General features: G+C 49.5%; 9 protein-coding genes and 1 long non-coding RNA gene across 21 annotated transcripts; 6 read left to right on the top strand and 4 right to left on the bottom strand.

Moving 5' to 3' along the window:
* Positions 1-4,968: 4,968 nt before the first annotated feature.
* NPTXR (neuronal pentraxin receptor) lies at positions 4,969-29,394 on the top strand. The gene is made up of 6 exons (XM_030322316.1): positions 4,969-5,020; positions 6,110-6,915; positions 19,332-19,557; positions 21,813-22,060; positions 24,610-24,789; positions 25,130-29,394. Exons 1-6 carry the CDS (start codon positions 4,969-4,971, stop codon positions 25,352-25,354), a joined length of 1,737 nt encoding a protein of 578 aa, XP_030178176.1. The 3' UTR covers positions 25,355-29,394.
* Positions 29,395-41,435: 12,041 nt separating this feature from the next.
* Positions 41,436-53,187, top strand: DNAL4 (dynein axonemal light chain 4). Its single transcript, XM_030320653.1, has 4 exons — positions 41,436-41,526; positions 48,896-49,106; positions 50,767-50,850; positions 52,071-53,187. Exons 2-4 carry the CDS (start codon positions 49,038-49,040, stop codon positions 52,233-52,235), a joined length of 318 nt encoding a protein of 105 aa, XP_030176513.1. The 5' UTR covers positions 41,436-41,526; positions 48,896-49,037; the 3' UTR covers positions 52,236-53,187.
* Positions 53,188-74,455: 21,268 nt separating this feature from the next.
* Positions 74,456-94,101, top strand: SUN2 (Sad1 and UNC84 domain containing 2). Of its 3 annotated transcripts, XM_030320649.1 has the most exons (18): positions 74,456-74,650; positions 77,582-77,737; positions 78,599-78,789; positions 79,138-79,275; positions 79,857-79,952; positions 80,333-80,426; positions 81,633-81,703; positions 83,936-84,051; positions 86,672-86,929; positions 87,342-87,419; positions 87,883-87,926; positions 88,491-88,656; positions 88,996-89,217; positions 89,546-89,630; positions 90,012-90,127; positions 90,284-90,451; positions 90,772-90,864; positions 92,361-94,101. In XM_030320649.1, the coding sequence occupies exons 2-18, from the start codon at positions 77,619-77,621 to the stop codon at positions 92,472-92,474; spliced, it is 2,169 nt and encodes a 722-aa protein (XP_030176509.1). In that variant the 5' UTR covers positions 74,456-74,650; positions 77,582-77,618; the 3' UTR covers positions 92,475-94,101. The 3 variants fall into 3 exon arrangements, with proteins under 3 accessions (XP_030176509.1, XP_030176506.1, XP_030176508.1); XM_030320646.1 differs by lacking the exon at positions 74,456-74,650 and having other exon boundaries at positions 86,675-86,929; XM_030320648.1 differs by lacking the exon at positions 74,456-74,650 and having other exon boundaries at positions 89,549-89,630.
* A 3,473-nt stretch (positions 94,102-97,574) lies between these two features.
* On the bottom strand, positions 97,575-120,366 carry GTPBP1 (GTP binding protein 1). Its single transcript, XM_030320650.1, has 12 exons — positions 119,129-120,366; positions 115,968-116,079; positions 109,898-110,078; positions 108,914-109,262; positions 105,504-105,627; positions 104,557-104,671; positions 102,429-102,573; positions 102,115-102,297; positions 101,155-101,290; positions 100,397-100,575; positions 98,848-99,048; positions 97,575-97,944 (listed from the first exon to the last, which is right to left on the bottom strand). The coding sequence occupies exons 1-12, from the start codon at positions 119,318-119,320 to the stop codon at positions 97,852-97,854; spliced, it is 2,010 nt and encodes a 669-aa protein (XP_030176510.1). The 5' UTR covers positions 119,321-120,366; the 3' UTR covers positions 97,575-97,851.
* Positions 120,367-122,715: 2,349 nt separating this feature from the next.
* On the top strand, positions 122,716-134,246 carry JOSD1 (Josephin domain containing 1). Of its 2 annotated transcripts, XR_003970049.1 has the most exons (6): positions 122,716-122,792; positions 123,053-123,885; positions 130,841-130,969; positions 131,090-131,284; positions 132,136-132,430; positions 132,534-134,246. XR_003970049.1 is itself a non-coding variant. In XM_030320651.1 (5 exons), the coding sequence occupies exons 2-5, from the start codon at positions 123,701-123,703 to the stop codon at positions 132,233-132,235; spliced, it is 609 nt and encodes a 202-aa protein (XP_030176511.1). In that variant the 5' UTR covers positions 122,716-122,792; positions 123,053-123,700; the 3' UTR covers positions 132,236-134,246. The 2 variants fall into 2 exon arrangements, 1 of the variants encoding a protein (XP_030176511.1); XM_030320651.1 differs by having other exon boundaries at positions 132,136-134,246.
* A 1,110-nt stretch (positions 134,247-135,356) lies between these two features.
* Positions 135,357-137,361, bottom strand: TOMM22 (translocase of outer mitochondrial membrane 22). Its single transcript, XM_030320652.1, has 4 exons — positions 137,223-137,361; positions 136,858-136,976; positions 136,262-136,379; positions 135,357-136,051 (listed from the first exon to the last, which is right to left on the bottom strand). The coding sequence occupies exons 1-4, from the start codon at positions 137,337-137,339 to the stop codon at positions 135,977-135,979; spliced, it is 429 nt and encodes a 142-aa protein (XP_030176512.1). The 5' UTR covers positions 137,340-137,361; the 3' UTR covers positions 135,357-135,976.
* Positions 137,362-142,838: 5,477 nt separating this feature from the next.
* On the bottom strand, positions 142,839-151,905 carry CBY1 (chibby family member 1, beta catenin antagonist). Of its 4 annotated transcripts, none has more exons than XM_030320643.3 (5): positions 151,829-151,905; positions 147,972-148,087; positions 145,241-145,346; positions 145,036-145,154; positions 142,839-143,558 (listed from the first exon to the last, which is right to left on the bottom strand). In XM_030320643.3, the coding sequence occupies exons 2-5, from the start codon at positions 148,047-148,049 to the stop codon at positions 143,478-143,480; spliced, it is 384 nt and encodes a 127-aa protein (XP_030176503.1). In that variant the 5' UTR covers positions 148,050-148,087; positions 151,829-151,905; the 3' UTR covers positions 142,839-143,477. The 4 variants fall into 4 exon arrangements, with proteins under 4 accessions (XP_030176503.1, XP_030176505.1, XP_030176502.1 ...); XM_030320645.1 differs by lacking the exon at positions 151,829-151,905 and adding an exon at positions 151,307-151,363; XM_030320642.1 differs by lacking the exon at positions 151,829-151,905 and adding an exon at positions 151,096-151,236.
* Positions 151,851-230,145, top strand: FAM227A (family with sequence similarity 227 member A). Of its 4 annotated transcripts, XM_032594038.1 has the most exons (17): positions 151,851-151,935; positions 154,925-155,158; positions 157,365-157,447; positions 165,404-165,473; positions 165,957-166,033; positions 166,854-167,003; positions 174,526-174,627; positions 175,100-175,204; positions 177,089-177,212; positions 182,871-182,978; positions 184,865-184,944; positions 192,941-193,028; positions 199,521-199,615; positions 207,234-207,391; positions 209,551-209,703; positions 217,154-217,294; positions 229,902-230,145. In XM_032594038.1, exons 2-17 carry the CDS (start codon positions 155,017-155,019, stop codon positions 229,981-229,983), a joined length of 1,758 nt encoding a protein of 585 aa, XP_032449929.1. In that variant the 5' UTR covers positions 151,851-151,935; positions 154,925-155,016; the 3' UTR covers positions 229,984-230,145. The 4 variants fall into 4 exon arrangements, 1 of the variants encoding a protein (XP_032449929.1); XR_004343912.1 differs by lacking the exons at positions 151,851-151,935; positions 154,925-155,158; positions 165,404-165,473 and adding an exon at positions 223,804-223,935 and having other exon boundaries at positions 157,181-157,447; XR_004343913.1 differs by lacking the exons at positions 151,851-151,935; positions 154,925-155,158; positions 165,404-165,473 and adding an exon at positions 223,804-223,935 and having other exon boundaries at positions 157,368-157,447; positions 165,860-166,033.
* Positions 230,146-236,355: 6,210 nt separating this feature from the next.
* On the bottom strand, positions 236,356-238,946 carry LOC115517726. Of its 3 annotated transcripts, none has more exons than XR_003970046.1 (3): positions 238,854-238,946; positions 237,901-238,142; positions 236,356-236,765 (listed from the first exon to the last, which is right to left on the bottom strand). It is a non-coding gene; the product is annotated as an uncharacterized LOC115517726 (long non-coding RNA). The 3 variants fall into 3 exon arrangements; XR_003970047.1 differs by having other exon boundaries at positions 237,999-238,142; XR_003970048.1 differs by having other exon boundaries at positions 236,356-236,755; positions 237,999-238,142.
* On the top strand, positions 237,408-279,066 carry DMC1 (DNA meiotic recombinase 1). Its single transcript, XM_030320631.1, has 14 exons — positions 237,408-237,530; positions 238,827-238,912; positions 239,520-239,564; positions 240,478-240,624; positions 243,127-243,209; positions 248,732-248,784; positions 250,957-250,998; positions 252,109-252,181; positions 256,925-257,016; positions 258,084-258,157; positions 258,287-258,401; positions 258,753-258,813; positions 271,584-271,700; positions 278,472-279,066. The coding sequence occupies exons 2-14, from the start codon at positions 238,862-238,864 to the stop codon at positions 278,539-278,541; spliced, it is 1,023 nt and encodes a 340-aa protein (XP_030176491.1). The 5' UTR covers positions 237,408-237,530; positions 238,827-238,861; the 3' UTR covers positions 278,542-279,066.
* Positions 279,067-280,383: the final 1,317 nt, after the last annotated feature.

The following is a 280,383-nucleotide window of genomic DNA, read 5'->3' as shown; positions in this document are numbered from 1 at the left end:
TCACAGGCCTTCCATCATATACATAGACAGCAAGGTCTGCCCTCCTGGAGCCCTAAAACTCAGTTTCCCTGCCTTCAAGTGCCATGTCTACAGAATCCTGGGGGGGGGGGGGTTGGTCATCAGAAATCTGCCTTTCCTTAGAGGCGCTGGAGAAATGGCCATCAGCCCTTAGGTTCCGCTGTGCACGAAGTAAATACACCCTGAGCGCACATTAGGTGCCAGTGACCCAGATAGGAAACAGACACGGTGCCAGACCTCAAGAAGTTCTCAGGCTTGTGAGGGAAACACAAGTCACAGACCCGTGCAACAGAAACCGGTGCAGGGACTACCGGGGGAGGGCAGGGGCGGGCCACCTTGGCTAATGGGGTCCGGGAAGGGCCTGGAGGAGGGGGTCGACTGAGCCCAGGGCGGAGTGAGGCTCCCGGGATGTCCTTGGCTGCTTCCTCATTGGTCGGGGTCCGATGGATGCTGAGAGACAGCAAGAACGAGGGATGTGGAGTCTGAAAACTTCCGGGTTCAAATCCCAGGTGCACATCCGGTGACCATGGGACCCCGGGCAAATTACAGAACCTCTCTGAGTTTCAAGTGTTACCTGTGAAATAAGGAAGATTATAATGTGGAGCTCCAGGGTGGCCAGGGCAAGTAACAGAGTACGAAGTGTGGGGAGGAGGGACGGACTGAACCCCGGGGACTGTCAGGATGACGGGGTAAGATGGTGAGAGCCCTGACCGCTATGGAAAGAGGCCGCAGCCTTATTGGCTGGCCACTCCTTCTGGTCTCTCTTGGCTGGGCCTGGATGCAGGCACACACCTTCCAGCCAACTGCCGGGCCCCCCCGCAAGGAGGACACCCGTTTCCTCCTTGGTCCTCGGCCCCTCCTGAGCTGGGAACAGATGTCCTCGCTTCCTGCCCAAGCCTGAAAGGTGGTTTGGCTTCCAGGGAAGCAGCAACCCTGGATGGAAATCTCTGGGCTTCCCCAGAGAGGAAAGCTCTCTCTTCCCTGGCTTCTGCCCCTCCTCTCTGGTTGGGCTCGAGTCCTGGAATCTACTGTTGCTACGCAAACATTTCTGGGCCCTACCTGAGCCTGCTTCCCCTCGGAAGGTCCCAGGCTGGGGTACTTTGGTTGAACACATATATGAGCCTTAGGCTGAATGATTCCCCACCCTGTTCAGAAAGGGGGTGGGAGCAGAAAGAAGAAAGAACAGAACACCTATGAAGGAAGGCACTATAGGCACCTGGGGAATAAAGGTAAGGAAATAAAAAAAGGAAATTAACATTTACTGGGCACCTAATATGTGCTAGGAATAAATAAGGAAGGGACAGCCTGCATTGGGCATTTTCTAAGTGCCAGGCACTTAGTGCTGTGCCGTGGGCATACCAAAAAAAAATCATGCTGAGGAATGGTCCTTACCCCCGAGTCCCCAGGAGATTTTACACCAGTCTCCTGCCAGTCCCGGAGACACAGAGATGAGGGTGATGCAGCTGGTCCCCGCCCTGGAGGGGCTGGCAGTCTTGCGGGAGACAGGGGAAGTGGGAGATGCGGCACCTTCAGGAGCCATCCCAGCTCTTGTTTGTTAGAGCCATTTTAGCAATATCGAGCAAAAGGTACAAACATTTCCCACACATCCCCCGCCCTACACATGCGTGGCCTCCCCCACTGCCAATGTCCCCGCCTTAGTGGTACATTTGTTGCAATGAGCGAATCTACACTGACATGGCATTGTCACCCCGAGTCCGTAATTCACATGGGGTTGGCTCTTGGCGGTGTACCTTCTCTGGGTTTGGATAAATCTAGAATGATGCCTCTCCACCATTATGGTATCCTAGAGAGTCGTCTCCCTGCCCTAAAAATCCTGTGTTCTGCCTATTCATTCCTCCCTCCCCCATAAGCCCCGGCGACCACAGATCTTTTTACAGTCCTCACTGATTTTGCTTCTCCAGAATGTCACATAGGTGCTCATACAGCATGTAGCCGCCTCAGACCGGCTTCTTTCACTTTAGTAATATGCATTTAAGTTTCCTCCGTGTCTTTGCATGACTTGGTAGCTCATTTCTTTTTATTGCCAAATAATATTCCATCGTCTGGATGTACTGGTTTATTTACCCGATCACTTACCAAAGGACACCCTGGTTGCTTCCAAGTTTGGGCAATTATGAGTAAAGTTCCTATAAACATCCGTGCGTAGGTTTTTGGGTGGACATGACCCCGGCTTCTGAGCTGAAGCCACCTTCTTGTGGGGCAACTCCCAACTAATGGCTGGGCATGAAAAGAGTGTTAGGGCCTGGGAATTTCTGCATGATGCAAAACCTCCCAAATGGGGCAGTCTTGACCCTGGAGCTCCCTGGTGGGTTGACCAAGACTTTGGCAGATCTGCACTGGGGTCTGAGGCTCTCCCAGCCCTTAGCCCCCCGATCAACCACTTGCACCTCCCAGCCCATCTCAGTGTCTGCTTCCTGGAGGACCCAAGTGGCAAACTTCACCTCCAAAACCAAACCACAATCCATCCAATTCTCTTGGCCACCATGACCCCCAAGTTTCCATTCCTCTCACCTGGATGGTTGCATGGCCCCCACGCGGTCTCTCTGCTTCCTCTCCTACCCCGCTATGACCCAGTCTCCATACAACCATCAGAATGATCTTTTACAAACACAAACCACGCGATGTCGCTTCCCTGCTTCAAGTCTTCCAATTGGGCTTAGAACCAAACCCATTCCCTTCCCCTAGCCTGTAAAGTCCTACATGACTTCACCCTGCCTTTCTCTCCAGATCTTTCTCCACTGAAGTTCACTCTGCTCCAGCCCCAGTGGCCTTCCTTCTGTTCCTGGAACATACCAAGCTCATTTCTGCCCCAGGGCCTTTGCGCTTGCTGTTGCCTCTGCCTAGAGCACTCGGTCTTTCCCCCAGACTTCTGCATGGCTGGTCTCTCAGGTCATTCAAATCTCATATGCAGGACCTTTCTGACAATTTTATAAATAATGCCCATCTCCCAACTCCTCCCCCCCACCGTACACACACACACACACACACACACACACACACACACCCCACCTACAACTTTCTATAATATTTACTTTAAAATTTTTTTGGTAGTCCTCATTACTATTATAAATTAACTTGTTTATTTAACTATTCTTTTGTTTACTGTTTGCCTCCCCGACTAGATTATGAACTGTGAGCCTGTCTTATTTCCAGCTCTCCCCTGGGCCTGGTATTATGCCTGGCACAAAGTCGGTCTCAAAACATGTATTTTGAATAAATAATTATACTTGTTTATTTAGGGCAGAATTCCCCTTAGCCTAAGAATGGAATATAAGTGAAGAAAGAAAAAGCCTCAGAGACGTGAGACTTTAGAGAGGAAATGTGGGGACAATTGAATTCTGAGGGAAGTTCCCCCTTGAGACTCTGTCTCTGACCATCTCTGGAGAAATTCTGTGTTAGGACTGGAGGGAGGTGTCTCTCCCACAGCCCCGGAGAAACGGGTCTCGGGACCTCCCTGTCCTGGCCTCCCCTCCCCTCTGCCTCCAGCAGCAGCCAGTGCTGCCCATGGGGGAACTAGTTTTGCAAATATTTACCAAGAAGCCACCCTGGGAAGGGGCCCCGTGCTGAATGTTGAGGACAGAGACGAGCCAAGGAAGGGGAGCTGTTCCAGGCAGGAAGCAGAGAGAGGAGACACTCTGGTGAGTTTGGGGCATTATGCCTCGTTGGATACTGTTCCAAACAGGGTGGGGAATAGAAGGTGAGGCCGGAGGGGTGAGCAGTGTCCAGATTGACAACAGTCTCACAAACCAAAACAAGCTAGCTAGCATAAGGCCCGGCATTTATTGAGGCTTTCCGTGTATTACTGCTATTCCGTTTTATAGATTGGAAAACTGAGGCACAGAGAGAGGGTGTCAAGAATTGGGAAAGGCCTGAGACTTTACCCTCCTTGCAAACTATGTCACACAGCTGGTAATGGGGGCAGTCAGGGCCAGAATTAGGCCTTCTGGCTCCAGAACCCATGCCTTTGACCGCTAGGCAGTCCTGCCCCTCCCTAAGGGGTTTGGAATTTATTCCATAAGGGACGGGGAGCCACCTATGGATTTATAAGCAGGAGAGTGGCCTGTTCCTATCAAGAGGCTTAAAAAGCCAGCCTAGGGGATAAACAGACCAATCTTCAACAAGATGAGACTCCAGCCTCTGGGCCCATTTATCCAACAGTCCTCAAATCTCATGGGGCGACTCATATAAAAGCAGCACCATTTGGCACCCAAGCCACAGTGGCTCTGCTGCCCTTGGTGGCAGCCCCCTCTCCCAGCCTTCCCTGGATTTTCTACGACGGTTTCTCCTCGGATGTTTTGTGCATGTTTCTGTCTTCACAGAACACGTGTAGAGGTAGCCAGGACTCCCGTGCCTCATGCACCTTCAGGACCTCATGGGTCTCCTCCTGCCTGCCTTTGCCTTCAGAGAGCCTGGCTCACCTCTTCATCAGGGAGATGATGCTTCCTCGAAGCTGTGACGCCGGGCGGGGTTTCCAGGTCACGGCTCCAATGAGTACGAACTCACATCCACGCACATAAGGCTCTGGGGGGTTCATGTACAGGGCTTGCGTTTTGCTCTGCTCCCACTTTACAGCTCGTGATCCTTGACTCCCAGAGATCCGGGGAGCAGAGCAGGCATCATCCTGGGGCTGGGGGCGGGGCGGGGTGTGTGGAGCATGTGATCTCAGGATCCCAGTGGTCAAAGATGGTCCCCGGGCTGTGGCCTTCTGAGAAATGTTCCGGTCTCTCCCCACCACCAGCACGACGCAGAGACCACACGGTCCCGTGGTGGTTCAGAGCCCCAGTTTGTGCCTTCCCCCTGAAGTCAAGAACGCATGCTAGAAAGGGAGACAGGCCTGGGCGTGGCTTAGGTTCAGGATTGACCTGGGTGTGGCTTTGGCCCATGACTCCCAGGTGCCACAGCCCCTCTCCTCCAGCCTAGGCTGCAGCCATGAACATCCACAGCCTTCTGAATGCCCTTCCAGCCCTGGGAAGCCACGCTGGTCAGAAAACGCCTTGTGGAAAATTGGAGGGGACCTGAACTGTGAAGAATGGTATGATTTTCTTTGAAGTTTTTAATTGCAAAAGTTCATTTGCAACACAATATATATCTATAGACATTTTTGATAGGAGAAAGTAAAAGTCTCCTCAACCACCCCCACACCACAGCTCACTCCCATTCCTTCTGGTTCCTTCTAGCGCCTGGTCCACCTGCTCACCGGGGTTTTGCCTTCCTAATATAGACTGCAGTGGGAAGAGGGGGTCTTCTCTGGCACCCCTCAGGATTCAGAAGAGGAAACTTCTACTACCCTCTGAGATCACAGGAAGTTTTTGTTTCTTTGTTTTTCCACTGTGTGTGTGTGTGTGTGTGTGTGTGTGTGTGTTGTGTCCTGTCGTGTTTTGTTTGTTTGTTTTGTGGGAGTGGAGGGGAGTGAACTCTACTCCTTCTTTAGCTTGGGGGTGGCAAGTGACAGGCAGGTGGCCACCGTATAGGAAGAAGGTGGCTCAAAATCTCCAGCCCCCTGTCCCCAACACTGACCTCTTTTCTTCTTCTTCTTCTCCCCACGCCCACCCCACCTCCGTCGCCCAGCCTGAGTCCGGTCAGAAGCGCCTGAACTCAAACGCTGTTCCAGCGCATCCTAGCTGTGTGACCTTGGACGGCGACCTGACCCCAGTGGGCCTCGGTCCCCTCATTTCCACGGGGAGCACGTCCACCGTGAGGCTTAATTGTGCCCGAGCTTGTAGCTCGCTCGGCACTGGGCCCGGCACGAAGAAAAGCTCCCCGCGAGGTAGCTGTCGGCATCACGGGTTCGGGGAGGGGGCCGGAGCACCGGAGCGGGGCGGGGGGGTGGGAGTGGGGGTGGGGTCCCCAGGGCGTCCCGCCGCGCGGCCATCGCGTCGCCGCCCCCGGCGCCGGGCGGCCGGGCGGCCGGGCTAAAGCTCTCGCCGGCGCCCCGGCCTCGGCGCCCGGCACGGAACGGGTGCGGGGCTGGGCCACGGCCGGGCCCCGGGGGAGCCGGCGGGGCGGGGCCGCCGCGCCCGCTCCCCCTCCCCGCCGCCCGCCGCCTTCTCCTCGCGCCGCCCGGGCTCAGAGCGGCGGCAGCAGCGGCCGCGGCAACAGCTCCGGCTCCGGCTCCGGCTCCGGCTCCGGCTCCCGCTCCGGCTCCCGCTCGGCCCCGCGCGCCCGGGCCCCGCGCCCCGACCCCGCCGCCGCGCCTGCCGGGGGGCCTCGGGCGCCCCCGCCGCCCGCCTCACGCTGAAGTTCCTGGCCGTGCTGCTGGCCGCGGGCATGCTGGCGTTCCTCGGTGCCGTCATCTGCATCATCGCCAGCGTGCCCCTGGCGGCCAGCCCGGCGCGGGCGCTGCCCGGCGGCGCCGACAACGCCTCGGCCGCCTCGGCCAGCGCCGCCGCCGCCGCCGCCGCCGCCGCCGCAGCGTCCCCGGGCCCGCAGCGCGGCCTGAGCGCGCTGCACGGCGCGGGCGGCTCGGCCGGGCCCCCCGCGCTGCCCGGGGCGCCGGCGGCCAGCGCGCACCCGCTGCCGCCCGCGCCCCTCTTCAGCCGCTTCCTGTGCACGCCGCTGGCGGCCGCCTGCCCGTCGGGGACCGAGCAGGGCGACGCGGCGGCCGGCGAGCGCGAGGAGCTGCTGCTGCTGCAGAGCACCGCCGAGCAGCTGCGCCAGACGGCGCTGCAGCAGGAGGCGCGCATCCGCGCCGACCAGGACACCATCCGCGAGCTCACCGGCAAGCTGGGCCGCTGCGAGAGCGGCCTGCCGCGCGGCCTCCAGGACGCCGGGCCCCGCCGCGACGCCATGGCCGACGGGCCCTGGGACTCGCCGGCCCTCATCCTCGAGCTGGAGGACGCCGTGCGAGCCCTCCGGGACCGCCTGGACCGCATCGAGGTGAGCGCCGCGCGCGCCGTCGGGGGCGGGCGGGCGGGGGTGGGAGGGGCCGCTCGCGGGCACCCCGGGGAGGCCGGCCGTGGCCGACGCCGTGACTGAGGCTCAGGGGCCGCGCGGGAAAGGCTCGTTCCGCTCCCCTTTTCCTCCAGGCACCCTCCGCCGTAAGCCTCGGTTTGGGCTTCTGCGAAATGGGCGTGAGTGCCCGCTTGTACTGAGGATTTAGTAAAATGTAGGTGTATGAAATGCTTGGCCCGTCCTAGGGCCTCCTTAAATGCCCGTTTCATTTCTTTCTTCCAGACCCCCCCCCCCCCCCCCCCAACGCAGGACCAGTCCCACTCACTTCCTGTGGTCAGGAGATAGGAAGCGCTGTCCAGGGGACTGGGGAACCTGCTGTCCTGCCGAAGAGCAGGGAAGGGAGTGTCCCATAAGCCAAATCCGGCTGCCCCTCAGTGCTTCCCATCCCCGTACCCCGCCCCCCGCCCCCGCCCCGGGCCCAGACCGCGGGGCCCAACCGCAGGAACTTAGGTAGCGCTGGCCTAGCCTCTACTGCCGGGCACCCAGCAGCTCTGGGGTGGGGACTGACCAGAGAACAGGCTCTCCCGCGGGCTCCTTCTCCACACACCCCTTTCAGCGGTCCCTGGCTCAGGTCAGACACAAGGGATGTAACAAAGGGAGTAGGCTCTGGGCTGTGGTGTGATTCCGCCACCAGTGGTTTCTCATTTGAAGTCTCCAGACCCTCTACCTCCCTGTGAAAACCCATTTGGGCCCCCCCGGAGCGGGAGCTGGGCAGACTAGGAAGGACAGACAGCTGCAAGACACTGACCACCCCCCAGCCATCCGTGATTTCCAGATGGCAGGGAAGGGGGTTAGCAACAAAACGGAGTCTGTGGAAAGAGACGGGGAGAAAGAGGCCAAAGGCTCCTTTAGCATTTTCCCCCAACCGGGTGCACCTGGCGAAGGCAGAGGGAGGAGAGGCTGGAAGGAAGGGAAGGCAGAGGGAGGAGAGGCTGGAAGGAAGGGAAGGTAGGGACTCCCCCCTCCTCATGGCTCTCGCAGATCAACCTCCGGCCCAGCAGCACCAAATGATGCCTGTGTGGAAGGTGGGCCATTGCCGTGGCCCAGTGGCCCTCCAGGGAGTCTGTGCAGGTGTCAGCACCCGCCTCTGGGGGGGGGTCGGCGGGGGGGGGGTTGTCACATGGCAGCCAGGCCATCACAGCCAGCCCTGTCATCTTACTGGTGAGACACTTGGGGCTCAGGGCCCTCCTAAGGTGAGTGACAGAGGAAGGAGGAGAGCCCAGGAGGCTTGTGTGCCAGGCCAACACCCCCTGTTCCTACTTCACCTCTGGGGCATTTCTAGGATGCGAGAGCCAAGAGCAGGGAGATAATCAGAGAAACACTGAAGCGCAACTGTGAAGGGGAGCCTCAGTTTCCCCACCCGTGCAATGGGGACAGTAATGTCACCTGCCTCGTCGGGGCGTTAGGAAGATGAAGTGAGTTCATCTTTGTGAACGGCCCAGAACGGCGTCGGGCAGAGATGTGCTCCATGAATTTGAGCGATGGCTATTTTTATCATTAAGCAATCATATTGCTAATTTTTCAAGTAGCCAAAGATCAAAATGGGAACAACCCCCCCCCCTTTTAGGAAAGAAGAGTTTATTAATGTCAAAAAAAGAAAAAAAAAGATTCGGTTTTCAATAAACTTCCTCTTGCCTGCCCCAGCCCCTGCCTCCACACCCAGATGGCACCGTGGTCCCTCCCACGTCTGGGGCTGGCAGGGCTGGGCTTGCCCTGGACCTGTTCCCCCAGCACCTGTGCATTTGGCAGGGTGGGCTCCCCTCCAGTTAGCCTGCTGAGGTTGGGGGGGTGGGGATCCTGGCGCCTGGGATTTGTCACCAGACCAGCCTCCCGGGTTGGGAGAGCCCTGGCTTCCCTACACACGCCCCTCCTGCTTTCTGAGCGCAGTAGACTTGGAGGCAGGAAGGCGGGGGTCTGCTTGCCCACCAGATCTGCCTTCTGGGCCTGGCAGCCCCAGAGCCAACCTCCCTGGGGTCTTCGGGAGGGACTGGGGTCTGGACCCTGACAGTTGTGGGGTCAGACTCCTGAGCTCAGCGGAACCGCGTGCTCTCTTTAGCTACTGTCTTCTTCCTCCCCTCTCTTCATCCGATATCCTCAAAAGCTTGCCCCCGGATTCTCAGGGTCTGTTTTCTCGCCACTCACCTCTCTCCCCTTACAGCTCGCTGAACGTGCTCTGGGGCCGTCACCCAAGACGATCAATTGAATGGGAACGATTCTGTCCTTACCTTGATGAACGCCTCTCCAACATCTGACCCCAGTGATCATTCCCTCCTAAAGATCTCCGGGCCCTTGGCTTCTAGACACCTCTTAGCTGCTCTTCCTCCCTCTCTGCTTCTGTGTCCCATTTCGGGGTCCTCCTCCTTTATCGGTCGCACCCCTCCTGGCTCTCTTCTCACTTTCCCTGGGTGAACTCAGCCACACCCGGAGGCTCCCAACGCCCAGTCCGCTGTGGTGCCCCAGCCAGCTTTGTCCAGCCCAGGTTTCTTTCCGGAGCTCCAGACCGGTAGATCCAACCGCTTCTTGAGCACCTCCTTCTGGACGTCACACTGGCCCCCTGCCCTCATGGTGCCCCAACCTGGACTCCGGTCCTCCGCCGACCCGCTTTTCCGGTGTGCTCTGATAAGCCATGGTTAGTTCCTGCCCTGCCCTCCTTCCAGTCGACCTCACCTCTCTCTCGCAGCAGCCTCCTCAGTTGTCTCCCACTCCAGGCACACCCCTCCATCCATCTTCCTTAAGCCCCAAGGATCTTCCTTAAGCCCATCATGGGGCTTCCTCATGGTGCAAACCCCTCAGCCTGCTCCCAGGCCCTCATTACAGAGCTGGCCCGTCTCCCATTTCCTTCTTGCCTCTGCCCAGATTACCCCCAGAGTAGCCATACTCATCAGCCAAGAGTCTGCTCTGAGGACACCTCCTCCCAGAGGCCCTCCCTGATCGCACACTGACCTTTTCCTACCCCCATTCCTGCTCCCACAGCCCTCTGCGCATCCCTGCCCGTCCCCACCTGGCACGTCTCTGTATCACCCTCTCCCTCACCCCACCAGCCCTCTACCAAAGGGGAGGGAAGGTCACACTGGCCCAGCCTCTCCTCGAGGCCTCAAGTGAGAACCCTGTTTGTGAGCCTAGGAGAAATTATTTATCTTCTTGCCTGTGTTTTTGTTTTTGTTGTTATGGTCGTGGCTGTTAATGAAAAAAAAAGTCAAAATGTGTTCTGGGGGGAAAAAATCGCATTTAATTCCACCATTTCATCCATTTTTTCAGCCCCTTCTGGTCCTTTATCCAGATGTAGACATTGTTCCAGAATTACCGGTTGCTGGTAATTACCATTTTAATGATGGCCATGATATGCTGGAATCTATCTCTGGCTCCACCATCCATCACTGCTCTGACCGTCTCTTCTCTTTTGCTGGAGATGTAGGTTGTTCCTAATTATTTTTCTTCTAGATGCTCATTGCAGGATCAATTTCATGCAGATAGTTGTTTTTTTTTTTTTTTTTCTTTTGAAGTCTGTTGAATTATTTCTTTAGGCTGAATTCCCAGGAGAGGTATTACTGGGTCAGGGGATATTGATTTTTTATGGCTGTGGCCAAGAACCACTTTCCAAAAGGGTTGAACCATTTACATGGCAACCAGCCACGCATACATGTTCCAGGGTTCCTTTTTTTTTTTTTTTGCATTAATTTAATGTATGTGGAAAATGAAGCTTTCAGATTGATTCCATCAGCAGTTCTTTGTTTGACTAAACCACATCCTTAACCCGGCCTAGCAAGCTAGTCGCCTGCCTCCATGTTGGGGTGGAAAGATGGGGGTAAGGAACACCCTGACAATGGTCACAGGGGACCCTGGCCTTGATAACAATTATAGCTCATGCTTGCTGAGCACTTACTGTGTGTCAGGCACTGGGCATTATCTCATTTAATCCTCATCAAATCTCCATAGGGGAGGTAACCATTTCATCCCCCTTGTACAGATGAGGAAACCAACGTTCAGAGTGGTTAAGCAATTGGCCCAAGGTCGCACAGCAGGGGAGCCTGTCAGTGTCTGGTTCCAGAGCCCTTAGTGGGCATCATTTTCTCTAGATCCATCTGGAGAGGTCAGACCTCACCTACCTTCAGGAAGAGTGGGAAAGGCCGGTGGGGGGCAGGGCCTCTTGCTAGACGGTGCCCCGGACCGTTTCTGTGTCAGAGCCCCCAGAGCCAGAGTGATGAGGGCCAGTCCCCAAAGGCTTGTCCTGCCGGCGGCAGGACCGGCAGAAGGCTCACGTGGCGGTTTTGCTAATAATAAATAACAGTATTAAGTAACACTGATTAGCTCATTCAGTCTTGGGCCCTGTGAAATGGGCTGTACACGCTCCCCTCTTACAGATAAAGGCGTGGAAGAACCAGAACCCGACAACCCGCCCCACCCCCGCCCCACCCCTCCCCCACCCCCACCTCACCCCACCCCCACGCGCCAGCTTCGGCTTCCGCTCCGTGAAATGATACAGCGGGCCAGATGTTCGCGAAACACCTTTCAGCTCGAAGTGTTCTCCGAGGTAGTGCGGCTGGTGGCATAAAGTGGAGTTCTTTTTGCTTGTGACTCTAAGCTCTTTACTTCCCTCTCTGTTTTTTTTTCAGTTTTCTAATCTGTAAAGTGGGTGGAAGGGGGGGAGGCTGGATCTGGGCCCGGCCCTTTGGGCTCTACGTTGGGAGTTCTTGGGCGGATGCCTCCTGCTTAGGGATTGGCGGTGGCGGGGAGGGGGGGTAGAGTTGAGGGCGGTTACAAGTGTGTGCGCGGCCCTCACCGAGCCCCCACCCACCCACTCCCAGGCCTCCAGTTTCTGAGGGAAATCTGCAGAGAAACACAGCGCCTTAGAGAATCTATCGGTGCCTTTTCTAAAGTCACTGCTCTGTGAGGGCTGCTTCCCTGACCCTACCTCTTTTGGCCGTGAAGGGGGCTGGCGCGCTACAGCGAGAGGGGTTCTGCCCGTCGGCCTTCTGTTTGAGGATATGGATCCTCGGTGCCCACCAGCCACCTGCAGCCCCAGATGGCGCCTCTCCCTGTGGCTGGCCTCCCCCATCTCTAGGTGATACAGTCCCACTGCACAGCCCTTAACCCCTACTCCTGCCTGTGCCACGCCTTTGTCTAGCAAGACACCGGGTGTTAAAAACCCCGGTTCTGCCACCTGTTTGCTGTGGCCTTAGAAAATTCCTTCTTCTCTCTGATCCTCAGATTCTCCATCTGTCAGATGTAAGGGGTGCGCACGGCGCTCCGAGGAGCCAGCTTGCCCCGTCGTACGGTGCCCTGGTGGCCTCCCGTCCCTGGCAAGCCTTGCCCCAGGGGAGGAGGCCCTTCCTGCTGTTGCAAGCTCGGCAGGCGCTACGTGAACAGAAGGCAGCACCTAACCTGGGATTTTTTTTTTCTTTTGAAGTATATCTTCTGTTTGACGTACGTAAGAGCTCACGTCTCTCACTTACAAAACACACAGATCTTAAATGTGCAGCTCAGTGCACACTTACGTGTGGACGAGAGCACCGCTCAGATCGAGAGCGGGACATTTCCAGTGTCCCTGAAGGCTCCTCTGGGACCCCTGGAGTCCCTACTTCCCCAGACTGCCGCATCCCTTTATGTCTGGTGTTTCTGTTGTACGTGATGGCTGACATTTGATCGTGGGGCAGGTGACAGTGGCTTGTGATTTTTTTCATGTCGTGTAGTGTTTTGGTGCATAGACACGCCTACATTTACTCACCCCTTCCCCTGTGGATGGACATCCGGGTGTTACAAATAAGGCTGCCACGAACATTCTTGTGACATCTTTTGGTGGTGATAAGCCCTCATTTCTCCTGGATACATCCCCAGGAGTGGGTGTCTGGGTCCCGGGAGAGACATTTACGTAGCGTTTAGGAGGTGATGCCAAACACTTTGCCGAAGTGGCAGTAAGCGTTTACATGCCCACCTGTGTGTGAAGCTTGCCAGCCTTGGTGTGGTTATTTTTAAAACCCTCCCCGTTCTGGTGGGCGTGCAGTGAACTTACTGTGGTTTTAATTTGTGTATCTCTGATGACTCACGACGTTGAGCACCTTTTCTTCTGTTTATTGGCCATTTGGTGGAGTCCTTGCCTATGGGAGGCGGAAAAAGGTCAGGCAGGGGCTGGCGCTCCTCACCAGGTGACAGTGTGGTGGGGTTCCCCGAGGACAATCTCGGGCGCACGGTCCCCCCCATAGAACTCTAGCGGCAGGGGCTGAGACAGCCAGCCCGGGGTGGAGACACTTATGTGCCCCCACATGCCCCTCATTTGACTCCAGGGGAAGCTGAGGCCCAGAGAGCCCGAGTGACTGAAGGCCACACAGCACGGCAGAAGCTGAGATGAGCTCACAGCCAGGATTTTCTATTAAAATGGGCTGGGAGGGGGGAAGGGGAATCCCCAGTCTTTGCTGTAGATGTTTGGCCCCGGGCCCAGAAGTATGTGGACAAGCAGGGCCCGAGAGGGGATTCTGTGGCAGTGCAGCCCTGGACAGGGAGCACTTGAAGGGAGAGGCAAGGGAGCCTGGGGTTGGGGGTGACCTATCACTTAACTCTGAGGCCTCAGAGCCCAGGACCGAAGACCAGTCTGGCCTCTATGGCCTGCTTTCCTGCCCCTTCGCCGCTGGGTACGTTGGAGACTCAGGGCCTGCTGGGAGAGGCCTGCCCTGACTCACCTTGACCCCTGCCGCCCCGCAGAGCCCGTGCCTCCATGAGGGCTCTCGTGCTGTCACACCCCCCCCAGTCTGCCTCCCCCCCACACCCCCGCCCCAGCTGGGAGCACGGCCCATGCCCGGTGCAGGCCTCGTCCACCTCTGGAGCCATTGCACCTGTCACTCAGGAAGAGGCAGCAGGGCATAGGGCACCCTCTGTGCCAGCCTTTTCTAGGGGCCTTCCAACTGAGTCCCCATAAGCACCATGGGACTTTTAACTGCTCCCATTTCACAGGTGAGGACACGGAGGCTCAGAGGGGTTGACCTTGCCCAGGTCACGCGGTGGGGATTTCCCTCTTGACAGCCGGCTCCAGGCCCCCACCCCCCGCCCCGCACAGTCACTACTCACTGTGCTCTCCTGCCCCTCAGTAGCCGCAAATAATAATAATGGTTATAACCATTTATCAGTCACTCATCGTGTGCCAGTCTTCACGTACGTTCTTTCGTTTTGTCGTTACTTATATTCCAGAAGGTAGAGACTATTATTATCCCGTTTTATTTTTTTTTTTTCATTTTTTTTAAAGTTTATTTTTGAGAGAGAAAGACAGAACGTGAGCGGGGGAGGGGCAGAGAGAGGGGGAGACACAGAATCCGAAGCGGGCTCCAGGCTCCAAGCTGTCAGCACAGAGCCCGGTGCGGGGGTTGAACTCACGAACCGCGAGATCATGACCTGAGCCGAAGCTGGACGCTTAACCCACGGAGCCACCCAGGCGCCCCATTATCTCCATTTTAGAGTTGAGGAAAGGAGTTGAGCAGCTTGTCCAGGGCCACAGATCTAGTAAGCGGGGAGCCTGGGAATGACGCTGGCCCGTCTGATGTGAGTCGTGCCTGTGCTCGTGACATCGAGTCGCCACAGCGTATGTGGATGGGTGGACGAATGAGTGAGGGAGGGACTGAGTGAATCGAGACCCTCAGTCTCTCCACAGAAGCCCTCTTTCTTCTCCCTTTGGAGCATCTTAGATCAGGTGTGGGGAAAGCTGCCATCTGGAGGGTGAGCAGGCTTTGGCGGGGGGAGGTGGGGTGGGAACAGGAAGTGTGTTCTTAGCAGAAGGAACAGAATGTACGGAGGCCCTGGGGTGAGAAAGGAGCTGGGGGCCGTTGGTGACTTTAGGTGGGAATGAAGTGTAGCCTGCAGGGGTGGGGAGTGAGGGCTGAGCGTAGAGGGGCTGGGACTTTATCAGTGGGGGAAGGGAGCTGTTGAAGGATTTTCGGCAACATGGTTGGATTTGCAGTTAGGCGGCTGCCCCCGGCTGCAGTGTGGAGAAGGGCCGGTGTAGGAGCCGAGGTGACGGTGGCCCGGACTAGAGAGGGACAGAGGAGCCAAGTAAGGCTACCATTAAGATTCAGGGTTAGATTCTACGCTCAAAGACTGCTTTTGGACTTTTGCCTGTTTTGTTTTTTTTTTATCTTGAGAGAGAGAGAGCCAGCGAGCAGGGGAGGTGCAGAGAGAGAGAGGGAGAGAGAGAATCCCAAGTAGGCCCCACACCATCAGCGTGGAGCCCGACGTGGGGCTCAAACCCACGAACTGTGAGATCATGACCTGAACTGAAACCAAGAGTTGGGCATTTAACCGACCGAGCCACCCAGGCGCCCCTTTCCGGCTTTTGTTTTTGTTTTTGTTTGAAAGAAAATCAATGCAGAGTATCTGAGACCTACACGCAGGTATGAAGAACACCGTCCAGGTAGGGATCCAGGCTCAAGAAGAACCAAAACATTTACAGCCAGCTCACGCCCCGGAGAGCCTCCCAACTCCCAGCCCCAGACCGCCCACCCCCGAGAGAGGGTCACCTCTGTCCCGAACTTGTATCCTTCTCCCCCCTGTGTTTCTTCCTGCTTTTACAAATCCATGATCCGGTTTGGAGTCTTTGCAACTTTGTATAAACGGTATGTAGCTGTTTTCTGAGACTTGCTTCTTCTCTCACTGTAATGGTTAAACAGACAGATTTATGGTCGGCGTTGGAGCAGGGTGGGTCCCTTCAAGAGATAATCAAGTAGTAATAATAATAATATCATCCACACTTGCAGAGCCCTTCGTAGGCCAGCTCTACCCTAAGGGCATTATGTAACTCAATTATCACTAATATGCTAGGAGGTATTATTGCTGTCCCCTTTCGGCTGGGAAAACTGAGGCACAGCAGCTGTACATAAGGTCACCGGGCTGGTGGAACCGAGCTGAGCCCAGCAGAGTCACACGAGACTCGGGGGTGGTCAGGTGGGGAGGTGAGTGAAGCTGGTTCTTTTCCACCCGCCCGGGCTGCCCCTGGAGCCGGGCCCTGCGTGGTCCGGGGGGCGGGGGGGCTGGGGGTGAGCTGTGCACTGAGGTCCAGCACCCTCCCTCTGCTCCCCACAGGAAAGGAACAGACCCCACGTGGGGACAAGGCGGCTGGGGTCTTCTCTGCATCCTCCCAGCCTCAGAGCCACCCGGCCTGGGCAGGTCCCTCCCATCCGGGCCCCCTCTGTGAGGCTGCCGCCCCCCCTCCCCCCCCCCCCGCCACGGTCTCACATAGCCTGCCAGACCCTCCCAGCCTTTTCGTGGCCACTAGAACCACTTCCGCTGGCCCCCCTGGCAGGCAGGGCGGCCGGCATCGTGCCCACTTGGCAGCCCGAGACCCACACTGCGAGCGAAGAATGGGAACAGCTTCTGGAATCAGAAGGGCCTGGGCTGGGGCTCTTGCACCTCACTGTCTCAGTTCCTCCATCTGTAGAGTGGGCCTCCTCACCTCCCCAGATCGCCGAGAGGGCTGTGAAGTGTTCGCGTGGTGCTTCCCTGGTGCGGGACCTGGCACGCAGTAGTGACAGCAGTGACGGCGGCGAGGACAACTCCTCTGCCCGCCTCCTCCCTGCCGAGCGCTAATGAGCCCAGCCCGTTAGCGCTGAGCTGGACCGGGACCCCGGCGCTGGCTCAGGGCCTGTGCGCTTACACCGAACCCCACGCAGACTCCCAGCGCAATAGCCTGTGGGCTCGGAGCCCCCCTTTTCCTGCCTCTTCGGGACCTGAGTGGGGGGTGATGGCATCATCATCCCTCCCCCCCACCCTGGGCCAGGGGCCCGATTGGCATCAGCCGGGAGCCCACGCGGCAGAGCCTAAGCCCGCAGCAGATGGGGAAAGTGGGGGGGAGTCGTGTTCTTCTGATTCAGACACTGGGGTGGGGAGGGGGCCGCACACGATCTGGAGAGCCCACCTCCTCCCTGGCCTTCCTGCCGGTGGCAGAGCTGGTGGCTCCGACAAAAGAACAGCTTGCACGCCCGCTCACCGCAGCGTCTGTGTAAATAGCACTAGACGTCCTGTTCCTTCCTGCCAGGCCCCTTCTCCCTCCGCGGGAGGAGGACGCTTTGCTAGAGAGCGCCAGAGGTATCGGCTTTGCCCGGCCCCGCTGCTGTAGAAAATTCAGAAGGACCTCTGCCTCAGTTCCCCCATCGGTGAAATGGGGGCAGTAAGAGTACCAACCAAAAAGGGCGGCTGTGAGGACTGAGGAGTAAATACGCGTGCAGTGCCAAGGATGGGCCTGGCACGCGGTCTCACTCAGATGTGTGCCCTTCGTGCCAAGCTTGGCACTGTCAAAAGAGGGAAACTGAGGATAGAGGGTGCCGGAGCCCAGAACACCCAGCCAGAGCCCCGCCCCCCCCCGGCATTGGTCCAGGGAAGCTTCTGGAGGTAGTGAGCTCTTCGTTGGCCGATATATCCAAGGCTCACAGTTTGCGTTCTGCTCTCATAGTCCACGAGGGCCTGTTACTGCTCTCTGCCATCGTTACATCTGTCCTGGGGCTGGTTGTCCCCATTTTACAGAAGGGGAAACTGAGGCTTTGTTTTCAGTCACCCAGAGTCAGGATTCGTAGGCACCCAGGGAGTCAGCAGGAGCCCTCCAAATAGGACATGGGAGGTTCGTGTAACGGGTGGGGTCAGGTGCGCTCGAGCTGCTCATCCCTCGCCCGCCCACCTCCCTCGGCCTGCAGCCCAGCCCAGCCCGGCCGGCCAAGCAAGCGACTACACAGAGGACGGACGGATGGATGGCTGTGCCCCCTTATGTGGGACGTGGTGGGGGATAAAGGTGGCTTGGTCTGGGTCCTTCTCCTGCCCACCGTCATTTAATCCTGACCACAGCTCGGCAAGCTGGGCATTCCAAGTCCTTATTTTATAAATGAGGGAAAATGACCCCAGAGAAGTTAGCCCACCTGCTCCCATTCTCAAGGTGGAGTGACAGAACCACGCGTCAGTCCCCCTCCCCCAGCTCCTCAGCGTAAGGTCCTGGTAGCTTCTCTCAGGCACCGCCCTCCCCCACCCCCAGCGCTTTGAGGCGGGGGACACGTTTACCCCCTCATCACATGGCCAGGAAACAAGGCTCAGAGAGGCGAAGGGATCCACCCAGTCTCACCCAGCAAGTGGGCTGGGCCAGTGGGGGCCAGGGAGGGGTGCTTGCCCCAAGCCGAGGGGCCGTCCCTGCGAGGCACAGGGCACCTTGGTTGTCCATTTGACCCTCAGCTGTCTCTCCAGCACCCTGTGCCCTGCCCGCGGTAGGCGCTCACCATTTACTCGCTCACTTACAGATTCGTGAGAACTCAGTGAGCTCGGGTCTGGGGCTAAGCCTGCGGACAAGGCCCGGGGCTGACTGAGCGGGAACTGCCTGGGCCTCTGGGGATGTGGAGGAAGCCATGGGGACAGAGAAGGTCTAATTTGGCTCCTAGAAGCTCGCTGAATTATTAATTTTCTACTGATGCTCCCGGTGCCTGCCAGAGACTACGCCCTCCCAGAGTCTGGACGTGTGGCCTTGCCTGCCTTCTTCCACCCCAGAAGGGGCTTCCTCCAGCAGGAGAGGGGGAGGAGAGCCACCCCCCCCCCGCTGGCTCCTGTCTCAATTCTCCTGCCCCCTGGGGTCTTAAGACAGGAAAAGGGGGACTCTAAACACTTCGTCCTCACCCCAGGCAGGATGAGGGTGTCAGAGACCAGCTTAGAACACTCTGCCCTAGACAGTAATTGCAATAACCAGGCTCTGTTCATTGGCGTTAACTGCCCAATCGTCCCCCAACCCTTCTAAATAGATACGCTTGTCCCCTGTTGCTTGTGAGGAAACAGGGGTTCAGAGAGGTGGAGGCATTTGCCTAGGGTCACACAGCAGATTGGTTCTTGAGCTGGATTTGGGCCCCGGGTTGTCCGACTCCAGAGCCTGTGACTTGAACCACATGCTACTCTGGAATGGGCGCGCCATTGCAGCTCTATTCCAGAAGCCCCTGGTTTGTGCCCCTGCATCTATCTGCCCAGTGCCCACGCAGAGCCTCTCACCGTCTTAGAGAAGCTGGCCAAGTGAATGAGTGAAGACTATCCATTCCTTTAAAGACCCATCAGTGTCCAGTCTTTCAGTTAAGAAGGACTCAGCAGTGGCTCTCAGCCCCGATGGCAACATCAGACCCACCCAGGGGAGCTTTCAGAGCTCTCCACTGCCGGCCCCCCGACCCCACCATAGGCCGACATGTTCTTGAGGTCAGCTCACCATCACTTTGCATATGGAGACGCTGAGGCTCACCTGGGGTCAATCACCAGGGGTGGGTGGTAGGCATCTCTGAGCCCCGTGTCTCTTTCCTTCCTCCCTGCAAGTGACCTCACATGCCCCCCTTTTTTTCCTGCCCCGTAAGCAGCAGGAGCTCCCGGCCCGTGTGAACTTCTCAGCCGCGCCAGCCCCTGCGCCCGCGGTGCCCACCGCCCTGCACTCCAAGATGGATGAACTGGAGGGCCAGCTGCTGGCCAAGGTGCTGACCCTGGAGAAGGAGCGCATGGCTTTGAGTCACAGCAGCCACCGGCAGCGGCAGGAAGTGGAGAAGGAGCTGGACGCGCTACAGGACCGCGTAGCCGAACTGGAGCACGGTGGGTCCTGGGCCCCGCAGAGGGCATAGCAGGCGAGGCCTTGGTTCTCAGATGGGTCCTCAAAGTGGCAGATTCACTCGAAAACGTTTTTATGCTCTCCAGAGGCTAAAGCTAGGTGGGATGGCGGGGGAGGAGGCTGCAGAACCCAAGAGGGTGAGAATAATTGGGGAGTATCATCAGGATTATTATTTTTAACGGTTAACGTTTTCTGGCACTTACGTTCTGGGAGTGGGCTAAGTACGTGACACGTCAGCTGGGTTAACCTTCACAAACCACACAGGGATGGTGTGTTATTATCCCCATTTCACAGAAAAGGAAACCGAGGCTCAGAGAGGTCAAGTGACTTGTCCAACGTCACACAGCCAGTGAATGGTGGATCTGAACCTCAAAGTGGGTCTCCTGCCAAAGTCCGTGCATTTAGCCACCCCACAAAATGGCACCTTCAGTGAATCCGGATTTTGTCACTTGTTAAACACCTGGGCCTGGCGCTTCCAGGGGTCAGGGTAATGGGTAGTCCACGGGTATGAGCATCAAGGGGACCTGGCTCCGGGCTCCACAGCTGTCACTGGCTTGCGCTGAGACTTTTGAATTTTGCTTCCTTTCCGCAGGCCTCGTTTTTCTCATCTGAAATACGGGGATTTAGGACTCAGGAGGTCTCAGGGAACTTTCATCTTTGAAACCTTGGGAGGAACATCGTGTAAGAGGCTTACAGACAAGTTAGGGGGGGATCCTGAGTAATTATCCGGGACTGGCTTAGATGGGGACAGAAGTTTCAGAGAAGGAAATCCAAGAGGCTGAAGGAGGTGAGCCTCAAGCTAGTCCTTGCAGGGAGAGGTAGAGTCAGTTGTGGAGTGGAGGGGCCATAGCAGGGGCACAGCTGAAGGCAAGGCTTGGCCTGGTGGGTTTCCGGCTGGAGCACAGAGACAAGAAAGGCAAACTCATCCCTCCCCAGTCCTGCCACTGGCCCCCCTATACTGCATCTTCTAAGGGATTGGGGGAAATGCCCCCTCCAGCGGCTGTCGGGCAGAGAAGAGGGAGGCAGCTAGGCTAGATGTCTGTATGCCTGTGGACTTCCTCATCTATGAAACAGGCTTCAGGGGACCGTCACCGAGCCCCTTCCTCTCTTACCATGATGCATCATCACATCAGCCTTCACCCCAAGCCCCAGCCGAACCTGGGAACCTGGGCCCACCATTCCCAGCCCTAACCCCCTAACCCCAGCCCTCAACAACCAGCTGGAAGAGGGGAACTCCTATCCCAGAGGTGGGTGTGGTGGGTGTCACCCCCCTGCCCATGGAGATGGTGACTCCCCAGTCTGCCCCCGCAGAAAGCCCTCTAATACTTAAGGCATAGAATCCCTGAAACTCTGTGCTGCCCTGGATATCAAGGAATGCCAGGATGATCCTGTTAAGATCCCAGCTTTGCCACTTGCTAGCTGTGTGGCCTTGAGAAGATTACCCAATCCCTCCGTGCCAAGGTTGCCTCATCTGTAAACTGAGGATTACAACAGTGTCCACCTCATAGGGCTGTCATAAGAATGAAGGAGGTCATGTATGTAAAGGCTCTTAGGACAGTGCCTGCCATGCAGAAGGCACTGTAGAGCGCTTGTCAAATAAACAGGCAAAGGGGGGCACCCGTGTGGCTCAGTTGGTTAAGCGTCCCACTTCGGCTCAAGTCCCGATCTCACAGTCTGTGAGTTCAAGCCTCGCATTGGGCTCTGTGCTGACGGCACAGAGCCTGCTTTGGATTCTCCGTCTCCCTCTCTCTCTCTCTGCTCCTCCCCTGCTCATGCTCACTCCCTCTCTCTCTAAAATAAATATTTAAAAAAGTAAACAATAGGCAAAGAACCCCAAACAATGATCATTGGAATAGTTAACATTTGTCGAGCATTTACTCTGGGCCAGGCCCTTTACATAGTTTGTCCCACTCAACCCTCACACAAGCCTGAGAGGGAGGAAATCTTATTTATGCCATTTTACTGAGCAAACTAGGGCCGAGAGAGGTGAGGTTGAACTGTGGAAGGTCATGTGGCTGGGAAGTGTGGAGCCAGGATTTGAACTCAGGACGTCTCAGGTCCAGAGCCCTTGGACCTTAACCACACCCGTCAACACAATGGCAGGGTAGAAAAGGCTGCAAATGCATCTGGTACATGGCAGATGTCCAGGGACTCGTAGCCCTCATTCTACAGTCCGCGCTGCCCATCCCCATCAGTGGCCACTGATTCCCACCATGACCACCTTGCCCACCCCCCTCAGGGTCCTCAGCCTACAGCCCCCCAGATGCCTTCAAGATCAACATCCCCATCCGCAACAACTACATGTACGCCCGCGTGCGGAAGGCGCTGCCTGAGCTCTACGCCTTCACCGTCTGCGTGTGGCTGCGGTCCAGGTCGGGTGGCAATGGCCAGGGCACACCCTTCTCCTACTCCGTGCCCGGGCAGGCCAATGAGATTGTGCTGCTGGAGGCGGGCCACGAGCCCATGGAACTGCTGATCAACGACAAGGTGAGTGGAGGCTGGGCAGAATGGGAGGAAAGTGGGGGGCCGGGTGACCCTTCCAGGAGCACCTGCACTGTGCTGGGTCCCAAGCCTGCGGGCCCTTTGAGTTCTCCTGCTCAGCAGCTTCAGCACATGTGAAATGCCTACTGTGTGCCAGGCTGGGTTCTAGGAGTACAAAGACAAGCCAGACCTGGGGCTGGCTGCAGAGGGGCCTGGATCCGAGAACTGTAAGTGATGGCATGTCCATTTACAGAGGAGACCTGTGGGGCTTCCCCAGTGACCCAGCTGTGGGAACATGGCTACAGATGTCTGCCCCAGGGCGCTGTCTCTCTCACGGGCAAAGAGAGAAGCCAATGAGGCCCAAGGACCTACTTGGGGAGGGAGCGCTGGTGGACTCCTTGCCCCCGTCCTCCTCTGCAGCTCCCCCTCTGCCGCCCTCCTCATAGGGAGAGTAGAATGGGCCATGGTCAGGCCTGAACGCTGGATTTGAATTCTGGTTCTGCTGCTTACCCTCTGTGTGACATTAGACTGGTCACTTACACGCCCCGTGCCTCAGTTTCCTCATCCGCCAAGGAGGACTGGCAGTAGTCTCTACCGTGGGGTTGTGGTGAGAAATGAGTGGCTTACATACAGGTAAAGGGGCGTGAGCAAGCCTAACATTTAACAAGCTTTGAGCCACGTGAGCTGTTGTTATTATTCCAGGCCCAGTGCTCATAAGCACTTTACTCACATTATCACCCTTGACCCTCCCAACAGCACTGGGAGGTAGGCACCCTTATCATTACCATTTTGCACATGGAGAAGCTGAGGCTCAGAGAGGGCAAAGAATGCACACAGGCCCACACAGCTGGTGAAGGGGTGCTGATATGATTCACGGTTTGGGGCTGCAGAAACCCCCCGTGAACCCCTCCACCGTTCTGTCCTTGGGCCACCCATCTTCCCCATGCCTGGACCCCCAGCCCCACAGCCCTCCCTGCGCCTATCTGCAGGGCAGGACAAGGACATGGGGGAGTGGTGTGGCAGGGGCACGGTGATTGAGCAGAAGAGGGAGTGTCTTATCCCCCTCATTCCCCTCAAATATCCTCCTTCGCCTGCCATATTGCTTTGGGATTTGCAGCCATGGTGGTCTTTTAAGACCCCCCCTGGAAATGTAGGCACCACCTACCACACCCACTCGTGACCAGCCCACAGCCACATAGATCTGCTAGGAGTGGTTGTCACCCATCAGAACCCAGCTCGCAGGAGGTGTCTTTCATGGGTGTCCTGGAGGAGGATGAAGGAGGAGGAGATGGGCCCAGGGGACAGGAGTTTCTCTTGTAGCCCAGTAGGTCTTAAGAAGCCTAGGGTAGCTGGACAACATCTAGATCCTGCTGCCATGTCCCCTTCATACACCCCCTGGCTGCCATCCTTGGCCCTGCGCAAACTCAGCACTCAGGTCTCTGTGGAAAGGATTCAGCACCCTGGACAGGGCAGTGAACAGCGCTGTTCCAGGAAGTTCAAGAGTCCTTTTGAGGGTCAACTTCAGGGATTACTCACTTCTCCTTTGATTCCAGCCTCTTAGCCTTTGATGCTACTGTGCCCCCAACTTGCTGGGATGGTCAGATGCATTGTCCTTCCAGATGTGTTCGAATACCGTATCTGCTGTTCCCACACCTGCCTCTTCCTATGGGCCTTCACAGCCTCTGTACCTCCCAAATGGCCCCTGGTCTTTTGTCTTGTAATGTTGCCCTGAAGCTCTTCCCTCCCGTGCAGACTCAGACTCATTTATAGCTGAGACCGGATCCATATCCCCAGTGTCCAGAACAAGGCCTGGCCCCAAGCAGGCCTCAGATAGTGTTGTATTCAAGTGTGATCTCAGAACTAGGTGATGAAAGAGCCCCTCGGGAGTCCCAAATCCATAGGCAGCAAGTACCTTTCATCTCACGGGCCAATTTGAATCAATCACCAGCGGCTTTCCCAGAGCCCCGTGGTAGGAAAGATCCCGAGGCTGAGCCTAGGTTAGTAATTGATTAGCCATGTCTGCCTTGGGTGGAGGAGCCAGAGGTGGCCACACATTTGCCACCCTTTGCCTGACCTCCTTACTTCACAGATGAAGACCTGAGGCCCAGGGAGGAAAGAGCAGCCTCCCCAAGGTCCCACGGGAGGTTGGTTGGGAGAGCCAGGGCTGGGTGCCAGTGCCCAGCCTCAGAGTCCAAGGCTCATTCCGCCACTGCCAGTGTGAGCCCAGCTGCGTGCCAGGCACTGTGTGAGGTGTTCAGAGATGGTGAGATGTGGCTCCTGCCCCGCACCCTGTAAGAGGGTGAATAAACTAGCTGGAAACACCTGAAAACCAGTACCAAAGAGTCCCTTGTGATCTGAGAGAAGCTGCCTGGTTAAGTTGTGGGGAAAGAAGAAACAGGGGTCCGAAAGATGCTGGGCTGGGAGGAACGGGAGGGTCAAGCCTTGGGCCAGTCCCTGGAGAGAAGAACACGGGTCTCCTGGTCCCCCCGCCTCCTCACTGGTCCAGCCTTGGGACTGTGGCACCTCTGACCCGGGGTCACGGGACCTATGTCCAGGTGGCCCAGCTGCCTCTGAGCCTGAAGGACAATGGCTGGCACCACATCTGCATCTCCTGGACGACGAGGGACGGCCTGTGGTCTGCCTACCAGGATGGGGAGCTGCAGGGCTCCGGTGAGAACCTGGCTGCCTGGCACCCCATCAAGCCACATGGAATCCTTATCCTGGGCCAGGAGCAGGTAAGGCTCAGGGTGGTATGGGGGCATGAGGCCTAAGTGGATATCTCACTCACCCAGGGCCCCTGAGAAGGAGGGGTTAGGTAGAGGGACCCTAAGAGCACAGCAGTGATCACTCAGTCTGACCCAGCCATTCTGCAGGTGGGCAAACTGAGACCCAGAGAGACTAGAGACCTTCCCAAGGGGCTGGAACCTTGGGGACAGGGCTGGAACTTGGGGACGGGGCTAGAACTCTGGGGACGGGGCTTCAGCAGGACCTGGGCCCTGATTGAGTCAGCCTGCCTGTCTTTCCCCCTGCCTCACTCCATGTCTCTCTCCTTTCTCTGCTCCTCTCTTGGCCCAGGATGCCCTGGGTGGCCGGTTTGACGCCACTCAGGCCTTCGTGGGTGACATCGCCCAGTTTAACCTGTGGGACCACGCCCTGACACCTGCCCAGGTCCTGGGCATTGCCAACTGTACCGGGCCACTGCTGGGCAACGTCCTTCCCTGGGAAGACAAGCTGGTGGAGGCCTTCGGGGGTGCAAAAAAGGCTACCTTTGATGTCTGCAAGGGGAGGGCCAAGGCATGAGGGGCCACCTCATCCAGGGTCCCTCCCTTGCCTGCCATTTTGGGGACCTTATTTGGGGGGCACACATTCCCTCCTCAGCCTACCCACACACTGCCCCCCCCTCCTGCCCTGCTCCTGGCCGTGCCTCCTGTTTCCCCCACCTATACCTACACCTCCAGAATGCCCTGCCCTGCTATGGCTGTCCCCTACCCCCACTTGGACGGGGACAAGCAGCTCAAGCCAACAGGTCAAGCCTGGGGTGAGTCCAGGACCTGGTGGAGGGTGGTAACAGTGCCCACAGCTCTGTCCGCTCTCTTGGCATTAGACTAGAGCTGTCTCTTACCCCCACCCACCCTGGCCCATCAGCCATGTCTGATTCCGCTGATCTCAACAGCACATCCCACCGGGTTGGGGGGGGGGCGGCGGGAAGGGCCTGTATCTCAGTGCTCCTGTCCCCCATGCAACAGGCCCGGCCCCATCCCCTTCAGGGCCACAACAAGCTCTAGAGCTGTCCCCTCAGCCTAGAAGGGCATGACAGAGACATAGGAGACTCAGACTCACCCCTCCTCCATCTTCCCACCAGTTGCCCCTGAAGGGGCAATGGGATCTTGATGGAGCCTCCCGCACCCTCTCTTCTTACTCTTTCCTTGTTTCTTTGTGTGCAGTGGTTTGAATGTTGGTTCCACGCCTGGCCCACCCCCACCTCAATTTCCAGGACATTCCCTTCCCAGCTCCAGCCTGAGGGATCAAGACCCTAGGAGGCCAAAAGGCCATAGTCACCCCTTGTGCTCGCCCACATGTGTGCTAAGTGGCAGGTCCCCTCTCCTCCTCCGTGCCCAGGACAGGACCTGGGCCACTTCAGCCTGGCCTAGGAGCAGCTTGAGGCAGAGGCACTGCGCCCTGGGACCCAGGCTATGGCAGAGTCGCATTACCTAGCCCTTCTGCATGGCCCTGCAGCCTCTGGGGGAAGGAAGGCAGGAAGGAACTGAGCAGGCAAAGAGGGGAGAAGGGTGGAGTGGTGTGCAGAGCGCTGGATGAGAAGGAGGAACCCATGGTTCCTAGCCAGCCCTGCTGCTAACCTGCCGTGTGGCCTTCTGTAAGTCCCTGCTCTCTCTGGGCTCGTCTTCCTCATTTGTGAGCTGAGGCCCTTGCTGTGGTCATTGCTGAGAGCTCTCCAGATCAAACGTGAGATTGTCTGTGATTCCACGTGGACAGGGTGGGGCCAGCCTGAAGCTGCCTAGCAACCAGGGGACGTAGCAGGGGTAGATTCTGAGAGTTGGCAGCAGATGGGATCTGGCTGGGCATGGGTCAGGGTCAGCAGCTGGCTCCAGAGAGTCAGGGGCCAAGGCAAGGGACTAGCTAGGCAGGCCAACTTCATGCACAGATTGTAAAAACCAGCTTTTCTGGATTCCAACACCCACCCCCCCCACCCCCCGCCCCGCCAGCCTGGCACCCTTGCCTGTTTGAGAGTGTCTCACCCTGAGTCCTCACCGATTCCCCCAAGAGAGTAGAAGGATGTAAAAGCTGAGTTAAAGCCACCCAGTCTGACCTCTTGCTTGTATAGCTGGGGAAGAGCTCAGAGAGGTCAAATGACTTGCACAGGATCACAGAGCCCAATGGGGCAGAGCCAGGACTAGAACCCAGGGCTTCTGAATCCCTCTTCAGGGCTCTTCCCCTCCTATGCCATTCTGCCTGTCCACGAGTGTCTTCGAGTCCAGCCTTCGCCTGAGAGGATGGACGTTTGGGAGGTCAGAATGCTTTCCAACACGAACATCTTCCCTGATGACGCACAGAAACATCTTGGCGTCTGGCCCCGCCAGGAAGTAGGGGGGAGGACAGGTGTGATCTCCAGGCACCCTGGCAGGAGTGGAAAGCTGAAAAGGCAGGTGTCCCTTCTGCCAGTCACCTACCAGGTGTCTGGGCAGCTGCAGGCTACCGGGCTCAAGCAGGTACAGGTGCCTTTTGTCCCGCTTTCTGTTCCCCGTCTCTGCTCCCCGCCAGCACGTAACCTGAGGCATGAGCTGTAGGCTGTGGGGCCGTTGCTGTGGAGGCTTCTCCAAAACTTGTTGCCGCCACCTCCCAGATCCTTGTTTCCATTTCAAGAGCACAGATAGACCGTTGGGCACCTCCAGCCCAGCTCCCCCTAGAAGAAGCAGCGATGGCGCGCTTCTGCCAGACTGCTGAGACCTAGGTTGCCCCGGTAACAGCCAATGACATCAGCCCAAGTGCTGGGTCAAGCGTCTCTTAATGACATATGCTGTTGCTGGGGTGACAGCGGAATTCAGAACTCCGATTTAGGGGACACTGGGCCTTATTGGGCTTCTGTTATTGTTTTTAAGGAAGCAGCTTTTGTGGAGGCCTGGGGGGAAAGAAAGGGTCTTAGGAGGAAAGTGACAGAACTTGTTTGATGGCCGAGCCCACCCAGAGGCGTCCTCCCAAGTCCTTTATGCTTTGTCATGGTCATAATGAGACATCTGACCTCGGTCCTGTGCTGAGTCACCCTGGTCAGCCCTCCAGAGGGAACAGGAGCAAACCCGAGGCGTCAAGGTGCAGACCGTGAGTCCGGGCCATCGGCGAGTGGCCTGGGTGACCATTCCCATTCCAGGAAGATGCAAGCCTGGTGTCCCCACCCCTCCTTCATCCAGGGACCGCTCTTCACCTCTGCCCAACGCCTGCCGTTTGGACTCCAGTTTTGGTCTTGTTCAGCTGCTCCTGGGCACAGCCGAGAAGACGGGGAAGGAGGAGCTAGAAATGTCGCTCGGTTGCGTCCCTGAGCTGCTGTGGCTAACGACGGTGCCAGGGCCCGTGTTCCTTACAACCTTGTCAGGCGCTGCGCTGAGCACCTCGCATCATCTCATTTATCCTCCCAACACAGTTATGAGGTTGGAACGGTTTGGGGCCCCGTTATACAAGGGAGGGAACTGGGGCACAGAGAGGTTAAGTAACTTGCCCAGTGTCAATCAGCTGGCAGAAGATGGAGTCCAGCGTTCAAACCAAACAGGTTGCAAAGGCACGGGCGCCCCTGCTCTCTGTAGGGAGTGACACTTAGCATCGTTGCTCCGGGTGGATTTTGGCCTGAAGAGATGCTTGACCCCATTCACTACCCTCACAGGGTTTGTGATGGAGGCAGAGGCCCGGGATGGGCTGGCCCCAGGGCCAGGGTCCCCTTGGGTGAAGCCATGGGAGGGGTCTCAGCCCCTTCAGGGAACATGTACCTCTGAAGTGTGCCCACCACCTCAGCCCTCCTGGCTAGAGTTTCCAGGAGAAATGAAAGGGAAGAGGAAGCTGGATAGTCTCCCAAGTGTCCCAGGCAGGGAAGGGGGAAAATGATGTTTCTCAAACTCCTGCTTTGGGCCAAGCCCTGCGCCAGGTGCTTCACAGCTCTTATCTGCCAGATCTCCCCACCTTTGTGGCACGTTGTACCCCCAGTCAACATCCCAAGGGGGCTGATCACCTTGCCATAATTGTGCGTGACCTTGGACCACAGCTTTGGGCAGGAAGGATTCTTCAAGAGGCCCACGCCTCGTTTTACAGATGAGGGAAGGTGAGCGCCCCTCAGGGCCACCTGGCCAGGACCCTTGGAGACCTGATCTCAGCTTTCTGACTCCCCACAACGCAGTGGCCCCTACCCCCGCCCCCCCCCCAAAATTGGGTCCCTGCTCCTCTACATTTCCCAGCACCTTGCCCTGAGCATACTGGAGAAGGGGTCCCCTCCCAGAGATGGGATCATTCTCTTCCCCTCTGTCACAGCTGCCTGCCACCCCAAATCCCACCTCACCCCTGCTGGGTGGGGAAGGGGCTCGTGTGGGCCCAGGCTGAGCAGTGAGTGAGCGCGTCCAGCTGTCCGACACTGTGAAACTATTGTACCCTCCTGGTGACCCACCGCCCCCTTCTCCTTGCCCAATTTTGTACATAAAGTGACATGAGATGCAACGTGTGTGTGTGTGTGTGTGTGTGTGTGTGTGTGTGTATGTGTATGTGTGTGAACTATGTCATGGGTTTTTGTTACTTTTTTGTTTTTGTAAATTTGAATGTTCAAAATAAACAATGTTTACTCTGAGGCTCTTCTTCCAACGGTGAGCTAGCCTGGGGTGCCGGGCGGGACAGAGCAGGTGGTACGTTGATGTCCCACAGCCGCACCCAACCCCACTTTTGCCTCTCAAACGAAGAGTCCTGCCAGCTCCCAGGTGCAGACACACCCCGTTTCCCAGGATTTATGCAGGAAGGATGTAAGTCCCACATGGAAAGTGTCCCAGTTCTGATAACTGGGCTTTGGCCTCATTCCCGACATCCCATCCCCACCTCGTGCCCCAGTTTTGGGAACCAGGTCCCTGACTTGTTCCCTGAGACCCAGTCTGCCTGAATCACTTGCCTGGACCCCCAGAGCCTTGCTTCCCTTGGGTCCTAGAGAGATGGGGTAGGAGAGAGGGAGGGACTCGGTTGTATTTCAGCCTGCCCCTGCTCCACAGTCTACCTGGATCTCTGTGACTCGTTCGGCCTCTAGGCTGGACTCTTAGTGTCAGGGTCTGCTGCCCCCACGCCCCCTTCCAGCACCCACGCTACCCCCAGGAGGCCTTGATCTGGTCCCCAGCCCTCCCTGTCCACCCCATCTTAGGGGCGCGGCCTCCATTCTCCTGCTCCATCAATGTTGTCACTGCTCGTAGCTGGGCCACGTCCTCAGACAGCCCCTGTGAAACGCCAAGGGCCCAATCGGGTCGGGGTGGGGGGGTCGCTCCAGTAGGACATGCCTTCCCAGACTTTTCCAAAGTTTCCCAGATTTCCCACCTAAGTGACCTCACCCCGTGAGGACCGGAGGGTATATAGCCGGAAGCGGCACTTGAAACAGGAACAACGTATCTGAGGCTTGTCTGCAGAACTCATGTGCTTCATTCTCCAAAATGGATCCAGGTTTGTTTGAAAATATTGCTTTTAATTACTTTCCACTGAACAGAACGAAGCTGCCGGCAGATACTTTGTTTATCCTCTCTTGTCCTGATTTACTTACAAGCACCCTCTCTCCCTCTGTCCCACTCAGCAGGCCGTGCCCAACCCCGGTGTCATCCCTCTGCCCACCTGCTTCGTGCCAGCACCTGCCCAGCTGAACCCCGAGGCAGAAAAGCACGGGGCTCTCTGACCCGCGCTGACGCTCATTTTAAACCCATGGCCGGAGATCTCCAAGAGGCGTGTCTGCCCGCCCCGCGATCTTAGCACCGGCCTTGTGTGAGGGGCTTGCTCGCCAAAATGGCTAAAAAATCATGCCCTCCCTCTCTCCTCGGACCGCCTGGAGCCCTGCCCCCTCAAGGGTGGCCTTACCCCATAGCCCACTGACGAAACCAAGCGATCGTCACCTCCCCAAGGGTGTCCACAAAGCTGCACATTCTCTGACTGCCCTCCTGCCACTCAGAGGGATCTGTCCCTGCCCTTATTAGGGGTCCTTGTGTACCCCTTCGCCCTCTCAAGAACGTCTCTCCTGAATCACCGACTTCGCCTTGTCTGTTTCATCGTTCCACCAGGCTTGTGAATACGCCCTTGTATCTCAAACAAAATTCCCCCACCCCAAGCCAACACCCTCCTTCAGCTCTTGGTCTCTCTTTGCTGCTTTCACTGCAAGCCTTCTTGAAAAAGCCGGTGTGTCAGGGTCCCCCAGACCACCCACCCTCAGGTTGGATGATTCCCTGGAAGGACTCGCGGGACTCAGAAAGGCTGTCCTCATGGTTATGGTTTGTTACGGCGAACAGAGACAGAGGAAAAAGGCACATGGGGCAGAGTCCGGGAGGGACCAGGAGCAAGCCTCCAGGTGTTCCCTTCTGGTGTGTGTGTGTGTGGGGGGGGTGTCACGGACGATGCTTCATTCCCCCACCCCCAGCAACGATGTGTGACACCTGTACAGAAAATCGTCATTCAGGGAAACTCACCTGAGCCTTGGTGTCCAGGGCTTGTACTCGGGGTCAGTCACGGAGGCACGAGGACCTGTGTGAGCCTCAACTACTCAGTCTCCACCCCACCCCACCGCCCGCCACCGGGGGGGTTAAAACCGATACAGGGCCCCAGGCAAAGAAAAACAGGTGCTTCCCATAAATCAGTTGGGTATCCTACATTCTCTGATAGGACCCTTATCGGGCAAGATATTCCAAGGGCTCACTAGTCAAGGCGCAGGCCTTTGGGGGGTGGGGGGGATGTGCAGGGTTTGAGCACCCTAAGGTGGCCGGGGTAACCCTTTATTGCACACGGGGTCCACAGTCTTTCTGCCACTCACTCCTCGCGTTCACTCCTTCGCCGGTTCCCACTCCGCCATCGCCCCCACAGCTCACCGAGATCACTGCTGTCAAGGCCAACGGTGACCTCCACGTTATGAAACGTCATGGCCAGGCCTCTGTATTCATCTGCGTTGAGCTCCCAGCTGCACGGACACATAGTTAACCCTTCCTTCCTGCTCCAAAGATTTTCTTCTCTTGCCTCTCAAACCACACCTTTCTGGGCCACCCGGCTGGGCTCAGTCAGTGAAGCGGCCACCTCTTGATTCCGGCCCAGGTCAAGCCCTCACTGTTAGTGGGTTTGAGCCCCGCGTCAGGCTCTTCGCTGACGGTGCATAGCCTGCTTGGGATTCTCTCTCTCCCCCCCCCCCCCCCCCCCGCCTCTCTCTGCCCCTCTCCCCAGCTTGTGCTCTGTCTCTCTTACAATAAACAAAACAAAACACACCCTTCCTTGGTTTGCCTCCCAGCTCACTGGTTTAGCCTGCAGTGCAGTGAAAGCATTGATGGTGTCTGGGCCTCCCCCCTGGTTGGGCCTGAGGCAGCAGGGCTGGGGTGCGGCCTGATCCTCAGCATTTCTAACAAGTGTAGGGGATGCTGTTGCTGCTGGTCCCTGGCCCGTGTTTTCCTTCACTGCCTCTTCCTTCTCAGGCTCCTTCTGATTCTTTATCTCCCCATCCTCTAAATCGGCAGTACCCCAGGGCACAGCCCTGCCTCTCTTTATTCTTTCTATTTAGATTGTTTCTAATGTTTATTTATTTTTGAGAGAGAGAGAGAATGAGTGGGAGAGGGGCAGAGAGAGGGAGACACAGAATCCGAAGCAGGCTCCAGGCTCTGAGCTGTCAGCACAGAGCCGGACGCGGGGCTTGAACTCACCGACCGCGGGATCGTGACCTGAGCCAAAGTCAGACGCTTAACCGACTGAGCCCCCCAGGCACCCCTATTCTTTCTATTCAGACACTCTGCCTAGGCAATCTCATCCAGGCTCATGGCTCTGGCTGTCATCTGATGACTTTCAGACCACAATGACTCCTTTCGAGACCTTTCCCTCGACTCCTCGTGTATATATTCAGGTTGCCTAATAGGAGTCTCGGAATGAATATGTCCCACGCTCCTGATCCCCCTCGACTTCTGTCCCAAGCCTTCCCCTTACCGAATAGGCTCACCATCTGCCAGTTGTTCAAATCAGAAATGCAAGTGTTATCACTGATTTCCCTCTTTCTCTTGGACGTCCATCTTCTGACTCTACCATTAACATGCATCTCCAGCCTGCCCACTCCTCTCCACTTCCGGTACCAGCCTGTCCAAACCGGTTGCCCAAGCCATCGCCTCTTGATTGTACAACGGCAACAGCCCCTCTTAAAATCCATTCTCGGGGCGCCTGGGGGGCCCAGTCGGTTAAGTGTCCAACTTCGGCTCAGGTCACGATCTCACAGTTCGTGAGTTCGAGCCCCGCGTCGGGCTCTGTGCTGACGGCTCAGAGCCTGGAGCCTGCTTCGGATTCTGTGTCTCCCTCTCTCTCTCTGCCCCTCCCCACTCATGCTCTGTCTCTCTGTCTTAAAAATAAATGAAACATTAAAAAAATTTAAAAAATCCATTCTCTATACAATGCCCAGAATGAACACGTTGCAATCAAAATACTATCATTCTGCTTCATAAAACTCTCCGAAGCTTGTTGATACACTTAGAATGAGATACACACCCTCACCCTGACTTACAAAGCCCTGCGTGATCTGACCCCTGCCCACCTCTCAGGTCTTGTGCAGTAACTCTCCTTCTTCCTCCCACCACGCTGCGGGACATGCAGGCCTCCGTCTGTCCCCCAAGCATGCCAGAACCAGGGATCTTGCACAGGTTCCCTCCGCCTGGAAGGCACCTTCCCCTATTCTCAGAGGACTTGCTCCCCCTTGTCATTTAGGTCTCAGTTTGTCAAGCAACAATCGCAGATGTTTCGCCGACCCCTCAGCCTTCGGTCGCTGCCTGGTCACCCTCTGTGACTCACTCGGTCTTGTCTGTGACCCCAGAATTGGGAACGGAGCCTTACCTACTCATCCTGGACACAAACCTCTATCATCGGGGTGATGTGCTCTATCATCCTCTTTCTTTCCATAGCACGAACCTCTCTTTGACAATGACCTTGTTTATTTACTTTTAAATGTAGGTCACCCAGAGGGGCTCCTGGGTGGCTCGGTTGGTTAAGTGACTTCAGCTCAGGTCATGATCTCACGGGTCCATGGGTTCGAGCCCCGCTTCGGGCTCTGTGCTAACAGCTCGGAGCCTGGAGCCTGCTTCGGATTCTGCGTCTCCCTCTTTCTCTGCCCCTTCCTGATTGCGCTCTTTCTCCCTCTCTCAAAAATAAACAGACATTAGAAAAAAAAAAATTGTAGGTCGCCCAGAGTGTCGGCCCCACCAGAGAAAGGACTGTATTTGTCTTTTCCACCACAGTGTGCATCCAGCATCTGGCAGAGTAGGGCTTACTATGTATTCGCTGAATACTAATAACTGATCTATATTAAGTGGTTACTGTATGCCAGGCATTCACTGCTCTGAGCACTCGACACATATTTGTTTGTTCAACCCTGGGAGGGAAGGGCTGCTAGCAAACAGGCCCGGAAAGGTGAAGGCACTTGTCCAAGGTCATCCAGTTGGGAAGTGGCAACACTGGGATTTTAATCCTTCCTGACTCCAGAGCAAGCCCTCAAATGTTGCACTGTATGCTCTGTGACTTTGGCTCCCCCTTAGCCCCTCCGGGTTGTCAAATACTGGTTTGAGAAACAAAGGCTGATGTAGATTTCTGATGCAGATTACTTCTCCCACTGAGAAAAGCTAGAAACACCAAACACCCCACCTGAAACCTCCAAGAAGAGGCATCAGAGAGGCATCAAGAGAGGTGAGAGTTCAGTGCCAAAGATCCCATAGAGCACAGAAGCTCAGAGAGGGGAGCCTGATTTGGGGGCTCCAATGCTCCTCTTGAGGCACCTGTCCACTTACACCAAGTGCCTAAGTTGAGCAGAGGGCAGTAGCTGAGCAGCTGGTTAATGGATCCAAGAAACTGTATGACAAACAGAAGCAGAGATTCCAGCCAAAAACTGGGGTTCAGGATAAGGGGCTCTAGGTAAGTGACGCAGGCTTTCAGCGAGACCCCAAAAGGTTACACTCTGAGAGTAGGGTAAATTGGAAATATTCCAGCCCTCCAAAGACGGAATCTTGGCTTCCGATCCTCTCAGTCACTGATTGAATTAAGGTGTCTGCTCTTTCACCAACATCTTGCCAAAAGCAAAAGTAAATTCTCTCGGGAGGAAGGATGACAATATCATCCAAACTCACATTACATTTTTGTTACACAAGGTTTGGCATCACCAGACGTATCTGGAAACAAAACTGAATGACTAAAAATCAAGAGGCAAAAAAAAAATTTTTTTTAAAGGCCAACAAACCTACGCGTATGATAAAATTGCATGGGACAAAACAAACACTCACACACGCACTTGAGTACAAATGGGAAATCTGAATAATAGCGTATCAATGTCAGTGTCCTGGCTGTGATACTCTCCTATCGTTTTGCAGGATGCTACCATTGGTGGTAACTGCATAAAGACACGTGAGATCTCTCTGTATGACTCCTTACACCTGAATGTGCATCTATAATGATCTCAAAATTAAAAGTCTCATTTTAAACAGACCTCTTTAGGGGCACCTGGGTGGCACAGGAGGGTGGGTGTCCAACTTCGGATCAGGTCATGATCTCATGGTTTGTGTGTTCGAGCCCCACCTTGGGCTCTGTGCTGACAGCTCAGAACCTGGAGCCTGCTTCAGATTCTGTGTCTCCCTCTCTCTCTGCCCCTTGCCTACTCACGCTCTCTCTCTCTCAAAAATAAATATTTAAAAAAAAATTTTAAGACCTCTTTAAGAGATCCATATGGTGGAGTTATGAGATACAGACTTGAAAATAATTATGGTTAATATATTTAAGAATTTAGATGACAGGGATGGCTGGCTGGCTCAGTCAGTAGAGCATCTGGCTCTTGATCCCAGGGTTGTGAGTTCAAGCTCCACATGGAGCGTGGAGCCTACTTAAAAAGAAAAATGTAGATACATAGAATTTCAACAGAGAACTGTAAACTATGAAGAATAATGAAATGAACATTCCAGAGCTGAAAAACACATTACCTGAACTTGAGAACTCAATAAATAAGTCTAACAGCAGGTCAGACACACCTGAAGAAGGAATTGTGTACTCTATTCACAGAGATCTCAAAAGAAATGAGCCAGAGTAAAAACTGAGGGAAAATAGAAAGTAAATGGGGGGGGAGGGAAGGGAGGCATAAGATTAATATGGGACATTGTGAAAAGGTCACACAAGAAGAAGCCCCAGAAGTAGAGGCAGCAGGTAGGGCAGAAAAAGTATTTGAACAGACAACACCTGAGAATTTTCCAAAAACTGTTGAAAGACATTAAGCCACAGATTTAAGAATCTCAGGGAACACCAAGCGTGAAAAATGCAAATAAAACCACAACTAGGACTTTGATAGTGAAATAGGTTTAAAATCAATGACAAAAAAGAAAAATCTTAGAAGTTCCCACAGAGAAAAAGACGCGTTTCCTTCCAAGGGGCTATGGCCAGAACAACTAACTTCTCCATAGAAGGAACGGGAAAAGGAAGACGAGGAAGTGATACTTTCAAAGTATTGACATAACCACCATTCTAGAATTCTATATTCAATGAAAACTCTTCAAAAATAAAAATGACCTAACGACGTTTTCAGACAAGGAACAATGAGAATATCACCGATGGGTTTTGTGACCAACAAAGCTTCTCTAAAGGACTAAAGAAAATTCTTTAAGGAGAGGGAAAATGGTCCTGAAAGAAAAGATGGAAATTCTAATGAAGAACAACAGAAAGCATAAGCATGTGGATAAATCTAAGTTAATTCCGATTGAAAAAAATAATAACAGCTATATCCTGTGAGGTTTTAAATTCGTAACAGAATAAAAGGTGGGAAGAGATAAATGCAGTTAGAATATTCTAATTCCTTTGCATTGTCCTGAATGTAGTGAGAGTATTGATCTTATATTAGAGTTTGATACATCTAGGATCAATATTTTATTTTCCTACGGTAATCACTAAAAGGATTGTAAAAGAATATGGAACCAACATGTTACAACAAGAGAAAAAAGAATAATAAAACTAATTCAAAAGAAGGCTTAAAAAGGGAAGAAAAGAGAATACGCAAAGAGTGAAATAAATAGGAAATGAATAGTAAGTTGACGGATTTAACCATGAAGGTATTGTAAGTGGGTAATTACATTAAATAGTAAAAGAGAAATATTCCGGGGGTGCCTGGGTGGCTCAGTCTGTTGAGCATCTGACTTCAGCTCAGGTCATAATCTCGCAGTGTATGAGTTCAAGCCCCACATCAGGCTCGCTGCTGTCAGCCTCAGCAAAGAGCCCACTTCAGATCCTCTGTCCCCTTCTGCCTGCTCCTCCCCCGCTTGTGCTCTCCCCAAAATAATATTTTTTTAAAGAAGAGAAGTATTCCAACAAAAATTTTAATCTTGCAAAACTGGTTATATGACAGGTTGAAATTTAAAAGACAGAAAAATATGTACCACGCAAACACCAATTCAAAGCAAGCTGGTGTTAGTTCAAACTAGACTCTAAGACAAGAAGCACAGCTAGAGATAAAAGGGACATTTCATGGTGATAAAGAGTCAGTCTTTTAGAATGATATAACAATTCTACATCTGGAGGCATGTATTAACACACCTTCCTACTATAGAAAGTAAAAATGGACAGAACCAAAGGGAAAATTTGACAAATCCACAACTGTAGTGGGATATGTTAACACACCTCCCTCAAAAAGTTATAAAGCTAGCAAACAAAATCCAGTACGAGTATACAAAATTTGAACAAAACAATTAACAAACTTGACCTAACGGAGCAACTGCAGAGTATATAATCTTTTCAGTTACATGTGGAAGATTTACCCAAACTGACAAGAGTAGGTAGAAGAATGGTCCCCCGAAGATGTCTATCTCCTGATCCCTAAAACCTGTGACTATGTTAAGTCACGTGACAAGGGGAAACGAGACTGCAGATGGAATTACGGTTGCTAATCAGATGACCGGGAGATAAGATTAACTTGGATTATCTGGATAGACCCGATGTGATGACAAGAGTCCTCAGATATGAAAGGGAGGCTGAAGAGGCAGGGTCAGAGGGATGTGGAAAGTCTCTAGACACTGGAAAAGGGAAAAGAAACAGTCTCACCTATAGCCTATAGCCTCAGGAAGAACACAGCCCTGGGGATGCTTTGCGTGTAGCCCAGTGAAACCCATGTCAGTCATCTGACTGACTATAAGAACTATAAGATAATAAATTTATGTTGTTTTAAGTCACTCTGTTACTTGCAGCCGATCCAGTTGCTAACTGATTCCAGGGTGTCCCCCCAACAGCCAGGTTAAACATCGGGAACAGTACATGAAAGGGTGTAGCTGGAATGTGGGCTGAATCTTGAGCATTGACACGAGCTGAGTCTGAAGAAGTAGGGTAAGACCCTATCCACTTCATTCACTCACTCAGACATCCATTCATGAAACATTGACTAAGCACCTACTCTCTGCTAGATCCTGTGTGTAGCACAGGGTTATACGGATGTGTAGGACAAGGTTCCTGCTCTCCAGGAGCTCACAGGGGAAGACAGAGAATTAAACTGTGGAGAAGAGCAAAGACAGGAACAGGCACCAGAGGAGATGGGAGCACAGAGGTCTCTTCTGATTGCAAGTGGTGGAATCCCAGTGTATACAACCTAGACTAAAAGTGTATGGGCCCTTTGGAAGGCTAGAGGGAGAATGTGGCCAAGAGGATGTGTGAGCAAAGACAAAGTGAGAAACAGTGTGGACGGTGTGGAGAGCCGTAAGAATTGGTGTAGCTGGGGTGCAGAGCCCAGGAGAAGGAGCAGGAAGAAAAGATGGCGGCACCCATGGGCCATGCCATGGGAGGGCCTCAAATGCCAGGCTGGGGCATCTAGATGTCACCTGGAAGGCGATGGGGAATTGTGGACAAAGGGGAGGAGTTGTTAGAGGAACGCAGTGGTGAAACTGGGTTTTGAAGCACCGCGTTGACAGTGGTGTGGAGGACGGATTGGAGAAGGGTAAGACTGCAGTCGGGGAGTCCCTTTAGGAAGATGTTGCAATAATACAGATGGGATCATAGTGCTGTGCACATGGGGAGTGCCATGAAGACAGCCAGAAGGGGCTGTAATCAGAACATAGTTAGGAGTCAGAATCAAGAAGCTTGCGATTGACTTCAGGTGGGGGATGGCAGGGGGTGGTAAGTACGAAGGGCACGATTCTCTGGTTTCTGATGCAGGCAACCTGGTGGTGCCATTTATTGAGATACTGGATACACAGAGAGCAAATCAGAGGGAGATGATCAATTCAATTTGGGACATATTGACTTTGAAGGGTTTGTGGGACATTCTGGTGGTGGAGATGGCCAGGAGCATTTGGATATTTAGGTCTGGAGCTCCAGTGAGAAGCCTACTCTGGAGAGAGAAACACAAGAACCATCAGAATCTAGGACACTGACAATGGAACCATGGGAGTAGATGAAATCCCCAAAGGACAAGTCTTAAGGCAGCAATTCTAAACAAGGTACGCATGGGGTCGCATAACTCCCTGGGAGGGTCTGGAATCACCAGAGGGGCTTTTCCAGAGTATCAAGCCTAGGAAGTGTGACCAAGGGTAACTCTTGCTGCTGAGGATGTGACCTTGGGTAGGAAGAAATTTGAGAACACCGGTAAGAAGAAAATAGAGTCAAGGTGGGCACAGAGAGCCAAGGAAAAAGGAGCCAGAAAGGAAGAGAGGTTTAAGGAGATCCAGGAGAATGAAGTGCCCAGATGTTAAGATAGAGCAGTGATTCTCAACTGTGAATGTGTACCGGGGGTACTTGTGAAAAATACAGATTCCTGCCCATCACTATTCTGATGCCATGGGGCCCTAGAATCTGCACTGAAAATTGAGTTCTGCAGGCACTACTTCTGGAGTAGAGAATTTCACAAAGACGGATGTGGTCGACAAGTTTACACTAGCAGAGGGGATGGGTCCAGAAAGATAAAGACTAAAAGGGTCTGTTGGATTCCACTCTCCAGGAGGTCACCGGTAACCATGGAAGAGGTAATTTCGGTGGTGGCAGCGTGGGAGTGGAAGCCAGATTGTAGTGGGCTGAAGACTGAATAGGAGGTGAGAAAGAGAACACAGCAAACGTGGACCCCTTTTAGAAGTTTGGATGAGAGGCGGAGGCGAGAGCTTCATCCCCCTCAAAGGCCAACTTCCATCTCCTGGAGAAACTTGGCAAAGCGGATTGGGGAAATCTGGAGGCTGAGTCAGACATTCCACGGACCCTCAGAACGCACCAGGAAGGCGATTTGGGAATCGGCAAGGGCCAAGCACACCTCAAGCTGCCAAGTCTTAAAACCAAACCCACTGTGCCCGTATTCTGTCTACCCACTCCAAGTCTGATCCACCATATTCATCACCCAAGTGATCTTTCAGTGGTCAAAAAAGATCTGACCATATTTCTGCCCTACTTGGAACTGTCCAACAGCTAGTTTCTCCACTCTCACCTAAAAGACCCCAGAGGACACTCCCAGGAATACCCAAGTCCCTGAACTTGGCATTCAAAATCCTTCTGACTCTTGTGGTCCCTACTTCCCTCTACATTTTCACCCCCACCCTTTTCACTGCCACCTCCCACTGTACCACATTCATCCCGAACCCAGGTTTCATGGAGTCGCTGGCAGTTCCCCAGTAAACTGTGCTCTCCCACCCTCATTAGCCTACTAGTCGCCTTAGATGCAGCAAACTCAATACCACCTCCTCTGAGAGTTAGTTACTCCCTCCTTGGAGAGAACCAGCACCCCACACCTATACCAGAGTACAGGTAGAATAAAGTCTTCTATATCTATTTGTTGACACAGCTCTCCCCTCACTGGACTGTGTCTTCTCTGGGGCCAAGGTCTTCCTCTTCCTCTTCTCTGAATAACCAGCACCTGGCCAGGGGCTGAGTTCCCAGCAGGTGCCAGTGAATGTGAAGTGGGGTTTCGCCTGAAGTACCATCATGAAAAAGTAAATGTTTAAATTATGGAGTCACCCCGCCCACTCTTTGGCCCACCAATCAAATAATTGAATCTGCGGGGTCTTCTCTCCTCCTCGCTTTCCTTTCTCCCTAGTTACACTAAGACTTTCAGATCAATTTTCCCTCCTAAAAGGAAGAAAAGGCACGCTCTGGACAACTGTGTCTTTAGATGGTACAACATCTCCTACGGAATTAGGAAACAGTATGTGGGTGTGCTACGGTGGAAAGAGGGCTTGGTTCAACGTCAGGGAGTTTTACTTTGATTCATTCCTTTAACAAGTTACTTAACCCCTCCGAGATGGGGTTACGAATATGATTACCTAAAAAAAGATGTGAAGAATCACGTGAAATACTCGTTGCGAAGCCTACATAACTGCTAGTTATTATTAGGCCTTTGAGATTCTAATAAAGCAGTATCTTAGGGTCAGGACACCAACAAATTGCATTTGTAAATTTCAAATGGCTCAAAGAAGCGCCCAAAGTAACACCACTCTTCCCAGTTTGCTTCTCTCAAACGGGAACTTCCGCACCTCCCCGGCTCCTCAGGCCCACTTAAGACGACTATAACCGCAGCTCCGCCTCCCCAGCCCCTAGCCACGCCCCTTTCCGTACCAGCCTGACGTTGTAGGGGCCTTTAACATTGATTGACACTTTTATTCACCAATAAAAAGTGAAATCCCTGTCAACGTCCGGCGAGGGGGCAGGACTTCCTTGTTGTTGCTAAGACACTCTTGTTTCGCTCCTTGACAACCCTGGCGGGGGTGCGCTAGCTGTGGCCCCGGCTCCGGCCCCCGCGGGAGCAGGTGAGGCCCTGGGGCGCGGCGGGCAGCCGGGCGGGGAGGGCCGGCCCGAAGCGGGGCCGCGAGGCGTCGCGGGGCGGGTGGGGCCTCGCCCACCGCGGAGGCCCCACCTCGAGTCTCCTGCCTGCTGGTCCCCAGCCCCCGGTCCTCCCAACCCCCACCCCCTCACTTCGGGGACCTGGGAAATGGGCCGTGACCGATTAGCTGTGGCGACTCTACGGGGCGCTCCTTCCCCCACACACCCGAAGCCCCGTCACGCTGCGCGGTCCCCCATCCTCCCTGACCCGACTCCCCCCAGGACCTTAATCTCCCCCCACGTTTCGCGGAGCAGTTCCCCGCTCCCGCGGCTGGACCGGTGGTCGCCATCGCCCTGGCCCAGGACGCTTGATTTGGACCGTTGGTGACGTGCTGGGACCCCAAGCTGGTCATTTCCTTCTCTGGGCCTCAGTTTCCCCGTCTGTAAATAGAAGTTGGTTTGAATAATCTCTAAGGCCTCTTCGACCCTGACGTTCTAGGATGTGCTTTTTGATCCAACCATGGGCTTCCCTGAGGATGTGCTACCCATGGGTGTAGTGAGCAGAACTTGACAAACCTAATTTGAATTCCCAATCACAGGACCTTAGCAAGTTATCTAACCTCCTTGGACTCCAGTCTGAGTATATATAAAATCAGGATACGTCGCCTTGGGGGGAATTCTGAGGATAAGGAATTGAAGTATGAAGGGTCTGGTCCAGGGCGCCTGGGTGGCTCAGTCGGTTAAGCGTAGGACTCTTGATTCCAGCTCAGGTCATGATCTCACCGTTGGTGAGTTCGAGCCCCTCCTAGGGCTGGGCGCTGGATACCCCCAACCTGCTTGGGATTCTCTTTCTCTCTGCCCCTCGCCCCTCCTCTCAAAATAAATAAACTGAATTGTTTGTTTGTTTGTTTCTTAAAGAGTCTGGTCCAATGTAGATTCAGCATTTGTGACTTCACTTCCTTTGTCTCTTCCCCACATTTCCCCCCTCTGAGAAGTGTCATCAGTTCCCTTGTTATCAGCCGTCATTCCTTCATGAAATCCAGATCCCGTGCTCCGAACTTTTTCCTGGGCTTTCATGGTTCGGGATGCTTTGGAGTGGGGGTGAGGGTAGTGCGTGATATATTGCTGTGGTGGTTGGACTCAATAGCTTCCCTTCTGTGCCTGATGACGTGCGATTCGGTGATTACCTACTCCTGACGAGACACTTTTCTTCGCCGTGTCTTACGAGCAACTTACACTCCGTAGTTCTAAAATCAGACCGGCCCACTTCTTCACCATCCGTCTGTCCTACCCGACATGCCGTCTTTCTCAGTGGCATGGCCATCCTTCCTCACTCTGCCGTCCCATCCCACTCAGGCAGTTGTCAAGTTGCTTTGATTCTGCCTCCTTGAGGATCTCACATCTCCATTCCAGAAGCGGCCAGTTTGGTTCAGATCACCTGAGCCAGTGTCGTAACTTCCTAACTGGTGTCCCTACCTCCAGTCTCTTCTGTTTACCCAGCCCACCAGAATAATTGCCTGAAAACACTGCAATGTCACCAACCCCTGAGAGACTTCCAAAGCGTTTCTCTTTCCCCACTAAAAATGTCCACGCTTCTCAGGCCTAGGTTATAGGGCCTTTCTATGATTCCACAAACCCACCCCCAGCATTGTTTCCCAGCCTTTTTTCTCCCTTCTCCTGTGCCAGGTTCTGTCCCCAGCCAGATTGAACCATTGGACTTTCCCAGAAAATGCTTTGAGCTTTCTGCTTTGAAGTCACTGTGTTTGTTCATCTCTCTGCCCAGAACGGCTTCCTCACCTTGTCCGCTTGCCAGGATTCCCACTCTGAGACTGCCCCTGCCACCAAGCGTTTCTTGCCATCCTCTCCCCTGCCCCTTCTAGAATTCTCCTCCTGCCTCTATCTCTGCATCTGCCTTGTGGCATGTTCTGCTTTCTGTCGTGAACCATAGTCAGTTCCTTGTGTATGTGGTGGTCTCTCAGATCATAAGCCCCCTTGAAAGCAGAGACTGTCTCCTGCTTAAAGTGGAGTCATCGAAAAAGCCTAATCTTGAAGTCCTATATACTGAGGGAGTCCTAGCTCCTCCATTTACTAGCTGGGTAGAAAGTCACTTTCCTTTTCTCGGCCGTCGTGGCCATGAGAATAGTAGGGATAATAGCACCTGTGTAGCAGAGTTATTGGGGACGGGGCAGTAAGTGAGATCCTGGATGTAGAACACCCGTCCTGTTGCCTTGCTTATGGTCAGTGCTCAATATATCCGATCGAATGAATTTGATACTCAAATGGATTGATGCTTCTCAGGGAGCAAATGAAATCTAATTTAACGACAATAGAGATATCTGTTGGGCTTCTGCCATGTGGCAGACACTGGACTAGTGCCCTGGGGCATCTACAGGGGAAGAGAGAAGACCCTTCAGCCTCAGGTGACTGTCTGGACTCGCGACACAACTGCTCAGTCGTGGCTGGTTGTGACATGCCACCAGTGATTCGCAGTTGCGAATGGTTAAAAGAAAATAATAATAACCAATCAGCGCCAACTCCAATTTATTTCTGGAATAATGTCCTTCTTCGTCCCTCACATTCAAATCTGTTCTCTTGAGCGGGAAGGAGAGGGGCGGCAAACTGCGTAGTCGGCTGTGTGTGGTGAGCATCTGTGCTCGCTTGGAGCTAATAGCTGTGACGGCCGTGACTTTTTGTTGTACTTTGTATCTTGAACAAAAGGTTTGGGATTTCATCCAAATTCGGGTATGTTGGTGGTGGTGCGGGGGTGGGGGGGGACCACGTGAGTCAATATTGTTTAGTATGTCGTGTTACACATAAAGAAAATGTCTTTACCTCCCCCACCTCTTCCTCCCTCCCTCCCTCCCCATGGTCTAAGGCACATCAGAAGTCTTCACTAGACCTCAGTAAAACGAGAAAAAACGAGGACAATGTTAAAAACAACACTAACAGCAGCAACTTCCTGTGTGTGTGTGTGTGTGTGTGAGAGAGAGAGAGAGAGAGAGAGAGAGAGAGAGGGAGGAAAGTAACTGTCTTTTCTGAGGACTGTCCTTTATTCTGCAACCATCTCCTTCTAACTATTAAAACCTTCATTTATAGTAGATGATGTGTTTAATGTTCTCAGCGTAACTTGAAAACGCAATCCTGTGTTTGCTTCCCCCCTTTGAAACTGATCTGTGAAATCCGGGTCTCCCGTGTTGTCTCCTGACCTCACCCGCAGCATCTTGGATGAATGCCCTCACTCCCTTAGCCTCCTTGCTCCTCACCTTGCCAGCTTTGCTCTGTGTTTGCCAGAAGGCAGAGGGTCGACGTGGCAGGGAAGGGCGGGGGGTATGACCAGGGCACCCAGTGTGTCCCCCCGACGTGTCTGGAAGTAGGAGACGTGCCCGGGCAGGTGGCAGATGCCGAGAATTGAAGCTACTTGTGTTTCTGTCTTTCTCCTACCTGCTTGTGACCGGGGAAGAGGCATAGAAGGTAGAATTAGAAAGGCAGATATGGGTTTGGATCCTGGCTCTGTCCCTGCTGGCTCAGTACCCTTGGGCCAGCCCCCAAACCTCTCTGAGCCCCGGGTGCCTTATCTGAGGACTGGGAGTGGATGCTGCCCTCACAGGTTGTTACTGGATGAAAGGAGACAATGAATGAAAACCCGGTGTACCCCCCCCCCCAACTACCACTGGCCCCAGCTGTGTTCCACAGACTTTCCTTGTGACTTTTGTCCATCAGTGCTTACAGCGTGGCTTGCGGAGTGGGGACTCAGTAACTATTGGTTTGTCTGGCTGAACGTTTAGGTGTTTAGTGGGCTGGTATATGAAGAAGGACATCGCAGGTCCCCCTCTCACTGCACCGGTAACAAGAGCTGACACTTGTTGTGAGGCAGTCTGTTCTTCGTCCCAATTTCCAGACGAGATAAACGAAGGCTCCGAGAGAGAAACACTTGTCTGAGGCACGAGATGTGAATTCAGACCTGCCCGCGGAGCCTGCACCCACCAACCCCCATGCCCTGCTCTGAGCGTGCCCTCCCACCTCTCGGATCCTGGTGGTGGTGACCGGGGGTGCTCCGAGATGCACAAGCCAGGAGTGTTCCAGGCATTGAGTGGCTGCCCCCACCCCCACTCCGGGGCACTGGCAGACACTTTCGGCCTTAATTCCCAGAGTCCTTCATTTTCCCCCCACCCCTCTCACATCCGCTTAACCCTCCTAAGGATTCTTCCCAAGTGCTTCAGGAGCAAAACAATACACGGTGACTGAGGTCAGTGTCCGAAAGAATGAGGCACAGACAGCAGGACAAGGGGCGCTGGGTCTTTCAAGGTGATGACAGAAAGAGCCCTGTCTTTTCCTCCCATTCCCCGGGCGTAGCCTCGCAGTAGACAGGGGCGAGGCTGTGCCAAGCATTCGGAGGCGTCCTTGGGCGAGGAGAACAAAGGACGGGAGACAGGGCGAGGCCGCCACTGGCTTTGTGCCCCAGGACGTCCCTAGGACAGGTTGAGCTTTGGTGCCCAGCAGATTCAAGTACCCTGGCCGTGGTCACACTTACATTATTAAAGGGCCCTCTTTTAGGCCTGATGGGACTTCTTTCTGGCCTGGAGCTGTCAGACACACACTCATCCGCACGGGAGATTGATAAGGTTATTAAAACCTCTGGGTCTGCTATTTTTGGCAGCATTCTTCCAGGCGGGCTTTAAATCGTGGCCAAATGACTGTAGCTGTACTATAATGATACAGCATCATAAAAGATTCTCCTACCTTTCTGTATTTGGAAGCACGTCATCTATAACTGTTCCTTTTTATCCTGCAAGTCTCATCCCTTTTGGATCCCCAGAAGTACTGGCAGTGGTTAGGAAAAGGCATTCGCAACCGTGGTCCTTAATAAGCGCGGTTGAATAATGTTGGAGACGTGCTGGCCGACGGCAGGGTGGCAGCGCGAGCAGCGCGATGAGAATAGTGCTTTGCGGTTTCCACACCCTCACATACATACCGTTGGTGCTTGCAGTGGCTTTCTGAGAATAAGAAGACGGGTTCATCCCATTGCACAGAGGCGGAAACCAAGGCTCGGGTTAAATTACTTGCCCAGGGCTGCAAAGCACGGAGGGAACAAAATTCATTTTGGTTATAGAACTGGCCTTCAAGCCTAAATACCCCACCTCTCGGTTCCCCATGCCCTTCCCCGTCCAAAAACATAAAAATAAAAAAAAAAAAACAACCTGTCCCGGTGGCTTTTTCCCCTTTGTTCCTGAAGAATGGACTTCGGTAATATCTCTGACCTCTGAGTCTGGTTCATCAGGGTTCCATATGCTGAAACAGAATCCCAGCAGCCCCAGCCCCCGCCCTCCCCAAGGGCAGGCAGGCACACCCTTGACTGAATTCCCTTCCAGGCCACGCCAGGCCAGCACTCTTGAGCCCCGAGGATGCACTGGATCGGATTGAAAATATTTAATTCGGTATTTAGGTGGGAAATGCCTCAGCGACTGCTTCAGCATTTTAAGCTGAGAATCTTGGGAGGTAAACACACCTTAAAGCCCCCATCCTTTGATCGTCACCTCTGTTGCACCTTGATAACGGGGAGGAGGCAGCAAGCAAGTGGCCTTTATGAAAGCCAGGACAGGATGGGATTGGAGATGGGCCTTAACATTAACGAGCAGAGACAAGACGATTCCCTGGATTCTGTGAAATAAGAAACATTAGCAGAAAGTCCAGTGAGATCGTGCCTGGTCATTCGCCAACTTCTGTGTAGAGACAAACCAGAACTGCTAATATCTGAGTGGTACAGTTGCCCAGAATTGACGAGCTCAGAGGAACCGTCTGTCCACCGGGAAACCAGAAAATACCAGTGTCGCGGGATGGTGGAGTCGGCGGCAGGCTTCCAGCCTCGTTCGAGGGAGCCCACCAAATGGGGTGGCGCCGAGGGCTTCCGAAGCACCAGAGAGACGGAGACGGTTGAGAGCACAGCCCGGAAGAAGCACGCGGAAGGCTCGGTGCTCGGCCACACGCGGTCGAGTCCACATGAGAACGGTTGTCACCGACCGGTCAGACGTCAAACGTGCATTTCGCAGCTGGGATCACACGGCCCGCGCTGGGGGTGGCACACTGGGCGCCTACCTTGTGTCGGTGCCACGAGAAGGAGAGAGAGGGGCCCACGCCGGAGACCGCGCCCAGAGTCAAACCCCAGGTCTGCCGCTTTACGCCTCCTTTGGTGCAGGCCCTAACTCGCAGGGGCGTTGTAGCAGTGGGGCACTAGGGACAGGAAACCTGACAAACGTCACCTGTCACGACTGCCCGTTAGTTGCTACGCTAGGCGTTTTCGGGCTTTGGTGGCCGTGCCATGAAAACAAACCAGTTTGGAAACGTCAGAAACGCTGGCGTAACATTATTTGCTTGGAGGTGTCCAATGTGGATGGTTAAGCAGGGTTCGCAGCACGGTGGGTTGTAGGCACTTGTGTTAGTCCTTCTTCCGAGAGAAAAAGTCCCTTGAATTACAGGCTAGATTGAATTGGAGAATAAGGAGAAACAACCAGGATTTCCAGCAGTGCTCACAGACATTAGGACCCAGCTCCTCTCTTTAGGAAAAGTCCCATCTGTTTTTACAGAGCTAGATTTGGAAAGAAAAAAAATCCAAACATATGTATTAGGCTTTATAACTTTCCATTCATATCCACACACAGTCTCTCGTGTATGTGGCCATGTGCTGGGCCCTGGGTTAGCTTCCCGTACCTTCTCATCTGAGTCTCGTAACAGCCCCACGAGATAGATGTGGCTGCCCCCAGGTTCCTGGTGAGGACCCTGAGGCCCAGGGCCACACTGCTGGGGAACAGTAGAACCAGGAGGCCCAGGCCTTACAGCTTCTGGACCAGACAGGCCTGAGGGGGAGGGGGCAGGAAGTGCTGGGAGCCGGGCAAGCCGAGGAGGACACGGACCATCACTGTTCCCATTCCTTCCGCAGATCAGGGACCCGTGGAAGAGGCTTCGGCTTGCACATAAGCCCGGGATTGTTGACCCTGACCCGACATTTCCCTTTCCAGCTACGTGTGCTGGGGAGTAAGGACCGTGTACATACGTGTGCATGCAGAGAAGCTGCGCGTGTTAATTGCAAGCTCCAGGCTCCACCCTCGGCCTGGCCCGCACTCAGTATTTGTCTTGATAATGACAGTGTGGGCTTGTAGCCGCATACCAGTGTGTTCTTAACCGCCGGGTCCCAGCATCTCGCGTTGACTCATCCTCCCGTCTGCAGACTTGCTGGCCATTTGGAAAAGGATGCGGAGGAGTTAAGACGGGGAGGTGTCAAATTGTCAGTGAGACATTTCTAATTTGTGATGTATGGTTTGAAAGCCAACTCTTTCTCCTGGTTTTTCCTGTTTTCCACAGCACCCCTTGAGGAAAGACATTTTCTGCTCCCACCCGGTTGGCAGGGCCTGCTTCCTGAATCCCCGGGGTGTGGTCTTCACTGCCAGCGCCAGCACCTCCCGAGAGCCCACTCTCTCCCTCCGGGGGTCACGGTGGAAGGATCATGGGAGAAACAGAAGGGAAGAAAGATGAGGCTGATTATAAGCGACTGCAGACCTTCCCTCTGGTCAGGGTAAGCCCCGGGGCAGGGAGGCAGGGCGGCCAGCAGGGCCCACACCGCCTCGAAGCGAGGCAGAGAGCTCGTTCCCTGCAGGACAGCAGGAGGAGGAAGTTAAGGGCTCCCCTGGCTCAGCTCTGGAGGTCTGAGAGTTGACAGTGCTCCATTCCTTCGTTCCTTCATTCACTCGACAAGTACTTAGGTCACCTACTGTACGTTGGGCTCTCTTCTAGGCACTGTGGGTACAGTAGCGAGCAAGACAGGCAAAGGCCTGGGCCACAGGAAGAAAAGTTTCAAGGAGCGTAATTCCGGTAAATAGTGCTATCAAGAGAGAGAAAGTAGGTGTCAGGGGCTAGAGAGTAGGGGTTAGTCTCTGGACAGAGTTCTCCGGTCAGAGACTTGAATGAAGTTAGGGAGACAGCCTTGCCAAGGTCTGGGAAGCACGTGCCAAGCAGGGGAAATGGTGAGCCCCGAACGCCCGCGGTGGGAGTGAGCTCGGCATTTTGGAGGAACGGAAGGAAGGCCGACGAGTGCCGAGGCAGGTGGGGGGACGTGAGGGCCAGAGTGACAGCAGGCCAGACCTCACAGGTGGACCAGGCGCTGTGACAGTCATGGTGAAGAGTGTGGACGCTCTCCCGGGCCCGAAGGGAGCAGCGGATGTTTTAAGCCGAGGAGTGATGGGACGCGTTTGATGTTTTCGAAGGATCGCTCCAGCTGTTGTAAGGAGAATGGATTTTCAGGGGACCGGAGTGGAAGTGGGGAGACCCGTGAGGACACTACTGCAGAGGCCCAGGGAGACGAGGGGGCGGCTAGGCCCAGGTCACGGAGTGGAAGTGGACACGTTCCGACTCAGGGCGCATCTTGGAGGTTGAGGCCGTAGAACTCACTGGCGCATTGGGTGCCAGGTGTGAGGACAGGAAAGTCAAGGATAACTCCCAGGACTTTTTTTTTTTTTTCCCTGAACTCAGGAGAGAAAATGGTGTCAGTTACCAAGAAAAGGAAGGAGGAGGAAGCGTAGGTTTGTGGGGAAAGTCGAGTTATCCTTTAGACGTCTAAGTCAGCTTGTCAAGTAGAGAGTTGGCCATAGGAGTCCGGAGCCTCCCACAAAAAAAGGTTAGAGCTGGGAGCAAAAATGTAAGAACCCTCACGTAGAAGATACATGACGCCACGGAACAGGGTGGGACCTCCTAGAGAGGAGCTTGCTGGCGAAGAGACAGGGTAGGGACGAAGCCCAGGGCCCTCCCGCAATCAGGACGAGGGGGATCCGGCCAAGTGGATGAGAGAGAGCGGTCAGAGTTAGGAAGAACCCGGAGCTGTCTCTCCAGGCCCTTCCGGCTGAGATCCAGCTGTGCTCTGGGGCCGATGTAAACTGTTTCCGCAACCGGCATCCTCTCCTGCCCGGGCCAGCCTTCTCCCCGTGTCTGTTGGCTGGAACGTGATGCCGGAAGCTTCGTGCCCTTGCAGAGGGGCCCGGGCGTTAAAGCCCACTCGGCTTCGCCAGATCCCATGCCCTCTGTCCCAGCCGCACGCCCCGAGTCAGGAGATGGGCTTGCCCAGGGCCGTGCCAGGGCAGCTACCCAATGTCCATGCCTTAAGCTTGGGACGGCGAAGCCAGCCCAGAAGGCCAGCTCGTGGGCTAAGCCTCTCTCTGTTTGTCTCCCTGCCCTGTCTCTAGCATTCGGACATGCCAGAGGAGATGCGAGTAGAGACCATGGAGCTATGTGTCACGGCCTGTGAGAAATTCTCCAACAACAATGAGGTACAGGCGGCCCCTTGTGCCTTCGGTGACCCCCGTGGGTGAATCAAGTGGCCCCGGTCCCCACAGCCAGCTCCAGAGAGTCCTACTGGGGCCTGGCTGGCGCCTTCCTTGGAAGCATTCGAAGCCCGAGGAAAGCCAGCGAGGGAAGAGGCTGGTGCTGTCTCTGGGGCACTGATCTGATGGTGGTCATGCCCAGCCCTAGAGGGCTCTTCGGGTGCCCCTGCCTGTGTTCCCTGTCTCCGGGGTCTGCTGGGTAGGGCACCTCTCCCCCTTGGCTCCGTCCCAGGGGAGAACAGAGGCCCAGGCATTCATTCACGTACCCATCCATCCATCCATCCAAAAAAGATGTTAAACGCCATCCCTGGTGCCAGTCACTGTTCTGGGTGCTGGGCCAACAGGCAGTGACGCAGGAATGTCATTCATCAGCCCGGGGATGAGTGAGAAAGAAGTCGGCATCACGACAGCCCAGCCAGTGGGGAGGCAGACCCAGGCCCGAGTTCAAATGCTGTCTCCAGCCCTTCCGAGCTCTTTAACCCCGGATAAGCCATTTCTCGTCTCTGAGCCCCAGTCTCCTAGTCTGTAACGGGGAGTCAGATGCCGCCTCCCCACCGGGTGGCCGCGAGAACGTGTGTGCTGAGATGACGCGGGCCAAGCGCCTGGCACGGACTCCCCCTCAGAGGCTGGGTCCTCTGCCCCTCCCTAGGCCTCTTCTCAGAAGAAGCTTCTTGAAAGAGCCAGCACAGGAAGGAGTGGGGGCTGTTGCCGTAACTGAGGGAAGCAGTCCAACTCCCCTTCCAGAAGTTCCCCGGACCCATTAGGGAAAAGCCTTTCTGTTCCCTGGAGACAAACTTGACACCTCCTCGCAGTGACGAGGACCGCACGCGGCGTGCGGAGTGCTGTCACACGTTACCGCGCTTGGTCCCCACCGCAGCCTCGCGGTGCCGACCCCAGACACGGGCACTGAACGGCGGAGCCCGGACGCCGACCCGGGGCTCCCTCTTCAGACCAGGGCCTGCTCGACCAGCCTCGCCAGTGTCTTCTTGACTGGTGGGGTAGGGTCTGCTCTTCCGTCCCTGTGTCCCAGCCCCTGGCAGGAGGCAGAAGAGTGGGGCGTGGGCTCTTCTCCCGCCAAGACTTCGGCTTCCCAGGGGGAGGCGGGGGTTGGCTCGTGCCCCCCCCCCCCAGGCTTTCCCATCTGATGAGCGTCCCCTTTGTTCCAGAGCGCTGCCAAGATGATCAAAGAGACGATGGACAAGAAGTTCGGCTCCTCCTGGCACGTGGTCATCGGCGAGGGCTTTGGGTTTGAGATCACACACGAGGTGAAGAACCTCCTGTACCTGTACTTCGGGGGGACCCTGGCTGTGTGTGTCTGGAAGTGCTCCTGACACCGTCCCCCCCACCCCTGCCCCCATCCCCTGCAGGGATGGGGAGCGGCCCCAGGCAGGCCCTCGCTTTGCAAAGGAGAGCCTGGGGTCTTTCCTTTTGCCCTTTGATGACAGTTTCCCGAGCCGCGCCCAGCGGGTGAACGCGTGGACACCTTTCCCCAGGCCCCCAGCGCGCGAAGGGGAGAGCAGGCCGCGTTCTGGACGCAGGGGAGGGGTGGGAGGTGTGACAGGGTAGGAGGGTGGGGAGGTGGGATTTTTCGCACAAGGACACGCCAGCCCCACCTCTCTTGGGGGCCGCTCTCCCCTCGCCTCCCGGGAGCCCCCGCTGCCCCCCCCCCCCCCCCCCCCCCCCCCCCCGCTGCGCTGCGGCCGGCCTGCACTGTCCTTGTCCTCACCGGCCATATGCACTTGGCCCCAGGAGGAGCCTGTCCTCTCAAGGGACACTGGCAGCTTTCTCCCCTCGTCCTCTGGAGAAGAGGTGACCCTCCAGACGCCCCTTCCCCAGCCCGACCCCAGGCTGAACAAACCGCTGCCTCTCATTGGACCGCTAGCTCCGTCGTCCCCGGCTTTGGCGCGAGGACCGACAGCCTTTCCCCACGTGCTGTCCTCCCTCCCCAGCCGCCAGGCCGCGAACCTTTTGTACCGCCTCCACCTGTGCACTTGGGCTCCCGTGGCAGAGGGCGTGGGTGTCACTGAGCCTCCGGCGAGGCTCCTGGGCCAGGAGTGCGCTCACCACGAGGCCTGTTTCGGCAGGGAAACCTGGCCTGCCAGTTACTTCTCATCAGGGACCGCATGCTGATTTGTACTTCTGATCTCTGCTGGCTTTTCTATATTCTTTTTTGAGCGTGGGGAGAAGGGTTTTAGTAGAAGGGTGAATCCTATTTTACACAGCGGTCTTATTTATATAAATGTCTTCGTTTTTACAATTAAAGTGACCAAAAATGGACCTTGAGCTACAGTCTCTTGAGGTTAGGGGAAGATGGGCTGGGTATCCTCGGGCTGTGGTGGGTCCCGGGAGCCCAGAGAGACTTCTGGCTGAATAGCGAGGCTCCTGGGAACCTGGGCCCAGACACAGCCCCGCTCGCCCAGGCCCCGCCGTTCGCCGTTCCGTCCCGGGTGGGGGCTGAGTGCGGTCGCTGGGGCCACACGGACGCTGACTGAGACGCCCTCGATCGCCAGACCGAGCTGCCGTAAAGCCGTCGGTCTCGCATAACGTGGTTTCAGTTCAAAGGTGTTGATTCAACAGCTGGTGGATGCCAGGGCCCAGGGGCAGGGTCCCGGAGACGGAAAAGCCACAGACCCTGCCCTCAGTGAGCCCACAGTCTCCTGTGGAGGAACACTTGAACCCAGTCGTTACAAGCAGATGTGAAAGATAGGACAGGGCACCCCAGGAGGAGAAGGGGCGCTTCCGGTCCCAGCCCAGGGAGTGAGGTGGGCCTCTGGCCGACGAGGCCCGAAAGCTGACTCTTGAGGGAGAGGGGGCTTTACTGGGGGAGGGGCTGCTCCAGACCGAGGGGCGATGGGAGTAGAGACACGGAGGCAAAAGTGATTTGAGGATGGGGGGGCACATTGTGGGACCACGAAGCCCCTTCGGCTCAGGGGCTGGCCCCTCAATTCCAGTCTCAGACCCTAAAACACTGGCCCCGGGGAGAGCAGGCCCCTCTTCCCTGCAGCCTCTGTTCCCCACCCTGCGGGGCCTCCTGGGCTGGCCCACGCGGGACACTGGGGTCCCGGGAGTCTCGGCTCCTGGCCCAGCCATGCCCTTCCGAGGCTGAGTCCAGTCGGGAGTAGATCTGTCAACAGACATGCGGGACATCGTGGCTTCAGGCAGCCAAGGTTTGCTCACACAGACCAGGGCGGCTGGGCAGAGACTAGTGGTCGCTCGTGGACCTAAGTTCTGGCTGAGTTGGTGCCTCGCAGGGTCCCGGGCTGACGACAGGCAGACCTGAACTAGAAGCTGAGGTCCCCCCTCTGAGGCTGGGGAGATTGGGGGCACACAGGGAGGAGTGACGGGAGAGGGGGCGCCGAGGCCTGGAATAGCCGTGGTTTGCTAACCGCCCGCTTTGCGTCTGTTCTCTCCGTGAATCCACACCCGCGGGTGCCAGCAAGTGAGGCTTGGCACAGCCTGCGGCCGAGGTGGTGGGGGTGGCACTTGGGCGTGTGGGCTCCGAGGCCCACAGATCCGGCTCGGGCCCAGCCCTGCTCTTCCTAAGCTCTCTGTGCCTCAGTGGCTTTGTCTGCAGAATGGGGATAAAAAGCACCAGCCTCCTGAGGGGGTCGGGAGTCTCAGGCCCGCATCCGGGGCAGGTGACACCCCGGTGCTGTGCACTCTTGCTGTCTGGATGTGCACCCTTGCGTGTGCTGCTGCTCCCACCTGGCCCCCAGCCCCTCAGGACGGGGTAGAAATTCAGCAAGATCCGGCTGGTAGGGCCCCCTCGCCCGCCCTCCCTGCCCTGCTGCCACAGAGGGTGTGGTCACTGTTGGGCCGGGTCAGTGACCGCGCACCGTGGCAGCTGTTTCCCAGGGATTTCTTCCTTCTGCTCCCCGAGGTCGGGGCCAGCCACGGTCACCCCAACCTTCCTCACAGGGGCCTCCCTGCTCGGGGCCAGGGGTTCGACAAGCCTTCGCTGACAGGTGCCGAAAAGGAGAGGGACACAATGAAGAAGGTGCCGTCTCGGCAGTGAATGGCTACAGGTCTGTCGAGGGAGACAGAACCCAGGAACAGAAAAGCAGGATGCGTTTAAGTCATCTGCTACGAGGAGACGGGCGGGGTTCGGGGAAATGCGGGGTTCGGGAAAGGGAGCAACTCACTGCCCAGGGAGGGCACTGGGGGAAAGCTTCACAGAGGAGGTGGCATTGAGCTAGGCCTCGGCTTTTTCCAGGGGCGGAGGCAGGGGGAAGGGGCCGTCAATTGTGGGAGCAGCACGTGCAGATCCTCGGTGGCCCGAGAACGCTGCCGAGATGCTCAGGGAAGTGGAGGCCTTGGCCTGGAGTTGGACCAAAGGGCAAGATAGGGGCACGGGGGAAGGGAGCGAGCTGAAGGCGAGGGCTTTGCGGGGGCCACGGAGGAAGAGAACGCTGTCGGTTGAGCGTGTCCCACTTGGCAAGCGTTGGGCTCCCTCCCTTATGACCACGATGTCCTGTATCCTGAGCAGACCTCCCAGGCGGTAAGTCACTGTCCCCATTTACAAATCAGGAATCTGAGGTTGGGAGGATGAGGGCCCTTGCCCAGTGCAGCTGGGAAGGGACTGGCCAGAACCTGAGCCCCGGCCTCGGGCCTCTGCTCTCCGCGCACATCTCTGCACAAGCTCCGTTCATGGGGCCTTCTGGTTGCCTCCCACCGGCCTCGGGTCTCCACCTTGCCCTCTGCTCGGACCACAGCAGCCCCGGGCATTTCCTTAGAGGCAGGACCCGCAGCCCCTGCGGGCCGTCTCTCCACTGCCCTCCGTGTTCGGTGGCTCACCACCACCTCGGTCCCTTCTGCCTGGCTGGCCATAGTCAGGGTGGGGGCAGTTGGCAGCCTTGTCTAGCGGCCGAGTCATAGGCCCCAACCCCCAGGGCTCCGTCCCTCTGCCTAGGAGAGCAGTGAGTGGCCAGCGGATCAGACGGAATGAAACATTTCCCCCTTGCCCCAACACGGCCCGCGCAGACGCGAGGGGAGGTCGGGGGCGGGTGGGCATGGGGCACTGGGGCAGTCAGTGTGAGAACTTGGTAATGGGGCTCATGTGACGGAGGCAGTGGGCGAGCTGCCCGGGGGCAGGCTGTGTGACCTGTGGAGAAATCTGGTGGATACTTAATGTCATCTTAGACCTGATGCAGAGAAGCTCCAGGATCCCGCTTAACCTACTTCCTGCCTCTCTGGAGAACAGGCAAGCAGGAGGGTGTCCCCTTAGGCTGTGGGGTCCCAGCCCACACCAGCGACTGAGCTGTGGAGCAGGGCCTTTAGCTCCTTAAAGACAAAAGCGGGCAGCATCTGATTCTGTCCTTTAGACCCTCCCCCAGTTCGGGGAGGAGAATTGTTAAAGTTTAGCCACGAGCCACCACCCTGTTCTATTTTCCTTTTGTTCTTCTCATCTCATATTTAAAGCAACCACCTCCCACTGCCAGCTGCTGTCTTCGATCCTTAGAAAGGCCCGGCAGGGGGGTGGGGAGTGGAAAGAGAGCGCGCCCAGGAGGCAAAAGTTCTGAATTAGTATTAATAATATTCCCGCACCACCAAGTGTTCTGGCACTCCAATGAGCATTTTCCAAACTCTGGCTCACGTAATTCTCACATCCACCCTGTGAGGAGATACTGTCCAATATCCCTCTCTCTTCAGATGGGGCATCGAGGCACAGAGAGCTGAAGCCCCAGGTCACAGAGGGATTGAGAGGCACCACCGTAGGCCGGTGATGTGAGAGCCCCAGCGCTTAAACCTCTCCAGTGGTCTGCCCGCCAGCTGGGACGAGCCTCTTGCTCCTCAGATCTCCTGTTTTCTCACCTGCAAAAGAGGGTCCCTGGCCCCGGCCCGGTCTCCCTCCCAAGGTCACTGTAGGGCACTAGGGCCACGGTGGCCACGGACATGGAAGTGGCTTAAGGTTGGAAGGGCCGATCCAGGATTTGGGTCAGGGTCAGTCTGGGGTGCCATCCCGCACGCTTGGGCCTCTTGGCCCCTATAGACGTCGGCCATGCCAGGCTAGAGCGTGAACGACAGGGTGACCACACACACAGGTGTGCATATACACACACACTTCCGGTGACCAAGGACCCCAAACAGCTGGACTAGACCCACCCTTCCATCCTGAGCCAGGGAAGACAATCTCAGTAACAAGTGCTTGTGAGGACTTTGCTGTTACCCAAGTCTCCTCCAAGCTCTGTCTGTACCTCCAGCCTTAAAATGGCCCAGTGAGGTGAGCCAGGTAGGTTCCATGAGGATACCCACTACCAGCAGCAGTGGGGAAATGGCTTCATAGAGAACTTGTGACAGGCCAGCAGCGGGGGCTGGCCTTGGGTTAAGGGTTCTCTCCTGCACACCAACAGCCTCAGAGATGTGGTGAGAGTGACTAGCTCCCCCAGGACGCCTTCCCCACTGCACCCTCTGGCCACCCCTTCTAGACTTTTGCTTTGTGTCCCCAGCGTGCCACATCTTCTGTCATGGTATCTACACCTGCTACATTTTATTGACTTGATGGCAGGGACTATGTCTTATCTCTCTAGCACAAGGCCTGATATGTATTGAAGATGCATCGTAGTGAGTGAGGAAAGAAAAGATGGATGAATGGATGGATGATGGAGGATGGATGGATGGATGAATGGGTGGTGGATGGATGGGTGATGGATAGATAGATGGATGAGTGATAGATGGGTGGTGGATGATGGATGGATGGATGGATGGGTGGGTGGATGTATGGATGGATGGGTGATAGATGGGGGATGGATGGATGGGTGGATGGATGGATGGATGGATGAGTGATGGGTGGTGGATGATGGATGGATGGATGAGTGGATGGATGGATGGATGGATGGGAGGATAGATGGGTGATGGATGGATGGGTGGATGGATGGATGGATGGATGAGTGATGGGTGGTGGATGATGGATGGATGGATGGATGGGTGGATGGATGGATGGGTGGGTGGATGGATGGATGGGTGATAGATAGGTGACAGATGGATGGGTGGATGGATGGTGGATGTATGGATGGATGGGTGATAGATGGGTGATGGATGGATGGGTGGATGGATGGATGGATGAGTGATGGGTGGTGGATGATGGATGGATGGATGGATGGATGGATGGGAGGATAGATGGGTGATGGATGGATGGGTGGATGGATGGATGGATGATGGATAGATGGGTGATGGATGGATGGATGATGAATACCTGGATGATGGATGGATGGGTGATGGATGGATGGATGGATGGATGGATGGGAGGATAGATGGGTGATGGATGGATGGGTGGATGGATGGGTGGGTGGGTGGATGGATGGGTGATAGATGGGTGACGGATGGATGGGTGATGGATGGATGGGTGGATGGATGGATGGATGGGTGATAGATGGGTGATGGATGGATGGGTGGATGGATGGATGGATGGATGGATGGGTGATGGGTGGTGGATGATGGATGGATGGATTGATGGATGGATGGATGGGAGGATAGATGGGTAATGGATGGATGGGTGGATGTATGGATGGATGGGTGATAGATGGGTGATGGATAGATGGGTGATGGATGGATGGGTGGATGGGTGGGTGGATGGATGGGTAGATGTATGGATGGATGGGTAATAGATGGGTGATGGATGGATGGATGGATGAGTGATGGGTTGTGGATGATGGATGGATGGATGGATGGATGGATGGGAGGATAGATGGGTGATGGATGGATGGATGGGTGGGTGGATGGATGGATGGATGGGTGACAGATGGGTGATGGATGGATGGGTGGATGGATGGATGGATGGGTGGGTGGATGGATGGATGGATGGGTGATGGATGATGGATGGATGGATGGATGGATGGGAGGATAGATGGGTGATGGATGGATGGGTGGATGGGTAGGTGGATGGATGGATGGATGGATGGAGGATGGAGGATGGATGGATGGATGGATGGATGATGGATAGATGGGTGATGGATGGATGGATGATGAATACCTGGATGATGGATGGATGGGTGATGGATGGATGGATGAATGGATGGATGGGAGGATAGATGGGTGATGGATGGATGGGTGGATGGATGGGTGGGTGGGTGGATGGATGGGTGATATATGGGTGACGGATGGATGGGTGGATGGATGGATGGGTGGATGGATGGATGGATGGGTGACAGATGGGTGATGGATGGATGGGTGGATGGATGGATGGTTGAGTGATGGGTTGTGGATGATGGATGGATGGATGGATGGATGGATGGATGGGAGGATAGATGGGTGATGGATGGATGGGTGGATGGGTGGATGGGTGGGTGGATGTATGGATGGATGGGTGATATGGGTGATGGATGGATGGATGGGAGGATAGATGGGTGATGGATGGATGGATGGATGGATGGATGGGTGGGTGGATAGATGGATGGATGGGTGACAGATGGGTGATGGATGGATGGGTGGATGGATGGATGGATGGGTGGGTGGATGGATGGATGGATGGGTGATGGATGATGGATGGATGGATGGATGGATGGGAGGATAGATGGGTGATGGATGGATGGGTGGATGGGTAGGTGGATGGATGGATGGATGGATGGAGAATGGAGGATGGATGGATGGATGGATGGATGAATGGGTGGTGGATGGATGGGTGATGGAGAGATAGATGGATGAGTGATGGGTGATGGATGATAGATGGATGGATGGATGAGTGGATGGGAGGATAGATGGGTGATGGATGGGTGGATGGGTGGGTGGATGGATGGATGGATGGAGAATGGAGGATGGATGGATGGATGAATGGGTGGTGGATGGATGGGTGATGGATAGATAGATGGATGAGTGATGGGTGATGGATGATGGATGGATGGATGGATGAGTGGATGGGAGGATAGATGAGTGATGGATGGATGGGTGGATGGATGGATGGATGATGGATAGATGGGTGATGGATGGATGATGAATACCTGGATGATGGATGGATGGTTGATGGATGGATGGATGGATGGCTGATGAATACCTGGGTGATGCATAGAATGGGAATGGATGGATGGATGGTGGATAGACAGTTGATGGATGAGTGAAAAAGTCCGAGGAAACTTAGAGCAACAGGCACACAAGGCAGGTTATCAGCCATGACTGAGTCAGGGGCTGAACCTAGTCCCTTGAGTGCTGATGCCAAATTTCCAGGCTCCTCACAGAAGGCCTCAGGTATGCTTGGGATTCACACAGTCACTCACCTTGGGCCTGGTTCCTAAGAACCATTTCAAATCCAGAAGCAGCGTAAGTGGGTTCCCGCGGGTGGAAGAGCATTGCAAAGCAGGAAGAGGGTGTTGGGTTTTCAGTTAGACCCGAATTCCAGTGCCAGCTCCACCACTTGCCAGTTGTGTGGCCTTGAGTGAGTCCCTTCAGCTCCTGAGCCCCCACTCTCCTCATGTGTAAAGTGGGGAGAAGTCCTTGCCCTCCTACCCCAGAGGTCATTGCGAGGGCTAAGGGTACGGAGTAGCAATTGAAAGGGGTCACGAATTAGCTACTATTGTTAAAGCCTCTGCCAGAGGCGACTGTCAGCTGGGCTCCTACCCCTGGGTTGGCCTTTGACAACCACTTTCAGCTTCGCCTGCTGTCACGGTGGTCTTAGCAAATATCTGACAAACTCTGAGGAAGTGCTGGGCCCCGTGCAGAGGAAATGGGCACCCACTGCGGCCCCTGCCCTCAGTGAGGACACAGACTCTGACGGAGCTTCCTGGAGAACCCTGTGCGGGCAGAGCCACAGGTAAGCCGGTGGATGTTCAGGACACGTGTATTCCAAGCCCCCCCGGAAAGCTTCCCCCAAGCCTTCTCGATCGCCCCGGTGCGGGCAGAGTCTCCCCCTTGAACATGCATAGTCTGGAGCACTTGTGGGAGCTGAGGGGCTTCGCACGGGGTTGTGTACACAGATGGTGCTCAATAAATGCTTATTACGTGAATGTCCTTGTCCGTGTATTCATCTGTCAAATCTTTGAGCGCATTCTTTGTGCCGGCTTCTGCGGGGGCGGGGCCGGGGGGACACAGGTCAGTGTGATATGCTCGCCACCCCCTCGGGAGCTTGCAGTTGGGCAGACCTGGGAGCCAGCGGGGACAGCTCTGGGGACAAAGTGCCATCCTGGGGGGTGGGAGTGCCCAGGAGGGGCGCAGAGACCAGAGGAGGGACGTTTGAGCTGGACCTTGAACTGAACTGGACGTGGGGTCCCACGCAAGGGGAAGGGACTGAGGCAGTGATGACAGGGGGCTCTGGAGAGGCGGGCAGGGGCCAGGCCTTTGTGGGCCTCGCTCACCGAGACGAGTGGAAGCAGGTGGCCACGGAGGCGGTGACAGGACCCACGTGGCAGAGTCCAGCTGCCACAGAGAGGTCAGGCCGGGGGTAGGGGGAAGGCCTACACCAGGATGGCGCGAGGGTGCCGAGCTGGGGGGGAGGCGACAGTGTGTGGTGCTGGGGATGGCGGTGTCTTGGAGGGGTGACCTCCTGCGAGGTCGTCGGCCCCACCCAGCTCCATGGCCCGCCTCCCCCCCACTGTTTCCATAGTGACAAGGATACCACCCTCCAGCTCCTGGGACTCATCCCCGTGGCCCTCGCTCCCTTCCTCTTGGGCCCCTTCAGGCGACCTTGTCACAGCCAGGGCAGCCCCCACTTCCTCCCCCACCTCAGCTCAGGAGCCCCTGGAGGCCCTCGGCCAGAAGCCATGGGACTTCAACAGGACGCTGGAGAGGCCCAGCAGAAACCGGGGAGGGGACACAGCATTCCAGGCGACCACGGGCACACTGGCCGAACTGTGTGCCCACCCCTGCAAAACTCCCGTGCCCGTGCTGGGAGGAGAAGGACACGGGCCTCCAGTTCCTCCCCGAAAGAACTCGATGACAAACAGCAAGAGTTTTGGATGGAGAAGGTGCGGCTCCTGGGTGACACCGTTGCCCCAGAGAGAGACCAAGCCTCTCCACGTCTCCAGCTGGGCCTCTGTGAGGCCGCCCGGCTCACACAAGCTCCAAAATGGGGGCTGGTTTCTCTGTCTCAGGTTGCCTTTCCTCTCTTCCTCATCCCTCCTGCTGAATGTTCCGTCTGCTGCCGGGCCCCGGGGACTCGAAATGGCCAGTCTCTGCTACTAAGTGCGTTCCCTACCCCCCCGGGACCTTGGCCACAACCCCGGCTAATTGGTGAGTGCTGAGATCCCACAGGCTGGGGGTGCCGGGGAGAAGCCTCAATACCCAGACCGGCCCAGAGGGCTTCTCAGAGGAAGTGACATTTGAGCTGGACCTGGAAGGGATTTCCATAGGGCCCAGGGTCTGGCGTTGTAGCCAAGGAAGCTGGGGGTGGGGAGGGGCAGGGCTGGGGCTAGGGCTGGGTGAGGCACACCCGTGTCAGCAGGGAGGGAGCCACGGAAGCTTCCTGCGGGATCGTGATGCCGTAGAGCCAGGAACAAAGGCCTCTTCTTCCAGCTCCGAGGATGAGGACTCCGGAGAGGCAGCCGGAAGCCAGTAAGTAACCTGCTTTGCCAGTCAAGGGTGGAGCTGGGCCGTGGCTATGCCGCAGGTGCACGGGAGAGCAGGGCCCCCTAACCCAGCTCGTCACCCCCATGTCGCTCCCCCAACGGCAGCCAGAATGACTATGCTGTGCCCCAGCTTAATGCCCGCCTGACAGCCCCCGCTGCCCCAGGGTAAAGCCCAACTCCTCACCCTGGCCTGCAAGGTCCAGCTGCCTCGACACCCGGGGCCAGCCTTGACCCTCAGGTGGGCAGAGCTGCTAAGCCAGACCCCCGAGGGCACTTCCTACCCCCGTGGCGACGCTTCCACGGCCACCGGGCTGAGAGCTGTACCCCCAGCGTGACCTGCTGGGCCCGCCCTGTTGGAGGAGGTCTGGGTGCATGTCTGTGACTCTTGGAGGAGTCCGAGAGGACTGTGGCCTTGGGTGCGGTCAAGTCCCACCTGCGTGCCCCCACCCCACATTCCCCATCTCCCAGCCCTGCCCTCCCCAATGCTATCTCCTCCTTACAGCCCGGAAGTCTGGGGGAACCCGGCGCAAGCTGTCATGTGCGCCCAATGGTAAACGTCCCGGAGCCCATGAGGAGAGAGACCAGGGAGGGGGCCTCTTGGCTCTGCCATGAGCTGGCTGGGTGTCCCAGGGGCCAGCCACTCCCTCTCTGGGCCCATTTCCTCTTTGTGCCCAAGGGCTGACCTTCCAGATGGCACAGTTCAGCCCCCGTCCTGTCCACCCCGCACGCAACGCCGTGCGGTCCTTTTTCTCCAAGCTGAGTTGCTTCCACTACCGCTAGGAGCCCTCTGGGAGGCTGTTCTCGCTGCAGCTGGCGGTGCGGGGCGACCTCTTGTGGCCACACGTGGGCATAACAAGGCTCAGCCGCGACCGTCCCCGCCGGGGCCCACATGAGGGCGCTGGGAGGGCCGGCGGGGCTCTGCCTACACCCTGCTCTTGTCCAAGGCCCGGCCAGGCCCCCTCTTCAGGTTCATCAGGCCCAAGTGGGAAGAGGTGTGGTGGCTTTGAGTTAGCTCTGCCTTCCGATCGTGACTCACAAACGTTTATTGAGCGTCTACTGTGTGCCCTGCATGCGGGGGCAGCAAGCTATGACCCAGCCGGGCCTCGGCACGCCCACTTCAATCCCTGAGCCCCCTCCTGTCACCCCGCCTGCTCAACAGTCCCCACCTGGCAGGGCCGCGGGAGCATGGAGGGGCAGGTGCTTAGGACCCGGCCCAGGGCAGACGCCAGAGATGCGGCAGGTCTCTGCCCACCTCATCCTCCACCCGTTCCCACCTCCGCACTCCATCGCCCCTTTGTCCAGAGGGTTATTCCGAGGGTTTCCCCCTCGACCCCCAAGCCCCAATACCTTAGCACCTCCCTCTGTGCTGGAGTGCCGCCTCTGGGGGGCCACTTCGGCTCTGACTCTCACTTTAGCCTCCGGGGGAAGAGGCCAAATTAATACAATTTGATTGGGAAGCTTTCGTAGAGCGAGGGAGCACTCTAGAAGCTGCCTTTCAGGCCCCTTTGGATTTTCCGCTTAGAGGGTTTACTCCAAGCAGGGCAGGGCGGAGCCCCTACCCCGCCTCCATGGCCAACACAGGCCACAGGACTTGGGTGCAGAGGAAAATGCAGGCAGGGCCCGTCCCTCTCAGCGACACCCCACCCCCCCGCCCCAGAAGCCATCCTAGAAAGCAAGAAGGGACACCCTGGCACGTCTCCATCCTGTGGCTGGGAGCGTCACCTCCAGAGGAGAGACACCCCCACCCCCACCCCGAGCCGACAGTCACCCTGGGAAGGGACATTGGCCACACTCCACATTCCCAAAGGAAAAAAAAAACAAAAAAACCCAGGAATGTTCCTCCACAGCCACTCACACATCTGTGATCGCACCTGGTGAGGCAGGGTGAAGAGGCTGAAGCACAGAGAGGTCAACTACCCTGCCCGGGGCCACACAGCCACTAAGAGCTGGGCAGAGAGGTGAGTCCAGAGCAGACTGTAAGTGCAGTGTTCTTCAGAGACAAACCACCCCCCTCCCTCCGCCCAGGCCCCTTCTGCTGGACCGTCTCTCTTGACTTTAATTTTCTTAATGTTTATTTATTTTTGAGAGACACAACATGAGTGGGAGAGGGGCAGAGAGAGAGAGAGAGAGAGGGAGACACAGAATCCAAAGTAGCTTCCAGGCTCCGAGCTGTCAGCACAGAGGCCGGCATGGGGCTCGAACCCATGAACGGCGAGATCACGACCCGGACCGAAGCCGGACACTTAACTGACTGAGCCACCCAGGCGCCCCTTGTCTCTTGACTTTAGAAAGGCCTTCCTGCGGACCATTTTTGGAAGGAAGCCAGAGAAGAGGGAAGGGAGCTAGCGTGTAAGGGCAAGACTGTGCCACGACATTGTTCTAGCCGCACCGTGGTCCCTCAAAGTGGGCGTCTTTATTCCACTTTGGCAGATGAGGAAACTGAGGACCAGGGAGGCAAAGCTACCCCCACAGCCATGCAGCTCCCTCACAGGTGCAGGATTCTGTCCCTGGTGCTGTGGGCAAGGTGCCGAGACACCCCCTCCCCCAGGACCAGCCGGTCTCGGGCCCGGCATGAGGCTTCCAGTGCTGGGCTCTGGGGCCGAGGGCCGGGTGGGAAGTGGGGGGGGGGGGGGCGGGGCCTTCTGTCGAATATCAGGCTGACCCAGGATCGGGAGACCCCTGCCCACCTCTGCTGCTTCTCTGCCTTTGAACAACACGGTTAGAACGGGTGGCTTTTCTCCTGTCTCGGTGAGCCTCTGAGGCCAGGTTTCTGGAAGCCCGGGGCCCCCGGAGCACAGCCAGGGCCGCGGGTCTCCATCTTGCCCCTGGGTTTCCCTGCCCCCCAGAGGGAGCACCTAGAGGGTAGAAAGGGCATCTGCTTTGAATCAGACCCTCTGGCCTCACCAGTCACCAGATGCTTGCCTCAGACAAGCCACTTAATTTCCCCGAGCTCAGCTTCCTGTAAAGGTGGTGGTCAGCCTATATCTCACATTTTATTTTTTTTATTTTTTTTTTTTAATTTTTTTTTTCAACGTTTATTTATTTTTGGGACAGAGAGAGACAGAGCATGAACGGGGGAGGGGCAGAGAGAGAGGGAGACACAGAATTGGAAACAGGCTCCAGGCTCTGAGCCATCAGCCCAGAGCCCGACGCGGGGCTCGAACTCCCGGACCGCGAGATCGTGACCTGGCTGAAGTCGGACGCTTAACCGACTGCGCCACCCAGGCGCCCCTATATCTCACATTTTAGATATTTAACTGAGCTGATAGGTGTTAGGAGGGTGCCCAGGGCCTGAAGGGTGCGTGTCCTTCTTTCCCTCTTTTCTGGGACAGAATCCTGGAATTCTGGAGGGTTCCCCCAGCTGGGGGCGGAAGGGTGAACATTGTCAAGGTGATCTGAGACGGCACACTACTGACAGAAGGCTCTGCAAAATCTTCTTCACACGCCCAGGTGAGCGGGCCCGGCTTTGGGACACAGCGCGCTGAGAGTCCCCCCCACCCATCCTGAGCCACGCCCCGAGCCTTCCCCTCCCCGTCCTGTCCCCCATGTGGGCTGCATCCCCCTCCTCCTCCCGGGGACCCCATCTCCATAGTGGACGCAGACCGTGCCCCTCTGGACTCCACCCACTGTGCCTGTGAGCCTTCTCCCTGCCAGCCCAAGACGGAGCCTCGGACACTGGCCCATCTGGCGGAGGACAGGGGACAGTGCTAATGAGGAAGGCAGCAGAGGGCACAGAGTCCCGTGAAGGGACTCACAGCCCACCCTGGAGTCCAGGGGGACTTCCTGGAGGAGATGCCATTGTCAGTAGGATTTGAAAGATTTAAGTGTGTGTGTGTGTGTGTGTGTGTGTGTGTGTGTGTTAGGGGAGTGTTAGCCAAGACAGGAAAAGTGACATGGGCTGCCAGGTAGAGGTCACAAGCAGAGGCGTGGAGGCTAGAAGCAGCCTGACGGTGTGAAAACGGTAGGCAAGTCCCTGTGGCTGTCACTGGAGTTTGAGAAAGGAAAGGAACAGACTGGGGGCGGGGGCACAGGGAGGAGGCTCTGGGGCAGGGCTTGCTGGGCTGAGTCGTTCCAAGGTGCTGGTACCATGACCTTTGCTGGCACCGCAGCTAAATGTTGAGGGGACCCTTTTGTGTTTACTGCGCTGTCTTTGCTTGTGCTCTGAACAGTAAGCCTGGGGGCTGTGGGAGCAGGCTGGGAAGCGATGCTTCTGTGACCGAAAGGGATCACGTGCGCTGCGTGCTGCTGTCCCCCAACCTCTTCCTGGGTACACGGGAGGCCTGAGCCAACTCGAGCCCTCTGATGCCCGTGCTCTGGTCGCTGCAGCACGAGAGGGCTTACGCCCTGCAGCTAGCCGACCGGGGCCAAATCCTGTGCCCCCTCTACTACTCCGCCGCGCCCCGGCAGCTACAGAGAGGGGACACATCGTCAGAATCCGGGCACAGGTGTAGCTGGGATCTGGGGAAAGTGGCAGAAGTCAAATTAATCCGAGGTGGTGTAGGGCCAGAGCCCAAGGGAGTCACCGCTGTGTGGCAGAATGGGGGGCGGAGGCCCTCCCGCCCCCACGCCATCCCCAGCACTTGGGCGGGCTGAGCCCGGAGGGACAGGAGCCAGGCAGGTCCCTCCGAGGCCTGGCACCGCCTTCGGCTCTGCTCCCCGGGCAGCCAGCAACCGCGCACGCCCCTCCGGCCGCAGTACTGAGCCCGGGCTGTGCGGCGGGCCTGGCGCAGCCCCTGGAGATGCTCCTCCGGCAAGAGCAAAAGGCCAAGTGAGTGGGCACAGACCTGTCCTCTAGAATCGCTCTGGTCGAGGCTGTGGACAGAGGGTGCCCACTGGGCCCCTCTCTCATTGCTCGTGTGGTTCCTGCACCTCCCTCTGAGCTTTCAGGCAGCCCCTGGCCAAAGGAAATGAGACCCGTGCCCTGGATTCAGAAGGCTCTGGTTTTGTCAGTAACTGGCTACGTGACCTTGGACGAATCACGCATCACATCCCTTTTTCTCATCGGGAGACAACAATGCGCACCAGGGATGGCTGTTATTTATTCGCCCAACCGGTATTTATTGAGCACCTGCTATGCTAGGCACTGGGGGAATAGCACAGTGAGCCACTCTTATTAGGCAATGGGGGGCACCATGCAGAAATCCAGGCTCCCAGATGCCAGCCAAGGGCCAGCTTGGAAAGCAGGTCTCTGTCTCAAGCCTGGTGTACTAATTCTTTTCTGTGTAAGGTGGGGAGGGAAGGCCACAGGGCCGGGGGGTGGGGGGAGGTGCAGACAGAGGCCATGCCATGGGGGCCCTCGAGGCCAGGCTGGACCTGACCTTGGGCTTGATGGAGCCAAGGACAGGTGGTAAGCCAGAGGCAGGGGACAAAGTCCAGCCTGTGCTCAAGGAAGATTGTTCTAGAAGCTTTGTGGAGGCTGAAGAGAAAGTGTGGAGTGGGCACAGAACCAGGTTGCTGCAGAGATCATTCAGAATGCAGTTCTGGGGCTGGAGTTCTTAGGGGAGGGCGACAGCATGAGGGGCCCCAAGGAGCAGAGGGACTGTTGGGCAGGGAGGAGGAGGTCACACTGCGCTGAGGGGTTCCCAGGGGAAGGATTGGAGCCTAGGAGGGAAGAAGAAGGGGGACAGGATTCAAGGAGCTGGTCTCGGGAGGGAGGCTGGCAGTTAGGGGTGAGGCGTGGAGTGGAGCAGGGACCCAGCTCTGAAGGATCTGGGGTGGGGGGCTGACGGCTGAGGAGGGGCCGGAGAGGGAAGACCGAGAAGCTGCCTGAATTTCAAATAACCGCAACCACCCTGGTCCCAAGAGGAAAGCTGTCAAGAGCGTGACAAGAAGGCTGGGTCACGGGAAGGGAAACTTCTTGAGCCCGCAGCCCCTGACCACCAGGAAGCCGTGGCATGCGGGAGTCTGAGCACAGGGAGGCCCTGGGCTTGTGGCTGCCGACCGGGCTGGACACGGTGCCCTTGGAGGTGCTGGCCGAGAAGTTCACGGGCTGATAGGGCTGAGCCAAGCAGGTGACCACAGGTGGCCTCTGCTGTCCTGCCCCGCCCCACTTATGGGCCACCAGAACCAGTCAGCCAGATTGGCCCACGCCCACGGAGGTACATGCCCCCAGGAAACAGGGGCGGGGCACAGGAGAACTGAATGATCTGGGGTCCCCAGATTGAAACGCCCCCAGCCATGCCCAAGGGCTCACAAGTCCTACGCCCTCTCTGGGAACTGCACCGAGTGACTCATGGTGGGACCTTCCTCCCCGTACCAGCTGCTGTGCTGACAGCTGGGTGCTGAGGGCCGAGGGCCCCTCGGAGGTCTGTCCCTGCGTGGGAGAGGCCTGTTGGCCACACCAACAATAGCAGTGCTGTGAGGACCGCTGCCCCTGTCGTCCGGTGCAGCTCACATCCTCACCACAGGCCCCTGGAGCGCAGGGCAGAATGGCAGCTTCTCTGACTCCCCAGATCTGGGTGAGGACAGTCGCAGCCAGACCCTTACGCACAGCAGGCACAGTACCAGGGCCCACAGCACTTTTAAGGCCCGAGGACATGTTTTCCATCAGAAGGGGGGGAAATGGATACAGCGTAGCCTGCATTATGTTGCCCTTTATACCAACACAGCTGCAGAGGAGAATTTTTAATATTTTTACGGAGGAAGGGCCCATGGAAGTGATACCGAGGCCCTGGTCAGAGGGGCCCTTAGAGGCCTGTGTCCCTCCCGGGGCCTCACTGTGTGGTGATGATCTGCTTACTCACCTCCCTCTCCAGCGGGACCGGCTCTGGGTCACTGGCAAAGCAGGCACGCAGTAGGCATCGGCTGAATAAATGCTTCGTAAATTAGAAAGCAGTCGACATTGATCGAGCACTTCACTCTGTGCCAAGCACTGGGCTAAGCTTGTATGAAGTAGACACGTCAACACCATCCCCACTGTACGGATGAGGACACTGAGGCTGAGAAGGGCTGATTGATTAATGGGCCCAGCAATGTCCCCACAGGAGGGGGAGCAGGTGGTGGGGATGCCAAGGGGCTGGGAGTCATTTGCAGGAGAGACAACCTACGGGGGATATCAGGCAAGTTCTTCTACATGAGTCCATGAGCAGTGGCCCAGGGGCCAGTGCCCTCAGAGGCCCCAGTGCTGCCTCTGACTGGCCTCCTGACCGCACAGGCCGGGCAAGCCATTCGGCCAGACGCCTTGCAGGGGGCAAGGAGTGATCGTCAAAGCTTCCACCGAGCGTCAGGCACTGGCCTGTCTAGAGCTCATGCTATCCCTGGGCGCTGTGGGTGACTGGTGTTCCCATTCCAGAACACAGTGTGAGAAGCGCCTGGACAAGGGGATGAGGGATGCCGGAACATGGTACGGGAGACTTTCCTCCCGCCTGGGGAGTTTGGAGGCGAGGAAGCAAGCCTCCATGGGACAAGTGACGTTTGAGCCCATCCTTGAAAGCTTCGTAGAGATTCATGAGGCCGAGAAATGGGGAAAGGGCATTCTAGGCCAGTGCGCGGCCTGGGCAAAGGTGTGCGAGCGGGAGGGGCCCTGGGTGAGGCCGAGGAGGGCTCAGCTCTGGGGAGTGCAAGCGGGGCACTCAGGGGTCTGCGGCTGCCACACTGGGATGTGGGGTGTCTGAAGGCTGGGGAGTCAGGCAGTTAGCGGAAGCAGGTTTACTCAGCGGTTATTAGGAGGCTGGCCCTGTAACAGGCGTCGGGGGACAGAGACGACTAAGGCACAGTCACCCATAAGAGCTGGCTGGGATTGTCCTTCTGTTCCAGGTCCCTGGCGCCCGGCTGGCCCACTTAGTAACCTGGCCCCAGTACCTTTCCTTCCTCGGACTGGCCTTTCCCGTCCATAAAACAGGCTTCACTGTGCTTGCCACCCAGTGACAGAGCTCTTTGAGTTCTCGGGATGAAAGATCCCATAAATGTGGAGTCCTGTCGCCAGCTGGGGCAGGGTGGAACGGGGAGCCCACATCAGATCCCAAGGAGATAGAGAAACAGCCCTGGGGGGTGGGAGGGCCCCAAGATCCTCTGAGGCCACCCCCTCCTCCCCCATAGCTGCCAAACGTGTTCCTGCTGCCAGGAAGCCTGACATTAAAGTCAAGTCCTCCCCCACCGCACCCCCAACAAGGATGCTCTGCTCGTGACGATTAAGGGACAGACGCAGACACCCTTGGCTGCTGACCTGTGCTGACAGCAGAGAGGAAGAGGTAGAGGTGGCCTGGGCAGCAGTGAGGTGGCTGGAGGCTTTACTGTCACTTGTGTGTCACTTGTGCGCACGACTGAGCGCTATGGACCCGTCCCTGGCATGTGGGGCAGGCAGAGGGGTACACAGGTCATTCCACCTCCATGTGGGCGCCCGGGTTTCTGGAAGCACAGAGAAGCTCCCTGACTTGACTACGAGCCCACAACAGACCAGGAGGCTGACCTCCTCCCTCGTCTTCCCAAAGATCTCCATTGGCAAAAGCCCTCTCCTCACTCGACCTCACACACGAGGAAACAGAGGCCAGGGGGCCTTGCTGACTCGTCCAAGGTCACACACAGGATGGTCGCTACTATTCACATTTTATGAGTGAGGCAAATGGCTCCGAGAGGCCAAGTGGCTGCCCCCGGATCACAGAGCAAGCAAGTGGGGCACCTGGCCTGGAGCCAGGGCTGCGGCTCCTGTATCCTCCTCACTTTTTATCACTCCTATCCTGACGCCTCACTTCCTCTGGCTGGTCTGGGTGAGAGCCGGAGTGTTCTGTGGCCCAGGAGCGCCCCGGTGGGCCCGTTCGGGCTCCCCCCGGCTGAGCTGTTCCTCGAACATCCCCAGCGCACGGCGAACTTTCCCATCAGGCAGAACAGGCGTGGCGCCCAGGGCCCACGGAAATGTTTTCGTTTTCATCCTTTTAACGCCAGAAGGAAAATTACATATAATAGTAATAAATATTTACTTATGAATCAAGCCTACATTGCAGTACTCTTTCGGCCAATGTGATCATAATATAGAACTTTAAATATATATATATATATATATATATATCTTTTTTTTTTTTTTTTTTTTTTTTTTTTTTTTTATTGGGACACCCAGGGGGCTCAGGCGTCTGACTCTTGGTTTCGGCTCAGGTCATGATCTCATGGTTTTGTGAGTTTGAGCCCTGCATCGGGCTCTGTGCTGACAGCATGGAGCCTACTTGGGATTCTCTCTCTCTCTCTCTCTCTCTCTCTCTCTCCCTCTCTCTGCCCCTCCCCTACTCACACTGTCTCTGTCTCTCTCAAAATAAAGAAATAAACTTTATATATATGTACACATATACATATATAATATATATGTATACGTATAACTATATATATGTGTGTGTGTGTATACACATACATATAAAATGAAGGAAGGAGCCACCAAGGCAAAAGTGTCTAGCGATAAGGAAAGCCATCGTGTGGCCCCACTGCAGCGTCTACACTGTCAGCCCCCTTGTTCCAGTGGGCAAAGCTGTCCACCACCCGCCCTGCCACTGTGTCTGAGATGATGAGGAGAGAGGGGAGGAGCAAGAATGGGGCCGAGAACGAGGGCAGAAGCGAGCTGGGGGAAGACTGGCCAACTGAATGGCGGCCGCACAGGGAAGAGCCCAGAAGGGCAGAGGGTTGCTGAATGAGTGGACGGCAGACAGGCGAGGCAGACAGGCGAGGCACAGAGAGATGGGGAGACGGGTCTGCGTGTGATCTCACAAGTCCGATGGGTGGCATCAGTGACGACAGTCAGGACGGCCGGAGGGGCACGGCACAAACACGGGAGACCTCGACAGCAAAGGCGAGAATTTCTCCGGGGCCCTTGTTACTTTTCTGTGGCTGCTGTAACAAGTCAGCCCAAATTCAGTGACTTACCAGCAACAGAAGACCTCCCAGTTCAGAAGACCAGGAATCCAAAATCAAAATCAATGGACCGAAATCAAAGTGTCAGCAGGGCCATGCTCCCTTTGGGGGCTTTAGGGGAGAGTCCGTTCCTTGCCTCTTCCGGCTTCTGGCTGCCTCCAGTAGTCCTTGTCTTATAGCCACACCACTCCAACCTCTGCCCTCTCCTCTTCTCTGCCTCCCTCTTTTTTTTTTAATTATTTTTTTAACGTTTATTTATTTTTGGGACAGAGAGAGACAGAGCATGAATGGGGGAGGGGCAGAGAGAGAGGGAGACACAGAATCGGAAGCAGGCTCCAGGCTCTGAGCTGTCAACACCGAGCCTGACACAGGGCTCGAACCCACGGAGCGTGAGATCATGACCTGGGCTGAAGTTGGACGCTTAACCAACTGAGCCACCGAGGCGCCCCTCTGCCTCCCTCTTAAAGAACACTTGGGATTCCATTTAGGGCCACCTTAATAATGCAAGATAATCTCCCTATCTCAAAACCCTTCATTTAATGTTGTCTTCAGTCACCTTCACAGTTTCCAGGGATTAGGACCTAATATCCTTGGGGCCATTATTCGCCATCCAGCAGGCCCACAGAGGCAACGCAGCCTGTGGGCGTGGCCCCTGCCTGAGACCAGCAGAAGGCACATTCCGGAAAAGGGTCCTTCTGCCAGGATCCTGGGAGAGCGAAACAGGTTCTGCAATGGTGGTGGCGAGGTACAGGCCCTCCATTGGAATTGACCAGCACGGGATTGGGGAGTTAAGTGCCCTGGTGAGAAGGTGTCAAGGGAGGCCCCTGCATGCTGGCCCTACATCTGATTTGCATTCTCATTTTATTCCTTCCACCGTCAGCAGATACTCAGGCCCCATGTGAGGTCCTGGAGAGCCAGGCAGTTTGTCATCTAACCCTTGTCTTCAAGATGCTATAAGTGCAGGTGAGGCCCCTTTTTTTCCCAGGTGGGCCTGTAGAGGCCCAGGAAGAGGGGTCGTTTTTTTTTTTTTTTTTTTTTTTTTTGGAGTCAACTTAGCACAAGGGTTTCACTCTTCCTCACGCCTCTACCCCCAGTGCCTTCCTGTCCTGTCTCAGTGATTTTGTAATTTCTTGTCTCTTCCTCTTGGTGCTTTAAGCGTGAAATAAGGACACTGTTACCCTTAGAAGCATTTGCACAGGAAATGACTCCTCCCAAGCTGTGCACTTGCTACTTGGGTAAAGTTGGCCGGTGGCAGGCGTCAGGTGACATTTGTACTCATTCATTATCTATCAGTCACATAAATTTGAGCGAGGCAGAGGAAGACGTAACCAGCCCTGCTTTCTCAGTACCAAATGTAGCAAACTCCCCCCTTTCTGCAGTGAAACTTGGGGGCCCTGGGGCAGACGGGGAAATGCCAGAGCCTCCTTGCTCTGTCTGGAATCCCAAAATCAACTCTTAAGCAGACAAAGCCGACTTGGATGTGAGGAGAATCTCCTAATCTCACTTTTGCCTCCTTCTGGCTGTGACTTGAAGCAAATCACTTAAAACCTCTATGAACCTGTTTCCTTACCTCTAAAATGGGTGTGGAAATGCCTGGCTAAAAGGACAATTACACATGCGCCAGGCGTTTAGCATCCCTTCAACAATCGTTGGCTAGTCCGCTGAGGACTAACTACTAGCTACCCTTCCAGGTGGGCCTTAGGCCAAGGGTCTTCTACTTTTCCTGCTCCCCACTCGGTGGGGGGTTGGTGGGGAGCCGTCCTCAGAGAGGCTGTGTCTCCCCCAATCACCCGATGCCTTTAAAGCCCTGGCATCCCGCGTGTGGAGTCCGTTTGCGGAGCGCGGGGACGCCACGGCCGGAAGGCCACGGGTGGGGTGAGGCGCACGAGGCGGTGCTCGGAGCGGGATCAGGTGTTTTGAGCCACCAGACCTGGAGTCAAGTGCGCAGTCAGTCCCGGCCGAGCCCCAACTTGCGGGCTCCAGCTGCGTGCTCCCGGGGCTCGGCACCGCCCCCCGCGCCTCCCACGCGCGGACTCCAGGCAAGGCTCGCCGGGCCCCCGGGGCCCACGCGGCGGGCGGAGCGAACTGGGGCCTTTGTGTTCAAACAGCCCAATGGGCGGTGGCAGTGGGCGGTGACGCGGGCGGGGCCCGGCCAATGGGCGGCGGCCTGTCAGCGTTGATTGGCAGACGCACACATACACACTCGGCCACGCGCGCGCCGGCCGGCCCCACTCGCGCAGCGCGGTTCTGCGCGGGTCTCATTGTCTGCCGCGCCCTCCGGCCCGCTGGCCTCGTCCCGCGCCGCGCGCCCCGGGTCCGCGCGCCTAGCGCCACTCGCAGGATTCGGACGCGGGAAGGGGGCGCGCCCAGGCGGCGCAGCGGGCCTCGGACGCCCCCGGCCCCGCACGGAGCAGCCGCGGCAGCAGGTAACAGCCGGCGGTAGGCCTCTGGCGGGCGGACGTGCGGGGCAAGGGTGGTAGGCGGGGTAGGCCGGCCTTTCCCGCCTCCCCGCGGGCCCCGGCCGGACTCCGGGGTCACCGTCGGGCCGCCCCAGCCAGGGCCGAGCTGCCCAGGCCTGGTTCTTCCTCTCCCGGCCAAGCCGGGCCGGGCTCCAGCCCCGCCTGGCGCACGCCCCTGGGCCGGTCGGGAAGGGCCAGCGCCGTGCCGGGGCCAGCCGCCCTGACTCATCGCCGCAGCCCGCCCCCCGTCCCCGGGGCCGGCCGCCCACTGGTCAGCCCGGAGGGCGGATGTCTCCAGGCGGGACTTCCCCGGGGCAGAACCTCCCCGAGAGGAGGGGAGCGAGAACCGGGCTACCTCAAACCGGCCCAGGGCAGTGCCTGTGTTTTCGTGCCAGGCAGGCAGTTTCCAGGGACAGGCAGTTCTCTGCCCTCTGCCTGTCAGACTCCGGGAATAGGAGGGAGGCCCATTTTGTTCAGTTCTTAAAAAAAGAAACCAAACAAATAGGAGGCGGGAGTGTGACTTAGTGCAGAACCGCAGGGAAGGCGCGTGGTTAGTTTAAAAAAAAAAAAAAAATTCTCTGCAGGTTCAGCCCGTGGGGAAAATGAAGGGAGAAGGGAGTTAGCCCCTGGAGCGTTTTACAGGTCCCACGAAGGAAAGTAGTGTGAAAACGTCCCGTGGAAGTCGCCGGCGATCTGAGTTTGCAGATTGGGTGGACACTGCCATATAAGTTTGCCGAGGGGGGTGTGGGGAAAGGTGGAGTTGAGAAAAGGGATGTGGTTCAGCACAGAAGTGGGGAGGGATGTTTTGTTTGAGGGTTTCTTAACTCTGTGTGTGTGTGTGTGTGTGTGTTTGTGAGTTGGTGAGGGTGGGGTCTATTCAGATACGCAAAAGATTCGAGCTCCTAGAGATTCATTTCTTGTTTTGTTTTGGAAGATTCAAGCCCTGACCTTTCTCATTTTCTGAAACCGGACTCAGTTGCAAACTATTTTTTTTTTGATACTAGGACTACAGGAAAGACTAAGAAGCCTCTTGGTGGGGGGGGGGGTGGAGGAGGGTGCTGACTTCTGATGCTTTCAGCCCCCCCACCTCCCCACACCTCCCCTCCCCACCCCTTCATCTGAATATTTATATTCTTGCCAACAGCAGCTTGAGTTGGCAGAAACGTTGCTTTGTTTCTGCCCCCCCCCCCACCGCCCCGGGTGAAGGCTTCGTCCACTTCAGCAGGTGGGGGTTGAGGAAGAGGAGTCTATATGGGCATCTGGAGCTTTTAGGTGGGGAGGGCAGTAGTGGGGGTGGCATTACCTTATAAGGAGAGGAATACAGAAAAGGAGCCAGGCCAGCTTCCTGCTTTGGCTACTACCGATTGGTCCCTTTACTAACACTGTCTAAAAACCAGGGGGGGGGGGGGGAATGCCAGGTGGGCATCGTACCTGGGCAGACGCCAGTCAGACCGAGACATGAGGCTGCTTGTTTTTCAGAAGAGGACTTCTGAATTCTCCGGCCGGACTAACCAGACCTTCTGGTTTCCATAGGCTGGAGTTGGGAAACACTAGAGCCTATACCCACTGCACAACCTAGGGAACTAATAGTATAAGGAATATGAGAAGTGATAATAAGTCACAAGTACCGGGGACTCTCGTGGGGGCCTAAGTGTAACAAAGACTTTGTAGCATGGGCAGGCAAAGGCACCACATTGAGACTCCTCACGCGGGAAATCTGAGATTTTGAATTTGGGTTTCTACATCTGAAAGGCTGATTAATCCCCCCCCCCCCCCGGTCGTCAAACACCGCCTTTTGCCATGACTCTTCACCTTGGCTTCGAGTCCTCGGTATCCGTTCCAGAGCCTTGATTTCCCACGGCACGTGGTGATTTCTTCCCTCCAGCAGGGATTGACTGTGATCCCACACGGCCGCTCCACCTCCCTGTTTTGTTAGTTTGTTGACAAATATTTGTCGTGTGACAACCCGTTCTGTGCATATTCAGGGCCGTCAAAGACTCTGGTTGGGGACACACGTTTCCTAAAGCAACTTGCAAACGTTATGGTAGAGGGGGAAAGAGCCAGGCCGTGCCACCTGTCCGATCTGAGCTCAAACCCTGCCTTTGTCATGTACAGGCTAGGGGACTGTGGGCAAGGTCACCGGTCGTCTCAGGGCCCCAGGTGCCTCCCTTGCACAGTGGCGGTAATGGTACCTCCCGTGTTCATAAGGATCAGAAATGAGTGCGAAAGAAGCCGGGCACCCAGGAGGCATTAACAAAGTATTCCGTCATCACAATTATCATCATACAGGATGCCCTGATGTTGCACTACAATGATCACTGAGGGGCTACAGCATGCGGACACCTTCAGCATGTAGGTGGGGCTCACCCCAGAAAGGTCTTCTCCGGTCAGCGTTGGATTGGGACCCTGAGTCAACGAGTCTAGCCACAAGGAAAAGAAAGTGTGTCCCCTCTAAGAGAAACAGCTGGAAGGCGCGCGCACCCAGCTCCAGGGGGAGGGCAGCGTAGTGGGATGGCCCGACTAGAGACTCTGTGTGGGCAGTAATGATCAAAGGCATTCAGTTAGCGTCTGTTGCGTGCCTCTCACGTTCCACCTGCTCTGCTACTTGCTAAAGGCTGCAGAAGGTCCGGTTCTGCCTCTCAGGCAGCTCCGTGTCAAACCGAAAGCCAGAAGAGCGTGTGGAAAGCACCGTGAGAGAGGCCACCTGGGCACTAAGTGAGCCCGAGGCAGGGCCGCCTGGCGGCAGGGTGGGTGGTGCCGGGAGATGCTCCGTACACGCCCCCTTGTCCCCACCTCTGGGGCTGTCTGTGTTGAATGCGCAGGGGGTAGGCTGTTCGCCGGGAGGAGCTGAAACACCTGCCCCCGCCAGGCCTCACTGGTCTTCCTTTCTCTCCCAAGACTCTCTTCAGGGGGAGAGTCCCCATCCTACCTCGTCATGTCTCGCCGAAGCCAGCGCCTCACGCGCTACTCCCAGGGCGATGATGACGGCGGCAGCAGCAGTGGAGGGAGTTCGGTGATGGGGAGCCAGAGCCTGTTTAAAGACAGCCCTCTCAGGTAGGGGACTGCCGTCTCACCCCCGCCTCCCGCTCCGCCCCGGCCACCCACGGATAGCGCTGACCTGCTGAGCACAGCCTTGTCCTGTCGCCACCTGACTGGGCAGAGATCAGGTGCCCGTATCCAGCCGAGGGGGAGCATTCGTACCTTTGAGGATGCGAGGCCCCAGCCCTGCTGTCTCTTCTCCCCCTATTGTAAGCCAGGCTGCTGCCCTCTCGGTCAGAGAACAGGAAGTGGGGAGAGGCAGCTTCGAGAATAAGCCAGGCCAGAAACCCCGCCAGTGCGGGCTGGGTTCACAGGAGCCCTCTCTGCTCTGGACGGATGTGCCCGTCTGACCATCCTCCCCAGACCCAGGAGTACCTTCTGCAGGGCTTCAGCGGGGCCCGCAGAGGCAGCCCAGGAGAGGTCCCGGTCCGAGGAGCATGGCAAATGAGCTACAGCAGGCGCCAGCCTCATCCTGCCCCGCTTGCAGATATGAGGCCCAGATAACCGCTCACGAGGCTTTGGCTAGCCCTGGGAGGCCAGGTCGAGTTGGTCTGGGATTTCAGTGGGTGGTTGAAATTGCTACTCCCTTAGAAGCATGGCGGCGGGGTGGGTGGGGGGGGGACAAAAAACTTTGGCTTTGAAGTTAGAGACCTGGATTTGAATCCTGCCTTCATCACTCACTGCTGGTGGGATCTGGAGATAACCGGGGCAGCGACTGCACCTGTGGTTAGCGCAGTCAGCAGCTGGGAGCTGTCCGTTGCCTGGCAACAAGGCTGCCCCACTCACCAGAGGCGGGCAGAGCGGCTCCCTTTCCTGTTCCCGGCTGGGCTCACCTGCCTGCTCCCCTCCTCTCCCCTGCCGGCTCCCCTCCCACAGGACCTTGAAGAGGAAGTCCGGCAACATGAAGCGCCTCTCCCCAGCGCCGCAGCTGGGCCCCTCCTCCGACACGCACACGTCCTACTACAGCGAGTCGGTGGTCAGGGAGTCCTACTTTGGCAGCCCCCGGGCCGCCTCCCTTGCCAGGAGCTCCATCCTCGACGACCAGCTGCATAGCGACCCCTACTGGGGTGAGTGTCTGAAACCTGCCTCCCGAGGCTTTGCTTCCTCTGGAAATTTAAGGTCCAAACTCTCCCCTCTCCTGAGTGGTTTCCTAATCCCCGCCGGGCCAGAGGAAGGGCTCCCCGTCCTCAGAAGCCCTCGGAAGAGGAGCCACAGGCCACTTCAGACAACGAGGTGGCCACGATGCTGCTCCAGGCCCGGAGACCCCTCCCCCCCCCCCCCCTGGCCCCGGGGAGCTCAGGAGGAAGCTCAGGGCAGCTCCATCTGTCCGTCAGAAACGCTCCTCAAGGTGTCCCCGTGAGGCCCTCCGGGATAGCCTCCTGCCCCAGGAGAACCCCGAGTTCTTCCCTCCTCAGGTGAGGATCTGCGGGTGAGGAGGAGGAGAGGCACGGGCGGCACCGAAAGCAGCAAACTCAACGGGCTCTCTGAGAACAAGGGCTCCGAGGACTTCCTGGGGTCCTCCTCAGGTTACTCTTCAGAGGATGACTATGCAGGTGGGTGACGCCTCAGGGATACGCTCCAGCGGGTTCTGGGGCTGCTGGGGGAGGTGACGGGAAGCCCGGGGAAGGTGCCCCCCTGCCAGCCTGAGAGAGCGTGGTGTCTGGCAGGCCCCTGCGCAGACCAGCTGGGCACCCCCTGGTCATGCCACCGTGGCACCCCGAACCCAGGCCTGGGGCGGCCCCTGACATACTGTGACTGCCCTGTCCCCGTCAGTCGGAGCAGCCTATGGTCGACTCCGTTGTGTCTGCCTTAACGGGGCGCTTCACACGTAGGAGCTGCTTGACCCCTTTGGTCTAGCTCGGAACGATGGATCGAAGGATTGCTGGTGAGGAGAGGGGTGCAGACAGTAAGCTCAAGGGAAATAAAATGTCAGAAACCTCCCGTCGCGTTCCTTTGACAGACCTTTACTGACCCGCTAGGTGCCAGGCCTGGGTGACGCTCTGGGGATGCGAAGGAGAATGATACGTGGTCTCAGCTCACAGTCTAAAGGAGAAGATAAATAATAGGCAGTCTCCCTGTCTCTGGGCTCTTAAAAGGGAGGACAGACTGAGCCGTGGCCTCTCTGTCCCTGCAGGATACTCGGAGACTGACCACCGTGGTTCGGGTTCACGGTTAAGGAACGCAGCCTCTTGGGCAGCCTCTTTTTTCTGGATGGTGGTCACTTCTCCAGGTGGGTGCTGGCTACTCTGTGCACGGCTATTTCCATTCTCTACAGCAGTCCCTTCTTCCCCTTCTTCCCCTTCTCCCTGTGGTTGGGCATCCCACCGAGAGACCATAGGACGAGCAGGGAGAGCTCGTCCTAGAATAAGCCCCTGGAAACCAGGAGCCAGCACTCTAACACTCCCACTCGGAAGGGCAGGAGCAGCTGTGGAGCAGGATGGAGAATGTTGGCAGAGTAGGCAGGTGGGATTCGAGGACAGGTGCACCGGCAGGTCAGCATTGGGGGTAGCGGCAGGGAGGGCTGCAGGTGGAGACAGTAATGCTCTGAAACCACAAGCTGCAGGCCGCTGGCTGAGGGTGACACTCAGGCCTTGACCGTCCCTCTTCCAGGCCGGCTGTTTGGACTCCTCTACTGGTGGGTTGGCACCACCTGGTATCGCCTGACAACAGCTGCCTCCCTCCTCGATGTCTTCGTTTTAACCAGGTGAGCGAGACTCCCACCTTGACAATGACTCAGAAAGCCCTGGGACAGAAGGGACCAATAAGCTTCTACACCTGTATATGTCCTTTCTGTGAAGGTTTCTTTTTCTCGACTTTACATGTAGTTTTAATCAGTGAGCATGGAGTGGACTGTCCAGAGCCCCTCTCTGCCTGACAGATAATGGGATCGAGTCAGGTGTTGCCTTCCAAACCGGTAGCCCTTCAGGGACAATTCTGAAATTACGGGTTCCTGTTACTTGGCTACTTCCTGCGAGATGCCAGCCCCCATCCAGCCACGTCTGAGTCTGACAGCCTGGTCCTACTCTGGCTGGCCACGTTTCAGGCTCTGGCCCAAAAAGTGGTGTTTCCGAGGAAAGTTCAGCTTTCCCCCTGGCCCTGGGGCAGTCTAGAACCCGGTGTTCTCTGCTGGGTGTTCAGAAGCCAGGGATAGGCGCTGCGTGATGCTGTGGGTTGATTTTCTAAGTCCCTGACCCAGCAGAGCCGGGAAAGAAGACTGAGCCAAGAGGTCAAGGTCCTCTGGGCGTAATCCTGGCTGGACGATTGGCTGAGGATTACGCTGAGAAGAGGGCCAAGGGTGGATCCGTGTCACCAAAAGAAGGTTCCATATTTTTCTACAAGGAAATATTGTTGGGGCACCTGGGTGGCTCAGTCGGTTAAGCGTCCAACTTCGGCTCAGGTCATGATCTCACAGTCCATGAGTTCGAGCCCCGCGTCGGGCTCTGTGCTGACAGCTCGGAGCTTGGAGCCTGCTTCGGATCCTGTGTCTCCCTCTCTCTCTGCCCCTACCCAGCTCATACTCTGTCTCTCAAAAAAAATGAATAAATGTTAAAAAAAAATTTTTTTTTTAAGGAAAATATTGTTTAAGGAGTTCTGTATTTTTTTCTAGAATTGCTTGCTTAGAGGACTTGTTCGTATGAAAATTTCAGGTTTTACAAAGACCCCGTGGTTTTTTTTTTTAATCACATCAATAAAATTCAGAGTCAGCATTGTCCCCATTATTCCAAGACTTGCAGGCAAAGCTCTAAAAGTCTCCAGTCCAGCCCTGGCAAGATGAGATGCTCCAGGGCATCCCCCTCCCAACTCTAGTTTGGCACTCAGGGAAAGCCTCTGCAGACTCCCAGCGGGGATATAGAGCCCTGGATGCTCTGTGACACCTCTTCCTCCCCTGCTGTCCCCTCCTGTGGCCCAGGCGCTTCTCATCCGTGAAGACATTCCTGTGGTTCCTCTTGCTGCTGCTGCTTCTGACCGGCCTGACCTATGGTAAGCTTGCCCGGTGTTGCAGGGCAGGGGTAGGGCGAGCATGCCAGGCCGAAATGGAGCTGGTGAGCCAGAGGGGCAGGGCAGTGTGGGTGGGGGGCTGGCGCTGAGCGGACACGCAAAAACCAGAGGGATGGTGATTGCCTACAGGCAACGGAAGGAGGCAGGATGAGTGGAGTCAGACTGAGCCTGGGCAGCTCAGTCCCAAGCTCTCGGCCACTCCTGTCTGGCCCTCCCGGCTCCTCGTGGACCTGTGTGGCATTTGCAGGGTGTCCAGTGGGTGAGAAGGGATATGCCCCAATCCGCTGATCTTGTGTTCTGTTTGGGTGGCCGCACTTGACTGCCTGGCATGTCAATAGAGCATCCTTGGGGCCATCTGAGTCAGAACATGCCCTAGTACAGGAGTATTGGGGTAAAAAGCAGGGATCTTGACAGGGATCTTGTTGTTAGTAGTCATTTTCCCTGCATTCCAAATCAGGGTGTAGTCTGAGTGAGTGAATTCTTGTTACAACATCAAGTTCAATCTTTAAGATCGAAACAATAAAGTTGTAAAGAGAAGTCTGCCTTTTTGTGCTAAGATATTTCATTTAAAATTTTTTTTTGTTTATTTATTTGAGATAGAAAGCATGAGTTGGGGAGGGGCAGAGAGGAGGGGGTGGGGGAAGAGAATCCCAAGTAGTCTCTGCACTGTCAGCACAGAGCCTTACAAGATGCTTGGTGGTGTTCCATTCTCTATCTTAGGACTTTCACGTGTTCTGCATAGTTGTAATCATTATTTATATATATCGTGTTCAGCTTCTAATCTGACAGTGTTGCAGTCTCACGATTCCACGTGAGTTGCCTTCATGGCCCCCAGGCTCCGTTTTAATTATTGTACCAATTTATAATTAACTTATAAAGACCACGCTTTACCTTTTTTTAGAGCTGGTTTTATAGGTTTAGCATCTACTCAGCTAGTATTTATTTTATTTAACAGCCAGGTAGAAAATTTTTCCAAGTGTGGACTTCCTTTTTGTTTGCTGTTACAAGAAGAGCTTGTTCACGTCCAGTGGAAACTGGGCATCGCCCTTGAAGTAATAATGACCCTTTACGATCATATAGTGCTTTGTTCAGGAGTTACTCTGTTAACTTGAGCTTCACCGTGGCCTCATAGGGTTGATGGGGCCGATGTGTGCGGAGGGCCTGAAAGGCCGGTGGAGTGGGCTGCTCAGGGAGTGCATTAAGTGAGGTGTGTCCAGAGGGTCTGATGGAAAGCCTGGTGGGCGTGTGCTTCCGGTTGTACCTGCTCACGGCCAATGATTGAGTGGCAAGTGTGGTCTCCCTGGGATGGAGACCCACTGGCTGATACGGCTCTCTCGGTGCCCTCATCCCCCACCCCACACGCGTAAGCTCAGGAGTAAACACATCACAAGCAGATGGCCCCTGAAGCAAGATGCAGGCGTCTTTGTGGCTGCAGCCTTGTGTTGTCTTGGGTCAAAAGCACCTTCTCTTAGCAGGTGTCTCCTGTTTCAGGGATTCTCAACCATGGCAGCTCATTAGAGTTATCTGGGGAGCTTTTAAGACTCACCTATAGAGGGATACTCCAGACCCGTGAATTCATTTTCTAGAGAGTGGGGCCAGATATTGGGTATTTTTAAGCTTCCTGGTGATCTTTTTTTTTTTTTTTTATGTTTATTTTTGAGAGAGAGTGAGACCCTAGACAGAACACGAGAGGGGGAGGGTAGAGAGCGAGGGAGACACAGAATCTGAAGCAGGCTCCGGGCTCTGAGCTGTCAGCACAGAGCCTGATGCGGGGCTCAAACCTATGAACCACGAGATCATGACCTGAGCCGAAGTCAGACGCTTAAGTGACTGAGCCACTCAGGCGCCCAAAGAGCTTCCTGGGTGATCTTGCCGGACAGTCTTGGCTGAGAGCCACCATCAGGTCCTCTGGTTGTACCTCTGGATCATCCCTAGCTTTATTAGAGCTATGTTCTCTGAGTTTTGCCATTTACAGAAAGATGGGGATTCCTGAGGAGTGTGAGAAAGCATATACTCTGGGACCGTCAGGTGGAAGTTGCTGCCTCAGAGAATGATGGGAACCTCCATCCTTCGTACTGCCTTCCAGAAGCAGCCCAGCTCGCAGAATGGGACAGGCTGCTAACAACCCATGTTGATTAGGCCACCGTCTTCAGCAGCGTGTGCCTTCTGGCTTATGGCCACGGGCCTGGATAAGCCCCTCTCTTCTGTGTACAGGTGCCTGGTATTTCTACCCCTATGGGCTGCAGACCTTCCACCCTGCGATGGTTTCCTGGTGGGCAGCGAAGGGCGGCAGCAGGCAGCATGACGTGTGGGAGTCCAGAGACTTCCAGGTGAGTAGCTTAGGGTCACGGGTCCTCACCTTGCCTCTATTTGCAGTTGATTTCACTGCCCTTATAGCTTCCGTAGGCGGTGTCCTAGCTGGTAGACTGCCTTGTCCCCTGTCTCTGCTGTTTGGGGTACAGGCACTGGGAGAGCAGTTTGGGCTTAAATAGGACTCCAAATTGTCCCAAATCAGTTGCCATCTTAAGCACACACAAAAACAAAACAAAACAAAAAAACAGAAGGAAAAGGAATCAGACAAATCGTTTCAGCTACTTTGTTCCTTCTCTATAGTTTCGTAAATGTTTCCTCAGCATCTTCTAAGAGTAAGGCGATGGGCTGGTCAGTTACCGATTACCACAAACAGATCACCCCTAAAATCAGTGCCTTAAAGCTGCAAGCATTCGACTGGCTCACGAGCCCGTGGGTGCCCTGGGTGGCTCTTCTGGTCTAAGCAGGGACGGGCTGCTGGGTCAGCAGGGGCAGGCTGGGTGCCACACGTGCTTTTCTCGTCCAGCAGGCAAGCCCCGCCTCGTTCTCTTAGCAGACGACCATGGTGCCACAAGAGCAAAATCAGGCCTCAATTCAAAACTAGCACACTGTCCCTTCCTCCACGTTCCAGGCCGAAGTAAATCTCAAAGCCAGTCTAGACTCAAAGAGGGGGGGAATAGGGGCGCCTGGGTGGCTCAGTCGGTTGAGCATCTGACTTCGGCTCAGGTCACGATCTCACGGTTCTTGAGTTTGAGCCCCGCGTCGGGCTCTGTGCTGACAGCTCGGATCCTGGAGCCTGCTTTGGATTCTGTGTCTCCTTCTCTCTCTGCCCCTCCCTCACTCATGCTGTGTCTCTCAAAAATAAATAAAAACATTAAAAAAGGGGGCGGGGTAGACACCACCTCTTGATATAGCACATGTGAGGCCACACTGCAGAGGGTACAAATACAGGGAGGACGGGAGGACAAGAGCCTTGTCTGCACTCTGCCCGAGGCTGCCCAGGCTGTGTCCTCAAGGAGCCTGCAGTGTGATGCGGGAGGTGACAGGGCACACATAACCAGAATGTGTGCGTACATGTCATGAAGACACCAGTGAAAAGTTTTTCATTCTTTTTCCCCTAATGACATCTGAATTTTGCTTGTATCTTGCTGAATTTAACTGGGGAACACATTTTTAACCATTTATTTTGGCGAATATTACCTTCCCGACTGCCATGTTGTCACATAATGACCTATTCTGGCATTATAACTTTCCCTTTTGGAATCGTTAGTAAGGATGTTAAGTGCAGTTCAATTTCAGGACTACCTTTTCTGTGAGAAGGAGGAGGTAAAGAACGAACACACCTTTGTTGTACTTGCTTACGTTTGCATAAAGACACTAATAAAAATAGTTGCCTGGTGTGGGAGCCGGTGGTGGCTGAGGGCCCAGGTGGATGGGACACAGGTTAGGAGAGGACTTGTCACTCTTTGCTCTTCCTGTCTTGCAGATGTACTGCCTATGTTAAAACATTTAAAAATCAGAAGCAACGTCTGCCCTCAGGAGGCGGCCCCGGTCTTTAATTGACAGTTGAGAGACTATAATTTCTCTTGGCAAAGATTTTTGTTTTTAAGCCAACAAGGTTTTCAAAATCCATGGCATGCTATCAGGTGCCACCGTCAACTCCAAAGGACTTATTCTACCTACTCTGTGGGCCATCCAGTTAGAAGAAAGAGAGCCTCTTCAAATTGTTTCGTCTTTTAGCCATAGCTCTTTTTTTTTTTTTTAATTTAATGTTTGTTTTTTTATTTAAATTTTTTTTTTCAACGTTTATTTATTTTTGGGACAGAGAGAGAGACAGAGCATGAACGGGGGAGGGCCAGAGAGAGAGGGAGACACAGAATGGGAAACAGGCTCCAGGCTCTGAGCCATCAGCCCAGAGCCTGACGCGGGGCTCGAACTCACGGACCGCGAGATCGTGACCTGGCTGAAGTCGGACGCTTAACCGACTGCGCCACCCAGGCGCCCCTTTAATGTTTGTTTTGAGAGAGAGAGAGAGAGAGACAGTGTGAAAAGGGGAGGGGCCGAGAGAGGGAGACACAGAATCCGAAGCAGGCTCCAGGCTCCGAGCTGTCAGCACAGAGCCCCACGTGGGGCTCGAACTCACAGCTGCGAGATCATGACCTGAGCCGAAGTCAGACGTTCAACTGACTGAGCCACCCAGGCGCCCCTAGCCATAGTTCTCTTGAACGAAGTGGGCGGCTGAACCTGTTGGCCGCTCGCTTTCCTGCATATGCACACATGTAGGAGAGGGAAGGGGGCTGGCTCCAGCCCGGGAGGCCACCCTGCCCCCTGCCGCTCCTCTGGTCCTCTTCTTGGACCTGTTCCTCCATTTGGGCCCTCTTTGGAGAGGGCACTGTGTCCCCTCCCACCTGGCCTGCGCACCCGTCCTTGGCACCTTGTGCTGCACTCTGTCACCACGTGTCCGCATACTCGCGGTACCCCTTTGCCCTGCTGGGGTACTCACCTCGCTGAGCACGGATGGTCCTCGGGACCAGCGTGAGTTCACATTTGGGTGTTCCTGGGATTCCCTTCCCTTTCTCTTCAGGAAGCACTGTTGTCCTAGGCCCCTCACCTCTATGGCTTTTCCCTCTCACCCCCTAGCAGGCTGAGCAGCGCATCTTGTCCCGGGTACACTCTCTGGAGCGGCGCCTAGAAGCTCTCGCTGCCGAATTTTCCTCCAACTGGCAGAAGGAGGCTGTGCGGCTGGAACGTCTGGAGCTGCGGCAAGGGGCCGCTGGTGGGGGAGGCCACGTAGGCCTGAGCCACGAGGACACCCTGGCACTTCTAGAAGGGCTGGTGAGCCGCCGCGAGGCTGCCCTGAAGGAGGACTTCCGTAGGGACACCGCCGCTCGGATCCAGGTCTCTGAGCGTGAGCAGAGTGGCGTGTGGGTGACACCGTGGGTGTGTGGGGTGGAGGGGTGAGGCCCTGCACACCCTGACATGAGAGGGACAGCCGTGTCACTTGGCAGTCACTCACCTTCTCTAAGCCTTCGTTCCTTCCTCTAAAACGGAGACCCTCAGGTTTCCCCGTGCACTCCCAACCCCGACTGTGGAAACAGGAGACCACAGAGTGCCTGGCACAGTAGGGGTGCAGCAGAGATCAAGGGGGTCTTGCGTGTTTGAGAAGCACTTGTGGCACAAAGGCCAGGAGCCGAAGTTTGCAGGCAGACCGGCCTGGTTCAGTCTCCAGTTCTGCCACTTACTGGTGGTTGTAAGTTCCCTCTGCACGTAACTCAGTAAAATCCTCAGGACGGTCCCCTGTGTCTGACAGGAAGAGCTGGTCACCCTGAGAGCGGAACATCAACAAGACTCAGAAGACCTCTTCAAGAAAATCGTCCAGGCCTCCCAGGTTGGTGGACTCAGGGGCACCTGGGGCCTCCCCAGTGGGGCCCTGATCTATAGTTCAACATCTGCTCTTGGGCTGAGGCAGCTTGGTTCTCCCAAAGGGTGCCTAGACACTAGATGGGGTCGGGGTGTCATCTCCTGACTTCCGCTGGAGCTGAACCCACGTGCACAGGAATGCTTTGCAGGGATGCCCGGGGGTGTGTTTGAGGAAGGGTCGCTTTCAAGAGGCCTGTTGTGCTGGGTATAAGATGCTGAATGAATGAGGGAATGTATGCATGCGTAAGCATGCGGATGGGGCAAGCCTCTCATGAGGACCTAGGCCAGGAGGTGGTTAATGTTTGCTGGAGGAGTCAGGAGAGCCTGGGGCAGGGCTCTGCTGGAACAGAGACTCCAATAGATCCTGCTCTGGGAGACTGACTGCTCTGAGCCTGGCATATGTTGTATTTCTGCCTTCTTCCTGCTTACAGGAGTCTGAGGCTCGACTCCAGGAGCTGAAGTCCGAGTGGCAAAGGTAATGGGCACTGCCATCCGGCCTAGGCCTGCTCTACCCCCGACCTCTCCGCCCCACACCCTGGCGGGCCTGGGGCGCAGAGCCCCGGAGCAGAGTTCTGATTGTGTTCTGAACAGAGAGGGGATGGCTGAAAACTAGCTCAGGAACATCTGAAGGGCAAGAGCGGTTGAGTGGGGGAGGGGGCACCGCAAGAGAACTGGGATTTGTGGGTTCACTCGTAGGCCCGCTCCCTTTTCTGTACACACTCATGCAGGCTGCCTTCCGTGCCCCAGACATCCACCCGTGTGGGGGATGGAGAGGCCGAGGCAGAGTGAATTATGGCTCTGGTCTTAGGAAGGAAACAGGATTAAGAATTCGCTCGTTGGGATCGGCAAGCCAATTCGAAGGCACTGGGGCTGTGTTCTACAGCCAGGGTCCCTAGGTGGAGGCCTTGCATTCGTGTGCAGGTGCTGGGCACTCACTTCTGTCGGGAGCCAACTAGGGGATCCCCTTGTGTTCCTCGGCGTGGCCTCACACCTCACCAGAGATCCAAGGCTTACTCTTTTCTCCTCTCCTTGGGAGTAGGATGACCCAAGAGTCCTTCCGAGAGAACTCCATGAAGGAGCTGGGGCGACTGGAGGGCCAGCTGGCAGGCTTGCGGCAGGAGCTGGCGGCCCTGAGCCTGAAGCAGAGCTCGGTGGCAGACCAAGTGGGCCTCTTGCCCCAGCAGCTGCAGGCGGTGAGGGATGACGTAAGTTGGAACCATCCAAGTCCCCTGCCGAGCACCGTGTCCTCTGAGAGTGTCTGTCCTACGAGTCTGTACGGCAAAGAGCCTTTTGCCCTGGTGGCCTGCTAGTCCCCTGAGTCTGGACTTGGCCCAGACGTTGCCTTTCGTAGACAGTTCTTCCTGTTTTGTTATCAGTAACACGGAGAGTTGGTCGTAACGCTTTCCTTCAGGTGGACTAGCGGGGTGTGCTCGGCCCTTCCCGTCCCGGCTTGTGTTCTCTTCCCGCCCCCTCCACTCCAGCCAGGAGCCGCCACAGCAGCACTGTCCCTGTGAGCCTCCCAGAGACCTCCCTTCTGTCGCCAGGTGGAGTCCCGGTTCCCTGCCTGGATCAGTCAGTTCCTTCTGCGCGGCGGGGGGGCCCGCAACGGGCTCCTTCAGCAGGAAGACATGCAAGTTCAGCTGCGGGAGCTGGAGGGCAGGATCCTCGCCCACGTGGCCGAGATGCGGGGCGAGTCGGCGAGGGAGGCCGCCGCCAGCCTGGGGCTGACGCTGCAGAGGGAAGGCGTGATCGGGGTGACAGAGGAGGTGAGGACCGTGGGGCCCCGGGAGCAACCCCCACCCTCACCCCCTCGTCCAGCGCCCCCCTCCCTGGGAGTCCTAGACCCGCGCAGTCGCACACTGCCAGCTTCCCGGTACGTCCCAAGACCACGTGCGGGAGGCTCCGGTGCTTGCTTTGGGGCTGTGGGGGCGGGGGGGGGGGGTGCATCCAGGTTAAGTGGCACGTGTGGCTGGACACCAGTGTGTGGTGCAGGATAGGAGGGGGCCAGTCCGGGGGTCCCTCGCCCCCAGTAGTGGGGGCTCAAGGGTGGACGAGTCTGCTGCTCGTGGCAGCTGCCTCGGATGCCTGTTTTAGCAGGTGCAGCGCATCGTAAACCAGGCCCTGAAGCGCTACAGTGAGGACCGCATCGGGATGGTGGACTACGCTCTGGAATCAGGAGGTCTGTGGGTGCGCTCTCCCCACTTTGCAGAGCCTGGTCCCGTGCTGGCCGCCCCCCTGGCATCTGCCGGGCAGCCGTGGTGCTAGGCGGGCAGGGCTCGAGATGGGCAGAAATCACAACAAAGGCAAGCGAAGAAACTTGGAGAAGCCCGGATGAACTGAATACCATCCTTGGCCAGGGAAAGTGATGCTCACAGCTGTAGTTGGGGTGAGGTTGAAGACGGCCTGGGGCATCTGCCCTCCCACCTTGAGAGAGGACATGGCCGTAGGGCTCCCTCTCGAGTTCCCTGGGCTGGTGAGCAGCACAGGTGTCAGCGTCTCCCTCCCTCCCCTGCTGGGGTCCAGCTTTAGGTGCCCACACTGCCTGTCTTTCCTGTCTCAGGGGCTAGTGTTATCAGCACCCGATGTTCTGAGACCTATGAGACCAAGACGGCCCTCCTCAGTCTCTTCGGCATCCCCCTGTGGTACCATTCCCAGTCGCCCCGAGTCATTCTCCAGGTAGGTACCCGTGAGGGCAGCAGCAGGGGCCCCGAGCAGGTCGCCTACGTAGCTGGGTGACTCCCGTCCTGAGCCAGCAAAAGCCGTGCTCAGGGTGGGCCGTCTTTGTCACCCGCCCCGTGCTGATGTGACTTCCTTTCCTCCTCGTCCCCCCAGCCAGATGTGCACCCAGGCAACTGCTGGGCCTTCCAGGGGCCCCAGGGCTTTGCTGTGGTTCGCCTTTCTGCCCGCATCCGCCCCACTGCTGTCACCTTAGAGCATGTCCCCAAGTCCTTGTCCCCCAACAGCACCATCTCCAGTGCCCCCAAGGACTTTGCCATCTTTGTGAGTATTCTACCTTTGGGGGGTCAGAGGGGCTACGGGACCCTGTGAGTCTTTACTAAGGATAGAGCCAGGACCGTTATTTGGGAGGAAGGGGGCAGATCTGGAAGGGATAGCCCCAGCCTGGGAAATGGTAGCTTAGGCTGTGCTGGAAGAACCCACGTCCAGTGCTCAGGCCCCTGTAGTCCTACCAAGGCTGGCGCTGATCTGCTCGGGGGCGGGGGACCCAGTGTGGGAACAGGAAGGGAGAGCATTCTTCCCCGGGTGACTGGGGCACTTGTCTAAGAGCAAGATCTTCCCTCCATCCTTTGTTCTCTTTTCAGGGATTTGATGAAGATGCGCAGCAAGAGGGGACACTTCTTGGCCAGTTCACCTACGACCAGGATGGGGAGCCCATTCAGACCTTTTATTTTCAGGTATGGGACTCCGCTGTGCCAGCGGAATGGTATATTCAGCTTCCTGTCCGTTCGGCAGATGGTTTCCAAGCACTTACTCCGTGTCAGGCACCGCGGGCTCAGGTCAAGAATAGGCACAGCCCCTGCCTCCCCACAGTTCGAGGCAGGGAACAGGGACAGCTGTCCAAGTGGCACAGGAGAGGCACCACATAGACATCCACACAGAGGGGCCCATCCCGGACGGGGAGCCGGGGGCAGTTGTCAGAGGGTGCTCCTCCTAGGCCTCAGGCAGTGCCGCACGGCTAGGGCTCTGAGGGAGACTTCTGGCCTCAATTTGAATGGGCATCAGTCTCCCAGGGCCTTGTTAGAAATGCAGATTGCCAGTCTCCACCCCAGGAGATAGGCTCCCAGATCCCGGCAGCCCCAAGAAATCAATGTTCTGACAGCCCAGTTGAAAGCTGTGCCGGGGGCTTGAGAGCTACACTAGGGGTGAAGAATTGGGTGAGGTGGCAAAGGGACAGTGGTGGGAAGGGAGGCCGGAGAGGGGCAGGCCTGGCTACCAGGCCAAAGAGTTCTGGCCCTCGGGGCTGGGGTGGGCACTGCCACGTTTTAGGCAGAGAAGTGACAAGACTGTGCGCTGTAGTCAGATCATGTGACCGTGTGAACGGTGCACCCAGGGGACAAGACCGGTCAGGAAGTGGCTGCGGAGAGTGTCGGGAGTGAGGATGGAGAGGAGGTAGATACACAGTTGCAAGTGTCAGACTGGACAGAAGTGGAGAAGGTGGAGGGGAGGACTGTCCCAGGTGCCAAGAGGCAGGCTAATGCAGGAGTGGGTTTGGCCACCAAGTCTGAGGCACCTGTGGGCCAGTCCCATGCAGCCACCAGGGGACCAAAGACTGAGCCATGGGAGTGCCTAGGACGTCCGGGGCATGTGTGCTGACCGAGCCTTTAGGAGACAGTAGAGGAAAAGCGGCTGTGCGGAAGGCCAGAGGACGGGAAGGGAACGGGAAAGCGCTGTGTCTGTTGGCGTCGAACTGGGGGCCATTTGCTCCGAAAGCTCAAAAATCGTGGCTTTTGGAGCAAAGAGGACAGAGGCCTGCTAAGAACTTGAGGAAGAAAACTCTGCCTAATTCAGAGTAAAAGGATTCTTTTCCACCGTCAACATGTACCAGATCCTCTGTGACAGTGATTGTGTCCCTTGACCATGATAAAGAGCTCCTGTGAATCTGTCTGGAATGAATCTGGCTGGTCCTCAGCTACAAGGCCATTTTTATGTGGCTGTGGGTCATGGCCCCTAGAGGACCTCTGAAGCCCCTGGGACTCCTTGGCCCACAAGCTGGAAACTCTGCTCCACGATCTGAAGACAGGAGCTTTGCAGTCCAGTTCGCTGTGGAGGCCTATGGGAGGGGTGGGGGAGGGGGGCATCGGACCCTGGGGGTGGCTGTCCCCCTCTCTGCCCTCCTGTCAGCGAGGTCTGAGGGCTCGGGACACTCTTAACACCTTCTTTCTCTACCCAGGACACTAAAATGGCCACATACCAGGTGGTGGAGCTTCGGATCTTGACTAACTGGGGCCACCCCGAGTACACCTGCATCTACCGCTTCCGGGTGCATGGGGAACCCACCCACTAGGCCTTCTCTGTGCTGCTGCCAGCCAGCTGGGAGGCCAGCCCCTCCCAGCACGTGCCCCCTTCTCTGGGAGTGGGAGAGCAGCACCCCTGCCCCTTCCCCACATGCTTGACCAGCGCACTGACTTCCAGGAGCAAGAACCTCTGGCCCGATGGAGACAAGAAAGAATATGCAGGGCTTTCCTAGCGCGGGGCAGCTCGAGGTAGACAGCAAGTTCCAGCGTCCCTTTTTGTGACCTCCTTGTGCCAGGCACTGGGTGTCTACTTCCCCCTCTTGGGAGGGTGTATATATGTAGCATATCATGGGGGATCGTGAGGCAGGGGGAGAGGCAGTGAGTGGACATATGTCGTCCCAGCAGAGGTGGGTGAAACCTGTCTGCCCCTGACCCAGGATGGGGGGCTGGCACCCAAGGAGCTGCGGTTGGTAGGCGTGTGAATGAAGCAGGTGCCAAAGCCATGGGTGGGACAAGCAAGGGCCTGGGGCAGGTGAGCTGCCCCTATCACCTGGCAGGGAAGTGACGTCCTCTAGGAGGAAGGTGCTCACAGTGCAGGCTGGGGCTGAGCCCCAGGCAGGAAGCTGCTTGTGCAGGGCAGCCGGGCTCTTCCAGAAATCTAGTGCCATCAACCTATGGAGCTTGACCCCCTAACGTCCCCCAAAGGCCTCTCTCTACACTGTATGTGTTCTGGGTCAGAGTGGGCCACGGGGCTTCTCATACCCTTGAGGGTCGGGCTCCTAGGAGCCTCTAAGGGAGGCTGCCTCTCTGGCTCTGAGGGGTCACGGGGGCAGCCAGTAGGATTCCCCCTCTGCTGGGGTTAGTGCTTTCTCTCTCCCCTGATGTTGGGACCGAGGCCCACTCTGCTCCCCATTCCTGCTAGGGCATGCCTGTGCCCCAGAGCAAGCTTGCCACATTCCCCCAAGGTGCAGGGAGCCCAGACCTGCCCTTTGAGGCCATAAGCAGCTGGGGTAAGCTTAAAAGGGTGGGGAGCAGCATACTCCCCAGACTCTCGGGATGGTCCAATGAGAATGATGGTGACATTCAGGATGTCGTGGTGGGAAGAGGCCTGTCCGCACTGTGGGCCTTGTCCCACCACCACCTGACTGTAAGGGGCTCAGCTACTCCCTTGAGACTCTCAGCTCTTGCTCAGATTGTTTCCTTTCTGGCTCGTTTTCTAGGGGGGGTGGGGTGCTGTCAGGGGTGTGGGCTGGGGGAAGAGAGGGCTTTGAGACCCAGCAGACTCTGCTGTATTATGTATATATTTTTCAAGGTCTGTTTTTTAACTGAAAAGCTTTGGGCTTGATTCCTAGCCCCGTTCTGTGGGGCACCGGGTGATTTCAGTTCCTTGTAACCTGGCTGCCAGGGGGGGCTGCGGTGCGGGCAGGTGCCGTAAGAACAGGGCTGAGCCCCAAATGGGCTCCAAGGGGATGGAGCTAGAAGGAAGGTGAGGCCTAAGGCCACCTGTGGGCCTTTGGCACTGGCCCCAGCTCAGCCCCCGCCCCCCCCCCCCCCCAGACAACCAGGTTTCATTTTGCGCTCTCCTGTCACAAATGCTGCACTATTGGTTCTGAATTTTTTATCTCCAGATTCTAATTTATGCCTATGCAAAAAAAAATAAATTATGCCCAGGATTAATAGAGTGTGTAGTTTTTTTTTTTTTAAATCTGAAGTCTGAGCCTAAACAATGCCCCAAAGACTCATTCCTGAACTTTAGAAACCAGACTTCTCCACTAAAACCTAGCTGGAACGGGGCCTGAGGCAGGCCCTGCTCTGCGATTCTGGGCTCAGGGGCTGGCAGGAGAAAGGAGGGAGGTGGCTTTACTAGGCCTCACAGACACCCCAGTGTGAAGGGGCAGCTTTCCCTGCATCTCTCAGTGCCATCTGAGCAGCAGGCAGAAGAACTTACCTGCTTCACAACCGACCACGCCTGCCTTCAGTGCGGATCCTCCCCACGGGAACTAGGCATCTGCCCCTCGTACCTGTGCTGGGATGGAGCCCCTGCAGAGCCGCACCTACCAGCTCAGGGGGACGGGTCCTGGCCCTTCCCTGTAACTCTGTCCCCAGATCCAGTGCCTCCCGAGAAGCCGCTTGAAGGGACTGGGGTGGGTCCCCAACCACGCTTTCCAGTGTACCCGGTACCTGACCCAGGGCTGGTCCCCACTGCAGCTGAGAAAATAAAGGCAGGGACAAGTCAGTAGGGAGGGGCTGGGGATAAACCACAGGAGACAGTAGCAGGTGCAACGTAAATCCAGCCCTGAGGCTTCGGGCCAGTTAACCGCTCAGTCCTGTGCGCCAGGAAAGGCCGGTCCCGGGGCTCACCCCCAGTGACCACGCGCTCCATTCCCCTTACTTCACTCAACACCTGCTCTGCATCTGGCGCCACTGCTCAACAACGGGGATGTCCCCAAGCTGCACCAGTAAACGAGTGCCTGGGACTTGCCACGCACAGTCAGGGCTCCGTGCCTCTGCTTGTGTGCTTCCGGGCTGGGCGTGTGCCCTCTGCCCTCTGCCCACCTGCCCGCGTCCAAGTCCTACTGTCTCCTCAGGGGCGCAGCTCTCACCCCGTTTTCCCCAAGGCACGCCCCGTGATCCCCAAGCTTGCATTTCCCTCTGCGCCGTGGCATATTCTGTTACCTTATTCTGTCCAGTAAGCCAGAACAGGGGTCCCAACTGAACTAAAGACACCACAAATGTTAGCTGCACGTACAGAAAGGGCAGGATTGGCCATTCGAGAGGATCAGTTAACAACTTTATTCTTTATCATCTACAAAAGGGCTGGTGTTTTGTTCCAAAGTGAGAGTTGGTAGGGCTGAGACCCGTAGGGGACCTTTGGAGTCCCTGTTAATGACAGTAAAACATTGTATTCAGTCAGCCCCTGCCAGCAGGTGTGGGCCTGGCAACCACAGATCCAGACCAACCTCCTGAGTGAGGACAGAGGCCAGGGTGGAGGCCACAGCTTCCAAAAGTAAAGCGGTGATGCTCTTAGGGGCAAAAGAGTTCAGGCAAAACAAGGTCCCACCCTGGAGAAACCCTGTGGAAACACAGACGCCACAGCACCTCCCACGGGGACAGCGAGCAGGGGGCGCTGCCCAATGCTAGAGTCCTCCACTTCCGAAGGCACCAGCGGGCAGAGGCCCCTGTAAGCAGAACCAGGTCAAAAAGCAAGAAGGACACAGCACACCGAGGAACAGGCAGGGGCCAAAGGGCAAGGAGCAGAGCAGCTGCCTACGGATGGCCGCGGCGTGGGCCGGTGCAGGAATGAACGTGCCCACTGGAGGCACTGCTCTCTGAGCTTGTTTCCTAACCGGAAAAATGGAACACCACCTCTTTCCTATCTAGTAGCTTCAAAATCAAACAAGTGAGGGAGACACCCAACAGCACAGCCACATCACAGAGACTTGTCAACACCACGTTTCTCCTTCCGAGCCTGCCTATCGCCACATGGACTTGGCAGCTGGTGCAGTGGTAAGCAGCACGGGGACCGTTCACTGGGCACCTCCCATGTGCTGGGCACATCACAGCTTCACCGTACGTTCTCTCACCGAATCCTCACAACCCCCGTGACAGAGGCGCTTACCTCTTGCTCTAGACGAGGAAACTGAGGGTCAGAGAAGATTGGCAGCTTGGCCCCTGTCACCGCTGGCAGAGGAGCCTGGGTTTTGAAGCCACACATGCCCGAGAGGAGAAGCTGGGCTCCTCCTGACCCCGCCCTGCTCCACAGCTGGGGGCTCCAGAGAGGCACAGCCAGCATTCCCCATGGCAGCACCTCCACCTGGAGGGCCTGGGCCGGGAACATGACACCATCAACTTGAAACAAACTTTTATTTTCTGTGCCGGTCCGGTCAGTCCATGGCCATGGGTCAGTGGTAACTAGAAATAGTTGGAAGGAGGGGAGGGGGAGGGACCAGCAGTTCAGAAGCAAGAAGAATGGAGAGGGCTGGGATGGGAAGAAGGCAAGGCTGAGGAAGGACCCAGCCAGCTGGGTGTCTGCCCTGGTTAGAAGAACATATCCCTACCCACCAGTCCACCCTAAACCAAGGGCTTCTGTCCGCAGCTCAGGCCAGGCTCGTTTGGGCCCCACAGGGCCATCTCTGGCCTGGAGGACCCTAGGCGGTGAATCTTCCAGAGGGCTTAATGCTCTGTGCCGGGCCTGGAAGAATCTTTTTCACAACCCCCTACCTAACCTCCCCACACCCCCACAGGGGCCTCCAAAACTGGGGCTCAGACCTCTCCCTGTTGTGCTCCTGTAGCAGCCAGCTAGGGCAACACGGCGGGGCTGTGGTAGGGAAGAGGAGTTGTAGCCCAGGCCTGGCTCAGAGGAACACATCCCCACCAATAGGAGGTGCTGGTGAGCAGGACCCAGAGCGAGTTGATGCGAGTCCAGGTCAGCCATCAGTGCCCCCAGGCCCAACAAGATGCAGAGTTAAAGTTCAAGGGCCAAAGCCTCAGCTCAGCAGAATCAGCAGAGCAGGAGTTGCCCTGGCCTGGCCAGGCAAACAGGATTGTCTCCAAGGAGAAAAAAAAAAACCACCTGCCGTCTTTGGGTCAGTGGCAAGGGTCAGAGTTAGGGGCAGGAAGGGTCCTACAATCCAAGTGCCACTCCCCTCCACACATCTACAGGCTACAACTTAAGAGCTTTTGGCATAACATGGTTTTGGGTTTAAGGGGGTAAAAAAGGAGAGAGAAAAAAGGAGGCCACCACGCTCCATTCTGCTAAAATCCCCCTAGTCCCAGAAGGAAGGCTCCCTGCTCGGGCAGCAGCAGACACTGATGAATCCCCTAAGCCCTGAGTCCGGCTCTGTAGAGGGCTCTGGGCACAGACGAATGAGCACAGGGGAGGAGGGTGAGCACAGGGGAGGAGGGTGAGCACAGAGGAGTGATGTGCTCCTCAGCTTCTGAAAGCCCCTAAAGTTTGTCACAGAAACACACAGACGGATGGACAGATGGGCAGGCAGCCAGCTCCTGGAGGCTGGTGGCCACAGAGGATAAAAGGAGAAAGACTGCCAGGGCCCTGACTGGCTACACTTCTTCACCACACACCCACCCACCCACCCACCCACACACCCACACCCACACCCACACACACACTAGAGAGAGAGAGATAATAAAAAGAATAAAAACTAAGGGCCCAGATATACAAAAAATGTGAGTAAGGAAGAAGGCAGGGAAGAAGGTAGATGATGGTCAGTCCTCCGGAAGTCTGGCCACCTTCCTCAGCTTATAAATTACAACCCCCCTGGAAAATGGGGGTGGGGGGAGCATGGTGAGGCTCCAGCTGTGGCCTGGGGGAGGACGGGTGGTGGTCAGAGCTGCTCTGGCCCATCTGGTGGCACAGTGGCCAGAGTACAAGGATCCCTTGGGTGGTGGGGGTGGGCCAGGGGAGATTCAGCAGCCGCTGGCAGGAGTCACGCAGGCCCCCTGGGACTTCACTTTGTGACGCTGGCCCCCCCGTCGCCGGCCCCCGCTGCTGGGCTTGGGCTGAAAGGGAGAAAGAAGGAGCTTGAAAAGTAGTGGCCCACTGGGAGCAGGGCAGGGCGGCACAGGGGCAAGGCAGCGGGAAGAGGGGTGGGAGGAAAGCCAGCAGGCGGTATGGTCCCAGCCTAGCCCGAGCCGTCAGCTACTGCGTGACTTAGAGCACAGCACTTCTCTGTCAGATGGAGCCGGCATCCACCCTGCCTCCCCAGCGGGCAGGTCACACTTGACGACAGTGAGCCGTTCTGAGAAGCACAAAGAGAGCAGGAACCAACACCTGCCCCCACTGATACGGAGAGAAAGGCTCAATGTGGGACAGAAAACAGAAAGGACAGGTCCAAGCAGAAGCTTCCTTCTCCAAAGCGGGGTCAGATGGAGAAGACACCGGAAGGAGCAATATGAGGGGGCGAACGGGACAGAACTGGGGGACAAACCTAACAGGAGATGCCGAGCGACAACCACACTGACACGGGGCCCAAGGCCACCTACTCCACCCCTGCCACGCAGGACGACCCTCTAAGGCAGGGCCTTTCCAACCTTCTGGACCACCACAGACATACCCCACTCCCCCCCCACACACACAGACCGCAAGCACTCTTACTCAGAGAGGGAACCCCTGACAATTTTCTATTCTGATTATTGACACCAAATGCTAAGCAGGACCGACTAAACTGGGCTTTCTACAGGGCTTTCTACAGTGTTCGAAGAACGCTCTGCCTCAAGAGACACACTTAGCACTCACGTGCCAAGAGCTGGAGGGGAGGCACCTTCTATGAACTGCAGACACGGCAGCTGAGCACAGGCTGCCCGAAGCTCTCCTGTCACCCCCACCGGCTAGAGGAACAGCCACCCTCCCACTGCCACCCTGAGGTGGTCAGGGGACCAGACTGGCCCGAGAAGTCCACTCACCTGTGCCTGGAGACCGCTGGACAAAGCCGGCTGCACCGTCCCTAGAGAGCAAGCTTCATCTCCAGGCGGGGGTGCCCCTACTGCTGGCCCTCCAGACGGGCCTCCCTCTTCTCGCTTGGCCAGGGGGCCCTTTTTTGTTGACTGCATTTTAATCTGCTGGGGCTTCGAATTCATCGGGGAGTTGTTGGTGGTCTGGAGGAGCTGCAGGAGTCAAGGAGTTGAGGATGGGGCCGGAGCTGCAGGCAGTGACGTCAGCTCCGCTGCCCAGGCCCTGTGCCTCCGCCCCCAGGGACCTCCCCCTCCCTGGCCTGGCTAGCCCTGGGCGAGGTGGGCGGTAGGGAGGCCGTGACAGCGGCAGCCGGATGAAGGGAGGTCTTCATTCCCACTCAGTGTCTCGGGGCTGCTCCAACCCAGGCTGACGTCTTGCCTGCCTCAGCCCAGCCCAGAGTGGCTCTATCCTAGCCCCTGCCCCAGCTGCTCTTCCCGCAGACCACTGTGAATCTTGTCAACCTCCCACCTAGCCTCGCTCCTAGCTGGGGTCCAGCCTGCCCAGAACCTTGTGAACCCAACCTGAGGCTCTCTTCCTTGCTAAGCTGGCTGAACTCCTCAGGGAATCAACTGAATCTCCTGCTGCCCCTGTGACAAGAGCCTGGGGCAGGCTTTAACTTCAGGCCTCCCAAAGAAACCACCTGAATGCCTCAGCACCTGGAAACATCTGGAGTGTGGCTTTCATGAATCTTAAGAGCTCCCACCCAGGAGAGACTGATTTAAAGCCTTCCCTTGTGGTCTAAGTTCAATCTCAAAGCAGGGAGGAGGCCTGGCTACACCCCCAAGGGCACTATGGCACGTGCTGGCAGCTTCTGCCACTCTCAGCCAGCCCCAGAGGCAAGCAGCCTTCAAAGAGACGATCTGCCACCCACAGTACAGCCCTTGGAATTGCCTGGATGAGCCTGAGAAAGGCCGTTCTGGAGGCAAGGCCAGCCTGAGGTGGATCCCAAGATCTCACACAGGCTGTTTAGAGCAAGAATCAAACCACTCTATCAACTGCCCCTACCCAAGAACACGGGTGAAGCCTGCAGAGGGCATGAAGTGGGCTCCACGACACAGAAACAGCTCAAGCCCAGGCACCCTAGCTGTCCAACAGTCACTATATCCTGACCCACTGCCGTCAGGGTGCCCCCCCCCCACCCCCGCCAGGCCACTGGAGCCTATGCCTGGCACCTCGGAGGCCGACCGTAGCTAGGACCAGACACTTTCCTACCTCTGTTTCCTAGGTAGGACAGCCAGGCATCAACCCCACCTCCTCTCCTCCACAGTCACCACCAAAGCCCAGGGAGGCAGAAGGCCCAGAGACACCTCTCGGGAAAGAGAGAACATGGCACCGAGGCCACACCTGAGCACTGTTTCACCTCTCCCAAGGCAGGAACTAGTGTCTCTGTCCCTGGCAGTTAGCAGGATTCTGCAGGGCTTCTCCTGTTGTGCTCAGTCTGAGAATGGGATGGTCCCCAGGACTCCCTGGGACTGGGCAAAGAGGTCCTCCCGGCCATACCTTGGTGATGGTGCCCACGGCCTTGGTGCGGCCTTCCCGAAACACCAGCCGCTGGTCTATGTGCAGGTACTCAGGGGTCTTGATGAAGCGGAAGTGCACGGTGGCCTTGTCCCCGGTGCGCAGACAGTCCTTGTCCATGCTCAGAATGGTGGCCGTCTGCCGGATGCTCCCGCAGTGAACTGTCAAAAGAGCCAGGAGGTCAGGATAGGACTCAGCTGCTCAGTGGCCCCCAGGCAGGAGAAAGAGCACGGCACACGCTTGAGCTGTGGCTAGCTACAGGCCTCAGGGGACCGCGTGTGGCCAAGTGAGCTGGAGGTCCGCTCTTTGGTCTGCTCCTGCTGCACACTGTCAGACCCCACCTGTCCCCGGACCCACAGTCTTGGTCCCCAAATACAGGGCACTCTGTTTGCGTGTGTACCTTCTCTAGACTGTTGGCCTCTTGACAGCAGAGTTTGCCCATCTCTTTGTTCCTGGCACCTTGGCAACACTGCCTGGCACATAACAGGCCGACGTTTGCTAAAGGAGTGAGTGTGAGGCTCTTGAGGGCAAGTCCGGGTCTCCAGAGCCCGACAGAGAATCGGCACTCAGCTAATGTATGCAGGAACTGATTAAACCCTGCGGCTTGTGGGCAGAACAGAGGGGAAGGCATCACTAAACAGGATGGAGACCTGACTCTGGGGTTTGGGGAGTTGTTAACACTTTGTTGAGGGAGTTAGAGCAGAGGGCCTCCTGGGCTGGCAGTGCCCTTAGACACCTACCCATGGCCTGGTAGCGTGGACTGATCGTGGTGGGGTGGTGGAGGACAAGGATCTCGGCCTCAAACTCCCAGGATGCTTGGGGATTCAAGCGTGGGGAAACCATCACCATGCCCTTGCGGATGGACGAGCGCTTGATCTGAAAGAAAGAGGGAATCCCAGACCTCAGGGATAATGATGCCCAGGATTCTATCCCCTGGTCCCAGAGGACCAGGCGTCCCCTCTGGGAACGAAGACCACCCCAGCTCAGCCTTGCCTTCTTACTGCACTGGACCACAGGCCTTCCAGGTGGACAATACAAGGCCGGCTTAAGTGCTATATGGGAAGCTTAAACACTGCTCTGCGGGGCAGCGGGGGCGGGGAGGAGTGCTTGTGTCAGGAAAGGCTTCACACAGGAAGTGGCATTTCAGCTGGGCCTTGATGGATGAATAAGAATTAAGTGGAGGTGAGAGGGCACAGGCAGGCGAGTGTGCAGATGTCAGAGACAGGGTGAGCATGATGACGGCTGGAGGGAGTAAGGAAATCCCATTCCATTGGTTAATTTGGTTGGCAGGGAAGGCAGGTGACCCTATAGCTAGCATTCATCCCAAGTCCTGAGGGATGGAAGGTTGAATGGGAGGAGGATCTGGCATGGATCCCAATGGCCCTTTGCAGTGGGACCACCTGCATAGGAGGGAAGTGTCTTTCTGACCTCACCACTGAGTTTGGGGGACCCTCCTCAGGCACTAGAAGGGGGAACAGAGCTTAGGAGGCAGGTAGGCCTGGGTTCAAGTCCTGGCTATAGCACTTACTAGTTGTGTGATCCTAGGTAAGTCACTTGGGCTCCCTGAGCCCCCGTTTTCTCACCTGTAAAAGTGAGGTCAGTAATCCCTGCCTTACTGAGCAGCCAGGACAACTGCAGATGGCCTTGAGCCTAGCGTAACGGAACCCGAGGGGGCTGTTCTTCACATTCTAGACACTCACCTTCTTCAGCGCAAAGGAGGCCGTCTGGCCCCCCCGCACCTCCTTGACAGGCATGCGCTTGCGGTGGATTGATTTGACAGCAATGGACAGGAAGTTACCCAGGGGATCTGGGCCCAGCAGCAGTGTGTCATTCAGCTTGATCAGGCCTCTCAGTGTTGTCCCCGACACGACTGTCCCCACACCCTGCAGAGAAGGCCAAGGCCCAGTAAGTCTATGCCCACTCAGACCCTCCCCAGCGTATACCTGTCCTGATGCCCCTGTAGGAAGTGCCCACCCAGTCTCCCGCGCCGCTCGGTCCACCAGAAGCCACTCACTGGGACAGAGTAAGTGTCGTCAATCTGAAACTCAGCGGGCTCTTCCTCTCGGTAGCTGGTGCGGGGGGAGAGGAGGTTGAGGAACATCTTCAGCAGATCTAGGTTCTCACCTGTGACGTTGGAGATCTGGAATATCGGGCACATCCTAAGTGGAGGGTGGAGAAAGACAAAGGAGCTCAGATGGCCAGCTCCTGGGTGATAGGGTGGGAAAGGTAAGCACGTGCTGCTTGCTAAGGGCCCCCGGCCTCCTAGGGCTCTGCGCCTCTGCCCTGGCCTTCCAAGGGCTGGCCAGACCTGCTCTAAGGCCTTCTTCTCTCACTCAGTTTTCTCTCTGAAATCTGTCCCCTCGTCCCTGTCCTTCCACCACTGCTCTATTTGGGGCTCGTATGACTGCCTCTTCTTCCTAAAGCACACACATACTTGTTTAAAATTCTTACCTGCCTTTCTGCTGCAGAGGAGACAGCCTGAATTCCCTCTTTCCAGCATGTCGGCAGGTTTATTTCCCTCAAATTCCTGTCTGCCAGCCAGACCAGAGAACCTTTGCTTCTCCCGAAAGCCTAATACTTTTTTGCTCCCCGTGTGTATCTTCACTCTGATCCTCCTGCCTGAATTTCTTCCCTTTTACCCAACTAAAAAACCCTCTCATCCTTCAGAGCCCATCTCCAATGCAGATTTTTCCAGGAAACCCTTCCCAGATGGGCACTCTTGACTCCTGCCAGCTCTTGGAAAACTTTTTGTGTCTGTTACATGTGACTACATCTCAGTTTCCATCAGTCATTACAATAGGCTCTCTGTCTCCTATCCAGGGTTAATCAGAGTTTTCAAGATTGGGAATTATATAGTCTCCATAGCTTCTAGAATAACACCTGCACAGAAGAGGCGCTCAGAATGAAATGAAATGAAATGAAATGAAATGAAATGAAATGAAATGAAATGAAATGAAATGGGGCCAGCTGAAACATACCCCCTCTGCTGGCCGCCTGGTGGTACTGAAGACAGCATCAGGGCACAGCCTTAGACCAAAATGCCAGGCTGCTCTGGGTTCTGTACTACAGACCAAGCCAGGAGGCGATGGCTCCTAAGCAGCCCCCAGACTCTGGGAAAAGGAGCAAACTTAACAAAGTTCACTATTATCAAGAGAGTAGCTCTCTGACCAAGGAGGTGACCACCCTGAGGACAAAGACTGTGCCTGAGTTAACTGTGAATCCTCAATGCCCGGATGAAGAACCTGGCACAGAGCAAACATCCAATAAATGTTTATGGAATCAAAGGATACACTAATAAGTAAATGCCAAAACTGATCTGTGATGAGACAGCTTTTGGGGGACAACAGTATAAAAAATTAATAATAAGGGGCGCCTGGGTGGCTCAGTCGGTAAACGTCCGACTTCAGCTCAGGTCGTGATCTCGCGGTTCGTGAGTTCGAGCCCTGCATCGGGCTCTGTGCTAACAGCTCAGAGCCTGGAGCCTGCTTCGGATTCTGTGTCTCCCTCTCTCTCTGGTCCTCCCCCACTCACACTCTGTCTCTCTCTCAAAAATAAATCAACATTGACGGGGCGCCTGGGTGGCGCAGTCGGTTAAGCGTCCGACTTCAGCCAGGTCACGATCTCGCGGTCCGTGAGTTCGAGCCCCGCGTCGGGCTCTGGGCTGATGGCTCGGAGCCTGGAGCCTGTTTCCGATTCTGTGTCTCCCTCTCTCTCTGCCCCTCCCCTGTTCATGCTCTGTCTCTCTCTGTCCCAAAAATAAATAAACGTTGAAAAAAAAAATTTTTTTTTAAAATAAATCAACATTGAAAAAAAATTTTTTTAATTAATAATAAGTTATAAAAATGGCTGCGTTTGTATCACACAGCAGCCAGACACAGGGCTAAGTGCTTTACATACATCATTTCCAACACTTATGAGAACGCCATGGAGAAGGGAATATTATTCCCATTTCACAGGTAAGAAGACACTGAAGCCTCAGCTGAGATTCCAACCTCAGCAAGGCCAGCACCTCAGAATATGGGTTGCCTGACAGAACTTCTGGGCAACACTGCCCGGCTGGGAGAAGCTGTACTGAGTTCAGAATCTTCTAGTCCATCCAATCTCTATGCCTGCCCAGAAGTGAGTGCTCACTACCCATTTACCTCTCAGAGCTGAAGTTGGAGGCCGTAACAATCACATCGTCCTTGCTCTGTACCAACACAGGGATCTTCCGGCAGCCTGGCGACTTCAGCAGGCGCTGTAACAGCTTCAGGGTTTCTTAAAGGGTGAAATGGAACACAGTTAGGGGGACACAGCTTTCTCTTTGGCCGGGCTTCCAGAGCAAGACTGGTCCACTCCTTACTGACATAAGCAGGAGACAGATGGACAGACCAGCGTTAAATGGCAGCCCTGGAGAAGCAAAAGGAGGATCAAAACCTGGGGTGGGTAGGTGCTTGCTAGAGTTAAAAAGAGCATAGATAAGGTCTCTCTGGTAAGGTTACAAGTCTGAAACCGGTCAGATTTCTCCCGAGTCTCTAAAAGACCCACATCCTGTAAGCCACGACAAAGCCAATGTTCTCAGAATGTTCTGCTTCCTCGATAAAAATTCATCTGACAAAGGACCTCTAAGACATTTACACATCCACAGAAGCCCTTATGAGGCATTCCAAAAGGACACCTCTCTACTTCTCATCTACCGTCTGTAGCAGAGAGGAAGAAATGTGAGGCTGTTCTGAAGCCTTTGGTGATAGAAGGCAATCGGACCCTCTGCCCAAATGTCTCCATAGATATCCCCTGTTTAGATGCTAAAAGCCAAGGCCCTGGCCCTATGGCCAGCTGAAAAGAGGTGCCAGATCAGGGATCTCAAGAATCCTATATTTGGAACCAGAAGGAACAAAGAGCAGGGCATAATTCGAGGGTGTGCTCAGACCAAGAGCTAAACAAAGGAGGAAGCAGAAGATTCCGGGTTGACAGAAATTCAGACCAAGGTCTGAGCACAAGGGAAAAAAGCAAAAGATTCTGGGCTGAAGCCCTGGCAGCACCACCAAGGAGCCACAGTGGGCGACAGCCCCAAACAGAGAGACTGCTGCTAGCTGCAAGCTTCACTTACCTTGTAGGATGTTGGCAGGACACATGTCAATCTTGGTGACCACCACAAAGACAGGCACATTGAGTGCCAATGCCAGGCCCAGATGTTCCTTGGTCATCCCCACGATGCCAGCATTGCTCCCCACCTGCCCCAACACAGAAGGAACGGTCAGGACAAGGGAGACAGAGTAAGGGTGAGCACAGGGGCTCAAAGAAGGCTGGGGTAAGAGAGAGCTCCCATCTCTGAGGCCTCCATCAGAACAGGACACATGGGGCAGAAGTCTTGGGCCGGAAACCAAATAGCTGTAGATGGAAGCTGGGCTAGGCACCAATGGCTTTGACCTCTGATTTAACGATGTAGGCTATCCAAATCAGAGGAGACTTGGAAACGATAAAAAAGACAAACTCAGACAGTCTGGGAAAACAACCGTCTAGAGCCATCAAGGATACATTCAGTTTAACATCACTGGCCTCCAGTTTCCTGGTCTATAAAATGGAGCAGTAATGACACCCACTTTAGAGGGCCTGTTAAGGTTCAAGTGTCATAACATACGTCAGAGATCCAATACACCTGGCACCAATGAGGTGTTCAGGCAATGGCAGCTGTTGTTATTGCTACTGGTCCTTCCCGTAACAATAAACGTTTTAAAATATCACCATAAAGGCTGCCCAAATAAACTAGGGCACATGTACAAGTGTGCCATACAAAGCATACCAAGCATGCTATCCAGAAGAAAGAGAGACTCCTATCTACTGACATGGGTTAATCTCTAAGACATGTTTTTAAGAGGAAAAAAAAGGCAAGGTGTAGGTAGCATGCTACCGTTAAAAGGGTGTAGAATGGATCAGGGTTTGAAAAAAGCAGCTTTAAGAAACTTGGGGAACATCTGAGATAATATAAACACTTAGAGCCTAGATATTGGAGGGTATTAGGGAACTCATGTGCATCTTCCCAGCTACAGTAACAGTAGGAGACAGTCCTTACTTTTAGGAGCTGTGTGCTAAAGTATGTGGGGGTCAAGAGTCACAATGCCTATAATCTTTCAAATGGTTCAACCAAAACAACAAAAACACACATATGCATCCATCACAAACACAGATGAACACAGCAAAATGTTAATGATTGTTGAATCCGAGCAGCGGGTCGATGGTGTTCGCGGTACTATTCCTTCAACCTTCCTGACTGTCTGAAATTGGAGGGAGAGAATACATCCGCATTTGCTGGTATGATTACAAAATATCTCTGGAGACTACATACGAAACTGGAAATACTGGTTGCCCTGGAGAGGAAACGGGACAGAGGAGGAAGGGAGACATTTCAGTAGAAGCATTTTGGTGTCTTTTTGTCTTTGTGCCATAAGAATGCGCTACTTACTAAAACTTACTAAAGTTGAATTCAAGCTGTTACGACGGGGCACCTGGGTGGCTCAGTCTGTTGAATGTCTGACTCTTGATTTTGGCTCATGTCATGATCTCACGGGTTCTGAGATCGAGCCCTGTGTCAGCCTGTGTGCTGAAGGCACAGAGCCTGCCTGGGATTCTCTCTCCCTCTCTCTCTGCCCTTCCCCTGCTCCTGCGCACATGCTTGCTCTTGCTCACTCGCTCGCTCTCTCAAAATAAATATTGTCGTAACATATTTACATAGCGTTTAATACATTCCAGAACGGTTTCTTCCCTTTTTAAAATGTTTTAAAGTTTATTTATTTATTTTGAGAGAGAGAAGCACAAGTGGGGTAGGGGGAAAGAGAGGGGGAGAGAGAATTCCAAGCAGGCTCCGAGCTGTTAGCGCTGAGCCCGACCATGGGGCTCGAACTCACTAACCGTGAGATCATGACCTGAGCCGAAATCAAGAGTTGGATGCTTAACCGACTGAGCCACCCAGGTGCCCCTTACATTCCAGAACGGTTTCAAGCGATGCCCTTCATTTGATCGCACTTCACAGGTGAGCCGCTATCCCACTGACACAGACGTCCTCTGCCATGTTCCCTTCTGCTCACACCAAGACTCCTCCTCTCTCTTCCTTCTAATTCTTCCCGTTTCTTCCAACCACCTTTCCTATCCAACCCAGACTTGTTTGCATTCTTTCCAGCTGGGATAAGAGAATGCTCTATCGCTCTGTTGTCTATATATTTTATAGACTCCTTCCCCCCCCCCCCCGGAAATTTATTATCATGGAGCCATGATGATTTCATGTTTTCTACAGAAATTTTTAATATTTGGATTATAGCCTAAAAGTCAGATAATGTATAACATTTCATCTAGGGTGAAGGTGTTTCCTTTAATTGCCCTTGTTCCCTATACTTAGTTAGAAAAATGCCTACTTTACACTGGTTTCTACACCTTTCTTAACACAAACCCAGCAATTCCCCCAAATACGCCCTATGGCTCTCCCTCTGAAACCCCTTCTTGTGGAAGTTTTTCTTAGCCCAAAGTTGGTGGTGGCCCCTGAAATGCTCAAGGATACGGGAGATCCCGATTTAATGAGATCCCAAGAACCTTGGGTAGAGACCAACCAAGAGTGTTCACACATATGCTCTGCTTCTTTACTCTCCAGTTTGGGGAGAATTTGCCTGAGAACCTGTGTCTGTGGGGCAACTTGATCAATTATGCTCTCCACAGATGCTTGTGTCTACTACACTTATTAATACAGGCAGCTGGAGGAACCAGGAAATGGGGAAGGGCTTTGAGAAGCACTTGCCAAAGGAAAACTTGCTCACTTGTGCTCTCTGTGGAAGCTGTGAAGCTGTGTGCAAGGCAGTGGGCCTCACAGACTCCCACACGCTGTCCAGGGAAGAAAACCAGTGGGACCCAAATGGAAACTTTGCAACATGATCCAACACAGAAGCCTCTGCTCCCTTTCCTTTTCAGTTGATCTATATTTTGATGAGCTGCCAAAAAAAACTACTCGCTGGACTGTAAGCTCTACAGGAGCCCGGGGTGGCCCCGTATCCTTCAGGCCCCAGGAACGGTGCCAGGCACACGGGAGCCTCTCCTCCCAGGCTTTGACAGAGGTGACCTCCCGGGCCCCTCTTGACTGCCGTCTGTGCTCTCTTCCATTTCTTCCCAGGTTCGTCTCGTCTCTGGGGGTGCCACCTAGTATCACCTCCGCAAAGCAGCCTAACCCCGCCACGGGAAAACATTTCTGAAGGTGGTAAGTGAGCCCCAGGAGAAACCCTCCTCTATGCCTCTTTGAAAAATAAAACAGGTCTGCAACCGGCACCAGGGGGAGAGATCGAGGTGCGTACACCACCAAGGTACAAGACCACAGCACTCAGGGGACCAGGCAACCCTGTAAAATGTGTCATCCTTACCCAGTGTCAAAGCCCCGAATCAACAGGCCTCTGTCGCAGAACAATCTCTAGCACTCGCGCATCACCACCTCCCAAACAACCCAGCTGGAGCCTCCCCTCCTCAGGAGTGCTTCCCACTTACCATGAGCATGCAGAAGTCCGGCAAATGACCTGTCATGCCAAAGACAGTGGTCTTCAGGTACTTCTCATGGCCAGCCAAGTCGATGAAGGTAATGACCTTGGTGGATTTCTCACAAATCTTTGTCCATTCCAGGCTGCCACCATGGCTGTCTGGCTTATTTACCACATTGCCTTCACTGTCAAAGCCCAGGATGTCGTTGCCCACGCTGCTGGTGCGACCAGATTCAATCTCATGTTTGTGGCGGAAGAGTTTCTGGCGGGCAAAGCCTCGGCCGTTGTCCAGCTCCCCGTGGGTCAGGACCCCCAAAAGCGTGCTTTTGCCGGCATCCACGTTGCCTACCACTGCTACCCTGCACATACACGAACCCACACATCCTTGTGAGAGTTAGTGGGTAAGCAAAGTGAACCCGAGTACCTGGATCTCTAAGGACACACTGCCCCTGAGCCTCCGCAGCCCACTGCTCCCCCCCACTCGTGGCTGAGCACATTGGGAACGTCCCTGGAAGCACAGCCTCCAGAGTAGAAAGAATTATTTCGGAGGAACTAGACTCCCGTCACGATGGCCTTCTCTCTTGACGTCCACTAGCTTCCTCAAAGCTGCCAGACAGGAGCCCCACGCCGGCAGAGGCACAAAGTGCTCCCCTCCAATATCCTGGTTTTCAGCCTCACAGGTTGATTAGATGAGACAACGTAGCCTCAGATAAGAAAAGGGTGCCTGGGTGGCTCAGTCGGTTAAGAAAAGGCAGCCCACACAATGGCCACAAATGGATGGCTGGCCTCCACTCTTACCAAACGGAAATATTTAGGGAGGGGGAAGTACAGAAGCAGGAAACGGAGCTATCATATCTCTGGACACTCTTTCCTGGCCTCAGAAAGGGAAGGAGTGTCAAGTGCCAGAGGTTCAATCACTGCTCTCCGTGAAGCCCTAGACCGCAGGGTCACGCAGGGGTTCAGAACCCCTGAACTGTTCCGAAGGCCTCCTCACCTGACCTCCAGGAAGTCATTGTCTCCTACTCGTTTCCGGACCAGGTAATCACGCACACGGCCCCCCGCTTCTTGGCGTTCCCGCAGGAGGATGACATCAGCCTCTATCTGTTCCGCCATGCTCTTCACTGTGGCGTAGGAGGCCTCCATGTCAGCTTCACTCAGTCCATACTCAGTCCCATCTGGTGACAAGAGCCCAGACATCAGCCTGCCAACAAGTCAGCCGTTCAGCCACCCCCACCAAACCGCACCCCCCCCCCCCCACCGACCCCAGGCACTGGAGAACAACACCGCTCTCTCTGACACTTTTCAAAAACTTGGGCACACACAGAGTTAATAAATAATAGTGCCGCGGGCTTCCCCTTGAAGCAGGGTATTCGTTAATTCATTCAACAGTAATCACTAAGACTCTCCAAGGTTTTATGCCAAGTCTCATGCTGGGTACTGGGAGTACAGGTGCCCTCGGCGAGCTCACAGCCCAGCGGGAGAGACAGAAAATTAATTAATTGCAATACAACTTGAGTGCTTTACTATAGAATTATACAAAGGGAATGTAAAGTTGGGCGCCTGGGTGGCGCAGTCGGTTAAGCGTCCGACTTCAGCCAAGTCACGATCTCGCGGTCCGTGAGTTCGAGCCCCGCGTCGGGCTCTGGGCTGATGGCTCAGAGCCTGGAGTCTGTTTCCGATTCTGTGTCTCCCTTTCTCTCTGCCCCTCCCCCGTTCATGCTCTGTCTCTCTCTGTCCCAAAAATAAAAACAAAGGGAATGTAAAGTGTAAGCAACTAGCACAGCCTAGGGAAGCTGAGGACAGCTCTGCAGGATGCCGAGTCCACGCTGGGTCTCCAAGTATGAAAAATGGGCCTACGGAGAAAGGAGTAAAAACATCCTAGGCAGAGGAGCAAAGCATGGAGCACGGCAGATCACGGCACATTCAAGGACCAATAAGCAGCTTGGTGTGTTGGGGAGCAGGATGTCAAGTGGTGAGAGACCCTATTATAAGGGGTGAGAGCCGTTAAGAGCAGACAGACACCAGACGGCAGCCAAACACATTATGTACCAGGCAGTGGGAAGCTTTGGGAGTTTCGGCAGGGGTGTAACACGATCAGATTCACTGTGGGCTAGAAAGAGGTCTTGAGCAGCAACAGAGAGTGTGCACTGGCAAGGGAGAGACCAGAGAGGGGGAGCCCGGTTAGGAGCTAATTCTAATAACCCAAGCAAGAAATGATGAGGACAGGAGGCAAAGGAAAATTGGGAGAGAACTGAAGAATGATTTCAGGGATAGATTTTTAACTGAGGTGGCTCAGGTGAAACATCCAGCAAGGAGCCGGAAAAAAGGAGTCTGAGCTCAGAATGAGGAGGCGGGTCCACGGAAAGACATGGGCCATCAACCAGATCACCTGAGCGTCTACTGTAAGGTGATCCCCGCGAGGTGCTTTCAACTTGGGACCGTTCAATTCCTCCCACAAGAGCTCGTCGGCTTTTCCTCCAGCCTCTGGGTCTCAGAGAGTGAGTGCCTCTGCCCCTTCCCCAGGCTAATGCCCCAGCATGTGCCCAACCCCTTCTCTTCTACTGCCTCTCAAAGACTTTACACTGCCTTTTCCCACCCCCTCTTCCCTTCTACCACCAAGCATCTCAAGGGAGTGATCACACCTGCTGACTGTATTTCTGAGGACTCTAGAAGAAATTAATTTTCAAGTCATTAATGGCCTTCAACCACTCATCTAATGCCCTTTACTTGACCCCCTACAACACTGGACACTGCTGGCTACCCTACCTTTGCTTCCCGAAGCACTTCCCTCCCATGCTGCCTGCCTATTGCCTGAACTCTTCTGATTTACCTCTCTACCCTCTGTCTGGCTCCCTCCTCTCTCAGTGGTCCTCTTCTCTAGCCTCTGAACATTTATTTCCCTTGGCCATCTCATCCTATGGCTCCAACCGTCACTTTGTAAACGACAAAAACACTCATTTCTAGCACTGTCCTCTTCGAAGAGCTCCAGACTGGATTTCCAGTTGCATGGGTGAGAACTCTTAGAAGCCCGGCATCTAAACTCAACCACTCCACACCCCTTTTTAAACCACAGCACAAAAACGAACACTGCTAGTAAAGCACTTTAGTCCTCCGTGCAATCCTATGGGGTAAGCATTACTGTTCCCATTTAGCAATGGGATAAACAGAACCCGGAGAGGTCTCAGAGCTGGTAGACAGCCAAGGGGCCGTGGGCGTTTGGGTTTTCTGATTCCAAACGTAGAGCCTTTTCCTCTGGCCAGGGTTCCTCTTCGTGCCCGGCCAGTTCCTCCCTTGCCTTCCCTACTTCTGATGGCAACACTACCTTTCCAGTCACCCAGGCTCAACACTCATCCCTCCAGTCCTGATTCTAGCTTTACGCCTCGCCCTTCTGTCCTTGTCCCTGCTCTCCTGTTGCCAATCCAGTGCCACCAGCCCAATTCAGGCCCTGTTCCACCTCAAACACTACAAGACCCCTAGCTGGTCGTAGCACATCCCGGCTTTATTCCCTGCAACCCATCCTGCATACACACAAGCTTAAGCTCCTAATCCAGGCACAGTTCTGGCGTTGTTACTTCCAAGTCAAACCCTCGGGCTCCCCCAGTCCAGTAGCAACCGGTTCCAATTTCTTCAAGGTCTCCCGCATTTATCCCACACCTCCTCCTGTTTCGTCCCAACGCAAGTGGCTCAGTTACCATCCCTCCTTGTTCCCTACACTTCTTCAGATCTATTCCTTTGCTTACGTATTTCCCATCCTAGAAAGCACATCAGCACACCACACACTACCCCCCTTGTGGAATAGGGTTCTGGATGCATGTCTTCCCCCACTATATACAAGGATCTTGAGGACAGGGTATCTCAAACATTCCCTGGATGCCCCATGAGGGTGCTTTTCCTCCATCAAGTCCTCAAATGTTTACAAAATGCAAAAAAAAAAAAAAAAAAAAAAAAAAAAAAAAAGAAAAGAAAAGAATACAGAGGGATTGGTTGGGCTGAGGAGTTCCCTCAGCCTACTTAGCTCTAGAAATCTTCTAGGTTAGAGAAGGGCTTACTGAAAGTGTTCCTAAGAGAAAGCCTGCTAACCTTGCCATTCTAGCCAGACTCCCAAATTCTATCCAACCTTCCCTGCTTCTGGTACAACAAAATGCTTCCAGGTCCTGTTTCACACCAAGGGGCAATCACGAACGTCACCTTGTCTATCCAGACCTCCCAGCGAATGCCCCTAGTCACATTACCCTTCTCCAGCGTGCACCGCATTCCTCATTCTGTAGGAGTGGAGACAAAGGCCAAGGAGAAAAACTGTAGAGGTCCAATTACTTAAGGCCACATATTTAGCCATGCCCAGACCTAATCAGATTTCTGTCCTGCCATCTGGCTTACCTTTTCTGTATGCACTCTCCTCAACGTGCTTTTAGGATAAAAGTCTTAATTCCTTGATGTGGCGTTCAAAAACCATCAAGACGTGGGCCCTGCTGATCTGTCCAGCCTACCCTCCTGATACTCCCAACCTCACATTCTATGCTCCCACTTTACAGAATCACTTTTGGTCCACCAACTATTCCACAATCACCAATGCCTCTGTGCCTCTGTGCATGTGGCTTTCTCAGCTCACTCACTACTGCCTCCATTTAACCTGGAAAACTCCTACTCACCCTTTAGTATCGTTTCAAGGGGCACCTCCTCTTTGAAGCCCTTGCTGACTGCCCCCAGAGACCTGACACTCCTCCTATTTCCCTGAACTTTTAATACAGGAGCTGGTTCTTAGAAAGCCATGACTTAATATGAAAAATGAACAAAGTTCTTCTTGAAAAAAAATCTCCTGGTAAATCAACTCTAACCTGGAATCTTTAAAAAATTATTACTGCCATGATTAATACTAGGTAACATTTCTGTGATACTATAGTCAAGTGTTAATCTTCGCCATGACCCACGGGACAGATTCTATTATCAACCCCATTTGAAGACAAGGAAAAGAGCCAGTAGGCAAATGGAGATCTACTACCAGGTGAGACCGCCTCCTTTTACAATTAGGAACGTATACTTAATGAACATGTTACTCTGCCTAGAACTTTTTAACATCTAACTTACCCACACAAAATATCTCTGAGGTAGGGTGGGGAAGTGTGCCATCAACTCCATTTTACAGACGAAGGAAGTGATAAACAGAAGTAAAGCACAGGAAGCCGGTAATGAAGCTGACCTCTGGGGGCCTTGCATCTGGTTTAGTCCTCTATTTGATGTTCAACTTGTTTAACTAGTTATGCTCTCTTTCTACCTCTAAAGAATTCCAGTAGGAAGGAGTCACTGAATCTAACAGCATCCAATTGGTGGATGCAAAGATAATGCTTGGGTGTGTAGATGTAATAATGAATACTGAACATCTTATGCTTTGCCACTGGAGGGTTAATTAGTTGTGAGTTGCCAAGGCATGGTAATGATGGGGGGGGGGGGAGGGGGCGGGGAAGGGCAGGGTCCTAAGAATACAGACCATCAAAGAACAGTCCCGACGCTTGTCAAAATTGGTCTAGATATGGTTTCTTCAATTCTACAAGCGTGAAGTGGCCTGAGAGTGGCTCATCCTAATACAGCAGGACAGATGTGCACCTGAACAAAAGCTTTTAAAAGTCTACCAACAAACCCCTGGTCACCAAATAGAATGGCTCTTTCTGAACCTGACTCTCCTTGCTGTCTTTAGCACTTGCCAGTGCTGACCAACCCCCTCCCCGTCTTGTCAGGCAACCTCTCAGTGTGTCTACCTCTCTGACCATGCTTTCTTTAAAGTGATAAGACCCGAAACTGGGAAGGTAGCAGCAAAGATGGAATGGAAGGGACGGATAGGAGAGACATTTCAAAGGAAAGCACAGCAGTATTTGGAGATCAAACCCTTCTTCCATACGTCAGTCTTGCGGCATTTCCAAATATTTTCTGCTCAGGTTATCTATGTATATACTATCTTTCTTCCCGGGGCAGAGGCCAGTTTATAAGTATCCAAAAGTACTTTGCAACAGTATCAAGCCCTTAGAAGATACTTAACAGATCTTCTAGTCAAATAGCTAAAGAATGACTTTGAGTTTTTCTCCATCTCTGACTAAAAAGAATTATTACCTGCCTTTGCAAAGCCTGCATTCAGCAAAGAACTGTTCCTTTAATGACGCATCAAGGCCTACCAGGGCTTCCTGTGAAGACGACAGAGCCAAGTTCTGGTCCAGGCTAAATTCATAATTGTTAACAAGCCCAGCTGCCATTTCAGCAAAAATAATGTCATAATGAAGCAAGAGTAAGTAGGCCTTGTATCGAGGGAATATTTTTTAATACCTAACTTATCCACACAAAGTACCTCTGAGGTAGGGTATCCCTAGGAGTGACCAAAGGGGGGCGGGGGGAAAGCCCAAGATAAAATTTAGAGGACTGCCCTCCTCTAAAACAGTGGGCCCCATTACAATGGAACAAGCAGGCTGGAGGACATTGATCAGCCCCTTCCGGAATGGTAACAAGGCTACACGTCTGACAGGATCTCACAGGGAGAAAAAGAAGACTTCTGTTATCACAGCTAACCACAGCGAATGGTCAGTGTGGTCTGAGGCAAGGCGGTCTTGCCAAAGGGAGGAACGCTGGGTGTCCTTTTCTTGAAGACGTCAAGAAGAATCACGAAGGTTCTCTGCAAAACAGGTAATAACAGCAATGGGATCCGTAAACCGGGCCTAAAGAGGGAAGGGCCTAGAGCTGCCCAAGGAAGACTTAACCGTAGGCCTCACTGTGACTTGCTCTGTTACCTGGGATAAGAAGTTTCCTCGCTTTGTGCTTTCCCTTTATGCAAATTGAGGGTACTGGAGACAGCAAGGAAGCATCTGTAGAACCGCCTGGACAGTGAATCTTTGACATCAAGCATATTATGATCACTAAGGTGGGAGTTAGCATCACCGCTTTGTCCTTTTATGTCCTCCCAAACAGTTGTGCAGACACTAAAGAATCACTGCAGCCGACACAGGACCAGGAAGTTGATAAAAGAAGGACAATGTGCTCTAAATAATTTTTTAAAAATAAAGCGAAAGGAAAACTATGCTCACCTGATCCCTGCCCAATGACATATATGGTCTCTCCGCATCCCTCGTCCATCCTCTCCCACATCTGCCGAAGTAGGCTGTCATACTGCTCTGATGTAGGGCTCACTAGAACCAGCTAGAAGAGAAACCAACAGCCTTAAGACCACACTTACTACAAGAGCACCACAGCCAAGGTAGATCAGCAGCCTGACCAAAGACCCTGATTGAACCCCACAGCATCTCGATCTGAAATAACTACGCGGCCCCCCTCATGTCCTCTCTGCCTCCCTTGAAATAGCCTTTGAGCCTTAGCCTTTTAGGAATTGAGTTCTATGATGTACTAAAATGAGGATGTCCAGCCACAACCTGCAGACAAAAGGGTGTGAGCAGCCTGCTTCCTGCTGCTTGACAGGAGGGGCAAGGACCCACCACGACTGACAATGGGGCACTGTGGGGAGGCATTCAGGAGCCGTGCTTTGTAACCTACGTGCCAAAGTCTGCTACCTGCACTTTGCAGTTCACCGGACAGAGAGCTCCTACCCTGCCATTCCCGCCACCCTAGGCCACTGGTTCTCACAGTAACCAAAGAATTCGGTTCCATCTCGCCTTGGCAAGATCTTGATTATTTAGAATCAGCAGCAAAAACTGCCGCAAGACTCATCTCCAGCAACAAAACACCCATTACCAGTAAGGCGGGTAGTTAGCGCCATCATTCTGCAAATTTCTGTCAATAACGTGAAAATATACACTGCTTATTTGGGGAGGCCATTTAGCAAGAGGTATGTCAGATTCCATTCTCTGACCGCTTGTGTGTGACCTTGGACAAAGAACTTAACCTCTGAGTCTCAGTTTTCAATCTACAAATAGGGATTATACTACCTGAATCCTAAGGCCACTACAAAGACCAAGTAAGATAACATGTAAAAACACCTAGTCCACGGCTCAGTAAGTGGGAATTCGTTTCCTTCGCCCAATCAGCCCTGTGGGAAAACCTTCTCAGATGAAACTAGCCACTACAGTTCACTGATCATTTCTCCCTCTGAAAGCTCTCAGAACTTTTGGTCTCCGTAGTTCACTGTAGCAAGCGTATACACTTATAGCTTCTAGTCTTTTCCTCAGGAATCAACACATCCCTTCTCCCTCTCCACATTGTCAGTTTTTCTTTTCAATATCATCAAAATTTACAGACCTACGGCTTCTCAAGTTCACAACAGTGAGAAGGACTTCCCCAGCTCTGCAATGAAGTAACACCTGCCTATCCCGGAACATTAAATGAGTTGGTCAGGAAATGACGGTACTACTCTCTTTGCAACTCTGCCTTGCACGTTCCCACCCTGTGTCTTCAGGATTCTTCAGCACCTTGACCATGAACTGACACCCGACTCATCTGCTTCTGAAGCAAGTGCATTTCTTACAACTTCCTGAGTTGACTCATTAGGGCTTGTACTTGTCAACCTGGGTGCTGCCTGGGTCTTTTGCTTCAAGCCCATGGCCTCACACATTGCCTCTGGCCATCCCTCTCTCTGAGCTTGGCTATTCTCATTACGGTAGTGGAGACAGCAGACAAGAAAACTGTTAAAGAAGGCAGATAGCTGGTTTCTAGGTAGGCAGCTGAGACTAGAGGGAGAGAAAACAGTTGAAACTTGGTTGCTTAGGTTGCAAGGGAACTTCTCTCCGGCTTGGGTCAAGTTGCATGCAGTTTTGCCACCAGACTTTGACAAGGCACGAATGTTTTCAAGGCTCGACAAACACGTTTCATTGTAACTATCCAGCAACAGGTAGGAGGTGGCATTGATGTTCTGTCTTCCACCCGCTGCTATTTAATCTGCACAGGGAATTACCAGTTGTTCAGTTCCCTTCAAACATTTACTGAGTAGTATGTATCGGGCGCTATACTAGGGGTCTGTTAAAGAGACAAAATTCAATCAAGTAACTTTAAAGATCTCATTGGCTTTATTCTACATTCATGAATCAGGCAGCATCCTATCCAGCAAGGAGAAAGGAGCTCCATGTAGCTGTACAGAAAGGAAAGATTTTACAGGCAGAAATGAGGGGAGACAAGGTTATTAGGGCAAGAAAAGAAAGGATCCGTTTCAGGCAAGGTTACCTTCTCTTTGGGAAAAGCAGGGGGGATCTTGTCAGGCAGATTACCTCACTAGCACTGACCAAGAAATTTCACTCCTGGGAGAGGTTGAAGCTGCAACTAAGTTTTGCCGTTCTGGGGGCAAGTGACTCCATCCTGGGCCTGTTCTGTTTTGTTTTGTTTTTTAACACGTCGAATACCTTTCTCATTTTTACAACATACTTGGACTTATAAATGATGTAGCTATAGAACTGAGAGGTTAAGAAACTTTCCCAAGGTCACAGAGCCTTTTTAAGTGGCAGGGCAGGAAAGGGAACCCAGCCCTGACTCCCAGATTGGCATTCTCTCCTTTATTAACGTTTAAGCACCTTCAAAACACCAGTCGCGTCTTACACTTACTGCTTCATTCGCACAATGCCAAGCAGAAGCCGAGCCCTTGATTCCCGCCTACCTTCTCCCAAGCTCAGAAACCCCGATTTAAAAGGCCCTTCATGATTCCATTCATACAGGATGAGGTTCCACTCCCGGGGTGGCGAGATTACGGGTCCTGCCCATCTTTCAGTTTTGGTTCGTCGAGCAGGAATTCCTCGGACAACCCTCCCTCCGACCGAGCAACTACTTTCGGTCTCCTTTCCCGACACCAGGCAGAGCCCCGGCGGCCTTCCTGCTCCTGGCGGGGCTACCTGATCCTCCCGCGCCGCCGCTCCCCCTGCGCCAGCCACCTCCGACTCTCGGCTGCCGTCTCGGGGGAGGCGGCACCGCTCCGGGAGCGGGAGCGGGAGCGGGAGCGGGACCGGGACCGCAACCGCGCGGGGCGCTGCGGGCGCCCCCGTTCCACGTGGCCGAGCCGGGGGGCAGCGATCTGGGCGGGAGCCCGACGGCGGGAGGCCGGGTAGGCGCCGCCGGGGGAGGACGGCGGTGCGCGGCCCTCGGGGGCCACCCCCTCGCCCTCGGCCGGGAGCTCCAGGCGCGTCCCGCACCGGCAGGTGGGCGGGCTTGGCCCGGCCCCTCCCGCCCCCGCCGGCGCCATCACCGTTGTCCCGGAGACGGCTCGGCCCACCGCCCTGTCCCCCTCAGCGCCGCCGCCGGCGCCCAGGCCTACCTTGCTGGTGAGGTCCAGCTCCGGCTCGCCGTTGAGCGCCTCGCCGTCCTCGCTGCAGTCCGAGTCGAAGCCGCCGTGGAGCCGGGCGGCAGCCGCCGCGGCCCTGGCCGCCCCCGGCGAACTGGGCTCGGGGGCGAACATAGAGGCCGGGACCGGCGAGTCCATCGGGGAGCGACTCCGCTCCGCCGCCATCTTTAATAACTTAGGCTAATTCGTAGCCGGCCTCCCCTCCCTCCTCGGCGCATTTGCCTAATTTATGCGTTGCCCCGCCCTGCCCCTCATTGGATAATTTATGCGAAACTTCTCCAGCCGCGTAAAGAGTGACACGTATCTCTAGCTAAGAAACAATCGACCAGGCCTCCTAGCCACCAATCACTGAAGCCCTTTCAAGTACCTGATGAATAATTAATGAGGCCCAAACCCCAACAACAAATGTCTGAGACGTCACGCGCCCGGATCGCAGCTCGGGAGGGGGCAGCGCCGCGTCCACGCTACCTGCCTGGAGCCTTCCAGCCAACGGGAGTGGGCAGAGTATGACTGACACAGCAGCCATCCAATAAATGGGGGAACACACACAACGTTTACCCTCACCGCCCCTCACTTCCCCCTTTCCCATAGGCGGTGCTCAGTTTCCAAATCTCAGGGCAAAACAGTGGGCGCGGAGAGCCTCGCGATGATGGACAGGGGCAAGGCCCAATCTAGTCACCGGATAGGTCCCGCGCCTCGGGCCACCGCCCACCGAGATAGTAAACTGCACAAGGCGCCTCCCTCCTCTCAACTCAATGACTCCGGGCAATCCCTGCAAGACCGAATCCGACGTGCTGGCAACCTCCAGGCAATTTTAATAGTAGGATCGATGCCTGGAATACTATAGCAGCAGAGCGAGGCAATTAATTAAACGCTGACCTTAGGGAGAATTCTCCATTCACTGCCTCTGCAGAGAGAGCAATTACGGGACCAAAAAGAGGCAACCAGCTAAAATAACAAGCCAAAACTACCTCTCCGCATTTGTGAACTGTGAAGCCAAGATCTAGGGTCTGTGAGGGTAGTTTCCAATGGATGATTCCTAAAGAGTAGAATCGGTTGTGGATAAGCCCCAATCCAAAATACTATCAGCACAAGTTTTAAGTATCTTTCCCGGTTTCAAACGTTTGAAAAGCTTGATAAAATTAGAGATTAGCCAAAACTCGCATATCTGGCCTTGGCCACTCGTCCCAGGCAGCAATCAAGAAAGAGCAGCCACTGAGACAGTAACCTATCCAAGATCCAGGGTTTGGAACACAAGATTTAGTAAGAGTCGGGGTTCAAAATGGCCGTCAGTTTTAAGGATCCACCTGATAAAAAAAAAAAAAAAAAGAGGCAACTTCCACTTGCTCCTGTTTTCAACTAAAATCAAGCCTTTTTTCTTAAAAAAAATTTTTTTTTTAACATTTATTTTTGAGACATAGAGACAGAGCATGAGCGGAGGCATGAGAGAGGGAGACACAGAATCCAAAGGAGGCTCCAGTCTGAGCTGTCCGCACAGAGCCGGACACAGGGCTCCAACTCATGGACCGTGAGATCATGACCCCAGCCGAAGTCTGACGCTTAACCAACTGAGCCACCCAGACTGCCCCCCCCCCCTTTTTTTTTACAATCAAGTCTTATGTGCACAAACAGCGGGGAATCTGGAACCAGAAGTCATTCAACTCCAAAGGTCTTGATAACAGCTCTTCAAATGCGTTTTTTCTTTTCTTATTCTGGCTACATTGCCCACAACTATCCTACCTATTACTCTATGAGGTAGTTTAAAAACGTTAAAATCTTGATTTGGCCAAAAAGCCAAATATCAAGCATTAGTAATCTAGAATAATTGGGATTTAGCATCTTACCAACTGGCTCTTCCAGAAAGAATTCAAGTTCAGAATGTGCTGACATCTATCGGTACACTAAAACACACGTCCTCCTCACTATAGTGCTTGCCCAGAAAAAATATTCTCAAGAGAAGGAGCTTCTTTACTTGAATAGAGAAATCTACAACTACATTTGGGGAAGGGAATTCCCTACCCATTTTTACATCCTCTTTCTGAAGACAGGGTAGAACCTAGGTTGATCCTGGGTCCACTACTTAGCTGTGTGACCTCCAACAAGTTAATTAACCTCTCTGAGCCTGAGCTGTCTCCTCTTAAAAAAAAAAAATGAAGCAGCTACCTCAAGGCACAGTTAGCAGAAAATAAATTAGCATATGGTAAGCACTTAGAACAGTGCTTGCAAGCCTCCATTAACTAATCTTATGAAAACAGAACTGCAACTCTTAGGTGGTTGACAAATTACAAAAAATTAAGATAATTTAAAAGTTGTCTGGATTAGGGTAGGACTCCCAACCACGTGGTAAGCACGCAAGCTTGTGTTAAAGTAGCAACTGTGGTGAATGTAATGGTGTCACTGTTGTAGCAGGGCTAAAGAAAGAAACAAATTGGTGTGCCTGGGTGGCTCAGTTGGTTAAGTGTCCCCACTTGGGCTCAGGTTATGGCCTCCCGGTTCGGGAAATGGAGCCCTACATCTGGCTTTGCACTGACAGCAAGAAGCCTGCTTGGGATTCTCTCTCTCTCTCTCTCTCTCTCTCTCTCTCTCTCTCTCTCTCTCTCAAAATAAATAAGCCTTAAAATAAATAAACATTTAAAAATCTCTTTAAAAAATGAAATGAATTGCATGATTTTTTATTGTTTTTCCAATTCCCTGAACTAAAATCCCGAAGAAGGGCAACTAGGGTGGATGACGCCTTCCACATGACCTAGAAGTTAGGTAAGGGGGGAAAAGTTCACGCAAGACAGGGAGTTTACCTGCTTGACACACAAAACACCTTGAGAAAACCCAGAGAGGATTCTGTGTCAACCCCCCGTAAGATGGGGGGCGGGGGGAGAAGGGGGCGAGGGTGAGAGGGCAGTGGTCTCAGTGTATTGCACCGAAATTCGACACCAAGGCACTGAAATCGGACTCTGTTTCACTTGAAACGTGACTCCGGGCGAGGCACTTACCCTCAACGCTCCCAAGGAAGTGGGGGGCGGCGGGCCCACTAACCAAGACAATTTACGCCCGGCCGCATCAGTAAGGTTCTTTGAAATCACCTGGTGAACAGCGCGCTAGACAAACATAGAACGGTCAACGCAGGAGGAGCTAGTCCAGGTTCTCGAAAGCACTCCGCTCGAGAAGCCTGGCCCAGAGAGGGGAAAGGGCGGGGAGAGCCGCAAAGTGCAGCCGCAGGCCGGGTCGCCGCCCCGGAACGTCGCCGACGCCAGGGGAAGGGTGGGGAGCGGCGGGCGTCGAGGCGAGACTCCGGCAGGCCGCCCCGCCCTACCCAGCCCGGGAACCGGGAGCCGCGCACCAGCTCTAGTGGCGGCAGCCGCCGCACCCCCTGGCCCTACTGTCCCTAGGCCGCCCCACGCTGCCCACACCCACTCGGCCGACCCGTGGCAGCCGGGGCCTTGGAGCCGGCGCCGCCTGACGGCTGGCTGACGTCATAGGTGACGCCGCGGCGGGCGGGAGCGGGGACGGCGCAGGAGGGCGTTTCCGGAGCACGCGCCCGGCGAGGGCTGCTGACGTCGGGCTCAGGTGCGCGCGCTTGCCCGCCCGCCCGAGCGCGGCCCAGGTGGCGGCCCGCAGCGTCAGGTGGCGGCCAGTAGCGGTGAGGGGGCGACGGGCGGTGCGAGTAGGGGCAGCGGCGGGAGGGCGTGTCGCCTTGCACTCACGTGACGGGCAGGGAGGTTGGGGTGTGGGCGGCGAAGCGGGGTGGGCCCGACCCCACCCCTCGCGGGCCTGCCGGTCGCTGCGCAGGACCTTCCCTCGGGCTGGGGCCGGACCCGCCCCGCCGCTTAGCCCGCCAGCCTGGTTCTGCGAGGCTGCCCGCCCGACCTCCGGAGCTGACCGGAGTTGTCTCCTCCGCAGGGCCGCGGCGAGAGGGTGAGAGTCCGCGGGTTCGGAGGGAGCCGCCCCCGCCTCGGCCCGCGCCCTGCGGGGCCCCACCGCACCCGAGGGGATGGAGAGCCGCCTACGAGGCCCCAGCACCGCCCGCGATCCCACGCTGGCCTGCCCTCGCTAGCTGCTCGAATTTTGCGTTTTACCCACCACCTAGGCCTTGTCTCCTGAGTCGGTGGCGTTGCGGTTCGAAAGAAATGGAAGAAAAGGAGCGATGTGACCAATTCCGTTCGGTCCTCCTGCATTGAGGCCTGGTTGGCATTTGCAGAGAGGAAAATACAGCAAGAAAATCGTCGGGGGTGTTTGGAGGGGAGGGTGGGAGGAGGGAAGCAAGGTCTTAGATTTCCTATGATTTTTGAAAAAATTCTGCACTTTGACAGTGGTGGCGAAATAACACTAAATCCAAAAGTGATCTTCCTATTGAAAAGAGAAGAGGTGGATTTTCTTTTCCTTTTGATTCCAACCTCTTCTCCCCGTGACCAAGCATAAATCATGGACATCAGAAAATAAGGTGGACCTCAGGAATCCTGGAAAGACTGAGAAGCTTACTTACATTCTTCCTCTGGAGGGAAGAAGGGTGGGGTGTTTTCAGCCCTCTCTGGAGCCTAAAACGAAAACATGAGTTGCGTGCCATGGAAAGGAGACAAGGCCAAATCTGAATCTGTAGAGCTGCCCCAGGCAGCACCCCCACAAATCTACCATGAGAAACAGCGCAGGGAGCTTTGTGCCCTGCATGCCCTCAATAACGTCTTCCAGGACAGCAACGCCTTCACCCGGGAAACGCTGCAAGAGATTTTCCAGAGGTAGGGGACTCCTTCTCCTTGCCATTTTTACACTTTTTGCTATTTCTGCATTTCTGTGGGTGGGGCAGTGTCTCTGCTAGGTAAGCCTTCAAACCAACATATTAATTAGCTAGGTGCTGTTAGCAGATGTAAGGGACACAGAAATGGGAAAAATAATAATCACTATCATTTATTGAGCACCTACTGTAGGCTGGGCATAGTGCTAGGACCCTCTGTTGTGTCATCTCGTGCGATGTCCTCAGCAATCCCATGCAATTTGTGTTATTTCCATTTTATGGGTACAAACAGGGCTCAGAGGAGTTCAGTAATTTGCCTTAGGTAACAACAACAGATGGGGCCAAGTTTGAATTCAGGTTAGTGTCTGTGCTGTTGACCACTGTGCTATAATGCCTCTCAAGCCCTGGTCTGAGAGTTTACAGTCTGGAAAGGGGACAAGATCTGTACACGCTCAGTCACCTGCCATCAGAGGTGGAATGTTGTGGGTTTTATAAGCAGGGTGCTCAGCTCTACACCGTGCCCAGTTTTCCCATGAGGCCATGTGCTGGCCTTGGTGCTTTTTGTGCATTGCTTTGTATACCCCTCCCCAGCAGTCATTTTACTGTCTCTATTTTATGGATAGAGAAACAGGCAGAAAGGTCAGGTAATTTGTTCAAATAGCTTCCAAGTAGCAAAGCTGTGCTTTGAAATGGACTCTAGATCTCTTCCCCTTTCCGCTTCATTCTAGATGGCCTTTTTTTTTTTTTTTTTTTTTACCCACTTTGCAACATGTTACCTGACAGGGTGATAGAAATTCAGCTCTTTCTCTGTCTACTTTGATGTTCTAAAATTGTTTTTATCAAAAGGGTTTGAGAATTAGTTCTGCAGTGTCTGGATGGACACAGCAGGACATCTGCTCTGCTGCTGAGTCCTGGAAAGGCATGTCAGAGTAGTTCTATCATCCGCATCCATTCACCCTGCTAGTATGTTGGGCCTGGGCCCAAAGATATGGATGATGATTATAAGCAGTTTGCGGGTAATTGCAGGACTCTTTCAGTTGTGTTTTCCCTGAATGAAAGAATGCGAAATATTTGCTAAACACTCCCATGGAACCAGAGTCCTGTTCCTGGCTATTAAAGCTTTTGCAAATTTGTACCAGCCTCCCCAGTTTCCTGTCAGCACGGTGTAAGGATCCATCTCAAAGTAATAGCAAACCAGTACGTAAGAAAATACACTCTGTTCCCACTCCAGAGGTGGAATTCTGTGTGTTTTAGGTGGAAAGATTTGGTGTGGATAAATGGAAACAAAGTGTGAAAGGGATCAGAGGGAGGGGAGACGAGATGAGGGAGAGGCAATAGAATTGTATCAACAAGGATTTACGAGCTGCCTGCAGCCAGCCAAGCGCTGCTGGGCACTGTAGAGAAAACAAGTTGAACAGGACTCAGCCGCTAAGTACATCCCAGAGCCATACACTGACCAGGCCTTGAGAACAGACTCAAACGAAGTTAAAACCCGAGGGATTTAGAGCCGTTTAAACGGAGGGGAAAAGAGGATCTGTTTGGGTCTTAACGGAAACAGTAGTAATGTTGGCAGGTTTAACCAGATAATTTCAAATTCCCGGATACAAAGTTCTGTCCCTGTTTGAAGATGTGGGGCTGATGGCTGGGAGAAATGGGAGAAAAATTTTGATGAATGCTGTTTGTTGAGAGGAAGTTCATCGGAGCAGTTCGCTTTTAGCCAGATAAAAAAAGAAATACAAAGGCAGGGTGGAGTTTCAGTACAGTTATGGGACTTGAGATGACTCATGTTTGGAATAGAAATGAGCAGGGACTTAGAACTAAAGCTAGTGGCTCAGCAGGAACCTGGGGATGGGGAAGAGAGGAGTCAAGGTGGCAGAGTCCAGGATTTGAAGATCGTGGTAACCGCCGCAGTGATGGCAAAAGAGGTCGTTGCTTTGAAAAGGATCAGTTTTCAACATGTGAGATTGGAGAAAAGCTCAGAAACTGGGCAGGTGACGTGGTGCATGTATTCAGATGTGGATGTCTGATCCCGAACGTTTCATCGTATGTGTTCCTCTGCGTTGAAAAAGGAAAGATTGGGAAGTGAAATGATAGAGCGGCAGCCTTGCAGAGTTACTTGGAAAATCCTCAGGCCGGGGCGCCTGGGTGGCTCAGTCGGTTAGGTGGCCAACTTCGGCTCAGGTCATGATCTCACGGTTTGTGAGTTCGAGCCCCGTGTCGGGCTCTGTGCTGACAGCTCAGAGCCTGGAGCCTGTTTCAGATTCTGTGTCTCCCTCTCTCTGACCCTCCCCCGTTCATGCTCTGTCTCAAAAATAAATAAACGTTAAAAAAAAATTTTTTTAAAAAAGAAAATCCTCAGGCCTCGAACCATCCTCACGAGACTCTCCTCAATTTTTCAGTGATTAAATGTTCTTGCAGCTAGCTATACATCCCTTCCCCAGGTGAAATAGCTGTTAAAATCTAAATAGAAACCAAGCTGATACCGCTTAAAAAAGTCTAATGCAAGCTGGAAGGGACAAAGAGCTTTTAGATATTGGTGAAAAGCCAGCGTTTTCTACCACAAAGAAATCCAGCCTCCCCAGTAAAATGTCCCTGAACAGGTGGAAGGGGCCACATTTAAAGGTGTGGTGGTGGTAAATTCAGAAATGGCGTTGAATGTTAGCCTGCAGAGATTGAAATTATCTTGTCTCAGGACCAGGCAAACACATCATCATCGCCAGTACCTGCAGAGTACATCTATGTGCTTGGCCTTGTGATCTGTGCTTTATGTATTTAATGATTTAGAGACACATCATGAAGTTCTTCTGAGCCCTATTTTCTAATGGCACATTTCTTCAGACCTGATAAAAAGGAAAGTCCTAATTAGGAGAGAAAGGAATCTTCATGAATGTTTCCACATCTTGTTGTTGTTGTTGTTGTTGTTAAAATCAGAACTCACCACCATAGCCAGACACAGTGGTAACCTCCAGGGAGGACCAGGAACTCAGCTGAGGGCCTAGGCATTAGTGAGACCTGGCAAGAGCCTGTCTTCTCACTTACAGATCACTTCAGATCTCATGGCTCTAAACTGTGGCTGTGACGACAGAAGTGAGAGGCTTGCTTTATAGTCCAGAACTTCTGTCCGAGTCATTAAGGCCGTCCTGAGCAAGAGTTTGCCAAGGAGTCTCCAGAAAACAATCACAGAACAGGATGCCAGGGAGTTCAGTGGGACCAGTGTGTTGAACTATCCAGGACGCTGCTGAGCGTAGTCTTAGGGGAAGGGGTTGGATCTTAGCTGTACCACTCACCAGCTGTATATGTGATCGTGCAGATCACCGTAAGCATCCTTATTCACACTGTGAGATTAACCTCTCAGGACTATTGGAAGGATTAAGAGGGAAACCTCGTAAGAGTAGCTGACGCAGTGGGCATTTGATTATCGTTAAAGTAAAAACAAGTACTGATATAATGGGCACACTGGACGGACCCCGCGTATTCAAATGACCACCCTGGGAGTGAGGTGGAAGCCATTCTCAGTATTTCCTGTATTGATCATCTGGGCGACACATGTTTACTCAGTTGCCACTGCTTAGCTGTGAGGGCTGCAGAGTAGCAGAGCCATCCCCTTTGCTTCAGGAATTTGCTGTTTGGTTGGACATGTGTAAGACAACGGAATTCTCTAATGGTCTTGTAAAACGGGAATTGTTCCCATTGTTACAGATACGCTAAGAGGCATGGAGATTAAATCTCACGACTAGTCCTGGTGCTGGTTGCTAGGATAATGTGTAGTCCTCCCCATCTCCCTGTGTTTTCTGCTACACAGGAGCCAGGAAAGATTCCGTGGCAAAGGTAGGATGTGAGGTTGACCTTCTAGAAGCTTTAGGATTTGGTTTGGAACAGGAAATATGATGAGAGAATAGAGGCCGTGTGGTCGTGGTGTTTGAAGTGCACTAAAAAGCCCAAAGGAACAGCAGGCCCCGTAGGGCCGGGAGGGTTAGAGTTAGCCAGCGGGCGGTTCTTACATGAAAGTAAAAACATCGTACCTTGGTGAATGTGGCAGGAACATATAAGGGACTTGGTGGAAGGAGAGTTTGGAAGTGAGATCAATTTAGGAACCTGTTTCAAAAGCCCAGATATGGAGCAAGGAGGCTCCAGTTCAGGGAGAGACAATGGGAATAGACAGGAGAAGGTTGGAATCGGAGATAGAATGTATGGGACAAGGAGACCCTAGGAAACTCCTGTAAGGTGCACCTCAAAAAAATGTGTGGTCAGATATGTTTGGGAACCGCAATGTACCCTGTCTCCTCAAGACTCAAGGTAAATATTAGCGTATTCGGGGCTCTAGGAATTCCTGCAGGAAACCTTTTTACCTGATTCATTCAGCCGTTATTGTATTGAACACCTTCTGTGATCCTCTGGGAGCACCCTCGGGAAAGCGTGGCTGTAAGTTTTGGTAGGGAGTAAAATGGTGAACAAGGTAGAAGACCTGGAAGTTTCCTTGTTGGAGCCTTCACGCATCTCCTGGCAAGAGACTTCACTGAAAGTAGGGAGAAGCTACTGGAAAATCGGTGGAAGGGTAGGAGCTTGATATACCTGGAGCTAGGCTTGCTTCCATATGCTTTTTTATTTTAATACGAGAGCCTACTGAGGGCCTTTGTCCTTTTAAGCTGCATTTTAGCCCCAGACCCCAGGGTGTGCCAGCTCTTCCTCTTATCAGCCGGCTACCACCACCCACACTGATTCTTGGCTCCTCGACACAAGACGGGAAGCACAGCACTGGAGTCAGACAAACCCAAGCACGAACGAATCCTAGTGCTGTCACTTATAAGATAAGCGATTACAGGCCATTCATTTTAAATCACCAAACTTCAGTTTTTTAACCTATAAAATGGGAATAACTTACAGCCTCATGGGTTTCTGGTGAAAATTAAGTGAGATACATATGAAAGGATCTAGCATTGGACGGCATGGCACGAAATTTTTCAATAAGTAGTAGTTATTATGATGGTAAGATGCAATCTGGTTGCAGAGCAAAGGTTAGTGTCCTCCAGCCCTCTTCTTTGCTCGCTCTGGAGAACAAGCACACAAGCTCTTTGGAAGGGTCTGCTACGAAAGTTTCCCAAGAAAGAGAGCAACAAGATAAACATGGTGAATGTTTCAATAAACATTCCTTGAGCACCTGTTATGTGCCAGGCACCCCTTGGGTCCTGGTGGGGTAGCCCTAACGGGATGGAGAAACCTGTCATTCTAGCGTGGAAAACCAGACGGGTCTGGTAGCGACAGGGGCTGTGATTAAAGCAGGTGGGGTAAGAGCTGGTGCCTGGAAGAAACTGAAGGTTGGGGTGGTCACAAAAGGCCTCTAAGGCACTAACACTTGAGACCCAAATAATAAGGAGCAAACCAAGTGCAGACCTAGGGAAAGAGCATTCCAGACAGCAGAACAGTGAGTGTGGTAGAAACAGGGAGCACGTGCAACGGCCCCCGGGTGAGAAGGTGTTTTGTGTGTTGAAGTAGCAGAGAGAAGGTCTTTGTGCCCAGCGATAGGGATGAGGTCAGCAGTGTCTTGAGGGCCTCGCCTAGAAAGCAAATCATTTAGATTGTATTTAAGTGCTTTGGGAACCATTGGAAGGTTTAAGCAGTGGGAGGAATGTTTTATGTTTGAAAAATATCAGTGTGGTCACCGTGTACAGAGAAGTTTAAAAAAAAAAAAAAAACTTTGTAAGAGTTCTTGAGTGTTCAGAGTTGCCCTCGAGCCCTGGTTCTCCTCTGGAGCTGGCCCTTCCTTAGCAGCCTCCTGGATACTGCCCTCCACATTCGTTCCCAAGAAGCTCACACTTCCCTTCACAGCCAGGCAAAAGGAATCCAGCCCTTCCTTCAAGAAGGCCTTTCCTCAAGTCCCGGCCTGACTAGCCTGTGAAAACCAAATAATGGGACTGGAAGTGCCTTCGGAGCTGACCTTGCTGGAGACAAAGGAGTAGCTAATGAGGCCCAGCCAAAAATGGCCCAGAGCGGGGTGGGCGCATGGACCATAATTGAGTTTTGTTTGGCACAGACATTGTTTTCAGTTGATTCTTTGTGTTTCAGTTTTTAAAAACTTTTTTATTCCAGAAGCGCCTGGGTGGCTCAGTCGGTTAAGCTTCCAGCTCTTGATCTCAGCTCAGGTCATGATCTCAGTTTAGGAGATAGAGCCCTGTGCTGGGCTCTACACTGACCGTGCAGAGCCTGCTTGGAATTCTCTCTCTCCCTCTCTCTCTCTGCCCCTCCCTTGCTTATGCGCTCTCTCTCAAAATAAATAAGCTTAAAAAAATTTTTTTTTTATTCAAGTACTTACACAACCAGACACGTATATTTGAAATGCTTTAGGTGGCTCAGACATGCCAGTTTAATACAGGCCTTATTAGTTCTTAGTGCTTTACATGTGGCCCCGGTTCATACATTTTTGTTTCATGCCTGGGCTCCTGTAGCCCTTGGAGTATTTAAGGATTAATGATTACCAAGTGTGCAAGCCTTAAATAGAAAGCATTTAAACTGTAAAAAAACAAGAGTAGCAAAAAATACTATCCACACAAATGAAAATATCAATTACTATTTTCTAATGTTTAAAAAAAAAAATGGCTGTATTAAAGCAGGAAGGTCTGCAGTGAAGAAGGCTGCAGACAAGGATAGGCCAGGGGCTTCACAAATGAGACTCTGTCATAAGAGTACAGTCTGTGTCCAGTGACTTTCTGGATGACAGACAGCTAGGCCCTGGCACCACTGAATTAATGTTTTGCATAAGAAGAAAGGCAATCCCTAGTGCAGTAGGAGGCCCGACTGTAAAATACGTCTGTAAAGTATTGAGTTACTTTGTACCTGAGTGGGGGGAGCAGGCCTTGCGGGGGCACGCTGCGCTGGACGCTGGAAGGTGTCCGGGGCGTGTGGGGCAGGAGGTCGGGCGGCCGGGCCCACGAGTCTCAGCCCAGCTCCTTGCACGCGTGCAGGCTGTCTCCGAACACCATGGTGACGCCCCACAAGAAGAGCATGTTAGGAAACGGGAACTACGATGTGAACGTCATTATGGCAGCACTTCAGACCAAAGGCTACGAAGCTGTCTGGTGGGACAAGCGCAGGTAACCCGAACCAGGCTTGACCCGATGAGGACTGTCACTCGGGCACGCGTGGGGAGGTGCTCCCGGGGGGACCTTGGGGCGTGGACAGCCTCGGAGCCTGACGCCGCTCTTCCTCCGCAGGGATGTCAGTGCCATTGCTCTCACTAACGTCATGGGCTTCATCATGAACCTGCCCTCCAGCCTGTGCTGGGGTCCGCTGAAGTTGCCTCTCAAAAGGCAGCACTGGATCTGTGTTCGAGAGGTGGGAGGTGCCTACTACAACCTCGACTCCAAACTGAAGATGCCCGAGTGGATTGGAGGCGAGAGCGAGCTCAGGTACCTGCTGGGAACGTGCTGGGCTCCTTCCGTTGGTGTGTTGGGGAAGTTGAGCCCGTCTTTCTTTTTTTTCTTTTTACTTGACGAAGGAGATGAAATTCCTAGCTCCTGGGATCCTCTCCCCGCCTTGCTTAGAATCACAGGGTGTTGGGCTTGAAACACCTAAATCTTTGATGGCCCATGAGGATGGGAAGTCCCTTTGGTAGAGAAGCCCCAGCCCCCGGCATGCTGACCCTGTGGTCTGGTAGGACTGGCATTGTAGCATTCTCTGTACTCAGACAACTGATGGTAAAGCTGCCAGTTCAGAGGGAGGAAGACAGACATTCAGGCCAGAGAGGGCTAAATTTCCCAGAGACCGAAGAAGAAACTTTTATTTTATTTTATTTTAATTTTAAATATTTTTGAGAGAGAGACAGAATGCAAGTGGGTGAGGGGCAGAGAGAGACAGAGACACACACACACACACACACACACACACACACACACACACACACACACACAAAATCCGAAGAGGCTCCAGGCTCCGAGCTGTCAGCACAGAGCCTGATGCAGGGCTCAAACTCACCAACTGCGAGAGCCAAAGTCGGATGCTCAACTGACTGAGCCACCCAGGTGCCCCGATAGTTTGGCAGTTCTATATGAGAATGAGTGAAAATTCAGCTTGGAAATTAAGTGGCCAGATCGAGGGGTAGCCAGTTGCTGAAGCTGCAAGAATAGATCCCTACTCGAGAGATTGGGGCCTGCCGAGGGTATAGCTAAGGAGGTCACTGGTGAACACATGGCCCTGAGGCTGGAATTTGCAGTTTTACCGGCATTTCATCTTCTCTTTCATCTACCTGTTGTTCCCACAGGAAATTTCTAAAACATCACTTGCGAGGAAAGAACTGTGAACTCCTGCTGGTGGTACCAGAAGAGGTGGAGGCCCATCAGAGTTGGAGGGCTGATGTGTAACGCAGTTCTACCCGTCCTTCCCTCACCTCAGCCCCGAAATCGTCTGTAACGTGCTGTGGCCTATACAGCAGGTCTGCCCCTGCCACTTCCCCAAACATCTCACTGGGTTTTCCCTTCATATTTGACAGTGCAATAGGACAGATGTGTGGACTGTTACGAGAAGCAACCAGCGTTACTCATTCCTGGGAAAGGAAGGTAGGAGCTCTGTGTGCTTAGGGCCAGCTCTGGAAGACCCTTGTTTTATTTCAGAGAGGAGAAAGGAAGGTGGGTCCCAGCTTATTTTCCCCATTCCCACGAGAACTTGACAGAGGCTCTGCTGGAGTTCACTGCTGCTGTGACTCACCTGGAGATGCTGCCTCCACTTCCCCTTTCCTGGCAACCAGCGGGTCTGAAGACATAGTACACGCGAAGCCCACGCGACTGGCTTGACGGACCCAGAGCAGAAGGGCCTCTCAGGAAACCATCTCCAAAACGCCAGCAGTGGTACAGCATGCCATCTCCAACCCCTAATGCCACCCATTACCCCCATTTTTAAGGGTGGTCAACGGCCATCCTTGGAGTCTTATAATGAAAAGTTCTCTAGTGTTCCACGCCGGGTGGTCGAGGCCTGCAATATTCTAGTGTGACAGGGTGAGCTAGATACCTAAGAGGACGTGGCGGAAGCCAGACTGGGGCAGGCCCGGGGGGCCTGTCCGCCTCGCTCCAGCGTTGTCCCTGCCGCTTCACTACATTGATTTAGGGGGCTCTGGGCACAAGACAGGCAAAAGGGCAGTTTTCCCAGTTGACACACTCTGGCAAAGTCAGGAAACAAGAAGTCTGCTTTTGATAGCAAATTCCACTAGTTTGAGACACAGCTGAGTGAGGAAAGTATTGTGAAGACAAGCTTCTCAGAGATTAAGAGCAGCTAGAACTGGTAGAAGTCCCAGGCTGAGTCCCTATAGTGACAAGAATCAGAGCCCTCAAGTTGGGTGTTTATGTGCATCATGTTAGAGGACCTGGATTTGTCATGTCTTTAGTTTCCTTTACACGTCAACTGAAAGTTGACCTACCCCCTACCTCTTGAAATAGTTGTAGGCCACTTTTCTCCTGTAACTTTGGAAAACAGAAGAGAAGGAGGGGAAGTGTACCACATAGCGCGTCACCAAAGTGGTCGTAGTTGCCTCGAGGCGGGTGGGCGGGCGGGGATGGCCTGTCTGCCGCTTACACATCGACGGTCTTGGCAGGTCTGAGAGCTGCCCCGCTGGCCACACGCCTCTCCAGCGGCAAAGCCAGCCTGGGGCTTGCGCGTCAAGACTGAGCAGGCTTGACAGGACGAAGCTGAGGCTTTCTCCCCACTGTGACTGGAGTGCATGTTTACACCAGCACTTTTTCTGCACATGTATCTTCAATCCAACAAGGCCGTTTTTTATGCTGAGTAACAGAGGCCACCAAGCGGCTACTGCATTACACCCTCTCGGCAACTGGCTGCAGTCTCTTCTGCACCATTTTCCACACCAGACCTGCTTGGCACCACAGGGAGCTCCTTACCCCTGCACAATGACATTCCAACCACCACCAGCCAGAAGTTACAGCCAACCTGATTGTCACGAGCAGGACCTTGGGTCCATGGGCACTGTCAGTGATAGTAAGCCATTTCCTGGGAGGAGGAGGAGGGAACTCCTCTCCACCAATCTGCTTGGGCCTGTGCAAATGGCACTTCAAAGGAGTCCCCGTGCACTTGGAGTCCATGAGCCAATGGGATATGCAAAGACGCTTACACGTTTCAGGGCTGGTTTCTCTGTTCATATCCAATTCTGGTGCTTAGGAACAGGGACCCACGCTGATGCCCAAGGGCAAAAAGCCCCATGTCCTTTAAGGAAAGGGGCAGGCCTGACCCTGATGCCCAATAAGGGGCAACCCTAGGCTTTTTGTTTTTCTTGCTTTTATTCCTTTTTTTTGTTGGCCTTGTGCTGGGTTTGTTTACAAAAGATGTATTTTGTTTAACCAAATATTAAAAATGGAAAACTCCGTACGTGTTCTATGTCTGCCTGAATTTGTAATTCTGTAAAGGAAAAAAGTGAACATTAGTGTGGTGATGCTTCAGAAGAAACTCACTACGATCCTCAGCCATCTTTCAGAGCTGTTTTGTGCTTTGGTCCAACCTCTCCCCTCAAAAATCCAGACAAAATATGCACTCCATTTGGTTCAAAATCCTGAGGCACTTTTCAATTTACAAAAACTAGACTTAATCTGAGGAATCCTAATAAGTACAAGTTTTCGTTACCAGCCCTGACAAATGACTAGCGTTTTTCTCTGGTTAACAAGATCAAGATCACATAGCAGAGGGGGCCTGTTAGACTTGAATTCAGATCCATCGTTTCCTGTGTGGTCTGGCACAGATTATCCAACCTCTCTGTGACTCCTTCCTCCTCTGTAAAACAGAACTACCACTACACCCTAAATTATATAGCATCATTCTGATAAACAATATACACATAAAAGGCTCAGTATTATTAATAGCACATTGCTAATAAAAATTTACGTTGAATACAAAAACTGCAAGGTTCAAAGGCAGGGCTATAGTTGGAATTCATAATCAGCTCATCTCAGCAATTATTTTTAAAAGGACTAAAAAAGTTCTATTTGCCACCATTCCCTTCCTAGACCAGAAGTTAGTAGTAGGTCATTCCCTACAAATCCTTTATAACTGTGTATCACTGTAGACCGTACAAATACATCGACCCGATCCTTTGTTGGTGGATCTGAACATGGTTGCCTGAATTCAGGGCAAAGATTACTATTCTGAGGTTTCTGGGGTACCTGGCTGGCTCAGTCAGAAGACCATGTGACTGTTCACCTCGGGGTTAAGTTCAAGCTCCCCTGGTTGGCTGTAGAGATTACTTAAAAAATAAAATCTTTAACAACAACAACAACAAAAAGAGGTTCCTAGCCCAAACTGAATCATGTTTTCCACTGTTGGGCCTCAGGGGTCAAACTGTCACACAGTGGTTAGCTTCGGAGAGGAAATGCAAGGGGCAGTCGAAGGACGTGATCTCAAGGTGTGTATCACACAAGTACGTGGATGACGCTTTCTGTCGGAATCATTTTTAATATTTAAATACAAAAAGTGAGCACTTTTTTCTTTTTTGGACACACACACACAGGTCTCTAATAGCCAAAACCGGCAGAGAAAATGAGCTCTTCTCTGCCCTCCACAGTCCCCATCCCGTGGTCGAAGCTGCTGCCCAGCCCTCCCTCCTTTCCACCCCAGAAATTCACAGTGGCTGCTTTACACTGCAGCTGTAACGGCATTATGTATTTCATACTGTGTGCATGTCCCTTCCCAACATCTCCATGCTTAAAAACAAAAATGGTCAGGGGTACATCCTTCCCAGTGGCATCGGTTCCTTTGCCACAATCAGAGAGTTGAGATCTTCCGGTCACGAGTGATTTAGTGATTTAGTGAAAGGGGGGGGGGGGGGAATGGCCAGAGCTGGAGTAACCGTCTGCATTGCTGCACTCTGGTATCAGAGTGAGGACAGAAGAAATGGGACAGCGTGGAGGGCACAGCTGCAAGTTGGGAGTCTCCGTGACACACTGGGGAGAATTCTCTCCAGGTTTAGATAAATCAATGTGCCAAAGTTAAAAAGAAAAAAAAAAAAAAAAAAAAAAAGGAAAAGAGAAAATCCAAATCATCAGCAGTTCAACACTATTGAATTTTCAAACTCGTCCCACCAAGACAAGTCATAGAGCAGTAACAATCTAGAGCTTTCCAGGAAGTGAAGGTAGAGCCCCTGGCATTCCGCCTGAGAGCCCTGTGTTGGGCCCTAGAAGTATCTGGAAAAGAAAAGGAGAGGTGTAAGGCACCGGACGAGCCTCCGGATCGCATTTTCCCTCTGACGGGGCAGAGGAGGTCTGCAAACACTGCCGATCACGCGGGCACCTAAAAGAGCGTGGGCTGGATCCCAGTCTCTACCCACGGGTCTACCCAGCTTTGGGGAAAATCAACACCTTGCACCGCCGCGCAGGCAAAGGCTCTGGGCTCACCTGCCGCTGCTGCAGTTGCTGCTGCTGCTCCATTTGCAACTTCTCCGTTTCGAAGACAACAGGAAGGACCAGGATCATGAAGGAAGTGGTCCCAATCCACAAGGCTGCCCTGGAAAACCTGCAGACGGGGTGTGAGCGTGACAGCAAGACACAAACACAGATGTGTTCTTCTTCACCAAGAACGGCCCAGTAACCAAACCTCTCCCACGCCAATGTTTTTGAAAAGCACGTTCTTTCCCCAACACGTGCACCACACTCGGACCAGAAACAGGACGCGCAGTTCTGCCGGCTGTTTACCTAGCGAGAGTCGTTCTAACATCCTCCTGAGTTCTTACGAAGCTACTTCTACACCACGTTAATTACCTCACGTAACGTGAAACGATCCTCACAACGACCCTGCCCCACAGGAATCGCCACTTTACGGAAGAGTTCGTGGAGATCAAGAAAGGTTAAGAGACCAGTCCAAGGTCACTCACTCAGTGATCTAGGTGGCAGGTTGGCCTCCAGCCCCGCTCTGCTACTTCCAAAGCCCATGTTCATTCACAGCACTTCGGTCACCCCAGGCACACCCCAACGTCTTTGCCCTCGGACCTTACCTGTACATTTTTTGAGCCACAAAGACGGAGAGATCAAAAGTGGCTCCAGCCGCGGACCGGACCCTCTCTGGGAACATCTCCGTCAGACCCCACAGTCTCTCCGACAGGGTCTCATCTAGCTGTGGTGGAGGCGGCGCGGATCTCGATCGAAGCAATGGCAACCACCCCCTGGAACTAGGGCAGCCCGCTCCGGCCCACTGGGGGCCCTAACCCCGCCTCCCGGAGAAGACACCTCCCCTCCGACCTCTCCGGGCTCCGCGACGCGCTTTCGCCCGGATCCCGCAGCACGCGGAGCTCACACCCCCGTGCGGGCCGCTCCCGGCCCGTAACCTTGCACTCCGCCTCACACCGCAGGGCCCCAGTACCTCCTCGTCGTCTTCCTCCTCCAGCTCCTCCTCAGTCTTCTCGGCATCGCCTTTCGGAAGCAATTCGTCCGGGGACAGGGGCGCCCCAGGGCCGCCAGCGGCAGCGGCGGCGGCCATGGCTGCAGGGGGACACCGGAAGCGGAAGAGAGGAGACGAGTGCAGCACCACCCCCTCCCCGGCGGACAGAGCTGCTCTTCCGGGAGCCGGAGGCTGAAGTGCTGGGGAAGAGCGACACCGTCTGGCTGGCGGACTCCACCGGCTTTCGGCCAAGGAGGCGGCGGCGACTTCCAAAGAAACACCTGGGGAGCTTGTTCAAGGACAGGGTCGCGGTGCTTCCGCGGTAATTCTTTTCATTTAGAGTGCGCCCAGAAACCTGCACTTCAGTAAGCTCCCAGGGGGTCACACTGAGACAAAGAAAAAATCCAACTTCGTTTCCCTGAGGGGTGTGTTCTTTGGTAGGAGTTCGATACTTGAAGGTTTTATCGATCTGTTGTGAAAACGTCAAGTGAACAGTACCAATGTACTGAGACAAAGGCAAGAGTTACCACTTAAATACACATTTAAATGTGTGTGTGTGTGTACACTCATCTGCTTGGCTCAACAACCCACTGAGCCATGTACTGTCATCATCCCTGTTTTAAGAAACGGGGAAGTTGAGGCTCAGTACAGAGTTGCTGGAAGTCTTTCTTGAGGATAGATTTCTAGGAGGAAGTTTGCAGGCCAAAAAGTATGAACATTTAGCATTTTGGTGGGTATTAGCTGACCGTCCTCAAAATTAGATCATATACTTACCTAATTGTAAATGGAAGTGTCCTTTTCCCCACAATGTCCCCAGCATTAAGCGTTACCCATATTTTAATTTTTTGCCTTTATGATGGATTAAATACTTCTTTTTATAATGTGCTGCACCTTAAATACAAGGGTAGGGGCGCCTAGGTGGCTCAGTCGGTTAAGCCTCCGACTTCGGCTCAGGTCGTGATCTCATGGTCTGTGAGTTCGAGCCCCGCGTCGGGCTCTGTGCTGACAGCTCAGAGCCTGGAGCCTGTTTCAGATTCTGTGTCTCCCTCTCTCTCTCTCTCTCTCTCTGACCCTCCCTCATTCATGCTCTGTCTCTCTCTGTCTCAAAAATAAATAAACGTTAAAAAAAATTAAAAAAAAAAATACAAGGGTAGTAATTTGATACACACTTTAGCCAGCTGACCCCAGAATCAGAGAATCTCAGGACTGGACGGTCCAAATCTCTGTCTGATGCACGATGTTGTCCTTTGTCCCTTGCTTACATAATGAGGGGCAGGTAGGTTTGCACTTCCTCCCCTAACAGGCCTTGGTCCTTTTCATCTTTGGGCAAGGGCAGCACTGACTACAAAAAGCTTTTATGTCTCAAAAGGCTGCTTACTGTATTACTCCATTACATAAAGTTCAAAAACAGGCAAAACCAATCTATGGTGAGGACTAGTGATTCCCTTTGATTAGCTCAGAGGGGGGAATATTTGGTAAGGGGTAGGGGAGTGGCTTCTGGGGTGCTGGTAAAATTCCATTTCTTGATCAGGGTGGTGTTTGCATGGGTATTTTCATTTTGTATTATCGATACTTATGAATTACGCTTTTTTGCATGTTAAAATTACTTAAAGTTGGCTAGCACTATGTAAATGCAAGGGCAGCTTGAGAGCCCAGTACCAATGGCTTTTGATTCTCTTGTGGGCTCTTTAGGAAATGCTGGAAGACCAATGCTCTCAAAGGCAATCTTTTTTTTTTTTTTTTTAAGTAGTCTCCACACCCAACCTAGGGCTTGAACTCATGACCCTGAGATCAAGAGTTGCATGCTCTACCAACCGAGCCAACCAGGTACCCCTAGAGAAGGCAATCTTACGTGGAAGGTACAGGCATTAATGCCTCCAACTGGAAAGTGGTAATGCTAATGTGGAGAAGTTTTAGGAAAACTTTAACCAACTAATTTTGTTTATATTCACAAGAACAATACATGATTTAAAAAAAAAAAAAATCTGTGTGGGGCACCTGGGTGGCTCAGTCAGTTAAGCTTCCAACTCTTGATTTCGGCTCAGGTCATGATCTCACGGTTCTTGAGTTTGAGCCCCACGTTGGGCTCTGTGCTGACAGTGTGGAGCCTGCTTGATCTCTCTCTCTCTCCCCCTCTCTCTCTGCCCATGTACTCACTCACTCTATCTCTCCCACAATAAACGTTAAACATTTTAAAAAAAAACACCTATGTTTAAGAATAATAAAAAAAAAAGCCTGGGAGTAATTTTATCTCTGCAAAGGGATAAGAAAAAAGGGAATCATGCCGTGCAGAGTGTTCAGAGCCCTGGGAATAGATGAGATGGTCTAGAAAAGGCAGAGTGAGAAGGGAAGACAAAGGCCAGGATCCTATGGGATCAGACATTTAAAGGTAGAGCGAAATCACGGACAGTAGACAGGTGGTTGCTGGGGGCTGGGGGAGAGGAAACAGAAACCCATAACCAAAGAGTTAACAGGGCAGCCAAGGCAGCTGCAACTTCTCCCCAAACCTGCTTGGGGGTGCTCAGAATGCTGTCTGCCACCATGTTCCTCTACGATAATAGTCATGCCATGATGACCGAGTGGTTAATTTAGTCGCTTTGCAGGAACTCAGGGTTTCGTCAAGAAGCCAGCTAGAACCAGTCAGGACACTGACCTCCCCTTGGAGCCCAACAAAATGAAATTAACCTTCCCCTACCTCCTAACTTCCTTTATCTGATTTTGAGTCACAAAGCTCCTCTCTCCTTCCCCTTACCCACACCCTTTTCTACTTGCCTTTAAAAAATGCCTGGCCATCCTGCTTCAGGGAGGCCGACTTGAGGCTCATTTTCCCATCTCCTCACGTGGCTGCCTCAAGAAGAACCTCTAGCCTCCTTGCCCACTAGAGATCTATCTCAACGATCAGCTTTGCTGCACATCGGGCACACGAACTTGGGTTCAGTTACAAAACGGAGAGTCACTGTTTGATGGGTATAGAGTTTCAGTTTACAGGCTGAAGTGTCCGGAGATGGGACGGCGGTGATGATGGCACACGATGGATGTATTCAGTACTGCTGAGCTGTAGAATTAAAAATGGTTACGATGGTAAATTTTGTTATTTTGCCACAATAGAATTTAAAGACAAGCAGAAAAGCAGAACTATCAGGGATAAAAAGGGGGGGACCTTCTTCCCCCACCTCAAGAGGTTCAAGGAGCTGCTGGAGAGGAAGAAGGATCGGAGAAGGGTGGCTTCACTGAAGGCTTCAAGGAGAACTGCTCAGAATCAGCAAAGAAGACAGGGTGAGGACGATGCCAGGCCAGGGGTCACCGTCGAAGAGTAACGCACAAGTACAGGTGCTAACGAGTGAGTGTGGATGCCCCATGCAGGCACAGAGTGACTCTGCCACCCGGATGGAGAAGGAGATGGGGTGTTCTAGAACCCCAGCCTCCAGGTCCTCTCCTACCCCATCCCTCAAGTCCACGCTTTCCGTCTTTCCTGTTTCCGTCCCATCAGAATTTGAAATTGGTAACAGTTCTTTATGTGGGTCAATGGACGGGCACAGATCCCTTTTGGAATCCTAGAAAAGCTGGAAGCCCCTCCCGTAAAAAATACCCATCAGCCCCTATCTGTGCGATAGTGCAGGTGGGGGCCCCTTGCGAGGCCTCAAACTGTACCACTTCCTCTGATTGCCCCTAATCCTGCACTTGCGCCCTCAGGCCCCCAGAGCTCTCGCGAAGCTCCTCAGTAACAGCTCCCCCTAACCGGACATACAGCCCAGAAAGTCCCAGAAGTTGCTGTAGATCACAAGGGATACCGTCAAGTAGACAGTACTATTTCTTTGGGTGTCCCCCAAGTAGCAGATTTGGTTAATAAAGGCTTCGAAGGAGGAAGAATTTTAACCAGAACCTGAAGGATGGATCTGACTAGAAAGATAAGAACTTGAGGGGGTGCCTGGCTCGATCAGTCGGTGCAGTGTGCAACTCTTCAGCTCGGGGCTATGAGTGCAAGCCCCCTGTTGGGTGTAGAGATTATTTAAAAATAAAACCTTAAAAAAAGGAAGGTAGGGACTTGAAAGAATATAGCACCTCGGTGAGGAAAAACACCAAACACTGGTGGGTGCCACCTTCAATTCAGTCCAGAATCTGACCACTTCACCTTCTCTCCTGCCACCTGTCTTGTCCCAGCCTGGCCCCCTTCAGTCTGTTTTCTCCACACAGAAGGCAGAGGATCTGGCCAGAGGATTTAAAAAAAAAAAAAAAAAAAAAAAATTGATCGTCACACTCCTCTGCTCAAAACCCACCAATGGCTTATTTGCCTTTTCACTCAAAATAAAAGTCCTTGGGGCTCCAGGGTGGCTCAGTTGGTTGAGCATCCGACTTTGACTCAGGTCATGATCTCACAGCTCGTGGGTTTGAGCCCCATGTCAGGCTCCGTGCTGACAGCTCGGAGCCTGGAGCCTGCTTTGGATTCTGTGTCTCCCTCTCTCTCTGCCCTTCACTTGCACTCTCTTTCTCTCAAAAATAAACATTAAACAAATGAAAAGTCCTCCTTCACTGCAGAACGGTCCCACATAGTGACTCCAACCCCCTCCGGCGCCAGTGGGGGTGCAGAGGGGGACCCACATCACTGACACCCAATCCTGCCCCTCATGATTCCCAAGGTTTCAGCCTGGGCTCCGTCCCTTCCAGCTGTGTCACCTTGCCGGATTCGTTTCTTCATCTCAGAGCAGGGGACGATGACACACTTGAATCCTGAGAATTAGCAATGGGCTGTCTGGCACCAAAGGCACTCAGGAAGTGGTTGCCAACGATGCTGCCCTAGGAAGTGCCAACCCCCAACTGCTCCCAATATCTGCACCTGGAGACTTACACCCCACATGTATTTGTAACCTCCCCTAATTTTTTCAGAGTTCTTCTCTCCTATCGGAAAGTAAGGTTTATGGGCTGGAGCTTCTATCCGTCTCCCCTAAAGCTGTTCCTAAGGGTGGGCTGTGGACAGCAGCCTCCAACAGAGGCTGTCCTCCACCCGGCCCCTCCCTTTCACCGGGAGCTAGGAGTCCACAGGCTCCCACGCTTCTGCTGTGCGATCCCGGACCGGTTTCTGAACCTCCTGGAGTCTGGCTCCTTACCTGCAAGGACACGTGCTGATGGTCCCTGCTTCGCGGGGCTGAGCAGAGGAGGAAATGAGCAGGGGCAAAGTGCTGAGGCCTGTCCTAGGCAAGTCACCGGCTTTCAGAAATTATTGACCATAGTGGCCATCCCCAGTCTAAAGCCCTGGACTCTGTCCCCGTCTTGGCGCCCTCCCCTTTAACTGTGGAGCTGGGTTCTCTCTCACTGACTCCCTCCTCCAACCAGAGCAGCTCACACGGACTTGGGTGCAAATTCCCACTCTAGGAATGCAGCCTCCCACCCCGACCGCTCGGTCCCTGCCAGGTTCAGGCTGGTGGCAAATCTCCGAAGGGCTGCAGCAGAATTTGGGCAGGGACACTGCTTCTGTTCCAGGCCGGCCTCTGCCGATGCCCGGGGAGCTGGAGCGCTTCTCCTGCCGTGGTGGCGTTTCCCCACAACTCAAAAATTCGGTCTCTGGACGGCGAAACAGAAGCTTCGACGCCAGGCTCTATGTACTTCTTCAAGAACTGCTGCTTTCATTTTTCAGTCACTTTGGCCACGCACAGATTACATACCAGCATTTAATTTTCAGAAAAGCGTGTAAACGGGAAAGTAGCACAAAAATGCAGTGTTGCCCGTGGAAGGCTGGTGCTGGCCACTGACAAGCCGAAGCCAGAAGAGGCTGTGGATCTGGGGACTGAGTATTCTTCGAAGGACGAAGCGAGTAGGCCTGGGGGGGGGTGGGGGGGTGGGGGCAGGGAGGACCGGGAGAGCTGCTCATCCAAGGGCCCTGAGGCAGGACTCTTTAGAACTGGTGCCACACCCCGGACACCAGCCCAGCGTGAGGGGGGAGACAATGAACTCCAGCTGCTTTGGCCACAGCATCAGTCCGGTGAGGGCGAACCTGGGAAGGCGCATTCGTACGTGGAGTGACTAGACAGCATCCCAGGGCTCATTCCTAGGACTGCCCTGGCCTGGAGTCCTGGCTTCCACCAGTGTGTTCCCGCTGCCAAACCGAGGGGGCCGGTGCCTTCTGGCCCCGTGATAGGACACTCTGGGCCACTAGTTCGGCTAGAAAAACCCCTCAGCCCCATCCACCTCCTCTGATCGGTGGGCTTCTCCCTTTCCTCCTAGCGAATGTCTTCAGGGTCTTCATTTCCTCCTGCGGCTGGTGTTTTTCAGTTCTTCCAATTCCTTCTCCATCAAGTGGGACTCGGCGGTGGTTTCAGAGAGCTGAAAGTGAGGCAGCGGACCGTTAACCAAGAAGGACCTTCCGGGGCTGTTGCAGGTTTGCGAGGGCAGCTCTGCGCGGTGGGGAGAGCATCCCTACCCTCACACGCCACTGACGGCCCCCACGAGGGGAACCCCTTTGTACCCGGGCAGAATGCAACCCCCTGACAACCCAGGGCCTCCGGTACTTAATCACAGTCCACCCTCTCCACATTTTGGTCACCTAGGATTGCACCAAGTTCACTGCCTTGAAGACGGCAGGCCTCAGGGGATGAAAAAGGCACATAATGGACCATTCTAAGGCTAAAGAAATAAGAGTCTGAGTAGCTTCTGATCTGTAGCTCCCATAATGGTGATCAGGGGGGAAAAAATACCCAAAAAAGAATGCCACTTTTCCTACTAGGGTCTTTCAGGGGGCTTGAGAAAGCCCCTGAGTAGAAGGTGGAAGACATTCAAGACAGGGACAGAAACTTTACTCTCCAGAGTGGAGGTCGGCTTACCGTGAAATAAGAGCTGCCCTTCGGAGCAATACACTATTGCAGGTGCTTGTGTGATTAACTCAGCATGAGGCAGATCCTATCATTGTGCCTATTCGACAACGAAACTAAGTTTCTTCACACAGGGCAGTTAAACAACACGCTGAAGTCACATGGCCAGTGGTGGAGCCGAACAAGGAACCAGGCAGGTTAGCTCCAGAATGCACGCTCTTAACCGTGACAGCAGAGGCGCGCCTGCCTCCCGGCCAACTTTCACCGGCACCCCCAGTCCCAACAGCCCGCGGGGTTTTTAGCAGCCACAGGAAACTGACACCAGCACAGAGCGGGCCCCTCGGCAGGTCTGACACTCACTAATGCCCGCTGGATATGGGACTTCGGGCCACGAGCAGACGGTCCTTCTTCCTGGAATGCCCTCTTCCCACCCTCCGATCCTCCCTTGGTCCTTCTACATTCAATTCAAACATCCCTTTCTGTGACACCCTCCTGACTGGATAGAATTACTTTCGCTTGTGCTGGCGCCAGGCCCTGGGCACACTCCAATTGTTACTCTTGCCCCCAGGCACTGTCATTTTGTTTCTTGTCCATCTCCCTGCGAGACAGTGAGGCCCTGAGAGTAGGGACTCGCTCATTTATATCTTTGGATTCAGGGGCGCCTGGGTGGCTCAGTCGGTTAAGCGTCTGACTTCGGCTCAGGTCATGATCTCACGGTCCGTGAGTTCGAGCCCCGCGTCGGGCTCTGTGCTGACAGCTCAGAGCCTGGAGCCTGTTTCGGATTCTGTGTCTCCCTCTCTCTCGGACCCTCCCCGGTTTATGCTCTGTCTCAAAAATAAATAAATGTGAAAAAAAAAAAATTTGTATCTTTGGATTCGAAGCAACTTACCTGGGCAAACTGGCATTCCAAAGGAATCAGCTGGATGGAATGACTCTCCGTGGAGCCTCCCCAAAAGGAAAGCCTAGGCGCCCCTCCCCATCACCCTCCTCACCATGTCCAGCAGGATGTCCACCTTCAGCCGCAAGAGGTTGTTCTCTTCCTCCAACTGCTGGTTCCGCCTGCGTAGGCGCTGAGCCTCCCTCCGGTCCACACCTCCGCTAATCCCCATCTCTGGGGAAGGACAGAACGAGCAGTTAGTTACGTGGGGGCTTCCTTTCCACAATCTTGCTGGACAGAAGGGCAGGAAATCAGCCCACCTGCTATCCACTGGCCATTTTCAAACTTCAGGCTTTGCCCTGCCAGGTTCATAGTGGGGGTTCCATAGTCAAGGCCCAGCTCCACCTCCCGGGTTGACCGGTCCAGCTGTGGACGAGACACTGCATGGAGGCTTCAGGAAGCACACGGGGGACCCCAGTCCCAGTGACTCTCCTGCTAACTGTATTTGTATCCCAGCAACTAACTTCCTTTTTCTAATCCTTACCTCGCACACTTCGTAACTTTTTGTTAAAAGTCAGAAAATCCGATAAGGCACAAAACAACAAAAACTTTTATTTATTTTAATAAATTAAAAAAAAATTTTTTTTGAGAGAAGAGAATGTAAGCGGGGAAGGGACAGAGGATTCAAAGTGGGCTCTGCGCTGACAGGCTGACAGCGGCCAGTCCGATGTGGGGCTCGAACTCACGAACCATGAGATCGTGACCTGAACCAAAGTCGGACGCTCATTTGACTGAGCCACCTAGGAGCCCCTACTTTTTTTTTAATGTTTACTTATTGTTTTTGAGAGAGACAGAGAGAGAGAGCGCAGAGATCCGAAGCAGGCTCCTCACTGACAGCACAGTGCCCGACGCGGGGCTCAAACTCACAAACCCGTTGAGATCATGACCTAAGCTGAAGCTGGCCGCTTGACCGACCGAGCCATCCAGGCGCCCCACAACAAAACCTTTTAAACTCTAAGAGGGAAGAAACGTCCCACCTTATTGTAAGATACAGGTTTTCCAGAAAAACTACATATAACGAAATTTGAATTATTTGATGTCTACTTGGCACTTAACGGTTTTAAGAAATCCTACCATACATTTTTAATAAAGTAGAAAATCCTTTTTAAAGGTTAATAAGCCCCGAGGTGATCGCTTGCTCACCATGGGGCGCTACAGGTCACAAAAAAGGCATGAAATGCTAACACTCAATCAGTAGTCAGTCATAGGTGGTCTGTAACATGGTTTTCAAAGTTTCGGGGGCGCCTGGGTGGCGCAGTCGGTTAAGCGTCCGACTTCAGCCAGGTCACGATCTCGCGGTCCGTGAGTTCGAGCCCCGCGTCAGGCTCTGGGCTGATGGCTCAGAGCCTGGAGCCTGTTTCCGATTCTATGTCTCCCTCTCTCTCTGCCCCTCCCCCGTTCATGCTCTGTCTCTCTCTGTCCCAAAAATAAATAAAAACGTTGAAAAAAAAAAAATTCAAAGTTTCTACGACTCACTCAGCAGCCACGCCACGCCAGGACTAGGCCGAGGGATTCCAAGGTGAATGTGACCAGCCCTGCCCTTGAGGAGCTGCTGTCTAGAGCTTCCACACAGCCTTGAATGACACTAACGGTGGCAGAACACCATCCTTTGAGAATGAGTATGATTCTTAGACACAACTAAAATGGATTCTTGGCTAAGTCCTGGGAATAAACTGAAGACGAGCTGGCTAGTGTCATTTGGAGCCCGAATCACGATGAGATTGACTGTCTTACTAGGTTCTTGAACATGCTCTGACAATGATTTCCAAACAGGACTTAAAAATGTTCTTGTTCTTGGTTTTTCTTCTTGTTTTTTAATTCTTTTTAATGTTTATTTATTTTTGAGAGAAACAGAGCACAAGGGGAGGAGGGGCAGAGAGAGAGGAAGACACTAAATCCGAAGCAGGCTCCAGGCTCCGAGCTGTCAGCACAGAGCCCGATGCAGGACTCGAACTCACAAACCACGAGATCATGACCTGAGCGGAAGTTGGACACTTAACCTAAGACTGAGCCACCCAGGCACCCCATTTTTGGTTTTGTTTTAAAGTTTATTTATTTGGGGGCACCTGGGTGGCTCAGTCAGTTAAGTGTCCAACTTCGGCTCAGGTCATGATCTCACGGTTCGTGAGTTCGAGCCCCGCTGTGCTGACAGCTCAGAGCCTGGAGCCTGCTTCGGATTCTGTGCCCCCTTCGCTCTCTGCCCCTCCTCTGCTTGTGCTCTCTCTCTGAAAAATAAACAAACATTAGGGGTGCCTGGGTGGCTCAGTCAGTTAAACGTCTGACTTCAGCTCAGGTCATGATCTCACAGTCCGTGAGTTCGAGCCCTGCGTCGGGCTCCGGGCTGACAGCTCGGAGTCTGGAGCCTGCTTCAGATTCTGTGTTTCCCTCTCTCTAGCCTTCCCCCTTTCATGCTCTGTCTCTCCCTGTCTCAAAAATAAACATTAAAAAAAAAGAAGAAAATATTAAAGATTTTAAAAATTAAAAATAAAATAAAAATAAACAAACATTAAAAAAATTTTTTTAAGTTTATGTATTTGGGATGCCTGGGTGGCTCAGTTGGTTGAACATTTGACTCTTGATTTTGGCTGGGGTCATGATCCCAGGGCTGTGGGACTGAGCCCCCCATTGGGCTCCACAGAGCATGGAGTCTGCTTGGGATTCTCTCTCCCCTCTCCCTCTGCCCCTCTCCCCTGCTTGCATTCTCTCTTTCTAAAATTAAAAAACCAAAAAAAAATTTTATTTATTTAAGTAATCTCTACATCCAACATGGGGCTCAAACTCACAACCCTGAGATCAAGAGTCACATGCTCTTCCGACTGAGCCAGCCAGGAGCCCCAAGAGTTAAAAAGGTTTTTAGCAATAGCAATAATATGAATTAGAAGGATGTCTTCCTTACAAGGGTGCCTCTGGAGGACGACACTTTCCATCAGGGACCAGGCTTGATGTTTCAGCCACACTGCACACCGGGATGGGCCCAGTAGTGATACTCACATTATGCAGATTGGAGAGAGAAGCAGATTTCCGAGGGGGCGTCTTCTTGGGACTGAACGTATTTCCAAAGAGAGGCATCTTTGGCCGGATGAAGGAAAGGCCAATGCTCCCTTCTCCTAGGGTCAGGAAAAGTCACGGGTACAAACAGATGAGTCGACCTTACGCCACTGTGGAGCCCGATGCGGGGCTCCATCCTGCAACTCTGGGATCATGACCTGAACCCAAATCAAGAGTCAGACACTCAACCCACTGAGCCACGCAGGCACCCACACTTTTCATTTTCTCTAGGTGGAGACACAAGATGCTACAATTTTTTCAGTTAGGCAAAACCTAGGAAATTTTTATTTTCTTTTTTTAGAGTTCATTTATTTATTCTTTGAGAGAGACAGAGAGAGAACGCGTGCACAAGCAAGGTAGGGACAGAGAGAGGAAGAGAGAATCTCAAGCAGGCCCCATGCTCAGCACAGAGCCCAACATGGGGCTCAATCTCACAACTGTGAGCTCATGACCTGGGCCGAAATCAAGAGTCGGATGCTTAACCCACTGAGCCACCCAGGCGCTTCAACCTAGCAAAATTTTGAATGTGTATACTTTTTGGCCAGCAAATTTACTTCTAAAAGTTTGTCCTCCACAAAGAATTGGACAGGTACAGATAAATGTTCCCCGCTGTTGGGGCGCCTGTGTGGCTCAGTTAAGCATCTGACTCTTAATTTCAGCTCAGGTCATGGTCTCATGGTTCTCTGGCAGCCCAGAGCCTGCTTGGAATTCTCTCTCCCTCTCTGCCCCTCTCCCACACTCTCTCTCTCTCTCTCCAAATAAATTTAAAAACTTAGAAAAAAAAAATTCCCTACTGTTGGTAACAGTGAAAAAAAAGAAACAATCCAAAATGTCTACCAATGGTTGGTGTAGCCAAATACACTGTTGTGTTCTTACAATGGAATGCTACAGGGCAGGTAAAAACAACGAGGCAGCTGTATATGGACTGACCTGGAAAGAACCCAACATACTCTAACATTAAGAAAGCAAGCTGCAGGGGCACCTGGGTGGCTCAGTAGGTTGAGCATCCGACTTTGGCTCAGGTCAATGGTCTCATGGCTTGTGGGTTCGAACCCCACCTCAGACTCTCTGCTGTCAGCAGGGAGCCCACTTCGCATCCTCTATCCACCCCCGTCCGTCCCTCCCCTGCTTGCACTCTGTCTCTCTCTCAAAAATAAACATTAAAAAAAAAGAAAAGCGGGGCACCTGGGTGGCGCAGTCGGTTAAGCGTCCGACTTCAGCCAGGTCACGATCTCGCGGTCCGTGAGTTCGAGCCCCGCGTCGGGCTCTGGGCTGATGGCTCAGAGCCTGGAGCCTGTTTCGGATTCTGTGTCTCCCTCTCTCTCTACCCCTCCCCCGTTCATGCTCTGTCTCTCTCTGTCCCAAAAATAAATAAACGTTGAAAAAAAAAAATTAAAAAAAAAAAAAAAAGAAAAAAAGAAAAGCAAGCTACAGAACAATGTGTATACTATGATGGTATAAGAGAAGACAGAAATAAAGAAAAAAAAGGCAAGAATGTAGGTGTGCACATTAAAAAATAGAAGAAAATCGGGGCACCTGGGTGGCTCACTTGGTTAAGGATCCAACTCTTGATTTCAGCTCAGGTCATGATGTCAGGGTCATGGAATTGAGCCCCATGTCTGGCTGTGTGCTGGGTGTGGAGCCTGCTTAAGAGTCTCTCTCTTTCTGTATCTCTCCCCCTCTCTCTCCCTGCTTATGCACTTTCTCTGTCTCTCTTAAATAAATTAAATAAAACAAAACAAAACAAAATAAAATCTGGAAATATACACCAAACTGCTCAATATGCTTAATGCGGGAAGGGGAATGGGATGGCTGGCTTAAGTGACATTGTCATTTTATAGGTAAAAAATGGTCAAATGGTGGCAATTCCATGTTATAATATCAAATTAGATTAAAGGAATATATTTCTGGATTTAATAAATTACTACAATGGTAATATATTCATGTGTTAATTATGGAAAAAAAAAAAACAAAAGAACAAAAAACAGCTAAAAGGCAGCACCTGCCCTTCCAAGCATCTGGAGACATCTGAAAAAGTTAAAATACTTAGCCAAGTTGTTCTTGCAAAGCCTCCAGTCATGCCTGAGTGTATCACTTGGACGCAACTTGGAGTTCCAGGTCTGGCTCTGCCCCTCAATTGCCTGCTAAACCCTAGCCAAGTTACTTTATTTCTCCGGGTTTTACCAGGAGCAATTCCCTCACAACCTCATCCATTCTCATAACCCTTAAGCAGAGAACGATCATCAATATATTACAGATGAGGAAAAGGAAGGGTCTGGTGGAGCTGCCTTTTAAGTCAGTACCAATAATCCACGAACAACTTTGGCTGAGTCCCTAGGATCCTGGAACATTAGTGTGGACCCAGAAGTTCCAGCTGACCCCCGTGGCCCAAGGCAGCTGTCTCTCTAGTGAAACTCCCTGGGGAGAGAGGGCTCAGCTCTAAGGAAGTGAAGGAAGAGCATCTGGGTTCCAGTCATGGCTCTGCCACTCAGCCCCAGTGGGACCCCAGAACTTATCTTCTCTGCCCCCCCCCCCCCGCTTCTTTATTTGTAATCAGAGATAACAACAGTTACCCACTTACAGGTTGTTATAGTGTGTTGGTGTTTATAAAAAGCTGTGAGCATTTGATGCTCACAACAACCCTGAGAAATAGATGAAGTGAAGTATGTCCCAGTCTACAGATCAGAAAACGGAGGCTTAGAGAAGTAAAGTAACTCGCGGTGGGAAGGTGGTGGAATTGGGTTTCAAATAAGGTCTACTCCTCCGCGCTGATGACAATAATCACTTCATCACTGTGCAATGCTTTACAGTTTGCAATGGACCACAACATACACTATCCTATTTTTACCTAACAAGAAGGTGAGGGGACAGTTTTTGACTTTCATTGGATTCTCGAAGAGATATGCGTCCCTCAAAGATTTCAGAGCCGCGCCGCGCAGAAACTCTGCCACCCGGGGCTGCTGGACTCAACTAACCGTAGAGAACAAACGTTCACACGCACGCCTTCATCTAACCCTCTTCACAGCCAGCCGGTTGACGGGGAGGAACTACCACCCCGGTTTCTCACCGAGGAAACCCGCTGCGAGAAGTGCGGAGACCGGCCTGGGATGAATCCAGCCTCCGCCCCCTGTGCCGCGCCCTCGGGCCGCTCCAGCGGCGGGGAAGCCCCGGGTCCCCTGGAGCACGCCCGGGCGTCCCATCCCTCCTCGGGCCCTGGAGCGACGCCAGGCTCAGAACAGTCGCGCCCCAGGAGCCAGGGACAAAACACAGCCAGATACCTGCCGGAAACCGCCTGCAGAGGCTCGCGTCACCCACCGCGACCACGGCTCCCGGGATGCTCCGCCCCCCCCCTCCGCGCGCGCACGCGCAGCCCCGCCCCGGCCTCTACCACCGAGAGATATGGGGGTGCCCGGCGCGGCGGGGTGTCCAACGGGAGCCTCCGCGAAGCATCAGAAACACTTGAGGACTGCCCTCGATACATTGAAGACAATCTACGGCGGGGGGGATGTCTCCTGGAGTCATTTCCATTCCCCGTGCGATAGGCTGGGACGAGGAACTACACTCTCCCTCCCCACAAGCCCATTGGTCTGGTCTCCCCGACCACCCGGGACCATCACTGTGGTAACGGCGTCTCGCGGACGCAGCGGTGGCTCACTATGGTTCCATTGTTGTGGGAAGGGTGGCAGTGGTGACTGCGCCTGGCGTTTCCTGGGGAACGCCAGGACTCACAGTAGCAAAATGGGCCTCTCCCCGACGCCCCTCCTCCTCCTCTTCCTCCCCGAGCACAAAGCAAAGGGCACCTCTTCCTGGTGGATGTCGGGTGTCCCATCCAGAACTTTGCGGGGTCCCCTGAGGGACCCGTGGCGGAACCGGCCCCAAGTTCGTCGGATTTCGCCTATGTCTTCAGGTAAGACACAGAAGAAGGACGATGATCCGCCCTGCCCACTTCCGCAGACTGCAGTTTCCTGACTCTCATCAGCTTTTACAAGCAGGGGAAACTGAGGCCAGGGACCGCTTCAAGGTGGCACAGTGAGCGAGGGCAGAGAACTACTCGAGAATCAACTCCAGATCCCCTGAAGTCCTAACAGTGAACTATTGGTTCCATTAGAAAAATAAACTCAGAACCATTCGAGGGATGTTTATTGGGTGCCTAGTGAGTGCACCAGCCCATACATCCAATGAGATGCAGAACCCATGGGTCTCTGGCTCCAAGTGCAATTTTCTTCCAACTACACCTCAGTGTATTAAAAAGGGGAGAGTTCCATGTCCTAGAACCAAGACCTGCACAGTCTAATGCCGCACTACCCAATGGAAACATGATGTGGGCCACGTATGTAATTTAGAATTTTCTAGTAGCCATATTTTAAAGATTTTTAAAAACCAGGTTATATGGATTCGAACATTTTATTTAACTCGTATATTCCAAATATTATCATTTCAACATATGATCAGTGCTTTTACATTGATACTGCTTCAGCTTTTAAGTTTAAATTAACTAAAATCGGGGGCACCCGGGTGGCTCAGTCGGTTGAGCCTCCCGACTTCAGCTCAGGTCATAATCTCACGGTCTGTGAGTTCGAGCCCCGCGTCGGACTCTGTGCTGACAGCTCAGAGCCTGGAGCCTGCTTCAGATTCTCGGTCTCCCTCTCTCTCTGCCCCTCCCCCACTCATGCTCTGTCTCTCTCTGTCTCAGAAATAAATAAACATTAAAAAAAAATTAAATTAACTAAAATTGAAATTTCATTTCTTCAGTCACACTAACCAGATTGCAAGGGCTCAGTTGTCACATGTGGCTAGTGGCTACTGCGATGCACAGGTCTCGCCTTTTCCTGCCTTTCTACACTTGCTCTCCTCTGCTTGGATGGTATTTCCCCATCCCCTTTATCTAGTTAACTCCTGCTCTTCCTCCAAGCTTGCCTACATCCTTACGTAATCTCAGCTCATCTCACAGCACTGCGTATGTTCCTTCAAAGCAGTGGTCACAGTTATCATTCACAATTATTTATATAATTGTTTGATTACCACATGTCTCCCTGGCAGACAGAAGTCCGTTAGAGCAGGGAGCAAGTCTGGTTTCGCTCACCACCCTGTCTCCAGGAAGAACACACCGCTGGCTTGTGTCGGGCACTCAGTAAGTAGTTCGTCATTGCTGAAGGCAAAACTGAATCCTGATTCCAAAGTCAGCATTGTTTTAACGTATTTAACATGCTTAAAATTGTTTAACCTGTTAACTTTAAACAGAGGGCATTCGCACTTCGGCTGCCAGGATACTTGCTACATGAGAGCAGAACGTTTGCTATTCTCCTGCCCCCAACACCGTGCAGTGTTGTTCATTCCATGAAGTTCATTGTCTCCCCCATCCGTTTTTCCTCCCCAAGTAGTGAAGGTAAAGACTTGTCATATCTCAGAGAATACCTAAAAGGGTATGATGGAAAATTCAGAAGAGAACGGCATGCGTATCTTAAACATTCCTTTTAAGGAGCATAGTAATAGTCAATTCTTCCATTAGGCATGAGTAAGAATGTTAAGTTAAAGCAAGAGCCTTCTTGACAGGGTTGCCCTAAAAGCCTGCTTTTCAGAGAACATGCTATAGTTTTCCAGTCATGCTGGGGAGTGAGTAGGAGGAAAACAAGGGAGCCCTGCAGTGCACCTGCTTCCACCTTACCCCTCTCCCCCTTGCCTACATGGCTTATGGCTGGGAGCAGGAAAGAGGAAATAGTATTGACCTGGGCCTGGGACAGCCTTTCCTGCAATCCAGCTGACTTGGGACAGCCCCAGGCCCTAATGGATAGCTTCTCTGGACTAGAAAGAAGCGTGGTGAATGAGTCTAAAATGGAATCAAATATTGACTGTGCCGAACCCCTAGGGAGCAACTTGCCTGATGGAAAAAGGTGTGGAAGCAAATAATTCCCGTTCAGAATTGTAAGTGCTGTAATGGAGAGATGAAAGCAGAATCCTGAACTTTCCAGAGGAGGGGTGGTCACTAATGGCCTAGAGTAATTCAGGAAGGTTTTCTAAAAGATGTGTCACCTGGGATGTGCATTGACTAGATGGAATTGCATGTGTAAAGGCGTAGAGGCCAGCAGCATAGCACAGCAGGGACGAGGAGCAATTTCAGAGGGGCGGGCATATAGGATGAGTGGTCGCGTAGAAAAGGGCAGAGCAGAAGGCATCAACTGAAGAAAAGGGAGAGAGGATGTGATGAGAGGGGCCTTGGTTAATTTTCCCACTAAACTACCTTTCCTCTCTCCTTCCATTATGTATGAGCTTCTTGAGGGCCGATCTGAGTCTTTACTTCCTTAGAAACAGGCCTATGCCACCAGGCTCAGGATATGGAAGATCCACAAATGGTAGAATGAACTCCTGGTTAATAAGCAAGGATCCAGGAGGGCAGTCCAGCCGGAGTGTTCTGAAGGCAGGAGGAAGAGTGGTGATGGGGCCAGCATTCTGGGAGGGGGCAGAAAGCCTCAGGTAGATCACCAGCTTCATGCTGAGGAGATAGGCCCAGTATCATAGAATCAGAGCAGCTGAGAGCCGAAAAAGGGTCTTAGGAATCTAATCCAAATCTCTGACTTTGCAGATGAGCCTCAGAGAGACAGAAATTTGATTTCCTTTCTAATTTGGAAACTGATTTGCTGGGTGCTCTGGAGCCCTGGCCTTTCCAACACTCTAGTCTCCTTACTGTAAAAACTAGAACAGCTTTCTTGGCAAACAGGGGGAACATCGACAGGCCAGAAAAAGTTGATGTGTCTGAAATCCTCAGTCAAGAAGGGCGTGTCAGATGAAGGCCTTTATCCCCCGTGTCACAGGCAGCGTGCACCTTGCCATCAGCCCTGCTTACCAGACGAGCGTGGTTGTGCTTTCTAAGGTGGTTCTATGGTATTTGTGATTTCCAGGAGGCTGGCTGAACAGAGAACAAGATCGGAGCGGGAAATGAGAGATTCTTAAGTGGAAACGTACTCTTTGTCAGTTTACGAGAAACTGGATCATGGCTTACTTCAGGAACATAGATACCATCAATGTCACTGCCTTGCCAATGGTGCCAGTAGACGAGCACCTGACTGTCTCCCTCGCTGCACGGAACGCAATGAAGAATGCCGCAAGGAAGAATCTGGAAGACAATCCACCCTGTATCCTTTTATGGTACCGTCTACAATCCAGACCAAATACACCTGCTGCAGACCTGTAACCAGGGCTTGTGTCTGTCACACACGTTATTAGCTCCTTTCCTTATGTGCTCATTGATTTTTTTCAATTAGTTAAGCCCGACCTATGCTCTAAAAGAATTTGAGACTGTGAAGGGTTGTTTGGTTTGAATTTATTTTACTAGGATAATTGGAAAGAGTCCCAAAGGAAGAAGTACTGGAAATATTTGTTGACATATTCGTTGAAATATCTTCTGTCTTCCAAAGAATTATAGTTATAGGTAGCAAATAAGAAGTCATGGTGAAGCCCTCGGCCCTCAGATAAGTGAGCTTGAGACCCAACTTTGTTGGGGCGCCTGGGTGGCTCCGTTGGTTAAGCATACAACCTTGGCTCAGGTCACAATCTCACGGTTCATGAGTTCGAGCCCCGTGTTGGGCTCTGTGCTGACAGCTCAGAGCCTGGAGCCTGCTTTGGATTCTGTGTCCCCCTCTCTCTCTGCCCTTCCCCTGCTCTCACTCTGTCTCAAAAATAAGCAAACATTAACCAAAAAAAAAAAAAAAAAAAAGACCCAGCTTCATTGTTCTCATTCCAATTGGCCTCACTTCTCACCTGCCAGGCCTCCTACCTGGGCTCAGAGTTTGCCCTCTCTGGCATCACCTGGACTCTTCCAGAATCTTACTTCTCTAGCACTCCCTTTATTGATCCACATCTCACTTGTGACTCTGAACTCTATGCCAGGGACCCGCAGAACCCCATCTCTGGAGGACCTTAGAGCTCATCCGGCAAATAACCCTCTCAGGTTATAAATACCGCCAGATGGTCCCATCTCATAAAGAGCCCATTGACCTTCAAGTCCCACTGCTGCCAGCCAAAACATGTGTCCCTCTGTATCCCCTCGCTTTCTACACCTCTCAGAAACCCTTCTCAAGATGAGCACAAGTGATCCCATCAGAGGCTGCTTCAGGGACTCACTTCCCTGGCCCTTTTTCTAATGTCCCCTCTTCCTCCTTAATCCCACACTCCTCTCAACCTAACTAACCCATTTCCCTTCCTATGATTTTCATGTCCCTCCTTGGCGTCTTCGTTGGTCAAGTGTCCTCCGGTTTATAAGAACCCTTGAGGATAATGGAAGTAAGAGTGAACCCTGCTTTTTGTGAAGGCAGTGAGAAGTGATAGGATTATGGGGCTTCTGCAAAGGATATATCCTAGACCGATTGAGGCTAAGACGGAAAGAAATGCAAACCTAGAGAGGGTGACAAGAGGGGCCATTGAACTAGGCAGAGACTTCAACAGTGATAAACAAGGTTGAGATACCCTCCGATCCAGCCATGCCTCACCTGAAAATGTCTCTTAAAGCAATAATCCAAAATATGGAAACAACTCTCTGTGTATACCACAGCATTATTTACAATTGCAAAAAAATGATGAACAACTTAAGTGTTCAATAGCCATGAAACAATTAAGTGTATTAAAGTACATTCTCCAAGTGGATTCATATAATGCCATTTAAAATACTATGAAGATTATTTAGCTCTATGGAGCATGATCATGATAATGAATGGAAGAGAAGTCCGAGTCCTAAAGCAGGCATTCACTGAGATTACAATTATGTAAAAAGGTATGTGTATAAAAAATACTGGAAGGAAATCTCCCCGAATCCTAACAGAGGTTGTTACGGTGGTAGCAGAATGGGTGTTTCTTTTTATGTTTTTCCAAGGTGTCTAGGATGTGGTTAGTTTTCATTTAGAATTGATAAAGCCACTCATTTATTTTTTTTTTAATTTTTTAATGTTTATTTTTGAGAGTATTTTTAATGTTTATTTTAATGTTTATTTTTGAGAGAGAGAGAGAGAGAGACACAGTGTGAGTGGGGGAGGGGCGGAGAGAGAGGGAGACAAAGAATCTGAAGCAGGCTCCAGGCTCTGAGCTGTCAGCACAGAGCCCAATGTGGGGCTCGAACTCACGAACTCATGGACCGTGAGATCATGACCTGAGCCGAAGTCCAAAGCTTAAGGGACTGAGCCACCCAGGTGCCTAAAGCCACTCATTTAAAATGATAAAAGAAGTGTGAATGTTTGCAAAGAAAGTAGTTTAGTGGAGAGAGTAAGGGACTGTCCTTGCCAGCCTAGTCCCATCCTGTTCCTGCATGATTAGCACCCAGAAAATTTCCTTAGCAAATTCACCTGCCAGCCTGCCTTATTGGTTCCATCCACCAGGTGAACGAAACGATTGGGGAGCTAGATCTGAGTCCCAATGCGTTGGCCAACAACCTGGTGAGTTATGGGTGCTGAGGTAAGGCTTGGGGCAGCAAGGGCTCCGGGAGTCCCGCCCATTTATTTGAAAGCACCTTTGCACAATAGGGGTCTCAGAGATATATTTTATTAATTAGCAAGCTTTCTTTTTTGGAGCAGTTTTAGTTCACAGCAAAATTGAGCTGAAAGTACAGAGTTACCACATACCCCTGTCCCCATGCATGGGCAAGCTGCCTGTCACCACACTGGTACATTTGTTACAAGTGATAAACCCACATTGACGCATCATTATCACCCCAAGTTCGTTGTTTACATTAGGGCTCTCTGTGCTGTACATTCTATGAGTTGGGACAAATGTGTAATGACATATATCCACCTTTGTAGTATCCTTTTTTTTTTTTTTTTTACATTCATTTATTTTAGAGAGACAGAGCGTGAGCCAGGGAGGGGCAGAAAGAGGGAGACACAGAATCCAAAGCAGGCTCCAGGCCCTGAGCTGTGAGCGCAGAGCCCGACGAGGGGCTCAAACTCACAAACGCGAGATCATGACCTGAACTGAAGTCGGATGCCCAACCGACTGAGCCACCCAGGCGCCCCACCTTAGTAGCATCCTACAGAATAGTCTCACTGCCCTAAAAATCCTCCCCCCCATTTACGGCGCCCCCGCATCTCCTGGCAACCACTGAACTTTTTGCTGTCTCCATATTTGCCTTTTCCAAAATGACAGAGTTAGAACCATACAGGATGCAGCCTTTTCAGATCGGTTTCTTTCACTTAGTCATATGCATTTAAGGTTCCTCCATGTGTTTTCATGGCTCGATAGCTCGTTTCTTTTTGGGGCTGAATAATATTCCTTTGTCTGGATGTGCCACAGTTTATTTATCTGTTCACCTACGGAAAGACCTCTCGATTGCTTCTAAGTTTTGGCAATTATGCACAAGGCTGCTGTGAACATCTATGTGCAGGGTTTTGTGTGGATGTGTATTTTCAGTTCATTTGGGTAAATAGTGAGGAGCGTGATTCCTGGACCATCTGGTAAGAGTATGTTTAGTTTTGTAAGAAACTGCCAAAGTGTCTCCCAAAGTGGCTGTACCCTTTTGCATTCGCAGCAGCCATGAATGAGAGCTCCTGTCACTCCACATCCTCACCAGCATTTGGTGTTATCAGTGTTCTGGATTTTGGCCATTCTAATCAGGATATAGCGATATCTCCTTGTCGTTTGAAGTTGCGATTCTCTAATGACATTGAACATCTCTCCATATGCCTACTCGCCATCTGTCTCTCTTCTTGAGTGGGGTGTCTGTTGAAGTCTTTGCCCCATTTTTTAAAATTTTGTTTTGTTTTATTTAATTTATTTTTTTAATATATATATTTTTAAATTTTTACTTATTTTTGAAAGAGGGAGAGACAGAGCATGAGCAGGGGAGGAGCAGAGAGCGAAGGAGACACAGAATCCGAAGCGGGCTCCAGGCTGTGAGCTGTCAGCACAGAGCCCTACGCAGAGCTCGAACTCATGAACCATGAGATCATGACCTGAGCCGAAGTTGGATAATTAACTGACTGAGCCACCCAGGTGTCCCTGCCCCATTTTTTGATTGAGTTGTTTGTTTTCTTATTGTTGGGTTTTAACAATTCTTTGTGTATTTTGGATAACAGTCCTTTACCAGCTGTGTGTTTTGCAGATCTTTTCTGCCACTTTACTTCCAACTAAATCTAACCCCATTACCCCTGGCGTCTTGCTTTCCACCAGGCTCCTCTGTCCCCAGGGCCCAGACCTGGTGAATGCCTCTGCAGGTTTTAGCCGCACCCCTATCCCAACTTTTCTGGTGCTGACTTTTAGGGTCAGTTCATCTCTTGAGTTAGTCTTTTTGATTTATTTTTTAAAATTTAGCAGTGCCTGGGTGGCTCAGTGGGCTAAGCATCTGACTCCTGATTTCAGCTCAGGTCATGATCTCACAGTCAGTTGTGAGATCGAGCCCCACGTTTGGCTCTGCGCTGACGATACAGAGCCTGCTTGGGATTCTCTCTCCATCTCTCTGCACCCCCCCCAAATAAATTAAAATTAGAATTAAAAAACAGTTTATTGGGGCGCCTGGGTGGCGCAGTCGGTTAAGCGTCCGACTTCAGCCAGGTCACGATCTCGCGGTCCGTGAGTTCGAGCCCCGCGTCGGGCTCTGGGCTGATGGCTCAGAGCCTGGAGCCTGTTTCCGATTCTGTGTCTCCCTCTCTCTCTGCCCCTCCCCCGTTCATGCTCTGTCTCTCTCTGTCCCAAAAATAAATAAATGTTGAAAAAAAAAATTAAAAAAATAAAAATAAAAATAAAAAACAGTTTATTTATTTATTTTTTTTATATATATGAAATTTATTGACAAATTGGTTTCCATACAACACCCAGTGCTCATCCCAAAAGGTGCCCTCCTCAATACCCATCACCCACCCTCCCCTCCCTCCCACCCCCCATAAACCCTCAGTTTGTTCTCAGTTTTTTTTTTTTTTTCAACGTTTATTTATTTTTGGGACAGAGAGAGACAGAGCATGAACGGGCGAGGGGCAGAGAGAGAGGGAGACACAGAATCAGAAACAGGCTCCAGGCTCTGAGCCATCAGCCCAGAGCCCGACGCGGGGCTCGAACTCACGGACCGCGAGATCGTGACCTGGCTGAAGTCGGACGCTTAACCGACTGCGCCACCCAGGCGCCCCATGTTCTCAGTTTTTAACAGTCTCTTATGCTTTGGCTCTCTCCCACTCTAACGTCTTTTTTTTTTTTTTTCCTTCCCCTCCCCCATGGGTTCCTGTTGAGTTTCTCAGGATCCACATAAGAGTGAAACCATATGGTATCTGTCTTTCTCTGTATGGCTTATTTCACTTAGCATTACACTCTCCAGTTCCATCCACGTTGCTACAAAAGGCCATATTTCATTTTTTCTCATTCCTACGTAGTATTCCATAAAAAACAGTTTAAATGTCAGGACAATGCATCCTTATTCTAAAATATTCAAACCATCTCCAAGTATAAAAGTAAACCGTAAAATTTACTTCACTCCCAGCCCTTTACTTCCTCCTGAGAAGTAACCACTATTAATTGTTTGTTTTGTATCCTTCCAGAGTTTTTTAAAAAAAATATTTTATTTTTCTTTGTGGATGGAACTGGAGGGTATCATGCTAAGTGAAATTAGTCAGTCAGAGAAAGACAAATATCATATGACTTCACTCCTATGAGGACTTCAAGAGACGAAACAGGTGAACGTAAGGGAAGGGAAACAAAAATAATATAAAAAAAGGGAGGTGGGCAAAACATAAGAGACTCATAAATATGGAGAACAAACAGAGGGTTACAGGAGGGGTTGTGGGAGGGGGGATGGGCTAACTGGGGAAGGGGCACTAAGGAATCTACTCCTGAAATCATTGTTGTACTAGATGCTAACTAGTTTGGATGTAAATTTAAAAAAATGTAAATTAAATTAGAAAAATTTATTTTTTAAATAATGTCTACATGGGGCTTGAACTCATGACCCTGAGATCAAGAGTTGCGTGCTCCATCAACTGAGCCAGCCAGGTACCCAAGAACTTTTTCTATACATTTAGAAACATAGAACACATATATTTAGGGTTATCGTTTTCTTTTTTTAATGTGACTAGGGTCATACCATAAATACTGTTTTTGTAACCTGCTTTTGTTTGTTTTGTATTCATTCATTCATTTATTTATTTTTAGCCTGAATAACTCTTGGAAATGCTTCCAAGTCACTGCTGCGGATCTGCCCTGGTCTTTTTGTGACCGCATAATATTCTCTTTGTTGGATGCGGCATCATTAATTTATTCCCTACCGATAAATATTTCGGTGGTGTTTTCGTCATAGTGAACACGTGAATATTTCTGTATTTGTATCTTGGGGCTCATTTGCAAGTATTTCTGCATGCTAGAGTCCTAGAAGTGAAATTTCGAATTTTGGTAAATGCAGTCGACTTGCCTTTCCCAGAGGTTCCGCCATGTTTTCACTCACGCAGCAACGAGACCATTAGCTTCACTTGCCCCTACCTACCCCACCATCGAGTAGAGCTTAGAATTAAATTGTGAATAAAGGCAACATTCACACACACACACACACACACACACACACACACACACACAACTTGGAGTGATTCCATAGAAGTTAAGAAACCTCGTCTCTCTGTGTGTGCCTGTGTAGGCAGGAGAGGTATAGCATTAGGGACACAGACTCCAGAATAAGACGGTCTGTGTTTAAATTCCTGCTCCGCCATTTTCTCACATTGTGAAACTGGGTTAATTGTTTAACCTTTATGAATCTCTGTTTTCTAGAGAATGGTGATAACAAAAATAATGTATCTACCTCATAGGGTTGTTGTAAGAATTAGAGGAGTTAAAACTCATGAAGCCCCTTAAATCAGGCCCGAGAAGAGTGCCTGGCTCACAGGAAGGACATTCTATATGTATGAACGTGTAGGAGAAAAGTCTGGAAGGATACACACCAAACAGTCAATGGGGTCATTTCTGGAAAGGGGGTGGTATGGAAGGCGAGTAAACATGTTTTTTACTCTGGATACTTCTGTAATGTTGTTTACAAAAGGAATGTATTTGCATGTCAGTTCTGTGATTTTTTATGATAATTTTAAAACCAAGAGGAAGAATATTTTGCTCCCAGAAACAGGATCTGGTGGCTACTTAAGATTGTCGAGCATTGGGGCGCCTCGGTGGCTTGGTCAGTTAAGCGTCTGACTCTTGATTTTGGCTCAGGTCATGATTTCACGATTCGTGGACTAGAGTCCCATGTCGGGCTCTGTGCTCACAGTGCAGAACCTGCTTGGGATTCTTTCTCTCCCTCTCTCTCCCTGCCCCTCCCCTGCTCATATTCTCTCTCTCTCTCTCTCTCTCTGTCTGTCTCTCTCTCGCTCTCCTGCCTCTCAAAATAAGTGAGTAAACATTAAAAAGAAAAAAAGATTGCCTAGCATTGGCATATCTCCTCAGGTGCCCTTCGTGGCCAGTGAGAACCAAGGTAGGGCTGGTGGGAGCAACCTTGGGTCCTCATATGACCTGGAGGAAGGGACCCCTTGCCTGTCCTTCCTGTCCTCTGCCCAAGCGGCTGGTCAAATCTGTCAGATGCTCACTGCCTTCTGCCACAAGAGCCCATCCCTAGGCTACCCTGCCCAAGCTCTGTTGGCTGCGGTTTGCCCTGCCCTGTGTCCACCTTGACTGTGCAGCCACTTCTCCTGTGTCGGGGCCATAGCCAGACTGGTTTCTCCAGCCCCCATGCTGCCGTGCTGCCTGGCACCTAGCCCTGTGCCTAGTGCGTAAGAGGTGCTTCTTAAGTGTGCACTAGTGAACGAATGAGCCCCAGATCCTCTTCCCCACATCCCACATCACCATGTCCCTTTTCTGTTCCTTCTTCCATGCCCTAAGTATGGGCTTCCCACCTCTCTGGCCGTGAACCTTGCTTAGCTCTTCTTCAGCTTTATTTATTTATTTATTTATTTATTTATTTATTTATTTTGAAAGTGAGAGAGAGAGGGAGAGAGCACATGAGAGAGACAGAGCATGGGAGAGGGGCAGAAAGAGAGAGAAAGAGGGAATCCCAAGCTGGCTCTGCACTGAGCACAGAGCCTGACGTGGGGCTCGAACTCACGAACCGTGAGATCATGACTTGAGCCGAAATCAACAGTCAGATGCTAAACTGACTGAGCGCCCCACCCCCCCGCACCGGGTACCCCTTGCTTGGCTCTTCCTTCCGGCCCCCTTCCCCTCAAGAGCTCCACTCATAGCACAGCCTCACCATTCACCCAGTGGCAGGCACATTCCTTCCGCTCTCCGCCTGGACGTCCTCACCCTAGAAGGGACTTCTCTGCATCCCGTACCCCAAGACTAGTGGAGGGGCCCCTTCTGGGCACATTGCTGGCATCCTGTACCTCCCCACTGCAGCACTGGCCACCTCAAAATCCCTGGCTTCTCCCCACTAATCCCTGAAACCTCAGCAGGGTTCGCTGCTCTCTGCTGCATCCCCGACACGGGCATAGCATTGGCCTTGAGCAGGTGCTCAGGAAATACTTGTGGAATGAATGATATGGTTGCAAATCCTAGCTTCTCTCCTGTATCTCAGCCTCATATTCCCAGCCACCTAGAGCAGTGGCACCTAAACCTAAGTGATCATCAGACTCCCCTGGGAGGTTTTTAAAAAAACTAAAAGTGAAAAGAGCATCACGTGGGACCGTGTGTTCTGCGTGCTCTCATTTGAACACGATGTCTCCGGAAGGCTATGCAAGAAATTAAGGGTATTGGGTGGAGGGAGGCAGGAGGGAGACTTTTTACTCTACTACTTGATTTTGTACCTTGTGAATTATTTACTGGTTTTAAATTTTAAGTAGAGAACTATTCAGGAGCCACAGTACGTAAACAATTCATGAGCTGAGGCAGACGCAAGGAATGAACTTCTCCATTGAATTGGTGTATCTGAAAAACTCCCCAAGTAGGGGGACAGCCCCACTTGTAGGTACCACTGTCATCTCAGATGCACACGGCCCAGTGCTGGTCTCATCGTTGACGCCTAAAACTCGCTGGTCTCCCAACGTTCACCTATCCGTTCTGCTCTCTCCGTGTGCAAATCTTGTCCATCCTTCCAAGGCCTTGACAATATGGGCTACAAGTGGCATCCCGGTAAGGACCAGAGACACCGCTGTTCCACTGCCTTGGCTCATACCCCTCCCGTTCATTCATCGTGCCTTATCTTGGCCTATGTTTTTGGAGTGACAAGCGTTGACATGTAGACCTACCAGTGTGAGCCCTTTCCCCATCTACATACACCTGCGCACATGCTCATAAAGGGGGTAGAAGACTGGAGGGGGCGTTTCACAGTTTATCAAGCACGACAGATGCCTCATCGTTTCCCCCAGTGTTCGTGGGTGGTCCTCTGTGACTCTTCTAGTTCACACTACTCTCAGTTGCTTCAAACCCAAATGTAGCAATTTAGGACCTACTTGGCCCACGTGTGCTGATGTCAACTGTCCAAACAGATTGTAAATTCCTAAAGGCGAGGACACAGAATCCTCATTCTTCGTTGACTTTGTTGTCCAAGAGCAGTGCCGGGCTCATGGCCGGCGGTCAGTACAACTTGTTGGGTCACTGACATTCATTTTTCTTTCCTTTTGTTCCCTCAGGAGGGGATGCGGGAATGGGGGAGGAGGAATCAGAGATCAAGAGAAATCTGTTGAGAAGTCAAGGGTGTGGTGATTAATAATAATAATAATAATTAGCCTTTATTGAGCAGCTCCTATCTGGTAGTAGCCTCCGCACTAGTGTTTTAAGATGCACTAGGGGCGCCTGGGTGGCTCAATCGGTTAAGCGTCTGACTTCGTCTCAGGTCATGATCTCACTGTTTAGGAGTTCGAGCCCCACATCGGGCTCTGTGCTGACAGCTCAGAGCCTGGAGTCTGATTCTGTGTCTTCCCCTTTCTCTGCCCTTCCCCTGCTCACACGCGCTCTCTCTCTCTCTCTCTCTCTCAAAAATAAATAAACATTTAAAAAAATTTAAGATGCACTCAATACTGTATATCCAATCCTTACAAGGACCCTAGAAGGTAGGTATCATTGTCCCCTCACAGAGAGTTTAAACAATAGCTTTTAGCCCAGGGAGCTTGATTGGAGCCCCATTCCCACATCCTGTACCTCCTCAGAGGTATAGACAAGAGGAGGCATAGCCAGGAGGAGGGGCAGCGTGGGAGAAGGCAAGGTGGGGGCATGTATCGGTGGTGACACTCGGTGGGGGTGGAGGTGGGGTGGGAATGAGGTCAGTGACACCAGTGGCCGCGGAGACCCTGGCACCTACGGGGAAGACAGGGAGGCGCTGCCACAACCTCTGCTCCAGACCTTTTGCGTGCCAGCAGGGGAAATGGCCTGATCTCTGACCCTCATCCCGCACCGAGATCTGCACAAATCCCTAATGCCCCATTTCTTTCTGGTTTTTGAAGGCAATTGAGAGATTTGAGTTGGAGAAGAAGGCTTTGAGAGAGAAAAGTCACGGCGACCCGGGAGACAGAGGCAAAAATCCTTTCTCATAGCCTTGATGGTGTTTCTGTGGGGTTTGGCTATTGTTAGAATCTCAAATGCAGTTAAGCAGGAATCCAGCATTTCAACCGAGGATAGCTTTGTCCCCTTCTGGAGGAGTCTCATGTCTGACTTGCTGGCATTGGGCAAGTTAGGAGGGAAGGACGGCGCACTTAGAGACGGCCTACCAGGTGGCACTTCTCCTATTAAATCTTTGCAATGCCCCCAACTGTGGGCTAGGTGCCGTTGAACAGAGTTTACAGACGAGGGAACAGGCTTGGGGGCAAGGGGACAGCTTGTCTGCGGTGGGTCCTGGATCCAGGGAGCCAGCAACTCAGGCGGGGACCAGTGAGACTAACAGTGTGACTGTCCTCTGACAGCTCAGGCTGAGTGAGTGAAACACCACAGCTATGGTTACTGCACAGCGATGGACAAACCTCGTGGCTACATCCTTTCTCTTCTTCCATTCTTCTGCAGACAAGAGTCACAGAAAATCACAGCATATTTGCAGAGGCTCGGAATCTAGGAATGTCAAATCTTTCGTCAATAAAAGGGTAAGGGATCTGCTGCTGGGTCTCTCTCTGACTGGTTTCTGCTGGGCATGAAATAGATTTTAGTCCTGGGGAGGGGACGCTTGGCACCTGGATGGTGATTGTGCAGGAAAACTGCAGAGTGCCCTTTTTAGAGGATCTTAAAGTAGTTCACTCTCTCTGTCTCTATCTCAAAACAAATAAATAAACACACTTAAAAAAAAAAGAAAAGTAACTCAGTCCCCCAAAATGTTTCCAGCAGGTGCCTCTGGTGATGGCAATTGGTTTTCTCTTTCCACTTTTCTGTATCTTCACATTTTGTATAGTTGTTATATTGCCTTTTTTCCCCAGAAATTCATAATGAATAAACCCAAGGGGGAAACTGTATGCTCCAAATTATTAATGACAGTAATATTAATTGGAAGTAATCCGTGAGTAGTTAATTAAATGATAGCCCATCTTCATAACAGGATCTATTCTCTGAAGTGATACATTTGAAGACAGTGTAGCAATGTGGAAAATCTAAGGTGGAGAAAGCAGGACACTGTGTGTGTGTGTGTGTGTGTGTGTGTGTGTGTGTGTGTGTGTGTATTTATGTATTGTAACATGAGTCGAGTTATGTCTGCATATTTGTAAACATGCTCAGAGCCTGAAAGGGAAAATAGAAATAATGTAAATCATTTGGTAAGAGGTGCTGGGGTCCTGAATGTGCCCCCATTTTGTCCAGTTTCTATAAGCTTGTTACACCATCTTCGTGATAAAAAGGGGAAGATATCCTAGTTTTTAGTTTTAGTTTAAGCTGTCAAATGATGGACCTCATTTTCATATCTGCTTTTTGTTTCAGAAAACAGCAGATAAAAATCTGTTGGTGGAGCTGTACCAGCACCCACATAAATTTAACAGCGCTGTGCCAAACAGGCTTCCAAATGGGGTGAACTTCTGTGACATGGTGGGCAATGTGGTCCGGGCTGAGAGAAACTGCCTTAGTGGCAAGGTAAGGAAAGAGAGTGGGCAGCTCACCAATGTTACCAACTGTGTGATCCCCCTGCTGTGGGCCCAGCTGTACCCCAGCTTTACAGCAACCATGTGGCAGACAGACATAGCTGTCCCCGTTCTATACCCCAAGGAACTGAGTCAGGTTCACTAAGTAAGTCAGTTTCCACGGCCAGACAGTTTGCAAGTAACTGAGCTGAGATTAGAACCCAAGCCCATGTTCCCTCCAAAACCTAGATTCTTCCTCCCTGAGCACTCATTTCCAGACTGTTTTTTTTCATTTTTAATTTTTTATTAAAATTATTTTTAATGTTTAGGGGCGCCTGGGTGGCTCAGTCGGTTGGGCGACCGACTTCGGCTCAGGTCATGATCTCGCGGTCCATGAGTTCGAGCCCCGCGTCGGGCTCTGTGCTGACAGCTCAGAGCCTGGAGCCTGTTTCAGATTCTGTGTCTTCCTCTCTCTCTGACCTTCCCCCGTTCATGCTCTGTCTCTCTCTGTCTCTAAAATGAATAAACATTAAAAAAAAATTAAAAAATAAATAAAATAAATAAAAAATTCTTTTTAATGTTTATTTTTGCGAGAGAGAGACAGAGCACAAGCAAGGGAGGGCAGAGAGAGAGGGAGACACAGAATCCGAAGCAGGCTTCAGGCTCTGAGCTGTCAGCATAGAGTCCGATGTGGGGCTTGAACTCACAAACCGTGAGATCATGACCTGCGCCGAAGTCAGACTCTTAACCGACTGAGCCACTCAGGTGCCCCCAGACTGCTTTGATCATGTGTCTCATTGGCAAAAAATTTTGAGCGTGCACCATCATGATCTATGTTTTTTTGTAAATGATATACATACATGCTCTGTTGTCAACTGCTACATTATATATTAGTAATCTTAATTTCTTATTTTTCTTAGTTAGACATTAGTTAGAGTATTTTCCTCCCACGTCCCTTGGTGCCCCTTGGGGAGAACAACCACTTGGAGAGCAGTGCATTGGAGCACGCTGGGTTCCTTGGGAAGCAGGGCAGAGGGTGGGGGCAGTATTCCAAGGCCTAGAATATGTGAGACCACCCAAGAGGTGGGGATGAGTGCAGAGAAGTGTGGGGAGGGGAGGAAGCCCAGGAAATGGTACCCGCAGCCCTATAGCTGGTCTCATCGCCCTTCATGGTGTCCCCAAAGCAGCTCCAATCGTCGTCCCCTGCCGGGACCCAGGTTCTTAGCCTTGTCTACCTGTACTTCCCACTGCTGCCTCAAACCACTTACTACCCCGTCTCTCTCTCTTTTCTCCTCCTCCCTCTGTCCCTTTGTCTCTCTTTCCCTCGCTCCTCTCTCCCTCTGCCCAGCCACCTTCCTTCACTCCCTCCTCTCTTCACGATTTCTCCCTGCTGCCTTCTCTCCGGCGGCGATGTCTCTGCATCAGCTCCGTCGGTCTCATTCCTCTGTGTCTTGCATTCAGACTTTCTCAGAGTGATGGTCTGTTTGGGCCAGCCGCCGCCCAAGATGACAGTGGTATTTGCTGGAGTTCCAGCGCCTGGCTCCAGCATGGACTGCAGTCAGCAAGTGGACAGCTGCCTTTAACCAGTCGGTAGGGGCTCTGGGCCCAGGTGCCTGGTCCCCTGCCGTCTTTGGCAGAGGGGTGGAGGAGCGGCGGGCACTCACAGTGTCACATTCCCTCCAGGACAGTGCAAGAAGATATTCCCCACATTGTTATTTGGGACAGCAAGAAACTGGAAGGAAGGTAGTGCCTCTTGGTGGCTAAGTAGCTCTCTGGGCTCTAGTTTCTGCTGTAAAGTAAGGATAAAAGCAGTCTCTACCTGGAGGTGTTATTGTAACATTAAATAAGATCCTTATCTTATTTAAGTGTATAAAAAGTCCTTAGCGCAGTGCCTAGTAAGTCAGAAGTTCTCAAAAAAATGGTAGTTTTTATTATCAGTGCTATTAGCTTAATGATGAATAATAGAAGACTAGCACGGTCATTTGGGGTATATGTATCATGGACTATTTAGCCATTAAAATCAATGTTTACAAAGAGTGTATTGTGCTATGCTTTGGCGTTAAATGAAAGATATCAGCATATAAAACTCTACAGTATGATGCTACGTAAGCACATATAGGAAAATCTGGTGACGGAACCATAGTAGATATCACCGATGTTCACTGAGTGATAAGGTCATACTTTTTTTTCCCTCCTTTGCCTGTGCTTCAAAAAAAAAAAAAAAAAAAAGAACGGGGCACCTGGCTGGCTCACTCAGAAGAGCATACGACTCTTGATCTTGGGGCTGTGAGTTCAAATCCCACCTGGGGTGTAGAGATTACTTAAATAATAAAAAAAAAAAGTTAAAGATAGATGATAGATAGATAGATAGATAGATAGATAGATAGATAGGAGAAAGATTTGAGAACAAATAGGTTGTATGTTTTATGGGCCTGTTGTCCCTGTGTGACCTTCCAGCCCATGACTTTGCTTGCCCTGCACAGGCCCACTGGCACAGCCACATGTATTCGTGTTCCATTTGCTGTGTGGGTAGCCCCGAGGACAGTGACTGCTGTTACTTAATGTTCCATTTTTAAGGTCCCATGGGGAATGTTCTCCTTAGGCCTTGATCCCCAGAAAAACTACACATCCCCTGGCATGATTTTAGTCTTATAACTGGTGTTTTCCTTCGGCTCCCAGGAAACTCAAGGCAAATTTGTGTCTTGGCTTAATTTTAATTTTTTTTTTTTTTTTAAGATTTTATTGGGGCACCTGGGTGGCTCAGTCTGTTCAGCATCTGACTTCAGCTCAGGTCATGATCTCACCGTTCATGAGCCCTATATCGGGCTCTCTGCTGTCAGCACAGAGCCTGCTTCAGATCCTCTGTCTCTCTCTCTCTCTCTCTCTCTGCACTTCCCCCCAGCCCCCCCAAATAAATAAACATTGAATTTTATTTTATTTTATTTTATTTTATTTTATTTTATTTTATTTTATTTTATTTTATTTTATTTTATTTTATGTTTTTATTTTTGACACAGAGAGAGACAGAGCATGAGCAGGGGAGGAGCAGAGAGAGAGGGAGACCCAGAATCCGAAGCAGGCTCCAGGCTCTGAGCTGTCAGCACAGAGCCCGATGCAGGGCTTGAACCCACAGACTGTGAGATCATGACCTGAGCCGAAGTCGGACGCCCAACCGACTGAGCCACCCAGGTGCCCCTAAACATTGAATTTTAATTAAAAAATAAAAACTAAAAGATTTTATGTTTATTTTTCTTTATTTTTGAGAGATAGACAAAGCACAAGCAGGGCAGGGGTAGAGAGAGAGGGAGACACATCAGAAGCAGGTTCCAGGCTCTGAGCTGTCAGCACAGAGCTTGACACGGGGCTCGAACTCATAAACTGTGAGCTCATGACCTGAGCCGATGTCGGATACTTAACCAACTGAGCCACCCAGGTGCCCCAAAACTAAAAGATTTTATTTATTTAAGTAATCTCTACACCCAAAGTGGGGCTTGAACTCACAACCCTGAGATCAAGAGTCACATACTCCATTGACTGAGCCAGCCAGGCACCCCTGTGTCTTACCTTTATTTATTCAAAAAAAATTTTTTTAACATTTATTCATTTTTGAGACGCAGAAAGAGACAGAGCATGAGCAGGGGAGGGGCAGAGAGAAAGGGAGACACAGAATCCGAAGCAGGTTCCAGGCTCTGAGCTGTCAGCAGAGAGCCTGATGCAGGGCTCGAACTGATGAACCGTGAGATCATGACCTGAGCCGAAGTTGGATGCTGAACTGATTGAGCCACCCAGGTGCCCCATTACCTTTGTTTTTTTTAAAGTTTATTTATTTTGAGAGAGACAGAGAGAACACAAGTGGGGGAGGGGCAGAGAGAGAGGGAGAGAATCCCAAGCAAGCCCTGCACTGTCCACATAAAGGTGGATGGGGTCTGAACCCATGAAACTGTGAGATCATGAACTGATCTGAAATCAAGAGTCAGACCCTTAACAGACTGAGCCACCCAGGCACCCCCCTGTGTCTTACCTTTAAAAGGACCCTGTTCCAGCCTGTTCAGGGGCCATTGCAAACCCTTCCGTGCCTCCTCGAACCCTCTCCTCTGTCACCGCACCTTCCCTCTTGGCAGTGACATTGCCTCTGCTCTGGAGAATCGGGAGGCCATCACTAGACCGTGAGCTCCATGAGGACGAAAGGCCCGTCTCCCTGGGTCAGTGGTTGGCCCCAGCCCGGCACCGAGCCGAGCCTCGGAGGCCAAGAGCTGCCCTCACATTCTCACTGCCATTCTCTCCTCGGTGCTGCTGTGACCCACCCCCATTCCTTTCCCATCACTGAAAGTGGCCGTGTCTGTCCGCCCTTGGCTCTCAGAAGGCCAAGTCCACAGGATGTGTTTCTGTTGTTCCATTAGATGACCTCTCTGTAGAACTGGCCCAGAGGATGACTCCCTGCACTTGACAGTTGTATCCTTCCTCGGTCCCTGTAGCAGCTTCTCCGTCTATGCAGGCAGCACGCTTTGGCCTTCCAAGCCCACGTTCTTCAGGACCCCTGCCTCTGCTCCGTCTTCTTCCTCTACACAGACTCATGGGCGGGGAGGGGGTGGACATGAGTCATCTCCCCGCATGAGGCTAATCACACTTAGGGACTGTGTCACCACCTCCAAACCCCATGCTGCACTCCGACTCCCATATCCCCCCACCTCCTGCCCTTCTCAGACTCATGACACTGCTTCTCCTGTCTGGTTGAAAACCGTAGCCTTCCAGCCAAGCATAAGCCAGTCTCCTCCCTGGTCCTCACCCCTGCGTCTGAGCCATCACTGAGATTCACCTGCTGTCTTCCCTGTACCTCCTCCTCCTCCTTGCTGCCACTGCCAAGTTCAAGCCCCACACCTTCCTGTCTGGATCACTGCACCTGCTGTTTAGCATGCCTTCTGTCTGGCCATCTCAGTCCCCTCTAATGTACCTTCTCCCTTCTTCCTCTGGTCTTTTTTTTTTTTTTACTGTTATTTTTTTAATTTTTCTTAATGTTTATTTATTTTTGAGACAGAGAGAGAGCATGAGCAGAGTGGGGGTAGAGAGAGAGAGGGAGACGCAGAATCTGAAGCAGGCTCCAGGCTCCGAACTGTCAGCACAGAGCCTAAGGCCAGGCTCGAACTCACGAGCTATGAGATCACGACCTGAGCCGAAGTCAGATCCTCAACTGATTGAGCCACTCAGGCACCCCCATCCAGTCATTTTTACTCTCCCCGGTACCCCAGAGCCCCTCTATATGCCCCTGGGATTCCTTCTCTTAAGGCACCCATCACACTGCATTATAAATGTCTGCTTACTTGTGAACATCTCCAGGGCAGGGACTCTCCATCACCATCTACGCACCTAGTAGGTGCTCAGTAAATAGCTGTTGAGGGGCTGAAATGAACTTTTTGAAAGGAAGCAAGAGTGTGAATAAATAAGTAAGAGCTAGCGCACCTTTAGTGAGTGTTTCCTAAGTGCCTGACACTGTTCTGAGCACTTTGTGTGTGTCACTCACTCATGTAATGGTCATGGCAGTCCTCGAGGCAGGGACAATCGCTGTCCTCTCCATTCTCCGTGATGCTGGTAGGCTGGGTCCAAGGGTCCCTGGCTGCCCACAGGATAGAAATCAAATGGGCCAGCAGGAAGTGAAAGCAGAGTTTATTAAAGGTATAGAGAGAGTGCAGGTAGAGACAGAGTGTCTGGGAGACTCAGAAAGAAAAGGGATATGAATCTTGTCTATGTTTGGGGTCTAGGGTTTTTACTGAAGATGGTGTTCTGGTGTATGTGTCCTCTCAGGCATCCGGGAACTGTTAAAACAAAGACAAAGGCTCAGGTGTTATTCCTTGGAGCCCGGGGGTCTTAGCATCAAGATGTTTAGCATCCGTGGTCCGGAATATGCATATGATGGTTTTTCTGGTCATTCTCACCCGGTCCTCCCTTAGATGTCTATTCTAAAGAAATCATCAACTCCTTGTACTTTACAAGGAGGACAGGCACCATTTGCATTATGAGGCTTGTGTAAAGTGGGGTGTGCAGGTCCTAGCAAGAATAGAAGAGGAAAAAGGAGCAAAAAGCAGGGTCTTTTTTTTTAAGTTTATTTATTTATTTTGAGAGAGAGAGCATTAGCTGGGGAGGAGCAGAGAGAGAGAGAGAATCCCAAGTAGACTCGAACCCACAAACCGCAAGATCATGACCTGAGCCAAAACCCAGAGTCAGAAGCTTAACCGACTGAGCCACTCAGGCCTCCCACAGAAAGCAGATTCTTATGGAGTCCTTCAGTTTCCCTCTGTCGTCTGGTTGAGGAAGCTGAGCACATACAGGTTCAATAACGTTGCTCAAGGCCACACAGCTTCTTAGCATAAGAGCTGGATTTGAATCCAGCTGGATTCGAAGTCTGTGCTCTGAACTGCTCTGACTGTATGTTTTCTCTAAGGAAACGTGAGGAACGGTGAAAAAGACAAAGCAGAGAGCTGGGCTCAGAGAACTCCCTGCCGATGAGGGAGGCTTATCCACGCACCCTGCCCCCAGCTTCCATAGGCCTGAAGGGAGAGCCAAGGAGTGTCCCCCTTTGCATCCAAGAGGGGGCAGGAATGGGATCTCTTTGCTCTTCATAATGCTAAGAGGCAGCGTGTGTGGTGTCTCTGGGGTCAAGCTGCCTGCTGCGGAGCCTCCCCGGCCATGCGAACTTGGGCAAGAGTCCTAAACTTTCGGACCCTCCCTTTCCTCTTCTATAAACCGGGGATGCCTGTAGTAGCTACCACCTAGATGGTAACAAACGAAACGAGATGAGGGGTGAAGGGCACAGCCCTGTGCCAGACACATGGTAAACATTCAACAAATATTACACGTCATTACGCTATTAAGATGATAGCTCTGGAATCAGAGTCAGGTTACCGGGTCGCCTTGCAACGAAGTCTGAATTTCCTGCCCCTCCGCGTTCGCTGATAATTCCGATTTTAGAGTTGCATGTGCTTACCGTGAACCCCGCAGAATCTCCTGGTCCAGTGACTTGCAGCTGTGTAGCATGTGTGTTTGTTGATTGCCGCTGATCGGAGTAGGTGACAGAACGGGGAAGCTGCCTCCAGTTACAGATTCCAGTGCTGGCTCTGCCACTCGCTGGCTGTATCTCTTTGGGCAAGAGACTTCAGCTCTTCGGTCCTCAGTTGGCTCGTCTGTAAAATGGGGATAGTAGTAACACGCCTTGTGTGATTATCTTAGCGGTTAGATGAGAATGTATAAAAATGCCTGGAAAGGCAAATAGTCGGCACTCACTAAACTAAAAGGGTAAGTGTTTCTTTTAAGTTGACTCCAAAGATGACGGGTGGGAAGATGGTGTGGTTAGCGACAACAGCAAGCTGTGGAACACAGGAGGAAAGGCGGGTTCTGAACGGAGAGGACTATTAATCTGGTTGCGGCTCCACAGCCACAGTGAAATCATGAAACAATGAAAAATTGTGTTTTCAAAGACAACAGCAATAATAATGTGAATTTTGTTGTTGTTGTTGTTGTTGTGTTTTTTTTTTCTTCCCAAGTCTTTCTGCTCCGATGGAGAATTAGAGAAGTTTCTGTCTTCTCCTTCTCCAAGAGCCATATGGCTGGATAGCTTCTGGTGGATCTTTCACGAGAGGTACCAGGTAAATCTGCGTGCTTCTCTCCCTTGCTTAAGTTACTTTTCTATGGAATAAACCCCAATGTCTCTAACACGGGCTACCAGGCTCTCTGATTCTATGGAGCACCCCTGCAGCCCCATCTGCCACCCCTTCCCTTCCCCACCCGTGCCTCGTCCATCCATCCTGTGCTTCAGCCTCCGCCCAATGTCCCGTAGCCCCCTGAGCATCAGGAACTGGTCCCTGACACATGGCTGGTCGAGCACAGGGCCGGGAGCAGGGTCGGGACCTCCCACCCCAGAGTTTGCGCACTTTCTTCAACAATCCGCCCCACGTATAAATCGATTTCATAAATCCTATAAAAATCAGCGTACTATTTCGTAAATGACAGGAGGTTCACCCTCTCGAGAATAAGAGGAGTACGTATTTAAGAACCTCAGGCCTTAGCCGTTTCATCAGGAGGCTCTAGTAACTCCGTCTCCACTCTTATTCCCGGTAGCCAAACAAGGAGATCCAGAATAAGCTGTTTGATCGGATATCCCAACACTACGCGTCTCTCTTGTTGCATGAATCCAAATCCCACTATGAAGAGGCTCTCTTGAAAGTGAGCATCAACCACTGTTGGGAGAACAAAAAATCACGCTAATGCCAATAGAATGCCCTTAACATTCTTTCTGTGAGGGAGTAATTAGTAAGTTGTGCTATATTCATACACAGACTTGCAATGCCGCAGTCACAAAAAAATAAGGTAGATCTATATATGGCGTATTTTAAGTGGAAAGCAAAGAAATTTCTAGAACTCTGTGTTTAAAAATGTATATGTATATATGCATGTGTGCCTATGAATAGAAAAAAAAAAGTCTGGAAAAATACTTACCCAGCTCTTAGCAATGATTATCTCTGGGGAATGAGGTTGTAAGAGACTTCCTTTTCTACTTTAAATATTCCTGTAGTATTCAAATAAGCATGTGATTTTAAAATTAAAAAGCATGAATATACATACATTCACAAAGACTGATTTAACTACGTAAATAAATTACCACAAAGTTAAAAGGCAAATGAGAAACTGCAGAAATCACGGAGCATATATGTCACACAATGGAAAGAACTCTTACAAATCGGGACGCCTGGCTGGCTCAGTTGGAGGAGCGTTCATCTCTTGATCTCGGGGTCATGAGTTCGAGCCCCACGTTGGGTACAGAGATTACTTAAATACACAACAACTTAAAAAAAAAAAAAAGAACTCTTATAAATCTTATGAAATCCCTTCTAGACCAGCGGACAAAGTACGAAACCAGAAATTCATCAGGGAAGAAATACAAATGGGAAAAAAGTTCACCCTTAACAGTCGTCAAACATACAAATTAAAACAATAGCCATTTGATGCCTCTTTTTACGTGCTGGATTGCATGGATTAAAAAGAATAATCGCCAGGGTTGTGAAGGATCTAGGGAAATGACACTCTGACAGTCTGAGAGAGAAGTGCATCGTGACATTTTTGCTACGATAAGCCCCCAACGTATCATAGCTGCTATGATTACTATCGTGATTCCATCTTTTTTTTTTTAATTTTTTTTTCTTTTAACGTTTTATTTATTTTTGAGACAGAGAGAGACAGAGCATGAATGGGGGAGGGGCAGAGAGAGAGGGAGACACAGAATCGGAAGCAGGCTCCAGGCTCTGAGCCATCAGCCCAGAGCCCGACGCGGGGCTCAAACTCACGGGCCGTGAGATCGTGACCTGAGCTGAAGTCGGACACTTAACCGACTGAGCCACCCAGGCGCCCCCGTGATTCCATCTTCTGGAAGTCATAATCGAATACTCGGGAAAAACTGCTTTCACTCATGCATTCCACAAAGTTTTGACTGCCTGCTATGTGCCATACATAGAAACGGTATCCACCGATGGGGGTGTTGAAGTAAATTTTGATATGCCTACTCAGCACAATATTATGAAGTTCACTCGTGGGAAAAAAAATCCCGAAGAGTTTCTAACAACCCGAGGAAGCGCTTCTACTATATTGTTAAATGAACAAAGCCAGATATAAATGTATAATTTGAACTCAACCGTAGTTAAGAAGGGACAACAGTTCCACGCATGCAGAGGGGAAAAAAATAACAGTCATAGTACTTCCTGTAATCTCTGATGGGTGGGTCAAATGTATCTTGTCATCCGGGCTACTCTTTGGAGGTGGCAGGAGGGGCTGAGCCGCAGACCACGTGCAGAGGGAAAGCGAGAGGGGGAGGTTGCTGGCCAAGCCTAGCCTGAGGTCTGAGGTGGGGTCCCCAGGTAGGGTAAGGAGTCCACCAAGATGTGGGCCAATGACAGATAGAAACTGCTCCCCCCATGAATGGAAGGCACCACGGTGTCAGGTGGAGAGTTTTATCACAGATCCTTTCCACGGTCGGGGGCTCTTTTCTGGGTGCGGAAACGTCCAGAACATGGCCTGAGCTCTGCTTCCCCCCCACCCCGCCCCCGCCCTCCCCAGAGGCTGCCATCACTTCTGAGTAAAGCCCTGTACACCAGCTTCTGTTGCTGCTTCCCACAGTCCTGGTTCAACACGCACGATTTCAAGTCGGACATCTGCAACACAATGAGCCTGTGGATTTCGGGTAAGAGGAGCCTGCTCTGTCCTGGGGAAACACTTTTCTGCCTGAGCCTAGGTCATAACACCCTTTACTGAGGCAGCTATCCTCTACTCTCGTTGACGTTCAAGAAGGTAAGGTGTGCGGTTAGAGCCCCGTGGAGTACTGATCTCGCCTGTTTCCGCACAACAGTTCTGAGATGTTCTTAGTCCCTTTTTGTGCCCGGTGCATCTGTAGGGAACAGGCTCCAGCCGAGCCCCATTAGTTGGCCATGTGCTGTGGGCTGATGGATGCAGAACTCAGCAACCCCAAAGGGTATGCTGGTTGGACGATCCCAACCTTCCTCCCCCGGGTGACCCCACGTGGCCCAACTGTAGTCCCCTTGTCCCTGCTGCCCGCACAGTGAGTGCCCAGGGTGGTGTTTGCTTTTAATGACTTTTCACTCCCCTTCCCCACTCCCCTCTTCTCAACCTAGATATTTTCTAAGGCCCTTAAAATCTCCTACCTATTGAGAAGTTCCTGGGTCCTAAGCACTGTGCTAAGTAAGCACTCTTTTACATTTCCTATTGTCTTGGGGGTCTCCAAGTCATTCCCACATTAAGGTATTTGCTAGGCGAACTCTCAGGTCTCAGCATGTAGGAGTATTGACAGCCAAGATTATGGCAGTGCAATGAGGTTACACAGCCAGGGAATATTCTTTTTTTTTTTTTTTTTTAATTTTTTAATGTTTATTTATTCTTGAGAGAAAGAGAGCAGGAGCAGGGAAGGGGCAGAGAGAAAGGGAGACACAGAATCTGAAGCAGGCTCTAGGTTCTGAGCTGTCAGCACAGAGCCTGATGCGGGGCTCGAACTCACGGACCATGAGATCATGACCTGAGCCGAAGTCAGATGCTCTCAACCGACTGAGCCACCCAGGTGCCCCCAGCCAGGGAATATTCCTAAGGGAAATGACAGGCAGGGTCTGGAGGAATTCCTGTGCAAGCTTCCTCATGCTGTTTCCCTTCCGTGAGGAGTTAGGCAGGGCACTGTCATCCCTCTGCAACAAAAATGCAACAACACGTGTGATGTTTCTGCCCAGCCCACTAGAGACACAGCACCCAAGCTTTCTATTGGGGGCTGGTCACATAGAGACCTCTGTCTGTCATGTACCAAAATTCCAGGAAAGCAGGTGTTCAGCAGAAGCCACACTTTTACAGCTTGCCACTCTTACCAGTTAGGGGAAAAATTTCCCCCAGCTTTATTGGTATAATTGATGCATAACATCGTGTATGTGTAAGATGCACAACGTAACGATTTGACGCATGCATATGTTGGGAAATGTTACCATAATGAGGTTAGTTAACACATCCTTCATCACACATAATTATCATTTTGTTGTTACGGTGAGAACACTTAGAAGCTACTCTCATGACAACAGTCAAATATACAACACAGTATTGTTAACTGTAGCCATCATGCCGTAGATCCCTGGGACTCGTTCCTCCTATAACTGGAACTTTACCCCCTTTGACCCACATCTCTTCATTTCCTCCATCCCCAGCCCCTGGTGACCACCAGTCTACTCTCTGCTTCTGAGTTTGGCTTTTTAGCTTCCGCCTATAAGTGAGATCACATAACAGTGTTTGTCTCTCTCCGTCTGCCTAATTTCACTTAGCATGATGCCCTCAAGGCCCATCCACGTTGTTGCATTGTCTGGCTTTCCTTCTTTTTATGGCTGAATAACATTCCGTTGTGTATATATATGCCACATTTTCTTTATCCATCCACCCATTGACGGACACTCAGACTGTTTCCATGCCTTGGCTATTGTGAATAATGCTGCAGGGAACCTAGGGGTGCAGGTATCTCTTTGAGACTGTGATTTCATTTCCTTTGGAGTAGGATTCCTGAATCATAGAGTCGTTCTATTTTTAATTTTTTGAAGAGCTTCCATACTGTTTCCCATAGTGACAATACCAATTTACATCGCTTCCAACAGTGCACAGGGTTCCCTTTTTTCTACATCCTCTCCAGCATTTGTTACCTCTGGTCTTTTTGATCATGGCCATCCTAGCAGGTGTGAGGTGATATCTCACTGTGGTTCTGGTTTGCATTTCCCTGTTGGTTAGTGATGTTGAGAGCCTTTTCACATATTTGTTGGCCGCGTCTTCTTTGGAAAAATAACTGTTCAGGTCCTCTGCCCATTTTTTTTTTTTAATTTTTATTTTTGGGACAGAGAGAGACAGAGCACGAATGGGGGAGGGGCAGAGAGAGAGGGAGACACAGAACCGGAAACAGGCTCCAGGCACTGAGCCATCAGCCCAGAGCCCGACGTGGGGCTCGAACTCACGGACCGCGAGATCGTGACCTGGCTGAAGTCGGACGCTTAACCGACTGCGCCACCCAGGCGCCCCCCTCTGCCCATTTTTAACCAGATTATTATTATTATTATTATTTATTTATTTACTTATTTTTGCTATTGAGTCTATGAGTTCCTTATATGCTTTGGATATTTAACCTCTTATCAAACGTATGGTTTGCAAATATTTTCTTCCTTTCCATATGTTGCTTTTTCGTGCTATTGTTTCTCCTGCTGCACAGAAGCCTTTTAGTTGCACGTAGTCCCATTTGTTGATTTTTGCTTTGTTGCTTGTGCTTTTGGTGTCGTAGCCAAAAAGTCATGGCCAAGACCGATGTCAGAGAGCTTTTTCCCTATATTTTCTCCCAGGAGTTTTATGGTTTCAGATCTTACATTTAAGTCCTTAATCCATTCCAAGTTAATTTTTGTTAAGTGGTGTAAAAATTAGGGGGTTCGGTTTCATTCATTTGCATGTGGCTGTCCAGTTTTCCCAGCACCATTTATTGAAGAGACTGTTTTTTCCCCATTGTACATTCTTGGCTCCCTTATCAAATGTCAGTTGACCATCTATGTGTAGGTTTATTTCTGGGTTCTCAATTCTGTTTCATTGATCCATGTGTCTGTTTTTATGCCAGTACCATACTATTTTGAATTCTTAGCTTTGTAATATAGTTTAAAATCAGAAAGTGTGATGTCTCCACCTATATTCCTTTTCAAGATTGCTTTGGCTATTCAGGGTCTCTCGTGGATGCATACAAATTTTAGGATGGTTTTCTCTACTTCTGTGAAAAATGCCGTTGGAATTTTGAGAGATTGCATTGAATCTACAGATGGCTTTGGGTAGTATGGATGTTTTCACAATATTAATTCTCTTGATCTATGAACACAGCATGTTTTTCCGTTGATTTGTGTCTCGTTCAATTTCTCTCATCAGTGTCTTACAGTTTTCAATGTACAGACTTTTCACTTCCTTGGTTACATTTATTCCTAAGTATTTCACTGTTTTTGATGTTATCATGAGTGGGGTTGGGTTGTTTTCTTTATTTTTTTCCCACATAGCTCCTTGTCAATGTATAGAAACCCAACTGACTTTGATATGTTGATTTTATATCCTGAAAAAGTACTGAATTTGTTAATTCTAACAGTTTTTTGGTGGACTCTAGATTTTTCTGCATACGAGATGGGGTCATCAGCAAACAGAGACGATTTTACTTCTTCCATTCTGATTTGGATGCCTTTTTTCCTTTCTTTTTTCTAATCATTCTGGCTAGATCTTCTGGTACTATGTTGAATAGGAGTAGTGAGAGTGGCCACCCTTAACTCGTTCCTGGTCTTAGAAGAAAAGCTTTTCTTCACCATTGAGTATGATGTTAGCTGCAGGCTTGTCATATGGGGCTTTTATTACACTGAGGTGTGTTCCTTCTGTACCCACTTTGTTGAGTGTCTTTATCACATAAGGATGTTGAATTGTGACAAATGTTCTTCCTGCACCGATTGAGACTATCATGATTTTTATCTTTCCTTCTATTAACATGTATTATGTTGATTGATTGATTTGTGGCTATTGAACCATCTTTGCATCCCAGGGATCAATCTCACTTGACCATGGTGTATGATCCTCCTAAAATGATGCTGAATTCAGTTTGCTGGTACTTTCTTAAGAGGTTTTGCATCCATATTCATCAGGGACATTGGTCTGTAGTTTTCTTGTAGCATACTTAATCTGGATTTGGTATGAGGGTAATGCTCACCTCATAAAATGAGTTTGGGAGTGTTCCCTCCTCTTCAGTTTTTTTGAAAGAGTTTGAGAAAGGTTGGAGTTAATTCTTTAAGTGTTTTGTAGAACTCACCTGTGAAGCCATCGCGTCCTGGCTTTTCTTTATTTGGGAGGTTTTTGATTACTGACTCAATCTCCTTACTCATTATCGGTCTGGTCTGCTTTTGTATTGCTTCATGATTCAGTGGTGGTAGGTTGTACACTTCCAGGAATTTGCCCACTTCTGGGTAGTTAGGGCAAGTTATATCAGTGTAGAGAAATGTTTACCAGACAACTCGCAGATGCTAGCCAAAGGCCAAGTTCACAAGCAAGATTTTCCAAGGAGAACAGCCTTGTGCCTGCTCAGCCTTTTCTGCACACCCATTTAATCCTCTTAACATACGCAGACTCCAAGAAGTCCCACAGCCATCAAACAGGGGAGCAGGTGTTCAGATCCAGGCTGTCCCGCTGCAAAGCTACGTCTTGACCACTGCTCCATCCTTCCTCTCATTTTCCGACTCTTTTCTTCGCTTCGCCCTTCCTATTTCCCGTTTTGTCCAAGACTGTGCCTCCTTCCCCTAACGCATTCTCAGCAATAAACCCCCCCGTCCACTTGCTTTGTCCAGTGGAGGCAGCATCTTTGCATAGGTGGTCAAAACTTCTCAAGTGATCCTTGGTCTTTTCCTTTCTACACCAAAGAGCCGAGGGAGAAAGTGGAATCCTTCTAATGTCTGAGCGTTCAGGTTCCAGGAGCCAAGACTCTGAAGCACGTGGTTTTCTTACAAGAAAAAGCATCAGCCCCATTAGTGTCACCATCAAATATTTAGGGAGAACCCATTTCTGGTACTTAGCTAAGTGTGATAAGATGTTGGACAAATACTTGCTAAGCACCTGTTTGTTATGTGCTAGGTCCAGAGCTAAGCCCTGGAGGTGCGAAGGTGAATAAGGCCCAGGTCCTGCGCTCAGGGAGTTCCCAGTCCAGCAAGAGCAGAGGAGATGGGCAGGAAAACCAAAGTCTACAAACCTTTCACATCTGTGTACACAGGGTCACGTGTCCTGGTGTGATCGGATCGGATCTTGACACTCACGCTGTCTGGAACACAGGGCGAACTTCATCTCCATTTTCTTTGTTTTTTTAAGTTATTAAAATTTTTTTATCATCTATTTATTTTTGAGAGAGAGAGAGAGAGAGACAGAGCATGAGTGGGGGAGGGGCAGAGAGAGAAGGAGACACAGAATCCCAAGCAGCCTCCAGGCTCCAAGCTGTCAGCACAGACCCTGATATGGGGCTCTAACTCACGAACCGTGAGATTATGACCGGAGCCGAAGTCGGACGCTTAACCCACTGAGCCACCCAGGCGCCCCACCATCTCCCTTTTCCAGAGGAAGACACCAAGCCGACCTAGAGAGGAAGGGGGGGTGCTCCCCCCACCTCCGCAAGGCTCAGGGCCACTGTAGGGTGGGGCTAATGCTAGAAGCCCCGCCTCCCTAGGACCAGCAGGGGGCTCCTGGAGGAGAGGCTCTGGCTTCTGTTTCCTGCTTCCCTTCTCTTTTATGGAGGTTTTCACGATCCCTCTTCATTCTCTGTTAGGTATATATCCTTGCCTACAGAGCTATAACAGCTGGGACTACTCGGAACTAGATCCAGAGAGATTCCGGAGAGAAGAATTAATTTTGCAGAGAAAACGACTGTTAAAGAGTAAGGTACCACTTGTGGACTTTAGCCCCCTGTGGCCCTGCCACACCCAGCCGTATCCAGTTGAGGCAGGGCAGGGCCTTAGTATTGAGGTAGTAGGGCCAGGTTCCCTTTGACGCTCCCCTGTCTGGTCACCAAAATGACTGAAATGCTGATGTTCAGGGTGCACTTAAAAGTCAGCGCAACATAATTGCTGGGCTGCAGGGGTGGAATTTTGTATTCTAACGATGGATGCCGGTTACTGGTGTCTCTGGGTGTCCGGTTACTGGGACCCATAGCGCAGTCTGGGAGGAATTTAGGCAACGCAGTGACACTACCTTGGATTGGGCACTGTGGTGGGGCTTACAGCGTGCTGAGGCAGCACGGGGAGAGGTACCCAGTCCAGCCCTGAGCAGGCAAGTGGCATTGAAGCTGAGATTCGAAGGATGTGTATTTTAGGCGGGTGAAGGGGAGAATTACTGTTCCGGGCAGAGGGAACAGCATGCGAGAAGACCCAGAGGCATTTCTCGTGGCAGCGGTGAGAGGACTTTATGGGGTAACCAGCCTGTGGGTGGCTGAGTCAGGATTCAAACACGGGACTGCAAAGCCAAAGGGACACACTGTTGGGTCAGGTGGATATTTTCTCCAGCAGGGGGAGGTCTATCCTTTCCATGGGGGCACCCCAGGGACACAGAAAAGCCCTATCTTTAGTAGGTGAATAGGACCCAGAGGGCAGACAACATCCCACTAATGAAATCCCTCAGCCACACCCAGGACCCTTTGGAAGTGGAGGATAGGAGTGAGAAAATTATTTTTTTCTCAAATATAGTGGAAACAGTTCATACTGGAAAGAATGTGAGTCTAAGCACAAAGCTGTACTCTGATCAGCAGTAAAAATCATGCTGTCGCATACTGACTCATTCTCTGCACCAGCCAGCTTGTGTTACTTTGTTTTCCGCCTACTCTACCCCTATGAGAGAGCCTGTTCCCCTCATCTTACAGCAGGAGGTGAGGGGCAGAGAGGTTCATGCGCCCAAGGCGCCCCTGCGCAGCTGAAGGGCCAGAATTTTGCCCAGACGGGCTAATCAACCTCCTGCTTTCGGCAGCCTGTGGGCCCTCTGGCCAATGAAGCCATTGTCCCCACTCAGTCTGCCTCCCTCAGGGAATGCGAGGCCACTCAGCAGGAAGGAGGGGCCCCCTGAGAGGCAGTACAGTCCCCACCATGGTGAGCCCCCTGTCGGCGCGGGGACGCCGAGAGCCACGCCTTTGCCACCTTAGAAGGACCAGCAGCGTCAGCGTCTCTAGCCCGGCTGCACCGGGCTCCGCGGTGGTCCCCCAGGGCTCCGTAAGCGCTGTCCAGTTTGCGAAGCGCCAGTCTAGGGCACAGGGGAGGGACTGCCTGGCAGGCCTCAGAGAAGAGCGTGACCCCCGCTTGATATGTTGGCTTTCCCAGCAATCACCGTGGACACACAGGAGTTGCAAAGTGAACAACATCTAACCTGTGAACTGTCTTCAAATTTAATGACACTCTAGGAGATGGATAGATTGTTACTTTTTTTAAGGGTTTAAGCCAACATGTCTTCATTTCGATGTTTTCAACTTTTGGTTTTTCTTTTGAAGCCAGTGTTTTTTTTCCCCTGTGGGTTGAGTGCTTGCACTGTGTGCGGGGCTCCGCATACATTATTTAATTGGCTCACCAGCCCTGCAAGGTAGTTGGTATTTAAGCCTTTAACAGGATCCGGGAGGTTAGGTAACTTGCCCAAGGTCATTCAGCAGGTGGAATGACTGAGGGGCTCTGGTTTGCCTGAGGTCTGTTGTCCTCCAGGGAGGGGGCTGTGTCAAAACTCCTGGTCTACGGTGTCCTCTCCAGGACAAGAAGGAACTGAGGCACAACTTTGTCTCCTTCCTAGGAAGAGAGTTTCCTTTGTCCACGTCTAAGAGCTACCCCTTCCAGAAGTCTACCCAGAGCAAGGAAGCCCAGGGCCCGAAGGTGAGTAGAGAGTCACAGACCCAGACCCTTTGCATCCCAGATGCTTCAGTGACGTCCACGTGGTTCCACATCTCTGTGCTCCCCGCCCAGCGTCTCGGGGAGGGGTCCTGGTGGTCCTCTAGGTCTGCGTGCGTGAGCAGAGCACCAAAAGGTGACCCCAGAAATGCAGTGATGGGGAAGTGAAGGGAAAAGAAGCAGAGGCTCAGCTCAAGGTGCTTTTCTGTCTTTTCCTCCCTATCAGTCCTTGTCAGAAACTTGCGCCTGGCTGTCCTCTCGACCCCTGCTTGCCCCTCTGTGCCCTGTGAGGTTCCCTCCTAGGCAGCTCCAGCACCACCCCTCCCCTCCCCTCCCATCCCTACACTCCAGTTTGAGCTCCTTCATATTACAGCAGGCTCCTTGCTCCCTCAGGCTCCCCGGTACCCCGGCAATCTTTTCAGAATGCAGATCTAATTATGTCCTAGGTCACCCCCCTGGCCCCACCCAACTCCCCCTACCCTAAACACCCTCCCCCAGCCCAAATACAAAATACCTCCCGAACCTGAGAAGGCTTCCTCTTGCCGTGGGGTAGACTGACCTGTGCGACCCTGCCACGTCCTGCCGGCCCCATCTCCACCTTCCTGGGCCCTTGCGGCTCCCCCTGCAGGGGTGTTCTCTCGGTTCCTTGTGGACGTCACACCCCTACCGACACCTGGCCTCTGTACCTGCCACTCCTCTTGTCCCAGGTAAGCTCCCTCCTGCCACTATCATTGCCAGCATCTCCTCCCACTGGTAACACGAAACCAAATGCTACCGCTACCGATCAAGGCCTCCTTTTTCTAGAAAGCTGGACAAATAAATGTCTGGGAAAACAATGAAAGAGGCCTTTTGCTGCCCGTTTTTGTAAGTAGAACGTCACTGGCACACCGCCACCGGTCCCTGGTTGACCATGGTCTTCAACTAGCTTTGCACTGCAATGGCAGGGCTGAGTAGTTGCGGTACAGACATCATGGCCCGCACAGCTGAAAACGTTTACTCTCTGGCTCTCGGCCGAAGGAGTTGCCACCCTGGTTCAGGGGACACGTACTCATCCTTCTATCTCAGCTGAAGCCCTCGTCCTCAGGGTCAGCAGCCTTGACCCTCATCTGCATTTGGTTCCTTGTGATACGTACTCAGAGCTCTGTCCTTCAGAGCACTTATGGAATTATGCGGTCATTCCTATGATCATGGCTGTCTCTGCCACTAATCTTTTTTTTTTTTTAAGTTTTTATTTATTTATTTTGAGAGAAGGCGACCATGAGCAAGGAAGGGTCAGAGAGAGAGGGAGAGAGAATCCCAAGCAGGCTCCCCGCTGTCAGCGCAGAGCCTGATGAGGGGCTCCACCCCAAGAACAGTGACATCATGCTTAACCAACTGAGCCACCCAAGCACCCCTCTGCTACTAATCTTTAAGCTGTAGACCAACATCCTCATTGCTTTCTCTCTTTTTTTTTTTTTTATGTTTATTTTTGAGAGAGAGAGAGAGAGCACGAGCGGGGAAGGGGCAGAGAGAGAGGGAGACAGAATCCGAAGCAGGCTCCAGGCTCTGAGCCGTCAGCGCAGAGCCCGATGTGGGGCTCGAACTCGTGAACTGCAAGATCATGGCCTGAGCCGAAGTCGGATGCTCAACCGACTGAGCCACCCAGGCTCCCCAATATCCTCATTTCTAATGCCATGCTTCATTCTGAATAAGTAGCATATGAGGCTCGATTCATTGTTAGACCAGACTTTCCCCTTTGGGGCGGAGTTGGGGGTGTTTTCCCCCTGGCACATTCACCCAATGTTTGGAATGGGTGAAGGGTGTGCCTTTCTTTTGTAAGGCGGGATAAAGGCTAGGTTCTCAGGACGATCACTTTTAGAAAACAGGACGTAATCGGGGCGCCTGGGTGGCGCAGTCGGTTGAGCATCCGACTTCAGCTCAGGTCACGATCTCGCGGTCCGGGAGTTCGAGCCCCGCGTCAGGCTCTGGGCTGATGGCTCGGAGCCTGGAGCCTGTTTCCGATTCTGTGTCTCCCTCTCTCTCTGCCCCTCCCCCGTTCATGCTCTGTCTCTCTCTGTCCCAAAAATAAATAAAAAAAAATAAAAAAAGAAAACAGGACGTAAGCACATTTAAGGATCTGGAAATGGATGTTCTTTGAACTGGCAAGGCCAGTGCTCCTTGGGAAGTTTCCATGTCCCCACAGGGCTTGAAGGTCTCTGGTTCAAAGCCTGCTCTCACAGGTTCAGATTGTAGCTGTGCAGCCTCGGACAAGTTACTTAACCTCCCTGAGACTTGGTTTCCGCAGGTGTGACGTGAGCACAATAATAGCAGGGCCTTCTCCCTGCCACGATGTAGATCGTAGCACATGTGTCTGTGTGGCCAGGGCCCCTGTCAATCCACGGCCGCACGTCTCAACGGGGCACTTAGCACTGCCCGCCTGTGCTGGCACACTTCCCCAGCATGTGCTCCCCTCCCCCAAACCCTCATGTCACTTGGTCTCCCTTCCCAGAATTCTTGTACTGCAGGCGGCCTGTCTCACTTGCCCTTCACCCCAGCACCCTCCAGGGAGCGTCTTCACTGAGAAATTAGAAGCAGTCAGCAGGAAGGCACTCCCTTTCCTACCATGAGGCACCTGCCCCCATCTGTACCCTCACCATTGGCCTATGGAGGACGGGCCCTGCCCCCGCTCGTGCCCTGGACCCCACCCCCTGGGGACCAAACCCCTCTGTCTTGTGTCGTCACTTTCTCCCACTCGGTGGGATCACGCCCATCTTTGAACAGTCCTGCCTTAGCACTTCCGGCCTTTGCCTCTGCACCGCCATTTCCGGCTGCCTTTCCCGCCAGCACTTCTTGAAGGCGTCCTCTGCACCCACATTTCCTTGCCTCAGCCCTCCAGTCGGTTCCTGCCCTCAGGGCATCATTGCAGCGGTGGCGGCTCCTGCCGTGGCCCAGACCCCAACCTGTTGCCTGCTCTGGTCTGTGTCACGTGGTCGGCTCCTCCCACCTTCCTGAACCACTTTTTCCACTTGGCTTCTGTGTTGCCAGGCTTTTGCAAGTGCCTTCCTTCCCGGCTGGCTGCTCCTTTTCCGTCTTCCTTGCTGGCTCCCTGTCCTATCAGCCAGCCAGTCTGTCCCGGCCCCTTCCCCTCCACTTACATGTTCTCCCCATGTGGTCTCATCTGGTCCGCTGGCCAGGAACACCCAAATCTCCCTCCCGACCCTGGTGTATCCAGCTGCCCCCTGGGGCCCCGCCAGGAGGATCTCGACCTGGAGAGGGGTGAGGAGGTTGCTGATTCCCAGGGTTCGGCATCAGTTTGCTCCTGGCCGACCGCAGCAGCCTCTTCCTGGGCTCCTCCCTTGGCCCCAGTCAAGTCTCAGCACAGCCACCAGAGTGACCTTCTCATAGACACCAGATGAGGCTGTTCTCCACCTCAAGCCTCCAGCAGTTTCTCCAGTGCACTGGGAATCCAATCCAGGCCCCTTAGCCTGAGTTGGATTGCCCCTCGGGATCGGGCCACCACCTCTCTCTCCAGCCTCTTCACACCCTTTCCCTCCCTCGGCACCAGTCAGCCCACCGGACTTCCTTCTGCCCTTGGACCCTCCAGGCCTGTGTCCAGCTGAGCCTTTGCACTAACTGTCCCCTTCGCCTGGAACGTGCTTTCCTCTGAGTTCTAAGGAAGGGCTGGCTCCTTCTTGACATTCAGATTCCAGTTTCATTGACACTGCCCTAGTGAGGCCGGTGCTGACTGCCCAGGGACGCTCTATCATCACGTGGCTAATTGAATTCCCTGCACAGTGCTTATCACAGGCTGCTCTTTTTCCTGGGGGATTTACGTAGTGTTTAGTATCTGTCTCCCTCCATTAGAACATAAACTCCAGGGTGCCTGGGTGGCTCAGTCGGTTGAGCGTCTGACTTTGGCTCAGGTCATGATCTCACGGTTCGTGGGCTCGAGCCCCGCGTCGGGCTCTGTGCTGACAGCTCGGAGCCTGGAGCCTGCGTCTGATTCTGTGACTCATTCTCTCTCCGCCCCTCCCCCACTTGTGCTCGCGCGCTCTCTCTCTTTGCCTCTCAAAAATAAATAAATGCTAAAAAAAAATAAATTAAAAAAAAATTAGAGAAGACAGTTAAAGAAGATCTTTGTAAGGAAGAATCATCATCTTCTTACCTGCAAACAGTAGTCTCCTTCAGGAAGAAATGTGTTCAAGGGAAACGGTGATGCACCGCCCCCAGGAAGGGCCAACATGTTAGTTTCAAAGGCCAGGCCACCAAGCATGAAGCCCAAACCATTTCCTCCCCCCCCCCCCCCCCCCCCCCCCCCCCCCCACAAAGGTACACTGCTGTGCCCCAGTCAGTGTTCCTGGGACCAGATGCTCAAAGCTCTGCTCTGCTTTCCTGTCAACAGACTTCCCCAAACTGGAGTCTGCTTGGACTCTGCAGGGCACTGCTTCAGCATGTTGGTCATTTGTACCTTGAAGGCAGGTGTGGTGCATCTAAAGGGTAGACCTTTGGTGAAATGTCTGCCTCACAGCCCAAAAGAAGCTGGGGGAGTAGCTTACGTCTTTCACCTTGGGGCATGAGTCTTGCGTATATGGAGAAGGAAGGGCACACATGTGACAGATAACACCCCCAGAGGGAGCCATCTAAGCTGAGAACCAAAGGATGAGGAGTCAGCCATTAAGAGTTAATGGAAGAGGGGCGCCTGGGTGGCTCAGTCGGTTGAGCGTCCGACTTCGGCTCAGGTCGTGATCTCACAGTCCGTGAGTTCGAGCCCCGCATCGGGCTCGGTGCTGACAGCTCAGAGCCTGGAGCCCGCTTCAGATTCTGTGTCTCCCCCTCTCTCTGCCCCTCCCCTGCTCATGCTCTGTCTCTCTCTGTCTCAAAAATAAATAGAAACATTAAAAAAAGAGAGTTAATGGAAGAACCTTCCTGAAAAAGGAAACATGTGTGCAAAGGCCCTGAGGCCACACACACACACACACACACAAAAAGAGCTTGAGCTATCCAAGGAACAGAGAGAAGGCCAGTGATATTGTCACCCGGTGCAGGTGGGGCATAAGCTAAGATTGCCTGGGGCCCCCTCCCCACCATGGCCCAGAGGCGACGGAACCGTAGGAAAGAGGGGCAGGAGTCAAGGCGAGGGAAGCAGCAGCGGCCTGGACAGTTGGGAGAGTCATAGCAAGGAGTATGGATATAATGTAAGTGCTACTGGAATCCATTAAAATAAGGGAAAGACACCGTCCGACTTTTCTTTTTACAAGATCACACTGTCTTCTGAATACGGAGGATGTAACACAAGGGGACAGAGGACCAGCTAGGAGGCTTTGTCGTTGTCTCGGGAAGAGACTGTGACAGCAGATGAGGAGAAGCAGAGACCTGAAGTGTGTTTTGGAGTCAGATCTTTCGAGCTGTGCTCACAGAATGGCCTTGGGAGTGGGGAGGAAAGGTAGGGAAGAAAGGAAGGAGCCAAAAATGCTTTCCGGTGTGTGGCTGAAGCATCTGAATGGAGCCATTTACTGAGCGGGAGAGCATAGCGTTTGGGGCGGGGGAAAGCTACCAAGAGCTCAGTTTTGAACTTGTTACCTTGAGGAAGCCTAGGAGAAGCGTGAAGGCAGATGTCACCTAGGTAGTTCAGTCTGCAAGGCTAGACTTTGGAGGAGAGGTCTGAGTTAAAGATCAAGTCCTACCCAAGTTGTCTGTATCTGTGACAAAATATGGGAGTTAGAAGTGAATGACCCCCATGGAGTCATAGGGTAGCTTGGTGCAGCAGACCTAAAGTCCCCTCTAAGGTGATGCCATCTCTCAGTTGTGCAACTCTGAGCAAATCTGAGCCTCTGTGTTCTTATCTCACAATGGGCGTCACACCTGACAGGGGAGGCCCCAGGTCGGTCAGGTTTGGTCAGAGTGTCTACTCATTTTATCCGGAGTTTTCCCAAGCTCCAGGGCATGGGTACGGTAAGGGTCAATAACAGTAATGATTCCGACTCCTCCAGCTCGTGCCCGTGCCTGCTAATACCAGCTCTAAAGCCCACTGCCCTCCTGGACATTTCTGGGCAGCCCAAGATCGAATCTCACCTTGGCTCAAAAATGGCTCCGGGGCTGCCCTGTCCCATCACAGCTGAGCCCTCAGCGCGTGCCGTCTGAGTAGCAGGGTGACCACGTGGGACAGAACGGTTCCGTCTCCTCTGGGCCGTGCTGGGGAGGGAGCCCCAGGGCAATCTTAGCCTACGCCCCACCTGCATGATAGTCGCCTTGCCTCATAGCTTGGGCATGGTTGCGGGTCACAACCTGACAGAGTGCGTGGGGAAGTGTCCTCTCTAGGCCCTTACGACATCCTTGCAAGGATGTCGTATTACCTTTATTTGACAGGGGAAGCAGGAGACTCACAGAGGTGAACAGCTTCCCCCCGGGCCACACAGCTGACCTCAGCTGGCATCCGAGCTCTTTTCGCATCGCCCCACCGCCCTTCCAACAACAGACAAACCCAGGACAATCTCCTCGCGTGTATAACATGATCTCCCTGAGGCCTGTTAACAAGGCACGTGATGCTTCATCGAGCCCGGGAGTGTTTTCTGTCTCACACACCCCAGGAACCGCTTCGACCCTATAAAACTCAGTGGCTGTCGGACAGCCAGCTGCATGGGACATGGGAGGCCGTCTCAGCATTCCTCCCATTCAAATATTGTATTTATATAAAGCAAAGTGGTTGTTGAGGCTGGTGGGCTGCTCGTCTGCCTCTTGGTGGGCCATCTGTTTAACGTTGCCAAACTCCTACTCATCCTTAAAGACAGAACAAAAGCATCTTCTCTCCTTGGAAGCCCTCCAGCTCTCCCCCAGGCAGGATCAAGCATTCCCCACTCTGGCTTCCCGCGTATAGTCTGCTCGTTCAGCCTGTGGCAGACTAGTCATTGTTCCCCACTATCTGTCATTCACCTCCCCTGTAGAAAAAGAACCTTGGATATGTAGCTGTGCACATACATGGGCAGAATAAAGATGTTTCCTAGCCCCCCCTAGATTTCACACGTAGCCCATGTGACTCAGATCCAGTTAAGGAAATAGAAGTGTGTATGCCGCGTGGCAGTTTTTAGGAATCTTCCTTAGAACACAGCTCATGCGAATGAATCCTTTGTCTCTGTTTCCTTTTCTCCATTCTGCTGCCTGGAATGTGAATGTGATGGCTGGAGCTCTTGCTGCCATCTTGGACCCTAAGAACAAGGGTCCTATCTTAGGAAAGGTGGAACCATGAAGAAGGGACTCTGGAAGAAGTCAGAGTCCCTAAGGACTTACCACCGCAGAAATACCATATAAACCCTGGATTGCGTACCTTCAGACTGTTACGTGGGAGGGAAATTTCTACCTAGTTTGAGCCACTGTTATTTTGAGTCACTGATCTACAAACCTAATCCTAACTTACGTTACTTCTCCAAGAAATATGTGAATCTGTCCACCCCTTTGCGTAATTATCTATTTACTCTTGTCTCCCCTGCTGGACTGGGAGCTCCTCTGGGCAAGGGGCTAGGTCTCAGGGTCTGCCTAGTAATAGACGCAGTAGTAGTTGCTCAGTGAAATGTCCCCCGAGGGAGTGTGGTAAGTGATTGCGTGAACAATGGCCACAGTGCTCTCGGTCCACTTCCCATAAGCAGCCACACATGCGCTTTGCTTTGCACGCATTAGCTGACTTAATCCTCCTAAGAACCGAATAGGAAACGAAGGCAACCGAGACGTCCAGAGACTTGTCCAAGCTCAGCGGCTGCTGAGGGACAGGGCTGGGACTGGCATCCCGGTCTGCTTAGCCCCCAGCACCTGCATTTGCAGCCACCTCTTGGCCACGCGCCCTGGTTAGAGGGCTGGGTGCCCAGGCTCTGCTGAGTGGTCTCCCTCCACCAGATGCATCGCTAAGAACGAGGAGAAATGTCTGGGAAATTGCATGTTGACTGTTAGTATTCCTCTCCCAACCAATTTTACTCAATTTCATCTTCTTTTTTTTTTTTTTCCTCTCCTGGAGTCTTCCTGTATAAATTCAACCACGGAGAAAGGTCCTGTGGCCAAGAAGAAATCACGGGATGGCTCACAAACACAGAATGCCACAAAAGGTACAGGAACTATCTTAAAAGGGAAATGTAGGTGTTTGACTTAGTTATCATCTCACAAGCCCTGGCTTCCTGGGTTTGTTCAGACATAATGTGCCACCCTGGTCTACACTTGTGGTTCTAGCCACCCTGGTCTACACTTGTGGTTCTAGCCTGGGTCTTGACACCAAGTGATATCTTAGGAGAGAACGTAATTATCTCTTCAGTTCAACAAACACTGATTAAGTTCCACTCTTATGATGAGGAGTTCAGCACAGCGCTAATACTTGTGGGGAAGAAAGGTTGTTTGCAAAGGAAGAAAAATACCTAAGACATGATTGCTGCTCCCATCCACTTCCCCCCCCCCGCGAAACTCAACATTTGTTGAGGTAAGAATTGATTTGTGTCCGGGTGTTAATTTCTGAAGGAGACTGAGTGACCACACAGAGAGGCCAATGCCACTGAAAGAAAAGTTTGCTGGGGCGCCTGGGTGGCTTGGTCGGTTAAGCGTCGGACTTCGGCTCAGATCATGATCTCACGGTCCGTGAGTTCAAGCCCCGCGTCGGGCTCTGTGCTGACAGCTCAGAGCCTGGAGCCTGTTTCAGATTCTGTGTCTCCCTCTCTCTCTGCCCGTCCCCTGTTCATGCTCTGTCTCTCTCTGTCTCAAAAATAAATAAACGTTAAAAAAAAATTTAAAAAAAAAGAAAAGAAAAGAAAAGTTTGCTACTCACAGCTGTCCTAGGAACAGAGACCCAGACGCACAGGGTCATGGGAGGGATCACCGGTGTCGGCCAGGGGGCGGAATGGAGCAAGGGGAAGGCTCAGGCCACCACCTTTACTGGGATTTCTCTGGGAAAGACAAGGCATGAAAGGTAAACAGGTTGGGATTATCTGGTTTGAGTTCCTGGTGGGCTCTGGGACGTAGGCACTGTCTCTGGTTGTCTGGCACCGGGCCTTGGGGTGATTTAGGGGCGGGGGAAATACTGCCTTGGTGTGGGGGAGTTGGAGAAGTCGGTGGTTCAGAGCATGGCCTCGGTCACAGGGGAGACGTGAACAGCACTGGCCATCAGTTTTGCCCTGTAATTACTGGATGCCAAATAGACAAATACAGAACCTAAGAAAACACAGAACAGGAACTCTTTTTTTTTTTTTTTTTTCAACGTTTATTTATTTTTGGGACAGAGAGAGACAGAGCATGAACGGGGGAGGGGCAGAGAGAGAGGGAGACACAGAATCGGAAACAGGCTCCAGGCTCTGAGCCATCAGCCCAGAGCCTGACGCGGGGCTCGAACTCACAGACCGCGAGATCGTGACCTGGCTGAAGTCGGACGCTTAACCGACTGCGCCACCCAGGCACCCCAAACAGGAACTCTTAAGTATCATTGCAGGCAATTACACGCATGCGATCATTATTCCAAAAAACTAAGCAATCCTTTTTCTTTACAGAGAAATGGAAGCTCAGAGATGTTAGTATGTGAATTATATCTCAATCAAGCTGTTATTAAAAAAAAAAAAAAAAAAAAAAAAAAAGAACAACTTGGGAACCGCTCATTGAGAGGTACAGCCAGGTTCCAAACAGGTCAATATGTGTAGGAGAGGGGCGCCTGGGTGGCTCAGTGTGTTAAGTGTCTCAGGTCATGATCTCTTGGTTCATGAGTTCAAGCCCCATGTTGGGCTCTGTGCTGACAGCTTGGAGCCTGGAGCCTGCTTCGGTTTCTGTGTCTGCATCTCACTCTGCCCCTTCTCTGTGCGTGCTCTGTCTCTCTCTCAAAATAAAGAAACACTAAAAAATTAAAAAATACATATTTGTAGGAGACTTTGCAAGTCCTCAATATAAGCATGCAGTTGACCCTTGAATGACACAGGGGTTAGGGACGATGATCTTGCCACACAGTCGAAAATCCATGTATAACTTTTGACTCCCCCCAAAACGTAACTGCTAATAGCCTACTGTTAACTTAAAGTCTCACCAACAACATAAACAGTTGACTAACACATGTTTTTCATGTTATACGTATTATATACTGTATTCTTATAATAAAGTAGGCTAGAGAAAAGGCAATGCTATTAAGAAAATCATAAGGTGGAGAAAATATATATATATTTAAAGTATATATACTGTCCTGTAAAAGATCTGCATATAAGTGGACTTGTACAGTTCCAACCCACATTGTTCAGGGGTCAACTGCACATTCAAATTCATGAAGACCTGTGAGTCAAAGAGGAAGTACTAAAGGGAATTAGAAAATATTTTGGGGGTGCCCGGGTGGCTCAGTCGGTTAAGCATCCGACTTTAGCTCAAATCATGATCTTGTGGTCCGTGGGTTCAAGCCCCGCATCGGGCTCTATGCTGACAGCTCAGAGCCTGGAGCCTGCGTCAGATTCTGTGTCCCTCTCTCTCTGCCCCTCCCCTCTCTCTCTCTCTCTCAAAAATAAATAAACATTAAAAAAAATTTTTTTAAGAAAATATTTTGAACTGAATAAAAATGAAAACCTTTTTTTCTAACATGAACATTTAATGCTATAGATTTCCCTCTGCACACGGAGGCATTTCACAAATGTTTTGGATATGGTCTTTTAATTTTTATTCAGTTTGGGTTGTCCACTTTGCAGCTATCATAAAGAATGCTGGGGGGGCACCTGGGTGGCTCAGCTGGTTGAGCATCCAACTTCAGCTCAGGTCATGATCTCACAGTCCGTGAGTTCGAGCCCCGCGTCGGGCTCTGTGCTGACAGCTCAGAGCCCGGAGCCTGCTTCGGATTCTGCGTCTCCCTCTCTCTCTGCCCCTCGTCCTGTCACGCTCTGTCTCTCTCTCTCTCAAAAATAAATAGACATTGAAAAAAATTAAAAAAATAAATAAAATAAGGAATGTCGGTATGGACACCCACAGAGAAGATTTTGTGTGGCCGTATGTTTTCATTTCTCTCGGGTGTATGTAAACATAGGGGTAGAACTGCTGGGTCATATGATTAACAGTTTGAGAAACTGCCAAGCTATACTCCAAAGTGATCATCCCACATATTTTGAAGAATGTAAGAGGAGAAACAGTCTATGTTAACTGTGTATAGCCACCGTTATATACTATTTACGTTATATATTTACTATTTTTAACACGTATTTACTGTACATAACCAAATATTTATGATTTCTATTGTTTTTCCATTCTTTTCTATTTTATTTTATTTTATTTTTAAGTAATCTCTACACCCAACGTGGGGCTTGAACTCACAACCCCAAGGTCAAGAGTCACAGGCTCTTCTGACTGAGCCAGCCAGGCATCCCATATTGTTTTTCCATTATTCTTGAATTTCCAGGTTTTCTTCTCATACCATTTTCCTTCTATCTGAGGAAAAAAAAAAAAAAACCCTTCCTTCAGTAATCCATTTCCAATAGGCCTGCTGGCAATGAATTCCCTTAGTTTTCTTTCATCTGAGAATGTCTCTATTTCACCTTCTTTCTTGAAGGATATTTTTTTCTGGTTATTCTGGGTTGGTAGTTCTTTTCTTTTAGCTCCCCCACTTTTTTAATGTTTATTTTAGGGGTGCCTGGGTGGCTCGGTTAAGTGTCTGACTTCGGCTCAGGTCATGATCTCATGAATCGTGGGTTTGAGCCCCACCTTGGGCTCTGTGCTGACAGCTCAGAGCCTGGAGCCTGCTTCAGATTCTGTGTCTCCCTCCCTCTCTGCCCCTTCCCCACTCTCTCTCTCTCTCTCTGTCTCCCTCCCTCCCTCTCAAAAACAAATAAACATTAAAAAATATTTTTTTTTCAGTTTATTTTGAGAAGGGAGAGAGAGCGCGCGCGCGCGCGCGCGCGCGCGCGCGCACACACACACACACACACACACACACACACACACACACGAGTGAGTGGGGGAGGGGCACAGGAGGAGGGAGAGAGAGAATCCCGAGGCTCACACTCGACATGGAGTTGACTTGGGCTTGAACTCACCAACTCTGAGATCATGACCTGAGCCAAAATCAAGAGTCAGACGCTTAAGCTTACCCGATGAGCCACTCAGGTACCCCTATGGGATTCCTTTCTTGACCTCTCTCTTCTTTCCCACACTGGCTCCAAAGGCACCCCTGTCTGGTCTTCTGCTAGAAAGTTAGAACTTCCGTCTCTCCACTCTTCTGCATACTTCCTGTGACTGGGTCTGCCTTCATGGCCAACTGGGAAGACAGAGGGAGAAAAAAAAGTGACAGAGATTCCCTTCCTACTTTCTGAACCACAAATCCATGGTCCAGAGAAGGACTCCCGTCCCTCAGAGTTTTAGATACCTATCCAGCTGCCACTTCTCCTGCTGTCACTACCATACAGGTTTGCAAGCTTCCGGAAGAGGGCTTGCCGAGATGCACGTGTGGGAGAGAAAAGAATCCAGGATTTCCCCCGCTCTTTTGGGTGGGGAGATCATGACCACAAACAGAGAGCTTCTGTTAGATCTCTTTCTGTCTTCCCCTGATGCTCAGCTCTGGGATTCATGTTGCCTTTGAGCTGGGACATTTAAGAGGAAGAAAATAAATCCAGGAAATTCACTGCCATATGGTTCTTATTTTGAGCTCTGGTTTCCTTCTCCAAGTCACCTGCCAGCGTCTACTTTTCCTCAGAAAGCTACCCCATGCGTTATGCCCAGGGTTTTTAGTTGCATTTAGTAGGAGATGGAGTAGGGACTGCTTACTTTATCTTAACCAGAACTGGAATCCTGATAGAATTCTTTCGGTTCTTTTTTTCTTACTCCATTTTATCCTAATTGTTTGGATGCTATATATTCTGTCTCTGTTCTTCATTACAGATTATTCTTTATTGCAGTGAATCTCAAACAGGGCTAACCACTCCCCACCCCCGCCAAGGGACATTTAGCAATGTCTGGAGACATTTGGGGCCATAAATGTCTTGGGGAGAGATTGCCACTAGCATCTAGTGGGTAGAGGTCAGGGATACTGCTAAGCGTCCTACAATGCACAAGACATCCCCCACAACAAGGAATCGTCTGGCTAAAATGTCTGTAACACCAAGATTGAGAAACCTTGCTTTATTGTGTGCATTTGAAATTTTCTCATGCATACTTAGCTTTATGTAAAGTTAAATAATATCTTAACCCACTTCCTTTCCCGAGCAAAGCAAGGACTTGGACAAATTTAACTCCAATCTCTTCTGTCCAGACTTAAATGCTATTTTGTCTAGAGTTTTTAGTTCTGTTCTATTTTAAAACCTCACAAATTACATATTATGCTTATTATAGCAGGTAATTGTTGTTTGGTCTTAAACTGTCAGTTTATCTGCCTGCTTCCTGATGCTCAGACCGTCTTTCTGGGATCATTTTTCCTGGAAAAAAAATTAGGTAGACAGATAGATAGATATTTAGAGAGAAAGAGAGAATGAGAAAGAGAATTTTAGCAGTTCCTTTATCACAAGCATTTTGGTAAGTTCCCTTAGTTTTTATTTTTCTATGAATGTCTTTATTTCATCTCTGTTCTTTTTTTTTTTTTTTAGTTTATTTATTTATTTTGAGAGAGAGAGAGCACATGTGTGGGAGGGCAGGAGAGGGAGAGAGAGAGAATCCCAAGCAGGCTCCACGCCATTGTAGAGCCTGATGCTGGAACTCACGAACCCGTGAAATCATGACCTGGGCCCAAACCAAGAGTCAGTCGTTTAACTGACCAAGCCATGCAGGCACCCCTATTTCACCTTTGTTCTTGAAGATAGTTCCTATGGGTCCACAAGTCTACCTAAATGCTTTGATGATTTGATTCCATTGTCTTCTGCTTTCTGTTGTTACTGTCGAGAACTCTGCAGTCATTCTGTTATCCCTTTATGGATGATCTGTTGTTTCTCTCTGCCCATCTTTAAGATGGTCTGTGTCAACCTTCTCCCACAGTAAAGCCATAATTTTGTGCAAGAGTTGGGTCTTTTATTCTCAACACCCTTCCTGATTCTACTAGCATTTTATTTTGTTTGTTTGTTTGTTTGTTTGTTTAAAGTTAGCTCTATACCCAATGGGGGGCTTGAATTCACAACCCCCAGATCAAGACATTGCATGCTCTACTGACTGAGCCAGCTAGGCACCCCACTGCTTAGCATTTTGAAAGCCATCAGGCCTCTCCTTCCTTATTCTCTGGCCATGGTGTAACTTGTAGAGAACTGTATGCATGGCGTCTGAGTTGGTGTTACACTTGTTATTTGCATGTCTTTTTTTTCCCACTAAGCTGTGAGTTGCTTGAAGATAGTCTATTTCCAGCACCGTGCATGGACCTAACACATAGTAAATGCTCAGTGGATGTTTGTTGGATGGATAGATGGATGGATGGATGGATGGACAGATAAGTAGAGGGACAAATGTGTGGCCGCAGGTATATATCTGGCTAAAGTACAAGTGAGATTGTATGAATTTACCTGAACTATTTCCCAATGACCTGAATACACCCAGGTAATTCATGCGATTAGGAAGCGGAGATCTGCCATACATGCTCTCCAATGATCCTTTTTTTTTTTTTTTTTTTGCCAACGTTATATTGACAGAGAATCGCCGGCAGACTCTGGTCTTGAGGAAAGCTGCAAAACAAGTCAAGAGGATATCAGAAGCAAGAGAATATGAGAATATGCTTCCCAAGCAGGTGAGCACATGATTGGAAATTTAATAGTAGAGATGATTTCAGAGGGGCTAGGAGATCTGGGGAGAAAAGCCAGCCCTGTGAAGATGTCAGGGTCAGAATGGGGGTATTTCTTACAGACGTGGGTGATATAGTCAGGAAATCTCCTGAGAGTAATTCCTGGTGGAGGTAGGTACCCGTTGACTGAGCTTTTTATCTGGATTTCTCCAGGGATTTAAATTACCTGCTTGAAATTCAGGAGCCTTGGTGTAATGGGAAGAGAGCACTGAGCCTCATTGCCCTACTCTAGAAAATGGGACAGTAATTCCTAGGTCATGGCGTTCTTATGAGGTTCACCTGAGATAGTGATAGTTAACATGTAATGGACATTTACTACATGTCGGACATTAAACTAAACCTGTACACGCAGTATATTTTATTTTACTGTCACAGTCCTCTGAGATAACTCCTCCTAGTCTTCTTCAGTTTATTAGTAAGGAAAGTGATGCTCAGAACATTGTCTAAATTCACAAAGCCGATGAGTGTTAAAGCCAAGAGTTGCACACGGATCTGTCAGACTGTGAGCCTGAGCTGTTAATCACTGAGCTTTGCCACTAGCAAAGTCCCCCGAACTCGGAAGTCCCTGGATTAATGTGTTTTCTCTCCTCTTCTCCTCCCCGCCCCTAGCTCTTCCCCACAAACCTCTGCGGACGGTAGTTTACGTGAATGGCACCTTCAGCCTTCAGTTCTTGAGCCTTCTTCATTTCTCCATACTTGTTGCCCCTCAGCATTTAGCGGTGACGTTCTGAGAAGTAGGGCAGGGCATGATGGAAAAGACAGGCGGACGTGGGTTCAGATCTTGGTGCTGAATCTTTTCAGCTGTGTTGCTTGAGCAGGTGACTCAACTTTTCTGACCTCCTTCCATAAAACGGGGAAAATAAAGTCCAGCAGTGGTGACGGCCCTTCCTGCCGACAGGGCTGGCGGCGGGTGACGAACAGTCGTGTCCTACTCTGTGACCCAGCTTGGTGGGGAGGGGAGGCCAAGCGGGTGGAGTGGATGTTAACAGGAACGGGAAGCAGCTGAGAGCCAACGGCCTGGCAGAGGCAAGGGGAAGGGAAGTGCCAAAGGAGAGCTAGCTCAGTACGCTATTCACGGGGGCCCGCGGGACACTCCTGACCGAGGAGCGAACGTGTGATTCTACCACTTGAGGCACAGCTTGGGTGTAACCTGCTGCCTGTTCTTTGCCCATGGTCAAATCAAACAGCGTTGCAGGGCACGTAATAAAAAGTAAATTTCTCTTTCACGCCAGACCCTATGCCCCTGACCCAGAGGCAAACACTATTTTCCCATATATCCTTCCAGAAATATCGGGCGGATGTCAAGGAATACAAACCTTTTTTTTATATACACAAACCACAATAGAATATACACTATTTTCATTTTGCTTTTTCAACCTAACACATAATGGCCAACATTTATTGAGTGCTTACTGTATGCCAAACATCATTCTAAACACGTCATATGTATTGAGTCATTTAATCTTCACACAACCCTATGAAAAGTAGTTTTTACTTATTATCCCCATTTTAGGCTCAGAAATATTAAGTATTTCACTTCGTGCCAAATGGCTAGTAGGTGGTAGAACCAAGATTTTCAAAAGGATACAATTTATGTACCATACAGTTCAGCATTGTAATGTACAATTTAGTGGGCTGTAGTTTAGTTGTGCGATCATGACCACTATCTGACTCCAGAACACTTTTATCACCCCCAAAAAAAGCTGCATACTCATTAGCAGTCCCTCCCCGGTCCCCTGTCCCCCCAGTCTCTTCAGCCACCAATCTACTTTTCTGCCTGTACAGATTTCCCTGTTCTGGACATTTCGTATAAATGGAATCATACAATCAGTGGCCTTCTATCACTGATTTCTGTCACTTAGCATAATGTTTTCAAACTTTATCCATGCGGTACCGTGTATCAGTACTTAATTTCTTTTTATGGCTGAGTAACATGCCGTGTATGAATAGACCACACTGTGTTTATCCATCTACTGGCAGATGGACATTTGGGTTGTTTCCATCGTTTGGCTGCTATGAATAACACTGCTTCTATGAACATTCACATACAAGTTTTTGTGTGTGCATATTTTTTCTATTCTCTCGGGTATGTACCCAGGAGTGGCATTGTTGGGTCTCTGTGTCTAACTTTAAAAAAAATTTTTTTTTTAACGTTTAAAAAAATTTTTTTTTTTTAATTTTTTTTTTCAACGTTTATTTATTTTGGGGACAGAGAGAGAGACAGAGCATGAACGGGGGAGGGACAGAGAGAGAGGGAGACACAGAATCGGAAACAGGCTCTAGGCTCTGAGCCATCAGCCCAGAGCCCGACGCGGGGCTCGAACTCACGGACCGCGAGATCGTGACCTGGCTGAAGTCGGACGCTTAACCGACTGCGCCACCCAGGCGCCCCTAAAAAATTTTTTTAAGTTTATTCATTTCAAGAGAGACAGAGAGAGCAAGCAGGGGAGGGACAGAGAGAGAGGGAGAGAGAGGGAATCCCAAGCAGGCTCTGCACTGTCAGCATAGAACCCGATGCAGAGCTCGAACTCACGAAATGCGAGACCGTGACCTGAGCTGAAACCGGGAGTTGGACGCTTAACTGACTGAGCCACCCAGAAGCCCCTCAATTTTTTTTTTAACATTTATTCACTTTTGAGAGAGAGAGAAATAGAGAGAGAGATAGAGTGTGAGCAGGGGAGGGGCAGAGAGCAAGGGGGACACAGAATCCAAAGCAGGCTCCAGGCTCTGAGCTGTCAGCACAGAGCCCGACGTGAGGCTCAAACCCATGAACTGTGAGATCATGACCTGAGCCAAAGTCATGTGCTTAACTGACTGAGCTACCCAGCTGCCCCGTTTTTGTTTTTTCTATTCTTAGTAGAAATAGGACAACTTTTGAGGTTCTTAGTCTTTTGCTTATAATTCGTTTGTAGAAGTTCAATTCTTTGTCATCTGTTTGGCAAAAATGTTTACTATTTAATCTTTTTACTTTAATGATGGTATTTTATGTGAGAAAATGTAATTTGGGGGGAGAAACTTATTTTTTAAGAGCCATATTTATTGGTCTTCTGTTTTATGGTTTCTTGATTTCATTTCTTATTAAGAAAGATCTTTATCACTCTACGATTATATGACATATTCTCCCAATGTTTCCCCAATATTTTTATATTATCACCTATTCGCAATACAAAAACGTTACTCACATAACCGAATGTCACCAGGGGTCACTCTGCTCCTTTGAATTTAGCCAAAGATCGGCTCAAGCATTTGTTACACAATTTGTTTGAAGCCCAGTCCTCTCCCCAAATGTCTGTGAACTTGGGGGGCTTACTGGCACCCAACCCCTCTTCTGTCCTGCATGTGCTGTGCACCTACCACATGGGCCCAAATATGCAACCCCCCTCTTCCCTTCATTTTCGAAAAATCGCCCACACAGGCTTGTGTATGTGTCGTGCAGACAGAAGGTATCGCTAAGTTTAAAGAGGTGAGAATAAGGGAGACCTCATCACAGTGGGGCCAAGAACAGTGAGTTGCTCTTAGAAACCTTTTAGTTGCCCCACCAGTTGGACCCACCCTCCACTTTCCTCTCTTTTCTTTTTGAGAGAGAGAGAGAGAGAGAGGCACGAGTGCAAGTGGGGGAGGAAAAGAGAGAGGGGGACAGAGGATCCCAAGTAGGCTCTGCTGACAGCAGCGAGCCTGATGCGGGGCTTGAACTCAGAAACCGTGAGATCGTGACCCAAGCCAAAGTCAGACAGACGCTTAACCAACTGGGCCACCCAGGCGCCCCTGTCCATGAGTCATCGAAAACACTAAGGATGTTTAGGTTGGAGAAGGCAACAATGAGAGAAGATCAAGGGCTCTCCTCAGATATTTTAAGGACTATTCCATAACACGTGGTTCTGGAGGAAGATCGGTTAGAATTACAGAGAGTCAGATTTTTATCTCGGTTAAGAAAGAACTTCCTCAGGGTCCAAGTTGTCATTTTAAACCAGCTTTACCCCCTGGCTCTGCGGCAGACCATCCGCAGGGCTTGTTCCAGCTCTGACTCTCAGACCTCTTGAAACTCATTCCTCTTGCCAGGTCTCTGATGCCAACCCTTCACCCTAGCCCCTACTCTGCTTTCTCCCTGCCCCTTGGATCTGACGTCTGGGAACCTCTCTCCTCTTGCACACTGGCCCGCCTTTGCCCGGTGCTGTGGCTAGGACCAGCCCTTCGCACTCCCGTCCCCAGGTCTCGGTACCCAAGGCCCCTCCCCTGCCTCCTCCCTGCGAGGAGAAATCAGGTCCTTACCAACCGCGGAACTGGATGCTTCTGAGGGTAATATGTTCCTTGTTTCCAGAGTTAGGGAAGCAAAAATGGACCATTCCCTTTTGCTAATACTATCAAAAGGAGGTATATTCGTTGGAATTCTTTGCTTATAAGTGCCAAAATCCGGCCTTGGCCACCGTGAACAAAGACTAGAAGAACATTGAGTAGCTAGAAAGTCTGAAGTGAGTCCAGGGACCAGGAGAAGAATCATGGCCCTTCCGACCCTTGAACCATCACTTCAAGGTAACATGTCTGGAATGGGTGAGCCCCGAAGTGTTTCCAGTCTACAGTTTACCCCAGTCAAGACTCAAAATCCCAGGAGCGGGAATTTTGACTGACCAAGCTCATTGCACGTGCCCTGGTTCTAGCTGGGTGGGTGAGAGGCAGGCTCCGGAAGAAGCTGTGAAACCTCTGAAGACCCCCCTGATGGCCCTGCTAGTGGCCTTCACAGGGGAGCAAGAATTTTTTAAAATAATTTTTGAAAACAATTTTTTAATGTTTATTGTTTATTTATTTTTGAGAGACAGAGAGAGAGACAGAGAGCAAGCAGGGGAGGGGCAGAGAGAAAGGGAGACACAGAATTTGAAGCAGGCTCCAGGCTCTGCACTGTCAGCACGGAGCCCAAAATGGGGCTCGAACTCATGCACTGAGCGATCATGACCTGAGCCGGTCAGATGCTTCACCCACTGAGCCACCCAGGCGCCCTGGGGGAGCAAGACTTTTGGCTTAAAGTCCCCACAAGCCTGAAGGCAGTGGAGGGCAGGTGAACTCCCTCCAGTGCAAGAATCGGGGCCTGTCAGGAAAGGAGGGTGGATTCTGGGCAGACAAAAGAACAAGTTTAGGGTAAATGGGGAACGAGATTAGTGGACCCTGGGTCCACTTTGGAATCTTCTAGACTGTGGGAAACAATTTGTTTTTCACCAAATAAGTTCACCAAAGCAAAATGACCGCTTATCTGCCATCACCATCATTTCATAGAAGGAAGGTTATTAATACAAAAAAGCGGAAAAGGCAATCTCAGAATAAAAGAACGTCCTTAAAGTGACTCACACTCACTTTAAGTCAGATTTACGACAATATTTTTTTTTTCCTTCTTGCCCTCATTTCACTGGAGACCAGTGAACACAGACTTGCCCCCTCGTAGGCCGTAGGGTTTAGGAGTCTTGGGCTAAGTGATGTGCAGCTTCCTTACTAGCCCCAAGTTTCTGTGATCCCAGTGGGATCTTGCTGTTGAACAGTGATTCTCCATAGGGGCTGGGGAGGGGCAAGTTTGCCCCCTGGGAGACTTGGCCCCTGCCTGGAGACATTTCCAGTTGTCACAGCTGGGAGTAAAGGAGGAGATGGCATCCTACTGGCATCTAGAAACCAGGGATGCCACCCAGCTTCCTACTATGCACAGGACAGCTCCCACCACCATCAGTTTTCTGGCCCAAGATGTCGAATGACGAGGTTCAGAGACTGTTATAGACAGAAGAAACATCTCAGGAAGCAATTCAAGTCCAAAAAGGATTAGAGAAGAGTGCACTCAGGCGTCGTCACAGCCCTTATGCAGGAGGTAGAGTTTTTTAGTTAAATTATAACTCCTTCTTTAAATAAAATGTATTGCTTCTTTAACCCAACACCCCCCAACCACTGCAGAGACCTCTTAACCACTCCTCACATCCCCTCTCACCCACTGCAGGAGTTTCTCTGCATTGCACTCCTAGGGATCTGCAGAAAAATTAGTCCGATTACGTTAAGCCCCAGCTCAAACCTTCTGGTGGCTTCTATCACACTTACAAAAGATTGTGGTTCCTTACCTTTTCACAGCACCCCCCCCCCCCACAGACCACTTCATGGAAAAGATCCCTCTCCTCCCCCGTCTCCCTTCCCACCACCCTCCACCCTTTGCCCCACTTCTTTTTTTTTTTCTTTTTCTTTTCTTTTCTTTTTTTTTAAGATTTTAAGTAATCTCTACACTCAGTGTGGCCTCAAACCCACAACCCTGAGATCCGGGTTCAAGAGTCACATGCCAAGCGCCCCGCCTGCTTGATCCTTATCTGAAGCACTTATTATTCCATAATGTCATGTTATTCTTTCATTTGTTGGTTTGTTGATTGTCTTTGTCTCAACTGTAATGCAAGCTCCATTAGAATTTGTCTTCTCGGCTGAATCCCCAGCACCTAAAACAGTGTATACACGTGGTAGGGACCCAATAAATATTTGCCGAATGAATCGTTAACATTTTGGTAACTATGCTTCCAGTCTCCCGTCTATCTTTTTTTTTTAACTGATTTATTTCATAGAAAAGATACAGGGGCACCTGGGTGGCTCAGTTGGTTAAGTGTCCAACTCTTGATTTCAGCTCAGATCATGATCCCACCATCATGGGCTCAAGTCCTGTGTCGGGCTCTGTGCTGAGCATGGAACCTGCTGGAGAGTCTCTCTCTCTCTCTCTCCCTCTGCCCCTCTCCCCAACTTGCACTCTTTAAAATAAATAAATAGACATTAAAAAAAAAAAAAAGAAAATACATAATACCATCTACCCAATTTTGCCTCTTGATTTTTAAAAATTTTATTTTACAGACAGAGAGCACGTAAGCAGAGTAGAGGGGCAGAGAATCTCCGCACTGAGTGTGGAGCCTGACACGGGGCTCAATCCCATGACCCTGAGATCATGACCCGAACCTAAATCGAGAGTCAGATGCTCAGCTAACTGAGCCACCCAGGCACCCTGCATCTTGGGTTTTTTTTTTTAATTTTTTTAAATGTTTATTTATTTTTTGAGAGAGAGACAGAGCACAAGAGGGGGAAGAGCAGAGAGAGAGGGAGGCACAGAATCCGAAGCAGGGTCCAGGCTCTGAGCTGTCAGCACAGAGCCTGATGTGGGGTTCAAACTCATGAACCGCGAGATCATGACCTGAGCTGAAGTCGGACGCTTAACCAACTAAGCCACCCAGGCGCCCCGGTGCATCTTGATTTTTTAATCCTCTATCAGATATGAAACAGTTCCTTAGTATTGACTCTTCATAAACATTTTAATAGTGGCATAACTATTTCTTGGGGTAGAGACACCAACATCTTCTTGAACACTCGGTTTATTCTGATCTTTTGCCGTTGTAAATATCTATCTGATTTAGTACTTAAATCTTTTTTTCTTTAATTGGTGTAATTTCTTTAGGATGGCATCCTAAAACTGGAGTTACTGGACAAAGAATATGATGAGTACTTTTCCATTTCTTAATACAGGCTGTAAGAATGACAATATCTTATTTTTCCCTCTCTCTTTCCTATTCAGTCTTACCCAGCCTGCAAAAGCCCCGAGCTGACTTTGAACTTCTTCAACATTTACGGGAAGAGCCCTCTGATTGTGCACTTCCTCCAGAACCACGCCAGTCTGCAGCAGCACGGCAAAGACGTGTTGATAGTCAGAAGGGAAAAAACCAAGAGCATCCCATATCCTTTCCTCCAGTGGGCAGGGCTCACGTTACGCCAGGCCTCTGCTTCTCCCAGAAGCAAGGGTGTGGAGAGGTACCCAGCCCTGAGCACAGTGCTTGGCGCATAGTAGGTGCCCGTCAAGGATAGCCATTGATAGGAGCCTAAGGGTCGTTTTAGTTCCAAATCTGCCTCATGAGCTAGCTGTGTAGGATCCTGGGCAAGTTAATTTCCCTGTGTGCAAAATCTCTTCCTGTCTACCAGGGTGAATGCTAACTAGGTGTTCAAACATATTTTGCAGCTCAGTAATGCCTCCCAGAGGCTCACTGACCCTAGAGTGTGTATCGATCAGGATTTTGGGTATGGGTTTGTACTAACCTCCTCCTCACACACACACCCCTCCTCCAGGTTCATCAGCGAATCCCTGGCCCTGTTGGCATTTATCTCAAAGATTGGGGAACCGGCTCAGATCTTAAGAAAACAGATGTGACATGTTGGTGTCCTATGTCCTAGCAAGCAGTTTGCCATAGGGGGTCAGAACAGGGAATCCGGTAAACCTGGACTCAAGATAACAACCCAACTGTTGACCAGCTGAGTGACCTTAGACAAGGCTCAGCTTCTCTCTTAGCCTCGTTTGTTGTTGTTGTTGTTGTTGTTGTTGTTGTTGTTTTCCATCTATAAAATAGGATAACAACACCTGCCTTCTAGGGCTGTTATGCAGAATACAAGCACAACAGCCATAAAGGCTTACCATAGTGCCTGGCAAGTAACAAGTGCTTGAATGTTACCTGTCAATACACCGTTTCCCAGCAGGAAGAGCTTCCAGAATGGACTGGGCAGCACTTGCCCGGTAGAGCTCATATCCCCAAATGTATTTATATGCCTATAGGCAGAGAATAATAGCTCACATTTCATAGCACTTTATTATTCATAAAGCACTTTCCCATGTGTCACCTCTTTGCTCAGTAGACAGTGGAATGCAGCGGAAGGAGCCTGGGCTGGGGACACATAGGCCCAGATTTGAGTCCCAACTCAGCAAGCCACCGGCCTTAAGGTCTCGTGTGCACAGTTTAACCTCTGAGCTCAATGTCTTGATCAGCTCCTTCCTCAAATAGGGATAATCATACCAAACCAATAGAGTTGTGACCAGGATTATGTGGTAGATGGCTGACTCTAAATAAGTAATAACTATCGTAATTATTATTAACATCATCTAAGGTAGGAATGATTATCCCTATTTTACAGAGGAGAAAATGGAGACGTAGACAATGACTTATCTTGACTTGAGATCCCAAACTTGTGAGATGCTGATGGATCCAGAAGGGGTAGAGAGGGAGGGGGAGGCACGGAGGTGGGGGAGGCACAGAGGATTTTTCAACGTACCCACATGATATAGAGGATGAGCCCTTGGGACGGAAAGGAAAGGAAAGTTGGAATCCCTTCCTCTTGGCCACTGTGACGATAGAGTAAGAATTGTATTTATTTGTTTATTTTTCGTTGAAGTGTAGTTGACTTACAATACTGTAATAGTTTCGTGTGTGCAACACAGTGACTTGACAATTCTATACATTATGAAGCACCTCCCACAATAAGTGTAGTTACCATCTGTCACCAGACAGAGTGGGAATTTTAAATATTTTTTTTTTCAACGTTTATTTATTTTTGGGGGGACAGAGAGAGACAGAGCATGAATGGGGGAGGGGCAGAGAGAGAGGGAGACACAGAATCGGAAACAGGCTCCAGGCTCCGAGCCATCAGCCCAGAGCCCGACGCGGGGCTCGAACTCCCGGACCGCGAGATCGTGACCTGGCTGAAGTCGGACGCTTAACCGACTGTGCCACCCAGGCGCCCCGAGAGTGGGAATTTTAGATGGCAGTCCCAAGAAAGCATTTCCTAGCCTTTCCATCAGCGGGAGGAGAGAAGGGCTTTATTGGGGAGGATAGCCTCTTGCCTTCCAAAGTAGGCCATGGTCAAAGAGCAGGAGTCATTTCCTGCTCAGATTCCAGTGGTCTGGTCCAGAAGCAGGTCATTTTCCCCACTCTGCCATCTCACCACCCCCCCCACACCCCCCCCCCACCCCCGCTCCCGGCCTGGCCATGCACGAGGCCATCCCGCTGATCAGGCTCAGAGTCAATAATACCAACTGACAATGTGGCGGTTGCCTTGACGGCTGAAGCCACTGAGTCCATCCTGACGTACGCCGAGGTCATCGAACTGACCCTGATCAACATGAAGAAGCGGAAGGAAAACCTTCGCGTGCTGAACTGGCTCCACTGGAATGAATGGAGTTATTTTCACGAATACCTAAAGGCACTACAAGAAAACTTCCTCAGGTATTTAAGGGCTTTAGGGAAGGGACGTTGTTTGAGCACCTGTCTATTGTCACACGTGGCAGGTTTTAATTGGAGGCCTAGCCCTGGGACTATCTTTTTTTTAAGTTTATTTATTTTGAGGGGGGGGGGGAGTGGGGAGGTGGGGCAGAAAGGGAGAGAGAGAGAATCCCAAGCAGGAGCAGGCTGCGAGCTGTCAGCGCAGAGCCCAACGCAAGGCTTGATCCCACGAACTGTGAGATCATGACCCGAGCCGGAATCTAGAGTCGGATGCTTAACCGACTGAGCCACCAGGTGCCCCTAGCCCTGGGACTCTCTTAAGCACATTCGGCTTTCTTGTGGTTAGAATGTAAACCCCAGAAAAACAGAGACCAGATGTTTCCTTGAAAGTTATTTTTTTCTTAAACTACAACATCATTTATGTTCAGTGAAAAGAAACAAACAGACCTGGAAAAGCACCTGGCCAACATTTTTCTAGAAAAAGACCTAGTCTTTTCTCCTGGGTCCGTAGAGGTGTATCTCTAAACAATCTAGTTTACAATCTAAACAATCTGTCAACCTAGTTTTTAGACTTTTTTTCCTGCTTAGCAGCGCATTATGGATATTTTCCTGTGCCTCCAGCCATTTGCAATATTTTTAATTTCTTTAGAAAATGTTCAGACCTTCCAGAAATGTTAAAAGAACAGTGCAGTGAACATTGTATGCCCTCACTGTGTTTACCAATTATTCACATTTTGCCACATTTTCTTTCTCTCTGTAGCAATTAGGTCAAATTCATTTCCCCAGTGGTGCCCAGAATATCCTTTTTGGTCCTACTTTGACTGCTTCCCAGACAAAGATTGGGAATTATAATTTTTGTGATATCACTTTGGCGTCTTTTAATCTATACCGGTGCTCTTCCTCCAGCTTCGTTATTATTCCCTGAATCAATTATTACATTATTAGTTTCTTATGACATAGATTTTTTTGAAAGACTCAAGCCACATTCTGGATTTTTCTGATTATTCCTTCAGGGTATCATTTATTCCAATATATCCTCTATTTCTTAAAAAAAAATTTTTTTTCATGTTTATTTTATTTTTGAGAGAGAGAGAGAGAGAGAGAGAGAGAGCGAGCGAGCCTGAGTGGGGGAAGGGCAGAGAGAGAGGGAGACACAGAATCCCAAGCAGGCTCCAGGCTCCAAGCTGTCAGCCCAGAGCCCGACGTGGGGCTCGAACTCAGAAATGGCGAGATGATGACCTAGGCTGAAGTCAGATGCTTAACCCACCCAGGCGCCCCTATCCTATATTTCTTGTAGATGGGACATCGGGGCTATCCTAGGTGCTTGATAGGATTCAGATAAGATCTTTTTGCCAAGAACACCTCATAGACAATGTTGTGAATACACACGGCACAACACCGGGAGACACCCGGTGTCAGGTCAGCCAGACCTGTGGTCTCTGCCAGGCCTCTCCACCGTAGACTCCATTTTTGTGTCGTTAGTCTGTAATAAGCGACGTGATTCCTTGAGACTGGATGAATAGGTTCTCCCCACATCTTCGCCCAGTGGTTTTAGCATCCCTGGATGGTTTTTGCCCGAATCAGTTCTTATATTTGGGTGTGCAAAAGGGCCATCTTCCGCCTCCACCATCCCCTCCCCATTTAATAGCTGGCACTTCTCTGTAAAGAAGAGATCACCTTCTTTCGCTCCTTGTGTCTCTCCCTCTCGTGTCTTCTTCACCCGCTCCGTAACTCTTTCACAGGGACATCCTGGCCACAAAGGAAGCTTAGGAAACAGCTGGCAAAGAGAAATTAGATGTCCATGACTGGACCAGAGCAGGACCCGCTGGGCACTTCATTACCCAAAATAACACTGGATTCAGGGAGCAAGGGAGAGAGAGAATGGCTGTTGGCTAGGCAGCTATCTGTATCTGCCATAATAGGAGAGAAAGACAACCATGAACACATAGGTAACTACTTCAGATACCAAGTGATATAGTGGCGTTAGTTTCAAAACATGATCCACGCACACTCACAAAAAACCCAGTAAACACCAGAACCACAAAAATGCAGTTCAGCCTAAATGTTCACCAAAAGATGATTGGTTAACAAGCTGTCATATGTGCATATCTGCAGCCAGGAAAAATGGCACTGTGAATTTAATGCTCTTATTTCATAAGGAAGGATGGTCACAACATATTATTGAGACCAAAAAAAAAATCAGGATGTGGGGTGCCTGGGTGGCTCAGTCAGTTGAATGTCTGACTCTTGATTTCAGCTCAGATCATGATCCCAGGGTCATGGGATCAAGCCCCGTGTCGGGCTCAGCACTAAGCATGGAGTCTGCTTAAGATTCTCTGTCTCTCTCTCTCTCTCTCTCTCTCAAAAAAAAAAAAAGGTAGTTAAAAAAAATCAGGCTGTAAAATAGTGTGTGTGATAGACACAGTTATTTATCCCCATTTTACAGAAGTCGAGATCAAGGACAGAACCTTAGAGGGCCACCACATATATGGGGAGGACAAAATATGGGGCAGAGGAGGAGTGGCCAGAAGGAAAGTCAAGATGCACCAACCATGAGGCCAAGGGAAGAAAGGGTTAAGGGAAGCAGTGATCAGCAGTGGGCGTGCCAGATGGAGAAGCCTGGGGCTGAGACAAGTTTGGTGATTAGGTAGAGGATGGTCTTAGCAGGGCTGAAGTCCGACACCAGAGTCTGGGACCTTAGGGGCAAGGTGTGGACCCCCAGGGGTGAAGGAGACCACTAAGAAGCAGAAGGAACAAAATTCTGTACCAAAAAGGGCAAGGTTGGATGGTGAGTAACAGGGCTGTTTAAATGTAAAGTGGAAGATACAAGCCGGTGTGAAGGGGGAGAGATGGGAGTTGCAGGTGAGGGAGGAGAGGGTCAGGATCAGGAAGCGAGGGGACCCGGAAACGCTCTCCAGGACTCTCCTTGCTTCTGCCTTCGTTACTTTAGTTCCATATGCTTTGTTTCTTCTTTACTCATTGTCCCAACAGATTTTCAGCCACTTCTACGCACCAGGTGTTATGTCCTGTCTAGAACATACATGTCTGTCTCTCCCAATAGTTGCAACAATCCTTGAAGGTGGGATCCTTGGAATGACAGCGGCTAGGGTCGGGATGGAAGGGTTTTTATTTGCTGGCTCTGCGATGTCGGGCCGGTCACATGTATTCAGTTTCTTTGTTGGTTAAATGAAGATAGTATTTCCTACCTTGGAGAGTGGCACCGATCAAGTAAAATAAGGCACATAAAGCCTGTTTACAGGGCCAAGCCCACAGTAGGTAATTGGACCACTTAGAATAAGGCTTAGCTTCGAGTGACAAAAGAACTCAAGATAGTGGCTAAAACGGGATACAAATTTATTTCTACTGTTTAAAAGGAGTCCAGTAGATATGGCAGGTTGCAGTGTCAGGGACCCAAGTCCCTTTTGCCTTATTTCTCCATAATCCTTCGCCCATGATGCAGCTTCATAGTCTAATATAGCTGCTCGAGCTCCAGCCAACAGGTCCACGTTCCAGCTAGTAAAAAGGAAGCTAAGTCCGAAGAAATGCATCCCTCCTGTGAGTCCCATGCAAACCTTCCATTTTTCATTCCATTTTTCATTCCATTGACCAGAAAGAGTCACACCTAGCTGTGGCATTAGCAAGGCAAAAATAATTTAGGGCTCATACTACATTTATTGAACATTACATCTACAGTGTATTTATTTCAGCGATATATAAGGACATCCTTGTCTAATAAAGGCATCCTTATCAGGTGAATTATAGTGTAGATATTTTAAGACAGGAGAAGCTTTGTAATTGTGTGTGAGCAATCTCATTGCTAAATATATCCACTTTTTGTTGGAGAAGGCATTTCATGAAGTGATTCTAAAAATTTTGTCTGCAGAGGAAAATGGTGGCCTCAAAACACATCTGTGCTGTCAGACATCAGGGCAGGGCTACCCTTGGGGAAGTAAGGCCTGACTGGGTAGAATATGGTTGTGGGGGCCTCTGGGGAGCAGGCAGTGGTCTGTTTCTTGACCTGGGTGCTGGTTGTGGGTGGGCTCAGTACACAAAAACTCCTTGAGCTGCACATTTAGAGTCTATGAACTCTTTGGTATCTATGTTCTAAAGGAACATATTAAGGAATTCCTTTTCCTGGTGTGTTCCTTTCCCTTGAAGTACTACAGTGGCTTTGCAGTTACCTTAGTATTTAAAAGACTCCCATCAGGGGCGCCTGGGTGGCTCAGTCGGTTAAGCGTCCGACTTCAGCTCAGGTCACGATCTGGCGGTTCGTGAGTTCGAGCCCCGCGTCGGGCTCTGGGCTGATGGCTCAGAGCCTGGAGCCTGCTTCCGATTCTGTGTCTCCCTCTCTCTCTGACTCTCCCCCGTTCATGCTCTGTCTCTCTCTGTCCCAAACATAAATAAATGTTAAAAAAAAATTTTTTTTTTTTAATAAAAATAAAAAAACAATAAAAGACTCCCATCTGAAAGAGATCCATAATGATGAAGCATTGATGGATGCAACTACACGGTGTCTGGGATTTGCTTCAAGATAACCCATTTGGGGGCCGTCTGGGTGGCTCAGTCAGTTAAGAATCTGACTCTTGATGTCGGCTCAGGTCATGATCTCGCAGTTGTGAGATCGAGCCCCGTGTTGGGCTCTGTGCTGACAGCACAGAGCCTGCTTGGGATTCTCTCTCTCTCTCTCTCTCTCTCTCTCTCTCTGTCTCTCTGCCCCTCCCCAGCTCACATGCATGTGCGTGCGCTCCCTCTCTCTCTCTCTCTCTCTCAAAATACATAAACATTTAAAAAAATAATAAAAATAAATAAAATAACCCATTTGGGGTGGGAATGGGGAGTGCAAAGGGAGTAATAAATGAATCAAGATTAACCTGTTGGTAACTACTGAAGTTAGTCTAATGGATAAATGGTGTTAATTATGCAATTTTCTTTACTTTTATATATATTTTTTGAGTTTGTTTTTTTTTATTTTATTTTATTTTTTTTTAATTTTTTTTTTAACGTTTATTTATTTTTGAGACAGAGAGAGACAGAGCATGAACGGGGGAGGGGCAGAGAGAGAGGGAGACAGAATCGGAAGCAGGCTCCAGGCTCTGAGCCATCAGCCCAGAGCCCGACGCGGGGCTCGAACTCACGGACCTCGAGATCGTGACCCGGGCTGAAGTCAGACGCTTAACCGACTGAGCCACCCAGGCGGCCCTGTTTTGTTTTTTTTTTAATGGTAGCCGTAACAAAAAACCAAAAGGTGACCCATGCCCTTTGGAGTATTACTTGCAGATGGGCTAGGACTCCTCTGGGACCTCAGTTACCACTTACAGAGAATGTCAGTTAGGAGAACTGTTTTTGAAGTCGGACAGACCAAAGCTCTGTCTCTCTCTCTGCATGAATTAGGTCCATCACGTAGCCTGTGTGAGGCTTGGATACCATCTGTAAAACAGGGACACCGATTGTTCTCACAGGACAGTTGTAGGTGAACGGCGTTCCGTTGTAGATATCTAGCTCTGCGCCTGGCTCAGAGGAAGGGCTCAGTAAGTGAAGGCTGTCAGAGATCATACCCGCAAGCCCACACCACGCAGAACAGGACTCGGAGTTGAAAGTCTGTAGTGGGGGGAGACCCGGAGCAGCCCCCCTTAGAAAAAGCAATCCAGGAGTCCCTGCTGTAGGTGTGCACCGAGGGAGCCGGGTCACTGGCTGCCGGAGAACTTCGTTTACATGTGAGTCCAGAGCCCCCAGTCCTCACGCTTGTCCGGGGGCAGAGCACCCACCATTCGGAATGCTCTTTGCAGAACCCCGTGAAAGGTTTCAACATATGATTCTGTCCCACAAACTAAAGATGCTTTTCCAGTGGAAAATACGGGCCTAAGGCACACGTAGGCTTCAACAGCTCAAGAAGTAACAGTATAGAAAATATTACCGAGGAATTACGTCAACGCCTTTCCGTCAGAAAACGTGATCGTAACAAGGACACGTGCTATTTGCTGTCCCTTGCCTCTTCGTCGTACGCAGAAGCAGGCTCCCCAGGGTTAAGAAAAGTTGTGGCGGAATGTTGTTGCAGCAGAATTTCTTCCTTTGACGTGGGAAAAGATGCCCATTGTTGGGATAACCATTGGTTTTGATACAGGCAGACTGAGTCCGAGGACCCAGGGAAGGGTCCCCCAGGACCAGCCGAAGGGGTCCTTGACTTCGCGCAGGATAGAAATCAAATGCAAGCCAGAGAAAGTGAAAAGACTTTATTGAATAGTGTCAATGACAGGTAGAGAATAGCGGACGGATTGTCTGGGAGACTTGGAAAGGAAAGGAGAATGAGTCTCATCCCTGCTTGGGGTTAGGGGCTTATATTGGAAAGGGATCTAAGGTACGTGTTTCTTCAGGAGTCCAGGGTGGCGTCCTATCAGAGGTGTCAGAACAACAGGTTCCATAAATTCCCGAAAGTAGGGATATTGATGCCAGTGTCAGCCTGGAACGTGTTTGGGATCCGGCTCCTCTCAGACATTATCGGGTGTCTGGGGGCCAAGGACAAAACTCAGACAAGAATTAACTTTCTTACTTCCCCCTAAAAGTGGGAACACAGCTTCTTTGGCTCATGCAGAAATGAGACCTAGCAGAAAAACAGCAGAGACGGAGCCTTTCTAAAATGGAAGCCCTTCAGCCTCCCTACCTCAGTTTAGGCCAAGTTCAATGCTGGTTTTTTACCAGTCCTTCTGCATCTATCCTGCGTCAGCGGAGAAGTATCTGACAGCATCTTAATTCGCACGGATACATTTCTATTGCTATTTTGTGTACCCTGAGCGCCCATGTCTGCTTCTTCATCAAGTAAATGTCTGCTCACATTTCAAAAGTCAGCTGGTTTATCATCCAATTCATCATTCCAAACGTGTGCCACACACTTATCTGACACACTCCGCCGAAAACCTTCTGTAAGAACACCGGGAGGAGTAGCCGGTATTTACTGGGCACTTCCTTTATTTATTACGTACCAGACACTATGCTAAGCACTTGACCTGTATAGTAACTCAATCAATCCTCACCACAACCCCACTTCCTATTATCACCGTGTTGAGATGGGTCCCCCGGCCTGGAGAGCTTAAATAATCTGCCCAAAGTCACACAGCAAGTGGGAGAGCCCCAACCTGAATTCAGCTTGCCCTCAAAACTCAGCTTTCTTTCAGATCGTTGATTTCTTCACCTGTCCTCCTAATTTGAGTGTGTGTTCCTTGAGTTTAGGAACCACATCTTCTCTAGGTCTCCAAGGGCTGATATGACCCCTACAGCACACAGCTGGGGCTCATGACCCAGTTGTTGGTATGGAGTCAGCTCTCCACTTTAGTCAGCTGCTCTTAAATGAGTACATTTGTAAATATTTGTCTCTCTTTACGTATGAAAATAGGAGTGAAAACATCATGTGGACTCTTGAGGTTTTTTTTCATATGTGCCGTTGTGATTTCCCCCACAGGGAGGTGAAGAATATTGATCAAAGAGCATTGGATCAAAAGAAGGCAAATCGCATGTTCATCCAACCTTCAACCTTCATTGAAGAGTCCCCCGACAAGAAATTTAGAGGAAGCCATGAGAGGGAGATGGCGTTTATTTCAAGGTTTGTTCTGTTTTTCTTTCTTTTTTTCTTTTTTTTTTTTTTTGATGTTTATTTATTTTTGAGAGAGAGAGAAAGAGAGAGAGGCAGAGAGAGAGGGAGACACAGAATCCGAAGCAGGCTCCTGGTTCCGAGCCATCAGCACAGAGCCTGATGCGGGGCTTGGACTCATGAACGGTAAGATCATGACCTGAGCTGAAGTCAGATGCTTAACAGACTGAGCCATCCAGCTGCCCCTTTTTCTTTCTTTCTTTCTTTCTTTCTTTCTTTCTTTCTTTCTTTCTTTCTTTCTTTCTTTGTTTTGTTCTAATGTTTATTTATTTTTGAGACACAGAGAGAGAGCTCATGTGTGCAAGTGGGGGAGGGGCAGAGAAAGGGAGGCAGAGGATCAGAACCGGGCTCTGCACTGACAGCAGAGAGCCCGATCTGGGGCTCTGACCCGAGAACCATGAGATCATGACCTGAGCCGAAGTAGGACCGTGTGACCGACTAAGCCACCCAGGCACCCCTCGAGGTTTGTTCTAACAAAGACCGTGGAAAAGTGGAAATGTGACCACTGTCAGAATTCTTAATGATGTGGAAATGTTGGAAATTTCAGAGCCGACGGCCAAGAAAGAATTTTTGAGACATCTTTGGTGCAAAAAGGTGGTTTTACTAAAGCAGGGGGACAGGACCAGCGGGCAGAAAGAGCCGCACTGGGGTCCTCAGGGGTGACTGATCATATGCTTGGAAGTGAGGTAAAGACAAGGGGACTTTTCCAAAAAGGAAAAGTCAAGGGGACTCACCTCCAAGAAGCTTAGCTATTGTCAAGCTAAAGTTGTTTTTCCTGCTAGCAAAGCATGGACATTAAGACTGTTGGAAGTTCCTGGAGGAACGTCACACTCTGCCTGTCTCAAGGACCTGTCAATGGGCTGCGGGTTATAAGGAAATTTAATTTTATCTACATTTCTTCCTGCCTCTGTTCCCCACGTCACTAATACATGGAAAAGAGCACATGAAGGTTTACTCACTTTTATGTGTTATTCACCCAACTCTCATTTTCACTATAATTCATGGTAGTAGGCGGTGAGGTTTGGGAGTGAAGGGGGGGGTGTGTTTGTGGGGTTTAGAGCTGACAGCCAAGAAGGAACTCTTGAAGACATCTTTGGTGCAAAAATGTGGTTTTAGTAAAGCACAGGGACAGGACCTGGGGGCAGAATAGCTGCCCAAGTGTGGGGTTGACTATTTTGTGGAGTGGGGGGAGAGAGAGTCCAGAGGTAGTTTCCAGAGACTTTCATATGCTAAAGACGCACAGATTCCTGGAAGCCTAGCTATTATCAAGCTAAGGTTGTTTTCCCCTCTGGCAAAACATTAACATTAAGACAGTAGGGGGTTCCTGGAGGAATGCTATTATACTCTGTATTTGCCTCAAGTATTTGTCAATGGGCTGCAGGTTATAAAGAAATTCAGTGTTACCTGCCATTTCCTTCTTGCCTTTGGTCCCCAGATCCCTATGGAGGGGTGATGTTGGGGCTCCAGGAAACTGAGTCTCTAGGTTTCTAGAGATGAGGCTATTGATAAGATTGCCTTTTTCTTCTAATTTAGTAAGATATTTGTCAACTGATAGATATTCTATCGTTTGTTTTCTGTCCTTTCCTTTGTCCTTTCCTGTGTTCGGGTAGCCGGGAGTGTCCAAGGAATATCATACATATCCCACCTGGGAGGAGGGGTTTCTGCTAGCTTGTGCTTGGCCCTCCGCTTGCCTTAGGCTCCCTCACCTGTAATAAGAGTTACCAATGATTTTGTACCTCCTCTGTGCCAAGCATTTGTACTTTATGAACTGTACGTCAGTTCAAACTAGCTCGAGCGGGGGAAAGTCCAGTGGCTTCAATAACTGGGAAGGCCACAGACAGGCCGGCTGCAGGCATGTTGGACCTAAGGGCTCAATGACATTTTAGGTTCTCTCTCTCTCTTTTTCCCTCCCACCCCCTTTCCCTCTGTGTGCTGGCTTGTTTTCCAAGCTGCCTTTGCCTACAGAAAAAGAGGGCCACGGACAGCCCCAAGTCTATGTTCTTACTGTCTATGACCTCAGAGGAAGAGGGACATTCTTTCCCAGCCTCTATAAACCAAGCTTCATAAAAGTCTGATGGCTCTGCTTGGGTAATGGCCCTACCGATCTGTGTATAACACAGTATTTAAGTATTCTTGAACACTGTGTTCAAGAAACAGTGCTATTTGATTAGCCAGACCTGAGTGTCCCTGTGGCCTGAGAGAGCAGGGCACAGTCAGTGACGTAAGTTGAATGGGTGAGATGCCATCAGACAAAGACAACATGCCTACTTTATATCTCATCAAACCCTATTAGATATCATCACTGATGGGGTTTGGGGATGATGGTGGGGTTCGGAGCTGATGGCCAAGAAAGAATTCTTAAAGACGTCTTTGGTGCAAAAAGGTGATTTTGTTAAAGCATGGGGACAGGACCCTTGGGCAGAAAGAGCTGCACTGGGGTCATACCCGAGTAACTAACTGTATACCTTCAGGTTGGGAGAGCGTTATGGATAGAGTAAGTCTCTAAGATATTTTGGAAGCAAGGTTTCCAGGACCTTGAGGGGCTAGCTGTGTTAGGCAAACGCCATTTGTTACGGTTTAGTAAAACCTCGGTCATGAGACCCTTCAGATGTATATCAGGGGGTCATACACTTGGAGTAGGATTGCCAGCATATATCTTGCGGGAGTTGAGATAAAGGAAGTTTCGAAAGGAATTTTTATATGTTAAGGTAGACTTACGGGATCCTGGAGGTTGGGATAATGTTAAGCCAAGATTCCCTTTCGTCCCTAGCAAAGTGTCATCATTGAGGCAGCTGAGCTCCTAGAGGGAGGTCACTCTGCCCGTTTCAAGGACGTGTCAGTGGGCTGTAGGCAGTAGCGAGTTTAATTCTTTTTGCCTTTGTTTCTCACATCACCATGGCAAGTACTTAAACCCCCTTACATCTATTTTTTTAAATCTTTTAATTATTTTTGAGAAAAACAGAACATGAGCGGTGGAGGAACAGAGAGAGAAGAAGAGACAGAATCTGCAGCAAGCTGCAGGCTCTGAGCTGTCCACACAGAGCCCGAAGTGGGGCTCGAACCCCCAAACCGCAAGATCATGACCCGAGCTGAAGTCAGAACTTCACCGGCGGAGCCACCCAGGCGTGCCCCAAACCCCCTTACATCTCGACAAGGGTGATATTAGGGCTCCAGGAAACAGAGTCTATAGGTTTCTGGAGATTAGGTTTGGATAAGATTGCCTTTTTCTTGCAGTTGACTGTTATCGGTAGACTGAAGGAGACGCCTGTCCTGCATGACTGTGACCTCTATCCGTCAGCCAACTTGCTTCTTTCCTTTTCCCCTGTTCTTGGGCAACCAGAAGTGTCCGAGGAATATCACACATTCCCACCTGGCAGGGGTGGGGGGTTGCTGTTAGTCTGTACTTTGCCCTCGGCTCCCCCCACCCCCCCATCAATCACTTCCATTTTACTGAATGGAAAACTGAGGCACTGACAAGCCAAGTAAACACTGACTGAAGGCCTAATGTGCCAGGTCCTAAAGATACAAAGAAACAAATACAGGCAAACCTTGTTTTGTTGCTCTGTGCTTTGTGGCACTTTGCAGATGCTGTATTTTTTTTTTTTTTTTTTTTTACAAATTGAAGGTTTGTGGCCCCGTACATGGAACAAGCCTATTAGCGCCATTTTTCCCAACAGCATTTGCTCACTTCCTATCTCTACGGCACATTTTGGTAATTCCTGCAGTATTTCAAACTTTTTAATTATATTTGAATTACTGCAATCTCATGATAAGACTTTAATGGACGAGCAATTGCTTGTAGGGGTGAGCATCCGCTCCTGGTGAAGACACTATGAAGATTGTTGAAATGACACCAAAGGATTTAGAGCATTCCGTGAACTTAGTTGATAAAGGGCTCTGGTTTTGAAAGAAGTTCTATGGGCAAAATGCTATGAAACAGCACTGCCTGCTACAGAGAAATCATTCGTGAAAGGAAGAATCCATCCACGTTGCAAACTTCACCATTGTCTTATTTTAAGACATTGCCACAGGGGCGCCTGGGTGGCTCCGTCGGTTAAACATCTGACTTCGGCTCGGGTCATGATCTCAAGGTTTGTGAGTTCGAGCCCCGTGTCAGACTCTGAGCCTGGAGCCTGCTTCGGTCTACATCTCCCTCTCTCTCTCTCTCTCTGCCCCTCACCCACTCATGCTCTGTCTCTCTCTATCTCTCTCAAAAAATAAACATTAAACATTTTTTTAAAAAAAAGAAAAGAAATTGCCACAGCCACCCAGCAGCCTTCAGTAACCACCACCCTGATCAGTCAGCAGCCATCAACACGGCGGCAAGACCCTCCACCAGCAAAAAGATTACCACCTACTGAAAGCTCAGAGGTGGTTAGCACTTTTTTAGTAATAAAGTATTTTTCAGTCAGGCTAGGTACATTTTCTTAGACATAATGCTATTGCACACTTAATAGATTGCAGTATAAGGTAAGTGTATCTTTTATATGCACCGGGAAACCGAAACAATAATTTACTAGCATTATTGCAATATTCACTTTATTGCAGTAGTCTGGAACCAGACCTGCAATATCTCAGAGATATGCCTCTATTTTTAAAAATATTATTTTAAGTGCTGTGTTATAATAATTGTTACTATTACTTTATAATATTATGGAGGTCTAATTTACCATAAAATTTGCCCATTTTAAGCAGACGATTCAATTAATTTTAGTAGATTTACAGAGTTTTGCAACAACAGCTGCTACAATCCAGTGTTAGAACTTTTTCATTATCCCAGAAAGATCCTTCATGCTTGGTTGTAGTCAATCTGTTACCCTCTCCGTTTTCAATTATCTCTCTGGAAATGACATATAATATTGCCACTTTATTTCAAGAGCCAGATATTACGGTGATGTTAGTTTCAAAGGAGACTGGGAAGTGTAGTTTAAAAAAAAATCTGGACATATTACCATCTTAGACAAAAACTGACTCCGTCGCTAAAGAAAAAGGAAGAGTGGATGATGGGTTGGTAACTAACCATCTCTGTCACAGATAGATCGTGTTATACTCTCCATTTTTGAGAAGAAACCAAAGCTTAATGGGTTGAGAAATTTAGCCAAGGAAACTTTCCAATCTTTTTTTTTTTTAAGTTGATTTATTTATTTTGAGAGCGAGAAAAAACACGAGTGGGGGAGGGGCAGCAAGAGGGAGACAGAGAATCCCAAGCAGGCTCTGTGCTATCCCCACAGAGCCAGACTCAGGGCTTGATCTGAACCACGAGATCATAACCTGAGCCAAGATCAAGAGCCACCAAGGCACCCTGGAAGCCTTCCAGTCTTAAAGGTTACAATTTTAATTTTCGTCTTAAAGAGGAGAAGACCACAGTTTTTTTTTCCTTTTTTAAACAATTTATTTTAGAGCGGCACCTGGGTGGCTCCGTCATTAAGCATCTGACTTCCACTCAGGTCATGATCTTGTGGTTCATGAGTTTTGAGTCCCACATCTGGTGAACTCATGCCCCGCTTCAGATGAGCTCGAGCCCTGCTTCTGTCTCTCTCTCTCTCTCTCTCCCCCTCCTGGGATTCTCTCTTTCTCTCTGCCCCTCGTTCACTTGCGCTCTCTCTCTCTTTCAAAAAAAAAAAAAAAGTATTTTAGAGAGAGAAAGCGTGTGAGCAAGGGGAAAGGGCAGAGAGAGAGAGAAAGAGAGAGAGAATCTCAAGCAGGCTCCATGACGAGAATGGAGCCCGACACGGGGCTCAGTGCCACCACCCTGGGATCGTGACCTGTGTGGAAATCAGGAGTCGGACACTCAACCAACTGAACCACCCAGGCACCCCCACAATTTTTTGATAATAGCAGTTTGACGTGAGACCCACCGGCTTGAACCGCAGAATCTCCCAGGATTGATAGTGACTCACTGATCTATCAGAAATGATCTCTCTGATACCCACCTTAGATTCTCGGAAATATAAAAAGCCAACTCATTTTAATTTATGAATATTGTTGCTCCCCCCGACTTTCCCATCTTCTAATTACTTCTTAATCTAGTAACTCCTAGCTGACCCTTAAAACCCAGCTCAGGTATTACCTCCAGGAAGACTTCCCTGACTTGCCTACTCGGGGTGCCCATTGTGTGCCCTGCACTCTCCTGATCGTGCCCCACAGAACATAGCCTACTTAGTCACAGACTTGCCTGTCCGCTTGTCCATCTCCCCAGAGTGACGATTTGGGGAGCTCTCTCAAGAGAGCTTGTTTCCTTAGGGGCCAAGTTCAGTGCCTGGCATCCAGCAGGCCCTCAGTTAGCGCTCAGAAGATGGATGAGGGGACCCTGCGCCAGTCATTTGCTGTCTGCCGTTGTCATTGGTTCATTTGTCAGCTTTTTCTTTCACCATCCATCAAGATTCCAGCGCAACCTTTGAAGAAACCACATGGAGTTCTGGATCTGAGTTTTGTAAAGTCTTTTTGGTTTCCCCCCACAGGAAGGAAAAGGAGGGGAGGAAACGAGAAGCAAGACAGACGTTGAGCCTCTCTCCCTCGTCACTCTCAAGCCCTGATTAATTCTCTTCCCTGGGACTAGGAAGCTCCCGCAGGAGCCCGGATATTTCCGCCAGGTAGGGTAAGACAAGAGGAACAAAAGGAAACTGTAGCCAAAGACTGAGAAACAGAAACCGGGAAATACTCCACGATAGTTTTACAGTTTTTCCGAGGCTGCGTGAAAAGCAGAAGTGGTTTTTGGTTTCGTTTTTATTTTGTTATTTTTTTTTTTGCTTGGCTAACCGCATTTACTCATGCATTTACTCTTTCGCCCATTATCTTATTTGAAATACTACAACTAACAGTGTTTTATTATACTATGATAAGGGCCACCGTTTATTAACTAAACACACTAAGCTCAACACGCTACAAACATCACCTCATTTTAACCTTCGCAGCAGCCATATGAGTAGAGGTTACCCATTGCATTTTACACGGCAGCAAGCCCAGGTTCAAAGAGGCTTCCAAAGTTCCCTGCGGTAGACACTGAATAAATCACAGTAGCTGACACACAGTCCCTATTTTCAAGGGGCTCGCAACCTGGTGGAGAGAAGGCAGGTGTATCAACAAATTAATGCCCTAAGCTCCAGAGGTGCTTACACAGAGGGGACCCAGGAGCCATGCAGAAACACTTTACAGAAGCGTGGTGTCCCTTGACCCACATCTGGGAAAGATAAGAAGGTGTCTGCCAGGCAGAAGGAGCGGGTGAGGCAAGAGACAGGCATTCTTGGTGGACAGAGCAGCGGAGGCAAAAGTTCAGAGGCAGGAATTAGCATGGCAGGGGATCAAGAAAGTGTGTGACATGGGGCGCCTGGGTGGCTCGGTCAGTTGAGTGTCCGACTTCGGCTCAGGTCATGATCTTGCGGTTCGTGAGTTCGAGCCCCGCGTCAGGCTCTGTGCTGATGGCTCAGAGCCTGGAGCCTGTTTCTGATTCTGTGTCTCCCTCTCTCTCTGCCCCTCCCCCGTTCATGCTCTGTCTCTCTCTGTCTCAAAAATAAATAAACGTTAAAAAAAAAAGAAAAAAAAAGAAAGTGTGTGACAGGGTTTCCGGGAAGGTGAACCCAGAGAAGATCCTTTGACAAATCAGGAAGGGATATCATCTGTGAAGCACTTTCTTTTCTTTTTTCTTTTTTGTTTAATGTTCATTTATTTTTGACAGAGAGCAAGACAGAGCATGAGCAGGGAGAGGGGCAGAGAGAGAGGGAGACACAGAATCCCAAGCAGGCTCCAGGCTCCGAGCTGTCAGCCCAGAGCCTGACATGGGGCTCGAACTCACAGACCGCAAGATCACGACCTGAGCCGAAGTTGGATGCTCAACCGGCTGAGCCATCCAGGCGCCCCAATTTTCTAAGTCTCAGGGACCTGCTGAAAGATATTAACAAGAGAACCACATGATCATACTTGGATCATACTTGGGTTTTAAAAGTCCTGATGGCCGATGAAGCAGTAGAAGGCGCTTTGGCTCTAAAAAGATCCGGGGTTTTGAATCTTTGCCCTGCATCCTCAAGTACCTACTTCTCTGGGTCTGTTTCCTTGGCTGTAAGAAATGTGGATGGTTGCTACGTGTAGCAACCAAAGAACCCGGCATAGAACCTGTCAATAATCAACAGGCATCCTATTATTGTTTCATAAATCTCCTTACGTTCCCGCATCCGGGACGCTTTGAGCTTGGCTGCCTGAGATCCCTGGCCTAGCCCAGCCCGGAAGGACTCCCTGGTTTTCTGGGCTCTGGAAGGCCGGGTTTCACACCTCTTAGGGCAGGCATAATCCTTCTCACACATCACAGGGCACTGAAACGGTGAAGCTCCAGAAAAGACACAAATTCTCACCTGCGGGAGGGAAAAGTCTCTAAGCTCCTAAAGTTTTGCATTCAGACAGGGCGTAGCCTGGGCCTGAAGATGTCTCCCTAGACCCTTCTTTCAGAGTCACTAAGGACGGGGAGGGGGGTGGGGGGACGGCAGGCTTTCCAGAGCCTGAAGAAGAGCATGCCCCCTCTTCCTGTTACAAATACTGGAAGGGAAACTGAGGGAAACCGTCTTCGCCCCGTGCTAGGCATAGTCCATGGTCCCATTCAAGTCTAGGAACAGTTCTGTGGGGTGAATTTTATTTTTCCTGTTTTTCAAAGGAGGCCGCTGAGGCTCACCAGAGTCGAGACCCAGGCCCCTCGTGGGTCCCTTTCAAACATCTGTAGCTCATTGTGCTGTTCCTTTGCTTAAAATCTGCAGTTTCTCCTCAAACTCCTGAGGATCTAGGGTTAAAATTCAGTCTTAGACACAAGGCCTCGAGGTAGCCCCACCCCCACTCCCAGCCACCTCTCAAGCCACACCGTGTCCCCGCAGCTATGGCAGGAGGCTGAGCTCTTCCTGCCTTTGGGCCTTGCTGGGCACGAGCTTCTTCCCCTGTAGGAAATGCCGTTCTCCCTCCCGCCCCTGACCTCTCTGTCCGGCCAGCCCTTGCTACTTCTGCAGAGTCCATGCAGACGATGTCTCCTCCTCCAGGAAGCTTTCCCTGACACACACAGAGGACATCATGGTCAAATGCTTCTCCTCAGAGCTCTTAGACCTTTTTTAACATGAAAATTCACTGAGCCCAAAGTAGTGCAAGGAACTACACTTGACCCTCGAACAACACGGGGTTTAGGGGCACAGTCAGAAATCTACATGTAACTTGACTCCCCCCAAATGTAACTACTAACAGCCTACTACTGTTGACTGGAATCCTTCCCAATAACATAAACAGTCAATTAATACATATTTTATATGTTCTATGTATTATATACTGTATTCTTAAAATGAAATAAGCCAGAGGAAAGAAAAGGCTTTGAGAAAATAATCAGAGGGGTGCCTGGGCGCCTCAGGAGGTTAAATGACTGACTCTTGATTTCAGCTCAGGTCATGATCTCGTGGTTCAAGGGTTCGAGCCTCACATCAGGCTCTGCACTGATGGCGTGGAACCTGCTTGGGATTCTCTCTCTCCCCCCCTCTCTCTCTGCCCCTACCCTGTTTGCTCTCTCTCAAAATAAATAAGTAAGCTTAAAGAAAAAATCATCAGGAAGAGAAAATACCTCTTCAGTACTGTAAGTGTATTTATTGAAAAAAGTCTGCATAGAAGTGGACTCACATACTTCAAACCCGTGTTGTTCAAAGGTCAAGTGTACATTGTTCCTTTCTGGACTGGGAGGTTTGGGGCACACCCATTTTAGAGAAAGCATCTAGTTGTTGTTTTACAGGATTACTGCTCTAGGGAGGGGGAAGAGGCTGGTTTCAAGTGCAAATGGACTGGCAGGTGATCAGATGCTGACCTGCTCTAGGCCTTTTCCTGAGCTCAGAGCCCTGATTCTCCCATGTGCTGCGGGACAGGACAGCCAGAGGTCATACTGCTCTTTGCAGAACCCCGTAAACATATCACCACTCTAAATTCCGGCACCCGCAATACAGGTCTGGCATAAAATTTAAATCTTCAGTATATCTACAAACTTTGGTAACTTCAAGTAACACATAACATGTTAAGAAGTTACAACTCGATTACTAATTAATTTTTTTCTTAATTATAACTTTTACTTATTCATTTGTTTTATCACCTTGAGCAATGGCACCCAATAGCATTGTGCTTGTCAGGTCCTTGCTCTGTTCTAAGCATGGTCCGTGTATTCTCTAGTTCCCACGGCATCCCTGTAAACTATGGGGTGTCATTATCCTTGCTTTATAATGGAGGCAACTGAGGCTCAGAGAGGTTTAGAGACTGCTGCCCAGGCTCTTGCATTTGGTAGACAGTACAATGATTTGAAACCGGCAGTCAAACTTTACGGCCTGAGCTACACCCTATATTTTCAAGTTTATTTATTTATTTTGAAAGAGGGAGAAAGTGGGGGAGGGACACAGAGAGACAGAGACAGAGAATCCCAGGCAGGCTCCACACTGTCAGTGCAGAGCCCGACGTGAGGCTCAAACTCATGAACCATGAGATCATGACCTGAGCCGAAGTTAGATGCTTCACTGACTGAGCCACCCAGGCACCCCTGGCCTAACTATTTTTAAGAGAAGTCTTCTTTTTGTTTAACTTTTTTTAAAGTTTATTTATTTTGAGAGACACAGAGCGCGAGTGGTCGAGGCGCAGAGAGAGACAGAGACAGAGAATCCCAAGCAGGCTCCACCCATCAGCTCAGAGTCCGATGTGGGGCTTGAACCCATGAAACCGTGAGATCATGACCTGAGCCACAACCAGGAATCAGGCACTTAACCGACCGAGCCACCTAGGCACCCTTAAGAGAAGTCTGAAGTAAATTTAATATGAAGAAAGTTTTATCAATTTATTTTTTTCTTTTGATTAGAGAAATAGCCACTCATACCGGAATGTAGCAGCATGGTTTGCACCCCACTGGTTTGGGCTGTGGAATGTTTCAGGTTAGGAGGGGCTTATGAATACTATTATTTCTGACATTTTGATATTTTCAAATGTAAGAGGACGGCAACCAACTCAATTCATTTTAACGAGTATTCATTGCTCTTTCCTCTTCCTTAAATATGCTTTAGCAACTTTTTCATGTGGCTAACTCCTACCTGATCCTGAAAGGCCAGCTCAGGCATCACTACCTCCAGAAAGTCTCCCCAGACTGCACTAGTGACTGCCTATTTTGTGTTCTGTGCTTTTCCAAGCTTGCTCCATTGAATATGACCTACTCTAGTGATGGAATTATCTGTCTCCCTCTCTGTACTATAAGTCTCACAAATTCAAGGACCTTGTCTCATTCAGCATTGAATCTTTTGTACCTGCTCCTGTGGCTGGCACGTAGTAAGGATTCAGTGAATTTTTGGTGAAGGAATTAATGATCAGCTACTGTGTGTTTAGCATTCTGCTTCAGTCAATTGCTTATACAAAAAATTGATTTCATTTTAGGACTTGGCCTCTCTATACCCATAAAGTTGGAAATAAATCCTCTTAAAAGCTCATACTGATTTACAAATGTTTCTGTTTTTATTTGAATTAAAATAATACATATTCATCCTTTAAAAATTAAGTAAAGAAGGGGTGCCTGGGTGGCTCAGTCGGTTAAGTGTCCAACTCTTGGTTTCGGCTTAGGTCATGATCTCACAGTTTCATGAATTTGAGCCCCGTGTCCGGCTCTGCACCCACAGTATGGAGCCCCACTTGGAATTCTCTGTCTCCCTCTCTGTCCACCTCTCCCCCACTCGCGCTGTCTCCGTCTCTCTCAAAATAAATAAACTTAAAAAAAAAAAAAGGTGGTTATGAGGATTCAATTGGTTAACATACGTAAAGCACTGAGAACAGTGCCTGATGCAAGGTAATATATAAGTGCCTATTCAATTAACTGATTATGGAAAGCATAACGCAAATGCTAATTAACTAATAACTAGTTCTACAAAGCTTGTTACAAAAAATCGCACCCCTCTGGACCTCCTTTGCATTCTCCAGCAACACATTTCCACTTTCTTAACTGATTGTTTTGGTGTTTGTTATCCTTCTAATGTCTAAATACCATGGTGCTCTTTGATTTTTCAGTGTTAGGCATTGTCTGTTGAGTTCCTACCGGGAGTGGCTAAGGACTGGGCTGTCTCTCATATGCACACACTTTCTGTCTCTCATCCTCCTGGTGTGTTTCTGTTGTGATTCGGTTTGGACCACTAATCAGCATTATACCATCAACACAACTGCCGTGAGCCGTGGAGGGTACGATGGTATTTTTGTTTTCTTGTAAAACTTTTTGCTATCCCTGGAACTAAGCCTTTCTCTCTTTTTAATCTGCCTGTTTTCTTGCCTTTTTTTTTTTTCTTCATTATGTACTTATCACAGTTTATCTCCACATTTCTCCTTGGCCACCTAAATCTCCCCCCAATACATTCAGACACTTCATAGTCTATCAATTTCACCTTCATTTCCCAGCCTCCTGACCAGTTTCACTCTGGGTGGTTTCACTCTAGACTGTTGATGTAATCCTGGGGACTTAACTTCTGCATTCCCTTCAGCACACTGGTTTTTCAATGTTTGTTTTTAATCTGTTTGTGTCTTTATGATTCATCCACAGGAAGGACACCAAGGAGTCAAAACCAACTCAGAAAAAGGAAGTCAGTTTCCATAACCCCTCACCTTGTAACACACCTGGATGAATCCTTATCCAAGAATTGGGAGAACTTTTGGCTGAAGCCTGCCCATGTTGTTGGGTTTCATCTAAAACAGAAACAACAACAAAAAAATAATACTGCAACACATTTAATCATTCCCAGTCCATGGGACAAAGAATATTAAAGTTCACTTCTCTCTGGACCAAAGTCAGGATTTAAACTGAAGTCACCTCATTCATTCATGCCTTTACCAACTAAATCTTCCACTCATTTAGTAGCAGTAATACTATGGAATACATAATATTATTATATAACACAGTAATAGTAATCATAGGAGAATCATTTATTGAGCACTTAATGACATGCCGAGTACTCTGTTAAGTCCTGCTTTTTTTTTTAACTTTTTTTTTTTTTTTTTTACTTGAGAGATAGAGAGAGACAGAGCATGAGCATGGGAGGGGCAGAGAGAGGGGGAGACACAGAATCTGAAGCAGGCTCCAGGCTCTGAGCTGTCAGCACAGAGCCTGACACAGGGCTCGAACTCACAAACCGTGAGATCATGACCTGAGCCTACCTCGGATGGATGCTTAACCAACTGAGTCACCCAGGTGCCCCCCACCCTTTCTTTAACTTTTTTTTTTTTTTTTTTAATTCTGTTAAGTCCTGCTTAGACATTATCTTGGTTTACCCTCCTGGTGGCTCCCCCCAGGGTGAGTATTGTTACCTCCATTTCTCCTGGGAGGACACTGGGGCTTGGAGAGCTTGAGCAAATATTCCAGGTGTCTGTTCTCTACCATGCCTGCAGAGATGCATAAAGACGCAGTCCTTGACCTTAAGGGGCACACAATCTGGGAGAGGGGGAAGGATGTATAAACTAACTAATACATTAATGCTTTGCTAGAAATCTGTGCGGAATAAACAAAAAACCAAATCGAGAAAGACTTCACCGATGTTGGGGTTCTTGAGCAAATGGCTAAGAAAGAATTCTTGAGACATCCTTGGTGCAAAAAGGTGATTTTAATAAAGCATGCCAGGACCCGTGGGCAGAAAGAGCTGCCCTGGGGTTGTGAGGAGTGGCTGATTATATACTTTTAAGTTTGTGGAGGGAGGGGTAAAGATAAAGTAAAGTTACTAAGGAACTTGGAAGCAAGGCCTTCGTGACCTTGAGGGGCTAGCTACTGGTAAGGTAAGGCTACTTTTAGTGTTTAATAAAACATCAAGGAAGTAAGGCAGCCATGAGCTGCTTGGGTAAGGTCACATTTTGCATGTTTCAGGTGTCTATCAGTGGGCTACAAGCTGTGAGATTTAATTTCAGCTACATTTCTCTTGCCTTTGTTCCCCTCACCAACTGTGACGCAGAGGGACAGGGGCCAGTGTGGGGAAGGACCTGTGGCTGGGCTGAGGGGCTTGGCTTTTATCACTTGGGCCTCAGGGCACAAGGGAGTGACCTGATCTGTTAGAGAGGTCTGCCTGGCAATGCCGCAAAAGGAAAGAAATCAAGCAGATGGCTATTTGCCTAAACCAAGAAGAAAGTAAGTGCGTTCTTGGGACCTAAGGTGTCTCCCACAGATATGCATATTCACTTGAACCCTGAGTGTAATCCTAGGTGACCCCCTTGGAGAATATCCCAGGTGAAGAGATGGAAGAAGGAGTTCGAGCTTTGGCCCCAGAAAATGCAGGGCCTTGAGTCCTGCTTCATAATAGATATAGGACTTTAGACCTAGTAGCTGTGGGGCTTGACCTTTCCTGAACTTACTTTCTTTCTTTCTTTTCTTTTTTTCTTTTTTTTTTTTAATTTAATTTTTTTTTTTTTTTTTAATTTACATCCAAATTAGTTAGCATCTAGTGCAACAATGATTTCAGGAGCAGATTCCTTAGTGCCCCTTCCCCATTGAGCCCCTCCCCCCTCCCACGACCCCTCCAGGAACCCTCAGTTTGTTCTCCATATTTATGAGTCTCTTCTGTTTGGTCCCCCTCCCTGTTTTTATATTATTTTTGTTTCCCTTCCCTTATGTTCATTTGTTTTGTCTCTTAAAGTCCTCATACGAGTGCAGTCGTACGATTTTTGCCTTTCTCTGACTGACTAATTTCGCTTGGCAGAATACCCTCCAGTTCCGTCCAGGCACTGTCACAGTGCTTTACACAAGGGAAAAGACAGAAACCTATAGAATTTTCAGAAAAGGGTCCAAAGGCATCAGTCGGTTGCCACACGTAGACATTTTCTTATCCCAGTTGAAACAGACAATATACGGCACTGATGAGATAATTGAATATTTGAATGCTGCCTATATATTTGATATTAAAAGTTATTATTTTTTAGGTGTGCTAATGGTATTATGGTTCTGTTTGAAAAGAGTCCTTATCTTTTAGAGATACATACTGAAATATTTCAGATGAAATTATATGATGTATGAAATTTGCTTCAAGATAATAGAGGGATTGCGGCACCTGGTTGGCTCAGTCGGCTAAACGCCCAACTTCCGCTCGCTCAGGTCATGATCTCGTAGTTCATGAATTCGAGCCTCTTACTGGGCTCTCTGGTGTCAGCATGGGGCCCGCTTGGGATCCTCTGTCCCCTTCCTTCTCTGCCCCTCTCCTTCTCTCTCTCTCAAAAATAAATAGAGATTACAAAAATAATAATATGAGAGGGAGTAAGTGGATGGAGTTATAAGTGAAATAAGATTGGCCGTGTGACTTAAGAAATCTATGGGCGTCTGGGTGGCTCAGTCAGTTGAGTGTCCGACTTTGGCTCAGGTCATGATCCTGTGGTTCATGGGTTCAACCCCAGCCTCGGACTCTGTGCTGACAGCTCAGAGCCTGGAGCCTGATTTGGATTCTGTGTCTCCCTCTCCCTCTCCCTCCCCTGCTCTCTCTCTCTCTCTCAAAAATAAATAAACATTAAAAAAAAAAAAAAAGATTGGCCGTGTGTTAAAACTTGTTGAATCTGGGTGATGGAAATGTATTATTTTACCTTTGTATATATTAAAAATTATCCATAATAAAACAAAGGTATTTGCTATGAACTAAATAATTTTTTTGAGATTTTGTTTTATTTATTTATTTTTTTAACGTTTATTTATTTTTGAGACAGAGAGAGAGCATGAACAGGGGAGGGGCAGAGAGAGGGAGACACAGAACCCAAAGCAGGCTCCAGGCTCCGAGCCATCAGCCCAGAGCCCGACGCGGGGCTCGAACTCACAGACCGCGAGATGGTCACCTGAGCTGAAGTCGGACGCTTAACCAACTGAGCCACCCAGGCGCCCCTGAGATTTTATTTTTAAGTAATCTCTACACCCAACGTGGGGCTTCAGCTCACAACCCCCTGATCAAGAGTCTCACACTCTACCAACTGAACCAGCCAGGTGTCCCTGAACTAAACACTTTTAAGCATGTTTTCACACATTATTTTATTGCCTTCTCACTATAGCCCTCTGCGTGAGGCACAACTTTCCCCATTTTCAAGAGGCCTTTCTTGGATGAAGTTGCCCCCGGCTTTGACTTATACAGTCTTCTCCTAGGTACTCATTCTTGCCCTCTCTTGCCCCCTTCAATCCATTCTTCACACGGCAGCCCAAATACTTCAAGTGTATTAATTTAATTCTCACAACAACTCAGTACTATTATCATTATTGGTTTTCAGATGAGAAAATTGAGGCACAGACGTTAATGTCCCCAAGACTACACAGCTAGTAAATGGCTGAGCTGTACTATGTTAAGCCTGGCTCAGTTGCCACTCCTATGTGTGCTTAAACCAGGCTCCTATAAATGAAAAAAAAAAAAAAAATCACATATGAATATACAGGGTCTGCCATATACTGGTCTAGTGGATTGGTTAAGAACATGGACATGGGAGCCAGACTGTGAGCCTTGAGCAAGTTATTTAAACTTGTGATGCCTCAGTGTCCTCATTTGTAAATAAGGGTAATAATAGTCCCTACCTCATGGTGTCTTTGTGACGAGTGGTTGCATTAATCTGTGGAAAGGAGTAAGTGCTATGAGTGTGGACTGTCATCAAATGTTACCTTGAGCTTCTCTCCTTTGCTTCTGAGAGCTGCTTTCTCCCTAGCACCTTCCACTCCAGCAAAACCACTTGCAGTTCCCTAAAAGAGCCTCTGAGTTGCCTCTGCCTTTCCCACCCCGCCCAGCCAGCAAACCCTCACCCATCCTCCCAGCCCCAAAGTTCGGGTCACTACCTCTGTGAGGATCCCGCAGGGAGAGGTTTCCTTGTTACCCACTGCATGTCTGATCTCTTACCTTGCCCTGTGTGTGATTACCTGTTTCGGTATCTGTCTCCCCCTACTAGACTCAGGGCCCCTAAAGGGCAGAGACCTGTCCAGACCTGTCTTCATCTCCTTCTCCAGCAGAGAGCTGGGATCACGCAGTGTTTAATAAATGTTGGTTGAATAAACTGTCAGGAGCATGCCTCTCTGGGGAGCTGTGTGCTGAAGTTGGAAGGTGTTCAAATGTGGAAATAAATCTAAATAAATGAGAAAGCCCCCAAATGACTAGGGTGCGTGTGTGTTTCACTGTAATTGCCTAGAAACTTACCAATCTAGAGCCCCATTAGGGTTTGTATTTCATTTGTTCTTTAAACCCTGGTACTCGGGGCGCCTGGGTGGCTCAGTCGGTTAAGCATCCGACTTCGGCCCAGGTCATTATCTCACAGTCCATGAGTCCAAGCCCCGCATCAGGTTCTGTGCTGACAGCTCAGAGCCTGGAGCCTGCTTCAGATTCTGTGTCTCCCTCTCTCTGACCCTCCCCCATTCATGCTCTGTCTCTCTCTGTCTCAAAAATAAACATTAAAAAAAATTAAAAAATAAATTAAAAAATAAACCCTGGTAGTCAACACCTCCCAGTGTCTGACAAGTAGTAGGGATTCAGTAAACATCTTTTGGATGAACTATGTTTAAGGGGAGACGCGCCCAGTGAAGTTCTTTTTGTGTGCGTGTGATGGTCTTTCATTCTTTAGTTCTCTACCAAAGCACTTCTCATATTTGAGCTCTTGAAACTCCCAGAACATATATCCGCAGGCACCAGTTCGAGGAAACCCAACTGCAGATGGTGGGATCATGTGCCTTTTTCTGATTATAAGGCAGTTGTCCACAGAGGGGCACTAAAGTGTAACGGTTTCAAATTCAGGTACTCCCACTGCCTGGTTGTTGTTGTTTTTTTTAGAATACCATAAAAATGACACAAATTTTAAAAATTTTGTATAGAACTTGTGGACTCACTGAAGGATTTGAGACACTGGGAAAGCTTTTCGTCACAATTACTAATTGATACACAAGCTCTGGCTTGCGGGACTCTGCATCTAAAATAGGAAAGTAGCATTTTGGAACCCAAGTTTTTCTGTTTTTGTTTTCTTAATGTGGTCGTTTTTATAAGTCTTTTGTGGCTTCTGGGTTTTGTGTCATATTTAAAAAGATTTTTCTTATTCTGAGATAAAAAAAAGTCTCCTTTTCTTCTAGCACTTTTATTATTATATTCAGATTTAATTTCTTGATCCATCTGGCATTTATCTTGGTATAAGGTGTGAAGTTTAGTTCCAATTTTATGTTTCTTCCAGATGGCTACCTAGCTGTTCCAACACCATTCACTGAATTCATCATTTCCCCACTGATTTGAAATACCACTGTCATCATATTCAAAATTTTTAGGTGATATGAAAGGCTACTTTTTTTTTTTTTTTTTTTTTTTGGTCCTGATTTGAGTAGAAATGTCTTCAAGTGTACTTTTTAACTATCCTGCGTTTTGGGCTTAAAAAAATTTTTTTTAAGTTGCATACAATCGTCAGTATCCTATCCAAACATGATTTTTTATCCTCATTTCAAGGATCTGTCATTACCACGCTCATTTCAGTTTCTTTCGGTAAATGTACTGCACACAACCTTCAAATATTATGAACATTTCTCTCTCCCAGCTGTCACTACACCAAACTACATATGTTCTATTTCCCTAAATCATCTTGCTGTGCTCTTTGCAGCTCTACCATTACACTGGATGTCCTCACCTAACAAGTTGTGCAGAAGTTACTACAGTTATTTCAGACGAGGTCACAGGGCGAAAGCCAACGGTCACTACCCAGTTCACCCCAAAACTGGGCATCTGTTTCCATTTAACACGAAGGACAGGCTCTGTTTCTGGAAAATAAGACTTTGAAGAGCTGAGGCAGTTATTTGTTGGCCCTTTCATTTTTTTTTTTTTTTTTAATGCTCTTATTTATTTTTGAGACAGAGAGAGACAGAGCATGAGCGGGGGAGGGGCAGAGAGAGAGGGAGGCACAGAATCCGAAGCGGGCTCCAGGCTCCGAGCAGTCAGCACAGAGCCCGATGCGGGGCTCGAACTCACGGAGTGTGAGATCATGACCTGAGCCGAAGTCGGACGCTCAACCGACTGAGCCACCCAGGCGCCCCGTTTGTTGGCCCTTTAAACAATCCACTGGGGGGGGGGGGCAGGAAATGTCCTATAAAATGCCAACTGCTATTGTGGGAACTTCTTTTTTTTTTTTTTTTTTTTTTGCTCTTTATTCCTGCAAAATGATTCAGACGCCGAAGGAAAAGCGTCGCCCTGTCCTGGGGCTTGAACTCCAAGAACTGTCCGCACAGATGTGCATCGTAGCCTCCACCTCAGCAGATGCTTCCTGACTCTTGTCAACAGTCAGTCACCGTCTCAGGGAAGGAAGACGACGCTGCCAGAGACGCTGGGCTGGCAAGGAGGCGGCCCTAAAAGGTCTGTTTAGAAGCTGGACCGAAATATGTTTGGCCGCCGTTGTCTATTTCACGTTGCGAGTTAAGTCGCAGCAAAATTCCTCTCCGTCCTGAAAGGGCCTCGAGACGAGAGAGTGTCACAGAGAGAGATTAGGAATGCGGGGACATTGGCTAAGACCCCAGGTTCGACCTCCTCACCGCGGGTCCCCAGTAAGATAAGCATTTTTTTGCCTGGCACCTGTCGCCGAGCACCCCCTCCCCGCCTTGGTTTTCCACCTCGTGACCCTTTCCCAGAGGCCTCTCTCCATCTCGGAACAACCCGCACCTTAGAACCCTTCTTTCTCACAGCAGCCCGCCTTCACCTCAGCGCCCGCCTCCGTGCCCCCACTTTGGAGGCCTCTCCCTGACTTCAGCACTTCCCTCAGCTCGGGGGAGCCCCTCTCCTCAGCACATTTCTCCCGGCCTCAGAAGCCCTCCCTCACCCTAGGGATCCCCCGCCCCCACCCCCCCGCGAGAGGCTCCTTCGGTAGCCCCTCCTCCCCCATACATGCCCCGCCCCGGACCCCGCCCACCGAGGGCCGGACCCTCCACCCCCTTGCTCTCTGCCCCCGCGCCTCCGTCCCAGCCGCGTCCGGGGACCCGCCCACCGTGAACACACCCCCTCGCACTCCGCCCCGCCTCCACCCCGGGCCCGCCCCACCGTGGGCCCGCCCACTCCGGGCACGCGCCCGGACTTTCGTCGGTGGGCGCCAAACCCCGCGGTCAGCGACGCGCGGGCTGCCGCTCTCCGCGTTCGGGTTCCGAGTCAGAACCCCGGAGGATTCGAAAGCCCGGGCGGGGGGCGCGGAAGGGATTCCACCTTGAAAACCTCGGGGAGACTGTGGGGTACGAGAGGGGTTTGTGGCAAAAAAAAAAAAAAAAAGAGGGTAAGCGCGTGAAGAATCTGAGGGGAAACCAAGGGTCTGTTTCTTTGGTGGCGCTTGGCGGTCGCCGCTGGGCCCCGGGCTCGTGACTTTGTGCGGCCCGTCCCCGCCCTGGGAGGGAACCGGAGGTGCGGAAAATGCCCGCGGGCGGCGCGGGGGTTTGGCCCTAACCCTGCTTTAAGATCCAGCTCTTCAGCCCATCAGTGGCCACTCGAGAAAGAACTATCTTTTCGTTTTATCAAGGGGGAGAAGACACGGACGATTTTTGTTTTTTTTTTCCTTCCATGAGCACAGCCAGTGTGGAATTTGTGGTGGTCATATTCATGATTTACCTATCCGGGGACAGTGTTCCAGAAGATTCCTTTTGCGTGGTCTCCTCTTTACCTCAGCTATTTTGCTGTTTAGAGGTATTAGGTGACAGCCGTCATACCTCTCTCTCCCTTCGTGGTTTGTTCCCCTTCTGCTGGACCCCACGCGTGACTCCGATGTGAAGCCAGAAAATGCAATAGACCAAGAAAACGGATTGCTTGGGCTGCACTTCAGTCTCCAGTCATGCCCTGTAGATTTCTGAGATCTTGGAACGAACGCCACAGCGTTAGAGACTCCATGTAGCTGCTTATTGGTATCCTAATATTGGGTATCCACCATAATTGTACATCTTAAAAATAATTATGAAGCTAGCAAATACTATAAAGCAAAATGTGCCTAATGTCTTATGAAAGAAATCTATTGCGAGAGATCCCGTTCAAAATTAGGAAGCGGGAAGGCGTTCATCATCCCTGAGAAAAATAGAATGTATTGACCGAGGGTAGACTAAGTTCTCGGAGCCAGGGAAGATTCAGGAAGAACGACATAAGGTCAACATTCCCAGAGCATTGTGAGCACAAACCTGAAAAGTTAAGTCGCAATGTGCAATACTAACTAGCAACCCAAGACGCACCAAAAAGGCATTATCAGACAGTCCTGATATCTGTGCTATAGGAAATCAAAAGATGAGGAAAAAGTTACCAGTTTTGAGGAAAAAGAGAAGAAACCAAGTCCCCCCACCCTCACATACGTAATGTCAGGGGCCCAGCGAAAAGAGTCAAGGTGCCCAGCGAAAAGATGGGCCAGACCCGTCATTCCAAACCAAATGTTTCCCTAATTGCTCTTCTGGTCCCTGGCGACTTTGAAATGAAGCCAAGGAGGCCTCCGGGCAAAGGCCCTTGTACTGTCTGATCTATGACCGCTTCTTGAATAATATTTCTTTTTTTCCCAGAACTGATTCTTTTTTCTGCTTGCTCACCTTTCAATATGAAGGAGGATCAAGTTGTGCTGGAAGAACCAGGATTCCAAGATGAAGAGGTATGGCTAGAATGTTGAACCGTGTAGACGTGCAGTCAGTCCACAAAAATGAAGTTCCTTCTCTGTTAGCTATTATTTTTAGAAACTCAGAGTGGAAAGAAAGCATAGTTCCAGGGAGAGGCAATATTACAAATATGTGACAACTTGTTTGGCAAGGGATGCTAAGATTAGCTACTTAGCAACTAGCATGAAAGTATTTTAATAACCTAACAACTGGTATGGCCATAATGGTAATCTTTGCATGCTGGTACCCAATAGCAGAGGAAGGAGTTCAAGGTCTGGCGAGGCAGAAAGCTGAGAAGACATATTTTAAAAGAGGTTAAGTGTTGTTCCACGCCTTTGGGTTAAGGTCTTAAAAATCTGGACAGGACAGGACAAAAATATCGGGCTTCCCAGCCCTTTCAATGTTGGTGCACCTTCTAAGTCTATAGCACCGTGTTTGAAAAAAGCATATGGATCCTACCTCGATCTGTTTAGAGAAGTGGAATTTGAGGCATTTTGGAGTGACTCATAATGCTGAATTAACTCTATAAAAGATATGATACAGCTGGATATGAAGAATCAAAGCTCCTTTTTTTTTTTTTTTTTTCTGTTGCATTTCCTTCAGGACTCTTTGTTTCAAGACATTGACCTGTTACAAAAACATGGGATTGTAAGTATTTTTTCAGTGCTGTGTGAAATCCTCCAATTCAGGGTTTCTTGGCTTTGTCCCCATTGGACATTTGGGACCGGGCAGTTCTTAGTTGTGGGGGTTGTCCTATGCATCATAGGCTGTTCAGCAGCATCCCTGGCTCCTGACCCCTCACTACATACCAATAGCACCCCTCTAGTTGTGACAACCAACAATGTCTCCAGACATCGTCAAGTGTCCCAAGGGGGCAAAATGGACCCCAGTTGAGAACCCCTGGCCCAACGGGAGGTGTTCAGAGCTATCTACCCCTGTTTTCATCAACAAAAAATTCAGTTCTGTGGCAGGTGCTTGGAGCAAATGATGATGACAGAAACCAGACTCGGAGTCACTAGATGAATTTCAACAGCAGTTCATTGATAGTAAAACTTCTCTGACATTTTCTTTTGAAGCCCTCACATTTAATCTCTTTCAGTTGGATTGAGAAAATAGGAGCAAGAGAAAATCCTGGCCCTTTGGCGATGTAGCTATTTGCATTCCCCAAGGGTAGAGGGAAAAAAATTTTAATTTTAAAAAGAACATATTCATAATGAAGTTCTCTAGAAGGAAAGAGCTGAACTGAGGGGGCGAACGTGTGATAAATTCGCTAGCTTTTCTACCAACAGACTTTTCTTTTGAATTCCTTGTTACATTGCCATGGTCTCACTAACATTCTCGGGAAATCAGGGCACAGCCAGAACATTTGGCAGCGTGCTGGGTATGTTCTACTCAGATATTTCCAGAACATTTGGCTACATGGTGGGTGGGTTCCACCTGGCTGCTTGTATAAAATTGGCATCGTGGTGGAAGGAGATGGACACAAAAGCACATGACATAGTATGGGAGCCTTGCAAGCTGGCATTTTATCAATCTGCTGCATCCATTCTTTTATTTACAGAATGTGGCTGACATTAAAAAACTGAAGTCAGTAGGAATCTGCACCATCAAAGGGATACAAATGACAACAAGAAGGGCACTATGCAATGTCAAAGGGCTCTCAGAAGCAAAAGTGGACAAGATTAAAGAGGCAGCCAACAAACTTATTGTAAGCAAAATCGATTCTTTGTTGTTTTAGCTTAGAAGGGCCCTGTGAGGGGCGCCTGGCTGGCTCAGTTGCTTAAATGGCCGACTCTTGATCTCAGCTCAGGTCTTGACCTTAGCTCAGGTCTTCATCTCAGGGTTGTGAGTCCGGGACCCAGGTCAGGTGTGAAGCCTACTTAAAAAAAAAAAAAAAAAAAAAAAAAAGGAAGGGCCCTGTGAGACTCTATAGCCTTTCTCATTCAATGCCAGAAACTTCTGTAAATCACAATCTGTTATACTCCTCATGTTAACTTTTTATCACTTCAGTTTCAAAGCAACAACAATTAATTTCTGACAGATTGAGACAGGGGTTAAGAGACTTCAATACTATAACGGCAGTTATTTTTACCACAACTTTCTTTTTTGGCTCTCCTTTTATATTTTTTCTCCCTTTCTGTTTCTCTGTTTTAAGTCCTCTTTGGTTTTGCTTTGTCTCCTCAAGTAATATGTCTTTGGTTGTTTCAAAACAGTCAGCACAAAAGAAATTGCACTCTCCTGGTATAAGCCAGTTGGTAAGAGAGCGTTGGGTTAGAAAAAGATTAACAGTGTGGGTTTACCTGTGTACAGTTGAGATAAATATGACCAAGAAAAAAAAAAATGCTCAGTGAGGCAGATGAGCTAAAGCTAAGCTGAACTTGTACCTTGTAGCTGGTTCACAGACCACGAAAGGCCCATACAGCTGAGAGGTTCCAAGCAAAAACATATACCTTTGACACAACCTTTTGTGTAGAACTTTTGGGGACTGACAGAGACACTAACTCTGGAAACAGGAATGTGTAGAAAGATAGTCACCAAGTCTCTTTGCAAAAGAACAAGGCTCTCCATGTCTACATGTGTATATGAGGGTCTCATTCCCAGCAAGTTCTAGAAGCTCTCTTCACTGACAGCCATTTGGTTTCTTTCCCCAGGGGCAGCGGGGATATGAGAGTGATGATGGTGGCAGTGTGGTCCTGAACTTGGAGAGGACTTAACCAAACTGCTCTGCACCCAGCTCAGTTGTTCTAACTTCTGAGTAAACTCAGGCAGTATACTCACAGGTCAATTCCACAACTGCCCTGAAGCAGTACCCAGAGTTTGGGAAACTGCCACTTGATGGCCCCTAGGCATTAGTCTTTTTTTCTTTGCAAACTAAATCCCTTATCAAAGAAAAGAACCCCTCTCCTTCTTAAGTATCACTACTGTACCTAGAGTCTGCATCCTTTCTTAACTAAAGCTGTTTATTCTTAGAGATTTGAGAGGTACAAGGAGAGAGAAAAGGAAGTTAATTTCATAGTACAGTGGTTCCAAATATTGGTGTGTATCGGAATAACCTGGAGTGGCTTAATAAAGAAAACATAGGCCCGGATTCATTGAAATAGGATAGGCCTGGGCTTTTTTTACCTACCCCACCCCCCCTTTAAGTTCTCCAAAATTTGAGAACCACTGTCATAGTATAAAACATAGAGGGAAATCCATTAGACCATGTCATTAGAGCACATCAGGGCCTAGTCTCACTAGTTCTTCTACTGCACAGCTATAGCTCATTAATTCAGCAGATAAGTAGTATTCCTACCATGTGAAAGATAATGTCTCCTAAATAGTGAAAACTAGAATTTCTGTGCTCCTTGAAACTTGCCAAGCTGGGGGGGGGGGGGGGGCATGATGCCATTCAATGAAATCAATGGAATCATTTAGTAAAATACCATTCTGCTTTATGACATAAATATACTTCATTTAAACTTTACAGCTACCCTATTAGAGAGACAGTTTCCTTATCCCCATTTGATCCAAAAGAGGAAGTTAAAGTATAGCCAGATTAAGTAGTTTACTCCAAATCATATAACTAGTGTTAGAGACATTTCATTTTTCTTAAATTTTTACTTATTTTGAGAGAGAGAGAAAAAGAAAGAGAGTGGGCGATCAGGGGAGGGGCAGAGAGAGAGGGAGAGAGAGAATCCGAAACTAGCTCCAAGCTCAGTGCCTGATGCAGGGCTTGATCTCACAACTGTGAGATCATACCTGAGCCGAAATCAAGAGTAGGATGCCCAACTGACGAGCCACCCAGGCTCCCAAGACATATTTTGAACCTAAATAGGGTAGCTCCAGAGTCTGTTTTCTTTTTTTTTAATTTTTAATTTTAGAGAGAGAGTACAAGTGGGGGAGAGGGGGCAGAGGGAGAGAGAGAGAGAGAGAGAGAGAGAGAGAGAGAGAGAGAGAGAATCTCAAGCAGGCTCCACACTCAGTGAGGAGCCCACTTGGGGCTTGATCCAACAACCCTGGAATCATGACCTGAGTTGAAATCAAGAGTCAGATGCTCAACTGACTGAGCCACCCAGGTGACCCCAGAGCCTGTTTTCTTAACTATGCTCTTGTGCTGCCTTCAAAGACAAATGAACTGTAGCTTGTATCAAACGATGACTCTGATAATCATGTGAATAGTTTTGGGCAATGTATACCCTTTTGAACCTTTCCTTTTGTCTTTCTGTAGGAACCAGGATTCTTGACTGCCTTTGAGTATAGTGAGAAGAGAAAGATGGTTTTCCATATTACCACTGGGAGCCAGGAATTTGAGTGTGTATCTCATATTTTTTACAACTAGTAGACACAATCTTCGGAATATAGTATTTCTTTTCTTGAGTTTGTTTAAAATAGCTTTTTCTTTTGAAGTAGTTTTTTTTTCCTTCTGAAAGGCTACTGAAGCAAACAAATTCCAAACGATTTGTAGAAGCAGGATTAAATTCCTTATAAGAAATTCAGATCCAAATTATAAGTAGTTTCTGAATCAGCCTGTATTTAAAAACCATTTTGAAAATCAGTTTAACTTTTCATTTCCTTTTCTTTTTGTTGATAAAGGCAATTCCATTTCACTTTGGGTTTTATTTAAAAATCAGTTGTTAGACTGAATATTTTAGAAGAAATAATTCAGGGTTGTTTTTGTTCTTTAGCATCAGCGGTTTTAACTTCCCCTTTTACTTAACTATCTCATGATTCCTGAGACGTAGTCATCATTTTCCTAATGCAAGTTGACTAGCATGTGTTTTTTTATTTTCCCTACCTTACTAGGCAGAATTACTAATTCATAAATTAGATGAGTGGCTAAGATTTGAACAAAAGCAGTATTTCCACAAAATATTCCTCAAAACCCTGGCCTCACAAGATACTCCAAGAAGAAAGGATTTCATGGTCAAATATTGCATCCAACTAATTGGATGTCTACTAGGCAACTCAGACTTCACAGATCCAAATCCAAACTTCTGATATCTGCCCCAGATCTGTACCTCTGAAAGCCTCCCTCATCTCAGATCTGCCTCTTTTCTGATCCTCAGAACTAAAATCTTGGTGTCATCCTTGGTGCTGTGTTTTTTTCCTTTCACGCCCTAACTCTTCCTCATTAACAGATCCTGATGCTCTACCTTCAACAACAAACCACCCAGTTTCTTCAACAAGTAAATCACAAGGAATCAAAACAGTCAGGAAGAAGACCCAGAGATTAAAAGAGATTTAGAACACCTTTTACCTAATCCCAATGTGTGGATTTTATTTGGTTCCTGATTCAAGCACACTATAAAAAATAAGATATATATGAGACGGAAAATTGAACACTTACTAAATAGTTGATATTAAGGAATTACTACTCTTTTAGGTAATAATGGTACTGTGATTGATTATGTTAAGAATAAGAGTATTCATCTTTTAGAGATACCTACTGAGATATTTAGGATGAAATGGTATGTTGCCTAGTATCTACTTAAAATAATATGAGAAGAGAGGGAAGTGGTTGAAGGTTTATATGAAAAAAGATTGACATGAGTTCATAGTTGATAATAGTTGAAGCTAAGTGATAGGTACGTGATGGCTCATTATTATACTGTTTTTGTCTACTTTATGTTTGAGACTTTCCATAATAATGTTTATATATTTGTGTGTGTATGTGTGTGTGTGTGTGTGTGCAGGAAAAAAGAGGAAATAAAAATTCTCACCACCTCCTCCACTGTTACTGTACTGGTTCAAACTACCTGTTAATATCTCCTCTTGAGTATTATAATAACTTCTAACTTCTCTCTTTCAGACCTTGCTGTTTGTTCTTCACACAGGAGCCAGAATGATCCCTTTAAAAGTTAGGTCAGATCATAACACTTCTCTGCCCAAAACTACTCCAGTGACGCCCGCAAAAGCCAAAATCCTCTCTAACTTCTAATCTAATCTCATCTTTTAATCTTTTTTTAGTTCGCTATGCACAAACTGTACTGACTTCTCTGCTATTCCTAGAACATGCCAGATACTCTCCTGCCTCAGGGCCTTTATACTTACCATTTCCTTTGCCTGGAACACTTTTTCCTCCTGTATCTACATGGCTTGCTGTCATTGCTTTCAGGTCTTTGATAAAATGTCCACTTCTCAGTGAGGTCTCTAATCACTTTATTTAAATATTTAACCCCCCTGTCTTCATCTTCTGTACTTCTTATCTCCTTTCTGGATCTAATTTTTATCCATACCATTTAATAATATCTGACATACTACATATTTTACTTAAGTATTTATTGCTATTTATTGTCTGTTCTCCCACTAGAATGTAAGCTCCACAAAGTAGAGAATTTCTGTCTTTTGTTCACTGCTTTACCCCAAGTGAATAAACCATCTCTAGCATGAACTAGGTTCTCAGTGAATATTTATTAAATGACTGAATGAATAAACAAATAGTGAATGAAATAAGTTGGTGAAGTGTAGTATACTATATATTACTCTTTTGGAGATTCACAGTGCACACTAGCCTATTAAAGGGTATGAAATCCTACTGTGAAACAAAACACCTCTTTAACTTAACATTGCCCTAAATTTAAAAAATCACAGAATCTTTTTTTTCAAGTAACAGCTAAGGAAGAGTCTTTGGGAATTCCTACCCCAAAGTTAATTGGTCAAAATCAGGTCGGTCACCAAAACAACTTGACTCAAATAATAACTTGGTATTCTCCAGTTGCTCTACCACATCCTGATTTAGGCAACGTTGGGCTAAAGAAACTATTACTGTCATAGTGAGTTTTCCGGTGTCCTCAGTATTGAGTTTTAGGCACAGAAAAGATTACTCAGGAACTAGGTTTTTTGTTTTTGTTTTTTTTTTTTTCAACGTTTTTTATTTATTTTTGGGACAGAGAAAGACGGAGCATGAACGGGGGAGGGGCAGAGAGAGAGGGAGACACAGAATCGGAAACAGGCTCCAGGCTCCGAGCCATCAGCCCAGAGCCTGACGCGGGGCTCGAACTCACGGACCGCGAGATCGTGACCTGGCTGAAGTCGGACGCTTAACCGACTGCGCCACCCAGGCGTCCCTCAGGAACTAGGTTTTTAAAAATTAATATTTGACTTATTAACATGTTGTGCATTTTTCCTTGAGCTGCAAGTCCACTTATAGATCCAGCAAATTGTAAGGGGGCTTTGTTTTTAATTTTTTTTTTAATGTTTTTATTTATTTTTGAGACAGAGAGAGACAGAGCATGAGCAGGGGAGGGGCAGAGAGAGGGGGAGACACAGAATCTGAAGCGGGCTCCAGGCTCTGAGCTGTCAGCACAGAGCCCGATGCGGGGCTCAAACTCACGGAGTGTGAGATCATGACCTGAGCTGAAGTCGGACGCTCAACCGACTGAGCCACCCAGGCGCCCCGAGGGGGCTTTCATCACATGGTTAACTAAATTTCCTTAAACATTTTAGGTTATATTTGTGATTTTAATATATTATATTTCCTTTAAGGACCTTATTGGTATAATTATTAAAATTTTCCAATTACCTGAATGTCTTTCTAAATCTAATAAATTAAACTTATAAGTATAATGAATCTTCAGCACTTTTAAATGTTCAGATACTTTGCATAAATTTAGTTATCAACTCATTTAATCAATTAGAGGCTAATCTGTTCTAATAAAAAGGTCAAATTCTCTTAAACTTTAAAAGTTCTCAAACAGGGGCACCTGGGTGGCTCAGTTAGTTAAGCTTCCAACTCTTGATCTCTGCTCAGGTCTTGATCTCAGGGTCCTGAGTTCAAGCCCTGCATTGGGCTCCAGGCTGGACATGAAGCCTACTTAAAATAATAATAATAATAATAATAATAATAATTAAAAAAATGAAATTTCTCAAATAATATGTAGATTATTCCCAAATTTAATATGAAAATAGTCATCTGTGGGTGTGAGTTGTGGCTCTATTTTTAAATATCTAGCTTTAAAAACACTATTCCTATACTTAATTCTAAATTTTCCTGAGTTTCACAGTGAACAGTTATGCTATCCAAAGTAATTTGGGGTACCCTGTCAGGTAAACTTTGGGGTTACTTTTTCACCTGATTAAGATTGCATATCAACCAGAAATTTTGTCCTAGATTTTCTAGAGCCACAGCCTTTTAGAATTTTTCTCAAGGTGAGGAGGGACAAGTAAACCTCAATTTAATAGTTTGTAGATTTATAGATCTTCAAGTGCAAGCCCTCCAAATGGGATGGTCTTTCAACCCATGGCCTTTAGATTCAAGTTATACAGGTGGTACCTAGATTTTTCTTTTTTTCATTAAAGTACATAGTCCTCATTAAATTTGTGGGTAACTTCTGACATTGCCTCAGTTTACACTTAAATTGCCCTCTTAAACTATGTAAATATAAAATCTATTGGATTATCCATATCTATTAATGCTTTGTCTAATCTGTGATCATGTCTCAAAATTCATGCTAGTATAAACAACGAAGTTTTTTAAAAATTTTTAAAATGTTTATTTTTGAGAGAGAGAGACAGACAGATGGAACACAAGCTGGGGAGGGGCAGAGAGAAAGGGAAACACAGAATCTGAAGCAGGCTCCAGGCTCTGAACTGTCAGCACAGAGCCCGACTGAGGGCTCGAACTCACAAACCATGATATCATGACCAGAGCTGAAGTCAGACGCTCAACCAACTGAGCCACCAAGGCACCCTAAAACGACAAAGCTTTTTAAAGCGCTCCTTCTGGGTCTTAGTAAACACAATATTTGTTGCATTTAATGAATGAATGACATAATGACTTAACCTTAGGTCTTTTCACATCAAGAATATTAAGTAGGGGCTTCTGGGTGGCTCAGTGAGTTAAGTATTCAGCTCAGGTCATGATCTCATGGTTCGTGGGTTTGAGCCCCATGTCAGGCTCAGTGCTGACAGCTCAGAGCCTGGAGCCTGCTTCAGATTCTGTGTGTGTCTCTCTCTCTGTTCCTTCCCCTGCTCATGCTCTGTCTCTCTCTCAAAAATAAATAAACGTTAAAAAAAATTTTTTTTTAAAGAATATTAAATACACTGAAACATTTGGTTACCAAATAAATGTATGCTGCCAAAATCTGACCATTATTCTCCTAACTGCTAGCATTACCTATAACACCTTTGAATATTTCCTATCCTGACATGTTCTTCATAGAGTGGTTTGTGTGGAATAAACCAATCATGGTGACAGTCAGTGAATTCTCCTAATATCTATTTTACATACGTTTCTCCTTATATTTAAACACTGAATAGTCCCAAGCACGATATGAACAACCCAGTTAATAACTAAGACCGTTTATTCAAGCTTCAATTCAGTTGTAAAGAATGAGACTTAAGGGGCCCCTGGGGGGCTTAGTCTGACTTGGGCTCAGGTCATGATTGCATGGTTCATGAGTTCAAGCTCTTGATCTGGACTCTGCTGTCAGCAAAGAGCCCTCCTGGATCCTGTCTCCCTCTCTCTCTCTCCCCCTCCCCTGCTTGTGTGCGTGCTCTCTCTTTCTCTCTCTCTCACTCTCTCAAAAATAAAATAAACATTAAAAAAAAAAAAAAAGAATGAGACTTAAAGCCCATTTCCTATTGGTATCCAGAAGTAAGAACAAGAACAGCAGGGCTTATATGTTGTTTTGTTGATCCACCCTGCCCACATGCAGCAGAACCTGTGGTCTAGACAGGAAGAGTGTCATCCATTCTGCCAAGAATTCCCATTCATGTTAGATGATAGATAGATAGATAGATAGATAGATAGATAGGAGACATATGATATGCTTTCTCCTTTCTTGATATTTCTATTTCTGTTCCCTTTACTAATGCTTACTTTCTATTTCCAGTAAGTTGCTAGGAGGTGGAATTGAAAGCATGGCAATCACAGAAGCTTTTGGAGGTCGGTAAAACCTTCGTATTTTGTTATATGAAAAGAAGTACACACACATACATACATATATAATTAAACAAATAACAATTAGTAAACTGTATCTATTTTGAAACTTATGGTGAAGTCTCAGTTATACTACAGGATCATTCTGGGCAGCAAATGAAACAAATTCCAACGTTAACAGATAGGTCTGGTTGGCGTTTGTCCTCTTTTTCTCTGACTTCCCTAAAAGAGTAGACATTTTTTCTATCATTCCTTCAAAAGGTAGTTGAATACTGGGATCAATTTTATTTCTAGGATATGCATGTTTCATGAACGTAGAGAGTAGATTTTTTCTTCCCTGATCATATCTTCTATTTTTCTTCAAAACAATTCATGCATAGCTATTTTATATACTATGTCTGGCAATTCCAGTATCTGCAGTCCTTAGGGGAACCAAGTCGGTTTTTTTGTTGTTGTTGATGTTTCTGTCGATGTAGAGAAATAAATCTGGTTTTTGTTATTTCTGTTGACTGTCAGTCTTATTGGCTCACTCCCTTGTGTATTTACTGATATTTGTGACCTTATTGCCTGATTTTGATCTATGGGAGTTCACTGGACCTAAACTGGTGCATGGGGAAGTTTTTCTCTAGAAAGGATTTGCTTTTGTTGGGAAGTAGGGCATGCCACCAATCTGAGACTACTTCAGCTTTCCCTAAGAGGATCTCAGTGTAGTGGGAGGACCCGAGGCTCTCCTTCCTTAGTAGTAGGGTCTTAAACTTTCATTTATATGACTAAAATGAAAAAACTCAGTATTTTTTTCCCTATGTAGTGAAAACCCAGTTCTTTCCTACTGTGTATTTTTTCCTGTGAATCTCCTTTACTGCTCACACAATACACTTGACTTCTGACACTTCTGGTCACCAAATATATGGATGTTTTCCCCCACAACTGTAAGCAATTCTTGGATACCTGCAGGGTATCTAAGAATTCAACTCAATTCTGACACAATCTACCCAGAGATAGCATTAGATTCCATATGTTTACTAAGGGCTCAGTCCCATAAGAATCCCCTCCCCACCTGTCCCCTGCCTTCAGATGCCATTCACAAGCCCAGGTTATTATCTGCTTCTGACCAACCAGCTGAAGATCCAAGATTCCAACATCCGCCCCCCCCCCCCCCCCCCCCCCCCCCCCCCCCCCGGGGTTGATTAATTTGTTAGAGCAGCTCACAGAACTCGGGAAAACACTTACTTACATTTACTAGTTTATTAAAGATATGCTAAAGGATATGGATGAACATCGAGAGGGAAGAGATGAGTAGGAAAAGGTATGAGGGAAGAGGTGTGGAGTGTCCATGTCCTCTCCAGGCGTGCCCCTCTTCCAGCACCTCCATGTGTTCACCAACCCGGTAGCTCTGTGAACCCCATCCTGTTGGGACTTTTAGGAGGCTTCCTCACACAGGCATGATCAATTATCAACTCCACTTCCAGCCCTTCTCCCCTCTCTAGAGAAGGAGAAGAGTGCTGAAAATTCCAACCTTCTAATCATGGCTTGGTCTTTCTGGTGACCAGCCCCCATCCATCCATCAGAAGCCATCAGGAGTCCACCCAGAGTGGCCTCATTGAAACAAAAGATGCTTGTAGTGCTCTTACCACTTAGGAAATTACAAGGGTTTTAGGAACTCTGTGCTAAGAACTAGAGGGCAGAGACCAAAATATATATATATATTTTTTTTCTTTTTCTATTATCTCACAATGATTAATCAATCCTAAGGAAAACTTGGTTTAAATAATTTTTTTTTTTCTAAAGGACAGTTCTGTGAACAAATACCTTTAAAATGTTGTTTTTACTGGGGTGCCTGGGTGGCTCAGTTGGTTAAGCATCCAACACTTGATGCTCAGGTCATGATCTCACTGTTGTGAGATCCAGCCCTGTGTCAGACTGTGTGCTGAGCATGGGGCTTGCTTGGGGTTCTCTCTCTCCTTCTCTCTCTTCCCGCCGCTCAAAATAGATAAATGTTTTTTAAAGTTATTTTTACTACTGGTATTCATATTGTAGAATGCACCCATGACATACTAGTACTTTATATGTAAGTTTTGATAATTGGAAAGAAAATCATACTCGGAGTCTGTATTTTATTTTTTATGAAAACATCTAAAAATGAACTATGTGGTTTTTGTTTTTTTCTGTATTTCACAGAATTTCGTACTGGAAAAACCCAGCTCTCTCATACCCTCTGTGGTAAGGATGTACAACAACAATAACAATAATTATTGTAGCTATCACATACTAATTTTATTTTGTGCCTGGTACTTTATATGATCTCATGTAACCTGAACAAATTTGCAAGGAAACTAAAGCTCAAGAAGGTTAAGTAAACTGCCCATCGTTACACAAATATCAGAGCCAGTCTTTGAATGCGTTAATGGTATATGTGCTGCACTCTGAACACCTGAATGGAACCAGGGAGGAAGTGAATAGGTATATGAGGGTTGATGGTGGAGAGAGGCCCTCACTGTCTCCATTTTTCCCATTTCATCTTTTCTGTATTCTATTGACAAAAATGTCACAAAATCAGCTGAGACCTAGAATCTCTAACTTTCCATGGCGTAAGGTTGGCCTTAGCTAAGACTTAAAAATAAATGTTACTAAAACAAATAAACAAACTATCTCCTTCTGTACAAAGACATTACTCTGCATTTCTTTGACCTGAGTGGAAGAAGCATGGCTAAGCAGTTAAGAATGGGATTCTGGAATCAAAATACCTGGCTCCGGTCTTTGCTCTACCACTGCTAACTGTGTGACCTTGGGCAAGTGGCTTCACCTGTCTTATTTTCCCATCAGTAAAATAAGAGTAATGATAATGCCAAATTTAGGGTTGTTTTGAAAAATAAATGAAATAATACTTGAACCTAATATAAAGAAATTCCTTAGTGTCAGCTACTACTACCTAGAGAGACAATGCATTTTAAAATTTGACACACATTAATTGAAAGGTTACTTAAATAAGTTATATAGCATAAATTATATTTGTGATTGTTTCTTATAGGATGAAAGTAATATTTAAATTCTCTTCTCTAGAAGAGAACTAACTTTCATGAATATCTCCCATTGTGAGAGATACTGATATTCTTTGTTGAATTGCTACCATGCTGGTGGAATATTTATGATTTTACCATTGGTTAGTAATACAAGAATATAGCATGCTTTTAGAAACTAAGGGATCATGATTCTTTGCCAGATTGACTACAGAGTTGCAACCAATGCAAATCCTATGTTAATTTGTATATTCACTTGTACAAAGGTTATTCAATCCTATTAATATTATTTAATTTTTTAATTGCTTCCTAGTGACAGCTCAACTTCCAGGAGCAGGTGGCTACTCAGGAGGAAAGATTATCTTCATTGATACAGAAAATACTTTGTAACCTTTTTATTTAAACAAGTTGCTAGCATAATTAGTATGATGTAGTAATGTTACTATAAAAGAAAGTCTGTTTGAAATATGTCATTTGTACAATCATCTCCTAAACCAGCAATAATGAGAAAAGCCACAGGGAAAACAGTTGGTAGAGTTTTCAAGTCACTTTTTATTTCAAAAGGTTTCAGTTCTCCAGATGAGTTTGGTGTAAAATTCACAAAATGAATACATGGGAGAAAATTACATTTTATTCGTTTTTTATCCTCTTATTTCTCCAAAGATTGTACTTAATAGTTAGGAAGAAGATTGTTGACTCTCTCAAAGTCATGGTTCAAAATAAAGGGAAAGGTAAGAAGAGAACAAAAAAGCACAGAAGAGAAAAGGGCAGAACCTGGTTGGGTGACAGAAAGAATTGTAATTTAATTGAAATGTGTTTCAGAATTAAGGCTGGAAAGGTGATTTGGGTTTTAGATAGGAAGGGCTTTAAAACCAGGTGAGGGGTGTAAATTGTATACTTTTGCGATATTGCAGGCAAGTAATGAGAGCTTGATCTAGGCTGGAAGCAGTAGGAATAAAAAGAAAAGGACAAGGGTGTGTGACTGGCTCAATAGGTAGAGCGTGCCACTCTTGATCTCGAGGTTGTAGGTTTGAGCCCCATGTTGGGGGTAGAGATTACTTAAAAATAAGATTCTTTAAAAAAGTGGGGGACAAAAATATTAGGGAGGAAAATTGATAGGATTTGATGACTCTGTTTGGTAGACAGAGGAAGGAGAGGTTTGAAACACTACTGTCAGGTTTTTTGTCTAGATGCTGGGAGGATAATCATGCCGAAAGTAGAATTGGGAAGATCATGTTTCAGACAAATGGTGTGTTTCATTTTACTGTGTTAAATGTGAGGAACAGGAAGACATCCATGGAAATGTTGAATTCTACCCGAGAAGAGGTAGAACATAACTTTGGGGTGTGCCTCAGCTTAGAAAGAGGGACTAAAAAGAAGATGCCATACAGACAGAGGAAGTAGGAGAAAATCCAGCTGTAGAGGCTTAGCCAGAGAAAAATTTCAAGAAGAAAAGCGTTGTCAGTACTGTTCCACAAAGAAAGAGAGAGAAGGTGGAAGCTGAGAAAGATCACTGAGGTTTGACATTAGGAATCCAAGAGAGCATTTGCAGTAAAGTAAGATGATGGAAGCTTGTTGTGAATAAACAGTAAGGAATGGAGGCAGTGTTATTAACCAACAAATAGAAGATGAAATACAGTAGTTTGAAGAGGTTATCAGGTTCAGAGGAAACTTTTTGGTTTTTTGTTTTACACGCATAGGGGGTGGGGGGGTGGAAGGGGGCAGAGGAGAGAGACAGAATCTCAAGCAGGCTTGACACCCAGCCCTGACAAGGGACTTGATCTCATGGCCGTGACATCATGACCTGAGCCAAAATTAAAAGTCGGACGCTCAACCGAGTCACCCAGGCACCCCAGAGGAAATTGTTGTTGTTGTTTTAAATGTTTATTTATTTTGAGAAAGAGAGAAAGCGATTGCTGGTAGGTAGGGACAGAGAGAGAGGGAGAGAGAGAATCCCAAGCAGGCTCCTCACTTTCAGTGCAGAGCCCGACTCGGGGCTTGATCCCACAAACCGTGAGATCATGACCTGACTCCAAAACAAGAGTTGGTTGCTTAACCAATTGAGCCATCAAGGTACCCCAGGAAATTGTTTTTCTTTTTTTCTTTTTCTTAAATGCTTTTATTTTTGAGAGAGAGAGAGAGATCAGGGGAGGGGCAGAGAGAGAGGGAGACAGAGGAACTAAAGAGGGCTCTGTGCTGACAGCAGAGAGTCCAATGTGGGGCGCAAACTCATGAACCGTGAGATCATGACCTGAGCCAAAACCATGAGATGGCGCTTAAGCAACTGAGCCCACCCAGGGTGCCCCGAAAATTACTTTTAACAATGGAAAAGTCTTGCACAAGTTTGTAAGGCCATTCACAATGAAGCCCCAGTCTAGCTCTCAGATCTCATTACTCACTATTACCATTGTTAGAGACAAATGGATGCAGTCTGTTCTAGTCCAATATTATTGTCTCTAAAACATGGAAACATTGTATATCAGCAGTTAGTTAGATTTAACTATAAAGGTACTCATTTCTCTGTTCATTATAGTTGCTTGCATCCCAAATCTTCCTTCCCGTATTTTTGTTTTACTGAAGTACCTGCTCAAGTCATTCTTTCAGAAAAGTAATGCAGGTGGTAAACTTTGAGCCCTAGCTTGTCTGAAAATGCCTTTATTTTGTTCTCACTCTTAAGTGTTAATTTGGCCAGTCCCAGAGAAATTTGTGGGCTATGTTTCTTTAGTTAATTAATTAATTAATTAAGAGAGAGTGCAAGCGAGGGAGGGGCAGAGAGAGGGGAGACACAGAATCAGAAGCAGGCTCCAGGCTCTGAGCTGTCTGCACAGAGCTCGATGTGGGGCTCAAAATCACGAACCATGAGACCATGACCTGAGCGGAAAGTTGGACCTGTAACTGACTGAGCCACCCAGGAGCCCCTGCAGGCTATATTTCTATCCTCCTCCTTCAGTATGTGATCCATCTACCCCTACCTCACAGTCTTTCTGAATCATACAAATCCTTTAAAGCTGTCCTTTGAAGGCCTGCCTTTTCTAATCTTCTCTAACTACTCAACTTAAAAAACCTGGTCCTTCCTAAGCTGTTATAGAATTTACTATCTAAAATACGCTAGTAGAAGGAAAAAAAAAAACCAGAACCGTGTGCAGAAGACTTTATTTGGAAATAGCAGGCATGAGAAGACTCTGAAGGAGACTCCAAACTTGGGGAAGGAGGGTGGAATGCTGTGTAGGGCTGTAGCAAGAGGAGCGCAGCTGGAGTTCAGCTAGTTTCAGAAATAGTTGATTAAGAATGGTTCTTAAAGAGGGAGGAATTGTTCTTGCAGATGAGCAGCCACTGTTTGGGCAATTTGGATTTTATCAAGAATGGTGGAGGGGACCGGTTTGGAGCTAAGTCATACGCAAGAGGGAGTCAGGAGGAACAGCTGGGGTTGGGGGGAACAAGGACATTCAAGAGCCCCATTGGAATGTCCTCATTCCTTTGGTTTCTCTTACAGGTACACTGCTCTCTCTTGATATTTTGTTTTTTATATGTTTATATTTTGCCTTCTTAATTTGTTTTATGTTTACCTATAATATGGATTGTCTTACAACTCCTTCCACAATGCATTGGTAATTGGTTAAAATGATTATCAATTCCATATGGTAATTGGTTAACAAATATTTTATAGGTTGATTTGAACTTTCTTCAGCATAAGCCCACCTTTTACACACCCAGTCACATGGTAACTGGGTTCTGTAAAAAGTAGTGTAGTGAAAAACATTTTTATTAGTCTTCCAATTCTTTGTCTTCTTTGACTTGCCCACCAAAAACGTCTATGGGGTATAGTCAGTAGCAATGGAAGATTTTAGTGGTTATCACTGAAGCTCTGAAGAAAAGAACATACTACTGCATTAGAATATGCAGATTTCCCAGATGGCTGGGAAATCCTAAAGACAATCCAATTCAACGTATATGGAACCAGTTATAAATGTCACAAATAAGATTGTAAATTGTCCTTGTTTTACAGTTAGTTATAGTATGATCAGTATTATAAAAGCAGTGTAAACAAAGTGAAACGAGACCGTGGATAAGACCTAAAAGAATGTTTATTACTCCTATATAGTTCAGATAGATATAAGTGATTATTAGCATCTTCCAAAATACCTTTGCTGGTGCGCTGAATTTGCCTCCCAATGAATTTACTGATTTTAGAAAGCTAACACAAGTCCTTTAGAAGAAGGTAGATTTTAAACTCTAAATAAACCAAAAACCATAGGTTGATAATTTCCTTTTGATCCTTAAAATTACTTTTTGATCCTTCGGTTCATGTAGTCAACTTTATCATTTGTTGAAAACTCATGGTTAATGATATATTAAATTATTTCATATTAAACACGTAAGTAGTTTAAAGAGAGTGAATTAATTCACTGTGAAGTGACTTGAGTTATAATTCAGTGATATTATCTTCCTAGGATAGATCTATTTTTATAGAACTGAGATCAAAAGAGAAATACAAGTCTTAGTCTCTGGTTTTTCTCTTGTAACTGATTTGCTGCATGATCCTGAGTCATTTGCCTAATCTCTATTGGTCAGTGTCCTTATTTGTAAAATGTAATATAGGCCATAACAAGCAGCTTCCAAAGTTATTGTGAAGATTAGATTATTTAATATTTATTTCATTTATTTATTATTTATTTATTTATTTTAGAGAGAGAGTGTGTGCACAAGGTGGGGAGAGGGGCAGAGAGAGAATCTTAAGCAGGCTCCATGCTCAGTGTGGAGCCCCACACAGGGCTCATGGGGGGCTCCATCCGATGACCCTGGGATTGTGACCTGAGCTGAATTCAAGAGTCCGAGGCTTAACCGATTAAGCCACCCACGTTCCCCTAGATTATTTAATATTTAAATTCATCACTGCCTCATCATTTCTATCACTGTTATCACTACCTAAGGTATTTATTAATCTGGACACTTATGAAAAATAAAATCTGATATAGATTTGAAGTGATTATTAGTATCCTCCAGAATACCTTTGCAGGGATGTTGTTTGCCTCTGTTAGTTTACTTACTTGAGGTATTATTTTTTGTAGTTGTTACCTAAACTTTTTTTGAAATTGATTTATTGGATCCTTAATCTTGGCATACTCCAGCCGTCCAGATCGTCTTCGGGACATTGCTGACCGCTTCAATGTAGACCATGATGCAGTACTGGACAATGTACTTTATGCACGTGCATATACTAGTAAGAGCCCCATGTTAATTTAATGCTTGAGCTGTTTTAAGGTTGGCAGCACTGATTTATTATTTGGGTGATACTTGTAACATTTTGGCACTGTTCTTTTTCTTAATTTTACTTTCCTCCAAATATATTTAGCCCATAAATGTTACCTATCATCTGGCAAGCCCTTAGATATTAAAATGCTCTCAAATGAGTCCTTGTTCTTTGTCTTTGAAATGGAGAGTAACATTCTTTTTGGATAATGTAGCATTTGGCATGCATGCTAAGGCAGAATGTGAAATCATATTTAATAAAGCCTTAAATAGGGGTACCTGGGTGACTCAGCTGGTTGAGTGTCTGACTTCAGCTCAGGTTATGATTACATGGTTCATGAGTTCAAGCCCCACATCTGGCTCACTGCTGTCAGCGTGGAGCCTGCTTTAGATCTTCTGTCCCCCTCTCTCTCTGCCCCTCCCCCTGCTCAAAACATGAATAAACATTTATTTTTAAAAATCCATAAATAATTGGGGCGCCTGGGTGGCGCAGTCGGTTAAGCGTCCGACGTCAGCCAGGTCAGGATCTCGCGGTCCGTGAGTTCGAGCCCCGCGTCGGGCTCTGGGCTGATGGCTCGGAGCCTGGAGCCTGTTTCCGATTCTGTGTCTCCCTCTCTCTCTGCCCCTCCCCCGTTCATGCTCTGTCTCTCTCTGTCCCAAAAAAAATAAATAAACGTTGAAAAAAAAAAAATTAAAAATCCATAAATAATTAAGAAAATCCTTTCTTCTTTTTTTTTTTTTTTTAAGTCTTACCTATTTATTTTGAGAGAGAGAACACAATCAACAGAGGGGCAGAGAGAAAAGGGAAAAGGGAATGCCAAGCAGGCTCTGCACTGTCAATGTAGAGCTCAACACGGGGCTTGAACTCACAAAACCATGAGATTACAACCAAGAGTCACACACTTAACCGACTGAGCCACCCAGGTGCCCAAGAAAATCCTTTCTGTACTCTCTTTTGCCTGACTGCAAGAACATACATGATCTTAGCCTCTGCTTCTTCTAGCTTTTGTAACATTTTCTCACTGCATTTCCCACCAGGTGAACATCAGATGGAGCTACTTGATTATGTAGCAGCAAAGTTCCACGAAGAGGCTGGCATCTTCAAGCTATTGGTACAAGATTTTAAATACTGCTCCCTCACAGAGCCACTTAGCATATTATTTTTCTTCTATTGATTCCAGTTCAAATTAACTTCTTTCCTTTGCCGAATGCACATTTATTTTTACGTGAATCCTGTGTAGATCATTGATTCAATAATGGCCCTTTTCCGAGTGGATTTCAGCGGTCGTGGGGAGTTGGCTGAACGGCAACAAAAATTGGCCCAGATGTTGTCACGACTCCAAAAAATCTCAGAAGGTAGATTTTTAAAATAAATGGTACTATCAGAATAGCATCTGTGACTGTTGAGTAGGCTTTGCAGAGAACTCAGAATAATGTCAGGAGGCAGTACATTTTTAAAAACTAAAATTCATGGGACTACAACTCTTTTATTAAACCAAAATACTGACTTTAAACCAAAATAAGGTACCTAAAAATAATAATAACAATAATAACTTTAAATTAATTTATGTTATCAAGGAAAAAATAGGAATGTAATATTATTTACAAAATAAATTTAAAGTACAGTATTCCTAAACTCTGAAATCTAAACCATGAACTGTTTATATTGCCATTCTCTTAGTTTGTCAATTTTATTTATTGATGCAGAATATAACGTGGCTGTGTTTGTGACCAATCAAATGACTGCTGATCCAGGAGCAACTATGACGTAAGCCCCAATATTCCACTTTTGTGTTTCTTTTTTTTTTTTTTTTTAATTTTTTTTTTCAACGTTTATTTATTTTGGGGACAGAGAGAGACAGAGCATGAACGGGGGAGGGGCAGAGAGAGAGGGAGACACAGAATCGGAAACAGGCTCCATCAGCCCAGAGCCCGACGCGGGGCTCGAACCCACGGACCGCGAGATCGTGACCTGGCTGAAGTCGGACGCCCAACCGACTGCGCCACCCAGGCGCCCCTCTACTTTTGTGTTTCAATTAATATCAAAAAGGTTAGAGTGAAGAATAGGAAATAATTCCAGAATGATCAGTTCTGATGTGGGCACAGATATATCACAAATCACTTTATTGCACAGTGCATATTACTTTATAAATGCAAATATGACTTGTTTTCCAGAATCTCTAGTTCTTTACAGGATGAAGCAATAGTTTAACCATTTTCAGAGATACTTTGGGCTCCTCGTTTGTCTAGGACTAAAAAGATACTGGAGGACAATAAGAAAAAGATAAAAATTTATATTCCATATACATGAATGGCTTCTATTGTGCTAATAAGCTGTCAGCCAAAAACAAAAAGGGAGGCTCTCTATAGGAGATACATAAGAGGTCCTATGAGAGAAGTCTCCTGTCAGAAGAAACAGAACTTCAGTTCACACTAGGCATATTCAGAATCTATTGAGGTGTCTGTGCACGTTACATACTTATTGATGGCTCTGCTTGACAGATGGCAGTGAACAGAAAGGCAAGGAGACCTAAAATAGGATGATGAAAACAGAAGATTCAAAGAAAAATTAGTTGCCACCATCAAATATTTTGAACATTATGTATCTGAATAAGCAACCAAAATAACCCCACATTCGTGATGTCAGTCTTTTCAACAAGCCTATATTTAGAAAAAAATTTTAACCAGAGAAAATTTGCAAGACTAGTACAATGAATACACATATACAATTCACCAAGGGTCATCTATTCTTAACATTTGTCAGATTTTTTCTCTCTCATGTTTGTGCGTGTGTGTGTGTGTGCGTGTGTGTGTGTATTTTCTAGTGAACCATTTGAGAGGTTTTCCACCGGAACAATTGAGAATTATTTACAGATGTTACAACACTTCAGTTCTTAATACTTCCGCATATTTCCTGTAAGAACAAGAACATTCTCCTACGTAACCACAATATAAGTATCAGTCAGGAAATTTAACATCGGCACACTAGTGTTATCTGATATACATTTGTATTCAACTGCCTCCACTTGTCTCAATAATGTCTGTTATAGCTGGTGGGGTTTTTACATTTTGTTTTTGATTCGGGACTAATGAGGATCACGCACTACATGGAGTTGTTCTGTCTCTTTGGTCTCCTTTAATCAAAACAACTCTTCAGTGTTTGTTAGGCTTTTATGACACTGACGGTTTTGAAGAGTACAGGCCAGCTGTTTTTCAGAATGTCCCTCAATTTGGAGGGTGTTTTTCCTCATTAGTTAAAATAGTAAACACTTTTGGCGGGAAAATTATTAAGCAATAATATGACCTTCTCTATAGATCGTATCAGGGGACACACGATGGCAGTTTGTCCCATTATTAGTGATGAGAAGTTTGATCATGTGATTAAGATCGTGTTCACAAGATTTCCCTACCGTAAATATACCTTTTCACCTTTTTAATGAATAAGCAGTTTGTGGGGCGATACTTTATGTGTGTAAATATCATGTTCTGCAATAAGCTTTCACCATTTAGTTTTAGCATCCATTGAAGATTCTTGGTTAAATCAATTATTACTCTGGTGATTGCAATATAGTTTTATTTAAAACCAAGATGGGGCACCTGGGTGGTTCAGTTGGTTAAGTGTCCAACTTCGGCCCAGGTCATGATTTCACGGTTCATGAGTTCGAGCCCTGTGTCTGGCTCTGTGCTGACAGTTCAGAGCCTGGAGCCTGTTTTGGATTCTGTGTCTCCCCCTCTCTCTCTGCCCCTCCCCCACTCATGCTCTGTCTCTCTCAAAGCTAAATAAACATTAAAAAAAATTTTAAACCAAGGCAATATATCATTTAATAACAGATAAATGGGTCATTGACATATGTACTTGAAGATATTTGATATGCCAATGTAAATTTTGTAAATTGTACTGAAATGTATGTGTCTCTTTTTAGGCATTTTCTTTATTTTTTTACCTTTTTAACATTTTATTACTTTTTTATTTTAGAGAGAGAGAGCGCGCACAGGCAGGGGACAGGGGCAGAGGGAGAGAGAGAATCTTTTTTTTTTTTTTTTTTTTGAGAGAGAGAGAGAGAGACAGAGAATCTTAAGCAGGCTCCACACTCAGCATAGAGCCCAACGCAGGGCTCTGTCTCACAACCATGAGATCATGACCTGAGCCGAAATCAAGAGTCTGAGGCTTAACCGACTGAGCCACCCAGGCACCCCAGGATTTTATTTTTAAGTAATCTCTGCACCCAATGTGGGGCTAGAACTCACAACCTCAAGAGAAAAAGTCACATGCTCCACCAACTGAGCCAGCCAGGCACCCCTCTTTAGGCATTTTCTAAACTAACCCTAAGAATATTGCTGCATCTTCTACAATTTATACTTGCACTTTTCAATACACTTTTATGAGTATTTTCTACTTAATCACAGGAGATTCCAATGTGAAAGACATTAACTGCATGAATGGTATGAAGCAAGTTAAAAAGATTGAGAAGGGGAAGCCGATCACTTATTCACTCAATAAATACTTATTGAAAAATCTACTATGTACCAACCTTCTGGGAATTCACTAGTGAGCAAAAGACTATGTGCCTTGCCTTCATAAAGAAGAAAATAAGTGATGTCCACTTAACTCAAAATTGTGAAGGCTTGGTAGGTCACGCATTGCCTGTAGTCCTTGAGTGGTTAAGGCAATCTTCTCTGTTTTATAGGGTGTCTTTCATACACAGGACATGAAGTACTTCACAAAGAGTGTAATTTTAAACTGAAGAGAAATGGAAGATTTTTAGGGCTCACTTTAAAAAGAGAAAATGACTCATTGGCTCAGAGGGAGGAAGTGGGTTGCATTCAAATAAAACAGTACAAGTTAAAGAGCAATGTTCTTTCTTCAGGTGTGAGGAGGGAACACTGCAGAGGCCAAAACTGTCTATCTAGAGTTAGAAGGCAAAGGAGATCTGTGGAAATTGGGTCAGACAGGGGTTCTTTTTCTTCTATTTGTAGAAAGTTTCAAAAAGAGTAAAACCATTTTGAATGGACTCCAATAAGACACTAAAAGGAGAAATAGAGAGGTGACAGAGAGGAAATAATTGAAGGAACTGAAGAGAGGAGGAGATTTATAACGAAGTGAGCCAAGAGCCAGAGAAAGTAACAAAGACTAGTATTTTTGCTGGGTGACTCTGCTTTGAAACATCATCTCCTCTATTGAGCCAAGTTGTGAGCAATCAAACTTCACTATAATTAGTATATTCTGAAGTATGTTAAATTATAACAATGTAAATTAAATGCATGCCTTCATATAAAGCACATAAGTTGCCACAACTCAATCAAAAACAACAACAACAACAGTACAGTTTTAAACTAAAGGATCTCAAATGCTATTAGAAAACCTCCAATAAAGAAAATCTTTGTTTCTCAGTGTTGAAGAACTCCAAGCTGCAGCTCGCCTGGGACCTGTCAGAGAAATAGCACTATAATTGGTATGAGTCCCCAAGTATACTGACAATAATTGAGGCTTATATCCCATGCATTATACTTGATGGCACATCGTATTAAAAAGGAACAAAATTATAGAGGCAAGGAGCTGCTGTATCATACAGCAGAGCGTTAGCTCCTAGACGAGGCTTACAGATACAGATTTTAGAACTAGAATGATCCAGCTGATGAGGGCTTGGAGATAAAAAGTGAAGGTATCAGCCTGCAAAGCCCCATACCAGGGCAAATAATAGGAGCAACAAATAAGACCATGATGTTGCCACCTACTTCATTTGTGTATTTGTTTTGCTAAGACAAGAAGTCATCTTAGAACATTTGTGGTCTTGTAAATGTGCAGTCAGTTTATTCTCTAGGGGTGTCACTCACTGATTCGACATCATTTGCATAAATTAAGAGGCAATATGGTTAAAGAGGAAATATTAAGCCAAGTCCACTAGCCTGGTGACCATGAGCAAGTCATTTAAACTATTTGAACTTCAGGGGTGCCTGGCTGTCTCAGAAGAACATTCCACTCTTGGTCTTGGGGTTGTGAGTTTGAGCCCTATGTTGAGTGTAGAGATTACTTAAATAAAACAAACAAACAAACAAACAAACAAATAAATAAATAAATAATAAAAATAAACTATTTGAATTCCATTAAGGGATTAAGAGAACTTTTATTTATTGATTGCTCACCATGTGCCAGATGCTTTTATGCATCATCTTACATAATTCTCATATCAACCCAGCAAACCTCAGGCTCCCTAGGCCTCCCTGTTCTTTCTATGAAGCAAATCTCAGAATAGTGCTATGTGTCCCCCTAGCTCAAAACCCAGAATTCCATCTTCAAACTTTTGAAAAAAATGTAGATTTTTCTGCATACTTTATGAGAAAATGGTGGGAGTGGGGGGAATTACTTAACAAAACTTCTTAAACATAACCCTTTTAAAAAGCCATCTTTTCTTGGGGCACCTGGCTGGCTCAGTCAATGGAGCATGACTCTTGATCTTGAGGTTGTGAGTTTGAGCCCCATGTTGGGTGGTGTAGAGATTACTTAAAAATAAAATCTTCTAGGGGAGCCTGGGTGGCTCAGTCAGTTGAGGGTCTGACCTCAGCTCAGGTCATGATCTCACAATTTGTGAGTTTGAGCCCCACACCAGACTCCGTGATAAATAAACGAACATTAAAAAATATTAAAAATAAAATCTTTTAAAGTTTTGGGGGCACCTGGGTGACTCAATCAGTTAAGCATCCAATTTTGGTTCAGGTCATGGTCTCATGGTTTGTGAGTTTGAGCCCCATGTCAGATGAGCTTGAGCCCTGCTTTGGGGTTCTTTCTCTCTCTCTTTCTCTCTCTCTCTCTCTCTTTCTTTCTCTGCTTGCTCACTCACACTCTCTACCTCTCTCAAAAAAAAAAAAAAAAAAAAAATCTTTGGGATGCCCGGGTGGCTCAGTCGGTTAAGTGTCCGACTCTGGATTTCAGGGTCATGAGATCAAGGTCATGAGATCAAGCCAATGGGATTCTCTCTCTCTCTCTGCCTCTCCCCTGCTTGCTGATGCTTTCTCTCTTTCTCTCTGAAAACAAATAAATAAACATTTAAAAAAATCTTTTCTCTTTCCCACAAATTCTTCTCTTTTTGCAGTACTCTTCTTTCCATATCTTCCCTTAATCTCAAAGGATCCTCCTCATTCTTGGGTATGTTCACTCAGCCTTTCTCTCCTCAGTAGACCCCTTCTCAGAAATTCCATCCAAAAGCTTCCCCTTTAGCAAGTACCAGGAGTTCCAGCTGTCCCTCAGGGACAGTACCAACTTGCCCTTGCACAGACCCCTGAAGGTCTCCACTCCAACCAGTATTTGAGGTCGATACTATTATTATTCCTAATTTGTAAAGGAGGAAATAGAGGCTCAGAGTATCTACTTGCCCAATCATACAGTTTAAAAATGGGAGCTGGGGGTGCCTGGGTGGCTTAGTCAGTTAAGCATCTGACTCTTGATTTTGGCTCAGGTCATGACCTCACAGTTTGTGAGACTGAGCCCCACGTAGACCTCTGTACTGTCAGTGCAGAACCTGCTAGGGATTCTCTCTCTCCTTCTCTGTCTGCCCCTTCCCTGTGTGCGCACGCCCTCTCTAAATAAATAAAACCTGGAGCCAGGATTTGAACCCAGGTTCAAATCAAATGTTTGATTTTCAAATCTTTGATTTCAAAGCTGATGCTCTTTTAGTCTCACTGCACTACCCTCCCCATGCTAGTCCTAGGAAAATGTAACCTGCCCTACCATCACCACAATCTTGTACTTCATGACCCCAGCACCCTGGTTTGAAGTTGGGAGGTCAGTCTCTTCTGGGCCTTACCCTCAACAATGTAATACACCGTGTCTGTTCAACCAGATGGGGATAAATGACACAATCTCTCTTGGCCTCTCTTCATACCCACCCCTCTCTCTTCCTCCCACTCATCATATTCTCCCATCCCCTGAGAAAAGGAGGAAAGAAGAGAAGAAAATATGAAAGAAAGGGAAATAAGAATAGGCTAAAGGAGGGATGTGGGTGGTTTTCTGAAGCTGTTTTTACTGGATCAGAAATAGAAGTAAATTAAAGCCTTCTCAAAGGATGCGGAATTCTATACCTTGTCGTACTTAACTTCAGTCCTTAGTTATAACTGCTAGAATACTCAGGAAGTTCAAAGAAACTTTAAGAAAAGTTTCTTGGTTTACATGTCATTGAAAGAGTGACTGTTTTAACTGAATCATTTAATTAAATAATTAAGTTACCATTTATTTGGTATCTCTCATGTGCCGAGATTAGTATAACGGTAGAGCTAATGTTCATAAGTGACCTGACACAGCTCCTGGCATGTAGTAGGCTTTCAATGAGTTATATTAAATATATCTCGAGAGGCGCCTGAGTTGCTCAGTCGGTTGAGCGTCCGACTACGGCTCAGGTCGTGATCTCGTGGTTTGTGAGTTCGAGCCCCGCGTCAGGCTCTGTGCTGACAGCTCAGAGCCTGGAGCCTGCTTGGGATTCTGTGTCTCCGTCTCTCTCTGCCCCTCCCCTGCTCACACTCTGTCTCTCAATAATAAATAAACACTTAAAAAATTTTATACATATATATATATATATATGTATATATATATATACACATATATATCTTGAAACCCCATGGTAGCCCTAAGAGGTAAAGCCTTTTTGTTCCCATTTTACAGTTAAAGAAACCAAAGTTCATAAAGCTAAGTAACTAGCCCATGGTTACACTGACGATATGTGTTTGAGTCAGGATTAGGAAAACAGATGATTGTAGCCACTGGTCTAATGCCTTACAGATACCCTGTATTCTTACAGATACCCTACCAGTTAGATACTTTTACTACCCCCCAACCCCTTTCAAAATGAAGAAACAGACACTTACAATGCTTAAACTTGAACCTGGTCTAACTCCGAAGCTCATATATCACACAGTACATCAGGGCCTTATATGCTTGGGGAGAGGCTGGCGAGCTGTTATTTGAGAAACTTTGCAGGGATGTATCCATTACCCTGGTGAATTGACCAGAGTTCAGAGCCCTCAGCCTTATAGGCAGAGATTTAATTGGGTTGCCTACTGAGAACCAATCCATTTCTCAGGGGCAGACTCACAAGCTCAGGAGGCTCCGTGAAAGATCAGAGGGCCAATGAAAAATGTAACTACATTTGAGGTTCTTAGAACCAGTGCATTCTCTCCTTGTAGGCAGACCTCTGTAGGAATTCAAATTTTAATCCAAAGTTATTTACTAAATATGGAATTGAAGCAAAAGGAAATCACTGGATAAGTTAAGAAGGGCATCTGCCACATAGTAAGGATTCGATAAATCTTCGCTGTTATTATTATAACTAATAGCCATTGACATCAGAGGAGAGAGAAACCATGAATCCCTTAAACTTACATGAAAAGTTTGGGTGTGTACACATGTGCATTTTTCTGGGGAAGAGTCTATATCTCTTAATAAATTAACAAAGTGTCAGTGACCTATAAGAAAAGTTAAGAGCATAAATTCTATGCAAAATTCTATACAGAATCCTGAACACCTTGATGGATGTAAAATTCAAGTAAAATTTGACTTGGCTTGGTATTCTCCCAGAGCTAAGGCTGTTATGGTATGTTGAAATCTATTTGAATGACATATAACCTCTTAGTTTATGAATCACTTTTGAGGACATTTTTCTTCCCATAATATCTTTGCTATATGTTTTCTTAGTACTTTTGCATATTCTGTAATTTATTTCCCCACTTAGTTCATTCCAAATCATCTCCCTTTGGAGATAATATTCTTAACATTCAGGCTTCTCACCTACAGTAATCAGTAATAAGCAGTAGTACCTATTCTCTTTTGTGCATAAGATACCACATTGGTAGGGGTGCCTGGGTGGCTCAGTCGGTTAAGCGGCCAACTTCGGCTCAGGTCATGATCTCACACTCCGTGAGTTCGAGCTCCGCGTCGGGCTCTGTGCTGACAGCTCAGAGCCTGGAGCCTGTTTCGGTTTCTGTGCCTCCTTCTCTCTCTGACCCTCCCCTGTTCATGCTCTGTCTCTGTCTCAAAAATAAATAAACATTAAAAAAATTTAAAAAAAAGATACCATATTGGTAACAGCAAACAATAATTTGCTAAGAAAACAACATGGCTATCCATCTAAATGCTCCACCTTTCTGTTCTTTAAATTATCTGTCATGGGGTGGTGTTGGATTACTTCCATTAGAGCAAAATTCTGTCTCCTTTTACATTTACCTTTCTGTCAGAACACCTTTCAAAATTTCCTTGAATTATAACTTCTTTGAAGGTGTGTCACAAAATCTGTATCCGGAAAGATCTAAACCAGGGATGCCCAAACTGTCCTCCTCTCCGTTCATTCAACAGTATTTATTCAGTGCCTTTTACATTATTGGCACTTTCCTAGGCACTGGAATGACAAAGATGAATAAGGATTTGGAGTATGGTAGGGGACTGAGACCCATGGATTTAAAATTCCAACGTACTATTCTTTGAAAGGAATGTGTGGTGGCATGAAAGCACAGACAAGGCAGGCTCTACTCTGTTTCAGAGAATCAGGCAAGGTTTCCAAGAAGGGCTGACACTTGGTGGGTAAGTGGGTAAATGAACAAACACAGTGGGAAAGGGGCTTTTGTTTACAGGGAAGTATGTGTGTAAAGGCATCAAGGTGTGAGAGGACTTGGAATAAGAAAAAAGAAAAGTTGGAGAGGGAAGTAGGAAGGATGACTACAATCGTAGGTAAGTATGTAAATGGCAGATAGGAAGAAGGGAAAGTTGAGGCAGTTTCTTCCTGAGAGCATTCATTTTTTTGTTACAAAGAAGCAGGCATTGTTATCCAAGATGAAGGGACAAGAATGGACAAGGGGGCTTAAGGACACCAACCATGCTCATATAGGAGAACTACTAAGCAGTACTGAGAGACCATCTGTGAGAAGCAGTAACCATAGCTGTTGAAACCTGTCCTCACCCATTTAGCTTTACTCTCCTTGTCTCCCCTTGACAGAAATTTCTAATTGGTCTAACTTGTGGAAGCACTAATCTTTCTATCATCCAATATTCTTGATATTTTTTGTAACTTCCATGTCTTATGTTAAAAAAAAAATTTTTTTTATTTTTTTAACGTTTATTTTTGGGAGACAGAGCGTGAGCAAGCGAGGGGCAGAGAGAGAGGGGGAGACACAGAATCCAAAGCAGGCTCTAGGCTCTGAGCTATCAGCACAGAGCCCAATGTGGGGCTCAAACTCACGAACCGTGAGATCACGACCTGAGCCACCCAGACACCCCTCAAAAATGTTTTTGAGGACCCACTGTGTAGGTGCTTGCTACAAACTTAAATCCAGTTTTGTCTGCCCTTAAGGAGCTTAGTGACAGGTAATAGAAGAGAGATTGAGGGGGAATATAATAGGTGAATAATAATAGCACTAAGGGCACAACATGAAAAGTGCATTAGGGAAGTGTAAATATAGTATTTGCAAGTTCGGAGGGCACACACCTGTTTGATATCATCAGTACCTGACGCAGCCTATCTGTATAGAACATAGGATTCTTTTAAGACCTTGAAGAACCACTGATAATGTAGGATGACCTGGACAATTTAATTCCATTAAAAAAGAGTGGTATCTATCTGTAAGCATTATACAGGCAACTCACCTCCAGCTATTTTATCCATCTGAGATCATTTTATTGCTTTCTACCCCTTCAGCTGCCTTGCAGAAAGCAACCTAACCTTCTGACTTTTTTTAAAGTTTTTATTTATATTCCATTAATTAACATACTGTGTAATACTAGTTTCAGGTGTAGAATTTAGTGACTCAACAGTTCATACAGCTCCCAGTGCTCATCACTCCTTAATCCCCATCACCTATTTAATCCATCCCCCTCCCCTTCCCTCTTGTAGCCATCAGTTTGTTATTTAAATCTTTTTTTTTTTTTTAAGGTTATTTATTTTGGCAGAGAGAGAGCATGAGCAGGGGAGGGGCAGAGAGAGAGAATCCCAAGCAGGCTCCACACTGTCAGCACAGAGCCCCACACAGGGCCCGAACCGACGAACCGACAAACTGTGAGATCGTGACCTGAGCTGAAATCAAGAGTCAGACTGGGCCACCCAGGCACTCCCATCAGTTTGCTTGCTATAGTTAAGAGTCTGTTTCTTGGTTTACTTGTCTTTTTCCCCCATTTGCTCATTTGTTTCTTAAATTCCACATATGAGTGATCATATGCTTTTGGCTTTCTCTGACTAACTTATTTTGCTTAGCATAACACTCTCTAGCTCCCTCGACATTGTTGCAAATGGCACTACTGGGTATTTACCTAGAGGATACAAAAATACTACATAGAAGGAAGACATGCGCCCTGATTTTTATAGCATTGACAACAGCCGAATTATGGAAAGAGCTCAAATGTCCACTAACTGATGAATGGGTAAAGCGGATGTGGTATATAGCTTTCTGACTTTTCTTTTAAGTTTATTTATTTTGAGAGCAATAGAGACAGAGCAAGTGGAGGAGGGGCAGAGAGAGAAGAAGAAGAATCTCAAGCAGGCTCCACACCAGCACAGAGCCTGGTGCAGGGCCTGAACTCACAAACTGTGAGATCATGACCTGAGCTGAAACCAAGAGTCAGCCGCTTAACCAGCTGAGCCACCCAGGTACCCCAAGCCTTCTGACTTAACTGCTGTCAGTCTCAACTTTCTGGCTGCTGCTTTCTTGATAGTGGTTCACTTCAAAATGAACGATCTGTGTTTGTTCCAACATTGGACCTACTGAATCTTAACCAATCCTAACAGCCCCAGCCAGGGATCTTCCGGTCCTAACCCCCGAAACCATTTAATCGAGCAGCAGTTTATAATAGCAGATTCCTTTCCCAAAGAGCTTCTTATCCTCACTACCCTACAATCTATTTAACCTCATGCCAGTCAGCCACATCCTTAATACACCATGCTCATGCTTCGAGTAACTAGAATTCTCAACACCTTCGTGGAACAAGCAGAATTTAAAATGACTTGTAACCATATTCTCCCAAAGCTGAGGTTAGTATGCTATGTCACAGTTTATTTTGATCAAGTATAACCTGTTAGTTTATATTCAGTTCCCCTTCTTGATGATTTCAAAGCCTAGGTTTTCTTCTGCGTCAGCTGGGAAGATTATGTGGGTTTTTTTTTTTCTCCTCCATTCTGTTGATATGGTATGTTACACTGATGATTTTCCTATGTCGAACCACTCTTGTATTCCTAAGGCATATCCTACTTGTTCATGATGTAGAATCCTTCTAATATGCTGCTGGATTTGGTTTGCTAGTGTTTTAGTAAGGATTTTTGCACTTGGTTTTTGTAAAGGGTCCACTATTAGGGTTATTAAGAACCTTTCGCTTCTTGCCAAGGAAGTGTTAGTCCCCTAGTGAGTAGATCTCTCATGGTGAGCATCAATAATATTTGTAACTACCTTGAAATCATATATTTTTTTAATCCATATGATCAAATGTAGTAAAAACTCATCTGTTCTTTTTTTTTTTTTTTTAATTTTTTTTTTCAACGTTTATTTATTTTTGGGACAGAGAGAGACAGAGCATGAACAGGGGAGGGGCAGAGAGAGAGGGAGACACAGAATCGGAAACAGGCTCCAGGCTCTGAGCCATCAGCCCAGAGCCTGACGCGGGGCTCAAACTCACAGACCGCGAGATCGTGACCTGGCTGGAGTCGGACGCTTAACCGACTGCGCCACCCAGGCGCCCCAAAACTCATCTGTTCTGCAACTTATTTTAGAAGAATAAACTTTAGGCTTAAGTAATAAAGACACAGATATTTCCAAGATTATTCTCACTGAAAATTCATAATGAGCACAACATCGAAGGCTTCCAACATACAGTTAATGACTAAGAAGGAAGTTCTCAATCTGCTCTCATTTACATCATGTCCTCATAGGGATAACTGGGTATTTTTTATTCATTAGACTAGAATAGTGCTTGGGACATAGTAGGCCATTAATAAATATTTCTGATAAGTGAATGAATAAGTTCAATCTTTGTATTTTATAAAGAAGAAAAATCACTTACCCCCAAGAATTATCCTAAGACAGTGAATAATGTTTTATTTGTGTTTTGTCCTTTTAAAAAATTAAAACATAAACAGTTCATCATAGGACTCTCAAAAGCCTGAAGTGGATGGCAATGGGGTACATAGCAGCTCCAAACCCTACCCCACTCTATAGTTAACAAATGAGCCTCTGCTTGCTTAGAACACACACCAATCCCATCCCTTGCTGTTCTCCACAGAAAAATTCCCTCCTTATTGCAGATTTTACTGTATATAGTCCATATGATAAAACCTGAAAAGGTGTAGGGACACCTGCATGGCTCAGTCTGTTAAGTGTCTGACTTCGGCTCAGGTCATGATCTCACAGTTCATGAGTTCGAGCCCCTTATCAGGCTCCACACTGACAGTGCAGAGCCTGCTTGGGATTCTCTCTCTCTTTCCCTTTCTCTCTCTGCCACTCCCCCACTTGTGCTCTGTCTCTCAAAATAAACAAATAAACTTAAAAAAAATCCTGAAAAGGTGTTTATTAATTCAGTTTTCAGGCAGACCCCAAAAAACCCATCGGGGGACACATTCTGGCTCATGCTTCAACAACAAGAATAAGCTTAAGAAAAGGAAGAGGAGAACTGAGAATTGCCAAGATTTATGACAGGTAAATATTTTCTTTTCTTTCCTTTTTTTTTTGTTTTTGTTTTTTTGTTTTTTTGTTTGTTTTTTTTTTTTTTGAGAGAGAGAGAGCACAAGCTGGGGAGGGGCAGAGAGAGGGAAAGAGAAATCCCAAGCAGCCTTCCTGCTGTCAGTGCAGAGCCAGATGTGAGGCTCCATCTCACAAACCATGAGGTCATGACCTGAGCTGAAACCAAGAGTCAGACACTTAACTGAGCCACCCAGGCGCCCAATATTTTCTTATTTTTAATCAGATTCTTGGGCATATGACATTAAATAGAATTGCCTCTCCTAAGGGGCTGTAATTATGCCACTGGCAGATACTACATGCTTGAATTTCCTTCTCAGAAAGTATTCAATTCATTGTGACGTCCCTACTATGGACTAGGTTCTAGGGATTCAGAGATTCTGTTGACACATAGACTTGGTCCCTGGCCTCCCAAAGTTACAGTAAACCTAGATAATGAAAGAATCAATTCCAACCAAATTGTGTCCGTGCAGGGAAAGCACAGAGTATGATAGAGATATATTATTCTCCTTTCTTCTGCCAGGTTTTGTTTTGTTTTTAGGTTTCAGTTTAAACATCCCTTCCTCAGGGAATCTTTCCCTAACCCTTACAGTCTAGGCTGTACCCTTTACTGTACTATATATTCTTTTGTGGTACTTTACGTATTTAATGAAAAATTATAAACAATAAATTTTTTTTTAATTTTTTTTTTAACGTTTATTTATTTTTGAGACAGAGAGAGAACGTGAACAGGGGAGGGTCAGAGAAAGAGGGAGACACAGAATCTGAAACAGGCTCCAGACTCTGAGCTGTCAGCACAGAGCCCGACGTGGGGCTCGAACCCACAGACTGTGAGATCATGACCTGAGCCGAAGTTGGTCGCTCAACCGACTGAGCCACCCAGGCGCCCCAAACAATAAGTTTTTACAGAGAGACATACTACATACCAGCTATTTGAGGTTCTGGGGATAGAACAATGACTGAAACAAAAAGATAAGGCCCTACCATCATAGAGCTTATATTCCATTGGTAATGATTTATATAATATATCTCATCCTTGCTAGACAGCAAATTCCCCGAGGATAGAGACACGATTCTCTTGCTCACTGCTGGATTCCATCAGTGCCTGAGATGTAATACGTGTGCAGTATTTGTGACTGATTTATTAGCCAACCCTGAGCAACAAGGCGAAGATTTGTAATAACTCTACCCAAAGGAGGAAAAATCAGCAAAAGGAAATCACATGAGCTCTTAATCTGGTTTTTGCCATGTGTCACGGTACTTATTATGAGCTGTCATCGAATAAACATTAAATAATCAGTTCTCCCATTTATCTGATTTTTATTTAGACTATTTTTTCATGACCCGTCCCTATAAGCTATAATATACAAATTCTGTTTTATGAAGCTTCAGCAATCTAAATGTTCTTTATTGAATTAAATAGGTAGTAGGATTTTTCCATCTTTTCACAGATATAAATTTCTTGGTCTGCATCTTAGACAGATTGCTGTGCTTAGAACTTTCCCTAAACACTTTTCACTCTGAATTACATCAGCTGGCTACATGTACCTCTCCCTCACAATAGGAACTGAGTCTGGTTCACCAATGTCCCCAGCACCTAACATGGTATGTGGCACATAGTAGGAACTCAATTACTATTTGTTGAATTAACAAATGAATGAACTCCATCTATATGTTCAATCATTTGCATATTTTATCAGATCCTCCCTATTTGTAGGAACAAGTAACTCCTGCAGTTCTACAGTCTTGAGAGAATACTAGGGTTCTGCATACTCAATAAAGGGTAATTAAAGTTATCATAGAGGTTAGTAATGTCAAATTTCCATAAATTTGAATAAAAACACCAAAACTAGATCAGAGCTTAAAATGTCAAAACTTAATTTGCTATGCAGCTTGTCCTCCCTTCTTTCTGGTCCCTAAAGATTTCCCACAAAGAATTCTTGACTTTAAAGGAAACTTTTTGGTTGAGAAGTTGATGATGCTAATAATAATGGTAGCTAATACCCATTGAGTGGCTGCCAAGTCCTGGGCTTTGCACCAAGTGCTTTATATATATATATATATATTTCATCACTTATAACAACAGCCCTAAGAGATGGAGGTCATTATCCATAGTTTCCACATGAGGAAACAGGTAACCATTGCCTCTCTACAGTCCATTTCATTTTTTTAAACTCTATTCATTTTGAGAGAGAGAGAGAGCACAAGCAAGGGAGGGGAAGAGAGAGAGAATCCCAAGCAGGCTCCCAACTGTCAGTGCAGAGTCCGATGCGGGCCTCAAACCCATGAACTGTGAGATCATGGCCTGAGCCGAAATCAAGAGTCAGACGCTTGAATGACTGAGCCACCCAGGCACCCCTACAGTCTATTTTAAACATAGAAGCCAGAGTGAACCTTTGTAAAATTAAGTCAGATCATATCTGTCCTCTGCTTTAAACCCTCCACTGGCTCCCCATTTTAACTCACAATAAAAGCTCAAGTCTCTGCAGTGGTTTACAGAGAGCTATGTAAATATCCCTATCCTGTTTCCCCTGTTCTCCCCCTTCTCACAGCACTGCAACCCGAGAGGGCACTTTGCTGTTAGAAACATGCCAGGCACACTTCTACTTTAGGGGCCTTGCACTTAGTGTTATCCCTGCCTGGAATACTCTTTCCCCACATAGCCCTCATTCTGGTAACCAGTCTCTCCTCCTTCAAGTCTTTGATCAAATGTTACCTTCTCCACAATACCTGTCTAGATCTCCCTATTTAAAATCGCAACTCCTCCCAGTTCCCACACTTCTGTCTCCCTCACCCAGCTCTATTTTTTTCTTTCCCCATAACACTCATCATCTTTGAACATATTACATAATGTATTTATTATGTTCGTTATTTATTACCCATTTCTTCTTCTTGCCAAATATAAGTTCCACAGGGCAGGAATCTTTGTCTATTTTTTTCACTTCTAGATCTCAAGTGCCTACAATAAGGATATAGCAGGTCCTCAATAAATATTTTCTTAATGAGTAAATGAATGGACTCCCCCGAAATCAATCAATAAAGATTGGAATCAGGATTAGAATCTGTGCTGTCTGAATCTAGGGCTGACACCTTTATTTATTTCTTTTTCTTTTTTTTTTTTTAAGTTTATTTATTTTGAGAAAGAGAGAGAGCATGCATGAGCAGGGGAAGGGCAGAGAGACAGGGGGAGAGAGAGAATCCCAAGCAGGCTCCATGCTGTCAGCATTGAGCCTGACATGGGGCTCAAACTCACAGAATATGAGATTATGAAATCAAGAGTCAGACACCCAGCTAACTAAGCCACCCAGGCACCCCTAAGGCCGACACTTTTAATCTTACACCATTTTTTAATTTGTTGAAGATGATCTATTTAGGACAGTCATAGCTAGTCCCATGGCCTCAACTACTACTTTATACAGATGTAGTAGAAAGGCATTTCCTGTTCAGAAAAAAAACACAAAATTCTCAAGGAATTGAACAGAAAGGGGTTATCAGAAGAATTCTCAGATGTACAGGAGTGACTACAAAAAGGGACTCAGTTCTTTCCGTAGGATGTCACTATAGTTATTGCTCCCATAAGTAACTATTGCTGGCCCCCAAGTATACATTATTCTCCCTTTAAAGCTTTTGAATCAAGAAAAACCCCATTTATTTTATTCTACTTAGCATATCTGAGGTCAGTGGACAGTAGAAACAAAGAATCCCGCTGAATTCAAAGGAAAAACAAATTTTAAATAATTACCAAAAATTGAAAAGGTACCCAAATGGTCAAGTTTTTGAAGTAATTTTTTTTTCTGTTTCTAGAACAGAATAAAAAAATCACCAGTTCAACTTTGTAGATAGCTTGCGAGGCTTCCCTCTTTCTCATCTCCTTATCTTCCTGCCATTTGTAAGTGGCCAGCTGAGTATTTGCCATCAAACATTCTTTTCTGATTCTGTTCAGGCCTTTTTAGCAGCTGTAGTTTTAGCTTAGCAAGCCTTATTTATAGCCCATTTGCTATCCTCAGGGGAACCCCCCCCCTGCTATTTCCTAAGGGAAGTAACCTGACCCTTAGGGTGCTCAGAGTGTATAGCCTAATCTCTACCCCTCTAACAAAACAAAACAGAACAAAACAAAACAAAAAACAAAAACCAACTTTGAGAGGTATTTTAGTCTAGTGGTTAAGAACATGACCTTTGGGGGCGTGGGTTAAGCGTCTTGCTCTTGATTTCAGCTCAGGTCACGATCTCACGGTTCGTGAGTTCAAGCCCCACATCAGGTTCTGCCCTGACAACACAGAGCCTGCATTGGATTCTCTCTCTGTCTCTCTCTCTGCCCCTCTGCCACTTGTTCTCTCTCTCTCTCTCAAAAAAAAAAAAAAAAAAAAAAAAAAAGAACATGAGCTTTGGAGTCAAATACTTTAGTCTCTAATCTGGCATCATCATGTACCAGCAGTGTGCCCCCTGGTTACTTCTCTCTGAACCTCAATCTTCTCTGTAAAATGTGGATAATAATACATACCCAAGGGTTCTCATAAGATTTAAGTAAAATAATATAAAGGAGCCTGTAGTAAATTAGTAAATACTTAATAAATGAAAGCTATTAATATTACTAAACAGTCACCACAACTTGGATATAATAACAGCACAAAGTAGCAGTAGGCTCTTTCTCTTGTGATCAGTGATTTTCAAATTTTTATTTCTTGTTTATTAACCTTTTACTCAAGCTTTAGATATTCACTTCCAACTGCTTACAGAACTCCTCTACAGGAGTATCCCACAGGTACTTTAAACAGAACATATCTAACGCTAACTTCTTAGTCTTCTCTTTCTTATCTACAAAACAAGTATCTCCATTCCAATTTTTTATTCATGCTATTCCCTCTACTTGGAATACCACCCAATTCTGCCTCAAAAACCTCTTCAGAGGCTTATCTATGAGGCCTTCCCTAATCAACCTAGTTGGGATAATGCCTCCTCTCTTCAGAGTTCTATAATATATATATTGACTTTATGAAATTTACCTTACTTTGCATATCTGTCATTTGTCATAGTTCCACCTGTTAGACTTTTTTTTTTCTTTTTTTTTTTTTTTTTTTGAGAGAGAGAGAGGGCACAAGTGAGCAAGGGAGAGAGAGAAAAGCAGGGTTTGTGCTCACCCAAAGCAGGGCTCAAACTCACTCATCCCAAAGCGGGGCTCATGCTCATGAACTGTGAGATCGTGACCTGAGACAAATTCTCATGCTTAACTGACTGAGCCACCCAGGCGCCCCTCACCTGGTAGACTGTCTATTTTTGTGAAATCTGTAAGATCTAGTATATAATAAGGTATGATTTTCATAAGCTTAAAAACATTACTTTTTTGCAAGTAAATATAAAACATATGTCAAAGTCTTGTTTCAACTCCTTAATTGATGAAGACATTGATTCAAAGGATAATTTGACAGAGATTTATGTAGTCAATCAAAGGAGTGATGAAATAAATTTGCAAATAGATGGAAAACTGGTTAGTATCCTACAAGGTGATAAATTATAACATTTGAAGTTGTCTTTTCTACTGGAGGGAAATCAGTTGCTTCTCTACACAATGGTTCCAGTGCTATAGCCTGGCATCATTTGCATTACCCCCAGACAAAACTCATCTCCATTGCTATCATTTTTCTACAAATTAACCTTGACCCCTACAGTGTTGTAGAATAAATTAAAAGGTAAAATTTTAAAGACCATACAATCACATACAAATATGAAATGTCAAAGATTTTATTTAACTCATTAATTAATGCAGGAACCAATACAATTTTATAACCAGATCAAAGAAAAAATCAAATGAGCACACATATGGAGCCAAATGAGGAATGCTGACATGAATTATAAATTGATCAAAAGCAGGTCAGTATCCACAGGACAATAATCCATTGTATTCCTCCTCATACAATTTACATTTCTATGGACAAGAATAATTTGTATTACTCTTGGTTACCTACAATTTACAGAGTTGTAAATAGCTCAAAGACAATGGAAGGCAGAGTCCTCACAGAACTGGGGAACTGGGAAGGGTGTCCTGGGCAACCTATTTTTCTTTTCTTTTCTTTTTTCTTTTTTTTAATGTTTATTTTTGAGAGAGAAAGAGAAAGTGAGAGAGGGACAGAGTGTGAGTGGAGGAGGGGCAGAGAGAGAGGGAGACACAGAATCCAAAGCAGGCTCCAGGCTGTGAGCTCTGAGCTGTCTTCACAGAGCCTGACGTGGGGCTCAAATCCATGGACCGCAAGATCATGACCTGAGCCCAAGTCAGACAGACGCTCAGTTGACTGAGCCACCCAGGCACCCCAACCTATTTTTCCACTGAAGGCCCTCAGTAATCTTTCAGTTTGCTTCAAAGCCTTTCACAATTTTCCCCTGCGTTAGTTTAGTCAGTAGAAATGTGCACATCCCTTTCAAATCGGGGCTCCTAAAGGTCTGCTACACAATGCCTGAGAGTATACTAAAAGAACCCCCTAGTTATTCCTTCTGCCTATTTCCAAGTTTGGGGTAATTTTCCTTGATATTCAGAACCTTGCAAATGGAAGTTGTTCAGTAAGTGTGAGAGTTGATAATACTTGTGGGTAAATTTCTGTAGTCCACATTTAGCTCTAGCAACTCTGAAATGTCTCTGGAGACTCAGACTGATAGGAGTGTGATGCTTGTGACATGAATATGGTATTTATAGAAATGGAGCTTTTTATAAACTTCTGTTCCCTTGTATTCTGTTAGCCCCGAGATGCCTGAAAATGAAGCCACCTTCGCAATAACTGCTGGAGGAATTGGGGATGCCAAGGAGTAGGTGGCGAATTGATGCAAATTGCTTCTTAGTGCTTATTAGGAGCTAAAGAAATGGCAAAGCAGTCTCAAATTTCAGGTCTCGAAGTAAGAGTTTGTTTTTTTCATGTGTTATTGTTAAAGGAAAGTCAGCAAAAGAAATTTAAATGTTACATTTACGCTAAAAGTTTCTGATGTGTAATAACTATACATTGAATGTCAATTCAGGAATATATATGAACTATTGAAATATATATAAACCTATTGAAAACTAGAAGGGATAACTGATCCCCTCACTTTAGTGTCCAAATGAGACACTAAACAGATGGAAAACCTGAGTTCGAAAATGTCCCATTCCCTCTTGAACACTTAACAGAGATAGATACACTTCCAAAGGAGGGAACCATTTAAGGAAGGAATGTTTACAGGACACACAAAAAAGTTTTTGTTGTATTTACAGCATTAAATTGTATATTCACCTTTAGCAACAGAAAAGAAATATTAAACTAAATTTTAAACCATTTGACTTTTTGACAAGTTGAAATTACTTTTAAAAAACGTGTTTTTTAAATTTTTTATTTTTTACAAACATTTTTTATTGGGAAGATAAAGAGGAAGGTAACTAGGAACTTTATAGTTCGGGATAATCAATAGTGCATGAGTTTTATATTTTAAGTTTGGGGTAGAGAATTCAAAATATTAAAAAGATAATATTAAAGTTAATTTCATGTAAAATTTCCGAGTACTAATTTTAGAAATGTACAAAAAATATTGTTTTTCTGTGACACAAAAATAAAATGTAGTTTTCAAAATGAATGTATGATTAAAAGTATTTAAAAATTAAAATACTAGCAATATTTACAATGACAATCTTTATTGACCACAAAAAGATTTCATAGCTTATGTTGCATCACCTCATATCATAGCTTATTTCATAGCTTATGTTTCATCACTTCATATCACTTCATATGAAAATACAAGTATTGAAAGTACCATTTGTTACAAAAGGTATTTGATTATCCATTGTCATTCACTCACCAATGCTTGGAGCTAAAAGATGTACAAGGAAAGTATGATTCCTGTCCTCAAAGAATGTGAACACTAGTTAAGATACTAGTGTTAAAATACTAATAGTTGTGAAAGAATGAGAGAGAGCGAGTGATTATATAATTAATCAGTAGTGTGGTCTTGGATTATAGGATTGCAAAAATGGGAGAGGAAAGGTTAAGCTGTGGGACAGCATGTGCAAAGGCAGAGAAGCTGGGATTTGGAAACAGAGACCAGCCTGACAAGCAGAAATTGTTCAGAGTGGTGTACTGGGAAATAAGAGCTTTTTTTTTTTTTTTTTTTTTTTTTTTTTTTACTTTTTTTAAACCACAGAAGCTGCTTCTCTGAATAAGCAGAGACAGTCATCTAGGAGCAGATTTTCTGTATTCAGCAAAGTCAAATGTCTTCTTTTGGTATACAAATATAAATGCATACTTTTGTCCTGGGGAAGGGAAGATTTTGTTACTTGATAAAAAATGAATAACAACTAAAGATACCACGGTTTATGGAGCCCTGGAGGGGAATGGACTAATTTATGTAGAAGCCCAGAGCCTTTTTGGTAGGAAAGGAAATAAAAGTCCCAAGATTGGAAATTCAGAAAAATTTTCTGGGTTAAACTGAGTAACCCCCTCACCAGTGAGAATTTACCAAGAGGTGGGTAGTGGGTTTGGAAACCAGGGCTTAATACAAGAAAGAGCCTATATAGTTCTTTTTTTTTTTTTTTTTTTTTAATTTTTTTTTTTCAACGTTTATTTATTTTTGGGACAGAGAGAGACAGAGCATGAACGGGGGAGGGGCAGAGAGAGAGGGAGACACAGAA

The sequence above is a fragment of the Lynx canadensis genome, chromosome B4 (assembly GCF_007474595.2).
Source record: "Lynx canadensis isolate LIC74 chromosome B4, mLynCan4.pri.v2, whole genome shotgun sequence".
NCBI classification, from domain to species: Eukaryota; Metazoa; Chordata; class Mammalia; order Carnivora; family Felidae; genus Lynx; species Lynx canadensis.
This window is presented reverse-complemented; position numbering and strand designations above follow the sequence as displayed.

What these genes read in the sequence shown, in the direction of transcription:
- FAM227A (XM_032594038.1), top strand. Translation starts at nt 155,017, where the DNA reads ATGGCTTACTTCAGGAACATAGATACCATCAATGTCACTGCCTTGCCA. An exon ending in AATCTTTCGTCAATAAAAGG is followed by an intron (nt 166,034 to 166,853) that starts GTAAGGGATCTG and finishes TTTTTGTTTCAG; the next exon opens with AAAACAGCAGATAAAAATCT. An exon ending in GAAACTGCCTTAGTGGCAAG is followed by an intron (nt 167,004 to 174,525) that starts GTAAGGAAAGAG and finishes TTTCTTCCCAAG; the next exon opens with TCTTTCTGCTCCGATGGAGA.
- NPTXR (XM_030322316.1), top strand. Translation starts at nt 4,969, where the DNA reads ATGAACATCCACAGCCTTCTGAATGCCCTTCCAGCCCTGGGAAGCCAC. An exon ending in CGTAGCCGAACTGGAGCACG is followed by an intron (nt 19,558 to 21,812) that starts GTGGGTCCTGGG and finishes CACCCCCCTCAG; the next exon opens with GGTCCTCAGCCTACAGCCCC. An exon ending in TTATCCTGGGCCAGGAGCAG is followed by an intron (nt 24,790 to 25,129) that starts GTAAGGCTCAGG and finishes CTCTTGGCCCAG; the next exon opens with GATGCCCTGGGTGGCCGGTT.
- SUN2 (XM_030320649.1), top strand. Translation starts at nt 77,619, where the DNA reads ATGTCTCGCCGAAGCCAGCGCCTCACGCGCTACTCCCAGGGCGATGAT. An exon ending in GGGAGTCCAGAGACTTCCAG is followed by an intron (nt 84,052 to 86,671) that starts GTGAGTAGCTTA and finishes CTCACCCCCTAG; the next exon opens with CAGGCTGAGCAGCGCATCTT. An exon ending in TTCAGACCTTTTATTTTCAG is followed by an intron (nt 90,865 to 92,360) that starts GTATGGGACTCC and finishes TTCTCTACCCAG; the next exon opens with GACACTAAAATGGCCACATA.
- DNAL4 (XM_030320653.1), top strand. Translation starts at nt 49,038, where the DNA reads ATGGGAGAAACAGAAGGGAAGAAAGATGAGGCTGATTATAAGCGACTG. An exon ending in AGACCTTCCCTCTGGTCAGG is followed by an intron (nt 49,107 to 50,766) that starts GTAAGCCCCGGG and finishes CCCTGTCTCTAG; the next exon opens with CATTCGGACATGCCAGAGGA. An exon ending in AATTCTCCAACAACAATGAG is followed by an intron (nt 50,851 to 52,070) that starts GTACAGGCGGCC and finishes CCTTTGTTCCAG; the next exon opens with AGCGCTGCCAAGATGATCAA.
- GTPBP1 (XM_030320650.1), bottom strand. Translation starts at nt 119,320, where the DNA reads ATGGCGGCGGAGCGGAGTCGCTCCCCGATGGACTCGCCGGTCCCGGCC. An exon ending in TGTCATTGGGCAGGGATCAG is followed by an intron (nt 110,079 to 115,967) that starts GTGAGCATAGTT and finishes TCTTGTCACCAG; the next exon opens with ATGGGACTGAGTATGGACTG. An exon ending in TCCTGCCAACATCCTACAAG is followed by an intron (nt 104,672 to 105,503) that starts GTAAGTGAAGCT and finishes TCACCCTTTAAG; the next exon opens with AAACCCTGAAGCTGTTACAG.
- JOSD1 (XM_030320651.1), top strand. Translation starts at nt 123,701, where the DNA reads ATGAGTTGCGTGCCATGGAAAGGAGACAAGGCCAAATCTGAATCTGTA. An exon ending in CTGCAAGAGATTTTCCAGAG is followed by an intron (nt 123,886 to 130,840) that starts GTAGGGGACTCC and finishes GCACGCGTGCAG; the next exon opens with GCTGTCTCCGAACACCATGG. An exon ending in GTCTGGTGGGACAAGCGCAG is followed by an intron (nt 130,970 to 131,089) that starts GTAACCCGAACC and finishes CTTCCTCCGCAG; the next exon opens with GGATGTCAGTGCCATTGCTC.
- TOMM22 (XM_030320652.1), bottom strand. Translation starts at nt 137,339, where the DNA reads ATGGCCGCCGCCGCTGCCGCTGGCGGCCCTGGGGCGCCCCTGTCCCCG. An exon ending in AGGAGGAAGACGACGAGGAG is followed by an intron (nt 136,977 to 137,222) that starts GTACTGGGGCCC and finishes CCTCCACCACAG; the next exon opens with CTAGATGAGACCCTGTCGGA. An exon ending in GTGGCTCAAAAAATGTACAG is followed by an intron (nt 136,380 to 136,857) that starts GTAAGGTCCGAG and finishes CCCCGTCTGCAG; the next exon opens with GTTTTCCAGGGCAGCCTTGT.
- CBY1 (XM_030320642.1), bottom strand. Translation starts at nt 151,228, where the DNA reads ATGGGACGCCCGGGCGTGCTCCAGGGGACCCGGGGCTTCCCCGCCGCT. An exon ending in AAATGGCCAGTGGATAGCAG is followed by an intron (nt 145,155 to 145,240) that starts GTGGGCTGATTT and finishes GTCCTTCCCCAG; the next exon opens with AGATGGGGATTAGCGGAGGT. An exon ending in TGGACATCCTGCTGGACATG is followed by an intron (nt 143,559 to 145,035) that starts GTGAGGAGGGTG and finishes CCTCACTTTCAG; the next exon opens with CTCTCTGAAACCACCGCCGA.
- DMC1 (XM_030320631.1), top strand. Translation starts at nt 238,862, where the DNA reads ATGAAGGAGGATCAAGTTGTGCTGGAAGAACCAGGATTCCAAGATGAA. An exon ending in ACTGGGAGCCAGGAATTTGA is followed by an intron (nt 243,210 to 248,731) that starts GTGTGTATCTCA and finishes TTCTATTTCCAG; the next exon opens with TAAGTTGCTAGGAGGTGGAA. An exon ending in CTGGCATCTTCAAGCTATTG is followed by an intron (nt 258,158 to 258,286) that starts GTACAAGATTTT and finishes AATCCTGTGTAG; the next exon opens with ATCATTGATTCAATAATGGC.